Source organism: Clarias gariepinus, chromosome 14, assembly GCF_024256425.1.
Source record: "Clarias gariepinus isolate MV-2021 ecotype Netherlands chromosome 14, CGAR_prim_01v2, whole genome shotgun sequence".
Classification (NCBI taxonomy): Eukaryota; Metazoa; Chordata; class Actinopteri; order Siluriformes; family Clariidae; genus Clarias; species Clarias gariepinus.
Window position 1 is genome coordinate 28,673,422 of NC_071113.1, and position 287,983 is coordinate 28,961,404.

Genomic DNA, 287,983 nt, shown 5'->3' on the forward strand with positions numbered 1-287,983 from the left:
GTTATGCCAGGTCAAAGAGGAAATGAGCAGCATTAAAAAGGCACCAGTGAAGTCCAGTTCTGAGGAGCAGTGAGAAAGAACTTATAAATTTCAGCATTTGATAAGTATAAGCAAGCTCATGCAAATTTAAGAAGATGATAAGGCAAGTTAAACTGACACATTTCAGGGACTTTTGTGATTAAATTGCAAGAGCTATTTAAATTTTACTATGCAAATGAAGGCAGGATTTCTAAATTGTAAACTGCAAGTTTCTGTTTTTTTTTTATTTATGTATGTATTTTTCCTCACTAATGATTTTTATTTGGCTAAACCATTTCAAGTAATTCATTTAAAAAAATAAAAAACATCTCTGAAAAAAAATTGTGATGTTCACGTTTTTAATGTTGTTTAAAGATGATGAAAGTGGTGCAAAATCCGACTGACGAATTCTCGCTGACCAACTGTGTGGTAGCCTGTGAGAAGGATTATAAGTCCGGCGAGTGAGTATTATAACATTATGAAGTATTTTAACTGATATAGTGCAGGTATTCCTATATGTATAACATTCCTATGACCCAATGAATCGGTTTATATCCCTGAAGGCATGTGATGATCAGGACAACACCCACAGACAAGTACGTGTTCACAGTGAGGACACATCACAGTGTGGTGTCTGGAGCCCTGGCATTCAGTATACACCAGGTACAACACACACAACTGCTCACAAGAACACATTACAATAACATACTGTACACTTCAGGATCAAAAAAATACAAATCAAATAAATTTAACTAAGCAAATAGTTAAGAGCCTTCCTTTGGATAATTACTGCAATGATTAATGTGGTTCAGCTGTAACACATTTATTTACCCCTAACTAATGCAGTGAGGAGCTTTACATTTTTTAAAACGACCATGTCAGAAGACATATCCTCTGGGCATGGCAGAGATGTTACATTATTAAAAACCTGTAAAGATAGTGGTGAAGCATCATCTTCTGAATGAGCATAATGGGAGATCACTTAAACACTTGGTGAAATTAAAAGCAACACTAGAACTCACAGCGATGTTTAATACTGAAAGAAAGAGCATTTCCATACGCACATTGCGAGAAGAACTCAAGGGACTGGGACTTAACAGCTTTGTAACCGTAAGAAAACCACTTGAAAATCTGTGAAGCTACTCAGATAAAAAAAAAGTCTTAAGTTTGCTAGGGACCATATGTATAATGTACTGGGGAGTGTTGGGAAAAGGTCATGTGGTCTGATAAGTCAAGAGTTATTCTGTTCCGCAGTAAAGGATGTGTCAGGATAAGAAGAGGGGTGCATAAATTAATTCGCCTATCATGCCCAGTGCCTACTGTACCTACCTGTGGGGGCAGCGTTATGATCTGGGGTTGATTCTGTTGGCCAGCAACGTTACGTGGCCAAATAATGAGATCTGCTGACGACATGAATATAACCTTGTACCAGGTTTTTCCAGGAATGTTATTTTTTTCCCCTGATGACACGGAAATATTTCATGAATTCGTTGGGCGCAAATTGTGAAAGAGTGGTTCAGGAAGCGTGATGTCATTTTCAGACATCGGCAAAATGAACAGAATTTTAAAAACTGTAAAGTTTTTAAAGTTGCGTAGTAGAAGAGGCAAGTTGCTCGGTCTGTCCGCTGTGCTTCGGTAAGCTTTCTGGCACCAGAAGAGACTCAGTCAAACACACACACACATTGTCTGTCAGAAAGGTCTCTGTTTGTTAACAGAAAAAGATGGGGGTTTTTATATGTTTGACCAAAGGCCTGTGCCGTCAACATATGTTACTACAAAGAACATGAACTATTGTAAATGTCCTGATGAGATCTTGAAGAATCAAAGGAGAGGAAGACAGAGGGGTGTCCGTCCAGAGACGAATCACAAGATGTTGGCTCGAGATAAGGGGAGAGGGGGAAGGAGACAGAGGGAGATAGAGAGAGAAAGAGCGAGAGAGAGAGACATAAAGATAGAATGGGAAGGTGAGCGTGGGAGCGTTCACATCTTTAAGAACAGATGCAAGAGGAGACAGGAAGATAGCAACATGAAAGATTTAACATGTTAATATCAAATATATGAGGAAGAGAGCAAGATAGTAGAAATAACTTCTCTTTATATAAATTAATAACAAAAATACGGGTTGTGCTGGAACCCACTCGGTCTCAGCTTGAAGGCGTGCAAAGATATAACCTAACACCTCAGCAGTTCCACAGACTAATCGCCTCCATGCCACATCGTTGCAGTAATTTATGCAAAGGGAGTATTGAGTGCTAAATATGTTAACACATTTTAGTAGTCCGTAAATTACTGCAACAATGTGATTAGTCTGCAGAACTGCTGAGATGTTATTGAAGCCCAGGCTGCCCTGACATCGGATTTCAGCTCTTCTGCTCTGTTTGGTCTGTTGTCTCGCATCTTCCTCTTCACAACACCCCATAGATTCTCTGTGGGGTTTACGTCGGGTGAGTTTGCTGGCCAATCAAGCACAGGGATATCATGGTCCTTATACCAGGTATTAGTACTTTTGGCAGTGTGAGCAGGTGCCATGTCCTGCTAGAAAATGACATGGGCATTCCCATAAAGCTGGTCAGCAGAGGAAAGCATGAGGTGCTCTAAAACTTCCTGGTAGACAGCTGCACTGACCTTGGACCTGATAAAACACAGTGGACCAACACCAGCAGATTGCATGGCTCCCCAACCCACCACTCACTCTACACTGAACCTCAATGAACTCGGATTCTTTTTATTCAGCCTTGGATAGAGCGAGATTCATAATTTAACCGACACAGTTTATTTTAGACAGAGATGTCCCTTTTACCATTCAAATTAATACCAGAATCAAGAGGGCAGATTAAGTTGTCTTAATCATAGCATTCAGGGCCCTTACACTCACGAGCCTATTACATAATGATTTAATTTTCAATCATCTGGGGCTTTTTGGAGGTAATAACATGCACAAAAAGTCACATTAGCACACAGGTATAATCTGCTTTTGGGACGCCTGCGTGGCTGGGCCCTGGGCATGGCCTTCACAGGAGATTTTGCTGCATAGCTCATACACACTTTTAGGTGAAGAATTTTTTGATTATCTCTTATGTTGCTGTTAAAGCTCATGTGTAAATGAATCCTTGTTCTTTTTTTTCTTCAGATGAAATGGGCAGGTCTCTCTCTCAATCAAGATGTCGAAGGTAAAAAAAAATCCCTCATAGCTTTATTTACTGGGATAATGTGTCTGATATTTATTGGCTGTTTGTTGTTTGAGTCCTTACAGTATTTAACACTTGGTAGATTTTACTAACCAGGGTTCAATAAATAGGCTTGCATAGACAGCAGGTCTCGCTGGCTTCTCGGCAGCACTTTTGCAGTACCGGCTAGCCGACCCCGCCCAGATTTTGGTGCGGCTGCAGGTGGGAGTCAAACAAAATGAAGCCAGCGAGGCTGTGGTTTCTCTGGTGCTGTGGCCATAAACAAATGCGAAAGTGCCAGGGAAGCCAATGCAGTCCCTCCGCAGTCAGTTAAATGTTGGTGTACAGTCTGCATGCCTTTAAAGTCCAAGGGTGCATGACATGGACATTTTCACATACCACTCTCAATCTGCTGACATTCAAAACTGAGCACTAAGCCTTAACTTTAAAGAGCAGAGATAGCCTTGGGTCCTTAGGTGCTAATCTTCCACCAGCCGTGCCAGATTTTAGCAGTCCCACCCCTTCACACACCTGTTGAAGGAGAGGCCGCATGTTAAGGTAGTTCTCTGGAATTAGCGAGGAGCAAAAAAGAATTAAGTGTATGCCCATCAAGGGAGAATGTGTGACAGATATTAATACAAGTCAAGAAACATTAAATATAATATGTCCACTATGCTGCTCATTGCCTAGTGTGCTATTTTGATGGAGAGTAGTGTGTATACATATGATATCCCCAATGCACTGTACAAATGCATTAGTGCATGTGGACTGTATATTTTTTTATGTTGGTTTTATGTCTTTTACTTGAATGTCAAAAGTTGTACTGAGTTAATACAGTTGGATAAAACAAAAACTGTGTTACAAAATGTAATTATTTTAAAGGGAGGGGGTGAATCTTTCCTACTGTATTTCCACTGTATATACAGTATAAATGATTTGTCCTAATTAATATAACTAAATGTTAAAAGGTAATAATTATTGTTGCAACTTCTAGAATTAATGTTTTGTTTATTTTTCAATGTTGGACATTTAAACATCTAAAAAAATTATGTTACCTTACCCCAAAATGGAGGAAAATTCAATATTCCCTCAGTTCAAAATGTTGGAAAATGTTTACCTTACCTTAAGTGTTTTAAAAGGAAATGTTACTTCATCCTAAAATGGCAAAACGTTACACATTCCCTTACGCCAAAATGTGGCGAAAATTCCCTCAGATCAAAATGACAGAAAATGAAATGCTACCTTACTTTAAAATGTTGAAAAATCAAACATTCCCTTACTCTAAAATGGCACAAAAAAAGGTTTCCGCACCATAAAATGTTGGAACATTAGACATTCCTTTAGTCTTAAAAAGGCATAAAATTAAACATTGCATCACTCTGGAAAATAAAATGACTCCTTATTCCAAAATATTGGAAAATTTAACATCTTAAAAGTGGCAGAAAATGAAACCTTACCTCACCCTAAAATTTAGGATAATTAAATGTTCCTTTACCTCAGAATGAATTGTTTGAATTTCCCTTTTTGTTTGTGCTGTAGCTATAGTGCTAATACTTCTACTAAGTAAGAATGTCACCTAAAGTCCTGCCAATAATTAAACTCCTAAATTCCAGTTATCCAAAATGGCTGCCGACTGTATCCTAAAGCACATTACTGAATATCTGGATATCCTTCAACAAGATGTCACATTCACTTATCTGCATTACATCACAGATAAATATCAAACAGTATAATCTTTTTTCTTTCTGTTGCAGTCAGCAATTACAGCTTTGACACATCGGAGCAATACATTGGCACTATGATTCTGGAAATTGACTTCCTGCAGAAGGAAAACTCAGACAGCGACTCGTACGACTCAGACATGATGGCTATCGAGTTCATCCAGAATTTTAACTCGCAGGCGTTTTGCTCTGGCCAGCAGGTAAACAAGAGCATCTTAAATCTCAGGGTTTATTAAATACACTTAATGCCTTGAACACTTAAAATCAACAGGTGGGTGGTGTGATGAGGCGGAGTTACTGTGTACCAGCCTGAAGTGCATTATTTTTCTATGAAAGCATGTTATACTGTTTATTTCCTCTATAACAGCAGTTTGCTTACGCTTACATGTTCTTACTAAGTAAAGAGCAGATCATTTTGATCTTTGTTTTAGTTACATTTTCTTAAAGTCTCCTGATTTTGTTTTCCTTTTAGTTCGTGTTTAGCTTCTGTGACAAGCTCTTTTTGCTGGTAGTCCAAAGCATGGAGGCGATGGACCCCAGCCTACTGAGTGGTGTGGGGAGCTCCAGCAAGAAGAGCAAGGTTATCTCTACATCTAAACTCCGCATTCTGTCATTTTCTGTGAGATCCTTCACTCTTATTTTCATAGCCATGTTTCTATTGATTTCTATCATTTTAAATGGTATTATAAAGCCATTTGATATTTATATTATTTTCTATGTTTGTATACTTACAGTATTGAGAAAATAATGCTTTTAGGAGAGGCTGTAAAAGGCCTTGAATTATTGTATTTAGAAAATAAAAATGATTTAGATCATTTTAATGTTCAAAGAATTTATTAAAAGAAAAATAAGATTTGTAAATCCTGGATATGTCTTGGACTATTTCTTGATCTATCTAATTCACAAATTATCAACAAACTATTGATGTAATGATTGGGTGGTATTGGCTGTAAATGCCGTGGGCAGAAAAGGCCAGGCATAGGCGCAGAGGGGTGTTTTTAAACAAAAGAGTCTTTATTCCGGATATAACACAAAACAGGAATCACCAAAAAAATAAAAATAAACACCCAAACTATACGACCCATAACTGACCAATACCCAGGCTAGAGGACAAGACACAAAACATAAGCATTAACCTGAAATACATGCTTAACTGACAAGACACAGAATATAAGCACTATGTTGAGACACAGGCTTAAGGACGAAACACAGGCTCTAATACCCGTTACACAAAATATAAGCACTATGTTGAGACATAAGAACACAACAGACTCAAGCTAAGCATGGAGCTTAAAACGGGGACAAGACGAGAGACTCAGAGAGACTAGAGACAGGACTAGAGACACGACACAGAACTAAGGCTAAAGACATGGCAATCAGCTACACATGACAACTAGCTAAACATGGGCATTAGCCAACCGTGGCAGTTAGCTAAACATGACTTTAGCCCAACATACACATAGCTACCCCTACCATATAGCTAAACATCCAACTAGCTACCACAACACTAGAGACTCGGGACAGGGACGCACAGAGCTAACTATTAACCTCTTCTCCAACGCAACATAACACTGAATCAGCTCCACACACATTTGAACACCAAAGACTTGCGTACAAACACATTTAGCCTGGGGACATGCTTGGTAGTTATGGGATAACATGAACTACAAAATAACAATATAAAATAAACCAACATATAAACAAAGAAAAACAATACACAAAACAAAATGCCCACTTAACTGACAGTACGTACAAACGTTCAATGCTCAAAACTGTTTTTCAGGCTAATCAGCTGTTAAAGATTTAATGACCTACCTCGGTTCAGGTGTGCTCCCGCATTACCTGACCGAGGTGCCTTCTGGGAAACTGAGTCTGCAAAACAAAAACTACAAAAAACAAAACAGCGCCTTCTAGTGGGGATTCCTTACAGTTGCGTACTTCAGGTTGTTTTTTATTTATTTATTTAATTCAGGGTTTCCCTACACTGTATTTCATATCCTAAAAATTAAATCCAAAATCCACCATTTTTCCAAATTTACAATTTAACATTCCTTTATTCCAAAATGTTGGAAAATAAAATAATCTCTCACTTCCTCCCGCATGTCATGATTGTACAGTATTTGTACAAAATTTAACACTACAAGAGAAAGTTTTAGTTCAATATTGTAAGAAGCAATTAAAACTAAACAGAAAAATAGGGTTTTAAAAAGTCATGAATTTTCTACTTTTGGAAAAGCAAAAATGAACGAATGGACAATTAAACATTTGTACAATTCAACTCTTTTTAAACTATTCTTGGACTAATAAACATCCTAGAATATTTATTACACACTTAATGGCTAAGTAATGGTGCTGATTTTTTTATGTTATACGTATAATACAAAAAAACTTGCGTGCCAAGAAGTTACTTCTGAAGTTTATGCAACATAGAAGTGACCAATCTTGCGAACTTCAGTCGTTTTAGAGAGATGATAAAATATATGTAATAGTAATACCATGTTTGGTGTAATATTTTTTTTTTGGTATTTCTCAAAAAACAAAAGCCTTGAATGGTTTCTTCCCAAAACCTCATTTATTTATTTATTTATTCAATTTTTACTGTCAAATAGCTGTTTTGATTTAACAATAAAATTAACAGCTATACCAGGCTGTGAGAATCCAAACACGGTTATTTTGTTGATTTTCATTTACTTTAATGATAAAGTTGTGTACAGTACTGCAGTTATACTGTATAATGTACTAAAACATGTCTAAGTAGATGAAATGTGTTCTTTTCTTCTTTTTTTTCCCTTCATTCCCGTTTTTGTAGATCGAGGTGGGCTTGTTGCATGGTAACAGTCATGAGATTTTTGAGAAGACAGAGAGCTCTTTAATCAACCTGGTTGGTCAGTGTTTACGCCACAAACATGAAACAGACAAAAAAAATACTGTATATACTGTACATTTTGGTCATTTCCTCTCCAGTCATCATAATCCAAGCTGAAACATTGATGTGTTTGAATTGTCTGACTGAATCCCTCAGAACATTCTGTTCTGCATACAGTAAAAGTCAAAAGATTGGACACACTTTTTTGTTCAGTAGTCTTTACTAATTACTGGTTTTTCTACATGGTAAAACAATAATGAGGGCATTCAAAATACACAATAATCTCCTTTGGACAGTTGATATTGAGATGTATCTTGAATGATGATGCTTGTTGGGTTTTTTATGTAATTTTTAATGCAATTGAAAGAACTGTTGAAAGGACCAGGGGCCTCATGTACAAAGACTTGCGTTGAATTTATACTAAAACATTGCGTACGGACAAAGCTGTAAATGTGCGTACGCAGTAAAAAAAAATCTGATGTATGAAACACTGCGTACGCGGAATCCCACGCATATTCTCTTTGTACATCCGAATTAACGTGTAATTGAGCGCACGTGCACGAGCGCAAAACCCCTCCCTGCCTCCTCCTCCGTATAAATATGTTAATGACTCCACTTTGGCAAAACCAAACGAAAAAGCAAGCAAGAAGAGAAACTTCACAGAATGTGAATTGGAGGTGCTCCTATCGGAGGAAGACCGGAGAAAAACTGTGTTATTTGCAAGTTTGTCCTCCGGAATCAATTAAAAAAATTTAAAAAAAAACTTAGCTGGAATAATATCTTTAAATACATCACTCACCAAGAAGCCACCCATCGCGCACCCTTCCACCCTGGAGCCTCATCCCAACCATGCTGTTTGTGAGGATGAATGAATCATGGGTTGACCCAGGCCATCTTGCCACAATATTTGTTAGGTGCATTTGAGCATCACATTTTACTTGCACATTTATTAATTGGAAATGTTTCCGATTCACGTATGCAAATTCGTCTTCAGATGGCGCCTTTATAGCAGTGCATATGCAGTCGATCGCTCCGATTACATTAGGAAAACCGGCGATCGCTGCAAATTGCGCTTTAATGTTTGGCTGGTCAACTGCAGGGTATGGAAACCTTATATACCTGCTAGACATGCGGATGATCCCGTCCCATACAGCTGGCATTGCACGGCTCAAAGTCGACTGGCTTAACCCCGAGCGGTCTGCCAGTTCCCTTTGGATAGAACCAGTTGTCAGAAAACCAAGCGTTGTCAGCACCTGTAAGGGAACGGGTAATGCGTGGCTCCTCGCTGTCTCTCTTTCCAAATTTGGACCCAACTCAGCACAGAGCTCCAAGAGGATAGCCCTTGGATATCTGAAACGGCTAATAAGCCAGTCATCATCGTGGGCAAGAAAATCACTGTGATCCCTAAAAACGCGTTACCTTCGGATTAGGCCATTGACAATGTCCTCTAATAAGGCCAACACTGCCTGTGCCATAGACTAAGGCTTGTATACATTTGCAAATGCTTTTACATGTTCTAAATCAAATAATTGGTAGAAAAATATTGTGTCAATTAACCCATTTTATCAATTATATATTAATAGCAATGTTTTTCACATGTGTTGGTGCGATACTTTGTAGTGTGCAATTTACCATAATTCGCCAACGGAAATAAAACAAACGCACACAAGAAATACACGTACGCCCCAGACTTGAAGTTGGCGTGGAAGAACGCACATTCTCACGTTAATTTCACTGTTAGTAAATCCGACCGTGAGCGTGAAAACTGGCGTAAGCAAAGTTTTTGTGCGTACACAGTGTTGATACATGAGGCCCCAGGACAGCTAATCTTCATGTCCTAAAATAACAAGTCACATACACGTGAAATTAATTACCTAATGCCCTATGTGTTATTTCATGGTTTTGTAAAAATCCAACCTTGTTCAAGAATGCATAAAATGAATACAAACTTGTGTCTAAACTTACGACTGGTACTGTACAGTACATGTTAACCAGAATGTTCCAACCACACATGATCATGCTCCTGAAATCCAGCATTCAGATTACAATTTCATATTTACATTTCCAGCAGCTAATCCTGAGTGACTTACTGTAATACTTTATAGTCTCTGTTATAATCACATCTCCTTAGGCTAGAAAACACATACCAAAGGCTCAGACTTCTGTTGTCCGTTTGAACTAAAACTATATGTATGCTTCATATGTTTGCTTCAAGTCAAGTCAAGTAGGCTTTTATTGTCATTACAAGCATATACAGTTCAGTACACAGTGAAACAACGTTCCTCCAACGTTCCAACATAAATTAACAACACACTTTACTGGAACCAGTTAGCTAACTAAGAGATCTAATTAGCTGACTGGCTCAGATATGACAAATTTACATTTTTAAGTTAACCTAAACTATCCTAAACTATTACCATTTAAAAGTTTTAGAACACTTGCAAATTTCTTTGTTTTTGTTTAGTGATTTATTTTCTACATTCTACAACAATACTGGGCATTTAAAAACTATAAAATAACACATATGGGATTAGGTGATTACGTAACAACAAGAAAAACAACAGTTAGTTGTTATTTTAAGACACAGAGGTCGGCCTTTCTGTAATAGTTCTTGCAAGAACAGTATTGTCAAGTGCATTTGCAAAATCCGTCAAGCTCCATAATGAAACTGGCTCTCATAAAGGCGATCCCAGGAGGGCGAGACCAAAACCTACCTCTGCCACAGATGAGAAGTTCATTTGGAGTTATCAGCCTGAAAAATGACCAATTAACAGCACCTCAGATTAGAGGCGTTATGAAGTCTTTACAGAGCAGAAGTAGCAGAAACATCTCACCATTAACTGTTCAAAGGAGATTAATGCATGTTTTGGACGCCTTCAGCATTCCTTTACAATGTAGAAAGAAATAAAAATCAGGAACCATCATGGAGTTAGAGAGTGTTCTAAAACGTTTGAACGGTAGTGTATTTCTATACAAAAAAGAGACAATAGACAACAGACAACAAAGTGCACGTGCAACTGTGCAAACAAAGAGCTACAGAACAACGTAACACGTTAAAGTACTTCTTAATTTTTTTTTTGTGATGAGGTAGTGGAAAGAGAAACAGTAAACATTTGACATTTCTGAAGTAGCAGCAATGATTAAAAGAAATATCGTGTTCAAATAGCAAGTAAAATAAAAATAATAAAAAGTGCTATTACACGACTATAAAACTTTCCGTCATTATTTTCATAAGATACAGTAAATGTCTCATGTTTAATAGTTCAGAATAATCTGTTTTAATAGAAAGGAAGGAGGCTCAAGGTGCTCTTCGGTCCATCATGAGGTTCAAGTGGAACTGTGAGGAACTGGGAATAGGAGGCCTGGACAAAGAACTCTCTGAAATCTTCCACAGAGTCTTCGGCTCTCGGGTTGTGCCCCCGGACGTCGCGGAGGAGTTAAGTGAGTCCGTCTACTCACTTTTTAAACACTTTTTCACCCTACACAGATGTAATATACAGAGTGTCCCTTCCTCTATGTCAGTGGTTCTCAAACATTTTCTGTCATTCCCCACTTAAGGGGGTGGGCGAATTTTTAAGCCCCACTTGTCAACAAAATGATAAGGAAATCAGCCAAGTTTACTATTTATTGAAATATCAATTTCAAAACCAATAAGACCAAATAACACGAAGACAAAATACTTGTGCAATTGTTATAACAGGCTTACTTCGTCACTTATCTAGAGCTTTCTTTTAAAGAAGTCGAGTGGCTTATTAACGTTACTGGGGTGTGTTGTCTCTAAGTGTCTTCCTACTTTGTTGGGTCTCGTGCTGTCTGCTGCCAGCGGTTTAAGACACAAAACACACACGGGTCTCTCCTCTGCCCCCACCATCCCCACCATGAATCCAAGCGTAACATAGGCTTCATCATGTTTTCCTTTCGGCTGGCTTTTTGGTTGATTAGGCTGATGGTGCTGAATCGTCTGCTTTTTTGTGGTCCATGTAACAAATGTATCCATTGACGTTATTATGCTCACTACATACAGTCGCTACTGATCCGGTTTGTGTCCGCGGTAAAGTAAGTTTAATATTCGCATCTCCGAATTCAATAGCTGCGTATAAACCCGCAAATAAGATACCCAGATATATTTCCTCTCTACATTGTCTTTAAGCTACATCCGCCGTAAATTATACATGTTTAAAAACATAAACACCATTATTCTCTACGGCGCAACGAATGATTTAGGGATCATCGCAAAATGCCGCACACCAACAAAAAGCGTAGAACGATATTGATCTTCCCTTTTGTTCAGCGCCTGAAGGATCAAAAAGCAACTTTGTTGCCACACTGGGAACTAGAAATGCCAGACTAGTACTGCCTGATAAAATATAAATTTTTTGCAAAAATACAGAAACATCAGCATACACATTGGAATAAATGAAATGACATATATAATACCGAATGTTTCCTTATATATTGTTCCTCTGCAATTAACATGCCGACGTTAAACCGTTATTGTATAAAAACCTGTGCCAAGTTGTTGTGCGGATCAGATGGTCCACTGTGGCGACCCCTGACAAGAGCAGCAGAAAGACTTAACATCTCAGCAGAATATTAATAAAACGTGTTATAAAATATTTTTTCTTTTTTTTTTTTTTTACAAATTTGGAAAGAGTTTCATTTCATGCATGTGCGCATATAAATACATTTTCATGTGCAACTTGTTTATCTTTTACTAGCTCAAGTTTATAAACTCAACTACTTCCACTGTTCCAATATTTGAATTCCATTTTCACTTTTCTTACTGTTGTCACAGAAGACGGTGTCAAACAAAGAAGACCCCTGTTGGTAATATTGTCCTATTTCTGATAAATAAAAGTCTCCTAATTAAAAGGAAGCTTCACCATATAAACAATATTATATATAGGGCAGCTCAAAGGTCTGTATCCATCAGCAGCAGTAAATTTAAAAGTGTAAATTAGAGCAAATGCCTGATGCTGCAATAAGTAATGACTGCAGCTGTTCCACGCAGAGAAACAGCTGTAATGAAAACAGCCTCCTTTAGTGCAGCGATTGTTCTGGGATTATTATAATAAACTAATGACTTCAGATCAGCCAGAAGAGAAAAAGTCGACTAGTGTAAGGTTTGGTTTTGTTCCATCTTTTATTGTTAGGAAAAGGAAAAAAATATGAAATTTTCTATGAGGCTATGGGACACAAATGCCTATTGATCCAGACTTATTAGGCTTAGAGTGTCTGCCTACGAGCTGCCTTCTTGCATACAAGCTGTTGCTAAAGAAATTATCCGAATAGTGTTCATGTTCATCTGTGTTTCCGCTGTATTTATTATGTGGTTTAATTTTGTTTATTTTTTAATCTTTATGGCTAATTAAAACGTCAAAATCTCTGTCACGAACCGTGCTTTGTGGTGCTGCCACACAGTCAGTTATTTGTGTGTGTGAGTGAGTGAGTGATGACCTTTGAGGGTGGTGATGGTGCTGGGATTTGGCCCCCTTGCTCCAGCACGTGCCTGCTGTAATGAGATGGCGGGTCCTGATAGAGTAAAGGTGAGCATGTGAATGGGGTGTGTAGGGAGACCAGGTGCCGGGAGCTGCACGGGTGTGGCTATCAAACAGTGTCTGAGACATGCAGGAGAACCATCCGCTTTAACTCAAATTCCCATCACCCTAAAGGTCAGGGAGCGGAGTGCGGCCGAGGGTAGAGATGAACCCATGACGATCCTCCAGTGGTGTCTGTCAGCGAGCGTAAATGGCTGTGCTGGATCTCTGGATCCAGCAGCTGCTGGAGGCCAAAAACCAAACCCAATACCGCTATAATAATTAATAGCATAATTAATTATTTCACACATTCTTTTTTAACTCCCAAATTTGATTGGTCATGAGGTTTAAATTAATTGTCTCTAATTATAGTAGAGCACCTGCAAATCACAGGTTTATACTGTGTTAATGATTTCAGTCATATCCCTAATCATTGACATGAGCATTTATTTGTTGATAAAAGCTCTCTTCTTCAGGACAAAATGTGTTTACTAAAGTGCTTCAAAAGAGTCAGAGGTAAAACTTAAAACTTAGGTAAATTTAAGCTTTCAGACATATTTAAGACAGAGGAGCTGTCACACTTTGTGGGTTTTCAAAAACATGACATGATGTGTGTTTTTATCTGGTATTATTAGCTGTTCTGACTTACATTACACCACATTACTTAGGCATTTTTTGACACTCATCCAGAAGCAGGTGATGTTTTTTGAATTAGCACTGTAAAGTAATTAAAAGTTCATAAATGAAAATTCATCCTATTGTGTCTAATGTCGATCAAAAACATTTAGTAAGCAAACTTTCTTGGACATGATTTTGAATAACATCCTTATACACATTGATAGATACTCAGAAATTGACTCTGACTCTCTCCAGATCTTACGCACGTTAAAGGTGTTTTGCTCTTCGGGCCTCCTGGCTGCGGAAAGACACTGATGGCACGAGAGATCGGGAAGATGGTAGAAAAGCCCAAGGTGGTCTGTGGCCCTGAGATCTTCAGCAAGTACATGGGTGAATCGGAGGCCAACATCAGGAAGCTGTTCGCTGATGCGGAGGAGGAGCAGAAGAGGGTGAGAGCACTAAAACACTGCAGAAATAAGCATACAGTACACTCCTGTGCATCTTGTGGAATAGTAACATAGTGCAATTTGGAAGAAACTCTGGCTTTGCAACTTTTTGAAAATTTCAGTTCAGTGCAACAGATGTGGTGTCTCATCATTTCAAGCTCAGCTTTTTAAGGCTCCTTCTCTTTATTTATACAGTATAAGGGATTGAAATACATGTTTTTTATGATCGCATTATAGAAGCATCACTCTGTCTGCTTATTTAATTACTTATTTTTTTAAAGCTGGGAGCTAAGAGTGGACTCCACATCATCATTTTCGATGAAATCGGTGGCATTAGCAGGCAGCAAGGCAGCAAGAGGGGCAGCACCAGTGTCCGTAACAGTATCTTCAAACAGCTAATGTCCAAAATCGAGGAGCTCAATAACATCCTGGTTATAGGTTAGCACTTCTTGTCTAAATCTAAAAGATCTAATCTCAGTTTTTGATATCTTGCTCACATTTTCTCATTTTGTCTCTTTCAGGTACAACCAGTCGACCTGATCTGTTAGATAAAGCGCTGCTCAGACCCGGGAGACTAGAGGTGCAATTGAAGATCGGTACGATCTGAGGACTCTCTCAGGATACGATTGGGTCCTTCATAGTTGATTAAAAACGTTGTACAGTAAAGTTTAAGAGAGGCAGGTCTCTCAACCACACCGCAGTATCTAGCATTAATGTCAATCAGATTATTTTAAAGTCCTGCAACATATTGGTGTAAAATGTTACTGGCACCCTCTTAAGGCTTCATTAATGAAGATGCCAATATAAATATGCAAAACACAAAACTGGGCTGTAAACAGGGCAGATGGTCAGTTAATAAGCAAAAAAAAAGTATCACAGGTATATCCAAAAAAAAAAACAGAACAGAATAGGCTCAAATATATCAAAATATTAAAAACAAGAAAACAAAGGCTTGGTAATGTCAGGCGTGAGCAAACTGATTTAAAAAAAATTGTACATGCTGTATGCTGTATATGGTCATGTGCTGGTACGATTGCGTTTAATCTTGTTTTATTTTAGGATAAGACAGATTACTGAGTTTTGGCTATATGCAGCTATTTTTAAAATTTAAAAAAAAGAAAAACCTTCATCATTTGTCATACTAGAACGCTACAAGTCTAATTACGCTAAGTTTTTTTTAAATCTAAGATATTAAATCTTTAATATCATGATCAAAACAACTTGTGAGTAAAATGTATGCGCCAGAAACAACGTGTTCCCCTCAACTTTTTCTTCATGTCTTCTTCAGGTCTGCCAGACGAGTCGGGTCGTGCCCAGATACTGAACATCCACACAGCCAAAATGAGGCAGTCCAACAAGTTAGCAAGTGACGTTGACATTGAGGAGCTGGCCAACATGACCCAGAACTTCACTGGGGCAGACTTAGCAGGACTTGTCCGAGCGGCACAGTCCCGTGCTTCAAGCCGTGTCATCAAGGTGTGAACCTCTTCATCATCACTTTAAGCTCAACAGGAAGAGCTGTAGAACAGTGATCATTTCCTCTTCCTCTCTCAGTCTTCTGGACTCTGACTGAGTAGTCAGAAGGTGTTGATAGGTTTTCTATTACAACATCTCCAGCAGTAGTGTCACCACAAATCACAGGCTTGCACTGATGCCTTGTTGTTTCTATAGTAACAGCACATGCATGTTTATTTGTTGTATGCATTTATGGAAGGAGTCTCCAGAGTCAGATTTGAAGCTGTAACTTGCAGTTTTTTTTTGCGGAATCATCAGAAAAGAGTAGTTTGATAAGGAGGCCAATATTTATAGCTGCCATAATGCAAAAGAAAACAGCAACCAAGTTGTTTTTTCTGTAAAATTAATTGTAACTTTAAATGGATAAGAAGTCTAAAGTTGCTCTTTGTTGTGGTATAAGAGGAGTAAAAGGGAATATTTTTAACTCGGAATCATCACACAATCCCATTGTTGATTATTTTCCGGTGCGAGCATAAATTATAACTCATTATTTATGATATGCCTATTAAAACCTACAGTCATATACGACTAATGATGACGATGCTGATCTTAAGGTTTCATTTACCCTAGTAAAAAAAAATATATACTAAGTATATTAAATCCTAGCATGCCAAAGCATACTTAAATGTACTTGCAGCCAGACTAATGACTAGTATACTTGAAGTTTGCTATTTTGAAACAACTAATTTTGTACTAAGTGTATTTAAGTTGTAATTAAATTGTACAAAAGAACAATTTTAAGTGTATTAAGTATACTTTTGTGTGCTAAAGTGGAACAACTTTAAGTATACTTAGTACACTTAAAGTAAATGCCTGTGTGTGTACTAAGGTACATACCTGACAGTAATTAATACAATTTAAGTGTATATTTAATATATTATAAGTACATTACAGCAATTTTTACTGCGTTACAAATACATAATTAATATACTATGAGTATATTCTTATTACAGCAGTAGCTGTTATACTTCTGTTATACTGTGAGTTCAACAGATTTAATTTGCACAAGGTTACAAAAAACAGTCCTAAAGTTTATTTGTATTTAACAAACACACAAACTAAAATTTAAACTGTAGTCTGAACACAGACAGGCATTAGTATTAGAGTATACAGGTACAGTATTAGTTTAAACCTGGTGTGTTGATTGTGTTACACAGAGACTGAAAACAGGCCGAGAGCTACGGAGCCATTATACCACAAGCAAAGTACATGAGATTTAGCAACAACACATTAGACAATACATTCTATAGTTTAAAGTATGTACTTAATTACCTAACAAAACTAGAAGTTGAGGACTGGGGAGCCAATCAGAGAGCGGACTTTCCGAATCTGCCTGCCTACAATCTCTGATTGGCTGGTGGGGCGCCGATTCTAGTCTATGGTTGGCTGGAATAGATACAGAGATATCACACTGCTGCAGTGTCACTTTATTCTGTGAGCGCACTGAAGAGTGAGAGAGTGCAAACATAAATTATCTTGAACAGGAAAAAATGATTTTCAGCGCACAAAAACGAGTTTAACGTCGCGCGCGTGTGACAGATTTAGTGTGCAGAAACGAGTCTAAAAGAACGAGAGAGTAGTGCACTAAATATAAGTACATTTAAATTTAACTGATAATATACTGAGACTACCGAATATTAAAAATTGTATTTTAATTTATACTTTCTGTACATTTGTACAATGATTATTTTGATCATATTTTTTAAAAATATACCAAAAATACATTGAAAAACAAGTTTAAATAAGTATACCTTGGAAATTCGACCAACCTTTCACTTAAAGTATATTTTCCAATAATATATTTTTAAAAAGTGTACTATAATACAATTATTTTTAAGTATATTTAAATTTTAATTCCAAAATTTGCATAATGTTAGTATACTTTTTATATATTAACTGATGGTACAATTTTTTGTTAGTATATTTGCAATGTACTATAGAGGATTTCAATATATTTGTAATACAGTAAAGTGCATTTTTTTTCACTGGGGTACTTACTGTAGGTGTGGGGAGTGTCTCTGACACAGGATGTTGCACGCATACAGTTATAATGTGTGTGTGCATGTGTGTGTAAAAGTGAGGGAGAGAGGGGGACATGGCCCATACACACCTGAGTAAAATTTGATGGTGATGAAACATATTGACAGGAGCTGGGTATGGAGCTGAGTAAGGTGAAGAGATGTGACTCGCGTCCTCATTGACCTCGCTCCCTCATTGACCTGTCTTTTTCATTACAGGGATGAGTAATGTGTGAGTGTGTGTGTATGTGTGTGTTTAGTTCAGTAATAACCAGGTGGGGGGGACACTAAAAAGCTCCAGTCGCTGCAGGTCACCCGAAGTGACTTCTTTGAGGCGTTGAAAAAGGACATCAAACCTGTAAGTTGACACTCAACTACAGCACTTTCACTGACAGTGACTATTTTATTGTATTTTAGAGTATGCTTATATTTGATTACTTTTATTATTCATTATTTATTATTAAAATTTTCATATACAAAACATTTTATCTGGAAAAGGCATATAGTATACTACACATAGTGGCTTTCCCGTCGAGGAATTGCCACAGCAGACAATTAAATCCGCACAACAACTCGGCTCAGGTGTCGGATGCCCTCACTCATGCAACCGTCCCATTTTCTCCGGGCTTAGGACCGGCACTGCATGATGCAGTGGTTGGGGTTTAGGCATTGGGTGGAAATTAAACCCTGGCCTTTCTCATGGCAGGCAAGAAACCTGGCGAGAATACCACTGATATCGAGCCTAAGTGACCTCCTTCAGGGCCACCTTACAGACCGCACTGCCAGCTAAAATTGTAGAGGACACACAGTTCTGCTACTTTTTTTTTTGCTACTAATGTTAATACCATTATTTAAATAAGAATTATAAGAAAAACTATTATTATTATTATTTTTTATAGTATTATTAACATTATTTGGCATACTTTCACAAAGTCACAGATCAGGGTAAGAAACATTTAATTGTGTTTTTAAGGAAGACTGTACTGGAAAGTCGACTTTAATGAACAAAGAAGCTGAGGAGAGTGAGATGCAACTTACAGGATTCCAACCAAAGGTGCAGAGTGGTACTATGAGGGAACATGTAGAGAAACTAGAGTGTGTGGAAGTGCAGGATAAAAGCTGATGTAGAGTTTGAGACATAGACCAAGACAAGATGAGGGAATGAAGGATTTAATGTTTTTTGTATTTAATTTTTTTTAGATAGACTGGACTGAAAAGGAGGATCTAAAAGACTGGGAAGATGATGAAGAATGCGACCTGCTGGTGGAGGACCTTATTCAGTGCCCACCGATTTTAAACAAGGAAGAAGCAGAAGAAGTAGAAGTAGGAGAAGAACAAGTAGTAGTAGAAGAAGAATCAGTAGAAGAAGAAGAAGAAGAAGAAGGAGAAAAAGAAGGAGAAAAAGAAGGAATAGAAGAAGGAGAAGCAATAGAAGGAGAAGAATGTGTGATTTGTTTTTAAGAGCTACTGGACTAAAAAAGAATGTATGTGGGAAATTAAGACCAGAAGGTGGGGGTAATGCAACATAGTGGATGCCAAATGCTGGTGAGCACCAAGAAGAAGACAAGACAAGAGTCATTATTAACTTATGATGCAATAATGACAGTTGTATCTTTTTATTTAAATGTTTTATGCTTAATTTGTGAATAGATATGATACTTCTTAAATGCGATAATGAAGAGAATGAAAGAAACGGAGGGAAAAGTAAACAGTAAAAAGTGATATGTGGCTGTAATGCAACTTACTGGATGGCAACCGCTGTTAATCAATAGAGAAGACACGCACACACACCTTTGACACCAATCAGAAGGAATACTCCAGCAACATCCTGAACTAAATGTTCCAGAGCAACTTACATTTTTATCTCATTATACATCTGAGCAGTTGAGGGTTAAGGGCCTTGCTCAAGGGCCCAACAGTAGCAACTTAGTGGTTGTGGGGTTTGAACCTGGGATCTTTCAAACCATAGTCCAATGCCCTAACCACTGAGCTACGCATGGCCCAGCTACCCATGAATGGCATCATAAAGTGGAGTAACAGCATTTCAGAAATCCGGAGAGCTGCAGCAGACACAAAACCACGAACACCAGTAACAGTGCTGCTTGAGGGTGTGTCATATCCTGTCATGTTTGTAGCAGATTTATTAACTGAAATGAATGAAACGAAATGACCATTGTCAGGACGTGCTACTGCATCAGCAGGCCTTGAAGTCATTCAGCAGTGTTATTATAAGAATGAAATGCAGTAGTTTGTTATGATCATCATAATTCCCTTAAATAAATAATGAAAACGTTTTAACAAATCAAATTTTTACATCCCAGCACGGCGTTGCGCTGTACCACCGCCGGCAAAACCTTATGAAATACAAGTGAAACCAGTGAATTTTCAATTACAGTACTAAAATTACAATACAAGTTTGGAATTTAAATGAAATATAGCCGTTTCTCATTTCTATCGAATTAAAGTAAATAACACAGCCTTTAGATTATTATATCATGTGTATCACTAGCATAGCCAGAAAATCAGAAAAAGTGGGTGTGCCACAGTTAGTCAGATTAATGTGTAAAAACTGTATAATTTTATAAGACTCTTTAAGCGCACTCACAATGATGACAAAACGTTATGATTTTGTAAAATAATGAAAGCAAACAGGGTGCGCTATTCTGTATGGTTTTCAGGGGAACTTGAGCGTGTCAGAAAATTAACCGAAACTGTGTATACTTGCCTCACAGACATGAAAAATATATACTTATAGAAAGTGAAATGTCTGCTTTCACATAGACTAATAGAAAACTAATTTTATGTGAATTACAGGCGCATCCACTGCTGCGGGGATGACGATGACATGATTACCCTTATCACTACAACTGAAACCGAAGAAATTACTAATTTATTAATGAATTATTCAAATGGTCAGAGTCAGTCTCCTTGCTGTTTTTCCCTGACGCATTCATAATTATTAGTCTACTTCTGCCATTGTGCTCTACACTTCCAGACAGGTTAGAATGGGTGAAAAAGAGTAGCAGGAGTGATCTATGACACAAAGGTATCGGCAGGAAAAAGAGGGGAAAGTTTACAGGATGGTAGAGAGACCAGCGGTGTTGTATGGTTTAGAGACGTTTTCACTGACAAAAAGAAGCAGTAGCAGAGCTGGAGGTGTCAGAGCTGAAGATTCTGCGATTTGCTTTGGGAGTGTCATGAATGGACAGGATTAAGAATGAGTATATTAGAGGGACAGTGCAGATAGGATGGTTTGAGGAAAAGTTAGAAAGGCCAGCTTAAGATGGCAGAGGAAGGATAGATTGGGAGTAGAATGTTAGAGATAGAGCTGTCAGGCAAAAGGGGGAAAAAAGGCCCAAGAGAAGGTTTAGGAATGTTATGAGGGAGAACATGTTGGAGTGACAAGGGAAAATGTGGTAGACAGAGTTAGATGAAGACGAATTGGGGCTACCCCTAACGGGTGCAGAAGAATAAAGAAAAAGATTGTAAGAGTGTTAGAAAAACTTGTTTTATTGACATGAATCTATTAGGTCTGAGAGTAGTTTTGAGGAGCTAGGAGCAAGTCTCTGCCTTAAGCATAAACCAGTCAGTCGTACATACGACACACTTCACTGCTGTAACACTGTCCTTGTACATATCTTGAACCACCTTTACATAGTTCTCTTTCACTCCTGACTTCCTCATGCAATACCACAGTTCATCTCCGGGCACCCTGTCAAATGCTTTCTCCAGATCTTAAGAAAACAATGCAATGTTTTCTGACCTTTTCTATACTTCTATTCATCAGCTTTCACAAATCAAACATGGCATTTGTAGTGCTCCAAATACCTCATCTAGTGCAAATATTAATAAAATTTAAAATTGCAGTTCTACAGCACTGCTCTTTTGCTTAGTTTAATTTATCAGCTCACGTTTTTTAAACAAAATCTGTCTCTCAACACAGAAAGCACAGCAGGTTCAATTCACATCCGGCAGTCTCGTCCATTCAGAGTCAAATCTTTCTCACTGAAGTCAGAGCTGCTACGGTCAGACAAGAAAGGTATGTGTGTCTGTTAAAATCTTTGAGTGTGTATGACAGTGATTAAATAAATCAATAAAAAAACTGTTGTACCTTATGCATTTAAAGCACAACACAACCAAAATACAAAATCCAATGTTACCATTGCAATCTCAATCAACTATTAAACAAATAACATCTGCTCTATTCCATTGAGAGACAAAACAAGGGTTCAATAATTACAAGCTAGTTAGTAATTGGCAATATAGCAGCATGTGAGTGTGTGTATCCATGCATTTCCATATAAAGGTACACTCTACTAAATTAATGCAAATTTAGAGTAACAGAAAAGAACACCAGCGGGAGGCTTTGAAGAAACATCTGTGCAACCATATCAATTTGAACCTGAGTCGGACCAGGAACAAGATGACGCCCCCGAAGTAGTTTACGGCTTGGACAGGACGTATCTGAATGGTTAGTTTACTTAATGTCACTTTGATTTATCTTTGTATATAATGGCAGAGTAAGTAGCGTACTGAGAGATACGAACGCGATGTGTTTACTGAGGTATACAGTAGTTGATTGACAGCTTTTTCCATATGTTACAGTTAATGGTCATGAACACATTTTTTTTCTCAGTAATTGTTGGCTTGTGAGTTATGCGTGTTAACTATGTAGTGCTACTTAAACAGTAATATTGACCGTAGGTCATGGCAAGAATAATGTGTCTAGCAGGGACACCAAAGAATTTGTTGTAATGTCAGTTTGCAACCAGACAATCAGCTTAATGCATTGTTTATTCTAAACATGCAATTAGGAATTATATAGAGACGGATGTACATAGAGAAGACTACATAACCATGTTCTATGAGAGTGTAAGGTAACCTACACTCCGCATTCATCGTAATTATTAGAAAGGGCGATCTGCAAAGATTCATAGAAAAAGAAATTACACTCACCAAGCCTGGTAAAGATGAAGCAGGAACACGAAGCGTTGGTACAGATCCATTTTTCAGAAGCAGCTTCCTAGCAAAACCTTCTTTATATTGACCCTCATTTAAAAAGCAGTCTGGTGAAAAATTATTAGCGCAAACATTCGCCTTGCATCCCCGCCGCCGAAGAGGAAACGGCCGCAGAGAGGTTCGCGTTAAGGACCCAGGTCATTCCTCATAGTAGGAGGTTTGCAGTCTGCTTGTGTTGTAGCCAAGAACAACTAAACCAGCTGTCGTGAATTAAAACGTAAGAAGGTCCGGTCAATAAACTTTTCTTGAAGCTTAGGTAATTGTAAGTCTATAAAAAATAACTCACTCGCTCATCAACTATACCATTTTTTCCTGAATACAGCATCGCGGGGGGCCTGGAGCCTATCCCAGAAGATTTAGGTGGGGTACACGCTGGACAGGGTGCCAATTTATTGCAGAACACACACTCACACATGACACACACACTACAGACAATTTTGGAACACCAATTAGCCTAACTTGCATGTCTTTGGACGGTGGGAGGAAACCAAAGTACCTGAAGAAAAAAACATGAGGAGAACATGCAAACTCCCCACAGACCCGAAGCAGAAATCAAACCCAGACCCTGGAACTGCAAGGCGACAGTGCCTTGCAATTGTAATTTTTGCATATCCCAGTTAGGAATATGGGGTTAGAGCGCAGAGTCAGGACCCCTGGAGCAGATAGGGTTAAGGGCCTTGCTCAATAGCCTAACAGTGGCAACTTGGCAGTACTGGGGCTCGAACTCCTGACCTTCTGATTGGAAATCCAGAAACCTACAGCACTTCAACTTGTAAACTGCAGTCTGACTGCCGCTAAACAACACTACGAATAACTCCTATCAAAACTAATCTAATATCAGCAACAGACTTAAGCACTACGATTATGCTGAGGTTTGAACTGCCAGGGAGGAGGTCTAGAAGAAGACCAAAGAGAAGATTTATGGATGCAGTGAGAGAGGACATAAAGTTATTTGGTGTGAGAGAAGAGGATGCAGAGGATAGGGTTAGATGGAGGCAGATGATTCGCTGTGGCAACACAGTTCTCTAAGAAGACTTAAGCACTACGATTAACCGTGATTAAATAAAAATGTTTGGATAAAGAAGTACATCGAGCTGGAAGATTAAATTGTTCAATGTATTGGAATTATAGGAATTTTCATTATTCAGACAAGCAAAGAAGCATGGTGTTAGGAAAGCCATGTCTTGTTACAACACTATATTTAACTCAAGACTTTAGACTCAAGACTTACTAACATTAGAGACTCCTTCTATACACCAACTTCATCACAGAAAACATCATCACATCACTAATTACATGTATTATTTTTAAGCAGTCATGGCACATGGTGGTGTAGTGGTTAGTACTGTTGCCTTGCACTTCCAGGGTCCAGGTTCAACCCTGGAGGTGCAAGGTGACAGAGCAGTGAAAATTTATTTTCGCTTTCCTAAATTTATTTTTTAATATTTGTCACATTTAAATGAGATCATCCAACAAATAATTTAATATAACACAAAAAATAACCCAAGTAAGTAGAAAATAGAGTTTTAAATGATGATTTCATTTATTAACACTTAGGAGTCGACGGACCCGCCGGCGGGCACACTTGCATTTTTTTCTGGTAACCGTGAAAAGAACTTAAAAAAGAAAAAAATCATACTGAGTAAGTCCACATTTATGTGTATATACAGTATCTATATGATGATAATGTAGATTAGTTTATTTTATTGTGTTATCAGCATGCTTATGCTTTTTTTTAAATAGTGCAAATGATCAGCCACCTGTCCCCATAAAAGTTAAACAAGATGCAGGCAATGTCATGAAAAAACACAGACTGATGATGACACGGGTCCACAAACTCCTGGACCACAACTGCCGCCTGTTGACTTGCATTCAACTCTGTGCCATAACACCAATGCTCAGGCTGCCAAAGCAACTGCAAAAGGACGCAAATATAAATGGACAGACGTCAGCATCACTGAGATGTACCACTACATTGGGGTCGTATTTTACCTGGCCATGGTGAAGTTGTCCCTCATCACAGACTACTGGAGACAGAACAGTATTTTTACAGTACCTTTTCCAGTTACTGTTATGTCAAGGGACGGATACCGGATGATATCTTAGAACGTGCACATAAGTCACCCAGATGCAGACAAGGAGAATGACAGGAAGAGAGGCACTTCCGAAAACGATCGTATGTTCAGGGTTAGACCTCTTATGGACACTATCTGTCATGCTTGCAAATCTATCTATCATCCTAGAAGAGATTTAGCTGTGGATGAGAGAATGGTGGCATGCAAAGCACACACAGAAATGACACAGTACATAAGAGCCAAGCCGACTAAGTGGGGATTCAAGTTGTTTGTTCTTGCTGATTCCTGCAAGAGATGTTGGCACTGCTGGTCACAGGTCATGTGCTTCTTGCAAAGCACTGCATGGCAAGCAGCAAAAAACACCTTGGAAATGTCAGGCATGCAATGTTTCCCTGTGTCTTTAGTTAAACAGGAACTGCTTTCAAGACTGACACAGGGATGTGTGACTATACAAACCATACACCCATTTTATCTTGTACTGTTCCTGTTTGCACCATTGGCCGTAAACTGTCTGTTTTTTATTGTTTTTTATTTTGCACTGTTCCTGTTGCAGTTTTTTTGCACAGTTTATATCCTACACTGTTTTTGGTTTGCACCATTTTACCCTTAATGTTATTTTTTGAACTATTCCTGTCATTTTTGCAAGTGAATCCGAAGTTATTCTAAATACACCACTAGGGCTGCAACAACGAATCTATAAAATCGATAAAAATCGATTACTGTAATGAATTTCATAATCAATTTGTTGTGTGTGTGTGTGCGAAATTTTATTATAAAAAAAAAAAAAAAACTTTAGTTGAGCACGGAGCGGAGTGAACACACTCGGTTTCGCGCACTGATGCTAGCAGAGTTCGGCGCCTCATAGAGAGAGCGGAGCAAAAAAATTAATTCGAGCGGAGGTAGAGGAAAGATACATGGCGGAGGCTGAGAAATCCTCTGCCCGGTCCTAGGGCGTGTCTCTTACTGGTATAATCAACATCCATGCACGCGTTTACTGTTTACTATAACACTGTGACCACATGTGTGTGTGTAAAACATATTTTATTTAGTGTCTGTATGCGTGTGTGTACAGCGTGCGTGTAAAGCAAAAGAAAGTCTCATTAGGGAGGTTAAAAAATCCATGTTCTCTCTCGGCTTAAGGCTTAGCCTGCTCTTTGGCTGCTGTGTCTGTGCACGCGTGCGCCCCGAACAGACACACACAGACCCGTCCTACTTTCACCTTCATAGACACACACACACTTCCTCTCTGCTTTACACGGAAACACTGCTCTGTCGCGATTCTATTAATTTTTACTTTACAGGAGTGATTCTGTTAGTGTTTTAAAAAAATTTATTTGGTTTACGAGTATTTTGGAATACGAGCCGCTTCTGGAATGAATTATGCTCGTAATTCAAGGTTCCACTGTATATATTTGACAGATGTAAAGCATACATGTCTATGTTTTTTTGTGTAAGTCCATTTTTATTTTATTATTATTATTATAACAGCTCGAGGAGCAACATGTTTGTGCACTTTCTGAAGATTTTAGTTCTGATTTTAGTTTTAGGTTATAACTTTTTTTTTCTCCAATATACAAACTTGTACATAAATGCTGCTCATATATTATTGTAGCCCAGTTTTTGCTGAATGTTATCAGACTTAAATGTTTATAAGTAACTGAACATAGTAACAGCTATGGACTCAGGGACCAGGATCCGGAGAGCCTGAACAGGGGCACTCATCGATTGAAGGACCACAGAAAACGTTATTGACGGGAGGCTAGCTGCGCTACTGGGCATTCTCGAAGCCGTTTTAAACCTCGCACCTTATTGCCTCCCATAAGCCCACCCATGGTGACAGAGTGACAGGCCACCAGGCTCGATGCTCAGCATACACTGGACCCCGAACCCATTAAAAAGTGTTGTAGGGTCCGGGTTGACTCTCGGGAGTCAGGTTTAGTATAAAGTGTTAAGATAAAAAACCCAATTCTCTCACATAAATTGTCGGTAGGGGCATAGGCCCCGAGAGGATATTAAGTTTTAAGACACTATTTTAAACCATCCTTGAAATGTGCCAGTATGGCATGTTTTATTCCTGTGTGTATGTTTAATTATTCTGCATAACTTAAAAGGTGTAATCAGCACTTACAACCCCCTTTTATTAGATAAAGGAAGGAATGAGTGGGTAAGATACAGTATGTAATGTTTGGTATCAATTTAAAGATGGCTTTATTTAAAGAATGATGGCAGACATCGCTCGTTCTTTTAACATGAATCGTTCAAACATCGGCACGATTCTAAATAAATTTATTGTAATAAACTGTGTATAGCCAATTGTGTCAGTATCCTGGACAATGTTTGTTGGACTTACAAATTGGACTCACTAACAAGCTCCTGGAACCCGTGCTTATTTTGGGGACTGAGTTTGGGGACTCGAGCCCTTTTTGGGGACTGACTGTAATCACATCTTCCATCAGTTGAACTGTAACTGGTCATCAGGAGTAATGATTCGTTTAAATAAACTCTGCGATGTAAATCATGACAGAATTTCATCGTCATCGTTTGTGTTTTGTTTGCAACAAGCTAGCCCAAAACCATACAGTCAGTCTTAATTTAATGAGCGAATAATATTAGTATGTTGATAGACAAAATGTTAACAATGCTATATAAACAATTTGACACAACATGCTGAATTCGAGGGTGAGAAGACCTTCCCCTGTTTATGAGCTAGAGTGGTGTTTTCTGTGCAAAGTCCTTATCTACGGGGTGTTACTCCGTCAGAAAATCAGCAACACCGTTCACAGGTTTAAATGTCCCAAGCAGGACTATGTAGGAGCTTTAAAAACAGCCGGGTTAGTTTAAAAAGATTGCAGTAACGTGCTTGGACACTCTCTTCTCAGTGAGGACATGAGACGCTGTGTCCTGAACAAGCTAAAGCTTGCTAAAAGCATTAGCAGGGCAGCTAGCCGGTGTCACAGATGGAGGAAATGATCCTACAACAAGGGTTAAAAAGAAAAAAAAAGTAATCCCCCACACTTATTATCTCATTTTCTTATTTTTAATTTAATTTAATTTTATTCTTGTTAGAACTCTTATGAGTAAACGAAATCGTTCATGTATTTCCACTCCACACCTGCAGAGGGCAGTGTGACGCTTTAGGGGTTTACCTAGGAGACCTGCAGCTCGAGTTCCGGGTCATATTAAACTGCACTCGAGCCACACACTAACGTGTCTGTCTCCTTATCATACACAGGTAGGGATAAAAACTCTTCTAAAGTGGTTTGTGTGAAATATTCATCATCTTTACTTGGAGGAAATGTTTGGAGAAGATGTGGGAAGGTTTTAGATAACATTATTTGATATTGGTTGAAGTATATGGGGATTGCTATATCCACTCGTGGTTAGCAAAATTAGCCGAATGCTACAAATTAGCTAATATCTAACTAAAGTTGTGTGAAAGGAGCATGTATTGATGGATGCATTTAGAAATCCTTATTAGACTGTATTCTAAACATATTCATGTTTATTGTTTTAGTTGTAAGGTTTTATGTTTGTTATAAATGTCAGTCAAATTAAGTTAATATGGTGTGTATTTTTGGCAGTGATACTATTCTTAAATGCTTGTGTAAACCCTTTAACGTATTAATGCTGGGTTGATGGTTTTAGACAGTAATGATTTGTATGTTAATAAGCTTAAGATTATTAAGTGAGTCCAAAGGAAATCAATTTCATTCTTTATTGTACTGTATGTGCTGTATTCCTCAAATATATTAACAAATGTTAATATAAAGGTAACTGTGATGTAATATGGAAATAGAGTGAAAGACAGTTACATTAATTTAACCGTAGCAATTAGCATCATTCTTGCATTTATACAAGTAGTTATACATACAGTTAAAGAATTATATTACTGTAATATCTCAAAGTATGACCAGTACTACATACTACCGAAGTGTATTTAATCGTATTTGAGTTCTTTTGGTTCATGTACTAATGTCTTTTGTTCACATGGAAAATCTAGTTACATTGCATTGGATGTAGTAATATGAGTATTGATTGAAGTGACACATTTAAATTCAGTGTTATTGATATAATTTTGGTTCTATTCTAGACCACCACGTACAATGTGTCCTCATTGAAACAATAATTAGGGATGCACCGAAATCAAATTCTTGGCCGAAGCCGAACAATAATGAAATGCTTGGCCAAAGGCAGAATACCGAACGCGGTGTTAAGCATTTTTTTTCCATTTATTTTGCCTATTTATATTAACTTTTTATTAAATAGTAAAAATTAGCTTTTTACTATTTTGTGTTGCTTTTCAGAAAAATAAATCAAATAACAAAAATACAATTTCAAAATATTTATTTAACACTGAACATTTTTTTTTACATTCCAGCAGATATTATACAAACAAAGCACAATATAACTTAAAATAAATAAATTAGTAAAATAAAAAAAATATTTTTATTTAGCCATCTTCGAAGCTCCCCTTCTTAAGTAGCCTATGTTAGGGCTATAACTGACTGCTGAAAGAATGTAACTCTGTATGTCTACAACAACAAATGTGCATTAAATAGTGCAAAAAAATGTGGATTCGCTGCTGCTGTTGCCGTAGCCGCCGCCTTTCTCATACTCTACATGATGTTAAATTATAAATTAAACTTAAAGTGCTGTACGTTTTTGCAGACCCCCTCTGGACAATTCAGCAGAACAGTGTCTGCAAACAGCCGTTTTTGCCTCTTTCTCTGGCACTTTAAAGTGCTTCCACACTGCTGACATGTTTGCTGCATAAAGCGCGCGCCTCTCACTCTGCGCGGGTTACTATTTGATCACGTCATTAAAAACGTCATTGTTCGGCAAAATTTATTCGGCCTTTTTACCGAAAGTGCTTTTTTGCCTATTTTCGGCCGAATAATTTCGGTTGCCGAACATTCGGTGCATCCCTAACAATAATTATCTTTGTCATATTAACCTGCACTTGAGCAAAGCAATAACGTGTCTGTCTTCTTATCATACACAGAGTTCTGTGCGTGATTTGGCTTGAGCCGGTCCAGATTCCCCTAGGTCTGAAGCCGGTAACGCAGCAGCACACTGCAACAGCGCAATATGCAAGTTTATAAAAGCATCTAACAGGTAAATTAACAAAGCATGTAACATTTTAAAAACATGCTCTACACGAAGATCTTCCCAAGTCACGGCCCTCTCTTTCCAAAACGTTCCAGAATGTTCCAGAGAAAGCCAGGGTAGTCACAGATGATCGCAGATGGTTATTCCCAGAGGCCCAGGCAAGCCGAGGGGATTATGGGTCGCCCCCCTGTGACGACCCATGCATGTTCGAAACCCACAGGGGTTTCGAACATTCATGTAGTTGAGGTGGCACACAGTTAGTGGGCCTGTCAGATCCCCACGCTCTCACAGGACCTTTCTGTCCTGTGTCTCCCTTTCATCGACCCCTCGCTGAGCTTGCACACACAGGCTCGGCCCAGAGGAACAGAGTCGCTGCTGTTCACAAAAACACCATGCCATAAACAAAACTCTGACAATACACACGCTGGCGTAGGCATAAAGCACAGCGACACTTACTGTGCTATCCCTCAACAGAAGAACACAACAGTGAGAGCTTTCAAGGCCCGGGAAAAATATTTACAGATGTGTTTAGAAATTTTTGCAATCTAAAAATGTGAGTTTCCTCTTTGCAAATGAAAATAAAACTGCACCACTAACTGATTTTAGGATTCATGCATAAAGCAATACTTTTTGTGAACAATCCTATACTGTGAAACCTCGGATTGCGAGTAATGCGGTTTGTGAGTGTTCCAGCAAAGATTTTTAATAAATTTTGACTTGGAAAACAAACAAGTCTTGGTTTAAGAGTACCGAGTATCATGTATTACAAATGCGCTTCTTGTTTTGATCACAACTGAGCCAATGGTTCTTCTCTCATGCGCTGCAGAATCGTGGGTAATCATCTCCCATGCTGGGCCTAGAGCGCGTCTCTTACTGGTTTAATCAACATCTGTGCACGCGTGTACTGTTTACTATAACACTGACATATCTTGCTGAAATTGGTGCTCGTTGCATAATTAAACCGTAAGATTAAACCCAAGACTCTGCTCTTGTAATTTTCGTTGATCTAGTAAACAATACCAGAATAACTTAATTAATTTTCACCTTTCAAATTGTCTGTATATATATATATATATATATATATATATATATGTGTGTGTGTGTGTGTATGCGTGCGTGCGTTTAAGTGGCGTAGTTTTATGTGTCGTAGATTAGTCAAATAAATTCTCGTTTCTTTATAAAGAACTGTTGCCTTGGTCAGTTTTTTTTTTTAAGTCTAAACATTTGCCCAGATCTTAAGTTACCTGGCTCATAATTGCTAAATACTAGATTTTGTGTTATCATCGTTGACCACGTGATAAGCAGAACTGGTAAGATACGCTAAATTGTGATAAACACTGGACGGAGAGTCAATATAGTGTACATTGTAAATACATTATTATTAAAAATAATCAAATTAACTCGAATCGGTAAAGATTCGATACACCTCTGACCCAGAGCTAAACACCACACAACTTGATTTGATCATTGTTTGTAATATTTTATTACTTTTTTATTCTCAAAGCCACTAAATCCCGCAACATGACTTTTTCATCTTTACATCCCTCCATTGTTTTATGCATTTATCTCAGTCTCTCACTTCATCTCTCACTTTAAGCATTTCTCTGTTAGTCTGTATATCTCTGTGTTATCTAGACACCAAGGAAGGAGACATTTCTTTCTCTCTCTCATTCTGTTTCTGTCTGCAGTAAGTCTGACCTTAAGCGCCTCCATTAAATGTACAGATGTGATGTTGGGAATGTGGACAGTTCTAAAGAAGGCCTTTAGAATTCCAATTTCTTGCAGGACATCTTTGCAACTGGTGGTGGCCAAAATTAGGAGTTTATGATCCTACACACAGCGATCAGTATTTAAATACCACATAAATAACCTAAAAGTTTTGTTAATATCTAATAATGGGTAAAATTTTTAACCGATATCTAAGTTAACTAAGTTATCCTCTAAAAGTTTCTGTTTAGAGATAAAGGTTATCTTCTGTTCAGCCAGGGAAGATTAGCATTATGTGCTAATATTTGTGTGTTATCCTCTGTTTTGGCAGCAAAAAATAGCATAATATGCTAATATTTGTGTTATCTGTTTTGGTAGGCAAGATTAGCAGTATGTGCTAATATTTGTTATCCTTTGTTTTGGCAGGGAGGATTAGCCTTACGTGCTAATATTTATGTGCATTTTTTCTCTGTTTCAGCAGGGAAGATTAGCATTAAGTGCTTATAATTGTGTTATCCTCTTCTTTGCCAGGGAAGGTTAACGATAGTTGTGTTTACAAGCCTCTGTTGATCAGAGAAGTTTTAGTGTTTTGATTGTGTGGTAACAAACAAATTTACAATATGTTCAAGAAGAATGCTAGACTGATCCCCACAACTAAAAAGGTGGTCTTGCGACTCCTTCATGGTCTGATAGTGAATTCAAATCACTGTTAGGGTTGCAAATGAACCTAATAGTTACAGAGAAAGTGAGACAAGAACTAACTCAGAAGTATGAGATCCATCTAGACAAGACTTGGTCTGTAGATGAGTGTAAAAAAGTATTAGGAGCATGTATCCGCAAGAAAATTATGAAAGCCATTATCGGCTGCCATAGAGAATTTGGTTTAACACTAAGTACACAACAGTCTCGGCGTATCTCAGAGCTAGAGGAACAGATCCAGGAGCTCTGTGCAACAGTATCTTCTTCGACTAAGAAATTTAACCACAACAAAGCTTGAGCAAGAACTGATGTGGATGAAGTTAGTCAGTCTGATAACTATCCTGACCTACAAGCTTTTATTTAATCCAATGTAGCCATCCAATCAGTAACTGATGTGCCTGTAAATTCATTCAAGGTATGTGGTGTTAGATCTTTGTGTTGGACACACAATTATCCCAGGTCAGTGGGTCATAATAAAAGCGTTTAGAAACAAGCCATTAGAGCCTAAGTGGCATGGACCACTTCAAGTGATGTTGATTACAGCAGCTGCAGTGTTGTGTCAGGGAAGGAAAACCTGGACTCATGTGTGACACTATTGTTTCCTCACCTGCAGGGATAGGATAGGACACTCGGACCAGTGAGGAGCCCAGGGAAGAACCGAATGCAACAGGCATCGGGGGCCAAACCCTGTGGTGAAGACTCCCTCATAGGCCTTCCCCATCCACTAGTCCATCCTTACCTCACTGTTCTTTAGGTGTCAAGGGAATTAAGAAATAGGGAAAGATGGAACAACAATAGCAGACACAGATTAAACAAAGGATACAACCCTAAGGTTTAAAGTCTTTTAGAACAGATACTGCTCTGTCGTATTTTGTTTTCTTTCTTACTCTGGGCAGGTACCACTTGATGCCTGTCCCGAGACTCAAACACACTGACCCTATCACCAACTAAGGAAGCCACAACCTTTAACGGGCAACTAGACCTGTCGCAGAAAATAAAAATATATATACACAATGCAAGGAAATAGCAATTCTGCTGTCGTTTTTCTTACTGGTGTACTATCTATGCGTCTACAGTATCAAGTGTTTTATTCAATTACCATCACTACCAAGCACAACAGAACAAGTGCTATGTGCCTGTAACAATCACAAGAATTAAGTGTCTAAATTTGTGTTTTTTGAGAGTTTAAGAACTCTCGAAGAGGGAACTGTAGGATTACAAATTTATAAAATGTTTAATTTAGCAATGTCTCCTGGTCTCAGCTTCGACAAAGGGAAAAAAATTCTCAACAAAAAAACAAACCTCTTTCTTATTAAAAGTCAGAGTAGACCAGAAAGGTGGGATTGTTTATTAAACTCTTGTGTGTATGACAATGACTAAACCCAGAACAACCCTGTAATATATAATACATTTACATCAGCACAACACACCCACAATACCAGTTCTAATGTCACCATTGCAGTCTGAATCAACCATCAAACAAATAACATCTGCTCTATTCCATTGACAAACAGGGCACAGGGAGTAATATTTACGAGCTATATAGTAATTGGCAATAAAGCAGCATGTGTGTGTATCCATGCATTTCTAAAGGTAAACAGTACTAAATGAAAAAAAATTTAGATTACTAGAAAAGAACACAAGCGTGCTGATGAGAAGTCTGCTGCCCCCTTTCTGTAGTGGTACTACAGAAACAATGCATGTGTACAGTACATGAGTGCACACTCACACTAGGAGGCAACGCAGAATGGAGCTAGAGACATGAGGTCCAGTTTGAATAGGACCTAAGAGCACAGAACACACAAAAATAGTTATACTATAATATAAAAAGGCTTTGGTTCCTCGGTTATTATTGCAGTAAATTCTATCTAAGCAATACCTAAATCGAACGCTATTTTATCCTCGGTATCCTTAAGGAAATCATTATTTTTTATTTTTTATTTTTAAATAAAAGCTGCAAAATTTAGTATAAATCTTTATGGGGTGATTTGACTGATTAACATCAATATATAAAAGCATAGGCACACATGCAAATACAAATGAAGATGCTTTTATCCAATCATGTCGGTGTTGATTGTGATTTGTCTGCTTCTGGGTAATATTTTTGATGGGTGTCCACTTCTAGGCAAAGTTGCCTTCATGTTGAAAGCCCTCTATTTGTAAATTATCTGTCGTACAGTGAATGGATTAGGCTGGAATATTTTGGAGATGGTCTTATAGCCCTCCCCAGACTGATGGGCTGTCCCTACACTTCTCTTCTACCATCTTCATGTTCTCGGATATCTTCTTTGCTCTTGGCATTGTTGATTTGTATGGGACCACAGAGGTTTGGTTTGTTTTTCTCTCTTTTAATTAGTGCAAGCGGAACCCTTTCCCAAGGATGTTTCATTTTATTGGTCTGCTTAAATTATTAATTAAATTAAATAATTTAAATTATTAATTTTTTTAAATTATTTAAAAAAAAAGGTTTCGCCTGAGTCCGATAACTGCTTTTTTTTACTTTATTTTTATAAACTTTAACACAACAACAAACAAACAACACTTCTTTATGGGTGCAAACATAAATATTTTTTCCAAAGTATAACACAAAAAGTATTGCACAAGTCCCACTAAACAAGTATATGCAATTGATAAACATATATCTGACATTTCATACATAAAAACTGGTGATGATAAAAAAAAAAGAAAATCATGGTAAAACAACAGAAACATCTAAACTGCTCGAGGGGTTCACATACTTTCAAGCAGCACTGTATAGGCATCATTGAATATCTACACACACACACACACACACAGAAGAGCAGACCTGTGAGAACTCACATGAGCGGTTTTGATGAGTTCATTATGTCCATTGCTTCGTCTTTACCTTTTTGATGGCGTGGCACATGTCCAGCTCAGGAAACCCCATCATCTCGTCCGTAGAGCAGACTTTGACGAAGGGGAACTGCGACTTCTTTGCAATATTTATTGCAAGTGCAGTCTTACCACTGTCAGGTGGACCTGGAGGAGGTCACTCAGGCATCAGATGTGTATGAAAATGAGTGTGTCTGTGTGTGTATAACATAAGATGACATACCCTCAAGCAGCACCGTTATGAATGGTGTGCGGTCACTGGACTTTATTTGCTGCACCAGCAGCTCTCCAAGGCTCAGGATTTCTTTTATCACACTACTCCAGATTACAATGCCGTTTAACATGTATCTGGAGTAGTCCTCCTGAGAGGTGCCGAATGCCGTATAGAGGGTGTTAGGACATTTTGTTTTTAAGAAGTGTATTTTGATGAGAGATTGACACAGAACTGCGCCACTCGGACGAGTCCCTCCAGCTCCGCCCCGGTAAAATTAGTCGTCATGCTGGCCAGCTCGTCAATGTTGACATCACTAGCCAGCCTTTTAATTTTGCCTGTGTGAATATGCAAGATCTGCGCACGACCTGACTTGTCCGGGAGACCTGAAAAAGACACAAAGGAAAGGAAAAGATAAAGGGGTGAACATAAAACAGTTGTTTTAAGTCAGGTGCTTTAATCACTTACTTTTGCACAAACACTAAGTCCATGTTTCGTGTAGTCTTTGGGCTACTTACACAAGTCCCACTAAACAAGTACATGCAATTAATAAACATATATCTGACATTTCATACATAAAAACTGGTGATGATAAAAAAAAAAAGAAAATCATGGTAAAACAACAGAAACATCTAAACTGCCCGAGGGGTTCACATACTTTCAAGCAGCACTGTATAGGCATCATCGAAAATTTACACACACACTGAAGAACAGACCTGTTAGAACTCACATGATCGGTTTTGATGATGAGTGTTCATTATGTCCAGTGCTTCATCTTTACCTTTTTTATGGCGTGGCACATCTCCAGCTCTGAAAACCCCATCATCTCGTCTGTAGAGCATATTTTGACAAATGGGAACTGCGACTTCATAGCAATATTTACTGCAAGTGCAGTCTTACCACTGTCAGGACGACCTGGAGGAGGTCACACAGGCATCAGATGTGTATGTAAATGAGTGTGTCTGTGTGTGTATAACATAAGATGACATACCCTCAAGCAGCACTGTTATGAGTGGTGTGCGGCTACTGGACTTTATTTGCTGCACCAGCAGCTCTCCAAGGCTGAGGATTTCTTTTACGACACTACTCCAGAATACAATGCCGTTTAATATGTATCTGGAGAAGTCCTCCTGAGAAGTGCCAAATGCCTGCACACAGGATGTGACCAACAAAATCTTACACTTTGGTTTCAGGAGTGGAACTGCACCCAAACATATGACATCTATTTACTGTAGATGACTCTAATTTTTGGTTGTACAGTTGTGTGGACACACGGTGTCACAAATGTCTCCATAAATAGGGGGTGAACTGGAAAAAGTGATTGTATTGTGCAAAATATGGAATAACACAACTGTTAGACCTGTTTTCTTTTACACTTATCTCTAAACAAGCTCTGCAACACCATATGTGGAGTGTGGGTAGGGGGCTGGGGAAATATGATTAATATGATTTTTTTTCTAAAAAAAAGTAAAGATTAATCACAAGGTAATTCAGATAAGTGAATTAAAATACTATTCCATTTAAAATAAACTATTATTAGACTCTAAATACTATTATTAGCATTATATATTTTATTATATATTTTACATATTATTCACCAACAATAAATGTGAAAATGATTTGTTAACTTGAAAAACCTCAATCCAAATTAAAAGGTATTATTATTATTACTACTACTACTACTACTGACAAATAACATTAAAATGTTTATTCAATATTTAAATCTCATTTAAATCTGTGGTTGGCATCCAGGAAGTTGCATTACATATATATTATAGCTACGCATCACTTTTTACTGCTTGCTTGTCTCTGTTTCCTTCCTTTCGTCCAAGATCCTATGCCCATTATTTAATTCCACAAAGGCAGTCCATTTCACAAAAACTGAAAATTTCACATGTGCAAAAGTATGTGAACCCTTGCATTAGTAGCTTGTGGCTTCTCCTTTTGCAGCCATTACTTTAACTAAACGTCTACTGTAGCCACTAACCAGTCTCTCACATCTGCTTATGGGGATATTTGCCCACTCCTTCTTGCAGAACTCAGCCAGTTGAGAGAGGTTGGAGGGACATCTGGCATGTACCAACTTCTTCAGGTCTCGCCACAACATTTCAATTAAGTTAAGCTCCGGACTCTGTCTGGGCCAATCCAGAGTGTGAATCCTCTTTCGCTAAAGACATTTCTTTGTAGTTTTGCTGTAATGCTTTGGGTCATTGTCCTGTTGCATAATCCATTTTTGTCTCAGCTTTAACTCCCTGACTGATGGCAAGAGATTCTGTTCAAGAATGTGTTGATATGCTGAAGAATTCATGATTCTTTGGATATTATGGAGTCGTCCAGGAACGCTTTTTCATGTCCTTGGATATCTCCTTTGCTCTTGGCATTGTTGATTTGTATGGGACCACAGTGGTTTGGTAGGTTTTTCTCTCTTTTAATTAGTGCAGGCAGACCCTTTTCCAAGGATGTTTCATTTCATTGGTCTGCTTAAATTATTAATTAATCACCCAAATGTGTTTCGCCTGAGTCTGTTAACTGCTCGACTTAACCAGTGCAGCTGGGAATTCACTTACTTTTGCACAAACACTAAAGCCCAATCCCAATTCTACCCCTTACCCCTTCCCCTACCCCTCGCCCCTTCCCCTTGTCCCTTAAAACGAAGTGGAAAGGGGAAGGGTTAAAATATTTCCCCTAAGAAATGGGACACCACTACAACACTGTTATACGTCATCATACGTATCCGTTCATTTACATGTACACATACAGTATGGCCGTAAGCAAAACAAACAATGCGTTATCAAAAGCTCGGCAAACTGCCGTGCTACTGAACTTTCATATTTGTTTGTAGCATGTAGTAAAGTGTATATGACATAAAAATATATTTTTGTAATATTGCGCAATCGGCGCTATCCGCTAGCAAACTTTAGCGGTTTTTTTGCAAACGTTTTTTTACAAAACATCACCATAAACACAAACACAAGACTAAAATTAATATACATATAATAAAAACTTGTCATAAAAATCCTTATTAATGGCAAAAAATCGTTACATTTACGGGTCTGCTTGCTCGAGTGAGCGGCCATCTTGAAAATTTCGTTAGCCCTTCGTTTGAAGTGAGGTCTCGAAAAATCTTCGTTTCGAGGCCTATCTGGCCCTTCCCCTTAGCCCTACCCCTCCAACCAAAAGAGAAATGAGACACCCCTACCCCTTCACGTGAACGCGCCAAACGGAGGGGTAGGGCTAAGTGTAGGGGTAAGGGGTAGAATTGGGATTCACCTTAAGTCCATGTTTCGTGTAGTTTTTGGGCTGCTTACACAAGTCCCACTAAACAAGTACATGCAATTGATAAATATAACAATTATAATTGTCAGATATAATATATATCTGACATTTCATACATAAAAACTGGTGATGATAAAAAAAAAAGAAAATCATGGTAAAACAACAGAAACATCTAAACTGCCCGAGGGGTTCACATACTTTCAAGCAGCACTGTATAGGCATCATCGAAAATTTACACACACACTGAAGAACAGACCTGTGAGAACTCACATGATCGGTTTTGATGATGAGTGTTCATTATGTCCAGTGCTTCATCTTTACCTTTTTTATGGCGTGGCACATCTCCAGCTCTGAAAACCCCATCATCTCGTCTGTAGAGCATATTTTGACAAATGGGAACTGCGACTTCATAGCAATATTTACTGCAAGTGCAGTCTTACCACTGTCAGGACGACCTGGAGGAGGTCACACAGGCATCAGATGTGTATGTAAATGAGTGTGTCTGTGTGTGTATAACATAAGATGACATACCCTCAAGCAGCACCGTTATGAGTGGTGTACGGCTACTGGACGTTATTTGCTGCACCAGCAGCTCTCCAAGGCTGAGGATTTCCTTAACGACACTACTCCAGATTACAATGCCGTTTAACATGAACCTGGAGAAGTCCTCCTGAGAAGTGCCAAATGCCTGCACACAGGATGTGACGAACAAAATCTTACACTTTGGTTCCAGGAGTGGAACTGCACCCAAACATATGACATCTATTTACTGTAGATGACTCTAATTTTTGGTTGTACAGTTGTGTGGACACACGGTGTCACAAATGTCTCCATAAATAAGGGGTGAACTGGAAAAAGTGATTGTATTTTGCAAAGTATGGAGTAACACAACTGTTAGACCTGTTTTCTTTTACACTTATCTCTAAACAAGCTCTGCAACACCATATGTGGAGTGTGGGTAGGGGGCTGGGGAAATATGATTAATAATCTTTACTTCTAGAAAAAAAATCATAATCACAAGGTAATTCAGACAAGTGAATTAAAATACTATTCCATTTAAAATAAACTATTATTAAACTCTAAATACTATTATTAGCATTATATATTTTATTATATATTTTACATATTATTCACCAACAATAAATGTGAAAATAATTTGTTAATTTGAAAAACCTCAATCCAAATTAAGGGCATTATTATTATTATTATTACTACTACTACTACTATTGACAAATAACATTAAAATGTTTATTCAATATTTAAATCTCATTTAAATCTGTGGTTGGCATCCAGTAAGTTGCATTACATATATTACATATATATTATAGCTATGCATCACTTTTTCCTGCTTTGCTTGTCTCTCTGTTTCCTTTCTTTCGTCCAAGATCCCATGCCCTCATGTCAATGTGCCAATTAAAATTTCTTACAAGCAGCGAGAAACAGAAATAAAGCATTTAAGCTGCTCAAAAGAACTCATAACTTTCAGCATTTGATAAAGTAAGTTCAGACAAGTGTTAGAAGGACAGTAAGGCAGGCTAAGCGCACACACTGGAGGGAGTTTTGTGATAAAACTGCGTATTCTACCCAGGTAGAGGAGGTATGGGGGTGGTAAAGAAGATGGAAGGCGTAAGGTTGTAGTAACGACCAAAGCAAAGGTGGAAATGCAGGTCAAAAGATTTTATTTCAAAACACTTGCAGCTCCAAATTTTTTAGTTTTTTTTTTTTTTTTTTAAGTTTAAAAAAAAAATTAACTCCCCTCTAACAGTGCAAGAAATGACATCCCTCACTGCCGTCACAGCAACATACAATGACTACTCACTTATAGAAATACACGAGTAACGAAAGTACAGCACCAAGTAATATATTAGTGCCAGAACTGCTAAACTCATCACAAACAATATAGTAAAATAGAGCTGACCAACTGAGAGACAGGAAACTGTCAGTTTGTCTAAGCAAGAGCAATACAGTGTACAGTTCAACTAGCAGAGGCGAGTGTTTAACGTTTTACACAGAAGTGGCGAGTGTATGGAGGTCGCTTTGGCCTCACGCAGGACAACGCTCTCATTAAGAGGTGAGGAGTGAGTCCGTCAGTGCCACGCCCACTCAGGCAGCCTGCTCCAACGATATCGCTGGCCAAACCTCCCATAGCCTGGAGGGCCAACATGTTTACAACACAGGGAATAGGCATGACTACAGAGTTATAGCATGTGTGCCATTATAGAAGATTATTAATTAAAGTTACGGTTACCACATAAAGGTTGACGATTGTTCTATAACAGCACATGCTGAAGTGTGTCATACCTCTAATCACGAAACTCTTCTAGCCTGACACTGCAGACTCCTTTCATAGATTTTTTTGGTATTTGTTTATGTAGATTGTCCATTATACATATGTCTTCTTGAACAAACTAGTACTCATAGTAAGTGATTTTGCTTTACTACTCCTTCTGAAAGGCTACAGTGGTATAAAGCTTAATAACAACTGTAATAACAGCAACAAGTATAAATACCATCATTTTGAATCCAAGTGTTTTTTTATGAACGTGTTTAAATCTCATACTGATGAAGGGGCGGAGCCTCAAGAAGCTGAAGTGGAAATTTTGGGACACATTTTCTTGCTAATGTAAAAGTCATTTGCATTATTATTATTATACATTGTTCTATGTTACTGTATTACTATTTATGTGGTCTTTGATATTTTTTGTCTCTTTTATAGTTATTAGGTAGTTTTGTTAATTCATGGTGCTATGTTGTATGTAACACCTTGGTCCTGAAGGAATGTTTCACTGTGTACTAAACTGTTCATTTTACTGTACATGGTTGAAATGACAATAAAAGCCTACTTGATTTGACTTTACTATTCCACAGGTTGCACAGGAGTGTACTGTATGCTTATTTCTGTAGTGTTTCAGTGCTCTCACCGTCTTCTGCTCCTCCTCTGCATCAGCAAACAGCTTTCTGATGTTAGCCTCTGACACGCCCATAAACTTGTTGAGAATCTCAGGCCCGCTTATGATCGTGGTCTTTCGGGTATTTAACATTTCTCCGATCTGACAAGCTATGAGGTTTTTGCCGCAGCCAGGAGGCACAAAGAGCAGCAAGCCTCTAATATGCTTTAAATCTGCAGAGAGAGAGAGAGTGTGTGTAATAATTTCTCCAATTATACCTTGCCAGAAGCCAAAGACTATCTGCGGTGCCTGTGTGCAATCCAACAGTGAGAAGAGAAGCTCGCCATAATAAGGGAGTTTGCTGCGCTTTCACCTCTGGGATGCAAAATACATATATATATATATATATATGGTGTGTTTGCTCTTTCTTGGTTTTTAAGTTATTAAAAAGTGCTCATGTATGGCTAAAAGAATTACGGCAAAACATACGCCCACGTACAGAATGTGGTTATGTGCACATGCCACAGTCTGGCATGTTCCGATAGAAGAAGAGACACACATTGTACAGTATATTACAAATCTGTGTAGAATGAGTGAGTGTTTATATGAACATGTTTGTATAAGTGGACGAACTCACCTAACTGCTCCACGACGTCCGGAGGCAAAATCCAAAAGGCGAAGACTCTGTGTAAGATTTTAGAGAATTCCTTCTCCAGGCCTCCTATTCCCATTTGATCAAACTTGCCAGTCTGACTTAATAATAGACTGATGCGTACTTTGGGCCATCGAGACCTTCGATCTACCTGAAGCTAAAAAAAACAACAAAAAAACTTTAAAACTCTTCTATTCTGAATTATTAAAAATAAGCAAAATAAACAGTTTAATACAGTTCCAGCTCGACAGTCTGCCTGATGAGAGAAACCTTGAAGTGTGTAGTAAAGCAGACAACACCAGAAACTCTGATCAACACACACAGATAAATGAAAAGACACTTAGATAAATTAAAAATAATATGTAGCTTAACAAAGCTAGTTCTGATGTAGCACCTCAGAACTGGCTTTGTTCTTCCATGGGCTAGATCAGGGGTACTGCATTGAAATTTAAGAAGGTCCAGTCAATTCACCTTTCATGCTTGTGTTAGGATTCAGATCTCTGTATACACAGTCATGCCTATGAAAAAAAAAGCAGTTTAAAATTTTTTATTGCATTTCAATAAGATTTATTGTCAGTTTTCAGTAACTATGTTAAACTTGGGCCATTTGATCTTTGATACCTTTTATTTCCTTGTATTTGTATGGAACACAAGCAACAATCTGTAATCAATCACATCTCTATGAATCCTACCCTGCTGAGCTGTAGATGAATGTGAAAGGACTCTGTTTGCTCTGTCATACTGAGCTCTTAGTTCGGGTATTTTACACGCCTTCCCCTCTGACTGCTGCGGATATGTTTGCTACACTACAGTACCCGTGTTTTGTCTTATGGTGGATTTTCACATTACTGCTTTTTTATTAGGGCCATATAGTGATGCATGACGAGGGTCATTATGTCACTGTATAATGCCCATGTGCGTCTCTACTTTCCCAGCAACGCTAGCGGCAAGCAGAACAATGGTGAACTGCAACATGGCCATCTCTATATGCCATCCCAATCAAGAGGAGTGAGTCAAAGGCTTGCAAAGAAAGAAATCTGTATATTTAAACAAAAAAAAAAAACAGCATGAAGTGCCGTGGAAAAAAATTCCCCGTCTTGCATTTTTATTGTTTTGCATGGCTCATACTGTTGTTCACTGGAGTCCCAAAGTCTTTCTAAACTGATACATGTCATTTACTCTGTTTCTCATCTATACTTAACTTTTTATTAGTTTGTGTTGCTCTTTGAGAAATCCTAAAGTGTGCTTCACTTTGTCAGACAGGCTCTGTTTAAGTGATTATTAATTTAACAGGTCTGGCAGTAATAAAGCCTGCGTGTGGAGTGAAGTGAAAATTAACTCAGCTTTCCAAAAATCAATTCAGTTATGATTTAGCAAGATAGGCAATTACTTTTTCATGTAGGACCAAGTAGGTTTGAGCAGCTTTTTTCCCCTGATTAAATAAAATAATTTAAAAAAATGCATTTAGTCAAGTTATCTTTTGTTTGATGATCTCAATTATTTACGTGTGACAAATGTGCAAAAAAATAAAGCGGTGGGCATGGTCCGTCATCATCTAGTGCTCCAAGCTGCAGCACAATGATGGGCAGGTCAGAGGTTAAAACACATCTTTACCTGATAGCAGAACTTAAGCAAATAAAAGCAGATTTTCAAAAGTGTCAACTTGGGTCTGATATGAAACAGGGTTACACTTTTGGCCATCTCCTACAGCTCTCCTCACTTCTCCAGGAAAGAGGTCTGAGATGACGGCCACGGCCTGAAGAGAAATAGAACACTTTTAAACTGCAGTAATCGTGAAATTTATCTTAAAGAATGCCACAATACCAAAGCAGATATGATAACGGATATAGTTATTAGTAAATGATTACTATTGATGTTACTATGACCCAGAAGCTTTGTGCTTTAATTTCCTCAAGCATTTAATTACTATTAGATTTATTCACTGTTAGATTAGGTTGAGTGTTACGCCTCCCTTGTACTTTTGTTTTTGTAGCTTAAAGGTGTTTAGTTAGGGCGCCGTATGCACTGAAGATTTCGGTTTTTATTTTCATATTTCTTTTGTTAGTTAGGCAGGAATTAGTTATAAGGATTCTCTGTTTTGTTTATTTTTTTGTTTTGGGCAACACACATTTTTCTCATGTCATTATAACGAATAATAAACAAGCGTTAGTTAGTTCAGAATGCAGCAGCGAGAGTCCTCACTAGAACCAGAAGATACGAGCACATCACACCTATCTTATCCACACTGCATAGGCTCCCTGTGAAATTTCGAAATGCCGCAGTATCTGAGTGAACTGCTAGTGTCTTATGATCTGCCACGCCTACTTCGATCAAAGGATGCAGGCTGCTTGTCAGTACCGCATATTATGAAAACTACAGCTGGGGGCAGATCTGGGGGACTCATGAACGTAGAGTATTACGGTGAACATACAGTGGTGTGTTTAGATGCTGTCTTCCCCACTCTCATTGATCACTCAGGTTTGTTGACGGTGAGGTGATTGTTTGCTTTACATATTAGGGAGCCCTCCTGTCTGTTTCCTTCTGGCTCTCCCTTTTAGTTACGCTGTATAATAGTCCTGCTGGAGACTCTGCTTGCTACACTAAATATGCATTCACATTATACATTATGTGACTGTGATCATACCTAACTGTTATCTCTTCTCTTCTGTTTTCTCTCCCCCTCTCTCTCTTCCCTCTCTCTGTTGAGCTACACATGTCGTTCCTGAGCTGCCACTGATCCAGCTGCCACTGACTCATCCTGGACCAGTCTGACTTATCCCACTTCTGATTGGAGATCTTATCACGTGGACACCCTGTGTCTCTCTTTGGAAACCGTCTGGGGACTGTTTTACTTTACCATGAAAAGGGTTCTGGCCTCGACTGATGTTGACAGCTGTTTCTCTGAGGACTTGACTTGGCTGCAGTTGCTCAATTGTTCAGGACTGGAATTTTCCAGTCTACCTAAGCCTCCAATAACTACCTGGACTCCATATTAACATCAATCAACATCAACTGTTATACTGAACTGGCTGCCACCTAACACACAGTATGAATGCAGATCAATTCCTGCTCTGTTTCACCCAAATAAGAATGGGTTCCCTGTTGAGTCCGGTTCCTCTTAAGGTTTCTTCCTATTGCCTTTTCAGGGAGTTTTTCCTTGCCACTGTTGCCCTCGGCTTGCTCATCAGGGACTATGACCATTTTAATTCATACACATTCACATTCCATACAAACTTAAATAATTCTTTTCATTGTGTAAAGCTGCTTTGCGGCAAGGACAATTGTTAAAAGCGCTATACAAATAAAATTTAATTTAATTATACATTTCACAACGTGAGTAAAAGACCTTTTGAAACGCACTCCTGTGTAATTTGTCATCATTGATCTGTTTCACAACCCGTTACAACTGTCTTACTGAAGTGTTGCGGTTTTCATCCAATTTAATAACAAGCATGTACCAAAAGGAAAATAATATCCTCGAAGAATTTCAGTCAGGTTTCAGGCCCCAGAAACTGCACTAGTTAACTGCAGAAACTGCACTAGTTAAAATCACAAATGATTAGTTTTTATCCTCAGACCAAGGCTGCCTATACTAGTCTTACTTGATCTTAGTGCTGCAGTCGACACTATAATATTCTCAGAGATCGCTTACAAAATCACATCGGTATTCAGGGACAGGCATTGAAATGCCTTAGATCCTACCTGTCTGATCGATATTGAATGGAGAACTGTCATGCCAGTAAAATATGGGGTCCCACAAGGGTCAGTTTTAGCACCATTGCTGTTCTCCATATACATGCTTTCCTTGGGTAACATCATTAGTTTCTAGGGATTAGTTTCCCTTGAAGAGTTAAATGCAAGCCTTTGACTCGCTCCTAATTACTGTATTGAGATGGCCATATACTGACAGAATAACCGGCATTACCTGCAGCACAAATGTGGTCTGCTACATCAAACAATAAATACAATAGGTACCCAAGCGGAATGTTAGTTTTACCGCCGCGGCACACTGCGGCAGCATTTGGGTTTGTGCGTTTGCTGGCTTTTACCGCTGTGTGGCGCTTTATAACTACAGACTGAGGCCTTAGGCATTAGTTTATTCTCTCAAGTATTAATGAGCTGCAGCTCCTTTAGAGTTGCACATAGTAGCAGATTGAATCAAGTGAAACATTGTTGTTAAACAAATTCATAATAACAGTGCTAAAATTACAGTACAAATGTAGAATTCAAATTAAATCTTAAAAGCCTTTAGATTTTATCATGTGTAATTAGAAAAGCTACATGTGTAGGGTTTTGTGTCATCCTATATATTGTGTTCTTTAAATTTGTAGTAGATTTATTAACTGAGATAAATGACCATAAAATTAAAACATTGTCAGCACGTTCTACTGCGTCAGCAGATGATGATGTCATTCAGCCCTGCTTGTGTTTTTGCGTTATGAGAATGAAATGCAGTAAGCTGTTATGATCATGATAATTTTCTTTAATGATAAGATTAAAGCAAGATTAATGTTCAAAAACTGATATAATAAAACTATATAAGCTACATAGCCTTTATAAGACTCCACTTTTATTTAATTGCATTTACAATGACGCAAAAACTTTATGATTTTGTAAAATAATGTTGAGCGCTGATTAGACTACGTAGGAAATTAAAGAGGAGGATCAAATTGAATTAAGTTAACAAATATTGTAAGTAAATAACAATAGACAATTTAGAAAAGCATTTTTTTTAGATTATAAAATAATTCTTTGCACCACCAATGTCACTTTGCAATGTCACTTTGCACCACCTGGGGGGCATCCCCCCGCATCCCCACTCAAATCAAGCCCTGGATACAACCCCGTAAACATTGATCCAACAGCGACGTTGTGTCCCTGGCCAAAAACAGTCGCGGTAGGAGGCATTAATTGGTAAAAATATGTGACACAGAACATTTCCTGAAAATGCATTTAGATGCGTTTGTACACATCTAGAGTTGTCTGGGGTTACTTTGACTTTTACCTTAATGTGGTTCAATATATACACTCCAAACAAAAATTTGAATGATTGATGACCATTTATGACAGCTGTTGTAAATCAGATAACGGCAAACACATCCATTCAACTTTTAGAACTATTTTTCAACCATGACGAGTCAGATGGACGTCATTTCAACGGTCATTAAACCTCCAGGTAAAGGTGTGTGTTTTAACCTCTGACCTGCATGTCATTATGCTGCAGCTTGGAGCACTACGTGATGACTGTGACTGACCATGGCCACCGCTCTCTGGTGCAGGCTCACGCTATGGGAGAGCAGGAGATCGGAGTAATACTAGACATGTACGATAGCAGCAACCCAGTGAGTGCTACATGTCCTGTAGCTAATGCACTAGCATTTTTTTTTGTTGCATATTTGTCACATTTAAATAATTGAGATACACAAACAAAAGATAACCCAACTAAATACAAAATGCAGTTTTTAAATTATTTTATTTAATCAGGGAAAAAAAAGTTGTTTAAACCTGCCCGGCCCTATGTAAAAAAGTAATTGCGTCCCATGCTAAATCATGATTGAACTGATTTTTGGAAAGCTGAGTTAATTTTCACTTCACTCCACACCCAGGCTTTATTACTGCCAGACCTGTTGAATTAATAATCACTTAAACAGAGCCTGTCTGACAAAGTGAAACACACTTAATGATCTAAAAGAGTAACATGATCTAATGAAAGTAAAGTACAGGTGAGAAACTGTGTTTAAAACATCTGTTAGTCTGGAAAAGCTTTGAGACTCCAGTGAACTACAGGAAGAGCCATGCAAAACAATAAAAATGCAGAACGGGCAAAACATTTTTCACGGCACTCACTCCTTTGACTCACTCCTCTTGATTGGGATGGAATATAGAGATGGAATAACGCTCTCAATTAATCAGATAAAGAGGCATATTCCATTCCATTGACAACATTAATTCTTGACCAATTTACTGGAGCAAGGGAAGAGTGTGTGCATTTAAGATGATATGTTGGACATCATGAGAGTGGGTCAGAAGTGAACCCCAAAATGTTTCTAAAACCATCACTAGGGCTGACTGCAGCACAAGTTGAAACCCCTCCTACTCCAATGTTACTAAGCTTCAATTTTAAGTTAAGTTACATCTCTGTAGATATTATATATATTCAGGAATAGTGTTCTGTTACTTTTACAAGTAAGGGGATGTGATTGAGGCTGCACACATTTCTGCATCACTGCTGACAGGATAGCTTTGAAAAGCTCTGGAACACTCACTTATCGTCTATACCTTTATACGGGGGCCTGGAGCCTATCCCAGGGCGGAGTACACCCTAGACAGGGTGCCAATCTATCGCAGGGCACACACACAAACACACATTCACACACTTATTCAAACACTACAGGCAATTTGGAAACGTCTATTAGACTAACCTATATGTCTTCGGACTGTGGGAGGAAACCGGAGGAAACCAACCAAGCACGGGCAGAACATGCAAACTCCATGCACACAGAGACGAAAATCGAAAGCTCTGGAACACCCATTTCAAATTCAAAGCTAGTAGTCTGTGTGGCTTCTCCAATCTGGCAACCCTGGCAAAAGGTGAACCTTTCTAGAGACCTGCACTCCCACTGGATTACCTGGAGGACAAGACTTGATGGGTGAATGCGGGTGCGGGCGGTCGTCATGTATGTGCGGGTTGGCAGAGAATAAAATTAATCGCGGAACTCCTGCAAAATGGAATTATCTTACAATTAATTTCTTAAAAACAAATACTATAATATTAATCTACTGCACAAAAGCAACAAGAACGACTTAACTAAAATAAAAACAATTTACAGGCGAAGTCGGAACTTATTTTTATTTATTTAGAAATAAAGATAACTTATGTTCAATGTGTGGACATTGCTGAAGGCAAAAAAACCTAACGTTCTGAAGCAGTATTAGGCCAACTGCTTTTCTGTTTGACCACTTATGAAATCAACATTTATTATTATTTTGTTTTATTGCAAAATTATTAGCCTATTTCTAACAGTTCTGAGTGTATTTCTATGTTCTGAAAAGCTCCTCGTTCGTGTCCATGTTCATCATTCTATTTAATCAAACTCAAATAAAACGAAACATTTATTTTCTGTTGCGACGGGAGCGGGAGAAAATAATGTATATTTTTACGGGAGTGGGACAGAATCTTGCGGGAGCGGAACTGAAAAATTCGTCCCACGCAGGTCTCTCTACACCCTCCTTTTATCAGTCATATTACAGTTCACATTTCAGTCACACGAATATTTTCTTTTAAAGAAAATATTCTACAGCACAACTCAATTAGCATTCCTGTGACACTAATAAGTCATGGCATCCGAATCAGGTATGCTCAAATATTAGCCTGCTTCAAAGTCAAGTTATAAAACTATAAACACCAGGTATTTTGTTCCTAATGATTGATCAGTATGTTCACGAGACGCTGTTCCATTTTCTTCGCGTTTTCTTCGAGCTCTAAGCCAAAGTATTAGCATGATAACGTGTTCACATTGCTAGCTAAAGAATTTTCATTTGTAAATGTCTGATTGATTTATGTCATACTATTCAAATTCATTTAAGATTTCAGTGGTTTTGATTTTGTTTTCATGCATAAAATCAGCAAAGCATTCATTTTCACTTTTTTTTTTTTTTTAAGTAAACAGACAGTGTAAAATGTGCTTTTATTTCTTCGAATTGCTGTTTCCCAAGTCGGCGTGCTAGTGGGCGGTAAAGACTAGTTCGTAGCCGGTACCCAATTTCAAACCAGTTTTTTTTTTTTTTTTCAGACAACCAAAGCACCGGCCCACAGACGAAAAAAATTATTCCATGGCAGCACCAAAACTTTCCTGGAGGAGAATGTTACTGGATTATCCTGACCATTTAAAAGTTTGTGACCACCATCTTAAAAATAAATGAATAAATAAAAAAAATAAAAAAAAACCTTTGGCTGCGTTCCAATCGGCCTAAAATTCCCTGAGAAGTGCCCAGCACAGGGTGTTCAGCCATGTTAAGTGTGATTCCAACCCGCAGGGAGCGGAACTGATCAGTTCTAATGGAACTGTATACGGTTTAGCGGACAAGTGAACAATGGATCATTATCATTATTATAGAGGATGACATCATATTATGATACAATCAGTGTTCGGGAAGTTTCTCAAAAAAAAGGAATCTACTACAAATTACTACTTTAAAATTGTAATTTGATTACATTACTGACTATTACATGTAAAAAGTAATCAGATTACTAATTATGTTACATTCACGTTACTTTGAAAACATCTGTCATTGCGTGCGCCTCAACCTGTTGTCACTCCTTGCTTACTCCGTAGGCTCCCTGCGTAGGCATCCCACCTTCTCCAGGTGCACAAATGGGCGAAGCCACTAGGTCGGGCCGGATGGAGATAATTAATGTTAATGGATCTCGGGATTTCTCTGGGTTAAAAATCCTCCGCTTTTTTCCCTGTTCTCCCTCTAACCCTTCTCCTTCCCCATTTTTTCTAAATAAAATGAGCCCTTTTCCTGTAAGACCTCGCCTTGTGTCCGTGTGTCTGTGGTGCCGCCCATGCAAAAAGAGTTACAGCATCAAATTGTTCTGCTTGCCGCTAGTGTTGCTGGGGAAGTAGAGACGTACATGGGCATTATACAGTGACATGATGTGTCTCTCGCCACACATCACTAAATGGTTCTAAAAAAAAGCAGTAACGTGAAGTTCCACACTGAGATAAAACACGGGTAGTTAGAGCAAATATATCCGCAGCAGTCAGACTGGGAGGGCGTGTAAAATACCCGAACTAAGAGCTCGGTATGACAAAGCAACCCTACAGATTGTTGTTTGTATTCCATACAAATACATGGAAATAAACAAAAGGTATCAAAGATCAAATGGACCAAGTTAAGTTACTAAAAACTAACAATAAATCATATTGAAATGCTATGACAATTTTAAACAGATTATTTTCTTAAAGACTTGACTGTGTATATAGAAATCTGAATCTGGACCTTCTTAAATTTCAATGCAGTACCCCTGATCTAGCCCACGGAAGAACAAAGCCATTTCTGAGGACTGGTATGAACAGTTCTGGTATGAACCAGCATCTGCTTTACTTCGATGGAAAAGGGAGAGCCGTTTATAATAAACAAAATTATAAAACTGAACATTTACATTTTATTTAAGTTTAGAATAACCATAAAACATTTATATTTTAACAAGTAATCAGAGCTAGGAAAAAACAAAGCAAGCTACATATTTTTAATTTATCGAAGTGTCTTTTCATTTATCTGTGTGTGTTGATCAGAGTTGTATCTGGTGTTGTCTGCTTTACTACACACTTCAAGGTTTCTCTCTTATCAGGCAGACTGTCGAGCTGGAACCATATTAAACTATTTAAACTTTCTTACAGGTTATATTTTTTAACATTAAAAAGAACTCTTGGAAGTTAAGTTTTTGTTTTCAATTATTATTCATTTAAGATTCCCCCTTTTCCTTTCTGAAAATGCATTTCTTAAATCTGAACTGTGTAATTGCTGAACGTTTCCACAAGTTTCCAGTGCTGTTACATAACTATAAAACATTCCCTCACTGTTTCCATAAGATACAGTAAATGTCTTATTTTGAATAGTTCAGAATAATCAGAGTTTTAATGTTTTGTTTTTTTTTAGCTTCAGGTAGATCAAAGGTCTCGATGTCCCAAAGTACGCACCAGTCTATAATTAAATCAGACGAAGTTTACCGAAATGGGAAAAGGAGGCCTGAAGAAGGAATTCTCCGAAATCTTGCACCGAGTCGTCGCCTCTCAGACTTTGCCTCCGGATGTCATGGAGCAGTTAGGTGAGTCCGTCCATTCACATAAACATGTTCACATAAACACTCTCATATATATGTATTTTGCGTCCCAGTGGTGAAGCGCAGCAAACGTCCCTTATTATGGCGAGCTCATTGGATTGCACACAGTCACTGCAGATAGTTGTTGGCTTCTGGCAAGGCATATTTGGAGAAATTATGACTCACTCTCTCTCTCTCGGCAGATTTAAAGCATATTACAGTAGAAGCATGCTGCTCTTCCAGGCTCCTGGCTGCGGCAAAACCCTCATAGCTTGTCAAATTCGAAAAATGCTAAATACCCAAGAGCCCCAGATCTTCACCGGGCGCGAGATTCTCAACAAGTTTATGAGCGAGTCAGAGGCTAACATCAGGAACCTGTTCAATATTTAATGCGATATGTCTTCGGTTTTATGTGTAAATCACTACTAATGAGAACGCTTATGAACACATTTCATGCCCTCTGTGAAGTGTTATACTTACACCATAATATATTTATGACCCAACATTCTGTAGTGTGTTTCAGGTTGAGATATAAGTTAGTAGAAGAATTTGTAGAATTTTTCCTAACAGGACAGATTATAGCCTCCGTGCTTGTTCTGATGCATTATAACCTACTATTAATGACATGTATATTCGAACATACAGTCGTACACGACTAATGAAGAGCTTCTGAAGATGCTGAGACTGATCTTAAGGTTTCATGCACTCAGGAGTGGGGGTGTATCTCTGACACAGGATGTTACACGCACACAATGATTGTGTGTGTGTGAGAGGGGGCACATCGCCCATGCACTCCTGTTTGATATTTGATGGTAAAACACATTGACAGGAGCTTTTACATGTAAGGAGGTATTAATTCTCTCCCTTACTGACCTTTCTTTCTCATTACAGGGATGAGTAATGTATGTGCGTGTGTAGCTCATTAATAATCAGGTGGAGGTGTACATTAAAAAGGCCAAGATGGTGCAGATTACCCGCAGTAACTTCTTTGAAGCGTTAAAAAATTACATCAAACCTGTGAGTTTACTTAAATACAGCGTTCAGCCGTTTCACAGAAACCTTTTACTGACAGAGCAGAGTTTTTTAAACAATACAGAACATTTTATTGTATTTTGCTGTATGCTTTTAGTTCATAAACTTAAAAGAAATCAAATATGAGATAAAGTGATAATGTCAAATAAAGGGTCCAAATAAGATCATGTTAATTTGCATGTGTGTGCTGTTTACTATAGTACTGACCACGTTTGTGTGTAAAACATTTTTGTTTGTAAGCACGTGTTTTTTATATAACGTGTGCGTGCATGTAAAGCAAAAGAAAGTCTCATTAAAAGGTTAAAAATCTATTTTCTCCCTCTGATTCAGCCTGTCATGTGTGCGTGCGTCCGGTTCACACACGCGCACGCTCGCCTTTAGTGTATGTGTGAAGCACCCCCTCTCTACTTACTGCAGATTCAATTTTTTGTTTGCTTTACTTTACAGCAGTGATTTCGTTAGTGTGCGTGCGTATGTCTATTCAAACGAGAGTTTACTGTGTAAGATGAGAAGGGGGAAGACAAGAGGGGCTGAATCAAGAGTCTCCTCTTACTCTAGCCTCACACACACACACACACACTTATCTGTCAGGGTTTAATTTTACTTTTTTTTTTTTTTAAGGTAAAGTGCAGGTTACTTTTTATGTATTTATTTTTTTGGGCTGTGGTACAAATAATTTGAGTTTCCATCATTTCTTATGGGAAAATTAAATTTGGTTTATGAGTGTTTTGGAATATAAGCCTGCTTCCAGAACGAATTATGCTCGTAATCCAAGGTTCCACTTTATGAGAATGTATTTCTACTACTGTATATAATTTTTTTTTTAAATGATGGCAACGTTTATAATAATTAGAATAAAAATAGTTTGTACATAAAATAAATTGAAATAATGAATTAAGAATTATTTTTTTATTAATAATAATAACCATAATAGCCCCCCATATCTCCTCTACCAGAGTAGAATAACCAGTTTTATCTCAAAACTCCCTCCAGTGTGCGCACTTAGCCTGCCTTATTGTCCTTCTAACACTTGCCTGAACTTTATTAAATGCTGAAAGTTAAGTTCTTTTAAGCAGCCTAAAAGCTTTATTTCTATTTCCAGCTGCTTATAAGAATTTTTAATTGACACATGGCCATGAAGGTATAGAATCTTGGATAAAAGGAGTGAAACAGAGACAATTGTAGCACGCGTCTAGGGTTGGGTCGATAGACAATGCCACCGTCTATTGCCGATAGCCGATCATCTCACAAAAAACAGCTACAAAAACACACACTTAAACACCCTATATAGCCACATGAAATGCATGCTTTCAATTTCCGCATCTTTTTGCTTCAATTATTATGAGGAAATAACAAGGAAGTTGTTAGTGATCACAATACAAATTACAGTGAACTCCAAACAAATTATACAAACTAGTTCGTTTACATTAATAAATGAAACATACAAAAACAGCAAAAGAAAATTTAATTAAATGGTTTTTCATGGTTTTACCATAACGAACAGAGCTTGGAACAAAAAAGTTTAAATATGAAGGTTTCTTGACAGAAATACTAACGTTCACCTTTTCTGGCTTTAATAAGCTGCGAAGTGGAGAAACATTACCAGTTGTGCTGAACACAGGTTCAGACAGAGCACTGGTAGCACATATGCACAAATATTTACGAGCGATGTTGGCCATAAGAGGAAACCATCCTTGGTTAGATTTTCATAAAGTTGGTGGGTCTTCTTCTTCATTAATAACCATTTCCTGCAGGTACAACATTGACTACGCAAATGGTCATGTAAATTTGTCGTCTGCGCATCTTTTGCACGGACAACTTTCCCGCAAATCCTACACACCACTTCAGACGTATCTCGTGGCCGTCTTACTTCATTCGGTGTAAAGCCAAAGTATTGCCAGATACTGTAGGTGAATTTGCACCTTTTTTTACCCAACCAAGTTTGTCGACGCCATTATAAGGACACAGATCACTCTGCCCATTCATGCCAGAGTCCTGCGGAAAAAGTAATTAACAAGTGGTAATTTGTGTGTAAATTATCTTTATGTATTTATGGTTTGGTTATGGGTAAAACAAGAAAACGGTAGGCTACAATTAATTCGTTATGAATTAATTCAACAACCCACCCCCCCACAATGCCATCGCAATGTTTCACATTAGACATCGTACAATGCCAAATTGGTCGACATTGCCCAACCCTACATCTGTCCCAGGTAGCTGGTATTTGGCGCCAAAGAGTGTTGTAGTTCCATGGCCCTGGGTTCTTTATAGCGTTTTTTTAACTGCAGTAACCTGGGTACTGTCAAAAAAATGCCACAAAATTTGAAAAGAATTGACAGTGCCTCCACTTAGTATGCTTATATTTATAAAGGTTATCCCACTAAGAACATTACTTTACTTTATACCACTTGATAGCTTCACCTAGATGGTTTAACCCGAGAAACCAACTAAGTAACTGAATCTACTGTAAATATTTAACACCAACACCAGTCTTAAGATAAAAATGTACATTTATTCAAACTTCAATAAGAAAAATAAAGCACTGGCAGCATAAGTTAATAAAATAAAACGTTAAAAAAGTTAACGGTGCAGGCCTGAATCGTGGCTTGGGATCGTGGAGGCCTAAAACTGTGTGGCCGCTTCACTTTTCCAGGAAAGCAACAAAATAAAATGCACGTGCAAAAGGGTATCTGTACTCACAACCTTCAAGTGCAGTCAGTCAGTCATCCATGCAATATGATATTAGACACTGAGTAAGGTGAGAGATGAACCCAGGCAATGAGTGATGGGATACACAACTGAAGAACTGTGATGGCCAGCAACTCGAGACCAGCACTCAGAAGAGACCAGCAGTCCTGCAGGGCGACGGTTGAGCGGGAAACCCACACCCGATGTCTCAACATTTCCACTTCAGCTTCTTAAGGCTCCGCATCATCAGTATTAAGATTTTAAATATGTTATTAAAATTAACTTGGAATAAAAAAAAAATTATGGTATTTCTACTTGCTGCTGTTATTACAGTACTTAAGCTTTACACTACTGTAGTTGTTTTAGAAGGAGTGGTAAAGCAAAAATCACTGAGATTTGTATAAAATAATCCTATTAATCCAGAAGGAAATTGTTTCTCCAGTTGCTGCATATTTAAAAGATACAAATATAATAGGATAAAAAATAAATAAAATACAATGTACTACAATGTCAAAAAACAGACATAAATAAAATAAAATATATTGAAAAAAAACTACTGACTGTACAGAAAGTTGCAGAATTGTCTCTTTTGGGTATTGTACATGTATATTAGTGCACACAGGATATACATTACACAATATTTAATATTGCATATAGAGAGTAATAATGATATTGCACACTGGATATGTATATAAATATATCGCATGTGGTTTTCATAGTATAACAATCTACATTTTAAAAAATTATAATAAAAAAGTGTAATCGCTGATAAGGAGATATTTATGATCTATGGAAGGAGTCTCCAGTGTCAGGCTAGAAGAGTTTCATGATCACTTTTTATTGTTTGCTGTGTAGAGGTCTGACACTCTTCAGAATGTGCTGTTATATACCGATAGTCAACCTTTAGGTGGTAACCGTAACTCTATAAATCTTCTATAATGCAGAGTTAATAGCATAATTAATCTCCTATAAGTAGTTTAATCTTCTATAATGGCACACATGATATAACTCTGTAGTCATGCCTATTCCCTGTGTTACAAACATGTGGGCTCTCCAGGCTGTGGGAGGTTTGGCCAGCGATATCGTCGGATGTTGCTGTGACGGCAATGAGGGATGTCATTTCTTGCACTGTTAAATGGGAGTTTAAAAAAAGTTTAAAAAGTAGAAAAAAAAATAAATAAATAAAAATAAGGTTTAAAGCTGCGAGTGCTTTGAAATAAATGCGGGAATAAAAGTCCCACAATGCAGTGCACCTATATGACAGGGAGTTACGTCAAAAGCAGGGACTGGTTGTTTTAGAGTGAAAGTTGAAGCTGTTTGAGCAGTGTTTACAGGTGAGATGAAATAACTGCGCTGCATAACTCGGTCTGCTTATTTTTTATTTATTTATTTATTTTTTAAGCAGGGGGAAAGGAGTCGTCTCCATCTCACCTTTTTTGATTAGATGGATGCCATTTGTAGGGAGAGAAGAAGCTTTGGCAGATCGTCAACCAGCTGCTGTCGAAGTTCGATGGTGTGAAGCAGCTTAAAAATATCTTTGTTATAGGTGAGCACTTCCTGTCTAAATCCAAAAGATCAAATCATGATTTTTGATCTCGTTTACATTTTCTCATTGTGTCTGTTCCAAGAACAACCAATCATCTGGACCTGATGGACAAATTGCTGCTCCAACCTTCTAAGGTTTTTAGAGGTTGTATCAGAGTTTTAATGGGTTTTTTTAGCTTCAGGTCGATCGAAGGTCTTGATGTCCCAAAGTACGCACCAGTCTATAATTAAATCAGACTGTAAATTTAACCAAATGGGAATAGGGGGCCTGGAGAAGGAATTCTCTGAAATCTTACACAGAGTCTTCGTCTCTCGGATTTTGCCTCCGGATGTCGTGGAGCAGTTAGGCGAGTCCGTCCACTCACAAACATTTTTACATTAACACACTCATTCTACACAGATTTGTAATATACAATGTGTCTCTTCTTCTATCGGAACATGCCAGACTGTACCATGTGCACATAACCACATTCTGTACGTAGGCGTGTGTATGCATGTACTGCATGTCTGCGTGTGTTGCTATAATTTTTTTAAACATACATGAGCACTTTTTAATGACTTTATGTATATTATATATTTTATTATTATAAATATAATTTTTATATATAATGTGTAGAAAAGTTCAGAATTTACGCAGCAAACGTCCCTTATTATGGCGAGCTCCTCTTCTCACTGTTGGATTGCACACAGGCACCGCAGATAGTCTTTGGCTTCTGGCAAGGCATAATTAAAGAAATTATGACACTTTCTCTCTTTGCAGATTTAAAGCATATTAGAGGCATGCTGCACTTCGGACCTCATGGCTGCGGCAAAACCCTCATAGCTCATCAGATCGGGGAAATGTTGAATACCCAAAAGCCCAAGATCACAAGGGCACAAAAAGACAAACAGTGTAATTGTTGATAAGGTAAGGAGATGATCTTTTTATGATCTATGGAAGGAGTCTTCAGTGTCAGGCTAGAAGAGTTTCATGATCATTTTAATTGTTGGCTGTGTAGAGGTATGACACTTCAGGATGTGCTATTATAGAACAATCGTCAACCTTTAGGTGGTAACCGTAACTTTTTTAAATAGATAAATCTTCTATAATGCAGAGTAAATTAACAGCATCTGCATTCTGTAAGTAGATTAATCTATAATTTCCTAAAATTAATATCCTATAATAGCACACATGCTATAAATCTGTATTCATGCCTATTCCCTGTGTTGTAAACATGTGGAGAGAGGGGACCCTCCAGGCTGTGGGAGGTATGGCCAGCTATATCGCCGAAGCAGTCTGCCTGAAGCTAATTTGTTTGAGCAGCGTTTACAGATGAGATGGAAAAAAAAACATGCTTCATCACTCTGGCGGCTTATTTTTATTCATTTTCTTTTTTAAGCGGAGAGAAAGGAGTCATCTCCATGTTATTTTTGATGAGATTGATGCCCTCTGTAGGGGGAGAGGGAGCTTCTGCAGCAGCAACATCACCCGGGACGCTATCGTCGACCAACTGCTGTCAAAGTTCGATGGTTTAAAGCAGTTTAAAAATATCTTGGTTATAGGTGAGCACTTCCTGTCTAAATTGGAAAGATCAAATCATGATTTTTGATCTCTTGCTTACATTTCCTCATTGTGTGTTTCAGGAAAGACTAATCGCCTAAAATTAATAGACAAAGCGCTGCTCCGACCCGGGAGACTGGAAATACAATTGGAGGATATGACTGGGTCCTTCATAGTAGTATTTATTTTGTCTGAATATATTTTAAACTTTTTGAAAGGTGCCAATTGTTTAAAGTTGACTTAGTACATAACTAAATATGATGTGCTGTAATGACTGCGTTTAATCTTTAAGTATTTTAGGATAGAACCGATTACTGCTTTTTTGGCTACATGTAGCTATTCTGAAATGGCTTACTTGAAGAAAAAAAATGTACTTAAAAAGTAAAAGTAAATGATTGTCAAAAAAAGTCGCATCCAGATGTTTTTAAAAGTGAATATTAGCCTATTGGTAGGTGTTTCGCCTGCCACGAGAAAGGCCTGGGTGTGATTTCCAGTTAGTGCCCAAACCCCAGCCACTGGATGCAGTGCCGGTCCCAAGCCCGGACAGACCAGTTTAATAAGGGGGCCAATATTTATAGTTCCCATTTTCACTTATGGCAGCTATCATGTTTCTTAAACGTTCTGTAAAATTAAATGTAACTTTAAATGGATAAAACGATCTGATGTGTTGCTGTTTGCTGTGGTATAAGGGGAGTAGAACACTGTTGGATAGGCCATTCTAAAAAATTAGCTCATTAATAATCAGGTGGAGGTGAACATTAAAAAGGCCAAGATGCTGCACATCGCCCAGAGTGACTTCTTTGAGGCACTGAAAAAGGACATTAGATTGTGAGTTTACTCTCAACTAGAGCGTTCAGCCGTTTCAGAGTTTTTCAAACAAATACAGAACATTTGTATTGTATTTTGCTGTATGCTTATATTCGATTACTTTTATTGTTTATGAACTAAGAGATTAAAAAATATATATATATATTTTTTTTTTTAAGTACTTTGGGCATGGCCCTAGATTTTTTGTTCCTATCTTTGTTTTGTTTTTGTTGTAAATATCGTAAATAGTTTTCTGTTTGTTTGTATATACTTTTTTTTCTTGTTGGAAGCAGTAGGGGTTGGGTGCCGTTTTCTTTAAACCCATTTTCTTCTGTTTTTGTGTTAGTTAGAGAGTTAGGTTAGCTAAAGTATTTGGTTTAAAGTTTTCTTTTGGTAGGTAAGTTAGCTTGCGGGAGGAGATAGGGAGAAGTTTTTGTTTATTGTTTTGGCCTTGGCCCAACCCTGAAGCCAAGAGCTTCCTGTGTGTGTGCGCGCGTGTGTGTAAAAACAAAAATAAAAGACCACGCACACTATACTGTTTGTAACGGACTTTTTTTAAAAAAATTTTTTGTTGCGGCCCTGAACCCTAGACTAAGGGGTCGTAACACTCTATAGTGGGATTTTAACTGCTGTAACCTGGGTACTGTTAAAACTGTGTTCCAATACTTTTGAATATGCCACAAAATATGAAAATAAATCGACGGTGCCTCCACTTAGTATGATTATATATATATATATATATATATATATATATATATATATATATAAAATGTTCATCCCACTAAGAATATTACTCCACTTTATACCACTCGATAGCTTAATCTCTATGGTTTAACCCGAGAAACCAACTAAGTTACTGGATGTACTGTAAATATTTAACACCAACACCAGTCTTTAGATGAAAAATAAATGGCAGCTCAAGTTTTACACACACAACTTTTTACCTTATCAAACAGTTATATACATATGACTAACATATAAACCAGCAAAAATTTAGTCTGCAACATAAGAATATTAACTAACGTCTCTAAAATAAATTAATAACAGTGCAGGCCTGAATCGTGGCTTGCGATCGTGGAGGCCTAAAACTGTGTGGCCGCTTCACCTTCCGAGGAAAGCAACAAAATAAAATGCACGTGCAAAAGGGTTTCTATACTCACAACCTTCAAGTGCAGTCAGTCAGTCATCCATGCAATGTCATATGAGACACTGTGAGCGAGGGAGAGACGAACCCAGGCAATGAGTGATGGGATACGCAACTGAAGAACCGTGATGGCCAGCAACTCGAGACCAGCGCTCAGAAGAGACCAGCAGTCCTGCAGGGCGACGTTTGAGCGGGAAACCCACACCAAGAGAACCAAGGAAAGACTCTGTTCTTTCCTCTACCAACATGCAAGACAGCCGTCAGTCTGTGTACATTCAAAATCACTTAAACTCATTTTATCAAAACAGAGTATTTTACATAATCACCACATTAACCATTGGTAACTACATACACTGCTATCACCTTTACAGTCAATATCAGTAGCATTAGCGCGCAATTGTACTAATCACAATTAGCTTCAGGTAGCATTATTTTTTTTAGTACCAACTCTGATAAACTATGAAGATGTACATAACATCTGTAAACTTACTCGGAGCTGAAACTGAAATATGTTCGTTATCACTCGGTAAATTCTGCATCCACCTTAGTAAACTGCACATTCATCCTTCCAAACACACCACATGTGCTTCGTAATTGGTCTTCACAGGTGTTCCGTTAACAAGCCCCTGGACTCTCTCCACGGGGTTTCCTTTAACTCCCGCCTCTTTGCACTAGGATTGGTCAGAACGATATTACACAACCAATACCACTCTATGCAAACTATGATGGACAGCTTATTTCACTTGGGTTGGGTTGCCAAATAACCATGCTTTCGAGTGCTAAACGAATAACAAGGCACGTACATTTTCTTCCATGAACCACAAAATTAGGAATCTATTATCAACTATGTTTTAAGATTTTTTTAAACTCTGAACATTTTTTAAACATTTAAAACATTTAAAAATAACTGATTCAATTTATTTATTTATTTATTTATTTATAAACATTGGTTAATTAAGTTTTAAATCAATCATGTCAATTTTGTTATTTTAGACTGGTCTATAAATTAAGTTTATAGCTAGCAGAAAAAAAGTGATGCGTAGCTAAAATATATATGTAATATATGTACTGCAACTTACTGGATGCCAACCACAGATTTAAGATTAAGATTTAAAATGAGATTTAAATATTGAATAAACATTTTAATAGTATTTGTCAGTAATAATAATAATAATATTTTTTCACGTTTACAAATCACATTTTTACACATTACACATTTATTGTTGGTAAATAATATGTAAAATACAGTATATAATAAAATATATAATGCTAATAATAATATTTTGATTCTAATCATTTATTTAAAACAGAATAGTATTTTAATTCATTTGTCTGAATTACTTTAAAATTAATCTTCCTTTAGAAAAAAAATATATTAATTATATTAGCCCCTTTCCCATACACCACATATAGTATTGCAGAGTTACACTTTGTGTAGACTTTATTGTAAGAGTCTCAGAACAGTCCAACAGTTGTGTAACTTCATATTTTGTTAAATATAATTACTTTTTCCAGTTCACCCCCTATTTATGGAGACATTTAGGACACCGCGTGTCCACACAACTGTACAACCAAAAATTAGAGTCATCTACAGTAAATAGATGTAGTCATATTTTTGGGTGCAGTTCCACTCCCGGAACCAAAGTGTAAGATTTTGTGTGTCATTCCTGTGTGCAGCCGTTCGGCATCGATCAGGAGGACTATTCCATATACATGCTGAACGGTGAGTTGGGTGAGTCCCTTCTGCATCCACCACGGAGGAAAATTACTGCTGCTTTTATTAAACATTTGAGTCCTGTAAGTGCACGCGGTTGATTTAGGGTAAAATGTGATTTGGTGTTTTTTTATTTATTTATTTATTTATTGTTTAATTTAATATGTAGTTAAAATGTAAAGTTCATTGATTGAGGGACATTCAGGTCAAACTGGGAAATATGATGTAATTTTAGGTGAGTAAAGGCCTAACTGAGATTGACATTTACAAAAGACTTTAAGCACAGTACGGTGATAGGACTCTGAACCGCAGCAAACATTTGAAAACATTTTACAGAAGGCCGTACGTCCGTGAATGACAATCTTAGTCGTGGTGGGCCACTACAGTCATCCCTGTGAACTTGACGGATGACTTGTCACAACTTGAGAAAGTACAGTACAAAGTAGAATTAAAATTAAATTAAATCTTATGAGGTTCGAATTTAAGCGAAGTGCGTAAACGTTAACACAGTGAGCCTTTAGATTTTATCATGTGTAACTAGAAAAGCTACGCGTTTAGGGTTATGTCATCTTATATATTGTGTTCTTTAAATGTGTAGTAGATTTGTGTAGATTTATTAACTGAAATAAATAACCATAAAATTAAAAGATTGTCAGGACGTTCTACTGCGTCAGCAGATGTCGATGTCATTCAGCCCCGCTTGTGTTTTTGCGTTATTATAAGAATGAAATGCAGTAGGCTGTTATGATCATCATAATTTTCTTTAATAATAAGTAATGACCCCGTTGTGCTGTACCACCGCTGGCAAATCTTATGAAATACAAGTGAAACATTAAATTCACTTTAATTCAATTTTATTTATATAGCGCTTTTAACAATGGTCATTGTCTCAAAGCAGCTTCACAAAAATGAAAGAAGTTCAAAATAATAATAATAATAATAATAATAATAAATTGTGTATGTGTGAGAAAAATGTGTCTAGATAATAATGAGATGAATGAATGAAATGTCTCTGATAAGCAAGCCAAGGGTGACGGCGACAGTGGCAAGGAAAAACTCCCTGAGATGGCAATGGGAAGAAACCTTGAGAGGAACCAGACTCAATAGGGAACCCATCCTCATTTGGGTGATACCAGATAGAGATGATATAACACCATGTGTGTTATGCAGCTGAAAGTACAATATAACAGAAATTTTTTAAATTAACATGATGTCCAGTTCAGCACAGGGATGAGTCAGTAGGTGCAGAGGGCAGATGGGGTCTGGGTCACTGGGAGCACAGGAGCAGGATGTGTAGCTCCAACCATAATAAGGCAGAAATAAATTTACAATCACAGTACTACGTAAACATATAGTAATAAATATAGGTGTGTCTTATTTGCATCGAATTTAAGCAAAGTAAATGTATACCCTTATATCTAGCCTTTAGATTATATCATGTGTAGCACTAGCGTATCGCCAGAAAACAGACTTCGGGTGTACATCAGAAAAAGTTTGCCAGATTAATGTTCAAAAGCGATATAATAAGACTATATAAGCTACATAGGCTTTATAAGATGATTTTGTAAAACAATGAAAGCAAACAGGGTGCGCTATTCTGTATTGTTTTCGGTGAACTTGAGCATGTCAGAAAATGAACCGAAACTCCGTGTATACTCGCCTCACAGACGTGAAAAATCTATACTTACGAAAGCAGAATGTCTGCTTTTATATGAACTATTAGAAAACAACTTTAGACGATGTAATCCATAATTCGAATAATGAAATGTAGGCGCGTCCACTGCTGTGGAGACATCGAGATGACATGATCACCGAAACCAAAGAAATCACAAGTTTATACTTACAAAAACTTATAAAAATGGTCAGAGACTGTTGTTTTTCCTTGACGCATCCATAACCATTAGTCTACTTCTGCATGTGCGCTCTTTATCCGTATGGTTGAGCGCTAATTAGACTACGTAGGAAATTAAAGAGGCTCTTAAATGGCTATAGTAAACAATACACGCATGCACAGATGTAGATTATACCAGTAAGAGACGCGCACTAAGACCCAGCAGCCTCTGCCATGTATCTTTCCTCTACCTCCGCTCGTATTTAAAAAATTTTTTTGCTCTGCCCTGTCTATGAGGCTAGCATTAGTGTGCTCTGCATCGCGCGACACAACGAATTGATTATGAAATTTGTTGCCAACACTTTTAGTAATCGCTTTTTATCGATTCGTTGTTGCAGCCCTAGTATTTACTGTATGTGTGTGTGTTTTGCTATAATTCTTTTAGCCATACATGAGCACTTTTTAATGGCTTAAAAACAAAAAAGCAAACACACACAAATATATATATATGCATTTTGCATCCCAGAGGTGAAGCTCAGCAAACGTCCCTTATTATGGCGAGCTCCTCTTCTCACTGTTGGATTGCACACAGACGCCGCAGATAGTCTTTGGCTTCTGGCAGGAGAAATTATGACACACTCTCTCTTTCTCTCTCTGCAGATTTAAAGCATATTAGAGGCATGTTGCACTTCGGGCCTTCTGGCTGCGGCAAAACCCTCATAGCTCGTAAAATCAAGGAAAGGCTAACTACTCGAAAGCCCAAGATCATAAGCGGGCCTGAGATTCTCAACAAGTTTATGGGCGTGTCAGAGGCTAACATCAGAAAGCTGTTCGCAGATGCAGAGGAGGAGCAGAAGACGGTGAGAGCACTGAAACACAGCAGAAATAAGCATACAGTACACTCCTGTGCAACTTGTGGAATAGTAAAGTCAAATCAAGTAGGCTTTTATTGTCATTTCAACCATATACAGTAAAACGAACAGTTCAGTACACAGTGAAACATTCCTCCAGGACCAAGGTGTTACATACAACATAACACCATAAATTAACAAAACTACCTAATAACTATATAAGAGACAAAAGACAACATAAAGACCACATAAATAATAATACAGTAACATAGTACAATGTATAATAATAATAATGCAAATGACTTTTACATTGGGAAGAAAATCTGGATTTGCAAGTGTTTCTGTGTCTCAATATTTTCCACTTTAGCTTCTTGAGGCTCCGCCCCTTCATCAGTATGCAGATTTTAAATATGTTAATAAAATTACACTTGGATTCAAAATGATGGTATTTTTACTTGTTGCTGTTATTGCAGTTGTTATTAAGCTTTATACTACTGTAGCCGTTTCAGAAGGAGTAGTAAAACAAAATCACTTCTATGAGTACTAGTTTGTTCACTGAGACTTGTATAACGGATAATCTACATAAACAAATAATAAAAAAAAAACAGTGAAATTGTTGATAAGGTAAGGAGATAATTTTTATGATCTATGGAAGGAGTCTCCAGTGTCAGGCTAAAAGAGTTTCGTGATCATTTTCATTATTTGCTGTGTAGAGGTCTGACACACTTCAGGATGTGCTGTTATAGAACAATCGTCAACCTTTATGTGGTTAACGTAACTCTATAAATAGATAAATCTTCTATAATGCAGAGTTAATTAACAGCATAATTGATCTTCTATAAGTAGTTTAATCTTCTATAATGGCACTCATGCTATAAATCTGTAGTCATGCCTATTCCCTGTGTTGTAAACATGTTGGCCCTCCAGGCTGTGGGAGGTTTGGCCAGCGATATCGTCGGAGCAGGCTGCCTGAGTGGGTGTGGCACTGACGGACTCACCTCGTAAGCGACCCCCATACATTCGCCACAAGGCCACTTCTGTGTGAAGTTTCCTGTCTCTCAGTTGGTCAGCTTTATTTTACTATATTATTTGTGATGAGTTTAGCAGTTCTGGCACTAATATGTTACTTGGTGCTGTACTTTCGTTATTTGTGTATTTACAGTATAAGTGAGTACTCATTGTATGTTGCTGTGACGGCAGTGAGGGATGTCATTTCTTGCACTGTTAGAGGGGAGTTTAAAAAAGTTTAAAAACTTTTTTTTTTTAAATACTAAAAAACGAGGTTTGAATCTGCGAGTGCTTTGAAATAAATGCAGGAACAAAAGTCCCACAATGCAGTGCTCCTATATGACACGGAGTTACGTCAAAAGCAGGGACTGGTTGCTTTAGAGTGAAAGTTGAAGCTTAAGAAGCTAATTTGATTGAGCAGCGTTTACAGATAAGATAAAAAAGGAAATCGCGCTGCATCACTCTGTCTGCCTATTTTAATTGATTTTTTTTTTTCTTAAGCGTGGAGAAAGGAGTCGTCTCCATCTCATCATTTTTGATGGGATTGATGCCATCTGTAGGGAGAGAGGAAGCTTCGGCAGCAGCCTGGGGCGCCATCGTGGACCAGCTGCTGTTGAAGTTCGATGGTGTAAAGCAGCTTTGTTATAAAAAATATCTTTGGTATAGGTGAGCACTTCCTGTCTAAATCAAAAAGATCAAGTCATGATTTTTTATCTCTTGCTATATATATATATATATATATATATATATGTGTGTGTGTGTGTGTGTGTGTGTATTTTGCATCCCAGAGCTGAAGTGCAGCAAACGTCCCTTATGGCGAGCTTCTCTTCTCACTGTTGGATTGCACACAGTCGCAAGATCATAAGGACGCAAAAGAAAACAAAAACAAAAAAAACAGTGTAATTGTTGATAAGCTTGTAGTCTGTGTGGTTTCTCCAATCTGGCAACCCGAATGCCAACTCCCTTCTTTTAACGGTCATATTTAACGGTTCACTTTTCAGTTACACGAATTATTTTCTTTTAAAGAAAACACCCCTTCTACAGCACAACTTAATTAGCATTCCTGTGACACTAATAAGTCATGGCATCACAATCAGGTATGCTCAGACATTAGCCTGCTTCAGGGTCGAGTTATAAAACTATAAACACGAGGTATTTTGTTTCTAATGATTGATCAGGATGTTTACAAACGCTGTTCCATTTTCTTAGTGATAAACTCTTATGAGCTCTAAGTTAAAGTATTAGCATGATAACGTGTTAGCATTGCTAGCTAAAGGACGGTGCCTGAGAATTTTTATTTGAAAATACCTGATTTATATCGCGCCGTTCAAATTAAAGCACATTTAGTATTTCGGTGTTTTTAATTTTGTTTTCATGTATAAAATCATTCATTTTCACTTTTTTTTTAAGTAACCAGACGGTTTAAAATGTGCTTTTATTTCTCTGAATCGCTGTTTCCCAAGTCGTCGTCCTAGTGGGCGGTAACAGCTAATTCGGAGGCGGTACACAATTTCTAACCAGTTAAAACCAATAAAATTATTTTTTATTATTTTCAGACGGCCAAAGTTCCGACCCACAGCCAGAAAAAAATGGTTTAGGGGCGGCACCAAAACTTCGCCTGCGTTATGCAGTGTGGGTTTGTAAAGTGCTTTATAAATAAAGTTGGTATGGTATTGCGTGTAGGCGGGAATATCCTGACCAACTAAACGTTTGTGTCCGCCATCTTTAAAAAAAAAAAAAAACGTTCTGATCGGCCTGAAGTTCCCTGAGAAGTGCCCTGCACAAATGACTAATTACTTCTTTAAAATTGTAATTTTGATTACATTATTGATTATTGCATGTAAAAAGTAATCAGATTTCTAATTATGTTACTTTCAAGTTACTTTGAAAACATCCGTCCCTGCGTGACCCCAACCTGTTGTCACTCCGTAGGCTCCCTACCTAGGCGTCCCCACCTTCTTCAGCTGCACTAAGGGACGAGGCCGCCATAATAATTAATGTTAATGGATCTCAGGGTTATAAATCCTCCGCTTTTTCCCCTTCCTCCCTCCTTTAACCCTCCTCCTAGAATAACCATAAATTGTTTGTTAATTTTTAATGTTAGGAGGCCTGGCGAAGGAGTTCTCCGAAAACTTACACAGAGTCTTCACCTCTTGGATTTTGCCTCCAGATGTCGTGGAGCAGTTAGGTGAGTCCGTCCACTCATATAAACATGTTCACATTAACACTCTCATTCTACACAGATTTGTAATATATAATGTGTGTCTCTTCTATGAAGGTAAAACAGTAGCAAAACCCGAGAGCTTGCAAATTTGAATGTGAGAACTTGTAAAATTAATATTTGTATTTGTAAGTTGAAATTTATACTCACAGCTCTGATGTGAAAAGCTGCATCTATCGATTTGCACACATAGACAATACTCAGAACACCTGTGTTTTGAATTCCAAGTTGCAGATTAATAGTGACAAATGTGTAAAGTGTCATTCACATTAACAAAATGACAGCCACAATTGTGTACTACATATTTATCTTTGCACTTTACTTCAGTTTCGCTGTACAACCACAAGTCGGCACTCACAACCTCAAATCCCAGCGCTCTGACTTTTGCTACTCATTTTGCGAAATTCCTGTAGCAAAACTCACTTGTGCACTTGTAAACACGAACTTGAGAGAGCAGAGTCGGGGGCGGGGCTGGGGTGGGAATGAAGTCATTTTATTGGTCGATGCCGATTGGGCGTGTGTGTGTTTATGTATTTACTGTGTGTGTTGCTATAATTCTTTTAGCCATACATGAGTACTTTTTAAGGACTTTAAAAAAAGCTTTAAAGACTTTAAAAAAGCAAACACACCAAATATATATACATATATATATATATATGTGTGTGTGTATTTTGCATCCCAGAGCTGAAGTGCAGCAAACGTCCCTTATGGCGAGCTCCTCTTCTCCTGTTGGATTGCACACAGTCGCCGCAGATAGAAATGTTCCTCCAGGACCAAGGTGATGCATACAACATAACATCATGAATTAACAAAACCACCTAATAACTATACAAGAGACAAAAAACAACATAAAGACCACATAAATAGTAATACAGTAACATAGTACAATGCATAATAATAATAATGCATTGATAAGGTTAAGGTAAGGAGATATTTTTTAAATATACAATGTGTGTCTCTTCTTCTATCGGAACATGCCAGACTGTGCCATGTGCACATAACTACATTCTGCATGTCTGCGTGTGTTGCTATAATTCTTTTAGACATACATGGGTACTTTTTAAAGACTTTAAAAGAAAATAGCAAAGACACCAAATATATATGTATTTGTAGAAAAGTTCAGAATTTACGTATGTACGTATTTATAAACGTCCCTTATTATGGCGAGCTCCTCTTCTCACTGTTGGATTGCACACAGTCGCCGCAGATAGTCTTTGGCTTCTGGCAAGGCATAATTGGAGAAATTATAACACTCTTTCTCTTTCTCTCTTTTTCTGCAGATTTAAAGCATATTAAAGGCATGCTGCACTTCGGGCCTCATAGCTTGTCAGATCGGGAAAATGTTAAATACCCGAAAGCCCAAGATCATAAGGACGCAAAAAAACAAACAGTGTAATTGTTTGATAAGGTAAGGAGATATTTTTTATGATCTATGGAAGGAGTCTCCAGTGTCAGGCTAGAAGAGTTTCGTAATAATTTTCATTGTTTGCGGTGTAGAGGTCTGACACACTTTGCTGTGCACTTTGAATGTGCTGTTATAAAACAATAGCAACCTTTAGGTGGTAACCGTAACTCTATAAATAGATTAATTTTCTATAATGCATAGTTAATTAACAGCATAATTAATCTTCTACAAGTAGTTTAATCTTCTATAATTTCCTAAGATTAATCTTCTATAATGGCACATATGCTATAAATCTGTAGTCATGCCTATTCCTTGTGTTGTAAACATGTGGGCCCTCCAGGCTGTGGGGGGTTTGGCCAGCGATATCGTCGGAGCAGGCCGCCTAAGTGGGCATGGCACTGACGGACTCACTCCTCACCTCTTAATGAGAGCGCTGTCCTGCGTGAGACCACAACGACCTCCATACACTTGCCACAAGGCCACTTCTGTGTGAAACGTTAAACACTCGCCTCTGCTAGTTGAATTGTACACTGTGTTTTTGCTCTTGCTTAGACAAACTTAGTGAAGTTTCCTGTCTCTCAGTTGGTCAGCTATATTTTACTATATTGTTTGTGATGAGTTTAGCAGTTCTGGCACTAATATATTACTTGGTGCTGTACTTTCGTTACTCGTGTATTTCTGAAGTGAGTAGTCATTGTATGTTGCTGTGACGGCAGTGAGGGATGTCATTTCTTGCACTGTTAGAGTGGAGTTTAAAAAAGTTTAAAAACTTTTAAAAAAATACTAAAAAACAAAGTTTGAAGCTGCGAGTGCTTTGAAATAAATACGGGAATAAAAGTCCCACAATGCAATGCACCTATATGACACTGAGTTACGTCAAAGCTTAAGAAGTTAATTTTAATGAGCAGTGTTTACAGATGAGATGAAAAAGGAAAGCACGCTGCATCACTCTGTCTACTTATTTTTATTTATTCATTTCTTTTTTAAGCGGGTAGAAAGGAGTCGTCTCCATCTCATCATTTTTTATGAGATCGATGCCATTTGTAGGGAGTGAGGAAGCTTCGGTGGCAGCAGCTACATTGCCCAGGACCAGCTGCTGTCAAAGTTCGATGGTGTAAAGCAGCTTAAAAATGTCTTTGTTATAGGTGAGCACTTCCTGTCTAAATCCAAATCATGATTTTTGATCTCTTGCTTACATTTCCTCATTGTGTGTGTTCCAGGAACGACCAATCGTCTAAACCTGATAGACAAAGCGCTACTCCGACCCGGGAGACTGAAAATACAATTGGAGATTGGTACGATCTGAAGACTCTTTCAGGATACGACTGGGTTCTTCATAGTTCTTTATAGTAGTATTTATTTCGTCTGAATATGTTTTACACTTTTTGAAAGGTGGCAATTGTTTTAAAGATGACTTTGTGCATAACTTAATATGATGTGCTGTAATGATTGCGTTTAATCTTAAAGTATTTTAGGATATGACAGATTTCTGAGTTTTTGGCTATATGTAGCTATACTGAAATATCTTACTTGAAGAAACAAATGTACTTGGAATCTGGCGTAAAACCTGTGCCATGTTTGCCTGGAGTAGCCAAAAGAACAACAAAAACAACAGCAGCCTAGGCGTGTATAATTTTTTATGAAAAACGAGAACGCTACAGGTGTAAATTCTGAACTGTTCTATACTCCCCTATACAGACAGAGTGTAAAAATATCCTGATTAAAGCACCTGACTTAAAACAACTGTTGTATGTTCTCCTCTTTATCTTTTCCTTTCCTTCATGTCTTCTTCAGATCTCCCGGACAAGTCAGGTTGTGTGCAGATCTTGCGTATTCACACGGCCAAAATTAAACGGCTGGCTAGGGATGTCAACATTGACGAGCTGGCCAGCATTACAACTAATTTTATCGGGCCGCAGTTGGTGGGGTTCGTCCAAGCGTCGCAGTCCTGCACTTCAAGCCATATCCTCAAGGTGTGAACCTTTTCATCATCACCCATAATCCCATTCATCAGGCTCAACAGGAAGATCTGTAGAAGAGTTTCACCACAAATCACAGACTGGTCACTGACGCCTTATTGTCTCTATAGTAACAGCTTACACACGCATGTTTATTTGTTCACCTGTTGAAGGTTTCTATATAATGACTTACATAGAACAGTAAATATAGTAAAGAGCTAAGGAACACCCGTGTCTCAGTTTTAAAATGAAATATAATTTGAATCGTTTTAAAATATTTTTAATATTTAATGGAAAATACATTTTCAGTTTTATGTGTAAATCACTACTAATGAGAATGCTTGTGAACACATTACATTCCCTCTGTGAAGTGTTTATTATACTTATACTATCATATATTTATTGTGTTTCAGGTTGAGATAATATAAATTAGTAAAATAATTTGTAGAATTTGTATTAACAGGACAGATTAGAGCCTCTGTGCTTGTTCTGATGCATTATACCCCATTATTAATGACATGTATATTTGAACGTACAATCGTACACGACTAATAAAGAGCATCTGAAGATGCTGAGACTGATCTTAAGGTTTCATGCGCTCAGGTGTGGGGGGTGTATCTCTGACACAGGATATTACACGCACACAGTGTGTGTGTGTGTATATGTATGGGACTTGGCCCATGCACTCCTGTTTTTTCCTGTATTACTCAGTGCCCTTTTTAATTCTCCCATTGTAAACGGGAAATCCCTTCTCACTCAGGGCCTCCATATTTGCTGATTTTGTTCTCTCTCTCTTTTCTCCTCTTCACTCTGATTACTGGAACTACTTGCATTAACATAGCTTTTGACCTGCATTTCCACCTTTACTTTGGTCGTTACTCGTCCGAGCACAACCTTACACCTTCCATCTTCTTTACCACCCCCCATACCTCCTGTACCTGGGTAGAACCAGTTTTATCACAAAACTCCCAGTATTATTATTATTACTCTCAGAGATTTATCCTCCATCATTGTTTAGCCTTGATGTTGTTTTGAAGCATGTTTAGAGATAAGTGTAAAAGAAAACAGGTCTAACAGTTGTGTTAATCCATATTTTGCCCAATACAATCACTTTTTCCAGTTCACCCCCTATTTATGGAGACATTTGGGACACACAACTGTACAACCAAAAATTAGAGTCATCTACAGTTAATAGATGTTGGCATATTTTTGGGTGCAGTTCCACTCCCGGAACCAAAGTGTAAGATTTTGTGTGTCACTTCCTGTGTGCAGGCATTTGGCACCTCTCAGGAGGACTACTCCAGATACATGTTAAACGGCGTTGTAATCTGGAGTAGTGGGATAAAAGAAATCCTGAGCCTTGGAGAGCTGCTGGTGCAGCAAATGAAGTCCATTGACCGCACACCACTCATAACAGTGCTGCTTGAGGGTATGTCATCTTATGTTATACACACACAGACACACTCATTTACATACACATCTGATGCCTGAGTGACCTCCTCAAGGTCCACCTGACAGTGGTAAGACTGCACTTGCAATAAATATTGCAAAGAAGTCGCAGTTCCCCTTTGTCAAAGTCTGCTCTACGGACGAGATGATGGGGTTTCCTGAGCTGGACATGTGCCACGCCATCAAAAAGGTAAAGAGGAAGCACTGGACATAATGAACTCATCATCAAAATCGCTCATGTGAGTTCTCACAGGTCTGTCCTTCTGTGTGTGTGTAGATATTTGATGATGCCTATAAGTCTCAGCTGAGCTGTGTGGTAGTGGACGATATCAAGCAGCTCCTAGGTGAGTCCCTTCTGCATCCACCACGGGGGAAAATTACTGCTGCTTTTATTTAACATTTGAGTCTTGTAAATGCACGCGGTTGAATGTGATTTGGTGTCGTTTTTTTAAATTCGTTTATTGTTTAAGTTAATGTGTAGTTAAAATGTAAAGTTCATTGATGATACAAGGGACATTTAAATAATTTCTGGTGAGTGAAGGCGTAACTGCGATTAACATTTACAAAAGACTTGTTGAAGGTGGAAGGTTTTATTGTGGTTCGTTAAAACACACACACACACACACACACAGACATCTTCATTTGTATTTGCATGTGTGCCTATGCTTTTATATTTTGATGTGAATCAGTCAAATCTCTTGACAGAATTCACTATTTGGAGGCATTTACACTACCTGGTCCTTATACATTTTGCTGCTTTTATTTAAAAAGTAAAAAAAAATTCCTAAAGTATGCCAAAGATAAAATAGCGTTAGATTTAGGTATCGCTTAGATAGAATTTGCTGCTATAGTAACTACATCAATGAAGAATTCTTCTAATATAGTATAACAGGTTTGTGTGTGTTCTGTGCTCTTAGGTTATACTCAAACTGGACTTTATGTCTCTAACTCCGTTTTGCGTGCCCTCCTGGTGTCACTGAAGAAGTTGCCTCCTAGTGTGAGTGTACTGTACACACATACTGTACTCCACATGTCTTCTGTAGTACTGGCCACGACAGAAAGGGGGCAGCAGACTTCCTATCAGCATGCTTGTTTTTTTTTCTATTAATCTAAATTTTTATTTTTTTAGTATAGTGTTTAGTGTAACCATTAGAAGTAGCTCTTTTATTGACATGAAACCTATTAGTCAGTCTGCTACTAGAATGAGTTAATTAAAAAAGCTTTACAGAGCTACATACAGGCCTTTTATTTAATCTAGAAAATTATAAGAATGTTCACAAAAGTATTGCTTCATCCATGAATCCTAAAATCAGTTAGTGGTGCAGTTTTATTTTCAAGAGGAAACTCACATTTTTAGGCTGCGAAAATGTTTATTTCTAAATATTTTTCTGAGCCTTCAAAGCTCTCACTGTTGTGTTATTCTGTTGAGGGATAGCACAGTCAGTGTCGCTGTGCTCTATGACGACGCCAGGGTGTGTATTGTCAGAGTTTTGTTTATGGCGGGTGTTTCTGTTTCTCTGGGCCGAGTCTGTGTGTGTGCGAGCTCAGCAGGGGAGTCGGTGAACGGGAGACGCAGGACAGAAAGGTCCTGTGAGAACGTGGGGATCTGGCAGGCCTGCTGCCTGTGTGCCACCTCATCTACATGCACTGGATGTCGAAACCCCCTTGCGCCACAGGAGGGCGACCCATAATCCCTTTGGCATGTCTGGGCCTCTGGGAATGACCATCTGTGACTACCCTGGCTTTCTCTGGAACATTCTGGAACGTTTTGGAAAGAGAGGGCCGTGACTTGGGAAGAGCTTTGTGTAGACGCGGGTTTTTAAAATGTTACATGCTTTGTTAATTTACCTGTTTGATGCTTTTATAAACTTGCATATCGCGCTGTTGCAGTGTGCTGCTGGTTAGCTGCCCTGCTGATGCTTTTAGCAAGCTTTAGCTTGTTCAAGACACAGCGTCTCATGTCCTTACCGGGAAGAGTGTCCAAGCACGTTACTCCAATCTTGTTAAATCTACCCCAACTGTTTTTAAAGCTTCTACATAGTCCTGCTCGTGACATTTAAACCTGTAAACGGGTGATTTTCTGATGCAGTAACACCGCATAGATATCCCAAGAACTTTGCGCAGAAAACACCACTCTAGCTCATAAACAGGGGAAGGTCTTCTCACCCTTGAATTCAGCATGTTGTGTCAAATTGTGTATATAGCATCGTTAACATTTTGTCTATCAACATACTAATATTATTCACTCATTAAATTAAAACTGACTGTATGGTTTTGGGCTAGCTTGTTGCAAACAAAACACAAACGATGACGATAAAATTCTGTCATGATTTACATCGCAGAGTTCATCCAAACGCATCATTACTCTGATGACCAGTTACAGTTCAACTGATGGAAGATGTGATTACAGTCAGTCCCCAAAAAAGGCACGAGTCCCCAAAATAGGCACGAGTTCCGTTCCAGGAGCTTGTTAGTGAGTCCAATTTGTTTGTAAGTCCAACAAACATTGTCTAGGATACTGACACAATTGGCAATACACAGTTTATTACAATAAATTTATTGAGAATCGTGTCGATGGTTGAATTCATTCATGAATTCCGATTCATGTTAAAAGAACGAGCGATGTCTGCCATTTTTTCACCTCACTCCATTCTCTTAATTATTTTTGTCGCCACTGTTATTGCTTGGCAGTATCAGCGTCATCGCCATTGCTTTTACTGCCATGATTGATATGAGAGCGCTAAGAACCTCCCATCCTTTCCCTCTGACAGAGCTTAGCCAATCAGCTCTCTTTAGGCCTCCTGGGATTCAGACTTACGATCTTCAAAAGTTCGTAACTCAAATGTTTGTATGAAGGAAAGTGTATTCTAGTGTATTCTTCTTCTTCCTCCTTTCTCTGTCTAGTGTTCTATTTAAAAATAGGGACACAAGCTCAATACCAGTCTTTAGATATAGGTTAAAACATATTTTACCCATATCTACATCTCAAATCAACCAGTGGAAGAGAAATTTTTCACCATCACTTTTTTTTCACCAATTATTGGTATTGGCATGAGAACAAAAAAACCCAATTTTTTTGTTCCAACTCCCACTCGTTAAAAAAATGGCAGCCATCTTGATTTTTGGCCTCGACTCACTTGCTATATCTCCTATGGAGATAAAACTGGGTGTATTTATGTAGTGTTTCATTCTGCAATCAGAATTTGGCTATCTCTTGTGGTCACCTCATTTTGAAAATAAATAAAAACCAGGGGTGTGTTATGCCCTGTTTTATAGAAATCATCAAAAATTAAATGTCCAGGTTTTGCAAATGTTTTATGATTTGATACACATCTTATGTACAGAGAATGTACATGGAGGCCTTATCTACCAGTAAATGTGTCATTTTATGGTGGTACATGTATGTATGTGCCTGGGTATGGCAAGTGAACTCAGTTTTCCAAAAATTACAGTTCATTCATGATTTAGCAAGGCGGTATTTATTTTTTCGCCAGGTAGGTTTGGACAGCTTTTTTCCCTTAATAAATGAAATCATCATTTAAAACTGTATTTTTTAATTTACTTGGGTTATTTTTGTGTAATATTAAATTATTTTTACTGTCCTAGCCACTACACCACCGTGCCACCATGTGCCATGACTGTTTAAAAATAATACATGTAATTAGTGATGTAATGATAGTTTCTGGAAGTGGGTGTATAGAAGGAGTCTCCAGTGTTAGTAAGTCTTAAGTCTATGGTCTTGAGTTAAATTTAATCTTTTTTTTTTTTTGTCCCTTGCCTTTGCTCGCTTACGGACTCCAATAGCCATTTATCACATGAGAGATAAATATTGGTGTGCACTGTAATTCATTTTCCCGATTAATGCCTGCCTGTGCAGAGCTCTTAACACTTTGCGTGCACGAGTTTCTCAACAACATACTCGAGTTCTAAACTAGGATAAGTGCACATTTGAGAGACACTTTTCAATTTAGCCAGCTGTCTATCATGATTTAGGGGACTTGATTAAGGGATATGATGTGGCATCATTTCTAGTTAAATAGCAGCTCTAGACTTGATTTATTTCCAGTTCTGATGCTCTTGATTCATTTAACACACACACACACAACAGAAATAAACCTCACTGTCGACTCACAATAATCTACTCTGCTGCACATTTTTGTTAACTTCCCTTTCTGTTCTATTGTCCTCTCTTGTGTGTGTTTGTGTGTGTGTGTTTTAGATGCCGCCTGAACAGAGAGTCAAGGAGTTTTTGTCGTTGCTGACAGAAAAGAGCACTTAAGTAAGTCCTTCTGCATTCGTTCTTCTCTTATCTTGCATTAAAAGTGAATCCCTTCAGCCTGAGATTATTTTAAGTTTCAGTTAATTAAGTTTATTACAATTATTTCCCTTTACTTTAAAGGCTTCCATGCATTACATGATAAACGTTGTTTTCTCACAAACTTTGACACACATGACTTTCTATCATGTCATCTGACCCCTGCTTACTCTGGAATCAAGTTTTCTGTTCTCAAGAAGCAGAAACACAATTGCTAGACTCCAAGAAAATGTCAATATAACTCAGTTGGGAGAGCGTTAGACTGAAGAGCCAAAGGTCTCCGGTTTGATCCCATGGTTTTGGCATTTTTAAATTCTAATTATTTATTAGAATTGGGGCAGTCGTGCCTGAAACGGTTATGGCTGTAGGTTACTGGGTGTCTAATCGGAAGGTCAGGGGTTCAAGCCCCAGCACCGCCAAGTTGCCACTGTTGAGCCCTTGAACAAGGCCCTTAACCCTATTTGCTCCAGGGTACTGACTCTGTGCTCTAACCCCAGCTTCCTAATTGGGATATGCAAAATTTACAATTGCAAGGCACTGTCACTTTGCAGTTCCAGGGTCCGGGTTCAATTCCCGCTTCAGGTCTGTGGGAACGGAGTTTGCATGTTCTCCCCATGCTCTTTCCCCAGGTACGCCAGTTTCCTCCCATTGTCCAAAGACATGCAAGTTAGGCTAATTGGTGTTCAAAAATTGTCAGTAGACTGTGTGTCCTGTGTTCTGCAATAAATTGGCACCCCGCTCAGGGTGTACCCCACCTAAATCTCCTGGGATAGGCTCCAGGCGCCCCGTGATGCTGTATTTAGGATAAAACGGTATAGTTGATGAGCGAGTGAGTTATTATTTTTTTTATAATATTTTTTATTACAATTACCCCGGCTTCAAGAAAAGTTTGTTGACTGGACCTTTCTAAAATTTTAATTCATGACCTTTGGTTTAGTTGTTCTTGGCTATGACACAAGCAGACTGCAAACCTCCTGCAGATATCAAAAAAAGGAATGACCGAATATAAATCCTCAAATGTATTCCTCAACGTGGTCATTAAACATCAGATCATAAAAGCTGTAACATGTGTGGGTGAGCTGAAACATGTACGCTTAAATCTTTTGTGTGCTAAATAAAACATGAAATCACCACGTAAGTCACTGGTTGATTAATGCTAAACAGGTTCGTCCTTTTGTGAACTCCGCCAGTATTGTGATTGGCAAGTACCAAAAAAAATAATGCTCTGGTTCTTGGTCTAAAAAAAGTGGTAATAATGTCTGTTTTTCATTACACCAGGATTTTATGAATCTATTTTTATTTCAGGCACATCATGACGTGCTGATGGAATCAACCTGTTTAAAATAAAGTTTATGAAAAGTTTGTTTTTTAAAAATGTAAATTGTTTAGAATTCATTTTTTGTTAACGAATGTTTTACAAATGTTCCTTTTTATTTATTGTAACTGTTTGTTTATTGTTTATCTGTTCAAAGTTCAAAGAAATAAAACACTTGAGAACCTGGATTCTGGTTAACAGTAACCTCACTATATAGACCACCCCATTGTTGATTACTTTCCTATAACAACACCCAGGTGGGCCTTTACATTACTGACAAAAAAAAAAAGCATTTATGCATTGTAACTGACATCTCTTGTTAAAATAACCTTAAATACTGACAGCAAATCTAAAAAAAACTGTTTTAAAACTGAGTATTATGAGTCAGAACTGCATACACCAGTTTTGACCTTGTAGTTTGATGGATATGCAAATTTATTGAATTCTCATGAATGGAAAAAGTGCTAAAATTAAGGAAAAGTTTTTGAAAAAGTAATCATATTCCATTGTCATTTTTTGTCAACAATCTTATCTTGCCTGTTTGGGAGACTGTAAACCTTGGAATCAGCATGATGTAACACAGAAACCATGGTAGATAAAAACTAAATGAAACCATATCTGTAAAAGCATTGAAAGGTACGAAAGGCTTGAGTTATTCTTGACATTTATTTTTCATCATATTTGTAGCTAAGAATGCTTTCACTAGCTAATGGTAAGTAATTAGTTTAATAAATATAACATAAGTCACTGATTAATCAAGTTAACTGACCAGTTAATGTTGTGTTGATACAACACTTTTGATACAAAAAAAATTCTAAAAAAATCTGTATCACTGCCTAGAAGCAGTATGAAGTCTATTATTTTAAAAGTAGAAGGTATCACACAGAGCCTACTGTACCTGGGTCTGGACGTTGCCCCAAACTGGATGAAAGAGCATGGAGGAAACTGTCAGGCTACTCCAAAGTCTTCATTTTGTTTTTCTTCAGCCATTCGGAAGTGGACTTGCTGGTGAGCTTTGGATCATTGTCCTGCTGCAGAACCCAAGTTTGCTTCAGCTTGAGGTCACAAACAGATGGCCGGACATTCTCCTTCAGGATATTTTGGTACACAGCAGAATTCATGGTTCCATTTATCAAAACAAGTCTTCCGGGTCCTAAAGCAGCAAAACAGGCCTAGACCATCACACTACCACCACCATATTTTACCTTTGGTATGATGTTCTTTTTCTAAAATGCGCTGTTACTTTTATGCCACACATAATGGGCAACACACCTTCCAAAAAGTTAAACTTTTGTCTCGCCAGTCCACAGAGTATTTTTCCAAAAGTCTTGGGATCACCATGATGTTTTCTGGCAAAACTTGCTCAGTAGTGGTTTTCGTCTTGGAACTCTGCCATGCAAACCATTTTTGCCCAGTCTCTTTCTTAATTAAATCAGATTTATTTATATAGCGCTTTTAACAATTGTGATTGTCCAGACATACTCAGGTGGGGGAGGCAAACATATCTGTAGGCTTGCTTGATATTTGTGTAAACATGGTCCAAGCTGTTGTTCCCTCTCGTAGGGCATTTCACATGTTGAACAAATTTGGGCAGCACAGTTCTTAAGCATGCTTTATTGAAATCTCCTGCGATGATGTGTACTCCCTTTGGATAAGTCCGTTGTTGTTTGGAAATTGAATCGTGCAGGTAGGCAATGGCTGAGCTAACATTAGCGTCTGGAGGTATGTAGACAGCAGTTATTAGCACTGCAGATAGTTCTCTAGGCAGATAGAATGGTCTGCACATGACAGACATTGCTTCTATGTCCGGGGAGCAGACTGGTAAAAATCTTAGTGTTCGTGCAACAGAGTGTACACCATGTGTGTAAATGCACAAGGCAGCTTATTCCTCTATTTTATGTATGTGGTCCTGTAGCACTTAACTTTTTTGTTGTTGTTGAATAAATATATATAGGGCCCATGATTGTGCAGTATAGAGTGATGCTGTCAGGGTTAACCCCTTGACTCTTTTGGGACTCTCTTGTGTTTTTGTTTATTGTACCGAGGTGGCTCGTTAGTTTTGGTATAAATAGCCTGCCTAAGTTAATTTTGTCTGTCTTGCAACTGTTTGTTTTCTCCTGGGCCTGTACTGTTGAGTTAAGCTGATCTGTTTTGTTAAACTGTTCTGTTCTTGTTTGCCACAGTATCTCGGTTTGGTGTGAGTTGTGCTTGTTTATGTTTTGTTTGTATTTTATTAAAAAACACCTTAAATCTTAACCTCTGCGCTTATGCCTCGCCTCCAACCCCAATACAACCGTAACAGAATACCCTTTTTTCAGCTCATCTTAGGCAGTATGTACAGTAACTATAACTATAAACATTACTGAGCAAAAACATAGAAAATCAGTCATGTTGGTTATGGTTGTTTTCGGTTGTTCAAAATGCTAATTTTGAGAGTTTTTATGTCATTCCCATACTCTGATAATAATAAAAATGTATATGTTATAAAAGCAACGATAACTTAAGATATCAGAATACCGAAATGCATAGTTTGTTGTCTGAAGCGTCCCCATTAACACACACCAGGAAGACTTTCATATAAGCAGTTATATATACATGTTTTATTGTCATTGACCTATACTGTGTTGCTGGCACAGATCTGTGCCGATGGGTTTTTAAAGTGCCCATGAGCTGCATGCATCACTATTAGAACTTTCAGCTCTAATAGAATTTGCTAAGCAAATGCGGTGGACACCCAACTCTATGTCCTGTATATTTTTATTTCAAGCATTAATTTTTACAAAGGCTAATCAACCTACAGCAGTTACCTTTGTCCCGCACAGGACTGAAGATGGCTAGGTTGTCAGTTTTGGCAGTGCAGTTCCATCTGTAACAGTGGAACTGGTGTTGGCAATCCTGGATGCCCAGTTTGACCCCTTTAGCAATGCTGGGCATGACCTCAATGTAGTTTAAGCAGTAGCCCAGCCACTTTTACAAAGTTTGTCAAAATCACAGTGGATGTCTAAGATTAAAAATAAACAAGTCTTTACAAGTTTTACCTTTCTAAGGACCGTGGTATCTATAACCATTTTTGTAAACTAATTTTTTTTATTTGTAAATAAATCTCTTACTCTACAGAATTTGTCTTTTCATAGACATTTTATGTAGAAGAATGTATGGTTCCTGCTAAATCTTTTACAAAACTTTACACAGACAGCTTTTGCTCTTATCTGTTTCATTAGAACCCTTTAATTGTCCCAGTCTAACTAATGCAAATTAAATGTTATTTTATTTTTTAATCAAATAGCTGTGGTTTCCATGTTATAAAATGTGAAGCGGTCTGGGTGTCCTGACCCGGGCGTGTGTGAGGGGTTTCCATACATGTTCCAACAATCCTACACACATCCCATTCATTAAGTTTAACTACAGAAGCAGAAGGTAGACATTAGTGTCGTCTCCTTGAAAACGAATTGTCCGTTTAACATCCACATCGTCTCCCTCTTCCCACGAGAAGGGCTTTTATTTCTTCTACTTAATGGAAAATTGATATGGAAACCATATTATATATCTGACCTTACATTTCACCTGGTATAGTATAAGTTATTTGCTCATTAGTGATACAAAAAAAAGTAGCCCAAACTGTTTCCAGTTTTTCACAGAGCTTTAATAAAGGGTAAAAAGTTTAAAAACTTGAACTTTAAACATCCAACATCCTGGGAATTTGTGAACACAATTTAATGATACCTTACATAGTGCCATACAGTCGACTGTGTTAAACAAAACCCATTCTGGATCTCATTGTTTGGAAAGACATTTACACTGTGGATGCTGGAAAGGAGAAAACAAAAAAACAAAACAACAACAAAAAAGTGTATTTTACAGTTGTAATAAACAATTTTAACTAAGCAAGTAAAAATGCAGAATGATTCGCTGGTCTGGTAAAACAATATCGCTTACAAAAAACGTCACTGAATATTGTCGCAAAGGTACTCAAGGTCTAAAGAGACATGGGAGAATAAAAAAAAATGCTTGAAGAAAAAAAAATAGGTTTTGCAGAATCTTTAGATCATTCTTTATTTGCTAGACAAGTAATCACCCTAGTAAAATAAATTCTTAATGTTAACCGGCAAAAAATAATAATGAAAAAATAAAAAAGGATATAAATGGCAAAACTGTTTTAGACTGATAATGAGATTTTATAATAAATTAACATTTCTGACATAGCACAAGCAAGTAGGTGACTTGCTCTAGAATTGGCTTGCATTTCACATACAGTGAAGATCTAACCAATCGTAGAGATCGAATTCTTGTAACCAATCATAGCGCAGAACTCAATTTTGATAAAAAAAAAAAAAAAAAAGACAGGACGTATGATGACCAAACCTATTCTACCATAGGCTTGCTAACAGATTGTTAATTGCTCTTTTTATATATTTACCAAATCATAGATTTTTAGAAATTGCCTAGCAACGCCTCTTCTCACACTGACCTTGATTTACTGTACTTTCTTGTGTCAAGTCATGTTTTTAATTTTCACAAATATTTTGCGAAAAATAAAAAGACAAATTTTCCTTTATATATTTTCTCTTTTTATGTCCCTACAGGAGCTACAGGAGCTTCAGGAGCTACGTGACAATGCAATATCATAGGGATAACAATATTGTTTTACTTCACAGGCCGTCCACCATGAGGTTTAAATTAGGAAAATTCAAGATGGCCTTCATTCAAACAGTATAAACCTAGCTGTAATTAAAAAAAAAATTTCCAAAACTTTGTGAATGGCATTAAGACTAAGGCATCACTTTAGTTTAAACAGGAATGTTTAATGTGTAGGAAAATAATATACACATCAACATCAGTATACCATATTTACACACACACACACAAAGTCCAGTTTCTATGGGAGTGTTAGAACCCTTAACCACCGCAGCAATGATCTTCACAGAGGGTCCGTACACACCAGTGTCTGTGTGTAGTGGAGTTGCTAACCACTAAAGTGTTGGGAGAGACGGTGTCGATTCCACATCAGCATGTCATGATGTGCCTAAAAAGAAAAAGGTTAAGCTTGGATGTTTAACTTGTATAAACAGTTTCGTTAAATTCTGACAGACTTCATTACCACTTTTCAGACCACTTTTTTTGGTACTTGGCAATCTCGATACTGACACAGATCACAAATTGACTAACCTGTTTAGGATTGATCAACCAGTGTCTTTAGTGGTGGTTTCAAGTTTTATATAACACATAAAACTATGTAAGTGTGCAAGTTTCAGCGCTCAGTACTTGCTGAACTGAACTCCTCTGACTCTGAAACGTTACAGTTTTCATGATCTGATGTTTAATGACAACAAGGAATAATGATCTACATGCTGTCATTCCTCCTTTTAATATCTGAATGAGGTTTGCAAGTCAAGACCAGGATGTATCGTGACTAAGACAAGACTAAGACTCAGACGGTATCAAATTAAGGAGAGGTCCAAAGTATATACCTAGACAAGAATTTGAGAAGTTGAGACAAGTTGAGAGTAGAATCAGTGTCTTGAGACTGAGACAAGACCAAGAACTAAGGTGTTAAGATCAAATCAAGATCAAAGTGTATCAAGAACAAGACAAGACCAAGTATTTAAGTGGCCAAAACCAATTCAAGACCAGGACCAAGATGTTAAGGGGTTGAGACCTAGTCAAGGCTATCAAGGCTGTTTTTTTTTTTTTTTTTAATCACTTAGACCATTTTCTTCTGTTTCTAACACATTGAAAACTGACTGTTGACTTGCTTTCTAAAATGTCCCACCCTTTGACAGGTGCCATGGGAATGAGATGTCTTTTTTTTTTTTTTTTTTTTTAACTATTTGAAATAAAAAAAATCTACAACTTTTAATTTAATAGTCCAGAACAACAAACCCTTCAAATGTTCTGTAAAGTTCCTTGATCATGAAGTCCCCTAAGTGACCTTTAATCTAGTGCAGTCTGTACCCATGACATTTTCTAAATGAGCACATGAGACAGACCTAACTAATTTTAAAAGCTTGTTTTTCTTACTCAAATTTTTATGCCATTTAACAATTCTAATAATTTAATAGCATCGTTTATATTTAACCTATAGTTACTGCATTTAATGAACAAATTGATTCAAATCGACACAATTTAAGAAAATATTGCAGTGACATAGGGCTTTTAAATTAAACCCTATGAAAAGAAAATTCCATGTGTGACGAAGAAGAACGAATGCAGAAGAACTTACGCACCCTCTTCTGCCAGCAACGCCAAAAACTTCCTTACTCTGTGTTCAGGAGGCATCTAAAACACACACACACAGGAGAGGACAAAATAACAGAAAAAGAAGATGATAAAAAATGTGCAGCAGAGTAGATAACTGTGGGTCAAAAATGAGGTTCATTTCTGTGTTCTAATAGTGAGTAAGTATTAATTTTGAATAAATTAATAAATGAATCGAGAGCATCAAACTGGAGGTAAATCAAGCTAGACCTGCTAACTCAAAATGATCAAAATATGGCCACATAATGTCCTGAACTTTAAGTCCCCTAAAGCATGAGGGACAGGTTGCTGAATTGAAAAGCGTCCCGATATAGAGCCGAGTCGAATATGTTGTTGAGAAACCGCATGAACTAAGAACAGAACATAGCGGACTCAATGAGTGAGGGGGCAAAAGTATCTCCCTGCAGCTAAAGCCCCTTTTCCACTAGAGTCTGAGCTAGGTGGAGTGTGTGTGGTTTTTCTTTTTCTCTCCTGGTCGTGCGGAAGTCTGGTCGAGCCGACGTGGACGATGTTTTGGGAGAAGGTCATGGGGTGGTAATTTTGTGAGCCATAGGCTGAGTCCAGAAGTTGGCTTCATTCAAGTAGATGGCTCTGTCTGGGATGTCAGAGTATGAGGCACAGGTGCTGGCAAAGCCTCCTGCTTGTTCTTTAACAAATTGTGCAGATCCAGACCAATGGCGAACAAGTCATCGTCCTGGTAAGCAGGCTGTTTAAAGCTATGCTGTGGGCCAGCGCTGCTAGGGGGGGTTTCCCGTCCTCCAACCTGTTAAAACTATCAATATCTGTTTATTAGGGATAGTGTAGTGAACAGGCTGTTACTATAGAAATAAAACATGGCATCTATTTGCGATTTGATCATTTAAAAAAAAAAAAAATATATATATATATATATATATATATATATATATATATTTCTTTATCAAGTTCACCCAGGTCTCAGAGCTCCACCAAAGTGTGTGTGTGTTAATATTCCAGCAGAAATGATCATTTTTTATCCCTCGGTTTCACTTCTTATCCCAACACGTGTTCAGTGTCTATGTAAATGAGCTACTGCTGGGTCACGCCTCTCCTGAGAACAACAGAGCTGAGCACTGCAAGGAGGGGTTCTTATATGAGGTCACATCAGGGAGAACTGCCCCGGGCAGAACTATTTTTTACAAAATAAAAAATAAAAAATCCTTTTTTTTTTTTTTTTGCATATCTCACCTGCAGGGACATCTCAATGAGCATCTGAAGCTTCTTAATGCCGAGCCATACTCTTTTGCCCCTTACTTCTTTAGCAATTTGGGCACGTTCATCTTCCTGGAAGCCTCCCAGCAGCTTTAAAACACACACACACACACAAATCACAATTAAATTCAACACCAGTAGAGCCCATGTCAGTTTGTTTCTTACCATTTATCCACATCTTCATGTACTATATTCATCTTTATATTTATGCACTATTCTATCAATCTCTTTATTCACCAATTTATCCATCTCCATCTCTCTTTTATTTCATCTCTCCATTGTTTCTCTATTCATTCCTCAGGAACTCAGCAAGAAAGGAAAGGACTGTCTCTTTCTCTCACGATTCAGACTTTCAGGACCATCAGGTGCTCTCCTCTTACTTATCTTTCAGTCTCAGAGTCTCTCATTTTATCCATCTTACCCTCTTAACTTATTTGTTTCTCTGTTAGTCTTTCACCTATCAGGGACTATCAGTCTAGACATTAATGAAGGAGAGGTCTCCATTTCCCCCTCTCTCTATCCCCAACCCCCCTTACTGCAGTAACTCTGACCTCAAGTGCCTCCATCAGATGTTCTGCTTTGGAGATGTTGGGGATGTGGATGGTTGTGCTGAATGCGTCCAACATGCCCATCTCCTGCAGCACGTCCTTACGGCTGGTGGTGCCAATGATCAGCAATTTACGACCCTACACACATGCACACACAAACACAGAGATCAGTATTACCTTTATATAGCTTTGGATGGTCAGGACAATTGGTTTCCCAATAATATAAATAAATTTTTATTTAAATAAAAAATAAAGAACCCTCTAGCAAACTAATGTTAATTTTAAAGTGGATTGAAATTGATCTTGCGTTCCTAAATATGACTAAAAAGACTGTACAGCTATTGGAGGAGAAATTAAAAAAAAAACTGGTTCTCATAATGCTCCATCTGAGTAAACTCTGGGATGTAAAGTCATGACTTAATTTGATCAGCTACGAAGATGGCTGCCAAGAAGCTAGCCAAAAACCATACGCTCAATATTAATTTAACGATTCATTTTATGATTTTATGATGTGCTGAATTCAAGGTTGGGAAGACCTTTTCCTACTTTTGAGCTGTTATGGTGTTTTCTGAGCAAAGGTCTTGAGATATCTATGAGGTGTTATTGCGTTAGGAAATCAGCAACACTGTGCACACCTTTAAATGTCACAAGCCGGGCTATGTAGAGGCTTAAAAAAAACAGCCAGGGTAGGTTTAATAACATTGGAGTAATGTCTTTAAACAATCTCTTCCTAGTGAGCACATGAGCACAATAATGAGAGCTTTCAAGGCTCTGAAAAATATTCACGGATGTGTTAAGAAATACATTTTTAAACAAGATGCTTGAGTTTCCTCTTAGCAAAGGAAAATAAAAACTGCTAGCTCATGCATTTATGATTCATGCATGAAACAATATTTTTTACACATTCCTAAAATTTTCTAGATTTTGTAAATAAAAGGTTTCTTGTTATTCTTTGGATCTTATGTGCTCTTATGTAGCTCTGTAAAAACTTTTTAATCAGTTTAAATTCTAATAGACTGTATTCTAAATGAATACAAATTTAACGTAGCGGTAGAAAACACACAGTTGCTGTTGAGAAGCTCTGCTGCCCCCTTTCTGTAGTGGGCGGTACTACAGGAGTAATGCATGTGTACCAGTGTGAGTGAGTAAGTGCATGTGTGTGCAGATGTCCGTGTGTACACTCACACGAGGAGGCAACTTCTTCAGCAGCACCAGCAGGGCCTGAAGAACCGAGTTTGAGAAACGAGGTCCGATCGGAACATAGTCTGAGAGCACAGGACACACGCCAGCTTGTTACTGTACACTATGTTTATAAGGACGTATCCTATTGTTGCAGCAAATTCTTTATAACCAACACCTAAATCGAACACTAACTTTAACTTACAGTATTCTCAGTAAAGAAACTTTTCAAAATATATAAAAATAGGAGCAGCAGTAATTTTTCCCGTGGTGGATGTAGAAGGGACTCACCCAGGAGCCGCTCGATATCATCCACTACCACGCAGCTCAGCTGAGACTTATAGGCATCATCGAATATCTACACAGAAAGAAGAGCAGCCTTGTGAGAACTCAGTCACATGATCGGTTTAATAATGGGTGTTTATTACGTCAAGCAGTTCATCCTTACCTTCTTGATGGCCTGGCACTTGGCGATCTCCGAATGGCCGATCATCTTGTCTGGAGAGCAGATTTTAATGAATGGGAACTCCGACTCCTCTGCGATTTTAGCTGCCAGTGCGGTCTTACCGCTGTGAGCTGGACCTGGAGGAGGTCATTCAGGCATCAGTCATGTACGTAAACGTCTGTGTGTCTCTGTCACATAATAATGATGTGACATAACGTGACATACCCTCAAGCAGCACTGTTACTAGTGGTGTGCGTTCGCTATTCTGTGTCTGTTGCACCAGCAGCTCTCCGTCTCCCAGGATTTCTGACACGGCGTTACTCCACTTCACAATGCCGTTCAGGATGTAGCTGGAGTAGTCCTCCTGATTGGTGCCGAATGCCTGCACACAGAAAGAGACACACAAAATCTTACGTTTTGGTTCTGGAAGTAGAACTGTACCCAAAATGGAGGACTTTTAAGACACTTTCCATAAACGCTACATAAAGTGTAGACATGCATCAACTAAGTGGAGTGTGATTATAGGAAATCTTTTCTCTGGCTCTTTGTAGAACTAAACAAGCCGATGTTAGGTAAAACAGGACTTAACATCAGGGATAAAGAGGTTGGGGGAAATATGATTAATATGATATTTTCTATACATGTAATACAAAAAAAAAATGAAATATTAATCAGAAGGTAATTCAGACAAGTTAATAATAAAACATATGTATTTTACATACCATTCACCAACAAACAAGTATAATTGTTTATTTGAAAAAAGCTCAAACTACATTAGTAAGCTATATTATTAATACTATTGACAAATTATATTTAAACATTTAAACAAATTTCATCGAATGCAAACTTATGAATACATTTATTGGTTATATATTTTTTGATATGCGTTATATATTTAAAATTTCATTTACAAAATATGTATTTAACATTATAATAAAACAAATGTTATCAATGATGTAATAATCACTATATGCATGTTATATGTTAACAATATTTAAATATTAATAATAATTAATATTAATAATATGTGTTATATTATTAATAATAATATTTAAATAATGATAAGTAGTAGTAATTATATTAAATATCAATCATAATTAAATTTTATTGAACAATAAAAAATTCCATAATCATAGCCATAAACATTATTTTGTAATGATTAATTAGAAATGAGACCCTATATTCCTTTGGAGGATGATATAGAATAGAATAGAATAGACATAATTAATTTATCTGATAATTATAGGCATATAATAATAATAACATTATTTGAATAATAATAATACATTATAATATACATTATTTATTAAATAATATATCAGGAATAAATTCCTATATTCATTCAAAACACATTATAAAGTTATAAAAAATAAAAATAAAGTTTTTTCTATTATTATTTTACATGATAAATTATTTTACATGATAAATTTTTTATAAGCATACTCATTTATAAGCATACTCCAAAATACATAAAAAAAACTTTACTGTATATGTTTGAAATCTGCTGCTGCAAAACCCCACTGTATGCTGTAGTCGAGAGTAAACTCACGGGTTTGATGTCGTTATTCAGTGCTGCCCAGAAGTCACTCCGGCTGACCTGCAGCGATTGGGCCTTTTCCGTGTCCACCTCCACCTGATTACTGGCCTGGATTCACACAGACACACACAGACACAGATATTACTCAGCCCTGTAATAATAAAAAAAAGTCAGTAAGAGAGAGAGTTAATACCTCCTCACATGTAAAAGCTTCAAATATAACACAGGAGTGTATGAGTCAAGTCGCCCCTGTTTGTTTTTTCTCAAACACACTAACACAGTGTGGGTGCAACATCCTGTGCCAGAGACACTCCCCACAATATATATAAAGAGCATCCAAAGCTCTTTAGTCGTGTATTACTGTAGGTCTAAATAGGAATGTCATTACTATTACATTTTAATTGTATAGAGCTTTTAACAATGGAAATTGTCACAAAGCAGCTTTACAGAAGAAAAAAAATTAAATATGTATAAAGGACTATAAAATGTGTGAGGAAACACGTATAAATTATTATGATCTGATGGTCCCTGATGTGCAAGTCAATGGGCGACGGTGGCGAGGAAAAAGTTCCTAAGATTGCAATAGGCAGAAACTAAGAGGAACCAGACTCTACAGGAAACCGATCCTCATTTGGGCAATAACAGACAGTAGAAATTGTTTTGCAGTGTATTATATGCATCAAATATAATGCATCATAACAAGCACAGGGACTATAACCTATCCTGTAAGGAGATACAAGCATTCTCATTCGTAGTGATTTACATGTGAACACTGTAAAACCCAAAATGTATTAGGTATTGAGACGTATATCCATTAAGTTAGTTAATGATTTGAAATATTTAAATCTGACACTGAAGACTCCATCCAAAAATGTTACATAATTGTTTCCTTACAGAAACCTTTTGAGTCCAAAAGGCTGAGAGTGAAAAGGGAAAATGGTCACTGGTCTACAGCTTTCCTGTTGAGCTCAAAGTGGTAATTAAGAAGTTCACACCTTGATGTGACGGTTCATGGCAGTGGACTGCGCCGCTCGGACAAGTCCCTCTAACTCCGCACCGCTGTAGTTCTTGGTCTCGATGGCCAGCTCCTTAATTTCTACATCACTTGCCAACATTTCAGCCTGCCTCATTTTGGCTGTGTGGATGTTTAGGATCTGGACACGACCCGTCTCGTCCGGCAGACCTAAAGAAGACATGAAAGAAAGAAAAAGATGAGAACATTGAACATTGGTTTTAAGGGTATGAATTTTATTTTGCATTTTGACTGTCATTAATGTACAATAACGGGAAAAATTCAGAATTTAGACCTGTAGCAGTCTAGTAGGAAAATGATACAGGCCTGGACTAATATTCACTTATGAGCACATTTGAATGTGAATTATTTAAAAATAATCATTTACAGTTGTGCAGGGTATGAGGTGCCAGGTCGATATGGAAATAGTCCCTGGCTGAATGCCACTATGTTGGAGTTTTGATTGTCTGTGCTTATGAACTAAACAGGAGCTCAGAGTAATTGGCCTACTTGGAGACTCTAAATGGAGTCCTGCACTGGGCTCCAGTAGGGGACTCCATAATCCTGATGTCCCCTTCAACGCACATGTGGGCAATGACAGGCACTAACCATCCAGCACCACTGGTCGGTCCTAAAATACTTAAAGATTAAACGCACAGTATTGACACTTCCTAATTACTCGCAGAAACCAGTTGTCCTTGGCCAATTATGTGTTTGGCCACATGCAAGTAAGAGGTTAAAACTAAAATGAGAACTCATTAAAGACTGCAAAAGTCAATGTTGTGAGATCTGCCTTTCTTACACTTTACGCTACAATATTTTTTAATCAACTATGAAGAATCCAGTCTGATCCTGAGAGAGTATTTAGATCGTACCAATCTCCATCTTGACCTCTAGTCTTCCAGGTCTGAGAAGAGCTTCATCTATGAGGTCAGGTCGATTGGTCATGCCTGAAAAAGACATAATGAGGAAATGTAAGCAAGGGATTGAAAATCGAGATATGAACTTGCAGATTTAGGCAGGAAGTCATTACCTATAACCAGGATGTTGTTGAGCTGCTCCACACCGTCGATCTTGGACAGCAGTTGATTGACGACAGTGTCGTGGACGCCGGTGCTGCCTGCCATGCTGCCTCTCTGCTTGCAAATGGCATCAATCTCATCAAAGATGATGATGTGGAGTCCACTATTTGCTCCCAGCTTTAAAAAAATAAAAATAATAAAAATAATCAGGGTATTGAAGTTGCACTTTACTTTTTCTTCTCATCATTTGTACACTCTGCTCAAACAGCTTCTACTAAGCTTTAACTTTCACTCTAAAACTACCATTGCCAGGCTGTGCTTTTGATGTTACTCAATGTCATATAGCTGCACTGCATTTTGGGACTTTTATTTCCGTATTCATTTTAAAGCACTCACTGCTTTAAACCTCGTTCTAAATATGAAAATTGAGTTTTATATCTTTGCTGTGGAATCCAATCCAATTTGAATTCAAATGTAGTTTTAATGACATGTATTTCAATCCTTCATATTGAAAAAGAGGAGGGGCCTTAAGGAGCTGAAGTGGAAATGTTAAGACGCCACATCTTCTGCACTGACTAGCTTTTATTCCTGATGTAGAAAAGTCATTTGTATTACAAAATGTTAGTTTCACAAAATGCACAGGAGTGTACTGTACTTTTCTGCAGTGTTTCAATGCTCTCACCCTCTTCTGCTCATCCTCTGCATCAGCAAACAGCTTCCTGATGTTGGCCTCCGACTCACCCACATACTTGTTGAGGATCTCAGGGCCGTTGACCACCTTTGGCTCTCGGGCGTTTAACATCTTCCCAATCTGACGTGCCATCAGGGTCTTACCGCAGCCAGGAGGCCCGAAGAGCAGAATACCCTTAACGTGCTTACAACCTGAAAAGAGAGATCATTTTTGAGTATCTTTCAGTGTGGAGGTCATAATCATGTCCAACACTATGGTCAAGAAGCTTAGGCAGTTTGGTTGCTAAATGGTTTCTATCTGCAGTAGATACAATAAGAAGAATTTCCGTCTATCCACATTTAATTAAAAGAAATTGTTCTGTGTTCAGTTTATGTCATAAGCAGCTAAAAAGGATCACTTTATAGCACTAATTTAGTTTTGTGCACTTGAATTGAATCATACACATGATGAATAAAATTGGACCCAGTACTGTTCCTTGAGGAACACTCCAATAAATACTATGCTTCAAAGTATAAATTCATAACAGCTAAATATTGTTTAGCAGTTTTAATAAAGAATAAAACATTTCCTGGCATGTTGCTAAATAGGCAAAAAAAAATAAAAAATCAACAAGTGGCCCCATGTGAAAAGGGAATTCCCCCAAACAAACTACTACAAGAGCACAACGACGACTCATTCAAGAGCTCATAAATGAACGCAGAAACAACATCTCAACAATAATCTGGACGAACTTCTGTGTTCTATCAAAAAATCAGAAAGGGAAATGTCCGGCCAGTTTTTAGGTTTAGGGGCAATTACTGGTTCACAAGCAAGCAGGTGTGAACTGCTTTTTTCCCTTACTAAATGAAATTATAATTTAAAACTGCATTTTGTATTTACTTGGTAATGTATTTACTTGCTTTCTTTTTGATTATCTCAATCATTTAAGTGTGACAAATAGAAAGAAATATGTAAAAGAAAATTAAAGAAATACTTTTTTACAGCGTTGTACATACATATGGACAGAATGTGGTCATACGCACATGGCACAGTCTGGCATGTTGCCATAGAGGAAAACACAAACTGCATATTACACACTTATGCTTATGTGAGTGGAGAGACTCACCCATCTGCTCCACGATGTCCGGAGGGAAAACCCGAGAGGCGAAGGCTCGGCGGAAGATGTCAGAGAATTCCTTGTCCAGGCCTCCTATTCCCATTCGCTCGAAGTTCCAGTCAGGGTTAATGATGGACTGTCGTGCACCTCGAGATTTTGCCTTACCTGAAAATGAAAAAGATTAAAACTGTGATTATTCTGAACTATTAAAAAATCAACATTTACTGCATCTTATGTAAACAGTGTGGAAAAGTTGTAAAATTGTGTAACAGCGCTGGCATTTTTGTAGTAGCAACATTCAGCAATTATACAGTTCAGATTTACAAATTGATGGCCAAAAGAGAAGAAGAAGCCTTAAAGTGTGTAATAAAGCAGACATTCACAAACTTAACAAAAAAGGAAACATTTATACATTCAAAAATAAAACCAGGTTACTACAAAAAAAATTGCCTCACTGATTTTATACATGAAAACAAGCAAAAAAAGTTGTTAACATGCTGTAGTTTGAGCCGCATGGCACAAAATCAATCAGATGAGTGTATTTCAAACGAAGGTTTTTTAGAATATAAAATTAATTAAGTTTCTCATAAACTGAATCACTAAGAGAACATAGTTTTAAAGCTTATTTAATCTTCAGATTATTTAAAAGTATTTTTTGTATTGCAACATTTTTAAATAATTATCAAAAACTAGGCTTTGTCAAAGGAGAAGGAGATGAGGGCCAAGAGGATGATGCGGGTATTGGAAAATATTCACTCTTACTTTCTGATATACAGACATAACTTCATAATCCTCCTTTTGCTGTCCTAATCTTTGCAATGTTGTAATATCTGCAGACCAATAGGAATGGTTCTGTGCTTAAGAGACACACTTTCTACTCTTACACTCTAAGTATAATTCTGATTAGTTACTATAAAATAACATTCCAGCAGTTACAGAGTATTCTTGTTCAATCTGGCAACAGAAATCTGAACCTCTGGTCTCTGTTGTCTAACATGAGATGTGATTACAGCAGAGATTATAAACACTATCGTAATTCACCCAGAACTAAGTGCTAAAAAAGTAAATATGAAAGTGTAATACAGGTGCTGGATTTCAGGAACATAATAGATTCTAAGGGATTCAGGTAATTCAAACACACCAATTTGTGTTTAAAAATTTGAAGAGGAAAAGACCTCTAATCTGTAAATGTATGTGTGTGCGCGCGTTTCATGTTTGTGGAGTAAACACTCACCAATCAGGCAGATTGAGGAGCTCTCTGCCTTCTCAAAAATCACCTGACTGTTTCCGTGCAACAAGCCCACCTCAATCTGCAGAAAACATGAAAGATCATTTCATCTACTTATACATTATTACATTATCTAAGTGCAGTACATGTAACCCTAGCATTATAAATAATAAAAAATCTAACAAAACAACTTTATTTGGATTCTCACAGGCTGGTAGAGCTGTTCCACACAACTAATACTAATTACAATACTACCAATAATAAAACAAAAAAATATATAACATTTTTCCATAACGGTATAATAATTGACAAAATTAATGGAGAAACTAAAGTAGGATGAAAAAGCTTTTTTTTTCCTTTCTGTTTTTAGTTTTTTAAAGTTTAGTTAGTGTCTTTATTTTCATGTACTGTATGGCTATGAGAATTACAGCAAAACACACAGATATGGTACATACAAATGCACAGAATGTTCTCATTGAGGCAGACACACCCTGTATATTACACGTCTATGTAGAGTGAGAGTGTGTTAATGTGACAGGATACACTCACTAAAGTTTTTCAAAAAAAGGAATTACAAAACAGCCACGTAAATAATATATGTCATTTTCCAGGACCAGGACGAGCCAGATTTTTGTGAAATTGTGGTAGTAGTAAATAATGGTTTAATTGGAATAATTACAAAATTGTTAATAAAAGTGGTAACTTTTTCAGAATTTATTATTTTATTCATTTAATTCATTTTTTTTTAATTCATTCATTCTTTTCTAGGATAAAGAAAATATATAATTTCATGACTTACTGGGGTAACTATTGAAAAAATTGAAAATTGAATGAAAAATTATAAATACTTAATACAATACTTAATACAATACTTTTTTTTATTATTTATTTTATTTATTATTTATTTATTTATTATTTATTTTATTTATTAAATATCTAGAAATAGTCCATTGACTTATCCAGGATTCATGAGTCTGCCTTTATTTTTAATAGTTTTTTATGTTAAATTAAAATGATCTAGTACGGCGATAATTTGTTTGAATACAATAATTATTTGACTTTTTTACATGTCCCAAAAGCATTATTTCTGTGATATTGCAACTATACAAATGTAGAAAATAATTATAAAATTGTAATGATTTAATAATAAATAAAAATAAATAAAAATAAATAAATAATCTATTACTCTGACAACAGAAACACTTTTAAGAACAGAGGATCTCACAGCAGTGAGAAGATCCAGAGTTCAGGAGATACCTTGTTCTTCTTGCTGGAGCTCCGCTCACCCTTCAGTATGCTGGGGTCCATCGCCTCAATGCTTTGGACTACCAGCAAAAAGAGCTTGTCACAGAAGCTGAACACGCACTGAGAGGAAAATCACAATCAGAAGACTTTAAGAAAAACATTACAAAAATCTAGGATTAAAATTAAAATCTGTTCTTTATTAATAAAAACATGTAAGCATAAATGTACTGCTGTTGTAGAAGAAGAAATAAACATTATAACATTCTTTAATAGGAAAATAATCAACTTCAGGCTGGTACACAGTGACTCCGCTTCATCACACTGTTTTTTCCAATGACAGGACAGCATATGGATTGTTTTATTAACGAAACACTGAGATTTAAGATGCTCTTGTTTACCTGTTGTCCAGAGCAGAATGCCTGCGAGTTAAAATTCTGGATAAACTCGATGGCCATCTTGTCCGAGTCGTACGAGTTGCTGTCTGCATTCTTCTTCTGCAAGAAGTCGATTTCCAGAGTCATGGTCCCAATGTATTGCTTTGATGAGTCAAAGCTGTAATTGCTGACTGCAACAGAGAAAAAGATCGATTTACTTTTTTAGTTGTGATGTAATGCAGATAGATAACAAGTAAAAGTGAAATCAGTGAAGCGGCCATATTGGAGAACTGGAATTTGGTAGTTTATTTATTAGCAAGGCTTTGTGTGAGATGCACCATCATTACTTGATAGCCATTAGCATTGTAGCTACAGCGCAAACATGAAGAGGCACAATTCAAACGTCACCTACACTCTGAGGTGAAGGAACATTTAATTTTCCTAAATTTTGGTGTGAGGTAAGGTTCAGGTTTTTTTTCAGTTACATTTTGGAATGAGGGAATGTTTTTTTTAAATAAATTTGGAGTGAGGTAACATTATCTGCCTTTTTAATAGTTAAGAAATGTTCAATGTTCCAACATTTTGGGGTACGGGAAACATTTTTTTTTGCCATTTTGGGAATCGAGAACATATTTATGAAAAGGAACATTTAATTAACTGTAATTTTGAGTGGATTTTACCATCAATTTTCCCATGTTTAATGCTTTGCCATTTGTGGATGAAATAATGTTTTAGTTTCAAAAATTTTTATGTAAGATAAGGTTTAATTTTCTACCATTTTGGGCTGAAAAGACTTAAAATTTTAAAACTTTTGGAATGAGGGAATTTTAGGAGTGAAGAAATTTCCAGTTTTCCAACATTTTAATTCTAAGCATTTAAATTTTCATTATTTCCTGCGGCATGGGAATGTTTAAATTTCCAACATTGAAGAGTTAACACAATAAATTCTCTAAGAAGGTACAACAATGAATTGATATCTTGAATGAATTGATAAACTTTTTAGTCATATTAATCATGACAAATCGTGTGGAAATATATATATATATATATATATATATATTTTTTTTTAACAATAAGCAGCGTAGTGGACAAGTCAAGATTATGTTTGCCAAGTTTAATATTAAATGTGTCTTAAACAGCCAAGAGCAAATTTCAGTCTATTTAGCCCAGTAAATGAAACTGTGACAGATTTTTACCTTCCACATCTTGATTAAGAGAGAGACCTGCCCATTTCCTCTGGAAAAAAAAGGTACAAAAATTATTTACACGTGAAATCTAACAGGAATGTAACAGAGTCAATCAAAAGTTTCTTCACCACCAACTAATGCAGGAGTGTAACTTTCTCTTAAGGTTTGACCATACTGTACAACAAAAATGTTGTCAATGATTAAAATTAATAATAGGGCAGGGCTTCCGTTAGTGATGGGAAAGAGAAAGAGAGAGACAGAGAGAGAGAGAAAGAGAGAGAGAGGATTGCAAAGTTATTATAATTTTTTTTTTACAAGATTTTCTAAAACACCTAAAACTTCTAAATTTATCTGTGAGGAAAAATGCTTCAAATCATTGTATTAAGATTGACATGTAGGAATTTCTATGTTAATTATTTTATAAAACAGGATCAGCTGGATACAGACTGATTTATGGGTAAACTGTTATTTACACACAAATTCCTTCCTACTAAATCTAAAAGAATTGAATCATAAATAGCCCAGAAGTGAGTCAAAATAACATTCACTTCTTGGTTTTCTTTTATTGCTCACTTTATGCTGTCACCCCATTACGAATGCGGCCTTTCTATGGAGCTTTATGGGGGTTATTAAATGCAAATGAGAAGCGTCACAAGAACAACATATGCATAGGACTGTGAATAGAATTTTCGTCAAATCCACCTAAAAATGTATGTTCAGTTGGGCTACACGTTTAAATTATGAACAAATTTACACATTAGTAAAATATTAATAAGCGAGGCTCATTATTTGTCATTTATAATACTGATTTACAAGTATGATATCCTTACATGTTATGATGATTTATCAAGTGGGTTCTTGCACAAACCATTTTTTTTTATTTCTGTTTATTTTGCTGATGTGTAAAAAACATTGCTCTATGTATTTGGGGATGATAAGGAAGTAAAGATGTTGTTGTAAAACAGGAACAAGGGAAGGAAGTTGTACTGGAGTACCTGAGAGTTCTGGCTGCTCTCACGTTTACAGACGCAGGATAAGAAGCAGGTAAAGAAAAAACGTGACACACAGCCAGAGATCAGAAACATGACAAGGAGCAAACGAACAACACACTGCGTGCAAAGACGAGATAAGATTATAAACACGGATGAGAATTTTGTAAGTGAATAAATTAGTCTCATACTCAGGGTGTCTGCTGGGATGCTTAGTAATGTAAAAGGAATCATTTTTAAGAACAAAAAATATACAATACCAATCAAAAGTTTGGGCATACATAATTCAATATTTTTTGTCATTTATTTTTCTTCATTCTAGAACAACATTGGATTTTTTTTTTTTTCAAAACTATGTAATAACACATACAGCATTAGGTAATTAAGTAACAATAACAACAACCAGTAATTATTTTAAGACATGAAGGTCAGCTGTTCTGGAACAGTTCTTGGCTCAAGTGCATTTGTAAAACCCATCAAACTGTGTCTCATGAAAACCTTCCCAGGAAAGCAAGAACAAACCTGACCTCTGCTGCAGAGGAGAAGTTTATTTAGAGTCACCAGCCTCAGAAATCCCCAATTAGCAAACAGCACCTCAGATTAGAGCCATTATGAAGGATTTATGAAGTGGATATTTTGGACACTTTCAGCAATGTTTTATAGTGTACAAAGAAATTACAATTTGAAAAAACCACGGAATTAGAAGTCATGTCCAAACTTTTGACTGGTGGTGCAGGTAATATACTATACAGTATTATATCATTTAATTATTTCTCTACTACCACATGACCCCTGGGGGGCGCCATACATAAGAAACACACCACATTTACACATATACAGTGGTGTCTATATTTTCATTATTTTTATTAATATAAACATTTTATATATACACTTTTTTAAAGATCTAGATACATAATCTAATAAACTATTAAAATTGTACCTTATAAAAAAAATACAAAAAGCAACTAAAAACTAAAGAAACGAAAAGTAAAATCTTAAAATAAATGTTCTTTTTTTGGTACTACTACTACTATTACTAATAATAATAATTTAACACATCAAATCAAAATAAATACAATTATATACCAGATACTGATAATAAAATTAAGGAAAACCTAAAGTCAATATTTTAAATCTAAATATTATAAGCATATGTTTTTCTTCTTGTGTGTTTGCCTCTCTCTGTGTGTGTATATGTGTGTGTGCAGTTGTGTGTGTTGTACCTGGGGTAAGCTGAATGCGAGGGTTCCAGGCACCACACTGTGATGCGTCCTCACAGTGAACACATACTTGTGTGTGGGCGTGGTCCTGATCATCACATGCCTGCAGTGATATAAACCAGTGCACTGTGTCATAGGAAGGTTATAAATATAGGAGTAACTGCACTGTAACTATGGACGTTTTCTGTCGCATTTAAAATTAAAATGTAATATGAAAAAATGGCAATGTAATGATAAATCTAATTTACATTTTTAATTTTTACATGCAACATTGAGCTGAAAATTTAAATCAGTTATTGCATTTACATTTGCCATTTGGTGTACTAGTATTTTGAGATTTCATAATCGAAATAATACTATTGGTTCAATATTTAAATTTAAATGTAACATAGAACATGGAAATGTAATTGTACATTTTAATTCACATTGTGTGTGTTTTTATTTATGTATTAGATACATGGCAGCTTCAGCATGGGGTGGAGGTAGATGAGACAGATTTTACTTGTCATCAATGTGATATTATAATAGAAGGAGTAACAGAATTCTCTGTGTCTCTTGCATTGCCAATAATCTTTTGTATTATCCTTGAAATTTCACTATCAGGTGGTCATTGCTAATAAGTACAGATGCGTATAAGATGAAGGACATTTTATTTATAATTTTGACCCCATAATTGCATAACCATAATAATTCAATTTCTGAAATACATTTAAATTTAAATGAAGGTTTGCATGAAGCATCCAAAACAGCCATGTAAAATAAAATTATCTCAATGTTATTATATTAAACTGCAAATGTAAATGTAAATAATTGAATTTTTAGCCAAAAGTCGTAATGTTCCAAATGTTAAATTTAAATTTATCATCACTTTGGATAAAAAAAAAAAAATTTGTTGCATGAAACTTTTAAACACTGTGTCAAACTTTGTATGACAGAAGAACATCTGTATATAACAACTAGAGTATTTCTTAAAGTTGAATACTCACTGTCCGGACTTGTAATCTTTCTCACTGGCGACCACACAGTTGGTCAGCGAGAGTTCGTCAGTCGGACATCGCGCCGCGCTCATCATCTGTAAACACCATCCAAAAATACAATGAACTTAAAAATCTTCTCAAAGATACTGGTTTTCTTTTTAATGTTTAAAAATGAATAGCTTGAAACTAGGGTTTTGCTAATTACTTACACTACTTACTTAATAAATTATTTTTTACAGTTTGGAAATCCTGTGCTGAACTTCATTTGCATCATAAAATCTAAATTGGCTGTTATACGTATTTAATAATGCAATAACTCTTGTGAGTTATGTTTTCATTTTAAACTTAATGCTGATTTTTGCATCTACTTATAAGCTTACTGTTTCTTGATACTTAAAAAATCTTAAAATATCTATACTGGCCCATTTATTAGGAATTAGTCCAAAATATTCACAAAGTGGCAGTTCTACAAGTACAAATTAACTGATTCAAGTTGAAGCAACTCAAATCACCACAACCAGGTTCAGGAGAAAAACACGTCAAATCTTGAAGCTGCTGGGTTATGAGAGCAAAACATCACATCACTTCCTGTCAGTTACGAACAGTATTCTCAGGCTCCAATGAGCACCAATACTGGACAGATTGGAAAAAATACCACCAATTTTATTTTTCCTAATCCTCACCTGCCCCGGTCTGGTGCATGATGTAGCCTTAGACTGCGCTTCTCAGCTTTCAGAAAGTAGAGCAAATTCCTCGCGTGTTTTATTTAGCTCCAGTGGTGATTACAGGATCATGTTACATTTCTTGTTAATTTGACATCCTTACAGGCTGTACAGAACTGGATTCTTAACCTTAAACCTCTCCCAAAATTAAACAGAAAAACCTTTAAACCACTTTAGGCATGAAAAGCAGCTAATAATGAGTAATCGCCTGGACGTCAGGCAACTGGTCACTTTAGAGAGATCATGAGGAACATCGCAGGATGTAAAATGTGACAAAATTTTCCTTGTTCAAAAATATTCAAAACAGTAGAAGAACAGTAACTTTCAAATCCACCTTTTTCAGCTTAATAAGTCTTCTCAAGAGAGAGAAACAGACACAGTGGTAAATAGAGATGAATGTTTATACTGTAACTGCTATAATGTACATAATATTAATAATATAAACTTGCTGGGTTAGTGTATTAGTAGGCAGCATCAACATCAACTTTTATGTCATACTGTGACAGGTGTTTCTCACGAAATACAAGATGAAATCAGAAAAACTTTCACAATTTCTAGCAAAAGTGAGCCTTGATCTTCTGGCCAAAGCCATATATTTATTTGATTTATCCAATATTTATTTATTTATCTATCCTTTTTTATATACATAAAAATTTTATTACCTTTTAAATCCCTCACATTATATCTATAACTTAATTTTATATATATTGATTCCTATAACTTGGTTGAATGTTTAATATGTATCTGTCAGGCAAATAGCCTGTGAAGCTGATATGGCAATAAACCCTAATACAAACAAACAAACAACATAACAGTACGGCGTCATCTACGGCAACAATGTGTACGTCAGGCCAAACTCTTTACTACTAAAACCCCTGATCAGACTGTGACGCGTCTCCAGCGATGGTGAAACTGTATGACAGGCAGAAGTCAGGACTGATGAAACTATGGAGCAGTGTGAGGAGCGGAAGTGAGTCGACCTCACACTCCATTTTACAGGTAACAGTAGCAACAGGCGGTGGGATCTACGGCTAAACCTCTGGTTCTAAAGAAAAGAAACGCCATCGTAGTCAAAGTTAACGCAACTGCAGTTAGATTTGAGAAAGGAAACACTTTGGGGTGTGCTGTTATAAGAAAATAAATCAGGACCTGCACTTCATAACGCCTTCTAATTACTTATTACTTTTCTGTAACAGCACAGCACCATGTTTTATCCCCTGAATAAAGATACAGACTTCGGCTTAAAATATAAAGGCCGTGCGTCAGAAATGCAAACCAAAAAGACGTGCGTTTACATATTTAAAACGGAAACGGCAGGAAGTGTGGTCTCTTCTTTTTTTCTTCAGTTTATCAGCACGTAACTAGGCAAACAGATATGATATTATGGGATGTTCATGCAGGAAATAGGGCATTTCTAATTTTCTATACTCATCCATATAAATAACTATTTTTTTTTTAACAGAGTGGACGTTCAGAGCCGCAATTTTTTAAATCCATTTTAGCTTTTTGGTTTATGAAGTAGTTAATGACTTCTGAAGTTGACTTAATAACTAGTATCATTTTTTAAATCTTTAATTACTTTCATTAGTATTAAAAAATACCATTAATACAGCAAGCATTATCATGTGATACACTTCAAATAATTAGTTATAACTTTTTTTTATTTTATGTTTAGATCTTGCGTTTTTTTTTTTTTTTTAGGTTTAGTTTTTATGTTTAGATCTCCAAAAAAGCATCCCGCCATGATGTCCCTCAATATAAGATAACTCAGAAAGTTATTAACCACTTTTCGTTACGAGTTTAGGTCGTCATCATGGGTGACCCATTTGAGGAGTCAAAAATCCCTCTACAACTTTGCATCCTCAATGTATTGAGATCACATAGCCTGGTTTGGTGACGATCGCATAAATTCCCAAGGAAGAGTGTATCAAATTCCAATGTGCGCGTTAAAATAACTGACTTCCTGGTAATTTGAGCCCATGACATGCAATTCGAAAGTTGTTCAGCTCAATGAGCTCTAAATGTGTACCGGATTTCGTGTGCATACATGCAAGTGTGTATGAGCTATGCTGCAAAATCTCGTGCCATGCCCGAGGCCCAGACTCTCAAGCATCCTAATGCCAGCAGATTCCAACCTGTCTGAGTTTTTGAGCATGTTAAGTATTTTAAAAAATTCATAAATAATCCTTAAAAAACAACAACAATAGGGCCCTTCATAAACTATGATGACATAGGGCTGATGTCAGGGTGCTTAGGCCCTAATAAGAAAAGTAATTATGGGTCTTTTTTTAGAAGCAAGCTTTTTGATTACATTGTAACTTTAAATGAACTTTCTGTTCCATCAAGTGCAACAGTGAAAGACCTCAGTGTGATTATAGATTCCAGGAGTTTATCATTCCCACAATCTGATCATTTTGATTCTTACACATTTACACTTAAAACAAACTTCCATAATTCTTTTACTTGTGTAAAAGCTGCTTTGCAGCTTGTCGTAAAAAGCGCTATACAAATAAAATTGAATTGAATTATGGGTCAATCCCAAATTGCGCTCTTTAAGAAATAAAGTGCACTAGAAAGACGCCTTTTGTGTAACATGTAGTGCACTTAAAGAGAAAGTGTTCGCCGATGTGGAACACAGCCTTGTAACGAAGCAGCCGTCTGATCTTAACGTTCCCGTAATGTATAACCATTATAAACTTTTATAAGAATCAGAATCAAATTTAAAAAGCGGCAAAATAAGAATTCATTCTGTTATGATGGTTATTTGGAATATTTGTGGCTAGCAAATATTGTAATGTTTACAAAAATGTTAGCTCAAAACGGTGCCGCGTCATCAAACATCATGAGACAACAAGACTTCCGGGATACAAACTAGCTAGCTAGTTAGCTAGAGCTATTCAAAATATACGAACCTGCACTAAACATACAGTGTTCTCACATATTTTTTAACAATAATTTCGCCAAAGAAATATGTACTCACCCTGCCAGCCATGTTGTTGTATTGTATTTTAGCTGATAAACAGCAGTTATGCAGAAGATACCAGATTTAATGATCAGCTCTCTGTATGGTGACGACAGCTGGTAGGGACCAATCCTGAATCACTCCATACTAGTGCCTGTAGGAGTAGTGCACTAGGGTGGGTAATTGGGATCTAGCAAAACATGAAGGGCTGGCCTTTGGAGTCGATTATACGGAAGTGGCAGTGGGAGTCAAAATGTCAAAATAAAAGCTGGCATTTCACTACTGACGAGATTAGTATTACTGTACTTATAAACCCAAAGACAGATAGAGCTACATACAGTCGAGTGCAAAAGTTTGTACCCCCTTGTTTTTTTATTATTATTATTAATAATAATTATATTATTATTTTTTTGGTGTGAAATAACTAAAAAGTTGATGTGATATTCTGGAACGAGTTTGTACATGTTGATGTACACTATGTTTATGGCCAAAAGTTTGTGGACACCTGAAAATCACATGTGCTTGTTGAACATCCCATCCTTTCTGTAAAACAGTCGCGATAAATAATCTTCAATTTTCTCTTCTCTCTTCTAGAAAGGTTTTTTTTGTGGATTTTGTAGCGTCATTGTGAGGATTTATGTTCCTTATGGAAGGGTCAGGCGCTAATTTCAGGAGGAACATGAGGTTCATCGTAAAGTCCATCGTAATCTTCAGTGTCAGTTCAGTGAGGGTTCTGTGGAAGACACTCGAGTTCGAGAATTTTCATTCATATAGCGCTTTTACATTGTCGTAAAGCAGCTTTATAGACTCCAAAATAAATGTAAATAGGTTTAAAAAATGGGAGAAACCTCAGAGAACTCATGTTGCATCTGGTTCATTCCAAGGTTTCGTCCTACAGGAACCAGACTCAACAGGGAGCCCATCCTCGTTTGAGTGATTACGGATAGCTGGGATTGATCTGCAGTCATACTGTGTGTTAGGCGGCTGTGTGTTTAAATGTTTATGTGTTTAAATTAATATGGAGTCCACTTTTATTGTTGGAGACTCAGGAACAAAATGAGCTCCATGAAGTGGTGGTTCAGGACTGAAATTCCCACAATTTTGTCCCAGAGTCTTTAACAATGAAAGTGAATTTGTTAATGAATCTTGCATCACAAAAAAATAAATAAATGTTTTCAGCTGCAGTTCATCGCTGTCTCTCAGGCAGTGCATCATGGGAAGTGAAGACGTGTACGAGTCACCAAGCAGGTTCGAAAGGAATGTGAGCGTAATTACTGCCGGAGGCTCAAATTACCCGGCGTTCCATGAACTGTTCAGCTGAATTTCAACTTTTTTAACATGAAAAGAATTTGACACACACATACAAACACACATAAACCATCATGTTAAAGGAGCAAGTTTTAATAAGACAGGAACCGCAGTCGGCAGTGTGACGATCAGCGTGACGATCTCTGTACAGCAGTGTGATAATTAAAAGAAACAAAAAAAAGTATCAGAACTGATCGTGAATGCTTTTTTTTCTTTTTATCCAGTAAAAAACAAAATGTCTCTATGTATGTGTGTGTGCTTATTTACACACTACCAGCAATTTGGAATGCCAGTTAGCCTAATCAGCATGTCTTTTCACTGTCTGAGGAAACCGGAGTACCTGGAACACAGATTCCCAGTGCGGGACTCGAACCCAAACCATTTTTAACCATTGTTAAAAGCGCTATATAAATAAAATAAAATTGAATAACTTATAATGATCAGATTCTCCCTGATAAGCACGCCATTTCATTTACAACTGTAACCAACGTTTTAACTAAACTTAACTATTTAGGGCATGACCATTCTTCTCTTGTGAACAAAACGAGCTCCATTAAGACATGGTTCAGGACTGAAATTCCCACAATTTTGTCTTCAATAATCAAAGTGGACTTCATATTAATGTTCTTTACACTTTACACATAAACACACGACATAAAACAAGTGATTCATTTGTGCTTTTAAGTGTTCATCGCTGTCTCTCAGGCAGTGCATCATGGGAAGTGAAGAAGACGTGTACGAGTCACCAAGCAGGTCCGAAAGGAATGTGAGCGTAATTACTGCCGGAGGCTCAAAATATCCGCCGTTCCATGAACTGTTCAGCTGAATTTCAACTTTTTTAACATGAAAAGAATTTGACACACACATACAAACACACACAAACCATCATATAAAAGGAGCAAGTTTTAATAAGACAGAACCTGCAGTCGGCAGTGTGACGATCAGCGTGACGATCTCTGTACAGCAGTGTGACGATTAAAACAAACAAAAAAAGTATCAAAACTTGATAATGAATGCTTATTCCAACTCTTCTATTTGTCCAGTAAAAAAGAAAATGTCTGTATGTATGTGCGTGTTTGTGCGGGGTCATGAGCTGGTCCGGGGCTTGATAATGGCGCAGGCCGCCTGCATGACGCGGTAACGTTCTCGCAAGTTCCGCCGTCGCATGTGCTCGCTGGTGATCTCCAGAACGTTCTTCACGGGGAACCAGCCTTTCTGACCATCGGACAGACGAGTTCCCTCATACCATCCTGAAAAGCAAGGGAATTATTATTTTTTTAACCTTTAACATTTTAGTTGTGTACAACAAATAAGGCATATGGGTCAATGACGTGACACCCCCTTTTTCTGTCCGGGTTAATTTTATTTTGCAGAAAAAACTAAAAAAATACCTAAAAATTTCTCATCTACTTGTTATACCTTCTTTACCTACTAAACCACTCTAACTTCTCCAAATTTTTCATCATTTTTCTGCTATCCGAAGTGCCAAAACACCATATGGGGCGACCGACCGGCCTTGACTTTAGTTAGGACAACTGGTTTAAAAACACTTTAAATCAACTTAAATATATCCCTTTTCCTAGTTGGCATAATTTTAAACATGTTTTACATCCATTGACAAAACTATAAAGCATTTGCTCATATATTTCTATCATGATATACAAACGAATGTTGTCCGAATTATGTTGATTCTATCCATTTCATCCGGGGCGACCATCAACAAACCACAATTTTGGGACCTTTATTTTAAAAAACATTTCAAGGATGGGATACTGCATCCGCCAGACACAAGTGAAGACCCCCTGGAAACAACTGTATAGTAAATCAGTCTCTCATATAGTAAGAAAAAGCTGTTTTTTAACGGCTGTAATGTCGTAGTCACTTTTGGTCATCATGTGGAGCGACCACCCCAAAACTGTGAATTATAATTTTTTTCCACAAATCTATATTTTGATGATAAATTTGATAGTGCTTTGTCACTAGAAGAAGCTAGTTTGGTTTCTGGGGCTAACTGTTAGCCTGTTATACTGGAGTAAACCTGAAAACATCATATGGGGCGACCGAGTATCATGTGGGGCGACCACTGCTGAGTGTTTTAAATGATAGATATATGTCCTATATTTGTAGTTTTCATATTCTATACATCAATTCTATACATAGAGTTAATTGTTTAGGTATAATTATTTGTATATTTTATCTTTTTTTTTTTCTAAATTCAGCCATTTTCCATTCCTTTTATAGGGAGAAACATTTATTTTAACTGGATAATGAAGGAGACTCTGATATTATAGAATAAACTTGTGAAATAATGGTTCAAAATGAAAGGGCACTAAAGTTTATCTTTCTTCATCAGTTTATCTACTTACTGATATGAGTTCAACTAGTCTTAATGATACATAAAAATGTGAATTCTGAGATATATTACGGTCGCCCCAGATGACTTTTTTAAGGCTATGTTTTATTAACTTAAGTGTAAAAACAATAAAATGACAATTTTTTTTTACTTTTCTTTATAACGGCATGTGTACACTACATTCAAAATGTTTAGAAAATGGCCAAACATATTCATATTTTTGGTATTTTAAAATTGGCCTATTAAAAAGTCTTATCCGTCAATGACTCATATAAAAAAAATTCAGGAATCTAAAGGTATGAACTAAATAAAGTCCAGACATATAAAAGTCTGATGTGCAAAACATTCAAAATGGGATTTAATTTTATTCGGGTTGTGCGAATTGTTTTAACTAAATTAATATTTTTATTTAGTCATTAAATTGACACTTAAACAGAAGACCGCAGTAAGTATGAACACTTTCACAAACTCTATGCAGAGGCTCTATTTGAGTCTGAGTAGGATCATTTATATAGACAAAGTTGCGCTTATTACATCACTGTGGTGTGTATTATGATGGTGTGGTGTGCAAAACCATCAGTTATTTGAGACAGAGCGGCTCACGGTTCTCGGGTCTCATTTCTCACCTTCGTTGGTTTTGCGAATGACGTTGATGATCTCTGGGGGCTCCAGATTTAACTCGTCAGCCTGCGTTGCTATGTACTGCTCTACACACTGCACCTGAGGACAGTCTGCACACACACACACCCACACACACTCATACATCAGTATAAATAAACACATACATACAGTACATACTTACACTAATCTATATACAAATATTGTAATAACTATCACACACACACACACACACACACACACACACACACACACACTCACCCCAGTCCTCATATATGACATCGTCTTGCTCTCGGTTGGGATCCTCAGTGTTGGGGAACGCCGCCAGCCATCTGTGCATATCAGACCTGGGTGGGGACGTGAAGAGCTTAAGGTCATGTGACCCATCATTCAGAAATACCACACGCACAAGATCCCCAGCAACACGGAGTTACTGAAGCTTTTGCGTTTGACAGATGTAAATGAATCACGTGTATTTTTTTTTACTTATAATCTGTCAAACTAATGTATGTACAGTACCAGTCAAATGTTTATTATTTTTTTCAAAGCAATTAGTGTGCAATAATGTATTAAAAAAGTTCAGCGTGCAATACAGTACTTACTGTTTTTGGACTCTTTTTATCTTATTTTATTTCATTTATTATTTATTCCCTTAATTATTACTCCTTCCTTTCTACTGGATAACAATCGTGAGAAAATGTAACCAAGAACAAGCAATTTCTCCTGGGATTAATAAAGTTCTTTGAATCTTGAACCTTGAACAACATCAGTGAGTCAGTTGTTATTATAAGACACAAAAGGTCGGCCGTTCTGGAACACTTCTTGCAAGAACAGTGTTGTGTCAAGTGCATTTGCAAAACCCATCACGCACCTCATGATAAAACTGTCTCTCGTGAAGATCATTGCAGTAAAGCGAGCGCAAACGAACCAATTAGAGCTGTTCTGTTTACTGGGCCGTGTTTACAGAAAATAAGCAGCAGCAACGGTTTAAAGGTGATTATTGCATAATTTGGACGGCCTTCAGCATTGTTTTACAGTGTAGAAAGAAATAACACTTAGGAACGATTAAAATCAGTTACAATTATTTAGAAGGTGTGTCCTGGTAGTGTATATTTAGCTTGCCAAGCTATTGTCAGGAGTGTTTTAATTGGACCTGAATGGCATATTTTTAATACTACAGGCTGTTACGTAAGTCAGAGAAACTTGCCAGCATTCAGTTACTTCCTGTTTCAAACGAGAATGTGAAAATATACAGAATCAAATCTAAAGTCACTTTTTTTTTTTAGGGGTCTGCCAATATTTCGAATGTTTTTTTATCCTAATGTGTTCAGTTCTAAGCTGTTTAGCTACAGGACATGTGGCACTCACTCGCTCGGTGCTTTAAAGATCCTCTCCATCATGCGTCCCTGATGGTTCTCCAGCAGCGTCAGACAGAAGCAGTGCTCCAGATTCACTCCGATCGCCTGCTCTCCCATAGCGTGAGCCTGCACCAGGGAGCGGTGGGCGTGGTCAATCACCACGTAGCGCTCAGCGCTGCAGCACAATCACAGACAGGTCAGGGGTTAAAACACACACTGTTACCTGATGGCAGAACTGACGGAAATAAGTGTTTTTAAGTTTAGATTTAACATAAGCAGAATCAGGTGATGGGAGTCGGTTCATTAGATTGCTTTAAGGCTAAATATAAGCTTCATAATTATGAATTTGTTTTTTAATAATAACGTAATGAGAGATGCTGGAGAAAAGGTTATTTTGCTCAAACATGTTATAAAAGTTTGTAAACAGATACAGATCTGGCAACCATATTCTCTATACACATTTCATTTAATTTCTCTCACATCAATTATTCAACTTCCTGAATTGAACATTGTGTAAAAGCATATTTTTAAACTCAGATCTGCTAAAAATGCAAATCTCCTCATGTAAACTACAGTCATTTATTAAATGTAAAATAAATATGTAAAATAAAGAGCGTGTACGCCGCCTCCAGCCTCTCACCCTTTCCTGGTGGCTAAGACGAGCAGGTCATTAAAGAGGAAGAGGTAGACGGGCGTCAACTTGGGTCTGGTATAAAACAGGGTTCCACTTTTGGCCATCTCCTGCAACTCTCCTCGCTTCTCCAGGAAACGGGTCTGTGAGATTATGGGCACGGCCTGAAGAGAAACAAAACACCTTTAAAATGCAGTAGTCGGAAAATCACATCTTAATGACTGCCACGGTACGCAGATATGATAATGGATATTGTTATTAATGAAAGATTACTAAGATCTCTTCCTAAACACAAAAAGTTCTGATGAACTTCCTGACTTCCTCTCCCTAGGCTTTCCTAAAACCTTTTTATTTTGTTTAATAAATCAAAAATTTCAAAAGCCAGTTCATTCATTTTACTCAAGATAACCAACAATTATGATTTGTAATACAGTAATACAATATACCATAATATTACGTTATAATATTATGTTCCAGCTCTGCGTAGAGGTTTTTCAGGACATCAGTCTCACCTTTAGCCTGTCAAACTCCAGCATCTTGTTGATCTCTATGAGCTCCTCCATCTGTTTCATCTTTCCAACCTGAGTGTTACACTCCTCTATAATCTGTGTGTGTGTGTGTGTGTGTGTGTGTGTGCATATGCAAAAGGAAGAAAAAGAAAAGTATTTTAGAATTCATGCAAAACGCGCAGCATGAAGCAACTGCAGTCAGTCCAAACCACAAAAGATTATTTTACCCCAGCAGATGTCTTCAGCTATAATTCACTTAACGTTACTAAGCATCCATCCTGCCTTATACAATTACATCATTACTGAAAATATATGATATTTTAGTTACACTACTGTATATACTTTTTTTTTTTTAAAAAACACACTCAGTAAGTATAATTCTCATAGGGAACCCACTCAAAGGCTTAAACCTGTTAGATGTTATTCTGGGATTAATGAGAGGAACAGCATCATGGGAAAGAAAAACATCCCGGTGGCTATCAGGGGCGTCAGGACATCATCCCCGTCTGATGTTTACCTTGGACACAGCAGCTAGGGCTTTGGAGGCCATCTCTTCTTGTTTGGTTCCCACTGCGGTTCTCTTCAGGATGTTCTAATAACAAAGAAATCTGTGTTTAGATACAGAATAAACATCATAAAAGTGACCGATTATTAAAGCGATTGTGAAATTGTGATTATAGTCGATGATTAGTTTAGAGCAGGGGTTAAATTTGGAAAATGGAAACAAGAAGAGGAAATTTGAGCGTTTAATGTCCAGTTTATGTTATTACAGTCAAAGGCAAAGGTTTACGCACCCTCCCACCTTACAAATGGGAAAAAAAACTTTAATACATTTATTATTCTATTCTTTTCTGTATAGAATTTGATAAAATTAGTTACTGGCTTAAAATTTATTTAAGAAGCTTGATACATTAGGTATGAGTGGTGTCACAAATACTATTAATAAATGAAATAGAATAAAATATTAACACGGAACGAAATGTTACTAGTTTAAAAATAAACAAATTAATTAATTAAATATATGAACAAATAATATTATTATTATTATTAATAATAATAATAATAATTTCTTTATTAATATTAGGTCTTGTCTCATGGCTTTTTTATTAAAACTTTTTTGGAATATTATACACACACACACACACACACACACACACACACACACACTGTATATATATCCCAATAGATCAGAAGTTTTAGGTATACTCAGACCTTTTTTTCTAGGTTTGAACTTCTGCAAATCGTCTTGACCAAGGCGTCACTCAGTCACTTCCTGTTTCTATATACAGTATACATATCTGTTTATCTACGTTTCTACAGTATATATATACACACACCTATATATATATATATATATATATATATATATACACACACACACACACACACACACAAACAGGAAGTGCTTTCATTGACTCAAGTGACAGCCTATAGTATTCCAAATATGCCATTCCACACACCCTTGCCATAGCAAAAAACAACTTATAATAGATTAGAGAGATAGATATACACTGCCATTCAAAAGTTTGGACACACCTTCTAATTCCATGGTCTCTCCTGATTTTTATTTCTTTTTACACTTTCTATATTGCAAGACTGAAAGTGTCCAAAATATGCAATAATCTCCTTTGACAAGAGACGTGTCCGATACTCCGATTTTCTTTACTGTGCCATTATCTATTTAACAAAAATAACGCCCAAAGGAAAACAAGTTTTGGCAGTTTGCTGGCCTGGAGCATTCAGGTGAGTGTTAACGCAATGCTAAGAGGAAAAGACAGAAGCAATGGTCCACAAGTGGAAAACATTCAACACAGTTGCAAATCTTCCCAGGAGTGGACGTCCTACTGTAGCACATTCACCCCGTGGTTAGACCATGCAATGCACAATTAGAAGAAAACTGAATAAGAGTGATAAGTACTGTATGTATATATAAATATACTGTATATACACACAGTGGACACACATGCACACACACAATGTAAGGTTGATGAATGTATTATTGATTTTCATGTAAAACTCAGAAGGGTGAACTAACTTTTGCACTGAGCTCCATGAGCAAGTTTCAATACTATAAAACATCAGGAGGAAATGAGGAAACGATCAGCTGTAAACATGTAGAACCAAAAAGAAGACGGGGAACTCCTTTACGCGTGTTCCTAAAGTCAGATTTTACTTTCAGGTCAGAGATATTTCTGATGACGTGCGCGGCCTCCACCTGTCCAACAAAAGGCTAACATTTCATGGAATGTACTACACATGCCAGTTTGTCTACCTCAGTAAGAATCTTGATGCGCGTGATACGCTGGAAGGGCAGCAGCAGGAAGGACGAAAAGGGCAGACGCTGGCATTTTGGAGACTCCTGCAGATGTGCAATCGCCGTCGCAAAGCCCACGTTACTCTGCCTGTGAGAGGGAATGAGCCATAAACCCATCAGACCATACAACACACAGCGCAATGAGAGACGCTGCTCAGCTATTAACGAGATCTTTAGTTTTTCATTAAACATGCAGTTCATCATTTTCTGTTATTCATTAAAGGTGTAGTATGTAATTTTGTACCCATTCATTTAAGACACTCTGTAATTTCTAGCTCTACATTAAAGGTGGAGTTTATAATGATTGGTTATTTATTAAAGGCTCACACTGGGTCTCAATGTTTGGTTTGTGTAAAACGTTCAGCATGCAAAGTTCTGTTAATAAATTAAAGGTGCAATCTGCTTTAAAGGTACAGTATTCAATTTTGTGTTATTTATTAAAGTATGTATTATATATACTGTATGTTTATGTAAAATTCTGTCATTTCTAACATGAATGCAGACAAAAAATGCATAGCAAAAACACAAATGTACACTAAGAGAACTTATTTTTCCTAGCTGTTGTAAATCTCACCGGGAAGAGGGTTTAAAAACGAGGAACAATTCACATGCTGACCCTAGAATTGTCGCTGTTGACTTTTCCAGGCAAAAAAAAAAAAAAAAAGTCTACAGAACTGTTATATTGTCGAGACTATTCCCTGAGTCATTAGAAAATATATGATATTTATATACATTTTGTTAACAATTTGAGATGAGATAATTATTCATATTTATATTTGTATTTGACCAGCAACAATTACATGGTTTTAATATTATCTTGCATTTCATCTAAATAGTTTATTCATTCCTTTTTGCATTTTTTTTAATCGGAAGCAATACCATTTGAAAAAAAGAATTTGAAAAAAGGAATTTGATTCTGTAAAGCTCTGCAACAATGACCAAGTGTTAAAGTCATTATATAAATGATATTGTGGTCGACTTAAATTAAATTTTAACCTTAATTTCATTGAATTGGATGGATTTTTAAAATGCTTTGAAAAAAATTATTTTTTATGTAATTAGATGAATGCGTTTTATTTATTTATTTATTTAATTAATTTGTTTGTTTGCTTGTTTGTTTGTTAATTGTAGGGGTAAGATTTGTCAGGAGAGATGTGTAACTACAAATTATTAGTTACAGTTTAAGGGAAAAAAAACAAACAAACAAACAAACAAACTTAAGACCCATAAACAAATCTCACAAATTTGAATATATTTGATATAAAAATTAAGTGATATTTATAACAAACTACTAAGAAAGCAAAATATTTGATTATGAACTGTATTTGTAAGATTCAGCATGTGCAAGATTTTTAAGATGTATAAAATTATTCAATATGTTATGTGTATATAAAATATTCGATATGTATATGAAATAAGAATTACAAACCGCTGCTTTAAATAATATAAATTTACCATGCTCTGGATAAAACAACACTGTACTGTTATACACTGATATACACTGCGTTTCAAATTATTATGCAAAAAGTGTTTAGGAGTGATAAGGTAAAAATTTTTCTGTTTGTCAGTTGAACTCATGGATGGTGATGTGTGTGGGGGCTCTTTATATCACTGAAAGCATTGCAGACACCTGTGCTAATTAGTTCGGCAGGTGTGTCCAATTAAAGGCAACACTACTTAAGAAGGCTGTCCCACATTATTAGGCAGCCTACATTTTCAACCAAAATGGGAAAGAAAAAAGACCTGACACTTCATCGCGATCAATGCACAATCAAGAGGTATGTAGCTGATTCAGAGCACACATGTGTGCGTGCTGATAAGGGAAGATTGAGGACTCTTTCCAACAGGCAATTACATCGGGTTAAAAGAGCAGCTGCAAAAATGCCTTGTCTTAGCAGCAGACAAGTTTTTAAAGTTGCTGGTGCCTCCAACGTGCCCCGAACAACAAGATGCAGGGACCTCCAGAGGTTTGCAGCTGTGGGTAAGCCATCCTTTCGACCTCACCTATCCACTGCATACAAGCAGAAACGGCTCCAGTGGGCTAAACAATACATGAAGACTGACTTCTAAACTGTTTTGTTCACCAATGAGTGCCGTGCAACCCTCGATGGTCCAGATGGATGGAGTGGTGGATGGCTGGTTGATGGCCACCCCATGCAAACAAGGCTACAGCGCCAACAAGGAGGAGGTGGAGTAATGTTTTGGGCTGGAATCATGGGGAGAGAAGTTGTCGGCCCCTTTAGGATGCCTGACGGGGTAAAAATGACATCCATAAAGTATGTGGAGTTTCTTAAAGCGCACTTCCTGCCATGGTTCAAAAAGAAGAACCGTGCATTTTGCAGCAAGATCATTTTCATGCATGATAATGCACCGTCTCATGCTGCAAAGAACACATCTGCATCTCTGGCTGCTATGGGCGTAAAAGGGGACAAACTTATGGCGTGGCCCCCCCATCCTCGCCTGACCTCAACCCTATTGAGAACCTCTGGAGCATCATCAAAAGGAGTGTCTATGATGGTGGGAGGCAGTTCACATCTAAGCAACAGCTCTGGGAGGCTATTCTGTCCTCAGGCAAAACAATTGAAGCAGATACCATCCAAAACCTGACGAATTCAATGAATGGGAGAGTTCAGAAGCTCCTTTCGAACAAGGGGTCCCAAGTGCAAATGTAACATCACCTATAATAAAGTTTTGACTTGAATACTGTTTGATTTCAGTTACCTTTTAGTTTGTAATAACCTGCTAATGCTTATAATTTCACAAATGAACATTTTTTGTTCTTTATGAAAAATGAAAAGTTTGGAAACTCTGTTGTGCATAATAATTTAGAACATGCATTTGAGTGCATTGAGTGTTTTATTATTTTTTTAAAATATACTGTTATCACTGATCAGTTTGTTCAAAAACCTTTTAATTGTACTCTAATAGTTGATAACTGGAAAATTACAATGACTGCACTTCATATAGGTAATTTGGATTTTGCATTATAATTTGGAACACAGTGTAAACAGCATGTATATTTTGTACAAATGCTAATAGTATAACATATTCGTGTGTTTGTGTTTCTGTGATTATTCTTACATAAGCGTGCTGAAGGTCTTCTCCTGGTAAACCTGGTTCCGAACGTAGTCGATGTACGCGGGGAAGTTGTGCTGCGCGTGGTAATTAACGATATCACAGATGTCTGTAAGGAGTAAATTTTCATCCAGTCGGTCCTCCAGGTCCTTAAGGAACCTGAGAAAATCAGCCATGTTTCAGTTAAACACTAAATGTCCTCAGCAAGACAAAATGCCCTTAAGGGTTTAATTTCGAAAAATGTCTCTCTGACTCACTTCTCGCTGACTTCTCGGATGCGCAGGATGTTGGAGAAGAGAGTCTTTCTGTCCCGGTTAATAATGTTGTCATTGAGTTCTCGTGACTCCATGAAGTGGTCGGTCAGGACGCGCAGGGAACGCAAGTAGGACACTTCGGATGTCAAAACCTCGAACATGCTCTGGAAGCACAAAACACAAAAGCACGTCAAACCGCTGGCTTTGGAAAAGTATTTTTTTCCACTTGAACCCTATTTAAACCTAAAATCCCGCACGTGCCTTCAATAATTCCTGTGATTTTTATCGAGCTCACATTTAGTGAACTTTTGATCTCTTTGAAAATAGACAGTTATGGACATCAACTTGCAAATGAAGCACTGTAATCATTTCTTTCTCTTTGTTAGTTTTTTCCCCTGCTCACCTCCTGGTACTTGCACTCCTCTGGCGTGATGGTGTCCAGGATGCCACTCTCCTGGACCGCAGGCTGGTCCTGCCACAGCGTCCTCTGGAAGGAGATGGGACTGCTTCTCACACTTTCGGCACCTGAACTCGAGCCGGCGCTGATCCGCGGGGGTCCGAGATCCATCGCGTAATCGGCGCTCGTCTTACTGATACTACGACACACCGTCTGCCGACGGATCTCCCTCGTTATGTAGGTTTCAGTGTAAGTCTGGTACAGAACCTCTAAATTATGGACGAACATGTTGTGATTAAAATGTTTTATTTAAAGCAGTTCTCAGCACTTAAATGACTTGTTATTAAATATGAAATAAATTAAATTAAAGGTGTGCTTTGTCAGTTCTTAATAAAGGAATTTAACCTGCATTACTAATATACACAGGCTGGCCAAAAAAGGGTCATCATTTCAGAAGGATCACTAAAAAATGAAGATCACTAAAACGATCTGTTGCATGGTAACAAAAAATCAACAGTAAAAAAAAGAGTTATGTTTAATGGTGAAAGTAGGAACATTTCCATACACACACACACACACACACACAAGATTGGGACTAAACAATAAAGTAAATAGAATGTGTTTTTAGAGCTAGGGTTGATTTCTGTTGGGGAAAAAAAACCAACAACATAGAAGCATGTGTACCTTCCGGCAGTTGAGCCTCCATATCGACGGACTTCTGTCGGGTGAGGCCAAAGGGACGTCTGAGAGAGGAAGAAAATTATTGCAGAAAGTCCGGAAAAAGGAACCTGACAGTACGCTTATGATGAAGGATGTTGTTACCTTTGCTCCTTGTTTTCAGCATCTCCACCGTTGCTTTGATCATCCTCACCTTTTGTTTTAAAGAAAATATGAGGAATTATAAACAACAAAGGAACATTGCAAAAATAACCATTCGTTTATTAACGAGTGATTTTGCTGCGATTCTCATGTGTCATGCTTATGCACATGTCCTGTACTATGACACACATAAATTTACAAGTTAACTTTAATTTACATTTTCACACACGTTGTGATAGTTAGCATATTTAAAGATGCTATTTGCGCGGGCGGGCTAGTCATGCATGGAGGAAAAGTAGGATTAAATATGTCAAACGGGAAAGACATTTGCGGTAATAAAGTTATTAATCATTGCCTTAAAAGTAAACACTGAGTCTGTACAGCATCCATTATTATGGCTTGTTGAGTATTTGTCCACTGAGCAGTGTTCAAGTCAAACCGGGACTTTTGATTGTGCAGAATGACAAAACACAGTACTGAGAGTAAAAACTCACTTTATTTCCCTATATAATCCCCTGCTACACTAATGCATTTATCCCAGTGTTTTATTAGTGCCTGTACACCATTAAGTAGAAAGTTCTTTCAGTAAACCAGAGCCATGATCATGTCTGAAACCCTAGCCTACCAGGAACTCCTTAAATGGCCCAAATATGTAGGAATGACTTTTTGGCAAGGTCAGGACTGTTTGGTTGATGTGGCAATAACTCCCAGCCGAGTCACTCATGGACACGCGGCCTTCTTTAAAACGTTTGCACCATTCAAATGTTTTACTGCAGCTAAGTGGCTTACCGTACTGAGGTCGGGGATGTGACAGTGCTTCTGTAAATGTCAATCGCTTTTATGTCTTCATGCATGAGAAATTTAATCACAAGTCCCAGGTTGGCTAGTTCTTCTGATTAGTCATTAGGTGTTGATTAATCTTTTACAACAGCAGTTTAGACAATAGTGCAGGTTTATATACAGTATATGCATTACCGTTTCTATAGTAACAGCTCTTTCACAAGGAACTTGTATGACCGACGCTCCAAATCGTCAAAGATTATTAATAAACTAATTTTATAAAAAGCATGCTCCTGTTAAACAAAAATTTGTTTATAAAATTCTTTATATGGTGATTTTTTTTTTAAGCATTGATGGAAGGAGCCTCCAGTGTCAGCAGCAGCAATAATACCGGACTGTACAGTAATACACTACCAGTCAAAGGTTTGGACACCCCTTCTAACTCCATGGTCTCTCCTGATTTTTCCTAAATATACAATAATCTCCTTTGACCAGTCGGTATATCATGGTATATATGATAATGTTTTTGCAAGAACTGTTCCAGAACAGCTGACATTCATGTCTTAAAATAACTATAAAATAAATGTGTCCAAACTTTTGACTCGTACTGTGTATCATTCTTCAACAACTCAATTATCAGCAAATTGATGTGGCATAAGATTAAAAAAACAACAACAACAACATAGGACATCATGTTATCATCACTTGCATGTAGTCTGTTGATTGTTTTCCTATAACAGCATGCCCCCCCCCCTCCCCCCCATACGTGAATTCACTTTTTGAGATTTATTTGTAGATCAGCTTTACAGATAAGAGTGATTAAGAATTGATTCATTAGCAGGTGATCTGTTTTGACTCACCTGTAGACGTCTGAGAGAAGTTGCTCAGACGTCTGTCTGTGGCTCTGGCCGGAGGAGGCGGCGGCGGGGGACGAACAGGCTGCACGTGTTCACCAGAACCGCGGTCTACACAGGGTGGGATTTGGATTTGGGGAAGTCCTGGCAGTGGAGATAACACACTTCTTCTGGGAAGGCATCGGGCTCTGCTTTTATCCAGAGGCACGCGGGGAGGAAGGGCGGGAGGAGAATCGTCCACGTGGATTTCAGGCACTGCAGAAGTTTTCTGGATCATTTTTGGGGGGGGAACGATTAAATTGATCGTGGCTTCATAAATAGACTCCTCCTCCGACGCAGACTGGGTCTTGTTGAGCTGTGGAAGATCCAGAGGCAAAGACCTGATGGAGTGAAGCACAGCTTGGGGACCGGGGTCGGATTTCCTCCTCAGCTGTTGCTCTATAATATTCAGAGTCTCCTGAAACCTGCTTTTATTCATGTCCTGGGGTTCGTTCAAGCTGGAATCGGATTCCGAGGACGCGCTCTGATACAGATCTAATTCAGCTTCTTCGTCGCTCTCGCTCTCTTCCTGATTGTCCATGTTTTCTTCTGTCTGTTTGCGCTCCTCTTCATCTTCCTCAGTTATCTCCACCCACACCAGCTTCATGCCAGGACGCTGCATGTGACAAATACAAGTACAGTTCTTCTCACAGTGCGGTTCCTGATCCGGCCTCGACCTCACACTGTGCTGCTCGAACTCTTTACCATCAGGAGCTGAAGGACAGAAAGCAAGATGTTAGAAGTTTTGGCACCTGTGCTTATTCCAGGACTTCATTTTGACCCATTGTTACTATTTTACAAGAGTATTGTAATACTGAGATTACTATATGAAATGATACTATGCCATGACCAGAAATATAAGTAGTCAGATTATATATATATATATATATATACAGTGAAACCTCGGATTGCGAGTAACGCGGTTTGCGAGTGTGCCGCATGACGAGAAAAGATTTTTAATAAATTTTGACTTGAAAAACGAACAAGTCTTGGTTTACGAGTACTGAGTATCATGTATCAGGCATGCGCTTCTTGTTTTGACGCCGAGTGTCACGTGATCACAACTGAATTGGAATTGTGGGTAATCGTCTCCCCTGCTGGGTCTTAGTGCGCGTCTCCTACTGGTATAATCAACATCCGTGCACGTGTGTACTGTCTATTATAACACTGTTATAGTGTGACCACGTGTGTGTATGTGTGTACAACATATTTTATTTTGTGTCTGTATGCCTGTGTGTACAGCGTGCGTGTAAAGCAAAATCTATTTTCTGTCCCTGCTCAAGGCTCAGCCTCATTGGACACCGTGCCCCCCCCCACACACACACAGACCCCTCCTACTTTTACCTTCACAGACACACACACACACACACACACTTCTTCTCTATGCTCTACACAGAAACACTGCTCTGTCGTGATTCTTTTAAAGGGAAAGTGCAGGTTAATTCATTTTATTTTTACTTTACTGCAGTGATTCCGTTAGTGTGTCGAGTGTCATTAGAGAGATTTATTTAAATTTTTTTCCGATAAAATAGTGTTTCCGTTGTGAGCGCGTGTGTGAAAAGAGTGGAGGAAAGGTAAGTGTGTAAAACGAGAAGGGGCAGAGGGGGAGGGGCTCCTTACTTTAGCTTTACACACACACTCACACACACACACATACACAGTGCTTGCGCGCAAAACGGAAACACTTATCTGTCGGGATTTATTTTTAAGGTATTCTTTTTTTTTTAAAGTAAAGTGCAGGTTAATTTGTTTTATCTTTATATTTTAGATTAATCATTTTTATATATTAATTTTCTTGGGCTGTGGAACGAATAATTTAGGTTTCCATTATTTCTTAAGTTTATGACTGTTTTGAAATACGAGCCTGCTTCCAGAACGAATTATGCTCGTAATCCAAGGTTCCACTGTACACTGTAAATTAAACAGTATTCTCGATAAAGATTCACCAGTCTCATGAAGGAGCAAATCACAGGAAAACCACTAGTTTGGAGAAATCACTCTGTTTTAGCAAATATTCATTATTAAAAGCATGAGAGGTGTTCGAGCCGAACCGGACTTTTGATTTGTTCAAAATTAACAGAACATATTTATGAAAGTTCTTCTTTTTATTTCCCTATATAAATTTTCATCACAAAGTCATGCGCTGGTTATGTTCTTCCTATGTACCTCCAGGTTCTCAGATTTCTGGCTACCTTTATTTCTGTGGTCAAATAAATGATTTAGGACGTTCGACACATTTTATTTTACATTTGATTATTCTTATAATATTCGTAGCTATCCTGCAGTACCCTATTTAAAAGGTAACACTTGGTCAAAAGACCAAGACTGCAGTGGCAGGGGTTTTTAAAGTGAAAGCTAAACTCCTTCACAAATCCACACTAATCCATGAGCTTGGTGTAACAAAACAACAAATAAGGACTAATCCTTCAGCAGAAATACAGGACAAAGTACAATACATTACGGCATTTTGACAGACGCACTTATCCAGAGCAACCTGCATTTGTATCTCAGTATACATCTGAGCAGTTGAGGGTTAAGGGCCGTGCTCAAGGGCCCAACAGTGGTGCTGGGGTTTAAACCTGGGACCTACTGATCATGATAGGTCATGTCAAATTTTCCTGACACAAAGCTGCATAGCTTCTTAGAGTAATGACATTTCTGGTCCTGCAACTTGCATACCTAACATTCCAGCTGTTTACTTCCCTAGTATGCACATACACATACTTATTCCTGTTTACACTCCAAATACATGCTAAGAAAAGAAAAAAAAAAACTCCATTTCTTGTCCCCAGCTGCTCAGACTAAGTCAAGAAGACATGCAAATATTTTTCCTACCGTGCATTTCTTTAAGAAGGTCGGTGCAATCCTACTGACAGAAAGGAAGCACTGAGGCATAAACAGTCTACTACCAGATATACAGAGATCTGCGTGGCTGCGCAGTTACGCAACTAATAAAACATTATCCTGAGATATGTTTATAGTGAAATAAACGTTCTGCCCGAAAGATAATTACAGAACCGTACCTTAAAACGCAACTATGCAAAATATGCTATGTGCTCAACTCTGTTGAGGAGAAATGACTGACACTTCGACATCTTGTTGAACCTGAATGACTGGGCACGACGTTCCAAATAAAACACCAGTCACTAGAAAGATGTTTTAGAAATGTACATTACTATTATGATAATCAGATATTTTATTATTATCATAGTTGTGATTTAATTATTATGCAAGGCGTGTTCAAGTCAATGTGGGACTTTTAAACACACAAAATAATAACAAGACAGTACTGAGAGTAAAACCTCCCTTTATTTCTCTCTATAATCCCCTGCTACACTAATACACTTATCCCAGTGTTTCACAAGTGCTTGGATACGATCAAGGTAGAAAGTTTCCTCAGTTCGTCGGAGCCATTATCGGAACTGCCTGCTTCATGTCTGCCACGCCGGCCTCCCAGGAACTCCTTTAATGGCTTTTTCCAAACTGTGCAATGGAATGTGACAAAAACTCGCAGACGGGTTCCTGTAATGTGCAAGTGGTGTTGGTGAATGATTGTGTGCAGAAGTAAGTTGACAGATGTTGAAGTTATCCGTCGATTTTCAAGGATGAGGCAATCCACACGCTGAATGTCCACAGTAACGACTGTCACCTCGGCCGGGATCGTTAACCACGAGTCATGGATGTACGGCCTTCTTTAAAACGTTTGCACCGTTCAAATATTTTACTACGGCTGAGCGTCTCATCACCGTACTGCGTTTTAAGGTCTTCTGTAAATGTCAATAGCTCACGCCTTCATTCAATAGACATTTCATTACAACAACTAGTTTGACTGGAAGATATAATTAGATTATATCCAATACAGCTAATGTGACTGTGACTAATTACACAAACTACACAATCATCAAACTGTTTTTCATTAACTTTGACAGTTTGACAATTTGATTCCTGAAATATTTCTGTTCCATCCAGGAAGAAAAACTCCATAGATGTAATAACCTGGTCATTTACATTCAGGTCGTCAGCTGACTTCATTTTTTGCCACATAATGCTGCTGATACAAAAGAGGCTTAGGTGGATCTTTCTTTTCTAATACTAATAAAGAAAATAGTATCTGAATCTTTTCAGGAGGTCAACATCCAAACTGGGTTATGCCAAAAAAATAAAATAAATAAATAAATAAATCACTAGATGGTTTGAAGCTATGCTGTCATTAAAACCCCCCTTTTTTTTTTTTAACCACCTTATTTTTTTTAACCTTGTTTTTAACCGTGGTTAATCCCTGGTTATTTTATATTGATTTTTTTTTTCCTGGTGTGTTACACCAACAAAGGATTTCTGCCGTCCTGCAATGCATGCAACATTACATACATTACATCCACATTACAAACATTACAACATTACATACTGGGACTGGGATCCTGCAAGACATATTATGCCAAGACAAAGTTAAGGCGGGGATATCCTCGGTTTGTGCCCTACTTTCAGTTCCGCAGATCATAAATCACCCAGCTCGTTATTTCAAATAACAGGTTCCACTTCCTGGAGTGATCTTGTACATAAAAAAAAAAAAAAACGTCCGCCTCCTCGCTCTCTCCAAGGAAACCTCTCCTGCTACTGTATTATTTAAAAAATCACACACCTACAAAGAATGTGTACTAGGGCAAAGCTGTGATATAAGACACAACCCAATGCAAATACATACAGAGATAACAAACGAATGGCTCATTACTATACTGTATATCAGATTCCAGGTTTCACTTTTACTCTTTTACATTTTCATTCCAGGTTTGAAAGGTCTACAATTCTTCTTTTAAATATAAACTTCCCCTCAAGAGATCTGAAATTTGACCTTTCCATTTAGTAATCCAAAGCCGACACATACTGACCTACATTACTCCAAACCGGCACAAAAGACTAGGGCTTCATGGGTCTAGACTGAAATAAAGGTTAAACTTAGAACTGTGGGTTTACAGCTATTTTCAGAAGCTCAGCCATTTCCAATCTTGTATATACATGGATAAAGATCTGAAAAAGTCAAGCATGTCTTTCTGTCTTTCTTCATAGAGATGCAATGTTGGCTGGACCTTAGCTTGTGAACATTTTTGGCATTAAAATTGTCATACATGTCATAATATATATATATTTATATATGTGTGTGTGTGTGTGTGTGTGTGTGTGTGTGTGTTGTTTTGCAAGCAACAATGAGCGGGCCCAAGCACCCTATGCAAAAAAAACTGAGAAAATGACCACTGCTAAGTGTCTTCTTTTTTCCAGTTCTGTATATAAATATAGTTTTTAGTTTCCTTAAAAACGTAACTTCTTTTTAAAGATTTCATCAAAAATTAATAAACATATTTTTAAAAAAAACAGTGTTAACATGTAAACATGTTAAAGTGAAAGTGCGGGGGTTTCGCGAGTTTGCTTCCCGGGTGATGCTGTAACCTCTCGCAGCTGGAGGTCTAGAGAGAGCTGATTGGCCGAACTCTCTCAGAGGGGAGGTACTTAGTGCTTCCACATTAATGATGGCTCTACAGCCAATCAGGAGTGTCTGTAAGCTCACGCAAGCAGAGCGGAGCGGATAGCGCTGTCCTCCGACTGTGTTACGCCGCCCCTAAAGGTGTGTGTGTGTGTGTGTGTGTGTGTGTGTGTGAATAAGCAGTTCGAAAAGATGCAGTCGGCTGATCTTCGGCCCTCCCGACTGAGTGGTAGTAGTAGCCTTAATGTGGGAGCCCCCTAGTGACGGGGAGGAATTGGATAGGACTAAATTGAGGAGAAATTAAATTAGGGAAAAAACGAAGAAAAAAAAACAAACATTGCTTAGCTTTAAATTATTTTAATAAATATTGCATCATCAATCCTTATCCCTAAACATGTCCTAGTAAAGCTGTTGTTTCCCGTAGCCTGCGCTAGCCCTGAAATCTAGTGACATACGGCATTTAAGGATTATTTGATCCCACATACGGTATGAGATGAAGTGTTCTGTTTGTTGCTCATCTAAGTTGATAAGATCATTATCACTGAATTTTTTTGTGTCCTCGTCATGCATAAACGCTTTGTGCCAGTATCCCATAACACTCTTACAGGTGGCACCTATCAGCACCAGCTGAACTCACAACCGTCCGTCATCACCAGCACCGAGAATGTTCTGATAAATTCTTTTTTCTCTTTCATTTCTGAGCAACTTTTACGAAAAAGAAATGGACAGCTACATTGAAAGCTCAATTTTTTTTTTTTTCGTTACTCGATGTTTAAGTCTTATCAGAGCTTTGGAGGCCAAAGTCACAGTTATAAATGTATAAAAACCGCAAACAAAAAGTGCTGTTTGATTTACTCGTCCCAGATGCTCGCTGGTAAAGGTCCCAAACTGCTCTGTAACATTTCATAAAGAAATAACTCCTAGATCACTCACAACTCTGCTTTCCCTACTACCACATGTGTCTGCGTGTAGGGTTATCGTAGGACTCGTAACACCTACACAGTTTTTTATTCCTGTTACATTTGTGCGCTTCCAAAAACAGAAGTAAAGAATGTTTTGCTGTTTTATTTCTCACTTCTATAAACTAACACTAGCTAGCAACACAGCTGTACTCCCTGTCCTGCTGAAAGACAACCAGCAGCTTTGAACGTAGGTGGATTTCTTGTGTGTTACTCAACGCAGGACTTGATACTGTATCGTGAGTCAGCTGACACTTTCAATTTTACCACGGCAGCTTGGACCACTCTATTTGTATTTTATAGGTTCTCGTGCATGACATATGCTTTAGAGATGATTGGACCTTCCAAAAATGTTTTACCCCAGAGTACACAGATATTCTTTCTCCTCACTTGGAGACAAAAACAAGGGGAAAACTGGGAAAAATCAAGAGAAATCAACAAAGACATCATGAAAAGAATTGTGGACCTCCACAGGTGTGGCTCATCCTTGGGTGCAATTTCCAGATGTCTCAAGGTCCCACGTTCCTCCGTACGCAAGTATAAAAAAAAAAAACATGGGAATGTACAACCTTCATACCATTCAGGAAGAAGACGGATTCTGAGTCCCAGAGAGGAACGTTTTCGGTACGAATCAACGTTCAAATTAACCCCAGAACAGCAGCAAAAGACCTTGTGAAGATGCTGGCTGAAACTGGTAGGACAGTGTTGTTATCCACAGTAAAACCAGTCCTTTACCACCATGAGCTGAAAGGTCAGTCTGGGAGGAGAAAGCCATTACTTCAAAACCACCATAAAAAAGCCAGACTACAGTTTGGACATGGCCTTGGGCGCGGATGGGTCTTCTAAATGGACAATGACCTCAAGCATACCTCCAAATTAGTTACAAAGTGGCTTAAGGACAACAAAGTCAGGGTATTGGAGCGACATCACAAAGCCCTGAGCTCAGTCCCATACAAAATTGGTGGGCGGCACTGAAAAGGCGAAAGGCAAGAAGGCCTACAAACCTGACCCAGTTACACCAGTTCTGTCAAGAGGAGTGGGACAAAATTCCAGTAAACTATCGGAGAACGCGGAAGAAGACCTGAAACTGGTGGCCCAAGTGAAACAGTTTCAGGGCAATTCTACAAAATAGTGTACTAAGGAAGTGTGTGTAAATGTTTGACTGATAAAAGTAATAAAAAATAAAAAAATCCATAAAATTCTCCCTCGCTCGATTCTGACATTTAACAAATGCAAAAATATATTAATAAAGAAAGTGTTGTTGTTTTTTTACGGAAGTTTATGTAAATATCTGGTTTTAGCTGTAAAATACCTATTTACCGTATTACATGTATATCTACATCAAAATCTATAGCAACACACCACATTTTTTTCTATTTTAATTCTATAGGTATACTTGTTTAGTCCATTGCATTTTTTTGGCAATTCTGTCTATAGTTTAATTGTATACTTCTAGTGCCATCTGCCTTTTATTGAAATGAGTAGAATGAATATCTTTTTATACTATTCTATCTTTCCACTTTAGGTTATGGACAGTTGTACAGTATAAGCATTTTACTGCATATCATACTGTGTAAGGTTGTGTACGTGACATAAAAAATGTTATTCAGTCTATAACCAGAACCACCACAGGAAAGAAAAACAGTATGACGTATATTATATTAATATAATATTAATAAAATTGCCATATTTTTATCATAATAGTAATTTTTTATATATATATATAAATAACAATATATAATATAGGCCAGGGGTAGCTCAGTGGTTAAGGCATTAGACTACGGTTCAGAAGATCCCAGGTTCAAAAACCCCACAACCACCAAGTTGCCACTGTTGGGCCCTTGAGCGACGGCCCTTAACCCTCAACTGCTCCGATGTGTAATGAGATAAAAATGTACAGTAAGTCGCTCTGGATAAAAGCATATGCCTAAATATAAATGTAATATTTATAAAACTTTTTCTTTTTTCTGAAGTGTGTATAAATTTTTTGGTATCTATACTTAAAATAATCCAACATTGGCTGATCTGAAATCTTGACATTCTTGTACTCAAAGTAAACGTACACAGGTGGCACCAAGTCACAGGCCATGATTTTGAGTATTTAAATTTGTGCATGTTTTGTGAAATGCGTACACAATCATACACCTTTCTGAGATAATTTTTTCATGATGGTTTTAACTACTCTTGAATACTGTAAAAAGTTAAAAAAAAAAAAACATTTTATTATCTTTCCCTGGTTTTTCATTTTTTTCTAAACATTTTTCTAAACAAAAATCCTGTGTTTAAAATATAAAAAAATATATATTTTTATAGAAGTGTTCCTACATTGTGTTGTAATCAACTAAAAGAAATCTGTACATGCTTCACATTTTGAGCTCCGTGCCTTCAGGGATCGTTATTATTATCATTATCAGTAAATCATCCTATGTGTGCATTTAACACACAAATAAGATTTACGACTGATTTGAAAGCAAGAAATGGTGAGTTTATAGAGCGTATATACCGTATACTGTACATATAGATGAGTCAGATCTGTACCTGATCGTCGGCCATCTATGAGGTCATATGAGTTCTGGTCTGCTTCCTTCCTCTGTGACTGACGTCGTTTCAGGGGCAGCGGAGGCGGTTGCACAGCCTTGACCTTAAGAGGAACACTCAGGACTTCAGGTTTGGGTCGGACCGGAGGTGCACGTTTGGATTTCTTTTTACGAACAGTTACAGGAGCTGGAGCTGCAGCAAAAGGCTGAGGATCATGATGGTTAAACTTGTTGACGATCTCATGGACTTTCCCACAGTTTTTATTTAACGCGTCCTTCTCCATGGGGGACGCCTGGTGGGAGGGGCTTGTCCCAGGTTTCGAGGGGACTGGGGGTTTCTGTTTGAGCTCAGGTTTTGCGGGGGGTCGCTCAGCTTCTGGAGTCGACATGCCCGTACGAGCCGGCGTGGCGCCGGGACGGAAGGTCACGCGGGGTTTTCCATTTTCATCCTGCAGGGAAGGAAAAGGATGTTTCTGTTTTAGAGACGGAAATGATATTTAAAGACAAGAGGAAGTTTTTGTATTGTTGATTACTTGCTAATGTCAATAATAATAATAATAAAAAAAAAAAAAAGAATCACAGCAACAAGCTTTCCTGCTTTTTTTAACGATAATATTAATAGATAATATTATTATAACTCATATGTTAATTAAATTCCATAATGGATAAAATAAATACAACACTTTTGTTCCACCCCAAACATCCTGTTCGATTCATAAATCCACCCATGTGCCAGTTATAAAGTAATTAAACACTCTGTGCCTTAGTGTTATAGGAAGAATAATCAATGTCTCTTCACACCCATATCGTTGTTTTGTTATAACAGCATCATGCTGTTAGAAGTGCTTTGTATAACGCCTATAACGTTTCGCCAACAATTTCAGTTATCAAAGATGAGAATGTACTTTTTAATCTGGTTATAGTTAAGACTAGTTGAAGACTTTTTAAAATATTTAATATGAAACCATAAACGTTTCCATTAAAGAGCTGTTTCAATTAAAACAATAAACCTGATATTCAACGTATATTAATCATCATACCTTAGCATTCATTGTTTAATCCCTGGCTTATATATTCTTCCCAATCTAACTTTGCATACGCTAATTGAATCGAGACGCGTATTTGCATAATAGATTTTAACTGAGGTTGCCAGGTCTTGTGTCCTGTGATATAATGCACATATTGTCATAAATGATCATACATGATAAAGAATATCAAATTAGATGCTACATATATTTACAGTATAGGCAAATAGGCAACAGAACAATAACTAAGTAACTAAGCAAAGGCATATCTTCTATGCTTAAAAGTTAAATAAACACTATGTTTACATCACATGCAAATAATTTATTGATACTTACATACTTGTTTTGCAAATTAGGCAAATCGTAGCCACAGCAGTATTAACATTTATACTCATAACACAAAATGCATAATATGCTAAACAAAATGACAAAAAAAAAAAAAAAACTTCAGTCTGCTGACCGCATGGTGCAATAATGCACAACCTGGCAACACTTCCGTTTATACTTTATGATTTAATTTTAAGTCATCGTCAAAACCATCAAAAATAATTTTCTAGGAATCCTCCAGATGTTTGCTGCAGGTCATCTTACAGTGACTAAAACCCCTCAGAAATTAAAAACCCCCGTATAAACCCTTTATTATTAAGACTAGAACAAATGAAGATCCAGAAGATCCACTAACGTCCCAGGAGCCTGTACAGAAGGTTTTAACATCGCTCTCTTAAGGAGAAAAGTGTGTGTTCACCTTTGGCCTCGTATACCAGCAGCGCGGAGGCCTGTAGAGCTGAACTTTGCCTCTCTGTCCTGTTTGACTCATTTCTCAAACACACTCAGCAAGTCTGACGAGTTCTTAGTTCTTCTTTGCTCGTAGTGTACGTAATGCTCCAGAAGCACGCTTTTGTCCCGAATGTCACATATTCTCAAAACAATGTAAAAAAAAAAAAAACTCTCACAAAAAGAGCCTTAAAAAAGCTTTAAACAAGCCTTCGTCCATAATCCATCTTGGTCTTCTCATGTTTCTTTTGACAGCTTGATGATACACCTGATAAACCACTTTTATTATCACTTCCCGAACTGGTGCTTTCTGAGAAGTCATACGCAACCACTCCCTCAGCGAAACCTCACTAAGCAAAAAATCTTCCTGCTAGGAATCCCACGATTAGACGTCCATTATGGAAATCAGGTGCTACCTAATGTTATATCACTTAATGTGTACCACGCTGTTATCGTATACACCCTAAGGCTCTTCCTTCTTTAACTTTCATAGGGATATAATTTGATTTATGGCTCAGTCTGCACTGAGGTTTGACTCTGTAATTTAAAGATCTATATCCCTCGTCCATATATATATATATATATATATATATATATATATATATACATAAACACACACTATAAACAAAATGTGCATTTTTGGATTGTCTTAGTCGCTGTAAACGAATAATTACTATAGCAACAATAACAGAAAGAATATATTAAAATAACCATGTTAATAATCTAATAATAGTAATAATAATTAATAATTATTTTAATAGTGATGTAATCATGTGTCATGCTGTTTTAAATAAATGAATAAATGAATGAAAAGTGAATACTTAGTCATGGCAAATTAATGAATTAGTTTGTTTGTTTATGCCTATTAATTCAAATGCAAAAACAAAGAGTGTCATATTTTTTAGATGCAAAAAAAAAAAAAGGATAAAATTATGTTTCCTAAACAGAGTTGGGTCACATGATTGACACTTTAGGTAAACTACACCCTTAATACAGTACCACCCTTTTTTCCTTTTTTTTTCTTCTTTTTTTTATCTAACTATCACAAAAGCCACTTAAACATTGGCAAAATCTTCAAGACACTTTGGACTTCTGGTATAAAATCTTAAATTAAGAATTAACTTCTTTATACAAGGACAGTAACATATTTTTTTAGCTCATTTCACTTCATTAGAGATTTTTGCTATATCATACAGTACATTGTACACTGGGATGTTGGTGGGATTTTAAGCAATGCAGCATGATACGTCCCTGTATCATAAACAGTGGTATCCTGTAATTTATTAATGAGTTAGTTAAAGGATAAAATGAACAATTTGGACACGTTCCATTTGAACGTTGCGAAGATCGATTTTGATTTATATGGTCTGTCATAGCTGTTATTAATTATTAATATTTGTTAAAATAATTTATGATGTGCAATTGTATTCATGAGGTCTTAAAGGAAAAAATAAGACGAAACTTTTTTTTTAAGACAAAATTATTTTATCCACCATCGGTTACTCACAGTCACAATCACACACCACGGGCAAGCTGGAAACACCAATCATTCTACAGGGCACACTGTATGCTTTTGGACTGTGGGAGGAAACCCAGAGGAAAGCTACAAAAAGCGTGTGGAGAAAAAGCAATTTTCACACACACACACACACATACACATACACACACACAGACTGGAGGCGGATCTGATCCTGGAGGGGCGAGGTGACAGCGCATGCCAATGTTAATAACGACAATAAAAAAATAAACAAGAAAGAAATCTATTTGTGTGTGAGAGGATTCTCCCCTCCAGTCTAGATCTGTGTGTGTGTGTGTGTGTGTGTGTGGGCAGCAACTATAATGAATGAGCAGTGTACTTACCTATAGTCTGTGTGCATGTGTGAAAATAAGTGTAATTAATGGACAAAACAGTCACTTACAGTGTGCAATGTGTGTGTGTGTGTGTGTGTGTGTGTGTGTGTGTGTGTGTGTGTGTTACTAAGTGTATTCTATTATTTAATAGACAGGATACTCACCTATAGGCTGGGGGTGTGTGTTCACTTCTTGCTGTAGGACTAAAGTCGCTCCATGCAGAGACAGAGAATCAGACTGCCCAAGGATAAAGACAGTGATGATGGGTTCCACACACACACACACACACACACACACGGTTATGTATCTCCTGTATTATTATCCACACTCTGTTTCCTTTGTGTGTGTTGATCCTGGAGATGCAGGTTTCTTCCTGGACTGATGCTGCCACTGGATCTTTTGTTGCTTCAGTGCAGAGATGAAGATGAGGATGAGGATGAAGATGTGGTCTTGTGGTCTTTGTTTTCCTGCCGGTGTGGTGTCCCCCCTCTGTCCCACAGTCACACACACACGCGCGCGCTCAGCTGCTCACGCTCCCTGCTGGATTACAATGCCCCGCCCCTCTCCTGGCTAAACCACGCCCGTGTATTTATAAACCACGCCCCCGTCACCCCCTCTCTTTCTCTCTCGGTTTAGTTCAGAAGGGCGTGTGTGTGTGTGTGTGTGTGTGTGTGCGCGCGCGCGCGTGCCTGCGTCACCGCTGGTGTCGTGGCGGAAGTGGATCTCACACTGTTTCCTGGTTCGTTTAAGGAAGATCATTAAATTAATAGGTGTATAATAAAGAAAAATATTTTTTAATTAGTTAATGAGAATCACGTGACGCGTGTAGACATTCGTACAGTAAACAAGATTTAATTACTATCAGGGACAAAGCTGTAATAATAAACACAAATAATCCGAATAACTCATTACTCTCACGAGGAATTTTCATTCTTATCAACTAAATAAAAGCTTATATGCTATTTTTATTATTTAAAAAAATGTATAAATCTAATTTAAAAAAAATTATTTAATGATATTAGTGACTGTAAACCAACTGTCAGTGTGTTTAAACCTCATGCATTTACCTCATTTAATCTGACTTTAATTTAGTCAAATTTAAAGTTAATTTTAACTCAGATTTAAAGTTTTAAAATTAATATTATATATATATATATATATATATATATATATATATATAAATTTATTCTAAAACTTAAAAAAACCCTTATTATTCCATATATAATATATATACATTTTAATTATAATTTATAATGGAATAATACAAATTTGGTATGATAAAATCCGATTTATAATGATATTCTGATAAGAAAGATAAGAAAAATTCTGTTATTCAGCAATGGTTCAGTTGCTCGGTCCTAAATGATGATATAAACTAAAAATAAAAATCACTTCTAGAAGAAATCTGCGAGCACATGGGTTTTTTTGTTTGTTTGTTTTTAGTACCTAGGCGCCCCCTATTGAAAAGATTAATTATTGCACATATTTGTCTACATTAATCAGCCGTAACAATATAACCACTGCTTTGATCACTGACTATACACAAGCAAACTGGTGACAGGATCATGGACACACAAGGCTCATCCATGTCTGTGAGGACCAAAGCCTGTCCAGTCCGATCCTACAGAAACACAAATGCAGCACAAATCACAGAAAAAAAGTAAATGCTGGCTACGATAGAAAGTCACCAGAACACCAGACAAACTCCCACAGCACCTAAATGATCTGCTGCCCACAGCACCTAAATGTCCCGGTGCCAGACACCACAGCACACCCCCAGGTGGCACAAGAGGAACACAAAACTCAAGGGGAATAATAGTAATGGTTTTAATGCTATAGCTGATTGGCGTATATTCAACAGTTTTGCTGGTTTGCATTTTTATTCCATTTTATTTTCTGAAACAGTATAAATATGTTTTGCACATTACAATTACAAAACTCATTATCAATGTTTTAAGATGTAACTTCCTCCAAAAACTATTTAAAGATACTGAGGTATTAGAACTAAAGCCAGTGTGACAGAATACAGAGAACACTGCAGGTAATATGAATGTAAGTGTATAACTCTATCCCTATGCATGCTATAAAATAAATCATCAAAGTCTGGCATGAAAATGTTTCACATACAGACTTGAAAAATGTATTACTTAAAATAAAAAAATATATATATACAAATAAGCACAAGGAAATGGGTTTATTATACTTTAATGAAAAAAATTAAAGAAGTTTATTTCATGTAATTAAACAGTGCGTTCACAATAAAGCTTAATTGCATAGACAGTTTATTTTTATTTTATTACATGAAATGTACAAAAATGTTGTGTTGAAACATATTTACAAAACAATGCATGCAGGTTATACTGTATAAAACAGTTATAGAATTCCATAAAACAATCAAAAAACAAACAAAATATACAGTGTTCTATAATCATCACTCAGGAATTAAATCTCTTTAATACCAGTCACAAAGTTTTAAGATAAATAAAACGATAAAATATTATATTTTGGTGGCTCAGTTGTAGGTTTCTCGCCTACCATGCGGAAGGCCTGGGTTCGATCCCCAGCCACTGAATGCAATAAAATGGGAGGGCTGGAAAGACATTCGGCTTAAGACCTGTGCCAAGTTGTGTGCAGATCAGATTGAAGCAGGCAAATTGGACCCTTGATTGAAGCAGGCAAAAGACCATCACCACCAAAAACATACAATACATGCATTTTAGGTGACACAGTGGCATAGTGGTAAGTACTGTGGCCTCCAGAGTCCTGGTTCAATTCTAACCTCATTGTCTGGGTGTGTGCCCCTCTGGGACCCTGTACACAGGATGAGTGGTAGAGAAGGTGAATGAATGTACAATTTAAAAAAATCTATTTAAAAATCTATTTATAAATAATAAATTGCTCAACCACGAGTATAATTAAATAATAAAAAAACATATAATTTTAAACAATAAAGCACAAAAGAAGGAAGTCGAACTTCTATATGATTCTATAAGGAGGAAAAAGAATCGAATCTGTAGATTGATTCACTGCTCAGTTCTTTAAATGAATCGCAATTTGAAGAACCGACTCTCGGCGAAGTGAATCATTCGTGGTGTTTACACGGTCAGCTGTCAGAAACACAACAAGCCGCTCTTCTTCTCTTCCTCATCAGGTTAGCTAAGACTTCCTGCTTTATCAAGACGCGTACAGTTATTGCGGTTATTCGCGGTATTTTTCCACTGCAGGCGGTTACATTCATATCGTTCTCTGAGCACTAAAAAACCTTTATAATGGCAGCGCGTGAGCTCTACTGTTTACGTACTAGCGCGCTATGCTATGCTAAGACAGTCGGCGTGCGCGCCATTTTCGCGTGCGTGCGCGCTCCTTCGCACGATTACACCTGCAACATGATGTTTTTGTTATTATTTGTGGTGCTCGAGAGAAGCGAAGCGTTTTTCTTAACATCATCAACATCAACTGTAACATCATAGCCATGACTATGAATCCACGGCAAGCACCACTCACATTTTCTTCAGGAAATGCGCCACTCTAGTTATTATTATTGTCTTCTATTAAACCTTATTTAAAAAACACAGTTTTTTCCCTTTTATTTGTTCTAAAATTATTTCACGGCTTCTTAGCTAGCAGGCTAGTGCTGCTGTAGCCTCGCTAACATACTGTAACTGTAGGGCTGGGAATCAACCGTCACCTTCCGATACGATATTATCGCGATCCCTCGGTGTCGATTCGTCTAATATTGCGATTCATTGCGTTGAAGTGTTATATAAGTACCCCAGATTTTGTTATTTAACTGAGTAGCTCTGTCATCTGACATAATTATTATTTCTAAACAAGGAGCAAATTTATTTTCTCCTACCACACAGGATGCGAATAGTTAGAGAGCGCCATCTGCAGGACGATAAAGAAACTGTGAGGCTTTACCTCCTCATATGCCTCCAAAGTCTCAAAACTCTATTTTCATCTAATTGACGCTCTGGGTGTTTTGAGACTTGTGTAAGTGTGTGTATTGAGTGAGTTTGAGACTACAATGGTAGTCATCAATGGTACATCTCACCTCATGAAGTTTTCACATTAAGACCTGAAATTTAGAACTTGTTTGCGTCAGTGGAAAGCCAAGAGAAGCAAGTTTACATTTTTTTTAAACTAAGGCTAAGTGAGGTTTAATATTGAGATAAAAAAAATAAAATAAATGTAAGTCGCTCTGGATAAGAGCGTCTGCCAAATGCCTAAATGTAAATGTAAATATTATATTTTACTTTATTTATGTGGTTTTTTTTTATAAAGGTTTTGATTGTTTTGTTTATGGGTGGCAGGAACTAGGCTTATCTGCATTTACATTGTTTCCAAAGTGAAAATGCGTTTAGAGAAAAAGACAGGTCAGAGACTTTTAACACGTGTGATTATTGATAATGTAACGCCATGAAAAATGTGTTTCTGTTGCTCCACTCGGAAGTTTCTGCTCTCTGTACAGATTTGTTTATATCTAAGGCTGATCACCCGGTCACGGCCAATCAAACTGAAAACCAGCCAATTCTGGTTGACAGATTCATCTCTATAATAAATGTAAAATAGTTTTTTTTTTTTATTCTTTGTCGGTGTGGTGATATGTGAATCACCACGCAAAAGAATCACATTCGATTTTACCCCATCTCTAGATCCTGGTATTAAAATGAATTCAATTGGAACTTATTAAGGTAGATACTGGAGATGATTTAAAAAAATATTTATTTCACATTTTAAATATTTTCAAGAGCATATTTAAAAAAATATATATATATATTTTAAATTATCCGTTATTATTTATTTATTCAGGCGATAATCTTTGTATAATATTTATTATTAACAATTTAAAAAAACATTTCTGAATAAAAGCTTAAGTTTGGTGGCTACATCGGCTAAATTACTCAAGAAAATTACAAAATTAGTTTTTTTTTTTTTTTTTACATATCATGGTATAATAGTTTACATAATAAATATTTCAAAATAATTTTTATTGCATAAAACACAAGTAAAACATAACATATCACAAGAGTGCATGATTATATAGTTAGCACTGATTTACTAAAAATCATATTTGCAAACTAACCAAAATGTTTTTATGATGTCAGAATATAAAGTATTTACATCACTTTGAAATGTGAAGTGCAATAAAAAATCAGGATGTATTTTGGGTTAAATTCTAATATTAGTCTAAAACCTGAAATCCTCCTGAAATATATTTTCGATCATGGGCAGGAATGTGTGTATTCATATGTACTGTAGGTTATAAACTGAGTTTATTTTTGTTCTAAAACTAGTTAGCATGATTTATAAATGTGTCGTGTAAAAATCATGCAAAAAAAAATTTATGTTTTATATTTTTAAAAGTCACATGATGGGAAATGATGCTTCTGGTTTGACCTCGCGTTTATAACCTTTACTGCTGAGTGTACTGACTGAAATATCTGATTTCATCACCGGCAGCTTTTTCTTTTTTGCTCACTATTCACACACACACACACACACACACACACACACACACACACACACACACACAGGCACAGGTTATATCCCTAGTGTGTAAAGCCAGAGCTATCCATAGCACCATTGTAAGCAGTGCGTCCCACAGGACAGCGCGCTGTGTCTCCACCCTGTTTCTGCTCACTCTCGGGGCTGCTTTACACGCCGTGAGACGGGAGCAGGTAAAGCTCTGGGTTCTTGCTATACAACTTAGCAACTGTGTTGATCTATACTGTCGATCGCAGGACTGAAAACGCCAACCAGCACTGAAGAGGTTACCGTAGCGCCCTTCAGGACGGACTCTCTGGTTTTCGACCCTTTGCAGGTACGTGGATGAGTTTACGCTCCTAAAGCTTTTGGTTTTTAAATGAAGAGAAGTGTTATTTTACGATGCAACACACATTTTTGTGAGTATAGAGGAAATTGTCAGAAACCGATAGAGTGTTGTATTGTTATATGTTTCATATTAAAAACTTTGTCACAATGGTAAAATCATTAAGGGCGAAAAAATTTTGGATTCCTCACAGCTTACATGTTATGCAGTTGATTTTAAATAACAGGATATTTCCAACACACACAAGCCAGGTTTGCATAAAATAATGAGATAAAATATTTCTATGTTTAAAAACATGAATATTAAGATTTCGTGAACAGTAAATAAAAGTAAACCTCCAAGGAAGTTTGAAGGAATTTTGAAGGAATTTTGTTCAGACATTGAATACAAGGCTTTTAAATATATATTTTTTAATAATCTTTAATAAAAGATGTGTGGACAGATCTGAATACGTATAAACATAATCTTCTCTACATTAGAAAAATAATCAGCGATGAAATCACGTGGTGCGACGGAACATAAAATGGAGTTACTGTTGCTACAATATACAGTTAAACCTTGGATTTTAAGGATAATTCGTACCGGAAGCGTGCTTGAATATCAAAGCACTCGCATATCAAAGTGAATTTCATCATAAGAACTAATGGAAACTCAGATGATTTGTTCCACAACTCAAAAATATTCATGTAAAAATTATTAATACAGAATGTAAAGTAAAAATAAAACAAATTATTATTATTATTTTTTTTTTGCTCATCTTGCAAAACACCAAGTTACTCACAATCCAAGGTTTTCCTGTAGTTTTTATTAAGTTAGTTATTCTTTTCCTAACACAGCACATCCGGAAGCATTTTATACCTCTTATTCCACAGTGATTATCCAATAAATAAGTTTTTTTGATTTATTATAGACTTATTATTTACTCTCTTACTTTGCACCAGCTGTGAACACACTTTTTCTCTAAGAAGGTTTAAGACATTTTGTCATCTTTTCTTAGCTGGAAATTCCTCTTTCCTGATGATGTATGTCATAACACTTAGGACTCTTAAGTCGTTTTATATTATGAGTCATTTTGATCAGTGTGAACACAATCATACCGCGCTCGTGAACCGTTTCTCATGTCTGATTGAAGAGGTGATCTGGGCCACGGTACAGCGTACTCTGGCATGGATGGAATGAGATATGGAAGCTAATCGCACCTGAGAGTAAAAGAGAAAGTAAAACACTGTTTGGACCGCCATGTCACGTGTGTGAGTACCACGTCCGGATTTCATACACAGCCATAGCTAATAGAAAGGCATGCGAGAGCCGATGCTCTTGACCTTTTTTTAAAAAATATTTTCATAGCATGAAAGTGAACATCCTTGTTCTCTTGTGTTTCATGGAGACTCCTTCCCATCTGTCTGTGTGGAGCATCGGTTTTGATAGCATTCTGTTGCTATGGAAACCATAACACGCTCTCCTATAATGAGCGCATTACCATCAAACTAATGTAAAACCACTCAATTATAGAAAATAAATCTAAGACAGAATCCACCGTAATGAGATGTCTAGTCTAGTTACAAAACCCCAGACCTGTTTTAAATTCACTTTTTAAATTGTTCTTTTGAGATTGTCTGAACGATAATAATATAGTTTGTGAAGGTCCGCCCCCAGGATCTTTGGTAACTTGTGGAGTCTCCTTAAAATGATTGACAGCAGCCGTCTGAACACGAACAAGCATTTTGGATTGGGCTTATTTTTTGAGCTGCTTTTCTTACTTTTGCTAAGATCCTAAAAAAATAAACATCTTAAAAACAAATAAACAAAACAAACAAAAATAAATATCATATATTAAATTAAATTGCACAAGAGTTAGCCTCAAGATTCAGGCAGTTAAAACACTTAAAGTCCTGAGAGGATGTGTGTAATGGATGCGTGTAATAGGAGTGTTATGGGAGTGTTCGGTGTTTCAGCGAGACGTTTAGGAGCTCCAGACAGTGGCACGACGGTCTGCCATAGACCACAGAGAATACAAACGGAACAGTGCAGAGCGAAGCAACGTGACGATGCAAATATGAATTTTCTGGTTAGCTTTCGGCCTCAGAAATCACGCACTGAGGTGTGTTAGACTCATTGAGGTAGGATCTAGAGGTAGTGTCGAAGACCAAAAAAAAAAATTACAATGCATAAACATCCATGGCAAAATAATTTGATTCTAACACAAGGTCTTGTTGTTCTCTCTCTGTTTCTCTCTCCCTCCCTCCACACCTCTGTCTCTCTCTCTCTCAGCGGGAAAGCGGATCGACTCTTGTAACATGAGCTCGGTGGCTGTGTTGACTCAGGAGAGTTTTGCCGAGCACCGGAGCGGGCTGGAGGACACGCAGATCTCAGGTACTCCAGTAATGCTGGCTTTCATGCCCTTGGGTAAGGTGAGCAGCTCGACGGTGCTGTCTCACACACACACACACACTGGGAAAGAGGAGAATATTGAAGTTTTTTTTTTCCTTTCTTTTATACCAGGTGCATAATAAACAAAGGCAGGTTTGCTTCTTTACTCTACTTTACTTTTACTCTGATGACCAACAAAGTGACACGTAAATAAGAAATGCAGGAAGTGATTTTTTTTTTTTTGGTTTCCAAATCTAGGCAAATTAGTTGCGACGTGGCGAAGCAAAAAAATTGTCAAATGAATGTAGGTGAAATTTTAGTGTCCCCCTGTTCAAAACCTTAGGTTCTATCTGCAGTAGGGTCTCAGAAATACTTCGTCTCTCTGTAGTTTCATTTAATCACATCATATAGGATCTTTTTTTTAAAAATTGTATAAGATAAACAAGCCTTGGAATGACGAAACAAAACTCAACGTTCAACTCTGAGTACATTTTAAACCAACATGGTGTGTAAAACCATTGTGTTATACGCTGTGGGCAGGACATTTTAGCTATAATTGTGTCTCATTGGGGGGGAAAAAACTGATAGGCCACACCCACAGTGGGTTATTTTTACATCAAAGCTACATTAGAGACGTCTGATATTTAAGGATTAAATTATAATTTAGTTTCACTTATTATAAATATCATTAGTAAACAAAATCCTTATCTTTTGAGGTAAACGTGCAATCATGCAAAACTTGTAGGAATAGCTTTTATTATTTGCTAGCCAAGAAGACTGAAGAACATCGGCGATTACAAATATTTCTTTTTTGTTTAAGAAATTGCAGTAGGAATCAGAGTGCTATGAGGTAATATTGATATCTGGGGAAATTGTTTTTATATTGTGTTGTTTTATGAGATTATGCGTAATGGAAGAACTTTTGTAAATACGTACACTATTTTCACAATTATGTGTAACTAAAAGCGTTTGGTTTAATGTTAAAATTGCCCTTGAAAATTGTATAAGCGTATAAAAAATTTTCACATAATATACAATATTTATGTAAACTTATGCAATATCACCCTTGAGGTTATTTTATTGTGCTGGTATCGTGCTGATATACAGAACAGACATATTATTTAGTGTCATGTGGAACTAACGAACCGCGACTGGCGGAGCTGGCAACCGACAGTTAGTGTAATTAACAGTGGTAAAAATAGTTTTAAGAAACTTATTCTGCCTTCAAATATCAGCTTCATTTACTTCTTTGTTCTGGAGTTGAATCCCAAATAGTGCTAAATGTAAAGTGTAGGTTGTAGAATCCCTTGTTCCACACACCATGTAGTGCCCTTGATCAGGGGTTAGAGAGGGATTTGGGATTCAGACTTGTGTTAGAAACTAGTTAGCTTTGTAACTCACCTTAGGTGTACATAAATCAATTCAAACCGTTCAGAGACAGTTCAGAGTGACTTACAAGTGATTAGTGCAGAGACGGCGTGTTGTTTAAGATGACATAACGTTATCAGATGTGTGTTCTTACTGAAAGTGCTTTAGTAACTGGTTGTGAATGTGGGTTTTGTCAGGCACCTGCTCTCTTCTCAGTACTGTGGACCGTACAGACCTACTTTCACCCACGCTGAGACCGACAGCTAGTGTCATTAACCACTGTACAACACCTGGGACACGCCCAGTGATACATATAGTTACACGTCACAGTGCTGTTCCTGTCTATTATCAGCACTCATGCAATAATGCCTCTCGCCTAATCAGATTACTCTGTCTTGATTAATAGCTTGATTGAAATATACTTAAATATTTGTAATAACATGTTCCACCGTTCTCACGCTGTTGTCCTTTGTTTTGCTTCCTCACTACAAGGTGGTGTTTCTGAGGATGAAGGCTACATTCCCACCTACCTGGAAGCCTTCCCTCCGTTGCCGGAGAAAGGCACTCCGGGGGAGAGATCAGGAGAGCCAGTGGGGGCATGGAGCAAAATTCGACCCATTAAAGCTTCAGTCATTACGCAGGTTTTAAACAGACGTTCAATAAACAAAAAAAAAGATATTTTCTCTTTATCTTTTCTTTATCTAATAATCAAAAACTCTGTCCTTATTTTTTTTAAGGTGTTCAACGTGCCATTGGAGGAGCGCCGATACAAGGACAACAGCCAGTTCGGAGAAGGAGAAGAGGCGAAAGTCTGTTTAGATATCATGCACAAGACCGGCGCTCACATCGAGCTCTCTCTGGCTAAAGACCAAGGTCTGTCCATCATGGTGACGGGAAAGCTCGAATCGGTCATGAAGGCTCGGAAAGAAATCGTGGCTCGACTCCAGACTCAGGTGATGATATACTGATGTACTTCTGATTTTAGACAGCTTTGACGCTTTCATTTCGTTTTGTTTTCTTTTATTTATTTTGTCTATATTCCTGGTTTATGCTCACGCAGGCTTCAGCCGTGGTCATCATTCCGAAGGAGCACCATCGCTTCGTGATCGGGAAAAACGGTGAGAAACTACAAGAGCTGGAACTGAAAACAGCCTCCAAGATCGCTATTCCACGTCCTGACGACCCGAGCGCTAACATTCGCATCACCGGCACCAAGGAGGGCATCGAGAAAGCTCGACATGAGATCCTGCTTATCTCCGTAGAACAGGTCTGAGAGCTCACCAAGAGCTGGAGGAGCTGCTCGTCCATACTTTTATTTTTATTTTTAAAGACATCCGTTTTTTTTTTTTTATTGAACAAAATATAAATTCTATGTAAAAAAAAAGTAGAACATGTTGAATCTTTAAATATTTCTTTAAATTTCTTGTAAATTCAACAATAAAATGTGAACTTTGTAAATAAATCTATAGTACAGTACCAAATAACCAAAAAGTCATGTCTTTTTATGATGTCATTTATGGTTTGTGATATCATTGTGCTGCTCATATAAGTAAACATAACATGATGATGGTATTATTATTATTATTAGTGTGAAAATATTAACTCACCTGGACCTGCATTTTGTTTCTCTCTTTCAGGACAAGCGTGCAGTGGAGCGTCTTTCCCTAGAGAAGGTTTTTCATCCGTTCATCGCCGGGCCGTACAACCGACTGGTCCAGGAGCTGAGCCAAGAAACAGGCGCTCGCATCAGCATCCCGCCACCCAGCCTGCCGAAGGACGAGATCGTCATCATTGGGGAGAAGGAAGCGGTTGCCATGGCAATCACACGCATTCGTGCCGTTTATGAGGAGAAGGTGATATTTTATTTTTTTATTTTTTGAGGATAACCTGTTCAAACTAGGGAGCACAGACGAGAGTAACCTTGGTTTGTCATTTAGAAGCGGAAAACAACAACCATCTCAGTGGAAGTGAAGAAATCTCAGCATAAATACATCATCGGCCCAAAGGGCAACAGTCTGCAGGAGATCATGGAGAGCACCGGCGTGTCGGTGGAGATGCCCCCGTTAGACTCCAGCTCTGAGACCATCATCCTTAGAGGAGAACCGGACAAGCTAGGACCTGCCCTGACCCAGGTGTATGCCAAGGTGAGAGTGTGGAGATGTGAAGAATGAGAAGGCTTGCTTTGACCAAGAACGTGCAGTGTGTTATGTGTACGGGTATGTGTTTCTCCAGGCTAAGAGCGCAATGGCAGTGGAAGTCACCGCACCAGCCTGGCTACATCGATTTATTATAGGAAAGAAAGGACAAAACATCGGACGCATCACGCAGCAGCTCCCCAAAGTATGACAGAAAAACTAGACAAAAAAAAAAATGAGATAAATAAAAAAATTACTGTAATAAAAGTATCCAAATAACAAGATTTAAATGCTCACCTGTGGACAGGTGCACATCGAGTTTACAGACGGTGAAGAGAGGATCGTTCTGGAAGGCCCGACAGAGGAAGTGGAGCAAGCTCGGGCTCAAATCCAGGAAATTATTAATGATCTGGTCAGAGGATTTGTATTTTTTTTTTTCTCCCTGTAAAATTATTGTATTATCTCCTTAAATACATGAAGTCAAGGGTTAAGTATGCAGTTTGGTTAAATAAGAGGTTGAACAGTTGGTATATCCTGTGCTGTATGGCGTATACTGTACCGTTTTAATGCGTGATTAATATGCTGTTTTAAACGTGATTAATATAAGATCTGTGATTTGCACTATAAAATCACAGATATAGAAAATTTAGTAAGTTTTTGATTAGCAGAAATAATTTTTATTTATTTATTTATTTTTTTTAGTTACCAAATCTTTTTATTTTATTGTTCTCAGATGTCGAGGAAGGATTACACGGAAATTAACATTGACCAGCGTTTTCATAGACACCTCATTGGCAAGAACGGGGGAAACAGTAAGTATGTTTTCAAGAAGATTTTACAGTATTATAATGATAATTTAAAGATTAGTTCAATTTTGCATGTTTTTTTTAAACCAATGCGTCATGATAAATGTACAGTATAATCATTTTAATGGCTGAATATTGAAAGGATTATACAGAGATATGTACAGTGCTGTGCAAAATTCTTAGGCACATGCAAATTAATGCAAAGATGTCTTCAAAAAAAAGAAAATTTAGTCACAAGTACAATTTGTACAGGTTTGTAGGGAAGTTTTACGTTTTACTGAAGTTGAAAGCTTAAGTTTTACTGAGCATCCTGCAGAATCAATCACAGTACTGAGGACTTTGACTGCTGCATCTGCTTCTGTTTTGCATTTAAAACCCAGCAGCTTCCATTTTGTTTTTGTGTCTAAAAGGTCGCGTCCCTTATATAATATGCTGCTTTCTTTTCAGGCATACAAATATTTTTCTTTAACTTTGAATTTTGTAGTGGAATATGGATGTTTGAGAATCAAAAATGTTTTTGTACTGACTCAATAATACAGTTATAAAATCCCCAAAAATCCGAAAGAAAGTTTGTAAAACTAAATATTGTATGTAGTTAAAACAATGAGCAGAAATAAAAAATCTTCAGCAATACTTCCAAAATGTGTCATTCATTTTAAAACAAAAACATTCAATACATGTGGTAATAAACCGAATACATCTTTAAAATAAAAAGAGGTAGGTATAATGAAGTACCATTTGATACTTTATGTAAATTAATGACTGAATATTCTTTCAGTAAACCGGATCAAGGAGCTGTACAAAGTGTCGGTGTGGATTCCTCAGGATTCAGGTCGCTGTGGGTTGGTGCGTATTGAAGGAGACCCTGAGGGAGTGCAGCGGGCTCGCAGGGAGCTGGTGGACATGGCCCAGCGCATGGTGAGGCACAGAACAAGCCTTTAACTCTGAGCACCCCTTTCATAACTTGCATGTTTATTAAGCAGCTGACAATGCTTGAACGTGATGCCATGACAGGCCTTACTAATAGAAACTCTACTTAGCGTGCTGTTACTGTATTTAGCATACATTCTGTAGGTTGAAATGGGGTGGGTTCAATGTGCAAAAAAGGAAAAAGGAAAAAAAATAATTCAACTCTACCCATTTAACCATTAGGGACACTTTTTTTTCCCCAATGTACGTTTAAAACACTGTGATCATTTCAGGTTTAGAAACCATTTTTAAGCATTTTAAATTACACCTTTATAGTAGGAAAAGAGCAACCCTGATCATCTAGGACTTCTTTTTCTTCTGCGATTGTGAGTAATTGTGATTGTGTGCCTCCTCAGGAAAACGAGCGCACCAAAGACCTGATCATAGAGCAGAAGTTTCACCGCACCATCATCGGGCAAAAGGGAGAGAAGATCAAAGAAGTGCGAGACAAGTTTCCTGAGGTATTACCAAATATCATTAGGTCTAATCCATCATAAGCTCTATTCTGATTGGAGGTGGTTGAGAGAGGTGGCATACTGTACTCATTATTTAAATTTATTATTATTATTATTATTATTTTCTTATTATTGTAGCAATGCTCCAGAGAATATTCTTCCACCCCAAATATATACAGTAAAAACACAGGATAGCAGATAGGATGTTTATCTGCCTCTGCTTTTACACTATTTGAGCCTTTTTTATTTTATTCTACAGTATTTCATTCTCAGAGTTAAAACTGTATTGCTCCGCTACCAAACCTCTAGCAACCCCTCAGACCATAATAGCACACACTAGCAGTAGCACCCAGCCGAGCTTCCTTAGCAACCACCTAACTGCAAAATACAGTAGCAACCGCCTAGGGTCATGTAACTTCCATAGGGACCAAGGGAAGTTTCTCAGAATCACTTAGGCAAGCTGCCTAGCAACACCCTAGCTTAACCTACTGGGTCAACACCCTAGCACACATTTAAAATATTATAGCAACCCACTGGATTAGCACAAAAACCACCCAAAATATCAGCATGACCGTGTGGCCACGGGATAGGAACCAACTGGGTTAGTATATTAATCACTTAGCAATCCCTAGCAACCACCTGGAGTACCATAGCAACCATGTAACACCATCCTAGCAACAACCTGGGAAATCATAGCAACCACATGGCAACCACCTGGAATATCATACCAACTATCTAGAATATCATAGCAATGACGTACCTCAAACTTAACAACTACCTGGAACGTCATAGCAACCAAATACCAGCATCCTAGCAACCAACTCACCTTGGAACACCCTAGCAACCACTGGGTATATCATAGAAACCACCTGAAATATCATTGAACCACTTAGCAACCATGTTACCAAACCTTGTGGAATTCCAAAGCAACCATGTAACAACATCTTGCCAACCACAACCACCTACCTTAGGAGTGTTTTAACATTTTAATGATTTAAACTCTTAAGCATGGTTTAATCTCGCAACAGTATAATCTTTATATTTAAGCTTTACATACAAGCCTAACATTATAAAATGTTAGTTGTTGGCATTTTGTACATGTTTACCTGTTGAACCTTTTCATAGAGGTCTATTTTCGTTCATCGTCGAGTTAAAACATAAAACATAAGTCAGACTTATGTGACACTTTATTAGTTGTTGAGTTCCTAACACAGGTAAAGACTCTGTACATGTTATAATCATGACTTTGGAAGCTACTGTATCTGAGAAAGGTTACATTATAGTCTTCTTTCAAAATGAAAATGACAATGTGGTGTGTTTCTGTTTTTTGTTGCTGTTTTTTTCCCTCTCTGTGTAGGTCATCATCACATTTCCTGACCAGTCTCAGAAAAGTGACATCGTGCAGCTCCGTGGGCCCAAGAACGAGGTGGAGAAATGCGGCAAGTTTCTCCAGAAACTCCTGGCTGAGCTGGTATGAATCCCTGCACTTTCTCTTTGCTTCAATCACACAGTGAGTGCTTTCACAAAATACAATATAGCCTGATAGTTAGAGAAAAAAAAAAATCAGTAGTCTGATATATTTTAGTTGCCACGCCTTCTTGAGTTAATAAGTTGAGTGAAAAACGTTCCTTTAGTATGATAACTTTATATGAATTATGATAGTTTTTATTTAATTTAAGATACATACACTTTACATGATTATCTCACAAGATTTATTTCCTTTATAACAAAACTGCTGACTGATTTTAAATCAAGAGATTTCATTATTGTTTTGTTGTGTTCTATCAGGTTGAAAACAGCTACTCGATATCTGTTCCCATATTTAAGCAGTTTCATAAGAATATTATTGGCAAAGGAGGTGCCAACATCAAAAAGGTGAGGAAAGTATAAAAAAAAAAATAGGTTTTAAACGCAGAGAAAATGTGCTACCGGGTCAAAAAAAATTAATAAATTCAAATCCGGATTCAATGTTACATGTTCTCCTGATTTTGTTGCAATTTTAAATCGTTAAAAAAGTTTGATGATTAATTAAATGAACCCCGATATAGTAATGGGCTGCATTTATTATTAAATTAATTATATTTATTCACACAGCACAGTTAAACAATATAAACTACAGTAGCTTGTAATACATTTAACTAAGCAGCATGTATCTCTGTTCTATGCCATCATTATTATTTTCCAAACAAACTTAGCAAATAATTCACTCTTACCGGACGTAATGAAAATGTATAAAATTTTGAATAAAGTTTCAAATAAGTTTCAAAAAAGTTTCAAATAAATTTTGAGTAAAGTGGAAGAACGCTGATTAACACTATGAGGCTATTAACGCGCAGTTTTTGATATTGTAACGCCATAAAATGTGTTGTTGTTTAATGTTATTAAATAAAGTTTTTTTTAATAACCTTTAAATGAATTTTTTTTTAAATAAGGCTGCTGCAAATTTCCGACATAGTGCATCCCCTGAACTGCAAGTGCGCCCTCTTGTGGTGTACAAGTTGCTATACATGCTAGCTGAAATGTAATGCAAAAGTAACATTATTGGTTAATACATTTTTAATCAGTTGCATTCTTAAACCCAGTTAATTGACTTATAATTATAATTACTTACTAACGTGGCTAGCAGGTATATTTCGTGTGATTATTGGAACTAACACTTGGTTGATCTGCAGTGATGATTTGTAATTCCTTACAGATCCGTGAAGAGACCAACACAAAGATCGATCTCCCCACTGAGAACAGCGACTCCGAGACGATCGTGATCACGGGTAGGAGGAGTAACTGTGAGGCAGCACGGGAACGAATCCTCGCCATCCAGAGAGACTTGGTAAAAAAAACAGACAGCGATAGAGATGAGAAGAAGAAAAGGATGAATGGCCTTTTGATGTACAGTCTGTAACATTATCTGAGAACGTTGTGTCACTTCCTGCAGGCGAACCTGAAGGAAACGGAGGTGACCATCCCGGCCAAGCTGCACAACTCTCTGATCGGGTCGAAGGGGTGTCTGGTGCGCTCCGTCATGGAGGAGTGTGGAGGTGTTCACATTCACTTCCCCGCTGAGGGCTCGGGGGTGGACAGGGTGATGATCCGGGGCCCTGCGGGAGAGGTGGAGAGGGCCAGGAAACAGCTACTGCAGCTCGCCGAAGAGAAGGTCAGAGGACATTCTTCTTTCTTTCTCTATTTATTATTCTTGATCTTTCATTCTCACTTTCTTTTCCTTGTCTGTTGTGTTTTTCTTTTTTCCCCCATTCTGTTTTTTATCTTTTTTTATCTGTTTTAAACTTTCTTATGTCTAACTCTAATTTGTTTCTTTCTCATCTTTTTTCTCATGTTATTTTTATCTTTTATGACTTTATTTTTTTTCTTTTACTTATTTTATCTATTTTTCGTCTATTTTCTTGTGTCTAACTGTTGCTTTTGTTTCTTTATCAATTGTCGTTTCTTTCTTAATTTTGTTGTCTTTTATCATTTGTCCGTTGTTCTTTCTTTCTTTTTATCTGTTTGTAATCTGTTTCTACCCTTCTTTTGTTTTTTTTTCGTTTATTGGTTTTTTGTTTATTTTTTCTTTTTCTATTTTTCTTTAATCAGGCTTTCTTTTGTTTATTTTTAGTCTACTTTATTTTATTTCGTTGTTTCTCCTTCTTCCTCACTTTATTTCTTTTACAACTTTGTCTTTCTGCTCTTTTCCCTCTAGCAAGTCAACAATTTCTTAGTACAGCTCCAGGCCAAGCCTGAGTACCACAAGTTCCTGATTGGCCGGGGAGGGGCGAACATTCGGCGTGTGCGCGATCGGACTGGAGCTCGCATCATCTTCCCTTCGCCCGACGAACCGGAGCAGGAGCGCATCACCATCATGGGCCGAGAGGAGGCAGTGCTGCTCGCTCAGAAAGAGCTGGAGAGCCTCATTAAAAACCTGGTAATGCTCCGATTTCTGAATGAACCTGAACCACACAAACACAGCCTGTCTTTATCACTGTCTCTGTCTCTGTGCAGGAGGACGTGATAGAGGACAGTATGGTCGTGGACCCACGCCATCATCGGCACTTTGTCTGTCGGAGAGGGCAGGTGCTGAGGGAGTTAACGGAAGAGTACGGCGGAGTCGCCGTCAGTTTCCCTCGTACAGGAACGCACAGCGACTGCATCACTCTGAAAGGAGCTCGAGAGTGTGTGGATGCTGCAAAGAAGCGCATCCAGGAGATCATTCAGGATCTGGTGAGCATCAGGAAGAGACAGGCGGATTCATTTCATAAACATGTGCACAGAAAATGACGTAATGTGGACATAAAGTAATAAAATGGTTATTATGAATAAATCGTATAGCATCTATAGATAAGAATCAAATTTGAATAAAAAAAATGTGGAGCAACGTTTGAAATGCAGTTTTCTCAAAACTATGCGAATTGGGCAAGTGACTAATTCAAACAGTTCTCAAAAACAAGACGCATGAGTCATATGGACTACATGCTGTGATATTGTTTCCGTTTCCCACTTACAATTTAAGTTTCCAAATTAGTAAAAAAAATCTTTTTAAGCCCACTTCAGTATCACTTTGTGATTTTTGCTATGATGGTGTAGTGGTTAGCATTGTGGCCTCGCACATTCAGGGTCTGGGTTCGATTTCCACTTTTGTTCTGTGTGTGTGGAGATTGCATGGTCTCCCTGTGCTTGGTGGGTTTCCTCCCACAGTCCAAAGACATGCAGATTAGGTTTATTGGTGTTCCAAAATTGCCCATGTTGTACGTGTGTATATATATATATATATATATATATATATATATATATATTGCTCACAGCTGATTACAGTTGGTGAATTTGTAAACATTTTTGGGCAAAAATTTCAGAAAAATATAAACTGGGAAGTGACAAATAGTTATGAAATGTGTATACAGGCATTAGAGAGAAAACTAAAATTAGGAGTAATAAAGATAACAAAGATTGTTGATCGCTGAACCGGCCACACCCACAAGCAACAAGAGTAACTGTCATTACATGTTCGCGAGAGATAAAAACAACTCCCTGGTGTTGACATGGTGATAATAATAAGGACTGCCTGCATCATTTGTGCATTTCAAGCGGTCGAAAGTGACATTGTCTCTCTATTATGATTGCTGAATTAGCACAGAAAAGTAAAGCAGCATGGTATCATTCAGCTCTTCTCCATATCGACTTGTATGTATGTGTGTTCTGAGCAGGAGTCTCAGGTGAGTGTGGAGGTGGTGATTCCTCAGCGCTATCACAGATCCATAATGGGGCCCAAAGGCTGCAGGATCCAGCAGATCACCCGAGAGCATGAGGTCCAGATCAAATTCCCAGACAGAGAGGAAACAGCGGGTGGGTCTCTCTCTCTCTCTCTCTCTGTGCTGCTGAATTCTGCATTCTGGTTGGTTAGAGGATGGTGAAATATTTTTAAACAGCAAATCTGACAGTTAGTGTAGATCAAATGCAAATCATGGCTTTTGATTACGCAATTGTTTCTATAGTAACAACATAGGGGTTATGTTAAAAAAATCTTCATGTTTGGTGCTCAGCTCAGGAAACTTCTCCTGTGGAGAACAGCAGCACCAGCCCAGAGTCGGACTCCGTGCCTCGGAGATGTGACATCATCACCGTGACGGGCCATACAGAAAAATGCGAGCTGGCACGGTCGGCCCTGCTAGTGAGCAACACTTTATTTTTGTCAGCTATTAAAAATCTTTCAGCGGTGACTTTTTAAGATTAATTCTCCATTATCATATTTCAGGCGCTGGTTCCTGTGACGGTTGACGTCGAGGTGCCCTACGACCTGCACCGCTACATCATCGGCCAGAAAGGAGCCGGAATCAGAAAGATGATGGAGGACTATGAGGTGTGTACTGTAGGTTCGACACAGATGTGGTATCAGTACAGGATTTGATACAGTCTGACTTGCTCTGTGCAGGTGAACATCTGGGTTCCTCAGGCTGAGCAGCAGTCTGACGTGATAAAGATCATGGGGCAAGAGGTCAGCGTGGAGAGAGCCAAGCTGGCACTGATGTGCAGAGTCAAGGAGCTCCAGGCCGAGCAGGAGGAGCGGGTAAAGGGAGCACTATACAAAAAAACAAAAAAACACACAAAGTAAAACCTCATACACACACAAAAACGCTTAGAATCAGTTCCTGATGTCTTATGAATTCATGAAAAGATAAATGGAACGGGGTTGAAACCCAGGATTAGTATCTGTGCAAATACTAGTAAAAATTATTATTAATTAATCAAATATTTCGGGGAATAATTTTATCTTCCTCTTTAGCTTTAAATATAAACTTGTAAAGCTTACATCATTAACTTCCATCTATGTGATTTATTAAAAAAAAAAAAAATTTATGAAATCCAAACATTTCAGTTTACCTGATAAAAAAACAATAACTATGGCCTAAGTCATGGCTATATTTTTTTTTTACTATTTTCTCCCATGTTTTTTTTTAATAAACTACAGTTAATATTTAAAAAATATATCAAATGGGTATAATTTTTTTTTTTTGTGAAGAATTTTGCAGTGTTCAGTCGGTGACAGTTCTATCCGGACCCTATTAAATGAGAATGAATTATATACCAGTAATCTATCGCTCTTTTCCTATACATGTCATGGCTATACATGTCGCTCAGCAGAGCCAATCATCGCATTCGGTTACCGTTTATAGACAGAGTGTGCAAAAGAAACAGAAATGATAGTGTGACACAGCATGGCTTATTTCAAAAAGTGGAAAGTCGACTGTGAAAACTGAACCAGATCAATGATCAATGTCTGTTTTATTCTTTCTGCTGAAAGTTTAAAACTAGTTTGTCTCACATGGCCCGAAAAGCAGTAATGTAAGGCACCATTATGAGACATAACCCTGGTCGTTAGGGCAAACATATCTGCAGTGGTGCGAGGTGTGGGCGTGAACAATACCTGAACTGAGAACCTGAGTCCTTTCATGTCCATTGAAAGTGCAGCAATGTGGAAATAAAGATCCACTAAAAACTGATGTAAAGATTGATGTTTTATTCAGTTCAAACTGTCTACACGTTCAACAAATTTATTGGCTTAATTTAGAATCCCGATATAGCTAATAATACATGCCCACCACAAGAGGGCGCACTCCTAATTCTGGTAATGTACATTATTGGTTTTGGATTTTTTGTTTTTTTTTAATTTTTGAAGAAGAGTGATAAGAGCAGTATTTATTTTTTTATTATTTTGTGTATTTAAACTATTTGGGCATTATCAATTTCTCAAGTAAATAATTTGTGGGGATTGTGCCACAAAAACTAAATGTGCATCTTATCGTTAATTGTTAATGATAAATTGATTGTTTGCTGTCAACTAGTTGTAAAATGTGAAAAAAAAAAAACTTAAATCTATTAAATAGGTTTTATGCTATAATATTAGTGATGTCTTGAGTGGTCCATGTGCTACTTTATCAGCTACTGTGTCCAATTCAGTATGTTTAACATTTTTAAGTGTGTGATCACAGGCCTTACGGAGCTACAAGGTGGCCCTCTCGGTCGACCCTAAATACCACCCCAAAATCATCGGGCGTAAAGGAGCCGTGATCTCCCAGATCCGCAAAGATCACGACGTCAACGTGCAGTTCCCTGACAAGAGTGATGAGCGGCAGGTGTGTACAAGCCTGAGAGCACCACCACATCGCCGGAGTGTCGTGCCAGCTCAGAAAACTCACCTTTTGTTCTTTTGTCAGGACACAATTGTGATCTGGGGTTATGAGCGGAATGTGGAGGAGGCCAAGGCAGCTATAGAGCAGATGGTGGCAGAGCTGCAGGAGATGGTGAGCGAGGACATCCGGCTGGATCACCGGGTCCATGCTCGCATCATTGGAGCTCGTGGCAAGGCCATTCGCAAACTCATGGAGGAGTTTAAAGTACGTGTTACTGCACTGGACAATCATATCATTACCACATGCACATCCTTGAATGTACAAGTACAGGAAATCCTATTAATTCTAATGAACCAAGCCACAGAATATAAACGCTGTAGAGTAAATAATAAAGAAGGACCATAAGTGACACTTAATACAGGAGTTACGAAGCAAACTTCAGAATCTCAGATTCTGTCTTTACAGTGTCGGGCTTTCTCCATCAGAAAGAGTCAGTAATATAATTTCATATTATTTAAATAATATAATCGTGCTTAAATCACCATCACTCCAACACGACTTCCTGTTCGAAACAGAATCCAAATCACAGCTCTCGATCCATTTCCTGTCTATTCCAGGTAGACATCAGGTTTCCTCAGCCAGGATCAGATGACCCGGACAAAGTGACGGTCACAGGCCTGCCAGAGAACGTTGATAAATCCATCGATCATCTCCTCAACCTCGAAGAGGAATACGTGAGTGTGAGACACTAATATAGAGCAAATACCCTTAGAGTTTACAGAGCTGTTTAAAACATTTCTGCTGTTCCTGTGTATGTATATACATCACCCAGATGTTGAATGTGACCGAGACCGAAACCTTGGCTGCTTATATGAAACCTCCGTCCCGGTTCGTGGGCGGAGGAGGAGACGAGGAGGGCCGAGTCCTGCCTAAAGGCTTTGTTGTCAGAGACGCTCCATGGACCGTTCCAGGCAGCAAGGTGAACTTTATGTAGTCTACCAATCTACTTGACTAAATCTATATCCTTTCCCAACACTGCAATCATGTGGCCAAAAAACATAATTGCGCCTAAGGAAATGAATCTTACATGTCAAATCTAACAGTGTTGTCTCTGCACTTTTAAATCATGAGGGGAATCCCGGACGCCACTTTGTCTCAGAGCTGTTTTCCACTGTATTGGACTGTGAACAGACATTTTCTATCATGGTGCTCCCGGACTGATTTACTGAAAACGATGAGGCCCACTCATTTCCACCACTCCCACGTGCACACACATACGATATACACACTGAACATATTGTAAATAATTGTAAATATTGGTATTTGGCGCACTGCAGTGTGTTTTTGTACAACACACGTGAGCCATTTGAACGCGATTGAACCGGTATCTTCGGGAAACTCATAACTCGAATGTTCGGCAATAAATGAAAGCTTTCCAGAGCATTTTGTTTTTTATGCAAATAAATCAATTAAGAACCGGTTAATTAATAGTTAATTAATAGTTAATTCCAATTATAAATGACAGAAGGACATGGGGACGTGCTTTCTAATCAGAAATGAAGTGTTAAATAAAGATCTTGTGGCATTTATAATTGTTTTACATGTGTACACGCTAACAACTATGTTTGTGTTTACATTCTAATGAAACGTGTGTGTGTGTCCAGGCCCCAGACATGAGCAGTGCGGAGGACTTCCCTACATTCGGCTCTGGTGTGGCGCCGAAACAGACGTCTGCCTGGGGACCTAAAAAGTTCTGAATGTGAAAATAAGATGTACTTTATCCATCTGTTCCTATAAACGTCAAAGAAAAATCGCAGTTCGGACAGATCTGAACTCGCATCACCTGCACTCGTCTCCGCTTTCACATTTAAACGTAGTTTCACGTTACGTTTTTAAACTCTCAAACAGCTACGATTTCTACTGGCACTGATGTTTAACTTTTATAATATATAGAGAACCTGTAGTTCACTGTGTGGCTGATTTTATTTTATTTTTTAAATAGCTTTTAACGAACGTCTGTGAATCAGGGCCTCGTTTATAAAACGCTGTGCGTACGCAAAGCAGTCAGTTCAAGGCAGCAGTCTCAGAGTGTCCCTTTATATGTTAGTAAGAAGTGGAGTTGTTGGAACAGAAGATGTTTCAGTTTGGACGTCCTGACTAGAAAAGATCTTTTCTATTTTTAACTTTTTAAATCCTGAGTGATGAAGCAAAATATTGTTGTTTTTAGGTTTTCACCAGAGTCTCGGAATTTTTTTGAACATGTGTTTTGTGCACATTTATAAACGAGGCCGCACAAGGGCTTGGTGCTTTATCTGTCCTGTTTACTGTAAAAAGAAACTTTTATTATTATTATTGTTATTATTAGTCCTGGAACCAGGAAGTAGCGATTTGTATATCCTCCTTCGGAGATGAATCTGTGAAGAATATTTATTATATTGTTAATCTCTCTCTCCCTCTTTTTAATTTTTTTTTTCAAACACTTATTATTTATTTCATCTGTAAAGTACATCTTTGCAAATGCATGTATATATATATATATTTTTTTTTAAGTCTGTGTTTTCACTTAAGATTTAGTGACAGGATGCTTGAAAGAGAACCTTTTAAACGCAGGGTAAAAAGAAAAAAGATAGTTGTTTATTTCTTTCTTTTTTGTTTTGTTGTTTTTGTTTTTTTGGTTTTAAAGGGGCAGTTTGTTTGTCAGATGCTGAAACTCGAATTAGATTTCTCTCTCATCAAACCAACTTGTTCTAAAGTATAAATATATATTGTTATTATTATTATTATTATTATTATTATATTAATTAAATTTATTAGATGAACAAATGCGATCATTTCAGAACCAAGAAAAACAAATAAATCTTTTGGATAAAAATGTTGCGGATTACAGTTGTTTTTTTTTTTTTTAAGTGTATTCGAGGAGCAATGTGACAAACGCAGGATTGTAACCTTTTTTAAAATTACAAACTGCACCTTTTAATGTTTTCAGCTCTTATGATATTTTGTGTACAGAAACGATTTATAAATCTTTTTTACCTCCATGCCTCGTGGATTCCTTTCAAATCATTAATTTAATTTTTAAAGCTTTCACCTTGCCAAAAAAAGAAAGAAACCTGCTGCTGCTGATTTCCTCATATACGCTGATGTACACGGTGTGATTTGTGAGTAAACATTTTATGAGATTAAACAAGAAACTTTGCTTCACTTTAATCCTGAAATCCTGGTGCCTCATGAATTTGAAAAATAAAAAGAGTTGGACTTTTCATTTCCTCACTAATCTACAGACACGACTAACGAGATTTTCAGAAAAGTGCCGGGGTTTTACAATTATTATCCTGTAATAATGAGCTTAAATAAAGTGAAGAACTGTGTGTGCACTGATGAGGAAACGTTCCCTTTTTCCGTGTTCGAGATCTCTCAGTTTGTAGAATCATGATGGAATTTTAATGTGTGTGTGTCTATGTGTGTGTTCTGTGTGTTTATTCTGATTACGGCAAACAGAGTCGGCTACACTCTCAGCCTTAAGCAGTAGTTACAGGATATTTTGGTCACAGTTTGATTAATATGCAACTCTGCAATAAAACAGATTAAAATGTTAAAAAAAACCTGTTTGATTCTTTGTATGATGTAAAACCAACATTTCTGCAACAAAAACAAATAGTATATTTAGGGAAGTTTGTTCAATGCTAAAAGAGAGTGTAAAAAAAAATATCATCCAAAAAAAAAAGATCCAGGTTAAAAGATTATCCAAAATATTGGCACCCTTTAAAAGAACAACAAAAAAAACCACAATTTTAATTTAAGAGGGTTTAAATCCAAAACAGATGATTAGGAACATTAGGAATTACAGCACTTCTTTTATTTGGCCCCACTCTCTCCCTAAGAACCAAAAGGAATTGGATGGAAATTAGTTGATTGGCTGATTTGTGCTACTGTAAAAAAAAAAAATAAAATAAATCCCCATATAATTTGATTTACTATACAATAGTTTGAGTTAATAATCGAATACAACATTGTATTTTTAAAAAGTCCTGATAAACCCGTGATTGAAAATGGAATTTAGATTAACTTGACAAAGTTAAACGTACTCCTAACCTACCTTAAACACGCACAGAACTCTTAGAGGTGCTGCTTGAGCTCCTGAGGGCTGACAAACATTTATTATTTATGATGAGTGCTGATTGGAGCTGCACACCACCCTTTAAAACTGACTTACCAACTTACCTGTCAGGTCTGATCACACCTCGCACTGCACCGCACCTCCCCCTTAGATCCTCCAGCACCGCTCGTCTGGTCCGACGGTCTCTCAGCGATCGAGGAAGACATGCGTCTAGACCGTTTTCTGTTCTGGCTCCTGGGTGGTGGAATGAACTAGATGTCCTCTAGATGTCCGTACAGCCGAGTTACTGGCAATCTTTAAGCGACAACTAAAGACGTGCGTTTCTCAGGTATCTTGGTTAACCCTCCTAATTAATCAATCAATCAATCAAATAAATATATAAGAACCAGTGTAAGGATACATTTACTTATGGAGACATAAAAGGCCTAGTGTAAGTCACTGTAAATAAGTGTGTCTGCCAAGGGATGTAAGTTTTCCTTCGAAACACTGTCTTTACAGTTCTTCCACCTGGACGATGTCGAAATTTTTAAGTATTTATAGAGTATTGATTTGCTTTTAGTAGTCCTTCCCGACAAGCTGTTAAAAAACCAGGACTCGTCTCCACTGTCTGCTAGATTTCTTCACCTCATACCCTACACTTACTTGTATGCTCACATGTGACTTTATTCGCTTTTATAAGGGCGACACCACAGTGCTTGGATGTATGAAATAGTGGTGATGACCATGTACAAGACCAAGGAAATGATTGTGGAGACTAGAAAGGAAAAGAAAACTTGAAAAGCATTTAAAAGCTTAAAAAAAAAACGCTACGTCAGCGGTGACCTCACCTGGACCCATTCAGTCATGAAAGCAGCTGTATTTCTTGGGCAGCCTGAGAAGATTCATCACGTTGCCATCGATCCTCTTCTACAAAACTCTTACAGCTGCAATGGGAAAACCATTGCAATGGACACAAAGCATCCGCAAACGGTGGTAAAGACTGCCGGGAGGATAATCAGGACATCACTACCCTCCCAGCAGGTCATCCACCACCGCAGAGCCCACAGACGAGCCATCGTTAGCGACTCCACCCATAACAACACTGGCTGTTTACATTCTCGAGGAATGTGGAATGTAAGACGTCTAGACGTCTGGTGAAAACATTTCACAGTACAGAGAAATAATGTTTCTCCTTGTTGTGCACATGACAATAAAGGAATAAAAACTCTGGTTTGTATTTTAAATTAAAGACTCATTGTTAGAAATGTCAGCATGTCATGTCTCATATTTAATATTTTCTTATGAGTGCCAATAATTTTGAGCTGACTCTTCAAGGATGAGACTTCATGGCAAAGGTTTGGATGATGTGTAACTTTTTTTTTTATATATATACATTTTTATTTTCTTACAAATCAGGAAGATAATAATAGTGTTATGTAACAGGCTGTACAACGTAATGTAATACAAATAAAACAAACAAATAATACAAAGTAACGATTGAAACGACAACAAAAAACAACAACAACAAAAAAAAAGCAGCAAACGGGCCGTCTCGAACCCACGAAAGAGTGTGTGTGTGTGTGTATTTTTTTCACATTTCAGTTTTAGAGCAAGCATACGTTCAGATACGGCCCTTGGCGACGAGTTGGGCGTAAAAATTTCCACTCGAGTAGTTTTTACTTGGCAACAGAAATCTTTTTTTTTATTCTTTAATTTAAGTTTATATTATATATATATATATTTTTTGGGGGGAGAGAGAAAATCTCTCTAATTTAAAGAGTTGACACTATCAACAAAAAATAAATAAGGGCTTAAACCTGTGCAAAAAAAAAAAAAAAAAAAAGATAAACCCAGTGTAAACTCAAATCATCCTAAACTTCATTTCCCACAATACATTGCGAAATAAATTTTCGCTTTTCTTGATTGATTTCACATTCAACAGTTTCAGAACACTGGAGCGTAAAAAAAGGGGCGGGGGAGGTTGAAGGGTTGGTGTGGGGGCAAATATTTACGAGCACAAATGATCTCTAATTCTCAGTCATGTAAAACAGTAAAAGCGCCGTCTTGACACTTTTCTTTTTTTTTTTCTTCTTCTGTTAAACATAAAATAACAATTAGCTTTCGGTCTGAGAGGTTATCAGTTATCCTGTAATTCCAGTTCTGGCCATCGGAGTGCGCTACGAGTTCTGGCTTCACTTCACAAACATGGGGGGGCGGTTGGGTTCCCTCCATAATAAAGGTTTTAAGGGGGAGGGGGAAAAAAATAATAAAAAAAGACAGACAGGACAGCAGTTCCACTTTACACAAGCTGAGGATCTGAGGTGATATGTGTGTGTGTGTGTGTGTGTGTGTGTGTGTGTGTGTTGTTCTGTATTAGAGCTGTAACACTGTGTGTAACCCAGAGCGTGATTGTTCTCCTGTGTGAAGTGGAACACAAACACACGACCCCAGACTCGCACCGAGGCTCCTCCTGAACTCAAGTCTCTGTGTAGCTTCAGGACCATCTGTTGATTTGTCTCTTTAACAACATGTTTTTTTTTTCCTATTTCCAAAAGATGCTCACGGGATCCGGGGCTGTGCTGTGAGGACGAGAGCGGAGGAGTCCAATCTTCTTAGAGAGAGAGAGAGAGAGAGAGAGAGAACCGAGACGGAGATATATAGAGAGACAGAAAGAGAAATCAATGATAAACATACTGAAAAGGAAAGAAAGAAAGGCACTGAGAGAGAAAGTAGGAAGAAAAGAAAGAGGCAGTGTGTGTGTTAGAGAGAGAGAGAGAGAGGATAAAAGTAAGAAATAGATATTGAAAAGGGAAGAGAGAGCAAAAGAAAGAAAAGTTAATGGATAGAGAGATACTGAAAGAGAGACAGAGCAAAAGTGAGAGTGTGAGAAAGTAAGGGAGAAAATAGACAAATAGACAGAAAACGAAACTGAGAGAAAAGACAGAATCTTCAAAGCGAGAAAAGGGCAAAGAAAGAGGGAGACCAGAGACAGAAAAAGAAATCAATGATAGATAGATATATTGAAAGAAAAAAGAAAAATAATGAAGGAAATGCCCTGAGAGAGAAAAAAGAGGAAAAGAAAAAAAGGCAGTGAGTGTGCGTGTGTGTGAGAGAGAGAGAGAAAAAGTAAAATGATTGGGTGGAGAGATCCTAAAAAAGTAAAAGAACAAGAATAACAGACAAGAGATAAAGTTAGAAAAACAGAGAGAGAGAGAGAGAGAGAGAAGGAAAACCCCACTGGGGGTCGAAACATAAAGTGCAGGAAGTGTCTCCAAAAAAAGAAAAAAAAAAAAAAAAAACACCAGCGCAAAGCTTAATTTTGTTCTCTGAAGCAGGACCAGCATCCCGAGCCTCTCTCTCTCTTTCTCTCTCTCTCTGGTCTCTCCTCTTTCTCCCTCACTCCACGCGGATGAGCAGGCCGTACAGCAGTAGTCCTCCTTGCTCCTTGGTGATCCACTCGATCTCCGTGTTGTTGAACCGGGGGTCGAGTGTCTCGCTCAGGCCAAGAGACTGAGGCCCGACCTTGTAGGAGCCTGGACGCACACACACCTGGAAGCCCACCTGGGCGTGATGACATCGCAGTGAGCGAGGGTCTCGGAATCTGCAGGAAAGAGAGAGAGAGAGAAAGAGAAAGAGAAGATAAACAAGTAACTCTAACCCTGGTCTCACACCGCTTCACACACAGCCTGAACTTAACTCCACATCTACAGAAAAAAAAACAGGAGGTTACAGCAAATCAATGACACATGACTGAAAGAGAGACAGAAGGGCAAAGACAGAAAAACAAAACAAGTAAGACAAAATGACAGAGTAAGAATAAGAGAAGGAAAGAAAAAAAGACTGAAAGAAAGTGCAAGGTACAGAAACGGAGAAACGAAGAGAAATAGAAAGAGGAATAAAGAGAAAGTGAGAAAATATACTGAGAAAGACAGACAGAGAGAAAAAGACAAAAAGAGAGAGGGTAAGACAAACATCTTGAGAGACTGACAAAGAGACCGAAAGAAAAAGAAAGAGAGAAAGATATAAGAAGAAACTATATAAAAACTGCGCTGTGTATGTTATCTGGTTCAGTTAACGAGCGCCTGAGAGCGTCAATCGTCATCCAGCTGCAACTAAACATCAGTCTGACTGTCTCTAGTGTGAACGCAGTAGAGCCGATACGATATACGATCCGATATCACAATACCCAGGTCTAATACGATTCGTATTGCGATTCTGTAGATGCCATGATTTTATAAATATCCTGATTTTGTATTATATTTTGTTATAATTCTAAACAAACCTGCAAACAATTCCCGCCTACCACACAATGCTGTTTTTCCTTTCAATGTGTAAATACAGGTCGTCCTCGACTTACAAACGAGTTTAGTTTTTGGAGCACGTTCGTAAGTCAGATTTGTTCTTAGGTCAGACGAAGTGAGTCTTATATGCCTTTGACATGTATATACAGTGCAAAGCATACCAAACCACCTAAATAAATCTCTCTCCCATTTCCCCACACTGCCATCATGTGGCCAAAAACAGAAAAATCTAAGGAAATGAAAGTAGGGGTGTTGTCTTTGCGCCTTTAAATCACGCCTTTAAATGTCCCTAAGCTGTTTTCCACAGTATTGGACTGTAAACTTTGTTTTGTTGATTTTCTGAAATTAGGATTATTCACCATCAAGACCACTTTACAGGGCAGACATTTTCTATCATCGTGCTCCCGGACTGATTCATTGAGCCCGAGAGCCGATTTCGTCTCATTTCTCTTGCCCTCTTCAACACACACACACACACACACACATATTTACAATATACCGGACTTTAGACATATCAAACATTCCCATTTTTTGTACAACACACATGAGCTACGTCGACAATTTTTTTGCATCTACAAATGTTCGTAGATCCGTTTAAATCTATGAAAATTTGTAACTCAAATGTTTCTAAGTCGGAAACTACCTGTAGTTTATAAAGAATCCACCTGCAGGATCATAGTGGAACTGCAGCTTTTTAGCAACTTAAATGCAAAAATATACAGTATAAATATATATAAAAATAATAATAATTAAAAAAAAGATTTTAGAGTCAGAGTGTGTTTCATGGATGCAAAAGAATCGGTTTCTGAATTGATTTATTAAAGGATAAACGCTCTGTTTATTAGATTCTGAAAAGAACTTACTGCACTTTAGGGGCGAAGACCTCAAGGCCGGAGTAGCGCATGGTGGGGGAGAGACGCACGCGGGGGATCTCCCTCTCGGGGGCGCTGTTCTCCTCCGGCTCACCGTAGCTGCCGTGACCTTCGACCTTAACCGGGGACGGCGAGAACACAGATGACGTGTCTGCTGAAGAAGAACAGAAACAGCGCTCATTCCTCTCCTGTTCACCATAAACCTGGTATGTGTGTGTATACCAACCTGGCAGAAGTTGGCTGTGGTCCAGTGTGCGGCGTAGAGAACCCACACTCGTCCCGTGGTATGCGATGTGCCACTTCTTATAGGTGTTGGCCACGTCGCAGTGCGGCTTTATCCTGTAAGTCACGTGTTTAATCAGTGCGCTGAGACTCGGAGAGACTCACGACAACATACACGCCATCAGACGAGCTACATGTGAAGCTTACGTCCTCCCACTTCATGAACACATACTTTTGTGTCTGGGTGCATGAGTGTGTGAGAATGTCTGCAAGAGATTTAATGAGTGTGTGTGTGTGAGAAATTGCGCGCGTGTGTGTGAAATTGCGTGTGAGCATAAATGTATAAGTGTGTGTGTGCACGTGAGTTTAAGCATAAATGTATAAAAGTGTGTGTGTGAAATTGCGTGTGTGTGTGTGTCTGTGAAACTGCGTGTGTGTGGAATTGCGCGTGTGTCTGTGTGTGAAATTGCGTGTGTATGTGTGTGTGTGTGTGTGTAAAATTGCGTGTGTGAAATTGCGTGTGAAATTGCGTGTATGTGTGTGTGTGTGTGTAGACTGACCGCAAGGCGAAGCGACACCAGCCGAAGGGCAGAGCGTAGTCCCGGGGCGGTTCTCCGCGCTTGTAGTACGCCTCGTCACCTCGCAGCTTGTGGCAGGACTCGCAGTAACACAGGTTATACTTCACATCCTCGTTAAAATACGCATCTGAGAGAGAGAGAGAGAAAAGAGAAAGAGAGAGTGCGAGAGAAAGAAATGAGATTAGAGGATGAACTCCTGTACAGGAGACAGAGGAGATGAGGGATGAAGCAGCAGGACAGACCAGGCAGTGTGAGCAGCTCCTTAAACCTGGAGCAGAGCGCCTGGTACTCGCACGTCTTATTGGGGTTCACCTCAGGAGGAGGCGTCCAGCACACACTCTCCTTTATTCCTGAAACACACAGTACACACACCTTAAAAAATGGGTGAAATGGATGGATCGAAAAACAAGCAGTAAATGTAAGCTAAATAAAATGTAAAAAAGGATGAATAAACAGATAGAAAAAAGCAAAAGAATGAATAAAAGAAAACTATTAAAAATTAAGAAACAGATAGAGATGCAAAAAATAAAAGATGAACACATACAGAGAGAGAGAGAGAGAGAAAGAGCAAAAAAACGAATAAGAGAAAGAAGGGATGGGAATCACCATGACCATAAAAGCATAGTGAATATGTAACTAAAACAATTTCTCCCATCTCTAACAGATAAACCAAAAATAAAGTAAACTAAATAAGAAGCATCAAGAAACCAAAAAGTAAGAGAAAAAAAAGAATAAACAAAAATGTAAAGCTAAAATGTGAATAAGAAGTGAGTTATTGTTCTGTATACTGGTCTGTGTCAGATTCTGATACGTGATAAAAGAAAGAGGACTGTCTTTCTTTGGTCTGATAAGTGATCTGATAAACGCTGTAATCAGATTAATGATCAGATTGTTGTTCCTCATCTGAAGCTGTGAAACATTCGAACGCCGCTCTCGCACACGGAGCTCAGAGAAGAGTCCCGGGCACAGGAACACGGGGGCAGGTCCACTCACCGTCCACCATGTCGGCCTTCTCCATGTCGCCCTGGCAGCGCACTTCTCCGCTTTCCGCGCCCACCGTCTCCACGTGGCTGGTCACTATGGTAACCTGAGGAGACGAGAGCAGGACGTCTATAAGTGATGGGAAGGTTGCACAGGGTACGAGAGAATGACCACTCGCCTTAGGGGACTGTGTGTAGATTTTGTAGTGTAGATTCTGTTAGGAACGTTTAATGGTTTTATTTCCTTATTACTAATTATTGTGTGTGTGTGTGTGTACAGACCTGTTCACACTGTCCATACAGGTCGATTAGCGGGTAGCACGGGTTCGGGATGTCCTGTACCGCTACACCCTGGTCCATCCCGTTCACATACAGGTGGAGACAGCTGTTCGCGTCCACCAGCAGACCCAGCACCGTCCCCTCAGGACACGTGTCCAAATTTGGCCCATAGTTCTCACAGATCTGAGAAGGACAAGGGACAGAGAGAGAGAAAAAAATATTTAAAATGGAAGATGTGTATCTAAACAGACAGATCACAACACACACAGAGAACGAAAACGGAAGACGGAGACACATGGAGACAGAAAGAGATGGACATTGGCGAGGAAAAGGCAAGATCAAGCGACACAGAGCGAAAGAAAGAAAGAGAAAGAGAGAGAGAGAGAGAGATGGATGAATCACAAATCATACCTGAAAGGACTACTAAAAGTTAGGAAGAGAGACAGACATAGACAAATAAATGTCTGTCACAAAAAGAAGACGGAGACAGACTGACAGAGAGAGAGAGAGAGGACAGGCAGAAAACATGGTAGAGAAATAAACAGACATGGAAGGAGAAAGTAAGACAGATCACATGTAAAAAAAAATAATAATAATAAAAAAGAGAGAAAAAGATGGAGACAAAACAGAGACAGAACACATGAAAGGGTGTACAGAGAGACAGATGACCTTGAGTGAGTTGTGGAAGACGGAGTCTCGCTGCAGCAGCCAGACGGAGCGTTTAAGGCAGCAGGCCGTGGAGGGGAAGTTGAGGCGGTCAGGAGAGTGTCCGATCACACCCAGGGACAGGGACGACGTCCATGACGTGTTTAACCTGTCTATCTGAAACTGAACACGAGGACAGAAGATGGTTAGTGTCTCACATTTACACACGATGAGGTTTCGCTTAACTTAACACAGACCCCTAATTATTAGGTTTTAAGGTAAAGTTTTGGCCCCCCCACTGACCTGGAAGAGCTGCTGGCGGGGCAGCGTGTGCGCGGTGACCAGCAGGCCCTGGTTATAACTCGACACCCGGGTGGCCGTCAGGTTCTGATTGGACAGCTGGATGTTTTTCCCATGATTCTCCAGGAAGGTCATCGCCACGGGAACCGAGGCAGGCTCGCTCTCGCACTGGAGCAGAAAGAAGACATGGACATGAGAATGTAGGCGCATGACACAGCTACACATACAGCCCACACTAAATTCTGCCCCGAGCCCCGGACTGACCGGTGTGGTCGACTCTTCTTCTCCCTCGCTGCAGCTGTCGGACGAGAGCGACGGAGCCTTCACGCTGTCCGTGTCCTCCACCAGACTGGAGCTGACGATGGACACGGCTGTCACCTTCCCATACAGGTCCAGCACCGCATATACGTTCTGACACACACACACAAAATAGTATTAAAATCAAATGACGCAATGTTTATGCATGTATGTGTACCTCAGTGTGAGCCTCACAATGTGTGTGTCTCTCTATTTCTCACTGTGGGTCTCTTAGTGTGTGTGTGTGTGTGTGTATATCTACCTTAGCCACACCAGTGGCTGCAGGTCCCATGTCCTCTCCATCGATGTAGATGTGCATTGTGTCGTCGCTGCACCTCTTTACACCCACACGGTTCCCCACCTGCAGTGAGACACCTGTCTGTTTATTCCCGCAGTGAGACACCTGTCTGTTTAGTCCCACAGTAAAACACCTGTCTGCTTAGCACCACAGTAACAGACCTGTCTACTTGGTCCCGGAAAAGAACACCTGTCTGCTTGGTCCTAGAGAGAGACACCTGTCTGCTTGGTCCCAAAGAGGAACACCTGTCTCTTTACTCCCACAGTGAGACACCTGTCTGCTTGGTCCCGGAGAGGGACAACTGCCTGCTTGGTCCCGGAGAGGGACACCTGTCTGCTTGGTTCCAAAGAGGGACACCTGTCTCTTTACTCCCACAGTAAGACACCTGTCTGCTTGGTCCCGGAGAGGGACACCTGCCTGCTTGGTCCCGGAGAGGGACACCTGCCTGCTTGGTCCCGGAGAGGGACACCTGCCTGCTTGGTCCCGGAGAGGGACACCTGCCTGCTTGGTCCCGGAGAGGGACACCTGCCTGCTTGGTCCCGGAGAGGGACACCTGTCTGCTTGGTTCCAAAGAGGAACACCTGTCTCTTTACTCCCTCAGTGAGACACCTGTCTGCTTGGTCCCGGAGAGGGACACCTGCCTGCTTGGTCCCGGAGAGGAACACCTGTCTGCTTGGTTCCAAAGAGGGACACCTGTCTCTTTACTCCCACAGTGAGACACCTGTCTGCTTAGTCCCGGAAAGGGACACCTGTATCTTTACTCATACAGTGAGACACCTGTCTGCTTGGTCCCTGAGAGGGACACCTGTCTGCTTGGTCCCTGAGAGGGACACCTGTCTGCTTGGTCCCTGGGAGGGACACCTGTCTGCTTGGTCCCTGAGAGGGACACCTGTCTGCTTGGTCCCTGAGAGGGACACCTGTCTGCTTGGTCCCTGAGAGGGACACCTGTCTGCTTGGTCCCTGAGAGGGACACCTGTCTCTTTACTCCCACAGTGAGACACCTGTCTGCTTAGTCCCGGAAAGGGACACCTGTCTTTTTACTCATACAGTGAGACACCTGTCTGCTTGGTCCCTGAGAGGGACACCTGTCTGCTTGGTCCCTGAGAGGGACACCTGTCTGCTTGGTCCCTGAGAGGGACACCTGTCTGCTTGGTCCCTGAGAGGGACACCTGTCTGCTTGGTCCCTGAGAGGGACACCTGTCTGCTTGGTCCCTGAGAGGGACACCTGCCTGCTTGGTCCCTGAGAGGGACACCTGTCTGCTTGGTCCCTGAGAGGGACACCTGTCTGCTTGGTCCCTGAGAGGGACACCTGTCTGCTTGGTCCCTGAGAGGGACACCTGTCTGCTTGGTCCCTGAGAGGGACACCTGTCTCTTTACTCCCACAGTGAGACACCTGTCTGCTTGGTCCCGGAGAGAGACACCTGTCTGCTTAGACCGATAGTGAGACACCTCACTAACACCTGTCTGCTTAGTCCCGCAGTGAGACATCTGTCTGCGTAGTCCTGCAGAGAGACACCCGTCTGCTCACTCTGACACTAACACACCTGTCTGCTTAGTCCCGCAGTGAGACATCTGTCTGCGTAGTCCTGCAGAGAGACACCCGTCTGCTCACTCTGACACTAACACACCTGTCTGTTTACTCCTGCAGTGAGACACTTGTCCCTTGACTCCCACACTAACACACATATTTCCTGAATCTCACCGTCAGTCGGTCGAGCGAGCAGCCAAAGTTCTGCCTCTGCAGCACGCCGTTGCGTCTGACCTCTGACCCGGCGAGCAGCCAGGTAACCTTTGACCTGAGCTGCGTGAGGGAGGGCGACAGGCCACTGAGCGGGCAGGAGGGTAGGTCTTGGGGCTGTAAGGTGGTCAAGCCGATGTGGAGCGACCCAGACCACTGCTCATCGACCTCGTTGATCTTCACTTCAAACAGTTCGTCCGCCTTGAGCTCCTTCCCGCTGAAGACGATGCCGTGGGAATACCCCCCCACCCTGACCGCCTGGCAGCCGTCTCCTAGCAACACCACGTTCTTCCCGTGTTTGCTGTGCAGACGATGAGCCACTCCTGCCACTAGAGAGAGATGTGCAAAAATATGTGGAGGGGAAATGCTGATTATTTACACACACACACACACACACGTGCACATACGCACACAAACGCACACACAGTACCTGGTGAGTGCATTGGGAAACTCTTCTCTGTGATGTTACTTGTGCACAAGCTGTTGTCCAGAGGACCAGAGGAGCTGGTGATGGACACCTGAACACACTGACCGTACAGATCTACCACAGCATACACATCTGAGAGAGACACACACACGCACATGTACGTACATGATTCATTCTATCTCCTTATGTTGATATTTCTGTCTGTATGCCTGCGCCATCAGTGAACTCTAAATATGTTGAGTAAAAACGATGTTATGAACAGTTACAGTGAAGCACAAAAGTATATAATCAGCCTCCAATTGTGTAATTTTCTGGATTTTTTTTCTTATTTTGTCTCTCATAGTTGAGGTATACCTATGATGAAAATGTCAGGCCTCTCTCATCTTTTTAAATGGGAGAACTTGCACAATTGGTGGCTGAATAAATATTTTTTTTTGCCTCACTGTATGTGTCGGATTTAATAATCTATTTTTATAAGCTACTAATGCGCTACATGATCAATGTAAAAAAATATATAAATTAATTAATTTTAAAAAAATTCACCTGCACCAATAGATATTAATTAGAGAAGCTAAACTGAAGATTTTTACTGGGATTAGTTCATATTTTCATATATATACTGAGAGACGTACAGTTATAAGAGAAATACAACCACAACATAAAAGCTGTTCCTTTCCCCTTTACCTGGGGGTAATCCGGTACACGCCACGCCCTGGTCCACGCCGTTGATGTAGTAGTGGAGATCTCCGGAGGCAGAGCGCATCATTCCGATCTTGGAGGCAGTTCCCAGGGAGTCCAGGTCACAGCCGTAGTTATTCCTCATGGTGTTCCCGTCCTGCATGATCGCCGTGCCGCTGTAACCGGGGAGAGAAGACGTGAGGAGGCTTTTAACGAGACATATATCTGGATCGTTCCTTTAAAGTTCTGGTGACATCAGAACCTACAGTACACACTTTATATGACCACCCATTACTGGAGAACTCTTTGTTTTCACTGCAGGCATCATGTAATATTTATAAAAACCTATTTTAGCAGCTCTTTATTCCTTCATTAAAGTTATGTTTAAAAGTAATAATCCTCCTTCACACTCACACACGAGTGTCGCTGACTGAATGAACCTGAACATTACTAAAGTCATACAGCTTTAAGTTATGATCTCCGAGCTTTGCGTTTGGCGACGCACCTGAGCATCCAGGTATCGTAATCGATGTCAGTCATAGTGTTGGGGAACTCCAGCTCCTCTGGTCTGATCGCAGTCACTCCTAAAATCACATAAAAACAACATAATCACCTTAAGCAGGACATGAAACACGTCAGATCAGTCTGCTCGGATTCACAAATCGTTCATGAACGTTTCTGAAACGCGACTTAGAAAGAGAAAGAGAGACGCGTTTAAGGCAGGAACAAATTCTGAACATTTAAGACATAAAGTGGCATCAAAGACAGCAGTTATTTATTTTTTTTTACACCCCGTGCATAAATTTATCTTCGGACACACTTTCGGGATCAGGAGGTGCCACAAGTCATGCATGCTTAAAAACAAAAATGTTGCGTTTGTGTCCATGTTGTATATATTTCGTAGTTTTACAGCCACCCCCCCCCAAAAAAAAGCATTTTATTAAAAACTATATATATATTTTATAGATAAAGGACAATCTTTGAGAATCAAAAGTGTCAGTAAAAGGACCTTTTTTTTGTTTGTTTGTTTTTGTTTGTTTAAACCATTTCTGCTTTATGATTTCATCTTACTGATTAATGGGAAGCTGAAAGAAAAACATCATGTTTGTCTTGTTACCATTAGTTATTTACTTGTTTGATAGTGGTAAACTAATAGTAAAGAAAAATATTTGAAAAATGCAACCTTGTATTTAACACAATGACATCATCAGCGTTCCTTATTATTATCACGTCAGATTGACTCACCTGCTTCTATCGATCCTGACCAGCGATCCACCATCTTCTGAATCACAATCTCAAACAGCTCACCATCTCGAAGGCACCTGGTAACACACACACACATACACACACACTTTTCAGTAGCTGACTCAATTTATGTATGCACATATTTAAAAGGGGTTTACTTTTAACCATCTGAGCCATCAGTAAAAATGACATCATCTTCAATAAACCTTTCATTTATTTTTCCAAAAAGCACAATTGTCTGGTTTGGTAAGGGCTGTGCAGATACAGCACTGAAACGTGACATTTTGTTTAAAAATATTGAAAGATTTCAGATGAAAGAGTTGACTCATATTGGTGAGACGACTCAAATGAACGGATTCGCTGGAACAAAGTCAAATGCAACATCACAGCCTGCACTCTCGTGTTTACGAAATCGAGGTTTGTGAAGTCACGTGTCAAATTTCAGAGATAAATTGAAAACCATTTGTACAAGAAGTAAATGCGCCTTCGTTTACATCCCTGGCATCACCATGGCAAAATTTTGGTGAAGGAGAAAAAAATCCCACACCTGTTTGAGATGACGATGGCGTCGTTAAACTCGCTGCGGCAGTTCTGACGGAGAGCCGTGCGGCCGCCGTTGGTGATGACGGCGTTGGTGCCGTGCAGCTGATGGAAGCGCAGGTCGGTGGTCGCACTCACCCCATTGACAGAACACGGGCTGCCGGGTGACATCGCGATCGGTCCCTCCGAGCTGTCGTCTGGGAGAGGGGGGAGGTCGGCTAGACGGAGAAAGAGAGAAACGTTTCAGCTGGAGTGTTTGATTTAAGGATCGATGTTTCTCTCTATTTTCTCTTTAATATTAACGGTTATCTTCCCTCCCGCTCCTCTCTCACCCATGTCGTCCATGATGGTCGCCTGAGCCGCTTGACCGTACAGGTCCACTACGGCGTACACGCTGGGCGGCACGTTCCAGGCAGCCGGCCCCTGAGGAACCCCGTTTACGAAAAAGTGCAGGCTGCCGTCGTCCTTCCGCACCACACCGACGGTGTCTCCAGCCTGAGACACAAGAATTACATTCATGATTATTTAACAATGATGATAAAAGGTACGAGGGTGAGTCAAAAATGATCCGCACTCCGGTTATATTTAAACGTCTGTTGGCTGCAACGTCTTATCAGCGCTTTCCGTTCTACTGTCTCCCCTACTCTACTGTAGAGTGTATTGTACTCTACAATTTTTTTTTCCGTGGTCTGAGGGTGGACCTGGTGCTGAAGAGCATAAACAGCAGCATTTGGAGATCTGCAAACAACATTTGTACTAATACTCCAAGGAAGGTGAAAGTTTATCTTAAGGAGAATCATGACAGGTTAGTTAAACCGTCGACCATCAGCTGGAAAAATCATTGATGCTTACAGTTTTCCGGGATTCTCAAGGGGCCAGAAGTATTGGAACATCACCAGGAAAAAGTTCAACAATCAACAACGCTCGTTACAGTGAGACGCTAATGGAAGCAGCCCTTCGAGGACAGAGATTCATTTCTGATGAAGATGTGAACCCAGCGTTGCATTAGTGGCTCGAAAAGCAAAGGGATTATGTCCAAAAATTAGGTATTTATCTTTTCTGAAAGGTACAAAAATAAAATCTACAGCCAGAGTGAGGAAAATTTTTGACTCACTCACATACTATACATGAGAATGAATGAATAAATTAATATTTTTTGCAAGTGAATGCATACTTTCAGTCGGTCCAGGTTGTGCCCGTACTCGTCTAGTATCGTGGTTCCGTTGTGCATCACTCCATTCCCGGTCATCATCCACGTCCCTGTGGTGAAGAGAAACAGGTACGTGATACAGGTGGGCCGATATATCATGTGTCAGGACATTTCTACATAAAACATAGCGTCTATATAGATCTCTTTGTGTCAGCTAGGACACACCTGAGCCTAAGGACTCATTTATCTATGTTCTGTGTACCTGAGCGCAGGTTGGTCATAGTAGACGGCAGCTGCAGGTAGGCAGGGTTATGTGTGGTCACGCCGATCTCTATAGACCCCGCCCACTTGTCTACCATCTTGTCGATGCGCACCTGGAACACTTCGTTAGAGTGCAGCGGCCGATTGCTGAGCACCACTCCGTGATTGAAGTCGTCTGTCGCGCTGCACCGGAGCGGAACAAAATGCTTAATTAAACCGTACAAGTGTTTTACAAGGAAAAAAAAACAAAAACAAACACGCTTCCTCACTGAGGTCGAAGTGCCGTCCTGCCGTCGCTGATAATGGCGGCTTTCTGCCCGCAGTTAGGATGGAAGAGTAGCCGGTCCGGGGCTTCGGGGTCGGGGGTGAGCGAGAGGGCGGGTCGGGGTCGGCCCACGTCGGGCGAGAGCGCCCTCATGATGGCGTTGTTGCGCCGTAAGCGGTCGCTGTGGTTGTGATTGTGGACAATGGTGACTTTTACGGCCATGCCGTAGAGGTCCACTACGCCGTACACCACGCCCGGCGTCTGGTTAGCAGCCACGCCTAAAAATATTACACACACAACCACAAAACAGAACTTAATCAAGATAAAGCTGGACATCATATTAATTTAGAAAGGAAGCGGTGTCTGATATTTGTTTGTTTGTTATTTATTTACAATTGTATGTAAAATATACATACACGATACTAAATATATACAATACATGGCCAAAAATAAAAATTGTTGAGACTAAGAGTTCATTCAATCCCCTATAGCTTTGACCCAGAACCGCACTTTCACAATCCGAAGGGTTCTGGAATACGGCCGGACCTTCAGGAAAGAAGAAAACCCCCATAGATGTGATAACCAGGTGATTCAGTACATCCAGGTGGTCAGCTGACTTCATTTTATTGCCCCATAACGTTGCTGAGTCTAGACCTGAGCAACTGATCAACCCCAGATCATAAGACTGTCTCCAGAGGCTTGTACAGTGGACACTATGCATGATGGGAGCATCGCTTCATGTGCTTTCCTTCTTAGCCTGATGCGCCCATCGCTCTGGAATAGGATCAGTCTGGACTCATCATCTATCATCACATGACCTTTTCCCATCGCTCCAGGTCCAAGTCGAGTCTTTATGCTCCCTATGCTCTGATGAGTCGCACTAACGTGGTTTTCTTATAGATGTCCTGCGAGATCTCATCACATTGGGAAATGCTCTTACTTTCACTATTAAACACAGCTCTCTCTGGTTTTTACTGTTGATTGTTTTTACCGTGCGACTTCACCAAATGTGGTGAAGTCGCACGGTAAAAACAGTGATCTCCATTCATGATTGATTTCGACCACATGTGTTTTATACAAAGCTCACGATTCAGCGCTCTCCTTCTAGGTCTAAGTCTTCTTAATCCAGTTGCGGTCGTATCAAATCTCCTTAGTTGTTTTCTTTGCTTGATGCAGGCAAGCAACCTTCTGAACGGTGACTTTCTTTTTTTTTTTTTTTTTTTGGTGTACGTGATAAAGTGGCTCTCTTAAAGTTCTCTTAAATCTCTAGGCATAATTATAAGGAAAGTTTGCGTGCCTTGGTCTATGCCATTGATGTAGAAGTGTAAAGCGCCGCTTGCTTTCCTCATCAGCCCGATATGATCTCCTTCCTGCAGATAAACAACAATAATAATATTAATCAGACAATAATAAGCAGAATGTGTGTGTGTGTATGTACAGAGCAGAAACGTTACCTGGAGCTCGTCCAGGCTGAATTCACAGTACTCCCGCCGTGTGCCCTTGCCGTTGGTCAGAATCCCACAGCCGCTCATCATGATGGTACCTGACAACACGGATAAACACGGATGTTACAAGAACATCAAACGATCGTAACAGATACAGATACCAGGGCTACGAGTACCGTTTTTTCTGCTGTCTTATAAACAGACCTGAGCGTAAGTTGGTCATGGTTGCAGGATAGTCCAGATTGTTGGGGTTGTGGGTCGTAACGCCGATCTCAATTGATCCGGACCATTTATCCACCAGTTTATCGATACGAATCTGACACACAGTATGAAGGGAAAAAATAGAGTTAAAAAACAGTGTAAATGTAGCAATAATTTATATGCATATGTTTATTCTAAGATATATTGGCACCCTTATGGAAACAGGTTTAAATTTTTAAAATGTGCAGAGTAATTATTTACGCCAAAAAGAAAAAAGAAAAAAAAAGCTCTTGTTTTGTAGTTAAAGGTTATAGTATAGCAGTTATAGTTTGTAGAAAATTATAAAAACAATATAATCTAGTGAAGCCTCTTTTTATAGCCCAGATTGTTGTAAAATGTTCAGGTTACATTCATTTCTGGTAGTCGATCAGGAGCGCCAATAGTTTTGTAAGACAATAGTTCTACTCAGCTTGTCGGATGCATTTACTTTTTACACACACACACCTCAAACATCTCGTTGTGCCTGAGCGGGCGGTTGGTCATCACCACGCCGTTGTTGAACTCGTCCAGCGGTCTCCTCCTCTCGGCCGTCTTGTTGTTGTTGCTCAGTTTGATCAGCGTGCCACACTTCTCGTGAAACAGCAGCGCGTCGTTCGTGGTCATCCCGCTGTTGCTTACCGTCGTCACCGCCCCATTCGCTCCTCCTCCTCCTCCATCCCCGTTTCCAGACGAGTTGTTATTGTTCCCGCCTTCTCCTCGACCTCCGATCCCGTTCTCGTTCCCTCCTCCTCCTCCTGTTCCTCTAGATCCGTTACTGTTTCCTGTTCCCCCTCTGGACGAGTCTGAACTTCCTCCTGAACCATTCGCTCCTCCTAACCCCGAGTCTTCTCCGCCCTCGTCTTCTGAACGGTACAGCGACACGATGGCGTTGTTAAACACGTCGAATAACTGATGCTCTGTAAGGACTAAAGTGGGACAGAGGGGAGAAATAAAAAAAACAGGAGCAAGATTAAATCATGTTATTCCTAAACATTCCTAAATCTTTCACTTTGTAAATGAAGCAGTTTTATTTTCCTGAAAGTCTGACGTGACAGTTAAGTGTTATTACGTCATAAATTTCACAAGCCAATTAATTCCTAAAGTGCTAAATTATATAAAGTCTTATTGTTACACAAGCTTACCACAAAGGAGTATTTAAAAAAAAGGTTTTTAGTGTCATGATTAATAGCAATTTTAATTGAATATGAGCAATAAAACATTTACCAGATTTTTTTATTATTATTTCTATATCAGTGGGGCACAATTAAATATCTTAACCTAATGTCCTACTGTGTTGTAGATCTTAAAACGTCAATCTTTTTCATATAAGCTTTCTTTATTTCTCAAGCTTTTTGATGTACTGTATAATAAAGAACAAGTCTAATTAACTAATAAATTACCTATCAATCAATCATAACTGTAACTATCAATTACAATTACATGCGTTGCATATGCTTGCTCGGGACTTTAATAATGTCCATGAGCTACTTTGATAGAATTAATTATTACGGTCACATGACCAGGTTGAAGTCACACGAAGCTGATTTTTCGCAACATTAAGACTTTTTTCTTTTCACGACATGTTGTATTTGCTTCTAGACGGCTCACTCGGGAACGGATGGTACGGAGTTTTATCACATTTATTACCATCATCATATTTTAGTGTCTACAGTGGAACTGGAAGAAACTAAACCAAAACCACGTACTAGTAAAGTTCAAAACCAATTACAGTAACAAAATGTGAACCCTCACGATAGATGGATAACGTCACAAAAAATAATCAAAGTCATGCAAAGAAACTTTTAAACAGGATCATACACTGCCTGTATGAGAAAAAAACTCCACTGGATTCACCTGCTTTCCATTGTATAAATACTGAGCAAACAAACAAACAAACAAACAAACAAAAAAAACCCTGCATTATTAAAACCTAGAAGGACAGCGGTGAACTAAGATTTTTGTGGAAGAAATGCGGTCGGAAAAACATCCCGAATGAGCGTGATGGGAGATCACTTAAACACTTAATGCTTAAATATTTAAAAGGGAAACACTTTAAAATATTAAAATATCATAACTAACATTCATATTTGAATATCATAACTACCTTGAAGTGTCATAACCATCAGTAAACTTTCATCACTTTATCACCTTTTCTTTGGCGTATAACTCAAACAACTGAATTAAATCAATAAAGTCTGCCTCAAGTTTGTGGTGAAGTTAAAGCCTGATTTAAGAACAAGTACCAGTGTCTGGATCGAAGTTATTTGGGAACACGTCAGGTCGCCCGCGTCCGTGTCCTCGTGTAACTTCTGACGCTAAAAACAAAAATACAATCAGAGAGACAAAGATTGTGTAAAATGGTTTTACAATTAAAGCAGCATTTCTTTTATTTTTACGTCTGTTATTTGTAAGTACCGTCATCGGGTAAGCCGTTCATCAAGGCACCCATACCAGGAACCCAGGGTACCGCCACACCGACGCCTCTGTCCTCATGATCCGGCATGAGGGCAGCCGGAGACGTGGCTGCGGACACGGGCGCCGCCCTTTCCGGTTCTCTCTCCTCTAACACCTCCCAGTCTTCGTTCTCGGCGTCTGGCGGAGGTTCACAGCTAACAACGGTGACCTGAGTGCACTTGCCGTATAGGTCCACTACGGCCCACAGACGAGAGGGCAGACCGCTGGCTGCCGGGCCGCAGTCCTGCCCGTTCACCCACAGGTGCAGCTCTCCTCGACCGTTCCTCTGGATCCCGACGCGGTCACCCTCACCCAGCTGGTCCAGGTCACGCCCGTACTCCTCCAGGACCGAGCGGCCGTCCTTCAGCACCGAGCAGCCGGACACGATCCAGGAGCCACCCTTCAGTCCCGTGGCGCTGCTGGGGAAGTCGAGGGCGGCCGGGTCCAGCGCCGTCACGCCGATCTCTATAGAGCCGCTCCACGAGTTCACCTGCGAACACACGGATACAGGAGGCGTGTCAGATAATCACTCATATCCTACATTACTCATAAAATGTAAAACTTATGTAAATCTCAGCTTGATCATACTGCCAGGTTTAAAGGCACTCACTTTTACAGCATTTAGTAAACGCTCTTGTCCAGAAGGATAAAGTATATAAATATGGATTTTATTGTTACTGTAATTAACAACATGATATAATCGTGGAGTAATCTGATTGGACGAGAGGTGGTAACGGCACAAGAAACGTTAAGTATATGTATCACTCTGCGTCCTAGGTGTTGCCCAGTGGTTAATTACACTAACTGTCGGTGAGAGTAGGTCTGTACGGTCCGCAGTACTGAGGAGAGAGCGGCTGCCTGACAAAACTCACATTCACACCCAGTCACAGAAGCACTTTCAGTAAGAACACACATCTGATAACGTCATGTCGTCTTAAACAACACGCCGTCTCTGCACTAACCAATTCTGTATCGTCTCTAAACTGTGCTTGTCCTAACTAGCACATAACTCAAGACTGAATCCCAAATCCAGCTCTAACCCCTGATCAAGAGCACTACAAGCAGAACAAGGGATTGTACACCCTACACAGCGCACTAGCTTTTCATTTCACCCTATTTTAAATTCAGCCCCGTAACCCGGAAAATACTAGGGCTGATATTCTAAAGTGGAAAAAGTGGAAATATAAAGTAAATCTCTCATATGTTTCTCAGGACTGTCCACCACCTCCATGGTTTATTTTTCTCACCTTTTGGCTACAGAGTACCGCTAAGAATTTAAACCCCTTTCACACCTGTTAATTACACTAACTGTCGGTGGCCAGCTCCGCCAGTCGGGGTTAGTCACGGTAAGGATGTGTGTTAACCCTAACCCTAGCGAAATAACTGGTTAAATAAAGAAACAAATCATAGTCTATTGATAATAAATGGTGTTTGTGGAACTGTTGTATAAAAGCAACATTCTTAAACCTTTTATATATACACAACACACAATAACAAGTTTAATTTGGCTTCATTGTGACTTATGCAGAATACAGACACATCAAACCAAGATGTGAAGTTTTAACAGACAAATGCACAAAATCAAATAGCTTACAGTAACAGACTGTAAGATGTTCATCTGACGTCTCTGTTCTTAAATTACTTAATAATTAAACATAGAGTTATAGAGACATTTTTATCCGGATGTAAAAAAAAAAAAAGTTCAGGTGTTTTTGACCTTTTTCAAAACTCATAAGCTCGTCCTGGTATTTAAATCCTAGTCAAATATGTTAACAAAACCTGAAACGTCTGAGGTTTGGGACCGTCTACGGAAGACAATTAGACCAAGGTGCCAAACACTGCTACAATCCTGACAGACAGAGGAAAAGATCTTTTTTTTGTCGTATAGCCAATCTCTCAATGATGAAGATAATACGATAATAAGTATACAATAACGTTCGTAAACGATTCGGATCTGTAATGTGAGTCGACTCACACATAAACAGTACGAGTCCTAAAAATTCCTGTCCTAACAGAGCACTCTGTCCTCTTCGAATCATGACAGAGTTTAGATATACTGTAGGACTGAAATGTGACGAGTCAAAACAACGTGACCTGGGTCTAATTCATATTTATAGTAATTAGGTCTAGTTTATTTATGGAACTGAATCGTTCGGGAGGCAACAAACTGAAAGATCCAGAATTATTCACAACAGAGATATCACAAACGTGCCGAAAAGAGTCAACCTTTTTATTGACCGATCAGATCCACAAAGCCGCACCAAAGCAACAAGTGAACAATCATAAAAAAGAAAAGCTGAATTTAAACCGTACAAGTTTTTTTCTCCGCATTACTATTACTGAACGACATCCGAACTACAACCAAACCATTTTCTATAGCAAATCATTTATAATTAGGTGTTAAAAACATACTTATTTACAAACAGTGTATATACTCAGCAATCTGTTTGTTTATTGTAAAATTCCTTCAGTGTCTCGTTGACACTTTTTTTGTCTGCTCTGATAAATAAACACACCGCGATATGTTTAAATATCGACGATAATTTATTTATTAAATATCGTTCACACTTACAAACAGCAAACATTCATTTTAAACGGTTTTACCTTAAATTAGGCTAAAACAAATCACACTGGCGTTTGAATTGACTCAATTGTTTATTAAAATGTGATGAATTTTTGACTTTTTTTTAGTTATCAAACAAACCCGGGAGTCTGTCAGTGAGCTAGCCTGAGGTAATGCTAATACATTAGCACAGAGTTAAGAGACCTTTATAAACGTTAAATTAGTTGATAGCTGCGTTAATGCTGTTTGATTTGAGCTTTAATATTCGTTTTCTTTATTAAAGTTTTTTTTTATGACGTTATAAACCTAATAAATGTTATTTTCCTGTTTTATACTAACGCCTTATCATCAGCGGTGCCTAATAACCCGGGCTAAGCTACAGCTTGTTTTTTTTACCCTACCCGTTTTCGATTAACCCCGCCTCTTTTATCAGGATTGGACGATTTTTTTGGTAAAGCGTAACGTCTAACCAATACAACCACAAGAACTGAGATACACCCGCCCCAATCCTAGAGCAAAAGGGCGGGGTTTCAGATTAAAAACGGTGGATTGAGAAAGACGGTGCTTAAGCTATGCTAGTAGATGTACATAGACTACAAAACGGAGTTTCTCATTTAAATGTTTATAAATACGAATTATTAACACACAGACGCATCACACAGGCAAGGTTTAACTGTGTGACATTAAAATAGAAAACACATTTCCCCTGTCTCTGATCTGTTATTAGGATGTCAGTGTCAGATTCTGGTGAAATCATGGGTTGCGTCCCAAATATACAGAAAGTACACTAGGTAGGGGGGAGTGTTATTTTGTACACTATATCGAGGGCGCCTTTGCGGCTCGGTGAGCTCTCATTGAACCCAGTAGTGAGTTGAGTGACGGATTAGAGAAAGGGAATCCCCAAAACGTCATCCGGAACCTGGCACCCTTGTCTGAGTAGTGCACTCTTGTAGTAAACACGGAGGGGTTTGGGAGTGAACCCGGCACTGCAGACAAACCGACGGCAGCTGATAGTAAGGAGTCTGATGTAGCGGACTTGTTTACCTTCTTGTCGATCCGAACCGTGAAGACATCGCGGTCCCGCAGCGGCTCCCGGCTGAGCACCAGACCGTGATTAAACTCCTGAACCGGTTGGTTCCGTTGCGCCGTGCGGTTCGAGTTAGATAGGCCGATGAGTTTACCGCTGCGCGGGTGCAGCTCGGCCGCCATCTTCGCTGGGGCGGCGCGCTTCACGACACCGCGTCTGACGCTTTGCGACAGTAGGAAACGTCAGACGGCAGTTCGGGTCTCTGCAAGGTGGTGGTGATGATGTCATTCCGGAAGAGCATTTTCTATTATTATCATCATATACTGTATATCATAGCAATATAGCAATACATTTAGTAATAAAATATTTATTAGAATATTATTAAGTGTTTCTTTTCCTGATGTGTGCATACATTTTTAGACTGACTCTGTGTGTGTGTGTGTGTATACACACATACATGCACACACAAGTGCATTTCAATAAATTAGATTATTATTAAAATGTTGATTGATTTGATTTCAGTTATTTTAATTCAAAAAGTGAAACTCATATAGATTAATTATACACAGACTAATGTATTTCAAGTCTTTATTTCTTTTAATTTTTGATCACTATGGCTTACAGCTAATGAAAACCCCAAAATCCCCAAAATTTCTGATAAAACTCAGTGGATCAACAACAGCAGATGGCACGGCTCCGCAAACCAACACTGTCTGGGCAAACTTTACCCTGGACCTCAAGCAACGTGGATTCTGTGCCTCTCTTATCTTCTTCCAGATTCTGGGACCTTGATTTCCAAATGAAATAAAAAATTTACTTTCATCTGAAAATATGTCTTTGTCCCACTGAGCAACAGTCCAGTCTTTTTTGTCCTTAGCCCAGCTAAGACGCCTCTGATGTTGTCTCTGGTTCAAGAGTGGCTTGACACAAGAAATGAGATAGTTGTTGCCCATGTCCTAGATATGTCTGTGCATGGTGGCTCTTGAAGCACTGACTCCAGCTGCAGTCCACTCCTTGTGAATCTCCCCCAAATTCTTAAATGGGCTTTGTTTTACAATCCTTTCGAAGCTGCGGTTATCCCAGTTGCTTGTGCATGTTTTTCTACCACATTTTTTCTTTCCATTTAACTTTCCATAAATGTGGTGGATATAGCACTCTGTGAACAGATAGACTGAGAGTTAAATTTAAAGGCTCAGGAAACCTTTGCAGGTGTTTTGAGTTAATTATCAGATTTGAGTCATCAATATTGAACTTTTTAACATTTTTCTAAGTTTCAGAGATACTGAATTTTGGGTTTTTATTAGCTGTAAGCCGTAATCATTAAAATTGAAAGGAAATAAAAAAGCACTGGAAATTTATCTGTGTAATGAATCTATATAATATATAAGTTTCAGTTTTAAATGTCAATTACTGAAATTGATCAACCTTATATCAATGAATTTTCTAATTTATTGTGATGCACTTGTGTGTGGGTGTACTGTATATACTAAAATTCATACTTATGGAACAGCTTTTGTTGTCTTAATGGTCCTAATGATCAGCACAGAAAACTCCCTAAATCAATAGATATCAACTCTGGAGTTCCCCCTGCCCTGCTCATTGTAGTGTTTTCTTAGCTTTCAGCAAACCTGGTTTAATTACTTAAGTATTTAACAGCCTTTAATAGTCAAGTGCATGCTCGTCGTCTTTTTCGACTTTCGAGGCATTGTGCATCAAGAATTCCTCCCCAGGGTCCAGACCGTCAATAGCAAATTTTACTGCCAGGTTTTAAGGTTTCTTAGAGAGGACTTATGGCGATAAAAAACAGAGCTTGTAAACAGAGCTTATTTTAAAACGTTTTGATACTTCTTTCACCTCATATAATTTTTGGCCTTTAAAAGTGGTGACCCAGGGTGACCCCAGATATTCACAAAATCTGTGATAAATAACCGATTTTAAAATAGATTCATTGTTTAAATAAAATCATATATGTTCTATTTTAGGGGTTCAGTATCTGTTTCAGTTTAAAATTCTGAAACAGAAATCTGAAATGAAGTTACAGTATATAAAACAGCGACTTTAAAAAATCTCCTATAATTGCCAAAGTAATAGAAAGTGAAGAACATGATTCTTCGCCTAAGACTCCTTTAAATGCCAACGTACCACCAACAGCTATATGTCTATGAAGCCAAGGTTGCACTGACCTGACATTAAGCGAAGAGCAGACTGATGAGAATTTAACAAGATTATAAAAAATTTAAGGACACTTACTGTACAGACTATATGAGGAGAAAGCTAGTTTGGAATTTTAATGTACTGTATCTGTAACTGAAAAATTTGCACACACATACATACCTCATAGATTTTATAGTAATAATGGCTTCATTTGTTTGCAATACATTAACACAGTTTTGCACATCTTTAAAAAATGGGACGTTTTTATCCCATATTTTTTTAAATAAAAACCTATTTTTAAACTATGGCAGAGAAAGAAAATACAAAAAAAAATTTAAACCATTAAGTAGTTTTAATTGCTCTATAACAGTGTTCCTCTATTGTTTTCTGATCTTTTAGACAGATGTGTGGAGACATTTCTTTATTTTTTATTCATATCAGCTATGAAGGTCCTTTACCAATCAATCCCATAACTGTTGTCACACAATCATTTTCAATTAAAAAATTTAACTACTTGTGAAACTAACTTTATATAAGTTTTGCTCTAGAATGCTGTGTCAGCTCTATGCTGTTTAATATTGCAGTGTTTATGTACAGTATGTGTATGTACCGTATATACGAGGGGTTTTCAACACAAACCCACACTTAATGAAATTTCTGGTGAATGAATGCATGCAACGCCACTGATATTTAAGCGCATTGATGACTCATTTGAATGAAATGAGTGGATTTCTGTGGAAACTGTACACACGTTGGCCACAACGAACACATTACCCTGAAACCCACTATCCAGATTCAACTGCTACAAAACCTTTACACCATACCTTTAATTCAGTGGAGGTCTGAAACAGCTTGAGCAGCGATAACATGCAGTAATCGTTTCCTGCATGAAGTCATCAGTCTTTGTTCCAAGACTCAGTTGTGCTTTCGTGTTCTTTTTAGACAAAAGAGGTTTTCTCCTGGCAACCATTCCAACCTTTGTATTTCTGCATGTCTTGTATGTCTTTTTCTAACTAAGCTGTCATGGACTTTTACATTTAATATGCTCAGAGAAGCCTGTAGGGTCTCTGCTCTACTACCGTATGGAACAGAACCTCGGCTTAAATAAGTTAAGACTGCTTATGTAAAGGCATGGCTACAAATTTTATACATCAAATCCATGACTTTACCAACACCACTTGTACACATTACTGGAACTCGGCTGAGCGTTATTGCCACATCCCCTGTACAGTCCTGTCCTCGGTCCAAGCCATTTCCACATGTTTGGGTCATTAAAGAAGTTCCTGGGTGGCCAGCATTTCAGACTTAAAGCAGGATTCACCGATTTTTCTTACTTTTGTTCTTTTCTTAGGTAAGGGAAAGTTTTACAAGTGGTCAATGGCATTCTTACAAAGATAAGGGGAAAAAACCCTCAGTTCTCACAGCCCCAAAACTGGATTTAATCAAATTTAGATTAATGTGTTTTTAAATGAATTATAACTAAAGAATGAAGCCTGACGCAGTCTAAAACTTGTGGGCTCTTTGATGCTTGCAGTCTGATGCCGATAGCGAATTTTCATACTTGTGATGTTCACTCTGTTTTTTGCACAAAACACATTGTAAACCCTAACCTAGGTGACGGAGGATATACTTTCACTCCATGTTCCATCAAACCCCCTTTTTAAATATCTTTAACTGTGTCTCATGGCTGACGTGGCGTTCACAGCATCACAGATCTTTTGCCATTGATGTGTTTTTGATTTACCTGTGATCTTAAAGAGCACAAGCCCTGACATTACATGTTTACTTTATTTAGGTTTATTAAAAAGTTATATTTTGCTTAGTTTCTTTATCCTACCTTTCCTTGATGGAATTTCTACAATTCATGCACCCAATTTACACACGGCACAACATGTCCCTGCCATTATATGGTGTTTAGTGGGGGTTACCAGCGCTATTTACATGCTAATCCTATGCGCCTATAATGTAAGATCAATTCGATTCCCTCTGCTAGCATCTCTTGATACTGATGCTCTTTTCTCACAATGCTGTTCACTGGGACATGTGTAGATTTTTAGTTAAAAAATCATTATCAACATTCAACAGATGGCGTTGTACATTTTTTAATATGTGCTTATGAGTGTGCAGTTGTACTGTAATCTGCTTAATAAACGCGAAGGAATAAATACAACGTTAAAACAAACACTTTACTTAATTAAAGTACGTACTTGCCTAAAATTTGCTGCGGATCATATAAAAAATTAAAACACGTGAATGGTCATACACAGAAAGTCTATCAAAATGCTACGCTAATATCAAAGGGTGAAAATCACACACACACACATAGTCACAATAGCTAGAAAGGGGTCATACGCCATATCTCTTAACAACACTCGAACGATAAACAGTGAAGCCAAGGTAGTGAAGATGGGAGGGGTTTAAGTAGGCTTCTTGGTCTCCTATTCAAGCTGGAGGCATATCAATGAGGTGAGAGCGAATGATCTTCCAATTAATCGCAGGAAGGAACCGGCACACTGAAGTGGGCAGGACCTAAAAATACAGATAAAAAAAACGAAGCCCGGAAATACAATAGCCTGCGAGAAATATAAAACAGTTACTGCATCATTTATTGTCTTTAAATTCCAGGTTAAATTGAAATTTCGGTCATGTTGTCTGGATTTACAGCATCTTCTTCCAATCTAAACGAGCAGTCCGATGATTCCTACCAAAATGCTTGATCCTAGTAGCACACGTAGTACTGACACTTTATTGCTGCTGGTGGCGGTTGAACGTTGTAGCCCTGGTTAAGAAATAATAAGCTTTAGTATAAAAAACTGTCAACACTAAGAGGCATTTATAAGTCAGTTTGCTTTTCACACTCTTGTCAACTGACTATACAATACATCAGTTCAAACAATACAAAGTCAGACTGCATGTTCATAAAAAAACTCACTCACTCCACTCACAGTCACAATTACATTTCTTATTCTTATTCTAAGAACATTAGGATAATGAATAACATTAGAATAAGGGCTAACTCACCTTCTACCTTCAGTGAAACCGCTCTCGGTTCTCCTTCCCGAGATTCATCATGGATGAGACACTGATAAAGTCCTGCATCAGACAGCTGGACTGAACTGATGTGAAGAGACAGATCACCATGTGGAAAGTCTTCTGCTGATAACATAAATCTGGCTTCTGATGTAGTTACTGATCTGTTTGCAGGAGTGTACAGCAGAACCTTTTGTCCAGCTTTCTTCCAGTTTACATCTTTAACCTCATGCCGAGTGTCTCCGTAGCACGGCAGGGTGACGCTCTCCCCTTCGAAAGCCTTTACAGCTGTGGGAACTGTCGGCCAAAAACAGACACGTTTTATTCACTTCGGCTTCACTACACACTCCAGTGTGGCTGGTCAGGTGTTAGGAATGATCATTTCCTGCTGATGTCACTTACCAAAAACGTTCAATTTGATCTCAGTAACTGATGTTCCATTACAGGTGCACCTGTAGGAGCCAGCGTCATTGTAGACCACTGAACTGATCGTCAGGGAGAAGTCCTCTCTGCTGGTGTCTCCTGCTACTGCAAATCTTTTCTCACAATGCTGCTCACTCGGACACGTGTAGATTTTAGCAAGGACAGTTTTACTGGGAATAAAGCGCGTCCAGGAAACCACTGGGCAGATTCCAGAGCAGGTACATGGGAAGGTCACGGGTTCGGTCACTGGGATTTCTCTAATGATAAAAGCTGTGCTCTGTACGATCAGCAGGAAAACTAATAAATCAGACATTTTTGCAATTCCCATCAACAGTCCAATCCTCGGCAGTCTATAAATATAAATATATAAATAAATAAATAAATAAATAGATTATTTGGGCAGTAATCCCATTCAATAGCTTGTGGATCCACCCTTAGCAGCAATAGCAGGTAGTAATTGTTTTTTTGTGTGACTTTATTAGTCCATGTGTTTTTTTTTTTTAGATAGAAGTGGTTTCTTCTGGCAATTCTTTCAAACTTTTTACTTATTCAGTTTACTTCTAATTGTGCTGTCATGGACTTTACCATTTAACACTCTAAGTAAGGCCTGAGGGTCTGAGATGTTGCTCCTGGGTTTTTTGTATTTTTCTGAGCATTGCGTGATCTTGGGGTGAACGTGATGAGACATCTGCTCCTGGGAAGATCAGCAACTGGCTTGAACGCTTTCCACTTGTCAATAATTTTTCTCACTGCAAAACGTTGAACTTTAAATTGTTTGGAAATTATTTTACCATATTTTCCAGATTGATGTGCAGCAACAATTGCTTCTGTCTTTTCCTCTTGACATTGTGTTCAATTTCAATTCAATTCAATTTTATTTGTATAGCGCTTTTAACAATTGTCATTGTCACAAAGCAGCTTTACACAATCAAAAGAATTATTAACGTTTGTATGGAATGTAAATGTGCATGATTTTAAATGGTCAGATAGTCCCTGATGAGCAAGCCGAGGATGACAGTGGCAAGAAAAAACTCCCTGAGATGGTAATCGGAAGAAACCTTGAGAGGAGAATAATTCATTCTGGAAGCGGGCTCATATTTCAAAACACTCTAAACCAAAGCAAATTTAAATACATAAAAAAAATTAACACAAAATATAAATTAAAAATAAAACCAACTAACCTGTATTTTACCTTAAAAAAAGGTAAAAATAGATCCCGTCAGATAAATGTTTCCGTTTATGCGCACAGGCGCTCTGTGTGTATGTGTGCGTGTATGTGTTAGACGCCCCCTCTCTCTTCTCGTCTTACACAGTAACCCTTCTTCCTCTCTTTGATTTTTTCACACACCCACACACACATTAACGGAAAAATTAACAAACAACATCGTTAATGACACTGGATTAAACAACACATTAACAAAACTGCTGTAAAGTAAACATAAAACAAATTAACCTGCAGTTTACCCTTGAAAAGAATCTTGACAGAGCAGTGTTTCTGTGTAGAGCAGAGAGAAAAAATGTGTGTGTGTGTGTGTGTGTGTGTGTGTGTGTGTGTGTGTGTGTGTGTGTGTGTGTGTGTGTGAAAGCGAGGGGAGGAGGTGTGTGTGTGTGTGTGTGGGTGTGTGTGTGTGTGTGTGTGTGAAGATGCACGGTGTCCAATTACAAAGAGCAGGCTGATACAAATGCTTGCACGGACGTTGATTATACCAGTAAGAGACGAGCACTAAGACCCAGCAGGGGAGATGATTACCCACAATTCCGCAGCACAAGAGAGAGAAAAAAAAACGTTGGCTCAGTTGTGATCATGTAACGCTCGGCATCGAAACAAGAAGCTCATGCGTAAAACATGATACCCGGTACTCGTAATCCAAGACTTGTTCGTTTTCCAAGTCGAAATTTATTATAAATCTTTGCTCATCTTGCGGAACACTCGCAAACCGTGTTACTCGCAATCCGAGGTTTCACTGTATTGGCCACATGTTTTTTTATTTTTTTATTTGGCTTCATTTTTCTTAAATAAATACCGCCTTGAGAAAAAAAGTCATTTGTTGTTTATCTGAGGTTGTGGTTAATTCCGTAGTAACAGAAACTCTAAGAAATGTGAAACAGTCACCGTTGCGTAGCCTTGTTTTTCTGAACGCATGTGCTTGTTCTCGCCTCTGTCAGGGAAAAGCGCAATAAGCATGAAACATTTCCCCATTCAGGAAGTTTGAATCATTTTTAGTAGCCTATATGTGGTTCATACAGATGTACAGTAAAAACATCTTACCAATTACAGGGATTAAAGGTGACTTCGTTGTATTGTCAGAAAACAACAGACCTAAATTACATCCCCATCATGCGGTGAGGAACAGAAACAGTCTTCTGTTATTATTCATAATATTATTATTATTATTATTATTATTAATAATCTTCTTAAAATGTGGTTAAATAGCATATATACAGTATCTATATTACACAGAGAGATAAATGGGCTAATAATGCATTACGTTCTCAGCAGCAGTGTTACTTTGTGGTTTATTTTATTTTATTTGCTTTATTACTAGCTTATTTAATTATTTATTTAATTTTGTTGTTATTAGTCAATTTAACATCATAACGATTTAGCAGAAACACTTACCGATGCACAGTATATAAGCTCTCAAGGTCTAGGTGGGTCTGTCTACCGACGTCCAATATAGATTTTGAACAAGGCTGCGAAGGCTCTAACAGTAAACCGTACATTCCACATGAGCTGAATCAACGAGGATGCCTGTTATGCCACACTTCAAACGGTGTGGTTGGTTAAGCCGACAAGTTTCTCTACGTGGTTTCCACTTCCGTGCTTGACTGTAGGGATGCAGTTCTTATTGTCATTGTCATAGTCAGCATTTTTATGAGCATATTACTCAATACTTTTGAGTGAAAAATGTACAGAACTGTTTTTAGAGTGCAGGTGAATCTAAATGACTGAGCTACTACAGAATTTATTCATGTATGTGTGGGTATATCTATTCTGGGGAAGTTTGTTTAGATGCAGTTCGAATTAACAGTGATGATACTAATTAGTTTCAGTACACAACTCAGAGTCATAACTACACTATTAACTGTTCTTTACTCATTTTATTAGGTGATAGTTTGCAACAATATGTAGATGTCGAGTCTTGGTGAGGTGAGGATCATGTCATGAAATCTGGCATATACTGTAGTCTGTAACCTAAAAGAAAATTAGGAAAATTAGTTATACAGTTGCTCTTTCGGCCTTATAGCACAGTTACAGAAGTTATTTATTTACGATTATACAACAGTTTCGATGAGCAATTTCATTGGATGAGGGATATTCAGTGAGTATTTTGTATAGATTGTTATTTAGTTTTTTTTTAGTTTTTCTTCCATTTGTGAAAGTCATCTCCTTCTCACCAAGCTTCTAGCTGTTGGAATTTCCAGCCTTGTGCAGGTCTACCATCTCGTCCCTGACATCCTTTGACAGCTCTTTGGTCTTGCCCATGGTGGTGAGGTTTGAATGGAAGATACATTGCTGTGTACATATAATCCCACTAACATGCAAAGGTTATTGTATGTTAACTTTCTTCTTGTTCTTTTAACCCTAATTACTCACAAGGCCATAGACTACATGTTGTGACTGTCGTTTCATCAGCAATTTTGGGGGAACGTTACTTTTTAAAGTAACTAATTTCATTACAAAATTACTGTCATTAAAAAGTAATCAGTTACATTACAGCGTTACTTTCTGATAAAAGTAACTAGTTCAAGCACTTTTCCATTGCAGAAAATGAAAACTCCTTTGTGATTCCTCATGCATGTTGTTTTAGTCGAGACCTTTATAGTTATTCTACCCTCATCACTCAGTAAACTTTGGCCCATAATCTGTTCACTACTAATGCCCCTATTTCGCCTTTGCGGTTTCACACGGTGGCTGCAAGCAGGGGCGTTTCTAGGATTTTTAGTTGATGGTGGCTCAGCCCCCATAGATGCTTTACATATATTTTGCTTGTTCAGAATCAGCCCTCAAATGCTTCTTCTTGATCACACACGCTGTTTACCATATAAACATTTTTCTATGTAGAGGTACTGTACAATCAGAAAAACTATAGTTTCCAACAAAAAGCAGCAGTATTGTCAAAGAATTAACAGATAAATGTTTAACATTATTGGCCCCCACACAGTTTATTTCATTGTCCAGCCTCATAGGTGTGTTGTTTATGTTGCTAATCAATGTAAGTTTAAAGTTATATGCTGTTTTCTGGTTACTTTTTTTTGATTGTACCTCTACATAGAAAAATGTTTATATGGTAAACAGCGTGTGTGATCAAGAAGACTCATTTGAGGGCTGATTCTAAACAAGCAAAATATGTGTAAAGCATCTATGGGGGCTGAGCCACCATCAACTGAAAATCCTAGAAACGCCCCTGCTTGCAGCCACCGTGTGAAACCGCGTAGGCGAAATAGGGGCATAGCAGGCCAAAAAAATGTGAGAAATAGTTTCTGATGCAAAGACTTCAATCAGTGTTGGGTATCACAGTGGTAATGTTCCTGAGAGGCTGCGCTTTCAGAGAACTGAACTGTAGAACTAAACAGAGAACTGGAGATGGAAGGTTTTTCACGTCACATGGGAGTACTGTAGGTCTCCAAATGATCAGCAGGTAAGAATAGAACATCTTTTTTTTTTCATGTGACTTGAAAAACCTTCCATCTACAGTTAAATATAAATATTAAAACTTTGATAATCATGGTATCTACAGTAGTTTAATTTAGAGTTTTAGCTACATAAATAAGACAGAAGGTTCTCTATTCAACCCCTTAAGATTTCATAGGCTATTTATTCAAATTCATTAATATAGACAAACATTGTTTGAATGTAATTACACAAAGCATCTTTTTAATATTATTTCTTTTTAGGTTTTTGATGTTTTCTTTATTTTTCAATGGTTTGTTTGTTTTCTTTATTTTTCTTTATCATCTTAGGCCTGCCAGCATGAACTCACAGTTCAAAGCAGAAGTTAATTTGTGTGGATAACTTTGGCAGATAGTGGAAAACAACTGGAACGTCTTCAAGCCTCTTTTCACCAACACACAGAAGCCTCTGTCAAGAAGTGAGTTTAGAGACCTTCTTGTTGTGAACTGGAGTCAAGATGGTAGTAACAGAAAAGATTCTAAAGAAGAGACCATCTTTTCATGGGAATGTTTACTCAACAGCTTCCAGGGCAAGTGCTGATATTTTCTTTACATGTACAGCTATTTCTAATTAGCTTTAAGCTTTATGTTTAATGAGCATTATATTTAAAGCATTTTTTCTTGTTGTTCTATGTACATACAGTAACAACAGAAAGAGCATCTCCTTTGACTTTTGAGGATCTTTTGACATTCCTGTCTGGTGCTGATTGTCTCCCTCCCCTGGGTTTTTACAAGAAAGCAGAGATTGACTTTTATACACAAGACAATACTTGTCGAAGACTTCCTTCTGCATCAACATGTTCAATGGTTCTTTTCTTACCAAGAGGTGTACAAGATGAAACAGTACTGTTGCAGTTTGAGCCACATCTCAAATAAATAACCGTTCTGCTGAATCCATCAATGCAGCCATGAAGAACAAATCTCCATGCACTCTGTTTCTGGTTGGAGTCTATATTCCTAGAGGGGTGAGAAATAGGAGTTTATTAATCATTACAAAGGGAAACAATCCAATTTGTGCAACTTTTACATGATTTTACAATAAAATTTAAAGATCAGTTTATTTTGTAATAAGATATTGTTTCTGTAGAGATTAAACTTAGATTGGTTTGATCCCCTAACACTGTACACTCTTCTTCTGATGACACGTCGTATCAGAGTTCCTGCTGGATGAATAATGCGCATCCTCTCTCTGACTCTTTGTCTTTGAACTCTGAATCCCCTTCCTCTAATACTACCTTGAAAAGAAACAATGAAAATGAAATAATTAGAAAACATTTCTGCAATGTAATTGTAATGTATTCAATAAATGGCTACACATTTTGAAAACTGAAATGAACCCTTATACGTTTTAAATTATGATACCTTTCAGATTGATGCGAATTTTTAGCATCAATCTGAATGGAATCATGTAGCCATCTATTTAGCCTATGCAGTAATATGCAACTTACCTTGAACCAGTCTTTCACCAGCATTTGCAGTTTGTGCAGTAATATCTCTGATGATTTCATCCAGCTGACTGTTTGGGATGGCATCATAATTTTCAACTAATCCAAACAAATCTCTTCTCCGGGAAAGAGTTGACAAACTGATACCAAAGATGTCTGCGATGGAAATCCATGACATCCCAGTTGCTCTCAACCGGGAAAGCTGTCCAACAGTTCTATTATACCTAGAAATCAGTAATTGTATCGGTTCCGATACAATACAAGAGTTAAATACAAGAAGCAAGAACAGTCAAATTTTAGGTATTCCTGTAAGTAAAGCAAACACGATTGGCCAAATACAAAGGCCTTGAAATAAAATGGCAAAGTCACAGTTAAAATTACAATACCTTGGCTGTCCCCTTGTTTGTACCAAAGACAAAAAAAAACTGGTTGCATACAGGAGGGTTAATTATGTTATTAACCAGCAGGCATAGATCCCTTAAAGCCTCATGAAGTTCACTAATTTCGATAAAGTGGTCACCATGGTTCTAAAGAATATGAAAGATGTAAAAGATATAAAATAATTACATTTTCCAATGGTTTAAATGGTTCCTGTTTAAGACTGTTATTATGTAGTCTATATATATATATATTCAGACATCAATAAATTCGAAGATGCATATTATGGACAAATCTGTGATTACCTGTAAACTGTCCAATATAATTAACAAAACTTGCATGTGTTCCACAAGATGAAGACGACTGTATTGTAGGTCATTAAAATTTCTGCTTTGAACAGCCCCTTCTGTTGTAAGTAGAAATTCGTGTAATTCCACAAAGTACCGTCGAACACTGCAGTTTCCATTAAGAAAAAAAGAAAAAACACAATAAATTTAAGAAGTTCAACTTCATAATGTCTGCCAATATTGTTATAACTTAAAGCTTCCACTTTGTGCACTCTAAACTACAGCGGATTGTGGATAAAATGTAATATGTTGGTGGGCGGGGTCTATTTCTATCAGAGTCGCGCAGCGCTGCTCAAGTTGGTCCGCGCTGCGCGACTGAAACTGGTCCGTGCTGCGCAATCCACCGGGCCGCGCAAATAAACCAGATTATCTCTGCGCTATCCACTGGGCCGCGCAGATATTTGGTCCGCCCAGAGCGGCTCAATTGGGTGCCACGGTTTCGTCCCACTTTTGATGTGTTTGGCTTCCCATATGTTTGGCTTCCCATACCTGCGCGTGAGTAAAATGGCACGCGCTGTTTAGAAGGTTCTGGACAGTGGGAGGAGTTTAGGAGTTCCTCAGAGGAAGATTGTGACTCTGACAGAGAACAGGTGTGTTTTGAAGAGCGAACAGATCCAGCACAAGATATTAAGCTGTTATGATGAGTAAGTTATGAAGTCTTATATAACTATTATTCTGATAATATAAAACTAATTATTCTATTTTTCCCCATTTCGGCTAGCTTTTGCCAGCTTTCAATGTCACTTACATAGTTTAGGTTAGCATGTAGATAACACTGCTAGTCATGCTGCCTTATGTAGTTTAGCACAAATGTGTTAGCTCCCAGTGGCTAAGCTAATGCCTTATGGAGTTCACAGGTGTTTGTGAATATCAGCTATGGTGTGAATGTTTTAATGTGTCCCACCTTGTTCTAAATTACAGTAGTTAATATATATTTGGCTCATTTTTGTTATCTTAGACCATTACTGTCTGTAATGTTATTTAGCACAAACATGTTAGCTCATGGTGGATAAGCTAATGCCTTATGTAGCTGTGGAATGTTAATGAATATTAGCGGGGTGTAAATATTCATAATGTATTTAATATAGTGTTTACACTTCTCTGCTCAGGTGTAAATGTTTGGTTGAAGGCATTTGCTAATGTCTCATCATGTATTTATTTATTTTAGGAATGTGTCTGCATCACTCTTTACCTTCACCAGCGCCTCGAGTCAGGACACACAGGTGTCCTTTAGTTTTGAGTGCTGATCCAGAATCGTACTGAGTAAGTGCACAAACATAAACACACAAGTAATAATATACAGTTGTTTCTTTTATTTGTTGACCAGCATGCTCATGGTGTTTATTTACTTATTTATTTTTGCAGTAAAAATAATCAGTCACCTACGTAAAAAAACAAAGGTAAAGAAGCAGGCAAGATACAGACTGCCATGGAAAACGCAGACTGAGATTTCTACACAAGTCTACAGAACTCCTAAAAGTCTTGCTTACACTAAACGTTGGTGCATGTGGGACATGTGAGACAACAGGAAGGACGACATCTTACTGATAAGACCTGAGTAATGTGAAAATTCTCGAAGTAAGGGTGACCATTAGATTTACACTGCTTCTTGTTTTTTTGTTATAAAGTATCATGTACTTGGACTAACAAACAATAAGTGTTTAAGATATATAGAAGTAGATCTAAGTTTAGCTGTTATTCTTTACACATGAAGTAATAACTTTAAATACAGCATGGTAGCTACATTTATTAAGATTAAATAAGAAAGAAAAAAAATCCTCTCCATGTAGCTAGGATTGTTACCAGTCATCTTTACAGTGTCTGGTTTAAAATAATGAATTGTGAGGTTACGAAATGTCAAACTCCCCACAATAGAAAGATTTTAATCCTCTTTAATCTCAATCTCAGTGTAATAGTGGAAGCTGATGGCAGACAAGGAGAGTGCAACAGGGGCAATATGAAATCAGATAAATGGCTTGTATATCTCACATGGAGTTGTAATATAATGTTCGTACTATATATTACGAACACATGAGCAGTTTCAGTTTATTTCAGTTCAACACTGAAAAAGGTGTAGGCTAAAGCACTGCTTATTATGCCTACCCTTTATACATCAACAAATGATGAGCGACACTTTACAGTAAATTACACAAAATATTGTCTCAACAAATATTGTCACTTATACACATAAACAAAACATGTCAAAATTGATTATTCTTTCACTTAAGAAAAGAAGAGAAATTAGGAAGAGAAAATAATCATATCTATTTCATGTCATATATTCACTAAACACCTTATCTTTAAACATTTTTTTTAAAATCTATGAAGTGAATAACATAATTTTAATTCCTTATCACATTTTGAGTTTGTGATATATTTTTGACAGTAGAGTCACGGTTATTAATTGGTATTCATAAGGGAGAAACCCCAGGTGTAAAATTGCACTTCATATTATTATTATTTTGTTTTTTTTGGAATTGTATTCTCAAATAAGAACACACACTATATATTTTATGTATGATTAGACTAATATGAGAGTTTACAAAACCACGTTTGTGCATGACCTTAGGCCAATATGTATAAATGTTTATTAGTACACGCACGTCTTTTTAGACAGTTACCATACACATACCGGTATGCACATCTGCCCCATAGGGGGCGCCTAATCGCAATAAAAGGTTTTATGGAAAATGGGTACGAAAACATATGGCAAAACATTTTTTCTTTGATGATACAAATGTCCAGTTTTAGAAGAATAAATCAATCCCAGATTGAAAATGAAGTGGGAGGGATGTCTGCTCCAGTCGAGGGTGAGATCATGACCCATGTGCCACATGCAGCTTGCTATTTCCATTTCATCTCTTTGCCCAACTGGTTAGGGCTAATGTAGAATTTTGGAAACACTTCCTTATACATGTTGTTTTGGTAGAAGATGTCTTTACTGTGGAATAAAGGGAAAATCATTTAGTTGGCGTTAAAGTAAAGCAACTACTAAAAGAAAATTTAGGCTGATTGACGTACCGATGCACCAATCTGTTACGCAGAAAACGCAGCAGGCCGAGTAAATCATCTGGAATGTTTTTTTCAAACTTGGGGTCAAAATCTCGAATCTGTAAACACATGATACAATTGTATGTTCCTTCATTCCCTAAAAGATGAAAAGTACGAGAAAGCTTTTTTTTTTTTTACTAAAGTTAAAAAAGGTCGGTACACAATTATCACTCACATTTGCACTAATAATATACAAACAGTTTGTCCTTTCTCGACGAATAGACTTGTGTGTTATAACAGTTTTATCAACACTAAGCACCTTCCACAAAGAACAGTTGTAGTGCAGCCACAAAGTTTATATTTATACAAAAAGACGATAAACTGCTATGCCGTGTAAAACATTGTACCCGATATGGTTATATGTCCCAAAGAAGCTCCAAAATCATGCTCCCGGATTATTACCATCACTTCCGGTGAGGCCGATCCAGCCCTCCCACCACACTCCATTTATAAATAATCATTTCACATACTTACACATCATTCGGTTGTATATATTTTGTAAATATTATTAGAACTAGTTTTTGTTGTTTTTTTGTGCACCTATTTTGTTTCGTTATTGTTTAATACACATTGGGTAGCTGTTTACCATTGGTGTTGGTGCTTTTTATTATTTTGAGATCCTGTTTAGTGTAACCAGGGCCCAGTTTTTTAAAAATAATCCAGTGGGATTTTGGATCACGGATTGGATGAAATCTTGGAAATGGGTTTTTCAAAAGTAATAGAGGAATTCTGAATTAAGATCAGCCCACGTAATCCAATCTTACATTTGATTTGGATCAAACCTGCTCTTTGGGTTATTCAAAACTTTGAACTCAGATTGGGATCTATTTAATCCACAAAAACAGGATCATCCTAATCGCATCAGAAGGGTGGCTTCAGTTGTGATTTTTTTACTCAAATAAACCAAAAAAAAAAAAAAAAAAAAAAAATATATATATATATATATACACAACAAAAATATAAACGCAACACCTTTGTTTCTGCTCCGTTTTTCATGAGATGGACTTAAAGATCTAAAATTCATTCCAGATTCAAAATATTACCATTTCTCTCAAACATTGTCATCCAACCGGCCTCACAACCGCAGACCACGTGTAACCACACCAGCCCAGGACCTCCACATCCAGCAGGTTCACCTCCAAGACCAAACAATTTCTGCACAGAAACCGTCTCAGGGAGGCTCAACTGCATGCTCGTCGTCCTCATCGGGGTCTTGACCTGACTCCAGCAGGTCGCCGTAACAGACTTGAGTGGGCAAATGCTCACATTCGATGGCGTCTGGCACGTTGGAGAGATGTTCTCTTCACGGATGAATCTCGGTTTACATTGTTCAGGGCAGATGGCAGACAGCGTGTGTGGCGTCATGTGGGTGAGCGCTTTGCTGATGTCAATGTTGTGGATCGAGTGGCCCATGGTGGTGGTGGGGTTATGGTATGGGCAGGCATCTGTTATGGACGAAGAACACAGGTACATTTTATTGATGGCATTTTGAATGCACAGAGATACCGTGATGAGATCCTGAGGCCCATTGTTGTGCCATACATCCATGAACATCATCTCATGTTTCAGCAAGATAATGCACGGCCCCATGTTGCAAGGATCTGTACACAGTTCTTGGAAGCTGAAAATGTCCCAGTTCTTGCATGGCCAGCATACTCACCGGACATGTCACCCGTTGAGCATGTTTGGGATGTGCTTGACTGGCGTATACGACAGCGTGTACCAGTTCCCACTAATATCCAACAACTTCGCACAGCCATTGAAGAGGAGTTGACCAACATTCCACAGGACACAATTGACAATCTGATAAACTCTATGCGAAGAAGATGTGTTGCACTGCATGAGGCAAATGGTGGTCACACCAGATACTGACCGGTTTTGAGTCCCCAGACCCCCAATAAAGCAATAAACTGCACATTCCAGGGTGGCCTTTTATTGTGGGCAGTATAAGGTACACCTGTGCACTACTCATGATGTCAGATCAGCATCTTGATGTGGCACACCTGTGAGGTGGGATGGATTATCTCAGCAAAGCAGAAGTGCTCACTATCACACATTTAGACTGATTTGTGAACAATGTTTGAGAGAAATGGTAATATTGTGTATCTGGAATGAATTTTAGAATAATAGTGTAAGAATGTATATATATATATATATATATATATATATATATATATATATATTTTTTTTTTTTTTTTGTTTTGTTTTTTTGTTTTTATAAGTGAATGATCACAAACCTAATGGTTACTGATATATAAATTCCTTCATATTTGAAGCCTATATGAAGCATGTCACATATAATGATATTGATAATGACAATGACCACAACAGATATACTCATTTAACAGCAAAAGTAATTTCTCACAATTGCATCTCTAATTGCATGTCCAGTGTGTCCTTCATTATGTATATGTATAAACATTGGTGGCTGTTCTGGTCCTACATCAGGCACAGGTTCATCAAAATTGTCATCAAGAGGGACAATGATGCCCGGTTGCAATGTTATGCAAAACAATGCATGCAAGGATTATGTTTAACCATGTTATATATTATATATTTTGTAAATATTATTAGAACTAGTTTTTGTTGGTTTAACTCGCAAGTAGTTAAGACATGCAAACCTTTTCTTTAGGACTCCATTTAAGCGTTCAATGGCACATCTTGTTTTGCAATGTGAAGAGTTGAAGTTAGACTCCTTAGGTGTGTTTGCAACTGGAAAAGGGGGTCATTAGCCATGGTAGGAGGGGATACGCACTGTCTCCCAATATTATTCCATTTGGTCCGTGGGATTGTAGTGCTCTGTATAGTGCACTTTCTCTTAGAATACGTGCATCATGAACAGACCCTGGCCCTTTCACAACACAGTTTGTTATTATGAGGTCTGCGTTGCCCACAAGTTGGATGTTAATGCTGTGCCTCCCCTTTCGATTGACATGCTCCCATTCCCTTTCATAAGGTGCTTGGATATGCACATGAGTACAATCAATAGCACCAATAGTGCTAGGCATGTTCCCTATTTGAAAAAACTTGTGCTTAGTCTGAGCTGATCCCTTGGGAAAGTAAACAAATTGATTGATCAGACTGGCCAGTGCTACTGACATAGCCTTCACCACATTACTCATGGTTGTTTTTCTTACTCCCATTTTGTCACCAATTACTTGGTAGAAAGTCCCACATGCGTAAAAGCGTAGAGCGATTTAGCACTGTTCGTCCACGGATAAAGCATGACTGCTTTGGGTTTGGTGTTGGAGTGTTGGCCTGACAAGATCTGCAATGTACTTGATGTCATCTCACCCAAAATGAAAACGTGCATACAGTTTTTCTGATGTGTATTGCTCGAGTGGTTTTGCACACTCAGCATCCACCCTTTGACGGTACCTTCTCCAACGGTAACGATAAACAATACCCGCCATGTGGATGCATCTGTAGGCAAGAAAAATGAGTCTTTAACATGATGTCTTTAAGTGGTGTCTCCCATTAACAAGCAATGAGCTGATTAGTGTAAGCCTAATTGAGCACAAGCCAAAGCAATCATGCTCAAGGCTTTTAAGATCAGTGTTGCTACACCAAAGAGTTGGAACCATGGACTCAAAAGGGCCTAATTTCACTGTGGCAGAAACCCGTGCACTGCTGGAGGGTGTTCGAGCCAATTTTGCCTCAATAGTAGAAGGTTTCAGTTCTGCAAAGGGGAGAGAAGTGACTAAAAAAGTAAAACACAATATTTGGGAGGACATAACCATTCATGTCAATTCCATGGGGTCTGGCCAAAGGAGGACCATAAAACAAGTTATGTTGCGATGGAAGAACCTTAGGGCCAAGGCGACAAAAGACCTTACTGAAGCCAAGAACCCCCAAACAGGTAACAAGCCATATAAAAGGGGTGATTTCACTGATATGGTACTTCATATCATCGGAGGACAAAAATCAGAGGCTCTGCATGGCATTGAAGGCATACAAGCAAATGGAGATGCCACAATTAAAGAGACTAGGACTTCAGCAGAATGCAAGCAAAATTCTTCTGCAGAGGAAATGTTTGTCCTAGACTTAACTATAGTGACTGAAGAGGAAGATGGATCCCCAGTGGATGTAGTGAAGACAGTCCAAGATGTTCCTAGAAAACGCAAACGTACCTCAGCTACAAACAAGGATGGTGACAGCTATGAGTTCCTTCTTAAGCGTGAAACCTGGCTTTTGGTTCAGAGAGAGCAGAAGTAGAAATTGAACTGGGTAAAGAACAAATCTTGCTTGCCCAACTGCAGCGGAAAAAAAGTGCAGATGGAGATACATCTCCTAAAGGCAAAGATGGAAAGTGCTGGTGTCTGTCCTGTAAATGAGTTTTGACTTTTTGACAGTATTGTTTTTGTTTTGTTATTTAACATTAAAAGAAACAAAAAAAAATGTAAAATGTTTTTTTTTTTTTTTTTGGTAGTGTTTCTGTTTCTTACAATTTAAACAAACAATGGCTATTTGTGGCCACTGGTATTTTGCCTACCTGTTGTTTTTTTACTGAGCCAGTAGGCTACACTGTTGGTTCCATTTAAGGCTATGGTAAACAGGATTTGGTAATCCTGAAATTTGATATTTGGATCACAGTGATCCAACCCAATGTTCCTTTAAAAAACTGTCATAAAAGTAAGATAGATCAGTTAAACATGGGATTTCCAAATCCGGACCAATTTGATCTGGATGAAATTTTTTGAAAAACTGGACCCAAGTTATTAAATTATTCGATCGTTACACAGTAAATACTTTTATACACACTTCATGTGCAGCCCTGACCATCACACCTATATGTGCTTGTCGTTCTTCCCATTCTAGATTTATTCCCCATGTGCTGTTATAATGTACAGTACTCCACTCTTTTAGAAAGGCTTTCCACTAGTTTTTGTGGATTTGTCATCATTCCACTACAATTTCATCCCAAAGGTGTTCAGTGGGGTTAAGTTCAGCCAGGGCTCTGTGCAGAACACATGAGTTTTTCCACTCCAACTTTAACACAGGCTTGTGTGCTACAGTATACAGAGACATTCTATACTTAACTGTTTGTTTCTAAATGTGTGTTAACAGTCAGGCAGGATGGTCTGGGGTGCAGATACTTTTGGAGTAGATTAAAATAACCTTAGATCTCCAGCCTAAAGAATTTTCATATTTTCCCACAGCTTCTTTAAGCTCAGCGTCCACAGCTTTGTAGTTCTGGACTTGTTCCATGTCTCCAATCTCCCTCAGAAAGCCATCTCTCCTAGACGGAAACAAACGTTAAATATTACTGAGGATTAGATTTTTAAAAAATTCCTACAAAATCATTTGTCATTTCTGTTTTTCTTTTTTGATTCTTTGGTGTTTTTTGATCGCTTATATTTTATATGGAAAATAAGATACATGTTCACATTTCCATTCCTCTTTAATTCTAATAATAATAAAATAAGTATAATGCAATATAAATATTTACAATGTAACGAGTTAAAGTACAATTAAAGTGCTATATATCGAGGGATCCAGCTCACCTAAGCCTTCTGTTGCTGTTATTCTTGCAGAGCGGCAGACAGAGAAAGCAAAAGCAGAAATATAGCATCAATGAGCAAAATTTAGCATATGTACAGTAAGGATAAAGCGCATGCGCACAAAAACGTGTGGAAACGTTAAATCTCGAGATCCAAAGTTCATGCATGCAACAAGAATAAAAGGCGAGTGGAATATTTTGTTACCAAAGATCCAGACTTTCCTGTATTTTTAAATGTAGTCTTGAGGAATATTTTTTTCTCACCCTTTATCGTCCCAGAAATAAGGATGTTCTACTGCCACCTTGACGCTCAGCCTGGCTTTTGGTTCATGTGCAATCATTTTCTCAATCAGATCTTTTGCTTCCACATCAGTTGTTTCATCCAGTTGGTAATTTCCTTTCCGAATGTTTTCTTCTGTTTCATTCCCTGTGCCGAAAGGATGTTTCCCACCAGAGAGGATGTAATACATCAACATTCCAGCCATCTGTAACCACAAGTGACTGTGTTTATTTAATATATATATATATATATATATATATATATATATATATATATATATATATGTACATATAAATATAATGTTCATTGAGAAACACATTAGAAACTATGAGACAGACCTGAATGTCAGTGCTTGTTTTGTATCCACACGTTCCGTCTGTATTTAGGATCTCTGCTGCCTCCCAGCCTCATGTTCCGGCTCTTGAGGTATGAACCGCACTTGCGTTTTGGTTTATCATGCGGCTTATACCAAAGACAGCCAATCTTGCGTTTCCTTCCACATCTGTTAAAAGGAATAATAAAATTATTTCGACACTATCCAGTGTGTGTGTGTGTGTGCTGTAATCATGAGATTAGCACTTGATAGTGAGTAGATGATTTCAGAGTGCTCAGTTTTTTAATAAAAGAAGCTTATTAGATGGAAAAAATAAAGAATAAATACCAATTAAAATATTCCAGGGTTTTAAATCTCTGTGAATTATTCGAGCATTGTGGAGGGCTTGCAATCCAAGAAGAACTTCCTTCATCGCTTTTTTCAAAGCATCCTGGTCCGGTTTACTGGTTTTCTTGTATTCTTCAAAGTCATATTCACAGAGTTGCAGGCAGAGGTAAACAAAATCCTGGTCTTCTGAGAAATCTAGATATCTGACGATGCTCTTGTGCTCCAGCTTTGGATTACGCAGTACTTTCATCTCATCCTTTAGTTGTTTATTGTCATCTTGGACATTCGTTTAACTGCAACCTCAGTACCATTATCCCTCATCCCAATGTACACCTGGGTTCCTGGGGCTCCTCTTCCTATTTTATATTTATTCTTTATGCACAGGAAAAGTTTTCCATTTCCCACGCTCTTCAAATCAGGATCTTAAATGAGTTCCTGAAATGTCTTTCGATATTTCTTGCTCTTTTCCACCCATTGTTCTTTAAGTTTGGTGTGAGTTTCATTGTCCACTCTCTGTGGGCCTGTGAGTGATGTGGAGTAAAGAAAGAGAATACAGCTGAGAATACAGAACCTGTAAACTTCAGGCTTTCATGCAATATGACATGATGTTAGTGATGCCTTTAATTTCATGAATGATGTAGAAAATCAACAAGTTTCCCCATAAAGTAACTTACACATCAGCTTAATCCTAGAAATCCAACAGTGTTTGTGGTGAAACAAACTTAGCTTCACAATTAATACAATCTTTAAATCAAATCGGTGAATCGGAGAGAAAGTGAATGAAGAGAAACTACATGCCGCAGTACAGACTTTTTGTATCCTCCAGTTCTCTAAAATGTTGCATCAAATGTAAAAAACTAAAGCACATGCTCGTTAACTGATGCTGCTGTGCAAAACGTGATTTCCTGTAATCAAATTACATGCATTTAAAATGTAATACGTTACATTACTGCGTTATCAGGAAAAGTAATTGGATACAGTAACGCGTTACACTAAACTCTGTTCATGAATAGCAGTTATGTTCATTTTGTATAATTCACTCATCCTCTTTTGGTCTGTACTTTCTGTGTAGACATTTTCATACATCTTACCATCAAACTGCTGGTCCAATGACTGATTTTCATTCGGCTTCTTCCTTATGTCTTCAAGAACGTCACCATCTATGGTGATGTTATGACGAATAATAATACATGAACATAAGATATAACATTAGATACAGTATATACATGTTATTATTCATGAACACTGGAATGCAAATACTTTAACTGAGCCAGTTTATATTTACAATTAATACAATGTTTAAAGTGAATCAGTATATCTGACAGTAAGTGTCCTCAGGTGAATGAAGGGAAACTACAGAACCCAATACAGACCTTGCCTCCTGTATTCCTTCTCCAGTTCTTTAACAAAGAAACTTTCGTATTTTGTCAGAGCTTTATAAAATGCAGCTTTGCTTTGTTCGTTGTTTAACGACTTGTAGAGTTCTCTCATCCGTTTTTAGGTTGTACTTCCGGCTTGGATATTTGCATACGACTCGTGGTTGATATGGTTCCCTTGCAGCAGCTCATCAGCCAGGGAGCACCAAGGAGACCCTCTGGATAAGCTCCTCCCTCTTGGCTTCAACAAAGTCAGCATCTGTAGTGATGTTATGACAGATATTAATACATGAACACAAGATGTAAATGCTTTCATTAACCTTTATCAAGTTATTAAGGTGGAATTTAATAAGACCTAATATATAAATGTGATGTTTAAATATACATTTATACAAGGTATTTAAACTGTTGTTTATAATGCATACAAATAGCAAAAGAAGAACAGGGTCGGTTTACTGCCCGTGTGAAGCAGACCCCTTAGTGTAACATCAAGTAAAACCAGAATGTAAACTAAACACCTCTTATAAATAACTGGAACAAATAAAATGATCTCAGTTTGTAGGTTGTAAACTAAATATCAATAATGGTGTCATCAACTGTTAACCATATCTGAGTGATACGATGAGATGATATATGATATGATATAATATATGTTATGGCCTGAGCTGTGTTTTTCTTTATTCTCTGGAGTTTGGTGCACTGTGTAATTTTTTCTTTAAATAAGTCTGCGTGTTTAATTGTTAGCGTTGATTTGGAATCAGTCTGTTTGCTTTACGAGCGATCTAAATTAAAGATAAACTGATTGATTCATCTGATACATATTGTGTATTGATTGCAGGTTTACATACGTGTGCCAGCCATCCTTTGGTCTCACGTCTACAAAAGAAAAAAGAAAAAAAACAATGAATCGGGAAATAAATATTATTTTATTGCTGAAAATTAAATCTCATTGTTGGATGTTTTTCAATGCAAACTGCCTTCTGTTACACTCAGTTTCCCCAGCAGCCATGGACTTCTACAATACATTGCCGTCATAAACTACAGAGTAAAGCTAAAACTGGTGGAGGAGGAGGTTAATGATGTATACTGAACTTTTAGTATTGTAATAAATGTTTGATTTTTAATGATCTTTGTTATTAATAAGGTTTTGTGTGCAAGCAATCTCAACACAAGAGTTTGCCTTTTCATTATTATTATAATTAAAACAACATTCATATTACTGCTGCTGCATTATGTCTTCCCCATCAGTAAGAGTCTTAACCATCTAGACCACTTCAATCTGACAATATTTTGACATCTGTGCTTTTTAACAACTTACTCAAAGACAGCATGCACATATTAGTTTGAGTTTTGCATTAATAATAATAATAATAATAATAATAATAATCATGATGATAATAATAATAATAATGCAATCAGTCATTATGATTATGATTGATGTTATGGGCTGCTGCAGTAACACTGAGAGTTTGCTGTACTGCAGCTCACTCAGCTCCTCTACCCCACAGCTATAACACATCTACATCATTCAGAAAGTGAAACTACATTAACCTCTTACTGTCTCAATTCTTAGGAAAATAATTCATAATGTGCTTCTGATTTTAACAAAGTAAAGTCTTTAACCATTGCTGTATTTATTATAATGAATATATATATTTATAAACTTTACTTATAAAATATAGTTATTATATATATGAATATAATAATTTTAGTCATGAAAAGTGCCTAAAATAATTGTCACATCATAACCGAATGCTGATTTCAGAGACAGCCCTTTAAGACTTTCCTGCTCTTAGGCTGAACACAACTCATCTAGCCCCAGCTAAAGTCCCCTAAAGTCCCGCGATTTTTCCACATTAAAAATATATTTATAAAACTAGTTATGGAACCATAGCTAATTCCTAATTCTATTTACTATTCTTAGCGTACGTTATGTATAGTCTCTCTCTCTCTCTCTCCCTCTCATATACAGTGGTGTGAAAAACTATTTGCCCCTTCCTGATTTCTTATTCTTTTGCATGTTTGTCACACTTAAATGTTTCTGCTCATCAAAAACCGTTAACTAATAAGGTTTACGTTATTAAGGGAGAAAAAAAAACTCCAAATCTACATGGCCCTGTGTGAAAAAGTGATTGCCCCCCTTGTTAAAAAATAACTTAACTGTGGTTTATCACGCCTGAGTTCAATTTCTGTAGTCACCCCCAGGCCTGATTACTGCCACACCTGTTTCAATCAAGAAATCACTTAAATAGGAGCTACCTGACACAGAGAAGTAGACCAAAAGCACCTCAAAAGCTAGACATCATGCCAAGATCCAAAGAAATTCAGGAACAAATGAGAACAAAAGTAATTGAGATCTATCAGTCTGGTAAAGGTTATAAAGCCATTTCTAAAGCTTTGGGACTCCAGCGAACCACAGTGAGAGCCATTATCCACAAATGGCAAAAACATGGAACAGTGGTGAACCTTCCCAGGAGTGGCCGGCCGACCAAAATTACCCCAAGAGTGCAGAGACAACTCATCCGAGAGACCACAAAAGACCCCAGGACAACATCTAAAGAACTGCAGGCCTCACTTGCCTCAATTAAGGTCAGTGTTTACGACTCCACCATAAGAAAGAGACTGGGCAAAAACGGCCTGCATGGCAGATTTCCAAGGCGCAAACCACTTTTAAGCAAAAAAGAACATTAAGGCTCGTCTCAATTTTGCTAAAAAACATCTCAATGATTGCCAAGACTTTTGGGGAAATACCTTGTAGACCGACGAGACAAAAGTTGAACTTTTTTGGAAGGTGCGTGTCCCGTTACATCTGGCGTAAAAGTAACACAGGATTTCAGAAAAAGAACATCATACCAACAGTAAAATATGGTGGTGGTAGTGTGATGGTCTGGGGTTGTTTTGCTGCTTCAGGACCTGGAAGGCTTGCTGTGATAGATGGAACCATGAATTCTACTGTCTACCAAAAAATCCTGAAGGAGAATTTCCGACCATCTGTTTGTCAACTCAAGCTGAAGCGATCTTGGGTGCTGCAGCAGGACAATGACCCAAAACACACCAGCAAATCCACCTCTGAATGGCTGAAGAAAAACAAAATGAAGACTTTGGAGTGGCCTAGTCAAAGTCCTGACCTGAATCCTATTGAGATGTTGTGGCATGACCTTAAAAAGGCGGTTCATGCTAGAAAACCCTCAAATAAAGCTGAATTACAACAATTCTGCAAAGATGAGTGGGCCAAAAATCCTCCAGAGCGCTGTAAAAGACTCATTGCAAGTTATCGCAAACGCTTGATTGCAGTTATTGCTGCTAAGGGTGGCCCAACCAGTTATTAGGTTCAGGGGGCAATTACTTTTTCACACGGGGCCATGTAGGTTTGGATTTTTTTTCTCCCTAAATAATAAAAACCATCATTTAAAATCTGCATTTTGTGTTTACTTGTGTTATCTTTGACTAATAGTTAAATGTGTTTGATGATCCGAAACATTTTGTGTGACAAACATGCAAAAGAATAAGAAATCAGGAAGGGGGCAAATAGTTTTTCACACCACTTTATATATAGTGCATATAACATGCGTCAAAAAAGTCTGAAGTGGCCAGGTAGAGTATGTTATGGGGAAATATTTGTTTCCGGAGTAAAATAGTTCCTTGTAAATAGCATGTAACTGCCACATTTTGATTTGAAGTTTTTATGTATTTTTGTTTTTTGTGCTTTGTTTGGCTTGTAAAGTTTATTTTATTACATGTAATTTTGTACAACACCATCGGAGGGCGCTGTTATAAGGTAGATGTTATAATGATTAGAAGAAGGAGAAGAAAACAGAACGCATGCTGTAAGCTAATAATGAAGAGTCAAAGGAAGCTAAAACTCTAATTCCTTTTTGTTTTGAACACAGCCAACAAGTTTTCACGGTGTCTATTCATTAAAGTCATCTGTTAAAAGAAAACCACTTGTGCCTGGACGTGCATTAAGGGAATTATATAGCATGTGGATTTTTTGTGCTCCACATCTTAGAAATTTGTGCGTTTTACCCCGATAAAGGAAAAAAAAAGAGCACATCAATGTCCTACTACTGCCGTGGTTTCAAAGTGTGGGGAATGAAACGGGAGGGAATTAGTGAAAAATAATAGGAAAGTACCTATTATAATTCATGCTTTTCTGAATTTATTTAATCTTTATTTTCTTTATCGGACACTCGAAAACTAAATAATGACACACAAAGAAATGGATCATTAATACAAGTAAATTAAAATAACATCAGAGAAAAAGTGGAACCATAGTGCAACAATAACGGTTTAACGTCGGCATGTTAATTGCAGAGGAACAATATATAAGGAAACATTCGGTATTATATATGTCATTTCATTTATTCCTATGTGTATTCTGGTGTTTCTGTATTTTTGTTAAACATTTATATTTTATCAGGCAGTACTAGTCTGGCATTTCTAGTTTCCAGTGTGGCAACAAAGTTGCTTTTTGATCCTTCAGGCGCTGAACAGAAGGGAAGATCAATATCGTTCTACGCTTTTTGTTGCTATGCGCCATTTTGCGATGATCCCTAAATCATTCGGTGCGCCGTAGAGAATAATGGTGTTTATGCTTTTAAACATGTATAATTTAAGGCGGATGTAGCTTAAAGACAACGGAGAGAGGAAATATATCTGGGTATCTTATTTCCGTGTTTATTTACGCAGCTATTGAATTCGGAGATGCAAATATCAAACTAACTTTACCGCGGACACAAACAGGTGTTATTCGCTAAAATCCCCCCCTGCCACGGATTGCCCCCCTACATAATCTCTATCAAATATTATATTAGGACATACATTCAAAGGTTTATTATTATCGAATATATTATTACTGTTATAATTAACCCTAGGCACGTGACACTCGTCGAGACGATTAATACAAATCCCCCAAAATGATTATTTTATGGCACATTAATTTTGCAGGAGTTTGTCAATGTACAAACAACAAATAATTTATCACAAATTACACTAAATAAATATTGTTTGTGGTGAAAAATCACAGGAAACGATTTTTATTATAAAATAAGCAATATAAAAATATACATGTGGTATATGAAAAAATATATATAATTTATATATTTTTCCCCCTATACAAAATTTTTTTATATTGCTTATTTTATAATTCAATTAGTTTGTTGTAATTTGTAAACCACAAACCTATGAATTAATGTTCTAATATATTATTTGAAAAAGTTTATGTGGAGGAGGGGGGATGGGGGGGGGCAATCTGTGGCAGGGGGGGCATTTTAGAGCATAACACCGGGTCAGTAGTGTACAGTGTGTAGTGAGCGTAATAACGTCAATGGATACATTTGTTACATGGACCTCAAAAAAGCAGCTGATTCAGCACTATCAGCCTAATCAACCAAAAATCCAGCCGAAAGGAAAACATAATGAAGCCTATATGTTGCGCTTGGATTCATGGTGGGGATGGTGGAGCAGAGGAGAGACCTTTGTGTGTTTTGTGTCTTAAACCACTGGCAGCAGACAGCACGAGACCCAACAAATTAGGAAGACACTTAGAGACAACACACCCCAGTCACATTAATAAGCCACTCGACTTCTTTGAAAGAAAGCTCTAGATAAGTGACGAAGTAAGCCTGTTATAACATCTACACATGTATTTTATCTGTTTTGAACTTGGTGTTATTTGATCTTATTGGTTTAGAAGTTGATAGTTCAATAAATAGTACACTTGGCCGTTTTCGTTATCATTTTTTTGACAAGTGGGGCTTAAAAATTCAAAAAGTTGTGAATGACAGAAAATGTTTGAGAACCACTGCTCTATAGGAAAGAAGAAATACAACGTTAAAACAAACACTTCACTTAATTAAAGAATTAACTTTTCTAAAATGTAATTTCTTTGTAATGTTACTGTTTGTAAAGTTTTTTTGCTCGTATTTAAGGCTTGAAATACAGATTTTTAGGGAATTGGCTTTGTGACTTGGATTTTTGTTGTACCATAACTACTTATTATTAGACTTGGCTTGCAAATACGATTTTAAGAACCTACTTCAGTTTGCGATTTGGCTTTTTTTTAGGGGGGTATTCCACACGAACGAAGTCGTGGGCACAGCTAGTATTACAATATAGTTATAAAAGGTTATGTTAGGGTTAGTTTGTGAATTAGGTACTATTAGTCTAACAATTTAGCCAAACACACTTCCAATGTAGTGCATTATCTCTCAAAGGTAGTCACAAAGCATTAAAAACATTAAAAAGCATAACTAAAATGACTTATTCTATTCAAGAAACGCTCGATTACTAATAAAAGAAAAAGACAGAGAGGATTGCTGCTGCTGCTGCTGCTGTGTACCACAAGCAGTAATCTGTGCATTTATGAACAACAGGTTAGTAAACTTAAAAAGAACCCGAATGACTGTGGGATCAGTAGTGGAATTAGATGGCACTTTTATTTTCTGTCTTTTTCTGAAAAAGCAATGCATGAATCAGTTTGATGACAATTGCTTAAGTTCACAAGCATCATTATGGAATGAGTCAATAACAATATGAAAAAGAAAGAAAATAAAAGTTAATTGTGAGTAGAATACTTGTGACTTGGCTAGAGTTTTGTATTACTTTTCCTTATAAAATATTGCGTAGTAAAATCGTTTTCTACTAAATCAACGTTGTGCCAACGTTGGGCCTATCTTTGGGGGGCCTAACCTATCCAAAGTTAGGCAGACAGACAGACAGAAATTTTTCAGAGACTGGCTTCAGGTCCTGCTATGAATTAAACATAAAGATATCATTATAAGAGCGATTTCTGACCAATGAACAGGCAAAATCTTTTTTTATTCATATACTGTAGATATATACAAAATATATTTTAAGAAGGCAGCAAAACAATCCAAACCAACAGGATCAAAGCAAAAATTAAAACATGGTCATACACAGAAGTCTATCAAAATGCTACGCTAATATCAAAGGGTAAAAATCACACACACATAGTCACAATAGCTAGAAAGGGGTCATACGCCATATTTACATTTAGCAGACGCTCTTATTCAGAGCAACTTACATTTTTATCTCATTATACATCTGAGCAGTTGAGGGTTAAGGGCCTTGCTCAAGGGCCCAACAGTGGCAACTTGGCGGTTGTGGGGTTTGAACCTGGGATCTTCCGAACTGTAGTCCAATGCCTTAACCACTGAGCTACCCCTGGCTGCCGTATCTCTTAACAACACTCGAATGATAAACAGTGAAGCCAAGGCAGTGAAGATGGGAGGGGTTTACGTAGGCTTCTTGGTCTCCTATTCAAGCTGGAGGCATATCAATGAGGTGAGAGCGAATGATCTTCCGATTAATCGCAGGAAGGAACCGGCACACTGAAGTGGGCAGGACCTAAAAATACAGATTAAAAAAACGAAGCCCGAAAATATACTAGCCTGCGAGATACTTAATATTAACAGTAATAATAAAAAAAAGAGAAATATAAAACATCATTTATTGTCTTTAAATTCCAGGTTAAATTTAAATTTCGGTCATGTTGTCTGGATTTACAGCATCTTCTTCCAATCTAAACGAGCAGTCCGATGATTCCTACCAAAATGCTCGATCCTAGTAGCACACGTAGTACTGACACTTCATTGCTGCTGGTGGCGGTTGAACGTTGTAGCCCTGGTTAAGAAATAATAAGCTTTAGAATAAAAAACTGTCAACACTAAGAGGCATTTATAAGTCAGTTTGCTTTTCACACTATTGTCAACTGACTATACAATACATCAGTTCAAACAATACAAAGTCAGACTGCATGTTCATAAAAAAACTCACTCACTTAACTCACAGTCACAATTACATTTCTTATTCTTATTCTAAGAACATTAGGATAATGAATAACATTAGAATAAGGGCTAACTCACCTTCTACCTTCAGTGAAACCGCTCTCGGTTCTCCTTCCCGAGATTCATCATGGATGAGACACTGATAAAGTCCTGCATCAGACAGCTGGACTGAACTGATGTGAAGAGACAGATCACCATGTGGAAAGTCTTCTGCTGATAACATAAATCTGGCTTCTGATGTAGTTACTGATCTGTTTGCAGGAGTGTACAGCAGAACCTTTTGTCCAGCTTTCTTCCAGTTTACATCTTTAACCTCATGCCGAGTGTCTCCGTAGCACGGCAGGGTGACGCTCTCCCCTTCGAAAGCCTTTACAGCTGTGGGAACTGTCGGCCAAAAACAGACACGTTTTATTCACTTCAGCTTCACTACACACTCCAGTGTGGCTGGTCAGGTGTTAGGAATGATGTCATTTCCTGCTGATGTCACTTACCAAAAACGTTCAATTTGATCTCAGTAACTGATGTTCCATTACAGGTGCACCTGTAGGAGCCAGCGTCATTGTAGACCACTGAACTGATCGTCAGGGAGAAGTCCTCTCTGCTGGTATCTCCTGCTACTGCAAATCTTTTCTCACAATGCTGCTCACTCGGACACGTGTAGATTTTAGCAAGGACAGTTTTACTGGGAATAAAGCGCGTCCAGGAAACCACTGGGCAGATTCCAGAGCAGGTACATGGGAAGGTCACGGGTTCGGTCACTATGATTTCTCTAATGATAAAGGCTGTGCTCTTTATGATCAGCAGGAAAACTAATAAATCAGAGAGATCATCAAAAAAATTTTTATTCTTGATAATTTTCAATACAGTGGAACCTTGGATTACGAGCATAATTCGTTCCGGAAGCGGGCTCGTATTACAAAATACTCGTAAACCAAATGTAATTTTCCCATAAGAAATAATGGAAACTTAAATTATTCATTCAACAGCCAAAAAAAAATAAATACATAAAAATACTTAATACAAGATAAAAAGTAAAAATAAAACAAATAAACCTGCACTTTCCCGAAATCCCAACAGATAAGTGTTTCCATTTGTGCACGCAGGCGCTGTGTGTGTGCACACACACAGTCTTTCCGTTACCCACACATTAACGAAGCGCTAGTCAGACTTGCGTAAGCGCATACTGATGGAATCACTGCTGTAAAGTAAAAAAAAAAAAAAAAACACGTTACCTTTGAAAAGAATCGTGACAGAGCAGAGTTTCTGTATAAGGCAGAGAGTGTTTGTCTGACGCTGTGTGTGGGAAGCCAAGAGAAGAAGGGGGCTGTAAAGGCGAAAGAGAGAGAGAGTGTGTGTATGTGTGTGTGTGTGTTGTTGTTGTAAGTGAAGGAGTTTTGTGTCAAATTACACGCGCACACGCACACACACACACACACACTCGCGCCTTTACAGCCCCCCTACCACCCCCTCAACAACAACAACAAAAAAACAACAGGCTGATACAGAGATAAAATGGATCTTTACCCTCTAATGAGACTTGAGTTTGCTTTATACGTGCGCACACACATGTGCGCTGTACAAACACGGTTACAAACACAAAATAAAATATTTGGTTTACACACACACGTGGTCACAGTGTTATAGTAAACAGTACATGCGTGCACTGATGTTGATTATACCAGTAAGAGACGAGCACTAAGACTCAGCAGGGGAGACGATTACTTACAATTCCGCAGCACAAGAGAGAGAAAAACTGTTGGTTCAAGCGCATACGTGATACCTGATACTTGGTGCTTGTAAACCAAGAAAATGCTCGTTTTTCAAGTAAAAATTATTAAAAATCTTTGCTCGTCTTGCGTAACACTCGTAAACCGCATTACTCATAATCCGAGGTTCCACTGTATTTGATACAAAACTGTTTCCCTAATGTTAATTAAATGTTAATGAATTAAAACATTAACACTTACCAATCACAGGGATCTCATGGATTAAAGGCGATGTCATTGTATTTTCTCAGACCAACAGACCTAAAATATATCACCTCAAGAGTTATTTAGCATGAGGGGAGGAACAGTAACAGTAACAAATTTATTATAATTAATAATAATATTATTAACCTAATGAAAACAGAGTTCCCCAGGAAACACACAACATTCCCCTAACGTTAACGTATGTTTTATTTATTTTTTTTGGAATCCAATAATAACGTTGAAAGAACATTCCCTGTAGGTTCTTTTTGTAACCAAAAACTAACCTTCCCAGAATGTTGCAGAAGTTTTTTTAATTATTTTATTTTTTATTTTTTAGAAAACGTATGCAGAACGTTAACTAATGGTAATTTATCCAAACACCGGGTGTTAATTAGACTCAAATTTATAATAGAAAATACATTTATAATAGAAAGACATTCTGCAAACTTTTTTATTCTGCATAAAAAAGTTATATTACCATAAAAAAACAAACCTAAAAAATGTGAGCTCTGGAAAGCAAAATTGTGAGCTGGGTAAACATTACATTACACAGAAATATAAATTGGTTAATAACACACTAAGTTCTCAGAAGCAAGGTTAATTTGTACTTTTTTATTATTTTTATTTAGCGATTGAGTTAGTCATTTAAGTGTTAGTATCACACTTAGTTACAAAACCGTTACAAAAAGACTTACCGATGCACGTGAAAGCTCTCAAAGTGTATTTGGGTCTGTATGTGGCCAAATCCCTGCTCATGAGTGTGACAAAGCAGTGTGTATGGGTTTATACAAGTACATACGCCCACAGGGGAAACCTGTCAGGAAGTCCCTGACGGCATTCGTGTCTTTTAGGATGTGAGTTGGTCATGTACTTAGAGTTGCAGTACAGTGAAAGTCTACCTGCAGGTTTACATACATCTTTACTGGGTTAGACACTTTGTAACAATATATAGAGAATGTCAAGTGTCATAGTTCATTTTTTTCTTCTGGGTGAAATCATCAGATGGGAATTGGGTTAGTCTTGACTCTTAATTCAATCTTGATTCAACATGCTTGTTTAATTAATTAAAGCAGATAGGTGCCCAGTTTAGGAAAAAAATAAGAAAGAAAGGAAAAAAAATATGCAGCTGTTATCTCTATATGAGGATCACACACACACACACACACACACACACACACACACACAGAGTGGCCCAAAAAATGTATACACACTTTAAAAGTGTGTTGTGATATTGATTAGACATTGATTTATTGGTGTAAATTTCCGTGTGGAATGTGACCATGGCTTAATTAGTATTTCATAAAACATTTGTGATTATTACCAAATTTAAATAATTTTTAAATTTACATTGATTCATTAAGAATTCCAATAATGATGCTGTTAACTGTATTAGTACTTTGTATTATTTGGACCTTTATATATTTTTATGGCTGTGTGATATGTTTTAAACATTAAAGATGTGTGCATGTGTGTGTGTGTGTGTTTTGTGTGTGGAAGAAGAGCATGTGCTTTATGGTGAATGAAGATGTCCAAAAGTAACATCCTATTTATGAAGCATTAAATATATATCGAGGCTAATCTCAACCAGCACTGACTCACTAAAATATGCTCTCATTAGTGCATTCTGTGATCTTTGACTCAAGTACACGTGGGGAAAAAAAACAAAAACATGTATCCTGAAGACTTATGTGTATCAATATACTCTAGTGTAATCTGTCATAGGAAAGTTGTCTATTTAGCACATGAAAGTGTAAAGTTAAAATAAAAAAATGAAATATAATTTGCATAATCCAGTATGGAAGTGATATTTGTGATTCGCATTATTGATTCGGCAAATGTTTCACAACCCTCTGCATTTAATCAGACTTGGGACTGGCACAAGAAGACACTGGTTGCCTTTTAAATGTATCATTTTATGCAAGAATAATAAAAAAATTTATGAACATGTCAAATAAATAGTAAGGCAAGGGAACATTCTGCAAACCTAAAAAAAAAGAAAATGATATTACCATAAACTAAACTTTCCTGGCTGACCAAAAAACAAACCTGAAAAATGTGACCTCTGGAAAGCAAAATTGTTAGCTGTGTAAACATTACATTACACAGAAATATAAATTGGTTAATAAGTTAACCAATTAATTAGGTTCTCAGAAGCAAGGTTAATTTAAACCTTTTTTAATTTTTTTATTTTTATTTACTGATTTAGTTAGTCAGTTAAGTGTTAGTATTAGCAGTTACAAAACAAAAACACTTAAGAATGAACGTGAAAGTTCTTAAAGTAGGTCTGTATGAAAAACCTGTACGATTATAAGGATGTGGTCACATCCCTGCCCAAGAGTGTTAAAAAGCTCTGTTGATGAGTAATGCTGCTGGGGGTTTTTTCATACTTGCACAGACAAAACCCCAAAACCCTGTTTCGGAAGTGCCAAAACGACATAAGGATTTTGTTGAACGGACCGCAATTGTGAAACCAGTTCAGCTCATGTCAAAAGTTATTTGCATTTGCTTATTCACTACATGACTTGGAGTACGTGAGTTTTTACTGTATGACGAAGGACCGCGATACCACCGTCCTCCGTACTTCGTTGAGGTTAGCGGTATCTCCGTCCTTCGTCATACTGACTTGCTGTACAAATAAAACCGAGAGTTTTGCACAATAACAACATTTCATCTCCACAATGTCCTTTTACTTTATCTGTGCTCTGTCTTCATCTTAATTCCATTACCTACAGTACAGTATATTATTAGTAACACAAATGTACATACAGTACTATCGCCCATTCCCATCGAACGGAAATAACTTTTTAGGTAGATATGGGTTGTAATTGGGGTCTTACCAAACCCCTTGTGTTAAAACACATCCCGCAGTGTGTTGTGTTTTCTCTTCTGGAGTGGCTGTGCTCTGAGGCTCTTCGAGGTTAGCTGTGGGGGTGAGAGCATCAGACAAACACGTTATGATTATAAGAAAAAGGAAATCTGGTCACGGCCTTCGCTGCTGCATCTGTTTTTCTGAAATAGAATCTAATTTGTTAGTGTGAGCATTGCATTTACACTTTCAAAATTGCATGTGCTATAGCTACGGGAAACACCTATTTCTGTATCACAAAAAATGAAATCATGCAACCATTCTTTTTTATCAACAGTTCTGTAAAAGGCCTTTTAGAATTTGGAATGCCGAATATTAAAGTAGTTTATAATAACTAATTTAATTCCGTAAAAGATTATTCTTGCTTCCGGAGTTCAACTAAGTGCACTGTGGGCCAGTAGGCCCTTCCCATGGGGGGCCTCGAGGATTGCATAGATCAAAATAACTTTTCTGCAGTAAAAACATTTTTACCCTGGCATCAATTTATCTTATTTGTTTTAAAATATTTACTAAAAGAATATTAATACTTGGATCTAAAGGTTTATCTTTAATAAATCAGTTTGACCTAATGACTTGCTTTATGACCTTGTTCTGCTGGACAATAAAGAGGTGATGGTGTGTACTATGACAACAGCTTTCAATAAACAATTAAACACTGGAATTATTTCAGCCAAAGACTTAGGTAGATGGCAAGATAAGGTTAGATGTGTAGTTAATATAGATATAGGCAGTGTGCACATGAGAAAATGTCACACAAGTGTCACACTAATGTCCCTTAATTACAGTAGGGACACTTCTAATGTGTTCTTGGTTAAAAGTAATAAGGATGAGTAAAAATAAATAAAAGAAAAGAAAATGCTCCGCGTGCTGATAACCTAATTTTCTGTGTCCCTACTGTAAAAAAGTACACCTTTGGGATGAATTAGGGGCAGAGACTGTGAGCCAGGCCTTCTCGTCCAACATCAGTGTCTGACCTCACAAATACCTGTCTGGAAGAACGGTCAAAAATCCCCAAAAGACTCCTTACCCTTGTGGAAATCCTCCCAGGAAGAGTTGAAACTGTTATAGCTGCAAAGGGGGCGGGGCCAACATCATATTACACCATCATACTAAAGAAACAAATCTTTAATTAAATAAAGATTATTAAATCTTTAATAATTAGTTGTCAATAGTTGATGTGTCATGAACTGGTATGTATTTTGCTTATTCATGAATCTGGTTTCTCTCAAGGTTTTTTCCTCATGACTTCTCAGGGATTCTTCTCCGCCACTTCCAGCTCGAATTAAACAAAAGAAACTGAATTGAACTGAATTCATGACATGAAATGGCTGAAAAAGTGACAAGAGGGGGACACCTCCAGAACCCCAAGATAACATTGCTTTTGTTGTACTTTTCACTATAATAAATGTTTGATTTTAATTTATCATTCTTTAATAAAAATGTGTAGTCATTGACAAACAGCTTATAAGATTTTGCTGTTAAGTAAAATATTTTAGGAAATAATTAATACAGACGGTAATGCTACATTAATTCTACTTATAACCACATAACCACATTATATAACACATTTAAATGTTTTATGTTAATACAACACAAACATGTAATATGAATTACTACTGTTAGAACTGCTGATTACTTTGCCTGTTTAATTAGGAACGCTACCCTCATACCAGATTGTGAATGTGAATATATATATATATATATATATATATATATATATATAGTCAGCCATTTTTTTTACAAGATAAACTTAATACACAGATGTTACTCATGCGGTATTCTGGTTTTACCGCCACGCCTCACGGCGGCAGCATTTGTGTTTGTACGTTTGCTGGCTTTTACCGCTGAGTGGCGCTATATAACTATAGACTGTTTTTTTACTATTAATTTCATGTTCTTTTGCTGTTTGTGTTCAGTGTTGAATGATTATTTGAAACTGAAGCGCTTTGTAATTCATGCCACAAGTAATTTTATTATACAAAGATTATTACGTTGTGCTCGGACCACTGAGCTTCTGATTCCAAAATTGAAATTTTTACTGTTAAAAATAAAAATGTTTTTACAAGCCCTTAAGCTGTTGTTTGTGCTGTGTTCTTTAATAATAACAATAGACAGATAGAAACATAGAGTCTGTCTAAACAAAATTAATTGCAGCTGTTCTGCAAAATGTCTCTTTGTGCCACCTGGCGGTCATTTTACAAATTACTTTGAATTGCGACTTATTTATTTTGGCTTTTGCCGTTTGGCCGCGACAGAGTGCGCAGCAGTCATAGACATTCCCCCTGAGTAACCACTGTATATAAAAATATTATGATAATAATGTGATATTATAAATATTATATTAATATACTATACATCATACTATACGCCATATGTCCATCAATGATGATCTTGGTCGAGGTGGACTGGCAGGAAATTTTTTTTAGCAGAAACCCTGATACACACACATAATAATATAAAGCGTACTGTGTTTATATGTTACATTGGGCCTCATTCTATGGAACTCCAAAGTGTTCAAAATTAAATAAATAAATAGGAAATGATGAAATAAATAACTCTATAAATAAATAAGACACATATATGTAATATGAGAATGATATTGTGAAATAATGGAACATATTTTGAAAAAAAGCGTATTATTGTGAAATATATTGCACTCTGCTATATAAATTTACTTATGTGTGTGTATATATATATATATATTTATCATTCTTGTTACCTACCTGGTGCTGTTCCCCTCCTCGCTGGTGCTTGGTTGTGACATTTCGCTCGAATCTTGAGTCTCTATCATGGACATCTTCGTCTACTTATCACAACCTTATCAACCGAAAATGCTATTTTATTCTCCTTGCTGGAGTGTGTGACGTGACGTCATGTGCAGGTGCGATGGATCGCGTACCAACCAATAGGATGTCGGAATAGTATGTTTATACTTCTCATCCAACCACAATCAAATTCGGTCCATCCGGATGGCGCGATTTATCCCGATGTTTTTTTTGTTTGTTTGTTTTTGACTAAGAAGCTGAAATAAAATAGGAGTAATAAGGCTATTTTTAAAAGGTAAGGAGAAGAAAGTACAGATAATTGGGCCAGGGGTAGCTCAGTGGTTAAGGCATTGGACTACGGTTCGGAAGATCCCAGGTTCAAACCCCACAACCACCAAGTTGCCACTGTTGGGCCCTTAAGCAAGGCCTTAACCCTCAACTGCTCAGATGTGTTATGAGATAAAATGTAAGTCGCTCTGGATAAGAGCGTCTGCCAAATGCCTAAATGTAAATTGTGTGAAAGTGTAAGAAGTAGAAGTTAAAAGTCTGCTGAAAAATAATTTCTACCCAAAATTTCTGCTTAAGTAAGGTAACGCAGTATTTGTGCTTCATTACTTAACGCCTCTGGGTACAAACAATACAAAGTGAGACTGTATGTTCATATAAAACTCACACTCACATAGGTACACGGGTTCGGTCACTATAATTTCTCTGATGATAAAAGTTGGCTCTGTGCAATCAGCAGGAAAACTAATGAATCAGACATTTTTGCAATTCCCTCTGCAGTCCATAAATGTAAATAAATTAAAAAAAAAGATTATTTGGGCAGTACTGAGTAGACTTTAACATTTAACACGCTCAGTGAGGCCTGAGGGTCTGAGATGTTGCTCCTGGGTTTTTTGTATTTTTCTGAGCATTGCATGGACTGACCTTGGGGTGAACGTGATGAGACGTCAGCACCTGGAGAGATCGGCAACTGTCTTGAACGCTTTCCACTTGTGAATAATCTTTTTCACTGTACTCACTGAACTCCAAATTTTTTGGAAATTAATTTACAGTATTTTCTAGATTGATGTGCAGCAACAATTGCTTCTCTAAGATCATTGGTTCTGTCTTTTCCTCTTGACATTGTGTTCAATTTAAATTAAATTTTATTTGTATAGCGCTTTTAACAATTGTTATTGTCACAAAGCAGCTTTACACAATCAAAAGAATTATTAACGTTTGTATGAGACGTGAACGTATAGAAATCAAAATAATCAGATCAGATTGTCCCTGATGAGCGAGCCGAGGACGACGACGACAGTGGCAAGGAAAAACTCCCTGAGATGGCAGTAGGAAGAAACCTTGAGAGGAACCAGACTCAACAGGAAACCCATCCTCATCTGGGTGAGAACAGATAGCAGGGATTGATCTGCATTCATACTGTGTGTTAGGAGGCTGGAAGTTCAGTATAACAGGAGATGTGGAGAAGTTCATATGGGGTCCAGTTTATTATTGGAGGCTCAGGTAGACTGTAGGAAACTCCAGTCCTAAACTATCGAGCAACTGCAGTCACGTGTCCTCTTCGTGGAAAACACACACCTGAATGCTCATGATGGGCTCAGGAATACTTCCAGAAACCATTGTCAGTGAACACAATCCACCGTGCCATCCGCCGCTGCCAGCTGAAACTCTACAGTGCAAAGAAGAAGCCATTTCTAAGCAAGATCCACAAGCTCAGGCATTTTCACTGGGCCAGGGATCATTTAAAATGGAGTGTGGCAAAATGGAAGACTGTTCTGTGGTCAGACGAGTCACGATTCGAAGTTCTTTTTGGAAATCTGGGACACCATGTGCTCCGGACCAAAGAGGACAAGGACAACCCAAGTTGTTATCAATGCTCAGTTCAGAAGCCTGCATCTCTAATGGTATGGGGTTGCATGAGTGCGTGTGGCATGGGCAGCTTGCATGTCTGGAAAGGCACCATCAATGCAGACAACATATGCTCCCATCCAGACGTCTTTTCTTTCAGGGAAGACCCTGCATTTTTCAACAAGATAATGCCAGACCACATTCTGCATCAATCACAACATCATGGCTGCATAGGAGAAGGATCCGGGTACTGAAATGGCCAGTCCAGATCTTTCACCTATAGAGAACATTTGGCGCATCATAAAGAGGAAGGTGCAACAAAGAAGGCCCAAGACGATTGAACAGTTAGAGGCCTGTATTAGACAAGAATGGGAGAGCATTCCTATTTCTAAACTTGAGAAACTGGTCTCCTCGGTCCCCAGACGTCTGTTGAGTGTTGTAAGAAGAAGGGGAGATGCCACACAGTGGTGAAAATGGCCTTGTCCCAACTTTTTGGGGATTTGTTGACACCATGAAATTTTGACACATACCACATCATTGCATTCAGTTTTTATTCACGATTTGTATAGTGTCCCAACTTTTTTGGAATCCGGTTTGTATTATTAATCTTCTTAAAATGTGGTTAAATAGCATATATACAGTATCTATATTACACAGAAAGATAAATGGGCTAATAATGCATTACGTTCTCAACAGCAAAGTTACTTTGTGGCTTATTTATTTGAAATTTATTTTATTTGCTTTATTACTTACTTATTTAATTATTTATTTTATTTTGTTATTATTAGTCAATTCAACATCATAACAATATAAGCTCTCAAGGTCTAGGTGGGTCTGTCTACCGACGTCTAATATAGATTTTGAACAAGGCTGCGAAGGCTCTAACAGTGAACCGTAGATTCCACATGAGCTGAATCATTCAGGATGCCTGTTATGCCACACTTCAAACGGTGTGGTTGGTTTAGCACTAACCACTTAATAAAAGTGCTACAAATGAAGCCGACAGGGGATCCTCAACTTAGTCACCACAATGAAGTTGGTTAGATATTCTTACATTAGACAGCTTTTCAGAAGGGGTTTTTTAGGGCCATCAACAACTTTCAGTACGAATAAAGCGTGGTTTCCACCTCCGTGCTTGACTGTAGGGATGGTATTCTCATTGTCATTTCTCTTTCTCCAAGCATGGTGAGTTGAGTTGATGACAAAGTGCTTAATTTTGGTGTCATCTGACAACAGCATTTCTCACAATCCTTCTCGATTTATTGACAAACTTCAGACGGGTCTGTACATGTGCCTTCATCAGGAAGGGGATGTTGCATCGCTGAAGGATTTTAATCCATGGCAGTGTACTGTGTTACCAATACGCTGTGGTCCCAACTGCCTTGAGATCATTCACAAGCTGAAGTTCTGGACTGATTCCTCACTTTTCTAATGACAATCCATGATTATCCACTTTCATAAGATGAAATCTTGCCGAGCGTCACATCAACACAACTGAGCCAACAGTTTTTCTCTCTCTTGCGCTGCAGAATTGTGGGTAATCGTCTCCCCTGCTGGGTCTTAGTGCTCGTCTCTTACTGGTAAAATCAACATCCGTGCACGTGTGTACTGTTTACTATAACATCTTTTATTTCATGTTTAAAAGCGCGTGTGTACAGCGCGCGTGTACTGTTTCTTATAACACATGTGTACGCGCGTGTAAAGCAAAAGAAAGTCTCATTAAAGGTTAAAAATCCATTCTCTGTCGTTATGTGTGTGCGTTGTATGTGCGTGTGCGTAATTCATACACTCTCCCTTTCTCAAATAAACAAACACACACTGCTTTACACAGAAACTTTCAGAAAATTTCAACTGCTCGGTCCCATTTTTTTTTTCAAAGGTAAAGTGCAGGTTCATCCATTTGTTTGTTTTACTTTACAGCAGTGATTCCGTTAGTATGCGCTCGCGTATCATTGGTGATGTTCCTTGCTAATTTTTTTTTCAACAAAACAGTCTTTCCGTTAATGTGTGTGTGTGTGTGTGTGTGTGTGTGTGTGTTTGTGTGAAATTCAAATAAGAGAGGAGAAAGGTTTACTATGTAAGATGAGAAGGGGGAGACAGGAGGTAAATGTCAACTTTTTAAATGTTACAAAAGTATTAAATGTGTAACCATTGAATCCAAAATAGAAATTAAAACAAGGCTTGAAATATTTCACTTTACCCATAATTAATCCAGAATATACAATTTTCCACTAGAATATACTAGATTTCCCATTAACTAAAGTAAAAAATGTATACAGTTGATAGTAATGCATAAATAAAGTTGAGTATAGTTTTTATACAAGGGACAAAGACATGTACAAGGGACATTGAAGTCAAAGCTGGACCTTTGATTGTGCAGAATAACAGAACACACTTATTAAAGTAAAAGCTCCCTTTTTCTCTCTATATATTTTTTTTCTCTATATAGTATGAGGTTGTGCATTGTTCTGCAAGAGCAAAATGCTTTTGGTGATCAGTCCGTTTTTTGTAAAAGCAATCCACTGGAATATTCACAGGAATTTAACCAGCTATGAGCTCTATAAAATCAAATCAGTTTTACGGCCTCATTTCAGAGAATTTCATGCAAACTGAAAACATGCAAACTCATGCACACAGAGACGGGAATCAACCCCGGACCCTGGAGGTGCAAGGCGACAGTGTTATCCATTACACCACCATGCCACCTGTATTGTTTTGTTGTTTAGAATTCGGTGTCATTAGATACATTGATCTGAATTAAAATATCCCTTGCGTAAAGGCTAAATATAGTTTAGTTTTTATAAATTAAATGTAACATATTCATTATGTGATACAGCAGTATGAATTCAATTAAAATATTTAGTAAATGTCGCACATTTGTTTGTTAAATAAGAGACAATTTTCAGTTTCTTCTACCTTCCATTTCAATAATATTTACTCAATTATTTGACTCATTTTCACTTGGGGTAACCATTGCATTCACTTCCGATTTTCATTACATTTACTCAATTGTGTACATCATTGTACGAAATATAGTTATTCAGGTCTACCTAAATTTTTTTACTGACTTGTACTCAATTCATGAAGTATATTTTACATGATTTCACAACTTTTATATTTACTTAATATTTTTTATATAAGTGTAAAAACGTTCACCAAAATAAATGAGTACAGAACAGTTTTTTTGAATTTCTTTTTAGAGTTCAGTTGAACCTAAATGACTGAGCTACTACAGAATTTATTTATGCATGTGTCTATTTATGCATCTAATCTGGGGAAGTTTAGATGCAGTTCATCTGATGAACGGTAGTGATATTCTAATTAGTTTACACAACTTGGAAATTTTGTAAAGCGTTTTGCCGATGTTGACACTCTGTTCTGTTATGAACTATAAACTGTTCTGTACTCATTTTAATTGGTGAAACATTTTTACACTTAAAAATTTGATGGTTCGTGACACTATGTACCGTAGATGTCGAGTCTTGGCGAGGTCTCTCACTGATCAAGTAATCATCAGCAAACTGGTGACAGATCATGGCCACGCAAAGGTCACCCATGCCCTTGGGGACCAACACCTTGTGGGGGTGTGAAGTCAAAGCTGCACACCCCCACAGGCCCTACAGAGTCATGTTCTGAGTCCCCCGAGTGATGCAGTGGAAATACACAACCTAAGTGGTTTTAATCTTAATGGTTTTATAGCTATTCGGTGTATATCTGTGTAAATCTGATTTGCGACAATATCATCTGATTAAAGTGTTGTACAACTGCAACTAAATTTATGACTTGGCTGAAAATTTACTAAGAAGGGGACACCGCCTGAAACCCCCAAAATAACAGTGCATTAGTTGGACTTTTCACTATGATAAACAAATATTAGATTGTAAAGATGTCATAATCAACTTGTGTATGTACTGTACACACATACACACCCCACACAAATCCCCCTCAGAGTGCCAAATGAAACAGCATTAAACTTAATTCATAAAATGGCTCAAAATTTACAGACATCTACTGACACCCCAAAAATAACACTGCATTACAGTGGAAGATTGATTGCTTTTTTTTTGTATTTCATATTTTGTATTTTGTATCGACTGTTTTTTGTATTTTGTATAGATTGTTATTTTGTATTTCTTCCATTTGTGAAAGTCATCTCCTTCTCACCAAGCTTCTAGCTGATGTTCTTTCCAGCCTTGTGCAGGTCTACCATCTCGTCCCTGACGTCCTCGTCCCGACAGCTCTTTGGTCTTGCCCATGGTGGTGAGGTTTGAATGGAAGATACATTGCTGTGTACATATAATCCCACTAACATGCAAAGGTTATTGTATGTTAACTTTCTTCTTGTTCTTTTAACCCTCTTACAATTACTCACAAGGCCATAGACTACATGTTGTGACTGTCGTTTCATCAGCAATGTTGGGGCAACGTTACTTTTTAAAGTAACTAATTAAATTACAAAATTACTGTCATTAAAAAGTAATCAGTTACATTACAGCGTTACTTTCTGATAAAAGTAACTAGTTCGAGTACTTTACCATTGCAGAAAATGAAAACTCCTTTGTGATTCTTTATGCATGTTGTTTTAGTCGAGACCTTTATAGTTATTCTACCATCATCACTCAGTGAAGTTTAGCCGATAATCTGTTAACTACTAATACCCCCTATCTCACCTACGTGGTTTCGCGCAGTGGCTGCAAGTACACGTTTAATTTTTTTGGCGGTCCTCACAGAAGCTTGTGGACCTTGCAGAACTTCGCGGAACGTCAGCGGAACATAAGCGGGCAATCTCAGCGACTCACGGTGCCATCATCGCATCTCACCGCGAGTCAACCCGGATAGGTGAGATAGGGGTATAACAGCAGGAATAACAGGGAGGATAAATAACTGAGCACTTAAATGGTGGACCTAACGCGTTAGATTACTCGTTACATCAAAAAAGTAATCCAAGTAACTTTGTAACGCATTAAACCCAACACTGTTCCTCAGTTATCACAGTCCTCTTCAAAAGGATTTGCCGACCCCTCTAGCGCATCTTAGAGCTATTTGTAAGTAATTATTGTTATCTTTAGCTTACAGAATCAAATCATCTGCTTTTGCGTTTCTATATGTAGCACTACTGTATTCTGCCTTACGTGTACAGTAGCTACAAAGCATTAAGGCAGACGTAAGGCAAAATACAGTGGCATCAAGGCAAAGATTTGTTACAAATAGCTCTAAGATGCGCTAAAGGGGTTGACAAAACGTGTCACAGCAAACTGTAGAGATGCCTAGCAAAAAGTCACAAATGTGGGAACCGGGCTTAAATCAGGTACAGTATCAATAAATTATGTGATTCTATAAGTTCTGACTCTCAAGTTGTCTTCTGTCCTGATGTGGACTCGTCCGGAGGTGGAAGGTGATATACAATACTAGTGTGTGAATGTTGCCCGGAGGTACTACCACGGTCGTAAAAATGGGAATAAATACAATGGTCATCACTATTGGCCTCCACCGTCCCTAGTTGGACCACAAAGGTACATAGATGGATGGATTATTTATTTATTTAGTTTTAAAGTTATGTGTATATCTCTGTAAATCAAATTGGTGACAATGTCATTTGATAAAAGTGTCTGAATTTATGAAATGGCTGAAAATTTACAGATACCACTGACACTCCAAAAACAACACTGCATTTGTTAGACTTTTCACTGTAATAAATAAATATTATATTTTATTGTATTATTATTTAATAATAAAAAAGTGTACTTTTGACAAGCAGCTGTGATATAATAAGAATAAAAATGCTGTTAATGTGAATTTTTTTTTGGAAAAATATATTAAGTAGGCAAGACCACATCTGCTCTTGATATAATAACATTTCTTTGAATAACACTGTATTTAAAATTTATATACTGTATAATAAAAGATACCAAATGAATGACAATGGAAAAAATTGTAAACTAAAAGTGTGTAGAACAGAAATTGTGACCTGCCGAAAATTGATGAACAGATTGTAAACATGTCAAAATCGTGTTTTCTGAAAATGTTTGTTTTATATGATCATTTTATTAAAAAATCAATAATTTTGCAGTTAACTGTAAGAAAATCTGTATTACTTTGCATCATTTGTGGATGTCTTTGTTATTGAAGCTGTTTAAATAGTTTTTAAAACACTTTGTAATAGACATAATCCCACTAACATGCCTTGTTTATCATTAATTAAAATGCTTATGTGCAGATAATTTCCACTAGATGGCGATAACATCACACAAATGGCTGCTTTCCTTTATCAGTCCTTTAAAAAAAGAAAAAAAGAAAGAAAGAAATCCCCTTAGAAATAGGGAAATCCTTTTGAACCCTACTTTAACTTTCTTCTTATAACGCGTGGGTCTACTGCATGTTTCCATAGGCGTATTAGTGAACATTTGTGCCTTTACATAGTTGTATGCAGTCGTGGACATGGAAGGGACTCCAGACAGACAAAGATCACAGAAATCATGAAGATCAAAAGCCTGATTTATACTTATGTGCCATTGGACTACTGCATATCCATGAACCCTACGGCGTACCCTACAGTGCATTTCCATCTGCTTCGTCTTCTTCCATTGTTTCCCACACTACACTACATTGCCACACTACAAAGACTGCAAGATTTCAACTCATTCTTGATTAGGACAGTTGCTACAAACATTGGTTTGTACACACACACACACACACACACACACAAAACCTCATCAGAGAGTGATGAAGAGACTCATCACAGTGGAGGTTTGGCTGTGTACTAGCGATGGGAAGTTTAAATCATTTTAGTGACTCGGTTCTTAGAATCTCGTTCATCAAAATTAATGAATCTTTTTTTTTGAATTATTTGGTTCATTTCGTTCTTTTGATCAGAAATAAAATAAAATGTTACATTTTCAATAAATAGACCCCCAACCTGTCTACGTACATACACAAATTTTGGCTGTAGTTCCAGTAATAAAAAATATTACCATGCTGCTAAGGACGTATGATAAACAGAATGAGCAGCTCTCTTATGTTATCTTCGACTCACAGAAACAAATCATCTGCTTTTACGTTTCTATAAGTAGCACCTTTGTATTCTGCTTTACATGTATAGTAGCTACAAAGCATTAAGGCAGAAGTAAGGCAGAATACATACCTGTAGCAAAAAGTCATGAATGTGGAAACTGGGCTTAAATTATGTACAGTATCATTAAATTATGTGATAATATACTACGTTCTGACTCTCAAGTCTTCTTTTTTGTGTTGTCTGAAGGTGGAAGGTAAATAAGTAAATAATGTAATGTAATGTAATGTAATGTAATGTAATATGATATAATATAATATACTGTAGCAAATATAAAATATGAAAATATGAAACACAAATGTGTACTTTACTTGGGTAGATCAATTAGAGGATACTTTTTACTTTTACTCCACTTCATCCTACAGCAACTGTTTATACTTTTTACTTTAATACATTACTACATACCTACAAAAGTGTGTCCTATTGCATGTGTTTACCCTTCCTTCTCTTAAAAGCAAGTGTTTAAAATCAGAAGTGGAAATGGTTGCAGATAGCGACGAAAACATCACTTTTATAGTCAGGAAGCAGTGAGAGAGAGAGAGAGAGAGAGACGTTCTTACTATGACTTTAATGCTACCTTGAGATATTAAAAGCTCAGTACTTTAGTAGATTTGGTGAGGTGAGGTCTATCGCAGTTTTACTCAAGTTGAATTGTAAATGGAGGACTTCTCCACATTGGCGTAGTGGTTAGCACTAGGTTAGGAGGAGATTTATGGATGCAGTGAGAGAGGACATGAAGTTAGTTGGTGTGAGAGAAGAGGATGCAGAGGATAGGGTTAGATGGAGGCAGATGATTCGCTGTGGCGACCCCTGAAAGGGAACAGCCGAAAGACAAAGAAGAAGAAGAAGAGGCGTAGTGGTTAGCACTGTGGCCTTGCACCTCCAGGGTTGAGGGTTCGATTCCCACCATGGGGTCTGTGTGTGTGGAGTTTACATGTTCACCCCATGCTTGGTTGGTTTTCTCCGGGTACTCTGGTTTCCTCCCACAGTCCAAAGACATGCAGTTTAGGCTAATTGGTGTTCCAGAATTGTCGTAAAAATGGAAATACATACATCTGGCCTCCACAGAGCCTAGTTGGACTACCTAGGTTCCTTGATGGATCTTTACTTAAGTACAGGATTTGCGCATTTTGCTTATCACAGACTTGGCTTGGATTCACTGCCATTTGTTAGTACACTTGTGTCTTGTTTTGAGCATTGTTTTAAACTCAGGCTTTTTTCTTACTAAGTTGGTGATTCAAAGTTAAGATGTATTTAGTGCAATTTTTACTCTTTTCTTTTCCTGGAGCTAGCCGTGTCGCTAACAAGACCTATGACTAATGGAACCAGGGTTGTGGAATTTGGCCTGATTACCGGATGACAAATTTCACGGTCAGCATGCGGAGCAGGAACATTTATAAAGATCCAACACATATGGAAACATACTTCTATGCCCCTATGCCTTCAAGACTCATTTGTGATTTAATCTCACATAGTCCTGGTCCCTGACTCAGGGGTGGTGTTCTTGACAAAAGCCATAGTGATGATAATGCCAAAGATGATGAATGCAATGATACAAATCTTGTGATAATATTGGTCAAATTTCATAAACATACTGTAATGTAGATCTTAAATTAGTAACACAAACACACTTAGACAAGCTGAGTAAAGTTTCATGTTTAATTATACCGTTAGAAAACACGCATTAACTTTCTTTTAACGTTCCATGAACTGAATACAGAATGAACGCAAAGGAACGAAAGCACAGAATGACAAGATGAACTTCCCGGGATTTGACCAGAGTTTCTCAGCATGTTGCCCTTTTATCAGGAGGCATATATGATGTAATATCGATAGTTACTGCTAGTTATAAGGTTCATTGACAGATGAAATGTATCTGTATCTGAACTGATTTGTGAGCTGTAAAGCAGGGGGCCAGGTTTTTTGGACATGGGGTGGCAAAGGTGGGCAACATGACACTTAGGGGTGGCCCCGTCTACTGGGATTATACTGTATAAAACTAAAAGGATTTGATCAAACCGTTATGATGATTTAACTTGCTGTATTTGATTGATGTTAACTGGTTGGTGGAAGTGTGGCCACGCCCCTTTCTGTGATAAAAACTACGCACTAACTCTCTGTCAGTTCATTCACTGCTTTTGCAGGACAGCTGTGTGATGAGATGGACGTGTGCTTGAAGAAAGCCAGATCGAAATCCAGTTCTTGTCCTTGAATAATAACTTTTTCCAAACAGCCCTGAAGGTGGAGCTCATTTGGCAGGTCCTCGGTCTCACCTGCGGAATACAGTATACAGTACGTTGCATATGTTATTTATCTTGTACTATAAATCACGTTGTTACTGAAAAAATAAAACCTTTATAAAAAATTTGCAAAAAAAAAAAAGAAGAAAAGGTTTAACACCTGATAGATGACATGTATGATATAAAACACTAGGGTGTGCTACATTTAATTGATTTTATTATTTTTGTACCGTTATCATCCCAACATTCACAGGAAAAAACTTTTTTGTTTTGTTTTGTTTTTTGGTAAACTTTGGTGGCTAAAGTTTTTCAAATGATTTTTTTTCTTGAAAAATAGTTTTGCCCTTTTTAATACAAGTTTTATAAAAGTTTTAATAATTGTGTAATTACAGTTTTATACACTAATATAAAAAATATATATTTTATGTTTTAGTTTGATACTATGTATTTTTTTTAATTTCTAGTTTTACTTTTTTGATACAATGTATGAATTGATACACTAAAATTACTGGACAAATGATTTAATTAGAAATAAAGTAAAAAAATTTTTTTACTCCAATGTATAAATAATGATAATAATTCTAGATTTAACCTTTGAACTTTAGAATTAAACAACATTAGTATGTTCTATAAATGTTAATTCCTGTAAAATCAGAGCTTTTTACCAGCAGCTTCGCTCGGCACTCCACCGAACGCTAACTTCATCCCCTCCGTCCACCCCGAGAGGAAGTCAATGCTCTCGTTCTTCAGCTCTGTCTCGCCGTTTAACACCAGGGAATGTTTCAGTAAGGTCAAAGTCAGCTTGGTGGAGTCGGCATTGTTGCCCGAAGCGGACTCTTCCTTCAGCTCAACAGTGAGAACCTGAAGTACAGAAGCAAACCAGCTTTATTCTTTACCATCCAGTCCTTACTGAGGCTTATTGAATCGGCTGTGATGTAATGCGTAAGACTTTATAGCAATGAGTAACACATTATAAATGCCATGGTACAGTATTTAATTATAGAATACAACTCAATCAAATACACCAATCAGCCATAACATTAAGTCCTGTGTGTTCTGATAACTTTCTATTAGAATCAACATTAACCTTTTTCAGCAGTTTGAGTGACAGTAGCGCTTCTTTTGGATCAGACTACACATCCAGCCTTCACTCCCTAACACACTTAAGTTAGCCTTGTTCACCCATGACACAGTTGCCAGCTCACCAGTTTTCCTTCCCTGGATGACCTTTGGTAGGTCCTGATCACTGCGGGCCAGGAAAATCCCACAAGAGCTGCAGTTCTGGATCTGACCCAGTCCTTGAGCCATCACAATTTGGGCCTTCTCACAGTGGATACAGTTACAATATCCCATTACAATGGCACCTGAATGCGGGTGGGATATATTAAGCAGCAAATGAACACTTTGTCCCTGAAGTCGATGTGTTGGAAGCTGAAAAGATTTCCATGTGTAAAGAGTTGATAGACTTTGACAAGGGCAACATCAAAACTGTCAGAGCAACTCCAAAACTGGGATGTTCCCAAGCTGCAGCGGTCAGGACATACCAAAAGTGATCCAAGGAAGGAAAACCAGACTCACTGATGCACGTGTGGCGTGAAGACTGGCTCGTGTAGTCCGATCAAATAGAAGAACTACTGTAGAGCAATTTGAGAAACGGAAAATGCTGCTTCCAATAGAAAAGCGTCAGAACACACAGTGCATCATTGTTATGGGTGCAGAAGGAGAACCTACAGTACCTACTTAAAGTTAGGCGGTCATAATGTTATAGCTGATAGGTGGATGTGCAAGGGTTGTACAGTCCATGAACAAAGATTTGTAGACATTCACATGTGTTTAACGAACATCCTATTGTAAATAAGGTATAGGTTGGTGTGGCAGGAATGACCTTAAATATTGGGCACATACCAAGCGACCCTGGCCTATATATATATATAAAGAGAGAGAGAGAGAGAGAGAGAGGAAGTGAATTAGGCCATAACACACAATAAAACACACTAAACACACACCTGGGGATGTAAAGTAATAGAATAAGTAGCAGGTTCTTGAGAGTGAAGGTTCTTGCCTAGGTTCCTTCCTAATCAGTCCCTGGGCTGATTTTCATTGGCACTTCTGTAAATGATACAGTACATGACTGTCGCTCAGTGCCTCCATACCTTGCTCTCTTTTTCCTTAGCCTCAGGTAAAATGAACTGGAAATCCAGACTTTGAAGACTCAGCAGTGTCCCATGCCAAGATCCAAACACCTCGATTGTGACTCCTCGCTCTTCCGTCTCCACTCCAGGAAGATCTGTGACAAGACAAAAAGCACTTGTTATTAATAACACAACTCCATAACAGGAGTCAAAGGGTTTTTAAACCCTTATAGATAGTACATTTTGAATAAATGTTTCTTTTTTTATGTGATGTTCTGTTTAATTATTATAATATTAATAATGTAAATATTTTAAATATTAATAATATTTATATTACATACATTTTGACTTTATATTTATCTGCAATAATAATAATAATAATAATAATATCTCATCTATTTTCATCTAGGAACATCTAGTCTAAATAGCGACCCTGGAGTCCACTGTTTAATACAGTAGTATTTGTTCCTATCTAACCGTGGTAGGACCGTCCGGTCAACATTCACACCCTGATTCACACTCTCTTACTCACCCACTCACTCACATATCCCAGGAGACTTAGGGCGTGAGGCAGGGTACACCCTGGACAAGGTGCCAATCCATCACAGGGCACACACAATTACACACACACACACTCACACACACACACAATCATACACCCATTTACACATTATGGGCAATTTGGAAACAACAATAAGCCTAATCTGCATTTGGCTGTTGGAGGAAACCGGAGTACCAGCGGAGGAAACCCATCAAGCACAAGGAGAACATGCAAACTCCGCACACACACACACACCCCGAGGCAGGAATCAAACCTGGAACATGGAGGTGCAAGGTGACAGTGCTAACCACTAAGCCACCATGTCGCCAATAATAATATAACTTTGCAGTCAATGAGGACTTAAGTAGCCTAAAAAATTTATACATTATTATTATTATTATTATTATTATTATTATTAGTCACACACCTGGACAATAAAGACATGTTTGAATACTATTCAAAGACTGCCAGCTGAATTATTTAAAATACTGAGCCTACTGGCCCTACTGTATCCCTGACTCTGTGACCTGAAGACCTGAAGACCTGAAGACTTCAGTCGGACCAGACTGGCAACAGCATTTCCAGCACCACCACATTGAGCAGTGTGAGCTCAGTCCACTGCTGTTCACTCTGCTGACTCAGGAATGTGCAGCAACACACAGCTCAAACCACATCATCAAATTTGCCGATGACACACCCATGGTGGGTCTCTTGAAGAAGAATGATGAGACAGCATACAGAGAAGAAGTGCACAACCAACAACCTGTCTCTGAACGTGGACAAAACTAAAGAGATGGTTGTTGATTTCAGGCGAGCACAGAAGGAACACTCACCATTAAACATCAACGGCTCTTAAGTAGAGATTGTCAAGAACAATAAATTCCTTGGTGTTTATCTGGAGGAGAAACTCAACTGCTCACTAAAGAGCTGAGAAAGCCCATCTACTGTACCTCCTACTATTCTTGCCACATTCTGCAGAAACACTATAAAGAGCATCCTGAGCATCTGTACCCGGTTTGGGAACCCCATCGTCTCGGATTGCAAAACCTTGTACTGGATAATGAGAACAGCTGAGAAGCTCATCAGAGTCTCTCTTCCCTCAACCAGAGACAACTACACCACACTCTGCATCCGCAAAACCACCAGCATTGTAGATAGCCAGACATCTTCTGGCCGGATAAGCTTCTGCTATCTGGAAGATTGCGGGCCACACAACTACATTAACATTTACGTTTGGGCATTACGTTAAGGCGCATGCTCTTATCCAGAGCAATGTACAAAAGTGCTGAAATTTTCGCCATTATAAAGATCCTTATACTGGGTTACTAGGTTCCTAACTAAGTACCGGTCAAAGACAGTTTTTTTAGAGATTTACCCAAGTGCTAAAGAAACAGATAAATCTTAAGTCCTCGTTTAAAAAACTGTTAGAGACTGAGCTGTAGAAGAAGTTCATTCCACCACCTGGGTGCCAGAACAGAAAACAGTCTGGATGAATGTCTTCCTCGATCTCTGAGAGAGCAGTGCTGGAGGATCAGAGAGAACGTGGTGTGGTGCGTGGTGTGATTAGGACTGAGAGGTAAGTGGGTGCTGGGCCGTTTTTAGCTCTGTAGGCGAGCATCAGGGTTTTGAATTTGATGTGGGCAGCTACAGGAGGCCAGTGCAGAAAGCGGAGAAGTGGGGTGATGGTGTGGGAGAACTTGGGAAGGTTGAAAACGAGACGTGCAGCTGCATTCTGGGTCAGCTGCAGAGGACGAATGGTGGACAGAGGCAGGCCTGCCAGTCTTGCGTTTTGATTTGCACTGTTTGTACTCATGCACTTCTTTGTAGTAAGGGTCCTTAGTGTAATTATTTTTAGTCGTATGTAGTTCTGTGTTGTTTTTTGTAGCACCACGGTCCTGGAGGAACGTTGTTTTGATGTTGGAATGACTATTGAAGCCACTTTGACTTTGACTCCCTTTAGTGTGCTTTGTTTCTTGATTTCTCTGTTTTTCTCACACTGTTTAATCACTTTGCTTCCTAAACGCCTAAAATCTGCTGTATAAATAACATCAGCAACATTAAACACCCACCAGATGTATTAAACACAGCTAATCCACTTCCAGGAAAGTAACTGCCTTTCTTGATTTCCTGAAAGCACGGCGACGGTTTCCAGGTCGGCTCTGTGTCCCAGACGGTGCTTATGTTCAGCCAGTTTGCAGCCCGTATGCACCCGTCCATCTGAGGGTAAAACTGAGAGAGAGAGGAGGAGGAGGAGGAGGAGAGAGAGATGAGCTCACAGAAGTGTAAACCTTAATTACATCATAACAACGAAAAGAAGAGATCGCATGTAAGATCATCTGACTGACTGAATGCAGGAGCTTCTTCTGATCCACCAGCATGCCTCCAAGAGCCAGACGCAGTTTCCCTGTCAGCACATCGTCGGTCTGATCCGACTCCATTCCCACCATCAGCTCCACCTTATGGTTGATCTCCACCACCACGTACTTGCCCTCACTGCGCAGCTCCAGCTGACATCAAAAAGGGTTAAAAAAAAAAAACATCAGTAAGAATAAACATTAAAATAGACATAATACAAAAAATAAACAGATATTGTACAGATTGTTGTCTATTGTACAGAATGCAATCTACTTAGAAGATACCAAAAGATTTTGGCACCTAAAATCAGTATTTCCTCACTTAGAACTTTTATTCTTTAAAAAAAAAAAACATAAATACTCAAGAATGTTTATTTAAAAAAATAGTTTTAGCACATTTTTTTCTTTTGTTTCATAATTATTTGCACCCCTGGCCCTTTTTCCGTCTTCCTGGCTTTGTCTTGTCGCTCTATTTCTGTTCGGTTTTAGGCGTCATGCCGATCTTTTTCTTATCCTTTTTTTCCTTTTTTCACTTTTCAGCTTAAACCAGTGGAGAAAGAAACACACACTACAACTTCTTTGGGAGATTTTTATCTAGGAAAGTTTATCTAATTTTGAGAAACAAGCTAGTTTAGCTAGTGTAGTTAGTTTAGCACACATCACAGAAAACAGCACCACTGCATTTCTTCAGTCCAATACCTTATTAGCAATAAGCAATAACAATTATTAATAAATAATTGATGTATTTTGTATGATGAAGCTCTGTGGAGCAGTTACGCACTAAATTATCCTTAATTAAAATATTATCCAAGGTCTAGCTTCATCACATGCTAAAATTATTCATATCCATTGGTAATATTATTGATGATGTAATACTGATGATGTAATACTGAGATAATGATTAATAATAAAACAAAATTTATTTATTTTTATTTTTTTTATTTTTAATCATTGTCTCAGTATCACATCATTTATAAGAATTAGAGATTTAGCTTGTTGGCAGAAGTAGAGATATTATAGTGCAGGTTCAAATTGAAAAATGTTTCCTTATTCCATAATTTTTTGGGTCTTTTCTTAAAAGTTCTAGATTTTGATTGATTTCGTGATCACATGCCTAATGATTCGAGTTTTAGGACGCATCTCGTGTTTCGTTCCTTCTCCACTTGGCATCAGTTTTATTCGCTTGATCATCTACGGCTGTTTCTTGTTTCCCCTGCATTCGTTTTTTTGTACATCGTGTCGTGCATACATCTGTGTCTGCCATTGCTTCTATTTCTCAGCGTTTCTTCCCAGTTCGTACTGTTTCCTGGATTTGACCCTTGCCTTGTTGTTTAAATGATTATTAATCCCAGTGTATCGTTCCCTGCTACATACTGTTTGTCTCTGACTTTTGGATTTTGGTCACTGAAACTCAAGCCAAGCGTACACACTGAGCGCTCATCGTCTGCCTCGTCTCACAGGTTCAACACGATTGGGAACTGCACTGGAAAATTTTCTCAGTTCTGTGGTGTAGGAAATATTATTTTCCAAAGGAAAATGTTGCATCATTTTTGGATTAGACCAATCGAGTCGGTTTTAAATTCTCATTAGACATTTGCTCTTTCAGTTTCTTGAAGCTTGACATTTCATTTTGTTCATTTAATCTTGAAGCAGAACAAGTGACTAACATCAGGTTATGTTACTTGACCAACATATAGACAATATAACAACAAAATAATGTTTATTTTACATTTGCATTTACATTTAGGCATTTGGCAGATGCTCTTATCCAGAGCGACTTACAAAAAGTGCTTTGAAGTTTACATCACTGGATATTTTGTTCAATGTTGGATCATTGGATATTTTCCCCGAATGTAAACTTGTCCCTTGGATAACTGATGTACAGTGAAGACCAAAAGTAAAATACAATCTTTTATGGACAATCGAGATAATAATTTGTTAATTTCGCAATGAAATTCCTATACAACAATCAATATTTAGTATAAAATCCTTTATTTTTCAAAACCTGCTAAATCTGGCTGGACATAGAGTCAAAACGACGACTGCAGTACTCTGGTGTCTCTCGCTCAATCCATGGCTACTTGATCACCTCCTGAAGATCATGTTCAAAGACCTGTTTCTTGCTCCAGAAGCTGAATGTCAGTGTCACAGCCTGTTCTGCAGTTAATTAGCACAACTCTTCAGTCAGATCACCTAGAACTAATGAGTGACTTCATCTTTTTTTTTTTTTTTGCACGGAGAGAACCTGTGTGTTGTCTTTGGGCCACTGATGTAAATACTTTATTAAATATAGATTAGATGTTTAACAGATAACTTTAGACCTTCATAACAAAATACAAAATTTTTTAGAGATTGTCATATGTAGAGCTAATGTTTAACCTTTCTAATAAAGTGTTGACTCACTGAATAATATTTGCATGTAAACATTTCTTTTTGTAAAAGTGAATTAGAATGGATCTATTGACGAATATAGTGTTAATTTGTTGAAGCTTAAATGAAATGAGAAGCAAATCCTCACTGAGAACAATACTCTCATAATCTCACACTTAATATTCCAAAGCACAATACGCTCCCGTATCCTTATATTCACTATATTAAACCTTATACACCCTTCTCCAAGTAACTAGTGATCACGAGGGCATGATCTCTCATGGAGCTCAGTGCCAGTAACTGGACACAAATTTCTGTTTTTATCTTTAAAACAACAACAATAAATCTTAGAAAAATATCACATATTTTCCCCTATCTCCATTTCCATTAATCCAGTGTTGTTTTGTTGCTAAAATTAACCAACGAGCTCAGATGTCCCAGATGTTTATCAGCAATTACCGTGCAGATCAATGTTACAGCCTGTTCACTTCATTTGCTCGTTAAACATAGAAACTGAGTAATGATGAAGAACGACTATGTAACAACTGAAAAATCAGACGGATTTTCCAAATGTGGCAAATTACAGTATGAATATTTAAAGGTCACGTATTTCACCATTTTGTTAACAAGTTAATACAGGTCTGAGAGCTCCGATGTTTCAGCTGAAATACCCCTCAGACGTGTTCTTTCATATCTCCCTTCTGCTTGCGTGAACTCACAGACGCCCCTGATTGGCTGTAGAGTCGTGATTAATGTGGGAGCACTAAGTACCTCTCATCCCTCCCCTCTGAGAGAGCTCGGCCAATCAGCTCGCTCTAGACCTCCGGCTGTGAGAGGTTACAGCATCACCCGGGAATCAAACTCGTGATCTCCGGATGGTAGAACGAGCACTTTAACACTTCGCCACTTGAAGGCCCTTTATATTGTTTTTTTAAACAAAAAGATCCAGAGGACGTATTTTGAACAGAAAATAGATTAATCTACAGTACAGTACTTTTTTACGTCAAGGTTTACACTGTTCACGCTGAAATGCACTGCGTTTTTTTTTTTTTTATATTAAGATTTATGTATGGTTGCTTTTTTTTAGATTTTACGTTGTGAAATTTAATTTATCTTTTTTTTAATAAATAAAAACTTCAAAGTTAGTGTGTGCTAAAAAAAAACTAAAATAGAGAAAATTGGGTTGTTATTGCAGTTTTATTTGAAAACAAACAAACAAACAAACAAACAAACAAACAAGTCAAATTTTTTATTAAGCATTTCGATACATAGCCTTTGTTTCAATCATCAACTATTTTCCACCACTTTTCATCTGTCCTACAAATAAACCTTCTCTTTTTTCCCATGTTTTCAAAAGTTCAAGTTCTCATGTTTGACTTGATTCATATCTGCAACTCTATCCATAGGTGCGGTTCAGGAGAGCTCTTGTTTCTAGGTGAAAGGATGACTTTTTTCTACTGCCAAAAACAGGCTTCTTTTAAATGATGTAGCTCAGAGTGTGTGACCTGAATGTACACACGCTAACCACTAAGTCACCGATGTGCACATTTATTTGAAATTAAGCTGCTAATGAACGAATTAAACTATTATTTTAATTAATAATATCAATTCATGTAATTATTTCTTTTTAGGGTTTGCAGATTTTTTTTTTAGAGGCAGATGATTAATATCAGCATGTCATTTAATTAATTTATTCGAATTTTTTCGGGTTTCCTCGTCTTTTCCAGACTGATATTAGGAATAAGAGATTAATGCATAACCTTTTCACTCCCATGTTGTCCTTCTTTGCATCATACTTTCCATGGCTACCAGGGCCATATGCTCAAGTGTGTGTGGGACTTTCCACCCACAAGACCCCCCCGCCCCCCCTCCTCCCAAATGGTTTGCTTATTCCCTGATGATGTACATATGTTTTGTTTTAGTTCTTAATTAGTTCGCCTGTTTATAACCTCTTGTATTTTGGTATATTCTGGTATATTTGGTTTATTCTTCGTGTAACGTCGTCAGTGCCATTCTGTTTTTTTTCTAGGCATTGTTTTGTTTCTTAGCGCGTGCATAGCTTTGCCTTGTTTCAACCCACGCTTGTGAGTTTACCATTTCATGAGCATAAACTGCGTTTGATTAATGCTGTCTGAGTTTTTTGACCTCTGACATGCTCCCAGACTTTAATACTTGGATTAATTACTGTACATGCTGATTCTATACACTTGCATCCTGCAAAGTTCATTTGAGACTATTCCCCCTGCGGGTGCCAATAATAAAAGTGCACACTCTTTAAGAAATCATCAGTTGAAGATTTACATACTTATCGTTTCATCCACGATGATCCAAGTATTGATTATACAGCCATTTCCTGCTCATTTCTAAAAGTAATTACTTCCATAAAAGTAGAATGTAAGATGATTTATTAGACAACAGGAAAACTCTTACCTTGTGCCAAGCTCCATCATTCAGTCTGGGTCCTCCTTTTACACTGACCAGCATGTTTGCTTTCCCGATCTGCACTTCAGGGATTCCGTCACGCAGAGAAAGCACAAACCAGTCCTGGCCCTCTTTGGTGTCTCCGTAGAAGATGATGCCTTCCGGGTCGAAGGTGCGAAACTCAAAGTGGGAGATGATGCTGCAGGTGAGAGCAGACAAGAAACATCATCTACTGCTGGACTCGACCAAACAAGAGTGCTGTTGATGAACCCCCTTTACATTTCTACAACAGCAGCTCTGACAGTAGTGCAGCTACAAATCACGGGTTTATATTAAAGCGCACTTTCTGATATGTTATCTTTTCCGTAGTAACAACTCACACAGGGGCTTGTACAACGGATGCTCAACATTAACATGTTTAAAATATTTGTAGACATTTATGGAAGGAGTCTCCAGTTTTAGCACTTTGTAATGTTCAGGACTATGTCATCAATATGTTGCAATTTTACAGTTTTTTTATTTTTAGTGCTTTCTCTAAAAAATAAAAAAAAACACTAAAATATGCAGGGCAGGGGTCCGCCAGAAATAAAGTTGAGAGCCACTTATATAGGCGACACTGCCTGGCACAGAAGGATCAAAGCGATGCACCCATCATGCATAGTGTCCACTGTAGAGACAAAGTTATGATCTGACTCAGCAACGTTATGAGGCAATAAAATGAAGTCAGCTGATGACCTGAATGTACTGAATCACCGGGTTATTTTTTTTTCCCAGGCAGTGGTCATGCAAGACGTCTCCACGCTCAGTCTCATCTGAGACGGACAGTGGCGGACTGTCTAGGTTTTGGAAGCAACAGCCGTCATGTTCTCTGGGTCAAAGAAGTCAAGGATCATCCAGGCCGTTACAGTATCAGCGCCAGGTTCAAAAGCCATCGTCAGTCACTGTATCGGGGTGCCACTGTCCGTCTAAATTAATGAGTTACTGCAATTATTTCACATTAATGACTTACATACGATTCACAACAGATCCATAAACAAGACTCGTCTCCAAAAAAACCTACTGTGAGTTAACCATTAAAGGTTTCTCTAGACTGACCTGGCAATGGAGGAGAGATTTACACTGAGGTGCATTGCAGGCGCCCAGGCAGTGGATTTATGACCGAGGTTGATGACCTCACTTCCTGGCACCTGAGATAAAAGAAATCCCAGTTAACCACACACGCAGGCACTAATGCAGGCTTCAAGCTTAGTGTTTACGCAAAGATCTTTTTCTAACTTTTTGGTACTTTGATCTTTACCACGCACACCTACCTTCATATCTACACTACATGTTTACGTTTACATCCTGGACCAGTGCACAAAGACACTTAAATAACCTTTGCACAAAGACACTTTGTTCTATGCATATTTGCACACCATCTTTCTTACAAAATATCAAAATTTCTCAATTTCTTAAATGTTCTTGTACAGTACAGTATATTTCAATTTGTACAGTATATTTCTATTTTTATGTACAGTATATTTCTATTTTTATGTACAGTATATTTCTATTTTTAGTTCTATTTTTCCTAGTTCAATTAAATTTTTCTATTTCATTTTTTTATCATATTTCTTTTATTCATATTTATTTCTTATTATAAGCTTTAAATCTCTTTTAAGGTCACTGGCAGTCGTATAAGCATTTCACTACATTTCGTACTGTGTATGACTGTGTATGTGACAAATCAAATTTGAATTTGAATTTGAAATTGCTTTGAAATCCTCTTTTGTATATAACATATATTAGTATGTAAATGATTAATATGAGTGAATCTCTGTCCAGACATACAGACTAAAAGAATAATTGGATAACAGCATTCATAAAAAGTCCTCTATCTGATTTATACAGTATAAAGTAAATGATTAGTATGGTTTGGTAAAGAATAAAGGAAACATTGAAAAATGTGAGACAAAACTAGAATTGAGTTTCTTCTTCTTCTACTTCTTCTTCTTATTATTATTATTATTATTTTAGAGGAATCTGTTATCAAACACTGAAACAGTTGCTCATAACAGTTGCTCGTACAGTATACTGAGCATTTGAGATTTGAGGGTTTTTCTTGAGGATCTGACAATGACGACTCAGCAGTACTGGGATACGAACTCACTTTTTAGAAAAAACAAACTAACAACGTTTACAGTATTAATATGTCAAAACAAATTAGACAATATCTAACAAACTGGAATATTTACATGCTCAATAATAGTAAGTAGATAATCTGGATAAAGGTAACTTTTAACATGTACTGCCTATTAATCTCTTTATAAATGAGAACACATACACAAGACCTGACACAGACAATACCTTAAGGTCAGGATCAAACCATGAACCCCGGAGAACCCATTTGCTTTTGCATGATATTCAAATTTAGGGATTTTTTTCTTTTCGAAACCCAACTTAGACCCTGATAAACACATCTCCATAATCCTGGCCTTCGTTTGATCAAAATTCATCTTGTACTTGTTCACGATGTTGGATTAATTTTATATTGTTTCACATATCTGCTCTTATTGTAACTATCAGTATCATTTATACAGTATGTATATTCATTACTCAAACTGTATATACTCATTCATCTTCACTGTGTATGAATATACAGTAAAAACTGTTATTTTCATCACTCTATAGTACTGTGCAAAAGTCTTAGGCACCCTGTGTTTTTTTGTACAAACTTTGCTATACATGTTTTTATGACTTCATTATTAAGTCAGTACAAATGAAAATTCTAATAAAAAAAAATCTTACATGAAAATACCTAAAGGGCAAAAAGGAAACAGCATATTATGTAAAAGAGCACTTTTCAGGCAAAAAAAAAAAAAAAAAGCAAAAAGAGAGCTTCTTAAAAAGACTTCGAGTGGTCCTGCAGAATATTCAGTAAAACTAAGCAGCTCATTTCCTTATAAAACTGCATAAACTGTTCCTGAAACTATATTTAAAAAAAAGAGTCGACACACCAATTATTGACTCTGTTTCTTTAATTATTGTTTACTTCTGTTTATAGTATTTTTTTAATGTAGAAACATTTTATTGTTGTATACCTAATTATCATAATTTTTGTACATATGAATAGATGTACAAGAAATGCATTTAACATTTATTCTTTGTAACATCTGATAAAAATTGGTTTCACAAGAAATTTGTTATTATTGATTATGTATTAGTAACCTCCCAGTTAAGTTTATCTCAGTTCCAGGTTGTGACTACAAAATGAGAAAATGTAAAAGGTGTGAAAACGTATGCAAGGCAGTAAAAGACTTCACTCAATGTCCCCGAGTTCATAATTCCTTAAACAAGAACAAAAATAAAAGAATTTGTAGCTAAATTAATAAACTAAATTTTGTCCAAATCGTCCAAAGGTGGCAATGTGTAGGCTCAGTCCTGACTTTTTAGGGTGCAAAAACTTTTGTTCATTCTCATGCATAATCACTAGAAAATTGTTTATGTTAATCAAATATAAAGAAAAATTGTTAATGTTAGTGACCGTTATTTTAAAATTAAAATGTGCTGTTTGTGGCTGATCCTAAACCATAACATCTGCACTTAATTTTAAATCAAACACGGACACATTTAAAAAAAAACATTTTGGGGAAAATGCAGTCTAACCTTTATTGCTGAAGCCAAGCAAAGCCCGTTAAGGTTCAGGTAAAACCCGAGCAGCACGCTGGCTTTCCTCAGGTAGTCCATTCTTCAGCTGACCCGGAGCTGGACAGAAGGGCTGTGGAAGGAGCTCAGGACTGCCGTGAGTGATCAGTAATCTCTCAGATTTTGAAGCGTCAGATGGTTTGGGTTGGTCTTACATCCGGCTGACTTTGGCACCGCCGAGCGGCTCTGTGAGATCAGATGGCAGACGTGTTTGCCTCAGGTATCGATCCTGGGCTATTTGTTTTTTAGTGGGATTGGCCAGGTTTACGCACGAGGTCGCTGAGAAAAAAAAATGTGTCCTTAGAAAACCTAAAAATATCTGAATCTAATAAAACTGCAGTGTGCCCATATCCATAATTAGGGTTTATATTTTGTATTTTGTATAAAGTAATTAGAAAAATTCGGTTGATTTTCAAGCCAAAAAAATCACATGACAAATTTATGTTTATGTTTCTTTTATTCTTACTTACTTTTAACTAATTTATTTTTATTATCATCTTTTACATTAATAATTTATTTTATTTTATTATGTTTCAATTTGTTAGCAATCAATTCTTTTTAAGTTTTTTTCTAGGTCTTTTTAATAGCATTAATTTGCTCATTTTTACATGCATTTTTTTCGGCATTATTTATTTAATTTCATGTTTATACTTAAGGTTCTTTTTTCTTTTTAATGGCATTATTTCCTAATGATTTGTTTTTGTTCATGTGACATTTTACGTGATTCATTGCTTTTCGCATTAATTTCTTTTATGACTAATTAATTGTCAGGATTATGTTTTACACGATTCCTTTTATTTTTGTGATTCAGACACTATTTATTCATTTTAATATTTATTTCACCATAATTAATTTACTTTTCACATGTTCATTTTGTACATGATACACTGTGTCATTTAGCTTGCACGTTATTTCGATGAGACTTTTTTCACAAACTATTTACAGTCATGCTCTAATCGCACATGGTTAATGTAGTTTTTATTTATTTCCTTACTAATAATAATAATAAGTAATACAAATGTTTCCCTCCATGTGGTCACAGTGTATTATTTACCTTTACATTTACATATGTTAAAGAGCACGGTCACGTTTCCTTCACACATGATCACGTCACTCACCTGACCACATATATGTGAAATGTGAGTGATTATTGACACAAGTTTTAAAAGCTGCTGGATATCGAGTTGTCTGTCGTCCTGTTAGTCCTGTTGGTTCTGTTTGTCCGTGTCTGATCGGTGGATGACCTTTGTGAGGTGATTGATGCTTGTTTGTCTGTTCCAGTGAACTCACAGACTGTGTGTGTTGTACGTGGGTGGGCTTTATAAACTCGAAGGTGATCTGTGTTTAGCTTAGCTGTCAGTTTTCAAATCAAATGTTGGAAAGGGTCACCGTGACTCGTTGTATCATCTCTGTGAAACGTCCTTCCTTCAACCGCTTTTCTCCATTTTTTACATTTCTTTTAATCCTCCACGGTGCACCTTACAATGCTACTAGGTAAAAAAATGTTTGTGCTATTTTTTATACTTAAAAATATAATAATAATAATAATAATAATTATTATTATTATTATGCGCTTGTTGCATTAAACCATTACTACGAGGGTGAGTTAACAATGATTGTCTTATCAGAGTTTTCCATCACTGCTGTGCAGGTGTGAACGTGTTATATCAGTTCATGTGTAACTTGCGGTGTAAGCAGAAATGGATGCCTCACTTGTGATTTGCACGAAAAAAGAGCAGCGTGCAGTGATTCAGTTTTTGTGGTCTGTAGTGTACCTGGTGCCAAAACAACTCATAGAAGAACATGAAAAGAAGCGTTTGGATATCTGCAAACAAAAGGTGGACTTCAATACTCTAAGGGAGACGCACACTTTTGCCCAAACTGTCCCCCCTAGTCTCCCCCGATCTCACTCCATCAAACTTTTACCTGTTCGGTTCCCCGAAAGCAACCCTGCGAGAAGGAAAATTCACTTCTGATGAAGAAGTCTTTTCTAAAAGTAAACTAAAATAAATTCTACCTCCAGCGTGTGGATAATTTTTGACTAACCCTTGTATTCCTACTACTATTTATCATAATAATAATAATAATAACATCACTATAACAAATCAGGACATGTATTATAGAGGTGCAGAACTGCATTATGGTTCGAAAAAACGAATAGGGTTTTAATCAAGGGGTCATTTTTGAGGGGTCAGTGGTGTTCAAATCCAGACCTGTAGGGTTTAAGTGTCCAACACAGTAATTCAACACTTAAACATACTCAATAATCTGACAATTAAAGGATACGTTGAATCAAGTTTATTACACAACTTGGTGTTTATTAAAAGGAAAAAAAAAAAAAATTCACCATAAACTCTATTGATGTGTTTTTAGAGTTGAGCTTGGCGTACACACTGTAATGTTTTCTTGTCGTGATTTTTCTTATATAACTTTCCAGGAATCAATGAAATTTTTCATCCTTAACTCATCTTTAAACAGTATTATGTCATTGTTTCTATGGCAACAACTCATTCACAGGGCCTTGAACAGAACAGAAGATCCACTTAGGCCTGGTCCACATGTACATATGGGTACGTTCTGTATGCTCTGTTCTCTTATGTCCACATGAAAATAACTAAAAACACTTATAATGAAGCCAACCCAACACCCAGAGCTACTGTATAAAGTGAAAAGCCATGTTGGTGCCAATATAAAGCCCGAAAAAAAGTTCTTATCCAGTATGTCACCACACAGGCTATGTCTTTTTTTTTATTTTTTTGGCTGCAAATAGAGTTTTGCAATTTTTTTTTTTAAGGTCTGTTTTTAGTGACCTAAAATGGATTTTGAGTTTGGATGACAAGGCACTGAAAAACCTGTATTTTTAGACAAAAAATGAACAAGACAAAAAAAAAAACCAATATACATATTTATGTAATAAATATACTGCCTGGTCCAAAAAAAGAAGAAAAAAAAAAGAAAAGAAAAAAGTTGCACACTTTTAAGATTTCATTTAGTCACCTTTAACTTTGATTAAATAAGTTATCTCCATAGGTGTGATAACCTGGTGGTCAGCTGACTTTGTTTTATTGCCCCATAAAATTGCTGAGTCTAGACCTGAGTAACTGATCAACCCCAGATCATAACACTGTCTCCAGAGGCTTGTACAGTGGACACTAGGCATGATGGGTGCACACGCTTCCCTTCTAACCCTGACACGCCCAGCACTCTGGAATAGGATCAATCTGGACTCATCATCTCTCATCACATGACCTTTTTCCATCGCTCCAAAGTCCAATCTTTATGCTCTCTAGCAAACTGGTGCTTTTTTTTACATAAGTGTTTTTCTTATGGCAGCTGTTTAGTACCAATACTATGAGTTCTCATCACACTGTTTGTGTGTGTGTGTGTGTGTGTATAGAAATGCTCCTACTTTCACTATTAAACATAGCTCTGTTTTTTACTGTTGATTTTTTACCATGCAACTTCACTAAGTGTTTAAGCGATCTCCATTTATTCATTTAGTCTGACCACATTTGGGGCTGTATTTAATCATTTTTTTTTATTTCCAAGAAGTTGAAGTTTATATTAAGTGCATTATTTTTAAGTCACATCATTCCTTGTTACCATACCGCTGACCCCTCATGGGTAAAGGGATCTACAGCCCTTACCTAGTCATGGCACTCAACACGGTTGTGTCTCAGTCTTTCTCTGGATACCACTTCCAGGATGGTTCATGATTAAAATCCGCTCACCTTCTCGCCACACTCCGGCACTGAATATAAACTGTGGTGATTAGTTGGTTTCCTGATCTTTTCATCACCCGCATGGGAAGGTGAGCATGGGATTGGCTGCTCTTTTATGGGCTGATGATGTGGTCATGAATCATGGCTTGTATTTTAAGTATGCTCTCATCATGGAATTAGTGCGCTGGTATGTGTCAGCTGCAAAGGTAGCAGGTTTCTCTTAAAAGACCTCGTTATGAATATCAGCAGTGTGTACATGGACCATGATGGAGGTCATTTCTGAACACTGTGTAGATGCATGGTTATCTGGTTGTATCTTTCGATCTGTATGTTTTTTTATAGTCTTGTTCTGATATGTTCTGTATTTATAGCAGTTTATCTTATCTCCTTATCAGTATCTGCATATCTGATGCTGTGAGGTGTTGCAACTTTATATGTATTGCACATTACAAAAAAGTGAATCTGTATGTGTTGATTGTATCGGCTCTCATAGGGCATGTTTCCTTTATTATGCCATATAAATTAAAAAAAACCTTGTATTCTCAAAGCAGTGTTTTTAGACTGTATTATTTACATTCCTCAGTATATACACAGCTGACATAATATACTGTATATATATATATATATATATATATATATATATATATATACACACAAGAATAATGTGTAGTCATTGATGTGGCGAAATTCTTAATCCGGAAATTATTTATTTAATATAATTTAAAGGAAGGACTCTCCAGTGTCAGCGCTCTGTAACCGTTTGTAACACCTAACCTCAGGACAAAGAAGTTTATTCTTCTTTGCAGTTTCTGTGTATCATGACAATTCACAGGCATTAACTTGCTTCATAAACGTTCTTTATTTTATACAGTACCTGTTAAAATTTTCTAAACCATGTGTTTTTTTTTCTTTATTGTTTTATTTTATACATTGTAAAACAATGCTAAAGATATCAACACTATGAGAGAGAAATTCACGTTTACATTCTGGACCATTACACAAAGTCACTTTAATAACCATTGCACAAAGTCACTTTTTCTATGCATACTTGCACAAATATTTTCAGGTTCTATTTTTTCTAGTTAAATTTTTATTTACATTTTTTATCATATTTCTTCTATTGATATTTATTACTTATAAGTTTTAATTCTCTTTTTAAGGTCACTGGCGGTCGTGTAAGCATTTCACTACATTTCGTACTGTGTATGACTGTGTATGTGACAAATAAAATTTGAATTTGAATTTGAAATGTGCAGAATTATGGAATTAAGTAAAGAGAAACAAGCTCAGTCCATCTGGAAACATTTTCAAATAGAGGCACAAAAACAATTAAACGTGAATCTACTATGAAACCAGATCTAATGAGGATCAGCCCAGGAAAGGAAGACCAGGACTGACCTCCACAGTACCCCAGAGGAGAAGTGCATTTACTGTAGAGTTAGCAGGTTTAAACATCATCAACTAAGCACTCGGGATCTCAGGCTAAAGCCTACATGAAGGGTTCACAGAGCTCAAGCTCGAGTAGCGGACACATCTTATCATTCAAAGAGATCATAAGATGATTTGATGTTATAGATGCTTTCAGTATTGTTCTACAACTTAGAAAATAATCTAAATAAAGAAAATAATACCAGTAAAGAAAGAGGATTAGATCAGAACGTGAATCTAAATTTTTTTAACTGGTAGAGTGTAAAATATAATAATAATAATTAATTAAATCTTGTCATTGTAGGACTATTGCTGTGGTATAAAAGAGTGTATTCAGTATGAGTCAAGTTTGGACACAGTTTCTAATTTAATGTTTTTTGTTTAGTGATTTCAAAACTATCTAACTAACACATATGGCATTAAGGCCGAAACAAACATGGTATTGGTGCTAAAAAGTGTCTCCCTAGGTGTAGTGTCTGTAACGTTATTGAATTCAAATGTTTCAATAATCTTAATTGTCATTCAGATGAAACTTCAAATTTCGATTTCACATAAAAAGAACATAAACTTGAAAAAAAAAATTCTAAAATGCAAAATTGTTAAAATATTGCAACATAAATTTGACATACAGACACTACAGATTTTTTTCATGGGGGAAAATCCTTAATTTTGCATGGGCTGCAAACACTTTTAGTATCAATACTAATAAAGAAATATGAATATTTAGCATTTTAATTTTGCTCATAAATTTTTGGTGGTTTAAAGCAAGACAGTATAACGCTGAAAAATGGCCGGTTTTGGGGCAAAAATAAAAACCATCTCTCCCAAATAGCTGAAGATTGGTCACTTCTAAATTGCATAATCTTCAGAAGTATCATCTTTGTTTTATAACTTAAAAAAAAAAAAATAAAACTGTGTTTTGGCCTTTAGGTAATTACTTAACAATTTTGTCAGTTGTCATTTTATAACATGAAGGTCAGCTGTTTTGGAATAATTCTTGTAAGAACACTATTGTTCTATTACAGTATAGTGCATTTACAAAACACATCAAGCCCCATGATGAAACTGACTCTCATGAAGACCTTTCCAGGAAAGCGAGACCAAAACTTACCTGTTCTGCAGAGGAGAAGTTCATTAAGCAGAAGAGGCCAATACATCTCAATATCAACTGGTTAAAGGACATTTTTTGTGTATTTTGGATAAACATCTTCAGTATTGTTTGACGTTTTTAAATTCATTATCATTCATTCATTATCGTTTTTAAATTCCAAGGTTGTTCTTGGAATAGTTTGTATTATATGTGGTCATAATTGTGCAGTTTAGGGAATATGATGAACTAATTAAAGAAGTTTATTTTAAGCAACAATACAAACATGACTGAGCAAACAAAAAAAAAGGGTCACATAGGGATAAGAAATACCACAGATGCATGTGGTCACATGGTTTTCTGGTTGTTTTTCGGTTGTTTCTATGACTAAAATAATAATAATAATGCGAGCATTTGGTGGGTTTGACATTCTGGTAGTGCTAAGGAATTCCGAATTTTAAAAGTAATGATAAATTTGCTTCTACCTGAAATATCTAAAAAAAAAACAGCACTTATTATTATATATTATATAAGGTTTAAATATCAGATATAATTAATTTACATTAACCTGTTGTTGATTAGTTCCCTATAACAGCTCTCCGAGCAAGTGTTTTATTCTATACTTATTCATATAGATTTTACTATATCACGTGACGAAGGTCATTCACGATCCTAAACATCTGGATATGAATTTAATGCTAGAGGACTTTTCTTAAAATCATGAATGTCTTTAAAAAAACAAAAAGTAGTCTAAAAGCACATTAACCCTTTTCTCTCTACTTTACTTTTTTAACGTTGCTGTTGACCCAAACATGGTATTGTCTTTAATATTTCCCTTAAAAAACAAACAAACAAAAAAAAATAAAACAAAACAAAACAGGAGAGTTTCGTTGCCTCGACCATGGAACTGATTCAAAACTCTTCAGTAGGTCATCAGGTTAATACTTTATTTGTATGGTTGTAGCATGGACAGAGGGAGACTGAAGAACTAGAGCGAAGGTATAGAGTGAACAAAAAAATATAGATTATTACAGGCTTGATTTGGCAATGTGTTAACAGAACCTTTGTGTGTCAAAAAAAAAACAAACAAAAACAAAAAAAAACAAGAAACAACCAAACATTTCAGGAAACATTTCAGGCCAAATATGTGAACCTCTAAAACAATGGCACGATTGTAGCTTGTACATTTTCACAATACCGGGACAAAATCCATCACATGCCTAAGACTAGACCTGCTGAACACACATACAGTACATAGCTAAACCTTTAGCGATTTGAACTGAAGTCGTCATGTCCTATTGGGGTCTTCTGCTGGTTGCTTCCTAATATTTGCATTCTAGTAAGAGCTTAAACACAAAAAGTGTGTGGGGTGTGTGACCCTTGATACAGTAACTAGGTGCATTCACCTACACTCATTCTGTCATTTCGCTTGTAAAGACCGTATTTTGATGGCAAATATAACTGCCTTGAAATGTTTGTCCTGCTCGCAGGATTCTAGAATAGGTCCTTGGTTATTCAACATTCACATTGTGAGATGATTTTACATAATAATAATAATAATAATAATAATAATAATACACATGGTACATGAAATTACAAATTTGGTTTGGTAATCAAAATTTTGGTAAAGTGCATGATCATAAATTAACGTAATGTCTGTTCTTGGCAGCTTATTTGAAAAAGATTTTAAGGGATTTAAAATCAGGAAACTTGATGTGAGAAATGTATATATCTACTTTTTAGATTTTTGTCCTTTTTTATGGACAATATTATGGACGTATAACAGGATGTTTTCCCTTATGAGCAGTGTTGAGTAAATTAAAAATATTCAAAATTAAAATGTAAAGTTTAAGATTGGATAAAAACAAAATACTTGGGGCTTCTTATGGGCTTTGTCATAATAAAAAAGAACTAATAAAAAATCTAACTTACTACTTTATTTATTCCACCAAAAAAAAAAAAACTTTATTTTAGAGAATTTTTGTGATCTAGCATAACAGTAATTTATTAAAATAATTTATTAAATTTACACAAATTATGTTTATATAACAGTCCTATCATCATCTATTATTAAAGATAAAGTTTGTAATCAGTGTGTAATCAATACACGTCAAAGATAGCTTGAGGAAAAAAATGTGATTCACAGTAACGTTTGTATCAGGTTTATTTCTTTTTTTTTTCTGGTATATCCTGGAAATGAGCTCCGTCTATTGATAGATCGAAGCTGGAATGATTTGAACACAACTGGAATGCTTAGACTAAAATTAGAAAGTTTTTTAAAAAAAAGAGGAATATATATATATATATATATATATATATATATATATATATATATATATATATTAGTTAAAATCTAAAAAAAGTAACTGCGATCTGATGACAGATATTTCTGAAACGTGCTCTTTGATTAATCAGATTGCATGCAATCTGTTCCAACCCAACACTGCTCATGAGGAAAGTGTGTGAGGAGGATTTAACAACAGGTTGGTAAAGATCCAAAACCAAACTTTGATTTGGTGGCAAGCCTCAAGGGATATAGTGCTTGTTTTGGTTTTCCTTTTCCTTAAATGTGCTCTAACACACACACACACATAGACGTACTGACACTCACACACTCACACACGCTACATGAAAGTACCTACACCCAAGAAAAGCAACAAATCTTCTCATTGTGTTCGGAAATGAACAGTGCTGCGGCTTCGACGAGTTCGCTTTAAAAAGACAGGATAAAACGTTCAGTAGCGGTAAGGAGGGGGGAAAATCACAGTGTGGATGATTCGTGTTTGTGGGGAATTTTATAAGTGGACAGCTCGTGCTGTAACTCTGTAAAAGTCACGGAGCACATCGTCATGATGGTGAATGGTCTTAGTTTTGGTTTGGTTTCAGTTTTAAGTTAAAAAACAAACAAAAAAATTGATAGAACGAAAAGAAAGATTCATTGGAAATAGAGAGTTTTACAGCAGATAGTATTTCGAGCCAACCATCAGCAAAAAAAAAAAAAAAAAAAGAAAGGAAAAAAAAGAACCACACATGAGAAAGAAAGCGATGTAATGATTGTTATGGCGATACCAGAGAATAATGAAGAAGCGAGTGCTGCTCATGCGTTATGATTATATTGAATCCAAGTTCCTAGACATGTTTCTAAGTCTACTGTATATATGTGAATACCTCATAGCGGTTCGTTATTACATGTTATTTTTCAAGTCAGAAAACATCTACCATACTGTTCATGTGTTTTTTTTAAACCTCATGACTAAAATTACATTCATATTTGTATGCACTTGAAAGACCACCTTCAAGCACAATCCTCACAAATCCTCACAAATCTCTCTATCAAAAAGGGAAAAATAGGTAAAATAAACAAATTATATTGTTTTAAAAAGATATATATATATATATTTATGTATGTATATATATATATAAAACATGAAAGTTCTAAAGGAGTGTTCAGGCCACTCCAGGTCAGTGAAGAATTTCTTCTTTTTTTGTTTCTTTCTTTCCTTCTTTCTTTTCTTTTTTTTTTTTTAAGTCCTAAGCATTGCAACTCAGACCACGCGCAGACGTCAGGAGGAGCTGACGTCAACTCTTGCTGTTTCTGTGCACTGCAGAGGAGACGTGGAGAGAGACGGTTGGCTAGCCAACATAACCCCTAGCTCACACGGAACAGGCTTCCTTAGATCACGTCTGCCTGAAAAACGCTATTCACCAGCTGCTTAGAGCTTTATTTTTCTGCGACTTTGTAATGGAAGTTCTACTGCCGATAACAGACTCGCTGCACTTTGCTCCACTTCCCTCCCACTCTCTCTGTCGCTCTCATCTGCTTTTTACCTCGGTCTCTCTCAGATTTCAGTCAAGTAAATGGAGTGTCTTTGTGGACACCAGGGGGCACTGGGGAGGAGAAGGCCACTAAACTTATTTTCTTTTCTAGAAACGACGATAAGGTAATTGACGAGTACTCGGATGTTTAAAAAACAAAGAAAGGGAAAAAAAAAAAGATCTTGTGTCCAGTTCTTCACTCGAGCCACCTAACAATCATTCCAACCTGGTCTACAAACATATTGTGTACATGACATTGCAAAATGCAGTCCATCCTTAATTGCCATTAAATTACCAAGCAACCATGATGCTGGTTAGTTTAAAGAAAAAAGAAGAAGAAGAAGAAGAAGAAAAGATCACATATGAACAAACTCCATCCAATATGACATGTAGGTAAGCTATTAAAGTCGTGACTGACAAAGGAAGAACCTCATCTAATTTGTCTACTTGCTGATCTACAAAAAGTTGTAACAGCCTGTCCAGGAATGATGCTCATATATCCGCATCGATATCAATATCCGTTTAACTGAGCGAGGCGGATATAGCACAAACGTTGCTGGCTACAACTGTGCAGTGCATGCACACATCACCCTCAAGACACCCACACACACACACACACGCACGCACACGGTGCAGACACTCACATCGAAGCCAGTACTGAAAATACACACAACAAAACCTACATAATGTTGTTAAAAAGACAGCTACCCCAAACTACATGCATGATGAAAGGTTGTAACACACACACACACACACACACACACACACGATAAACTGCTTATATGCTATTGTCTTCCTTCACTGAACTGAGTGTGTATTTTTCCATTTTAGCCTGAAGAGCTTGGCCCCTATATTACTATACTATTTGCAGTAATAAAAGCCTATATCAGACCTACAAATATGATCATTATTGGTATACTGTCACTAACGGAAAGCACTTTTTTTGTCTTTTTTTTTCCAGAATACACACCCTGTTAGCTGTCCAGATGTATTATTTATACCAGTTATTACAACAAATCTGAGAGGACGGATAACCAAGTTCTAACTCTTCTAAAGAGGGAGAGGAGTGGTGTGTCAGAGGTGCGTTTTTGCCATTGGCAAAGAGAAGAGCTTCACACTGAACCAGTAGCTCACCAGATCAACAGATCTCAACCTCCTCTTTAACCACAGGTCCTGCCTCCAAGCCACCTCTCTATTACTTCACTATATTTAATTTTGTACATACACCTATGTTTTGTTTTGTTTTTTGCTACTTTTCCAAAAAGACTTAAACGTCTGTGCAAGTAGTTCAGTTTACAAACAGCAACAATTCATCTTCCATCTAAAGCCTGGTCCTCTTTTTAGCTGTACAGTATTCCTTCAGTGCTGTGGACTCCACGTACGTTCATGGGTTGTCACTGTTGCGCTTTGTGCTACTGCTGCTATTATATAGGCTGGGGTTCACTACTATAGGGTGTGGCAAAGGGGCACCTACTGCAGCATAGTTGAAAAGAGTGGGTAAAAAGGGCAAGGGCTCGACTTTGTCCCCTGGTGCCATCATATTAAGAGCCATAGGCAGGGTGGCAAGGTTGTACGGGTATGGAAGTAGTTGTGGGCCATAGAGGAGTTGATAAGGATCGGGGTAAAATGGCAGTTTTGTTGAATCAGGATGGGGTACCATCTTCCCCAGTGCACCAAAAGACAAGGGTGCAGAAGGGTACGACATGAGCATCTGGTCCTCCTGTTTCTTACTAGAGCAGTAACCCCCTGGTATGATTAAGGGAAGCGCGTACTCCTGAACAGGATAGCCAGATTCTCTACAGGGATCTCTTGAAGAGGTGCTGTCCTTTGTCTCTGGCTCTGAATGGGGCAGTTGGGGGTGCAGTGCAGAACGAGAAGAGGGGGGTTCACTGCTGTGACCTGAACACGTTGTAAGCACAGATCTTTGTTTCTCAGCACCGTGCATTCCATGATGTGCTTGGTTTGTCTCTAAATGTGACCGCAACTGTAGGTTTAAAGGTCTTGGAGAGTGACAAGGGGACTGTGGGTGCAGTTGTGGGGGTCCTTTGTGAGTGGTTTGAATGACAGAGCATGTGGGAGAGGGCACAGGGCTCAGTGGCTCCTCTTTGGGCACTAGAAGCATCACATCCTCCGTAGAACGGATTTTGTTACTCGAGTACTGGTATACAGTTTGCTGGGAAAACTCCCTTTCCCTTGCCAGTATCGTTGGCATGGACAAATCCTCTGCTTGGATCCTGCAAGCTGTTCTGGATACTCGAAGATCTTGAGCCTCTTGTGCAGTCTCTTTTGAAGGATCACTAATGTGAACATCACTGTGTTGCTGTGTTTCTACCTCTTGATCGCTCAACACCTTCTCTTTGACTGATTGTAATGCAGTAGATAGAGATGGATCTGCTTCTGTTCTAACATTTTCTGCCATTTGGACTTGACATACATGGTTTGGTCTTTCTGTGGGTGTAAGGCTTCTCCTCCTCTGATCCTGTACGTCTAGACTCCGTTTCTCGGGAGTCCGGAAGTCCAGGCATTCTGCTCCATTCATTGCCAACACACTGGGGAGACTAGGAGAAATTACCTTTGGCCTTTCTGGTGTTGGGCTGAGTCTAACTGGGGAAGATACAGTGCTCAAATGTGAACTCTGGATTTTGTCAAAAGCTGCTAACTTTGGACTTTCACCAGTAGCTAATCTTTGGTGCTCTTCATTCCATTCCTTTGCCAGTCTCTGTGTGTGTTGAGAACCTGATTTGAGATTTGAGATGATAACTGGTATGGGTTGCGCATGCCTAGGTGTATTGTCCAAATCTGTCCTTTGAACTTTATCTACTTCTGGTACAACAGTATTATGACATTGAATGTCCAGCACTGGCTGTATGGTCTCCGTAGTGTTGCCTAGCTCATGCCTCTTCAGGTGACAGTTTAGTGCAGCAGCAGTCTTACAAACTTTATCGCACTGTGAGCATGTATATCTAGTCAATGGTCTTCTTCCCAAGCGAGCGACACTTCCCTTTTCTAAGAACCGCCTGTTTAATACACTGCTTGTCTCCTCTAATTCCATCGAATTTTCCTTGCTTGATGACTCTGAATTACATGAAGCAGAGGTAGACAGGGGTTTATTTTTTGGGTGACTGGTTCTTTGATGTTCCTCTAATTTGGTCTGAGAAGGAAAAGTAGCTCTGCAAAGCAGACACACAAACTCGAATAGATGTGTTAGCTCATGTTTGTCTCGCTTCCTTGAGCTAGAAAACCAGCGACCACAAGATCCACATTCAGATGCCTGGTCTCCAGACCAACGTTGCTTGATGGTAGGGGAAACTGTGTATTGGGGATTCAGATTGGATTGGGATGAAGCTGTGGAGAAAGAAAGATCATGCTTTCCAGTACCCTCCTTCTCTTCCTCCTTCTCTTCTGTTGTGGGAATACAAGGAGGTTGAGTATCATCTTTGATCTCCTTCTGATGAAAAACTTCATTTTCCTCCTCTTTAACTTCATCTTTTTCTTCTTCCTCTTCCCCATCGCCCTCTTTGTTTACATCATCCATTAGTCTTTCTGCTCGCTTCATCAGCCGCAGTGATCGTTTGTAGTGCATTTTGCGCTGCCAGCTCTTGATCTTCTGCATATGCAAAGCCTTTCTCTTGGGCTTATATGAATAATAGGGTCTCCACAGGTTGTCTTCACCATCGTGATCATTTCTATCCTCCCTGACTTCTTGTCGTAAGAAATACTTCCTCACCTTGCCTGGCAGTTTAAAATCTCTTTCTTCCTGGCTAGAACTGCGATGACTGTGATGCTTGCGATGATGATGGTGGTGGTGGGTATGTCGTGGTTCTCTCTGGTCTCCATGCAGGAAGTTGCCCTTTTTGTCTTTACTTGTTGGACCTTTGTCTCTCATGAGGTCTGTCTCAGATATACTCCTTTTGACAATAGCCTCTTCCCCTATGCGTACAGTGATTTGACAAAGAGGCCCACTTCCTTTGACCTCTGAACCCACAGATATGGGAACCACCTTGCTAGACTCACTCTTGTTATGAGCTTTTCGTCCCTTGTGAACCTTTTCAGTTGGCTGTTGGATTTTTGAGACTTCTGCACATGTGCCAGTTGTGTTCCACATACTATGGCCATGTGTATGATCTTTCTGTGAATGCTTTTTAAGTGTTTTTTGCAAACTCTTATCCATTGCATGACTGCTCTCAGAAGTACATTTTCCATTATCAGAAAGGGTCTTATCTCTTTGCACAATGACAGAGGATGGGAGTGCTGTGCTATGCATGATGACTGAGGGTTTGCTATGTCCAAATGTGATGACAGAGGAAACTGCCGTCTCCGGGTTTTTGACATTTTTAGTTTTGATGCTGCTGTTGCCAGAGTGATGTAAATCTGACCTTTCCTTCTCACTGACCTCTGCTGATACCTCTGGCTCCACTGTTGCCAGCTTCCTGCACTGCTCTGTGTCCATCTTGATGAGGAAACGCTCAGGATCTGGCTTAATGTCTTGCGGATGAATATCTTTAAGAAAAGAGTCCAGTTTACTGGCACCAAGACTTGAAGGGAGGCTGCAGCCTAGAGGCAAAGGTAAAGTAGATGACGGGTCAGCTTTGAGCAGGCCATCGGCCAAAGCCTGGTTGTATGTCCTATAGGGCCGTTTTTGAGAGCGCATAGGTAGTAGGCGGTACAGTTTAAGTGCATTAACCTTCTGTTTATAGCCTCCATTGGCTGTCTTCTCACTTGAGATAAGGCCAGGACTAATGCCATGGAATGCTTTCTGGTGCGTCTTGAGGTTGTAGTAGGTGGGAAAGGCCTCCCAGCAGAATATGCACTGGTATCGCCTCTCACCAGTGTGCCACACCTCATGTTTGGTGCGGTATTCTGCAAGAGCAAAAACCTTGTCACAATAGTGGCACGGGTACTTCCGACGCCACGAGTGCACATTAGAGTGGCGCTTGAGACTTGACAAAGTCATGTAGGAGCGCTCGCACACTGAGCAGAAGTAAATGATATGTCCATCAACAATCTTCACAAAGTGATCCTCATCCCTAAGGGCATCACTGTGAGACAGTGCCCTGGCATGATGTCCTTGGAGACCTCGTGCTTTCTTTATGGGTCGTCCAGGTCCTGTCTCCTGCCCAAGCTGCTCTGGCTCTGTTGCCTCATTTGATTTCTCCACATTCCCCTCCTCCAAAGGTTCCTGTTTAGGCTGGATAGAGAGAGCTGGCAGTGCTTGCCGACAGGTTGCCTCATGGGACTGCAGTCTTTTATTATGGATAAAAGATTTACCACAATGGCGGCAGCTGAGAAGTCGTCCACCCCGATGAAGACGCATGTGCACAGTGAGGGACGAGGCGGTGCTGAACAGACGGTGGCATACCCCACACAGCAGCTCTGGTTTTGGCACTGCTTGATAGGAGTCATGGAAAGATGGAGGAGGAAGGGTCAACGGAGAGACAGAAGGGGGTGAAAGAGGAGGAGGGCTTGATGAAGATGATGGTGGGTTTATACTGGGAAGCGGGAGGCTCAGTTCAACATGTAGGCTGTTTCCTTTACGTTTTTTGCCTTTTGCGCTTTCCAGGTCCTTTGTCACTTGACCCTGGTAGGCTCTTGCGCTCAGGTTGAACAAGATATGTGCAGTCTCTGTTGTTGAGTGTTCTGGATAGTCATTAGGCAGACTAGCTCCAGATGTCTCTCTTGAGTAGTCCATTTTAGCAGATGTGTGCAATGCAGATGTTGGAAAGTGGGGGCCACTACCAGCCACAGAAAAAGACATAGTGGATTTGCAGTTCTTACTGACAGGTGCAGTCAAATCAATGGGGAGGGTGGAGGAGGAAGAGCAGGATAGGTATTCAGATTTCGATCCTTTTGATAAAGGTTTGTCTCTGAGATTTTCATCCTTCCATGCAGTGCTATTTGAAGCATCCCTATCAAATGGTATAGAAGACGAAGGGGGATGAATTATCGGACAGTGCTTTTGTGCAGAGAAACCTGGCAGTCCAGCGCTGATTGGAAAACTGAGGGATATCCTTGTTGTTTTTGTACCATCCACTTCATCCGTCCCTTCTCCCATCCTGTCTCCTCTCATCTGCTTATTTTTGTGTTTCATTTGAGTCTTTTCCTTTAGTCCCTTGAGACACTTTTTAAGGCCAAACACTTTAAACAGACCCTTAAGGAAGCAAGATGCGTAAATACAGTTCTGTAAGCTCAGAAATATTGAACAGAGCGAGGTAAACGTTAGAAAAGTGTCCACCACTGGAACGGAAGATTGCCAGCCATTCAGGAAAGGAGTAGACTCAGTTGGTGAAAAGCTCAGTCCTTGGATGTGAATGCTGTACACAGCGATGATTCTTACTTGGACGTTGAATTGAGTTTTCACAAAGATTAAAGCAGGGCCAGACAGGTGCAGTTCATTTAGCTCCAAGGGTACGATTCTGGTATGGAGGGGGTGCCAGCCGTCCATTCTGGACACCACGACCCCGCCCCCAAACCTGAAAAACAAACAGAAAAGTGTTTAAATAACCAGGTATTTAAGTACCTAGTGAAGATGACAAAAGCATGGCCTCTCAAAAACCAAGCTTGACTAACGCACTTAAACAGCATACATTTCAAATAAATAAAAACACACACTGCATTAATTTTTTGTTTCAGTCATCTTAATTTTTATGTTTCAATTTGACAAAGTTGGAAACACAGTATCGCTGCTCCACAGCAAAGCTTTCACTTCTTGTTCTTGAGTTGATTTTTATTATTTGTCAGCTTAAAAACTAAGAATGTTGATGGCATATTTCTACAAACATGTGCAAGGTAGCATATGTTAAAGATCTGACAGAAAACTGTGTATGTGTGTGTGTGTGTGTGTGTGTGCGTGCATGCAGGAGACAACGCTTCCTCTAATCCACGTTTTATATATCATTCATAGAAGAAAGACAAAGTTCACAACAATTGTTGTCTTTTCAATCAATATGGTATTTTTTGTCACAATATGTGTTAGCTCAGTAAATTCTGGCTTCTTATGAAATCAAATAAGCATGTCCATTTTGTTTAAGTTATCTGCAATTATGCCGCACATGAAAAATCCCCAGTCATGCTTTTCTGCCTGTGTTTTAGCCAGGCAGGCAGGCCTCTGTAAAATTCCACAAGCAGCCCTGAACACACTGAAACTAGGTCAGCACTGTTATTGCAGAGCGAGAGCGAGAGAGACGGAGAGAGGCAGTGAAAAAAAAGGCAGGCCAGAGACAGGAACAGCCAAACACATAGACACACGAGCGCGCACGCACGCACACACACACGAACGAACACACACACACACACACATTAACAGGGACAAGCACACACAAGCACATACTCTCCACCACAGCCCTGCACACACCTAGCACATTTGCAAGACGCATACCAACCGGTTTGCCTGTAAACAAGCCGCCTGACAGGTAGCGTCACCAGAACACCACAAACATAGCCACTGACAGTATAAAGGAAGTACTAAAAAAATAGCGCTGTAATTATAAATGTTACATAATCTACAGTGACAGGAAGTGCACAAGAGGAAAAGCTAAAGATGTCAAGGCAAGCTGTTTGTCAAGCGGATCGGTTATCTCTTTTATTAAACGTATGGGTGAAATATTAAGGAATCAGTGACCAAACACTGCACCTGCTTCAGTCCATGTGAACATGACAGCCTCAGAAGAGGGAAAGAAATGCTTACAAGGGGTTCCACATGTCAAAATTTGTTTCGTGCTATGGATGAGGAAATGCATCTGTCCCTGTTTCCGTCACCCTTTGTGCGTGACGCACACACTGCCTCTCAACAAGCCGTCCTTAGCTCAAGAGGCTGGCCAAGCGTGACAGGGGCTTTACCGCCTCCCTCCCTTTCATCCCCAGCACTCCGGCTCCCCCTCTACTCGAATATGCAACCGCCTGAAACAGTTAGGGAGACAAACATTCGAGGCACTGTCTGTACCACCCTTAAAAATGTCCTGTCAAAGTAATGGTGCGAAACAAGTCTTGATGTGAGTCTCTCTATGTTTTTTTTGCATCTCATACACCGCTCGTTAGCAACTGACAGAACAGGTTAGGAAGGAAAGGAGGGAAATCTGTGAAATGATGTCATTTTAGTAAAAAAGAAGGTTATGTTAGATTGTGTATCGATATATGTGATATCCTATATTTTTCATGTTGTCATTAGTACTGGGGAAAAAAGTAAACTACGAAGGCCTTTGGTTTCCATCAGGCCTGCGACTCCAGGCTAGGCAGAACCGGACTGTGAAAAGGGGGCTGTGACTAGATCCTGAACTCTAAACAACCCCCCTGGCCAAAAAAACATGGCTGAGCCGGCCAGAAGGAAAGGGGAGGAGAGGAGAGATGGAGATGGTGGAAAGGAGTTAGACCAGCCGAGCAAAAACAGGGTGGGAGTTGGAGGTATGGACGGGGAAACCCTGTCCTATATCTTTAGGATGCTCAGGTGCTGACTGTGTGTCTTGATAAGCCATGCTCCAGTGGCTGTACCCATGGAAAATGCCACGCTTGGCATGGTCTGCAAGTGACTCCAATAATAGTTTAACTGCAAAAGTCTACTAAAACGTTTAGGGGGAAGGAAGAGGTTGCAATCTAGGTACGAATAAGCAATCTAGCAAATCTAGCAAAACTATTTTCCTAGGAGCGTATAAACTTGTCAGGGAGTCCCAATTGACACTTGGTCGTCATGTTATTATTTAAATCTGTAAGCTTTGAAATGTGAAAATGCAAAAACGTTTGGGCCATGACAAGCTCAAATACAACCAAAACACCCCCCGCACCATCACCACCACCACCACCCCCCACACACCCAGATAAATGTTTAGTAAATGAGCAAACTGCTCGCTCCTACATCATGATCCCTCCGAGTCCTACGGCCCGTTTCAAACAGGCGGTACACATAAAAAAAAAAAAAGGAACGTGATGTATCTTTAAAACATTTAAACATCCTAAAAAAAGAGAAAAGAAGCAAAAAAAAAAAAAGAATAACATGCGTGGCCATTTTATATGCATCATATTCGTCTCATCTGTACGTTCACAGTTTCACACACCGAAACTTGTACCATTTTAGTCATTCCCAACTAAACGTAGACTTGCTACAAAACGCTATGTGGCGCAAATTACAAGTACTTCTAAAATCTATGAAATATATTCCTTTAGAAAGAAAAAAAATAATACACGTCTTAGTTTCGGCTAAATCGGAGTGACTCATCGGCCGTGAAAAAGAACTGCGTGGTTGAGCCACGAGAGGAGAGGATAAGGGAGGCAGGCCTTGTTTAGCACCACACACACACACTCACTCGCGCACACAAACAGTCGCACTTCCACATACGCACAGACGCACGCACACAGGCATGCTCGCGCACACACAAACAGGACAACACTCCTCTCGTCTCGCTTCTCCTGTCCTACGCAGGACCCAAACAACAACAACAACAACAACAACAACAACAACACCAACAACAGCCGATATGATAGTGGTGAAGAAGAAGAGCGCGGGCGCAGGAAGAAGAGAAGGACGAGAAAAGAGAAAAGAGTCTGACGGTCTCTTCATTTCTCCACCAGGCAAGCACACAACAAGACTACGTACCTCGAAAAACCTCCTGCTGCATCTCTGCTGCGATCTGTTCTCTCTCTCTCTCTCTCTCTCTCTCTCTCTCTCGCCCTCCCTCGTTCTGTGTGTGTATGCTTGTCTGTGCCTGTGTGTGAGAGAGAGTGTGTGTTTGCGTGTGTGTGTGTGTGTGTGTGTGTGTGTGCGCGTGAAGGAAAGAGCGCAGGCAGCACTATGTAGAAACGGAGGGCAGGGACGACGCGCGCACTCCAGAATCTCCCCCTCCTTCTCTCCTTCTCTTCTTTTCTCTCTCGCCTGCTCTCTCGCCACACACTCTTTCTCCCTCTTTTTGCACTTCACTTTGACTCGGACACACGATTCCAGGGTGTTCCTTCTTTCCCCTGGTTTCACCAACTATCCCACCGGTTTTTTTTTTTTTTCCTCCCTTTTTATCACCCACCCCTCTCTCATCATTTTAATTCAAGTTCCCCCCCCCCTCCACCCCAACCCCCTAATATTTATTTATTTATTTATTTATTTATTTATTTTTAGGTGGGGGGGGGGACGAGGACGAGGACGAGGACGGGCTATTGTTTTTTTATACGTGCACGCTTGTGTGCTCGATGTAGCCCGTATTACACAAAGCCGGGTGATAGCGTTGCAAGCGAACGAGCAAGGGAGCAAGCGAGCGAGGGAGGGAGAAAGAGAGAGGGAGAGCAAGAGGACGCCATTTAAGCAGTTTGTTACGAGCACTGCCAGTCCCCAAAATGGCTGAAAACAAACAGGAGCCATGCCAACAGGAAAAAAAAAAAAAAAAAACTGGGCACAGAATAGACAAAGGGAAAAGAGTAAAAGATTAAAAGAGAGGAGTGGAGAGAGAGAGAGAGAGAGAGAGAGAGAGAGAAGACAATACTTTGCTGAAAGCAGAACTCTTTAAATGAACTGAAGGAGTTGAAAGGAAAGAGGGATCAAAGTGGGGGAAGACGTACGCGTGGACATGCCCTTTTCCATTCCGTTTCCTTCTCGGTTTACTGCCCTTCATAAAGACCTGCAGGTTTATGGTGAGTGGCAGGCGAAGGAGCCAAGTAAACATTTTGAAGTTCCTGCAGGAGCGGCCGCAGGTCAGAGTCTGGGTTTGGTGACCTGAGTAAAGCACGCACACACACACTTAGAGCCTTGTGACACCTTCTATATATATATATACAGTACATACAGCATGTATGAAACCCATATGGGAAACAACGGACGCTGCATTTAAAGCCATCTCCACATACGCATCTGCATGGAAATGTCCATCAGTGTGTCACTCAGACATGTGCGTTCATGTTAGCCATGGAAGTCTCGTCGTACACGACATGGGCAGAACTTTTCACTCATCTGCATGCTGCTTGTCTACTGTTACTATTATAATCCCACTATCTGGCGTCACACAGAAGAAGTTCCACTTTGAGTCTGGCTTCTCGCTCGTGTCTTCGCTGCGAAACTTTCACAGCTTGCTCATTACGGAGAGCGAAAGTTTATATCTGGATTTCCACGAAACTATCTGGCTGTAATGATGACTAGTGTAAAAAATGGCAACGATAAATTCAGCGCTATAAGGGAGGAGATGCTGGACCTATATATGTGTCTGTGTGTGTAAAAACAGACAGATAATGTAAACTGAGCAACATAGGCAACTAACACTGACTTAAAACAGGGAAATAATCATACGCCATGAAAAATAAACAACGTGAGCGCAGCTTAAAGGCACAGCGCTGATTGCAGCTGAATGTGAAGAAGCTGAACTAGTGTTCAGGTGAGTGTCGGAGTCATAGACTCTCTCCTGGGAATGCTGTGTTGTGTTCAGACATGTGCGAGTTCTAGGAAAATATCAGCGCCTCCTGATAATTGGCTGCACGAGGCTTTCTTGCTTCGTTGCATCTTGCATCAATCGCAGGTTCCTTTTGCTTTCGCATAAAGTTACATTCTCTTTCGTTTTTTATTTCATTTCCAGTTTAAATCACGCTTGAGCGCCAGGATTTGATTCTGTAGGTTGATGGATTTGCTTTTGAAACAGGAAATGATGGGTGTGTAGAAATGCTCGAGTGATTCATCCAACAGCTAGTAATAATCATTTTAGAAGACGACACGCAGCACGCACGGTGTGGTGCATCGTGTTTAGCCCTGTGGCCTCACACCGCCAGGGTCAAGGGTTCGATTTTCACCTTGGGGTCTCTGTGTGTGTGTGTGTGTGTGTGTGGAGTTTGCATGTTCTCCCCATACTTGGTGGGTTTTCTCTAGGGACTCTGGTTTCCTCCTATAGTCCTAAGACATGCAAGGTAGGCTAACTGGTTTTACCTAAATTGCCCGTAGTGAGTGAGTGTGTGCCGTGCTATGGAGTGGCACCCTGTTCAAGGTGAACCCCGCCTTGTGCCCCAGGATAGCCTTCAGGCTTAACGCAACCCTGACGCTACACAGAATAAGCACTGCAGAATGATGGAGTGAGTGAATAAAGTGAATGGAAATGGAGTGATTTTTTTTTTCTTTCTTGTTGCTTACTTGTTGTATAATCTGTGAACTGGCTGCTGTAACGATACAACTTCCTGTTGGGGTTAATAAAGTACTCTATCTATCTATCTATCTATCTATCTATCTATCTATCTATCTATCTATCTATCTATCTATCTATCTATCTGTCTGTCTGTCTGTCTGTCTGTCTGTTTAAAGACAATAATTACCAAACTAAATAATTAAGTCAAGCGATTTTTTTCATTTGCAACACCACACCTCCAACTGATCTAAACAACTCAGCAAACTAATTAAATTAATTACATAACTGTACGAAAAGTTTTAACGAGACATTTTTTTCACCAACATCAAGTAGATCCAGTGTGTTTCTACAGTTATGGGATATATTTTTTGGGAAAGGCACTGATTTGAAAAAATTAAACATACCAAGTTTGTAAAACAATGTGTGGGAGTGAAAAGCTCTCCCAAGCACTAAATTCAATTCAATTCAATTTTATTTTATTTATATATATATATATATATATATATATATATATTTAAGTGCTTTTAACAATGGCCACTGTCTCAAAGCAGCTTCACGAAACGAAAAGAAAGTTATGAAAACGTGTATGAGCAAGTGAAAATGTGTATAGATCAGCACGATCAGAACACCAACGTTCACTGCTAACGAGCTCCTACTGTAGAGCAAGACACCTTACACCCCCCCCACCCCCACCCCCAGGGGGCGGGGCACTTACACTCTAGTGAGCTTTTAATTGGATAAACGCATGAAAAAAAAAAAAACTGTGATAATTTTGCTGGAAATGAAATTAAAACTTGAATCTGCTCTGTTTTTGCACTGAATTTTTTTTTAAACGGCGTAAATGCATAAGGAGATCGAGTAACTAGAATTAGGTCTGGGAATGCAGATTTGAGCGTAGCACTAAACATTTTAATAAAGAGGAAACACACAAAATTGCTTTCCTTTTGGCTTTTCCTTTCTCTCTCTCTCTCTCCACATCTCTGGACATCTATCACCTACTTTTATTTCCGTTTAATTCTTGAGTGTGCCTCATTACATGCACACATCCCCGTGCGTATCCCCTCTCTGCCCCTCTCTTTATTTCCCCTCCTTTGGCTCTCCCTCGTTTTCTCACCTCACATTGTGTACCAGGCCCCTTGTCTCCATGGGAACTCGCCTGGAACGGGTGGCGCTCTTATGATCCCGCCGGTTTTTCATGGAACTTTGTCATTTCTTTTTTTTTCTTCTTCCCCCTCATTCCTTTTCTCCACCAATTTATCTGTTTATTCCACCGTGCCTCCTGCTGGGTACAAGTGTCCGGCAATTGGTGTATGGATTTTGTGGTTTTAGTACGTGCCAGGCCACATATGTTCCAGTGTTCTCTCCCTGCAGGCTGCCGTTGACTCTGTGAACGAAGTGCAGCGCAGATCAGTTTGTGTTTCATTCGCCACAAAGTCACGTGATATGAGAAGTAACTGGACAAACTGTTGACATTTGTAGCTCTTCACGGTGGACGTGAGGAGGGTGTAGCCTCGCAGCCACAGAAATGAAAAGTAACTGGACAAACTGTTGAAATTGTGGCTCTGGAAATCCTTAAAGAACGCTTCTGGTGGTGCATCGAGTTCAGGATCGTATCGTGCCAAAGCGATATTTCACTGTCGCTGTAGGAGTTTGGAAGTTACATAACGTCTGCGACTGTCTTGGAATCGAGTTGTTTCTCCTGTCTGTTGCACAAAAACATAAAAAGTAATATTAAAAAATTGGCTCAATATTAATATTCAGTTATTTGGTTTTAAGCATCCATAAAAAGTTGTTTTTTTTTTTTTTTATATATACATTGCACAGATTTTTTCTCTCTAATATGTTGCATGATTTTAAATATTGGTATCATGAGTTAATGTTAATTTTAAACTGTTAAATAATGATAAAGCATTACTCCCTAACTACTATGAATAATTCAGTAATTACTGCTCCCGTTGTTCCTCAGACTCTAAATCATTTATGTACGTTAATTAATGTTTAATATCTTCGTAATGCCCAGTAAACTGATAAATCGGCCCGGGAACATCGCTACACCTTTATGTTTATTGAACATGCCACAATCTATGAATATTTATTAATATGCAATTTAAAAATGTCCTCGTGTCCTCCTCCTCCTCCTCCTCCTGCCAAACTGAACACCAAGCTCTTTGAAAGTGCTCCTGTGTCACGGGCGGGGTTCCAGTATCCGAGTCAGTCCCATAACAGGCTAATTTAACTAGCTAGTTTAGCATGTGTCTTCTTTGGAAGTTTTCTGAATATTTTAGTTCAGTGTTGTGTGAGTGTGTTCACTTTCTCTAAAGGAAACACAGCAATCACGCTCAGGTTGGAGAACCCCGGAGCTTCCAAGTGAACTCTAATGACCCTGAGTCGACTCACCTCCAGGAAGTGAATCAGACATGACATGTATTTGAGTTGCAGCGTTTTTATTTATTAATCTTTTTCTATTTTTTTCTATTTTTGTTCATGTGAACTAAACTGATAAACTGAGCCACAGTACAGAGCCGTAGTGCTGCAAAAAGAGATTCGGAACAAAGACCAAAAAATAAATAAATAAGCGCGTGGTTTAATTGATGGGTGAATTTTCTTACTTTCTTTTTTTTTAATTCTTTATTTAGTGCAGGATTTGTATTCGCTAAGCTCGGGTGATTTTTTGTCATTTATAAAAACACTTAAGTTTTTTTTTAACCAATAAATTGATTTTCTGAGGATATTTTCAGCTCCGCACGCTCAACAGCCAATGTTCGTTTATTTATTATAAAATGTGAATTTAAAACAAACCAAACATCAAACAAACCAAAATTGTAAATTTAGACTCTACAAACAAGTGTGAAAACTTTATAAAAATATGTAATATCTTTTTTATCTAAGAAGTTTTTAAAATGTTTTTTAATGATCTATTTATTGTATATAAACAAAAGAAACAAAAGTGAACTTCTTTTTTTATTCAATGGAACTTTAAATAAACCACTGGGCTCCATGGTGTAGTTTAGCAGAAAAGCCTTTTTGTACTGTTTAGATGCCTTTTTCTCTGGCTGTAAATAAAAGAAAACTTGCTTGGCTTTAGTCTGTAAAGTGCTAATGGAGTCCAAAACAAACGAACGCTCTCTCTCTCTCTCTCTCTCTCTCTCTCTCTCTCTCTTTCTGAACGTGTCTGACAATGTTTATTATTCCTCAGCTGGTCACGGAGAAGATCGTGTCGTAGTTTTGTGAACACGACTCGGGTGAACGTTCCCGCGTTCGGGGCTGATCAAAGGCTATCTTCAGTATGACATATGGATCAGTGGACACTAATGAGCGAGCCGTGGCCAGCTGAATCTCCAAGGCAACAAAGAGCCTGGGACATCTGGAGAGAGAGAGAGACACACACACACATGGACACATGCAAACACACACACTCACACACACACACACGTGCACACACACACTCCTGGGAAGGTTTGGGGGCTGAACGGAGTGACGAGTGCGTCACTGTCAGCGTGTATGTGTGTGTGTGTGTGTGTGTGTGTGTAGGCGGGCATGTGAGGCCTGAAAATAAATTCAGACAATTCAAAACAAACTATTTTAATGATATTACAACACTCACATGAGCCGTACCATACTGTACTCAAGTTCCCGAACTGAACCTCGCTTTACTTGGCTCCTCATTTTTCTTGACTTTACTCATCGGACATAAATGCCATAGAGTCATCCTGCCTGAGTTTCTTTTCCGCTTTCTTAAATTCCAGTTTTCTCTCTCTCTCAAGCGAGCAGGTTTCATTATATGATTAAATCTGTTATAAACATATTTGTGTTATGTAATAAATACAGACATGACAGACTGTAGTAAACGTGTCCCGATAGCCACAATGACTATCTAACAAATGCACCATGATTGTTAAAGATGGAATGGGATGGAGGATATCAGCCAAGCATCAAATCTCTGTTTTCTTCCAGGCATGATATATACACTGTCTCTCGTCATTTTCTACAAAGTGGGCGAGGTTTTGTAAGTCAAAGTCAAAGCCACGTGTGAGATGTTGCAAACATGTTCGTTAAAACGGACTGTGCTGAAAATAAAATGCAAAGACAGGGTTTCGTTTCCTGTATGAAACATGCTGCGACATCTACGCACAATAAAGTTTATATTAATTACACATCAAATTAGAACGAATCAAAATAAGATCATATTAAATTAAAAAAACACGTCTGTGTGGTTCTCAGAAACAATCACAGATTGGTCTGAACAGCGTTCAACACAACACATTAAAAAAAACAACAACTGAACAGAACAACAGTAACAAGATGCATGCTTGCTTTGACAAAGTAGTTAATTTGTGTGTTATGTATACATAATATAAAAAAGTTGCATAAAAGACCATGTGTGATTATCATTTATTTATTTATTTGTTTGTTTGTTTGTTTGTTATTGTCTCACATCTTTCTGTATAGCCATACACTCATTAAGTTTTATCTCAGCTTGGGGATGCAGTGTGGAGACATGCAGCTAACCTTTGCTAGTTGACTTATTAGTCAGAGCACTTTCACACAGATAATGAGGAGGTCTCGGCATCTCGTATATACAAACTCACCAAAATGTAGAAATATGCATTATATACAGTATATTTAAATATACATATACATATATATATATATATATATATATTTTCTCTCCTCTCTATGAGTGCAAATCATAGTTTTGTCCTTTTTGTTTTTACTAACAAATGTTATCGGTTTGGGCTGGGATATTTTAACAAGTGCACACAAGTTGTAAACACCAGGTTTGGGTGCAGAGAGAAACCAGGACTGTGCAGAGCGTGAGAGAGGATGGCTTGGCTTCACAGGAGCAACAGATCATATGTAAAGCAACGTCAGTTATAAATGGTATTGTCTCATATGGCATTTCAAATGTAGTTTCTATATACAGCACTGTGCAAAAGTCTTATGCATCAGATGTTTTTTTTTTGTTTGTTTTTTGTTCAAACTTTCTTATACATGTTTATTTTATGACTTCATTATTAAGTCTGTACAAACATTTCCAAACATTAGCATTACTGGAAAACATTGTAATCTTACAGGAAAATATCTGTAGGCCAGAAATGAAAGCAGCATATTATGTAAAAAAAAAAAAAAACTTAATTATTTATTTTTTTTAAACCAAACGTCCCTGGTTTTGTGACAAAGTTCAGCGGCTGGTTCAGGGAAAGTTCAGCGGCTGGTTCTGCAGGATGTTCAGTAAAACTAAGCAGCTCTTTTCCTTATGAAACTGCATACATTATAGGACTAATTTTTAAACAAATTGTCATCACACCAAGTATTGACTTTGTTTTCTTTAATAAGTCTTTACTGCTTTTTATAGTATTTTTTTATATATAAACCTTTCATGCATATATCCTTGCTCCAAGGAAGTTATTTGCATTGTATCTTAAATATGGAATTTTTTCCTTAATCTGTCTTAATATGGAATAATCCTACAATCTGTTATTGTTACATAACAACTGTACGACCAGTGAGATTAAAATGAATAAACAATGAATCTGTTAGTTAGATATATAATCATTATTCCTGAATAATAAAATAAGCATTATTGCATAAACTGAATAAAACCGTGCTCTGTGCGCTGTATAAACCTGATCTTAGAAAACTGCTGCACCTCAAAAGAAATCCCAGAACATCCCGGTATGGTCTGACCTCAAAACGACAAGACAGCAGCGAAAATATTTATCAGACTGTGTGTTTTGTCTGATTGTTGGTGAGTATCACTGCCTGGATGCAGTAGATGCGCTCTTATCTGTTGTGTTCCAGACAAGAACTGAACAGAAGGCTCTCTAGAGCAGATGCTAACGGCTAGTCTGGCAATGCTACGTTCCTATGCATTTGTAAGTTGTGAGCAGTTTGTTTATGTACGTGTCCACTTATAAATGAAGAACCATTTCTGAAAAAAATTACAGTTGATATAAATAATAAATTTATTGCTAAAATATTTATTTTATAGGCCTACTATTAAACGTTTTTGTCTTTTTGTGATTATATATATATATATATATATAATGTATTTTTATACATATTTTTTTTTTACAAAAAAATTTTAAAACATTAACAGTAAAAGTTACGGTTATTATTTAATAGCAAGTTAACTAAAGTTTTAATCCCCCCCACCTACCCCCACCCCAAAAAGAATAAATAAAATAAAATAAAATAAAATAAATAAATAAATATATAGTTAAAAAAAATACAATAATAAAATAAAATTTAATATAAAATTAAATGAAAATAAAATAAAATAAAAAACCTCAACAGGTTTTTTAGGAAAATATATGGCTGGTTTAACTGATAGATTTATCACAAAAATCTTTTGCTGCAGCCAAGGTTAAATAAGTAAAAAAAAAAATGTCATGACTAACTATCTGAGTAATAACTAAGTATTATATTATATTACTTAGTAATGTTATATTATAACTTATAACTAATATTTAACAATAAAATAAAATAAAATAATTTTATTTAATTAAATATCTAACAATATCTACATAGGTAATTAATGTGCAAGCATAAAGCTCATATATGAGTAATAAATATATTAGTGTCAGCATTAAATACATAACAAACTAATTAGTGTGAGAGCTACAAATGTAATAAATTATTAGTACCAGAATTATATGTGTAATAAAACAATTATTATGAGTTTTTTTATAGAATAAATGTGATGTTTATTGGCTGTACTTTTATTTATATCAATGTACTAGTAATAAATCAGTGTATTATTATTATTATTACCCATGAGAAACATAATAAACCTCTTATTATCAGGGTTAGCTGTGTATTAAATATTAGAGTTGGAGTTAGATGTGTAATAAACATGTTGGTGTCTGGGGTTTGCTCCCTGCACTGGCTTCCTGTAGATGCCCGCATCAAATTCAAAACACTGATGCTTGCCTACAAAGATAAAAATGGCCCAGCACCCACTTACCTCTCTGTGCTAATTACACCACGCACTACACCACGTTCTCTCCGATCCTCCAGCACTGCTCGTCTCATCCCACCATCTCTCCAGGCTCTTCTCTGTTCTGGCACCTAGGTGGTGAAATGAACTTCCTCTAGATGTCCTTACAGGCATGAGTCGTCTACAGATGACTCAAGACACATGAATCTGTTTTTACAGTTTTTGAACCCCACCCCCCAAAAAAATACCTCTTCCAGGAAAGTTACAGTTCACTTGTGCTCACCAAAACTGGACAAGCATAGATTGGAAAACGCTGCCTGGGAGGATTCTGAGTCTGGATATCTGCTGTGACATTCAGATGACAGAGTCAGATTTTGGCGGAGACAACATGAAGGCATGGATCCATCCCGTCTTGTATTAACGGTTGGTGGCAGTGTAATGGTGTGGGGAAGACTTTTTTAGCACACTTTGGGCCCTGAATTTCCAATTGAACATAGTTTAAATGCCACATGGCACATAAATGCCACATTTAAGTGCTCCCTGATTATTGTTGATGACCGTGTCTATCCCTTTATCGCTCATGTGTCAAAGCTAAAAGCATCTCAAACTGGTTTCTTGAACATGAGACTGAGGTCACTGTACTCACACAGTCACCAGATCTCAGTCCAGTAGAGCAGCTTTGGGATGTGGTGGAACAAGAGATTCACAGCTGACAAATCTGCAGCGACTGCGTGATGCTGTCATGTCAATATATACAGTAGCATCATCTCTAAGGGACGTTTCCAGCACCTTGTTGAATCTACGGCATGAAGAACTAAGGCAGTTCAGACAGTGTCAGGGTCAAAGGTGTAATAAATATGTTATGGATGGGGTTAGACGTGTAATAATCATATTACTATCAGGGTTGTGTGTGTAAGGAACTACGCAGTTACTACGCAGAATGATGTTGGCGTCTGCTATCTATCATAGGTTTCTTTACTATAAACACCAGAGTGTAGAACAGTAAGACAAGCGTGAACTCAAATTAATTAATTATATCGATAAGAGAGCGACTATATCAATAACTGACACAGCTAAAAAAAAAAAATCTCAAAAAAGAAGGGTGCAACGGGAAAGAGGTGTGAGACACACAGAGAGAAAGAGAGAGAGAGTGAGAGAGAGAGAGAGGATGGAAAATCCACCGGGAGGGGCGCCTAATCGGCAGGAGGGGGTGTTTTTTTCCACTGCCAGGGAAAGAACGGCTAAATCAAATTAATTAGCTTCTTCATCTGACGGCCTCGAATCAGGCGTGCTGTACCAGGCATGCTGAGAGAGAGAGAGAGAGAGAGAGAGAGAGAGAGAGGACAGCTTGTTCGTGTGTGAGACTGGATTGGGGTGAGGCGTGAACGCCTTGTTTTCAGTGCAGACTGTTCAGACGAGCGAGTGAGTCACGACGGGCGGGAGGTGAACAGCAGATAAGACTGAAGGTTATGAGGAAGATGAGAGAAAGAAGCGCAAACGCGTACAAGGCCAGAACGGCTCGCTTTATTCGACAGCGAAGCTTTCTACGCGTGTATTTGCTTTTAATCCGCTGTACGGTTTTCAGTGCATCATCAGCAGGCTCAGGCTTTCCTTCCTGTCATGCCTCTTTAAATAGATCCCTCTCCCAGAATTGCAGAGCGAAAAACAGCATGAACTGCCATGCAGGGAGGGGAAGGGACGGGAAAGGGGGGTTAGAGAGAAAGAGAGAGAGAGAGAGAGAGAGAGAGAGAGAGAAAGAGAGAGAGAGAAAGAGAGAGAAAGAAAGAGAGAGAGTAAAGGAAATAGGAAGACAGCAAGAGACAGACAGACAGACAGAGAGAGAGAGAGAAAGAGACAGAAAGAAGGAGGCAGATGGTCAGGCCCGTATGGCAGCAAGCCAGGGAAGAGCAGCACAAACGGACAAGAGCTTAAGAACCGAGGGGGCAGTGGAAGGTGGGCAAGAGACAGACATGGACACGCTGCATGTTTACGGTGGGGGCGTGATGACAGTACTGAGATGAAAAAAAAAAAACAGACGGAGAGATGCCAGGATGGACGACGCCTTCTGGAACAGTGTGAAAACTTTTCATAGATAAACCTCAACTCGGTACAATTAAAAATTGTATGCGGAATTTCACAACCCCTTACATGCAGGAAAACAAAAATGTAATATAAAGCCCTGTGCAAAGGTCATGGGCACATTTTTTTTTATTGGCAAACTTTGTTATAGCTTTTTTTATGACTTCATTATTGAGTTAGTACAAAAACGTCTCTGAAAGCATCAGGGTTCTACCACAAAATTAAAAGTTAAAAAACTATTTGTATACCAGAAAAGTAAGCAGTGTATTGTTATGTAAGTGACCAGTTACAAAAAAGAAAAAAAGAAAAAAGAAAGTTGCTGGTTTTTGCATGCCGAAAAGAAGCAGGTGTGACAATTGAAGTCCTCAGAAGAACTGCGAGTGGTTCTGGAGGATGCTAATAGTAGCTAATTCTCTTATAAAACTCCACAAAACGTACCCAAGACTAAAGGCTCCTCATAGTGTCTTCACACCAAATATTCACTTTGTTTCATTAATTACCGTTTACTGCGCTTTATAGATCTTCCCGATGTCTTCCCGAGTTCCCTTTAAATAAGATCAGCTGACCCCGCTGCGTCCCCAGGATTCCCCTTACTATTTTAAAGCAGAGTCTCGCGAGAGTACAATGCAGAACCAAAACACAAAACCTATGTGTGTTTTTTTTAATGCTTTACATTGTATATTTGTGCTTAAGGTTTATAAGACTCACTTTGTTGGACTTACGGACGAATCCGACTAACAAACATGCTCCTGGAACGGCATTCGTTTGTAATTCAAGGACTTATTCTATAACTTTTTTGACAAACTTCTTCTTGTTGGAAGACACTGATCAGGTTTAATAGTGAGCAGGTGCTAATTAACAGAAGCAGAGAGGAGAAATTACAAGGTACTCAATACTTATAGTGACAGCAAAATATCTTTGAACTGAATGGCTTTCAAATTCCCCTTTTTTCCACACAACAAAACAGTTAGAAGAATGAAGAATATGAAGTACTCGTGTTATAACCCATGTACAAATCCAGATGTGGTCTCTTCAGCATCTGTTTAGTCAAATCTAATAATAACTATGACATTAATGCATGATTTGCCAATTTGAGCCATGAGGCGCATAAATGTTAAACTTACTATCTGCAAATTAGTAAATCCTACTTCTAACTTTAAGGAATATTTGATTTTTGGTAACGTGAAGAGAGAATAACTTATTATAGCTGCTATAACATAAGGGAGAACAGGAACTAACTTGTTTCATGAAAGTTTCACGACATAAACAGATACAATAACAGAGAGAAATTACAAAATATGCTACTTAGAACATATGCTGTAAACAATAAAAAGTGTCAAGTCAGCGGTTTTACCCATGATTGAGGTTGCTTGTACTGAAGTAGACAGAGATATATATAGTATTTATACTGTATGAAGAGTAATGTTCTCAAACTCAAACTAAATATTTTAATAGTTTATTTTAATTTCCATGAAAACCAAAAATATATATATATATATATATATATATATTATAGTAATAGTAATATTTTGTTTCATGTGCAATAAATAGCCTATAGAATATATGAGAGTTTCACATTTTTATTTAAATAAACTTTTTTGCAGTAATTAATTTTTTTGGATATTGCACTTGTATATTACTGTTTTGATATAAAATGTAAAAGTTTAATACAAAAATATTAATGTTTAAATGTATAAAATGCAGTTCGTAAATTAACAAACAGAACTAAAAACATTTATTAAATTTTTATTTAAATTCTTTTCTCTATGCCGTCTAAGAGATGAAACCAAACAGAACAATGCATTTTAGATGTTTTTTGTTTGTTTGTTTGTTTGTTTTATAAAGTACTATGCAAAAATGCTACGTTCACATTACAATCCAAATGACCTGATTTTTATTTATTTATTTATTTTTGTCAGATTGGATTTGCATGTCATGACGGTTCACATTCATAATTATAAGTGACGGTAATGTGGACGCGAACATCGATGCGTCTCATTTGTTTCAAACAATAGATGCAATTTTAGCAAAAATACACCTGGGGTTTTGCTCTGAAGGACGATAAACAGTTCGTCGACTGGATTTGTTGAGGTCTAGAAGAAGGTAGAACGCCAGATGCCTCACTTTTATCCGTTTTAGCAGCTGCTATGAAATCCTTTTTTTTTTTTTTATTAAATCACAAAAAAATCTGAACAACATAAAAGATATATGAGTACAAGAATCAGGTATAAAATATTGAATATAAGCAAACTTAACAAAAATATACAAATAAGTAATAACCGTAAACAGAGTAAACCAACTAATAAACAGACACATGATGAAAAATTTTTTTATTAAATAAATTAAATGATTAAAAAGAACAAAATACTTATAAAGAAAGAGAGGAAAGGAAAGAAGGAAAAAATTCACAGTGTTTCATCAACTAAATTGGAATGTCGAGACAACAGCGGAACAGACTTATGATTTTCTATTAGATTTAAGGAGTTTAAGAGGTTTTGTATTTCACAGAGGAAAGAATAGTGAGGAGATGATTTTAAAAATGTAAAATTTAAAATAGATCACAAAAAATAAAACTGCTATGAAATCCCCGCACTGCCGATGCTGACTGATGACATTAGCGAGCGCCTCACACATGCGCAGAGGGGGAAAAGTCACATGACCACATATCGGAAATTCAGTAAATTCACTTTAGACAACAAACAAAAGTGACTGAAAAATGTCAAATTTGTGCGATCAGACAGCCATAAAAAAAAAATTCAATCAGATTGAGTCACTTTGGGCTGGTAATGTGAACGACCGCGTTGGAGAAACTGCTGCAGTTCTGTGACTTCCCCAGAGTCGTTGACTCCGGCTTCTGTTTTTGCAGTGAATTCCTGACAGCCTGCATGTTTTTTGGCCTGAACTGTGGGCTGTTATGTAATATGTTACTTTCTTTACTGGAAACAACATTTTAGTGTCATACTTGTGGTTTAAAAAAAAATATATATATATATATAATAATAATAAAAAAGTCTAAACAAGCAAGACTAAATTAGTACTTGAAAGCATATTGTGGTGCGGACGATGTTTCCTGCATTACGAGAATTAAAAATAACAATTTAATACAAATAAAAAGTAGAGAAAATGTAATTAACGATCCGAATCTGTGATGCCATCCAGTTCAACATGTTGGAAACCTGTTGTGTAAGTTTTGCATGTGTAGCTTATTAAAATGGGAGCCGTTATAGCTGGAGAGAATAATTGCTTTTTCTTTGACTTATGAAATGAATTAACATCTAAAAGCTGTAGTTATAGAAGAAATCTTCAGCGCACGCAGGATGAACTGAACTCCGATGATTAAAAGTAAACATGCCGGATAGTCAGCGGTGAAAAGCTCAGCGGATTGCAGGTTAAACTACACGCTTTTCCCCCCTAGTGGGCATCTTCTGGGCTTACACACACACACACACCAACACGCGCACACACACCAACACGCGCACACACACACCATGCTGCTAGTGACATCACTAGGGGACATGCAGTTCCTGCAGGAAGAGCTTGTACTTTTCTTGTAACTGCAGCATACTGTTCTCAGAAACTCACCAAAACAATCCAGACCGCATATTTCACCTTTTTTTCTGTCTCTCTCTTTTTTTATTCAGTTCCTCGTCAGCTGTGTTACATGTGTACATGTTGGGATCCTCACCCTAAACCATAATGTTGTCTCACATATGGAAACCAGTTCAAAGGTCATTCAAATTGCCAGTGAACTTGTCAGGCTTTTGTTAAAGAACAAAACTTAAATGATTTTATTTATGTTCAGAATCTTAACCACAACCTTTGGTACAAAATAAATACGATATACTTATACGAGACGTGCAGTTTAGTAGACGTTTTTAGACATGCTAGTTAATCTGTGAATCACTAACCAGAGTTCTAACGCACGGCACCTCCCCTGGTCCTGTTCAAGACTTCAGATTATGAAATCAGACAAAATGATAAATTACACTTCAAACAAACATGCACTGACTCCTTCCTGTTTTCAGTATAGATATTATTAAAGCAGGTTCTGATAAATCAGCTTATTCCTTGACCTTATTCATTCACTTTAAGTGACTAAATACAGTGTGAGCATCCAGTCCTTCCTTAATTATGTACAATAAAACCTTTAAAACTGATATGTAGAAAAAACATTTAATCTGATTCTCTCGTCTCATTTGTTTATTTTCATGTGTGATTCTTTTCCTGATTCATTTTTCTCATCTGATATAAATTCATTAATTTTCAAACACGATTCTTTCACACTATTTACTTACTTTCACTTTTGATTTCTGCAGTAGCTCAGTGTTCAAAGACAGTGGACTTATGCTTTCGAAGTTGTGTGTCCAGAGCAAGGCTCTCAATCCTCAAACGTTCAGCGCATAAGGGCCTCTGCCAAATATCTTCAACACGTTCACTTGTTTCACACATCTTTTAAATTTCAAATATAAGGTGATTCTTTTAAATGACTAATTTTTATGTTTGATGCTTTAATGTTTCCAAGGCATAAATGTAAGAAAATAAAAATAATAATAAATCCTTCCTTCATACAAACCATGATCAGTTATTGCACATCAGGAATGATAATGACCAGTTATTAAATACAGGGAATAATGGTGACCAGTGACTGAACACTGGGAATAATAATGATGAGTGATTGGATATGGGGAATAATAGTGACCAGTTAAAGAGGTTTTTTTTAAACTCACACAGATTGCAGTTTTCAAGTCAGATCCTTACAAGCTGAACTTTATTGTCAAAAGTCATCACTATAGTTAGGAACTCATCACAGGGTACATGCGAAAGTGTCACAGGGTAAACTTCCCTTTCCTGTGTGCGTGTGTGTGTGAGAGAGAGGTGTGTGTTTACACCACCAGCTCTCCTAATACCACCAAGGAACATCTTCACTTGCAAGATTGTGTGAAAGATATCGACAGTGTTTGTGCACATGTACATTGATCCACCCTATAAACTACTTTGTCATTTATTAAAAAAAAAAAAAAAAATTACAGTATGTTTTGATATATCTGTAAGTTAGGATCAACTTGCAACACCACCATTGTCTTCATATTTGTTATGCTTTATTATACTATAATTTAAAAAATATGATTAATGAAACCAAAAAAGTGGTGAACTCATGTCTGTGTTTAACAAATTCTATAAACTTAAATCACTTTAAACAATCTCCACCAATTTTTAGTCTGCTTATTTACTGCTTTCACACCATTTATTTTATATACTATATAAAACAAAAATTTTGTTTGTGGCCTTGTGTATTTGCACAGGTAGTTCAGTCTCAGGTCTTAGAGTAGGCAGCAACATTTGTATTCTGCTTTAGATTACTTTATATTCCTAAATCCAAAATAATACATAAACAAAATAAAATCTCAGGGATGTTCTTGCATAATTTTATTAAAGTTTAATTCTTATGCATGCAACATAATCATTTACACATTACATGGGTTATACTTAGATTTTATGCTTATAACGCATCACAAGCAAATCAAACATTTATTTCTTTAGCAGGTGTTTAAAACGAGAATGGACACAAGTAAATAAACTAATTGCATTGCACGTTATAACGATAATTTTTTTTCCCAAGTGTATCACGGTACGAGAATTTCAAAAACATTAGCACACACACATTTTTAAATACTCAATGCTTTTACTATGTGCATGCCTACAGTGTGACTAAGGTCAGCATTGTGCTTAAAAAGACAGATTTTTGTTAATGTGTGTGACGTTACGGGGGGGGGGGTGAAACCTGACCGAGTTTAAAATATGACCCGCAAGGAAGCGTCAAGTGAGTGAGAAAAAGCAGAGTACTTTTGCTTTCCATTCAGAGACTAGACCTTAAAAAATAGCAAGAGAAATAAATGCAGCCTGACGTGAAATACTGAGATATTCTGGTTTTAAAGTGGGCTTAAACATAATTCAATAAACAAAAAAAAAAAAAAAGAAGCCAAACACAGCCATACACGTGAGGTTCTTTCTTCTCCTTAAGATGGGAACCTCAAAAAGAACAAAATGTTCCAATACAGCTGTTTTTTTTCTTCTTCTTTTTCATGTCCTCAAACCACGCATCAGGTTTTGTTTACAGATTAAATCATGGCTGAGTTTAGAACAATCATTTCGTTTTTAAAAAAGTTTAAAACTGTGCCATGTCTCTACACAATCGGGAACTACAAAGTGTTCATTTTAATAGGTCATCAGTCGGTTCGTAATAATTTCCTGTGTCTCACAGCTTTCCAAGCACAGACATGTTAAAAATTAAGCCACTAAAACAAACACACTTCTAATCCACATTAATCCTATAAATGGTACAGAACTTCCTGATCACCGAGTCTTTATTTCAACCCCTGAGTAAACAGCACCATCATGTTTACTCATGTTCTTGTACAACGAGGATGTATTTCAAGTTTACGCTCATCTCCAAACCACATTAAAAGTCGTACCATGACAGGCCCGGACTGAATTACCCCAGCAGTAGCAGCTGAGCTCCAGCAGAGGAGGCTCTGAGGTTGTGTAACAGAATTCTGCTGTCTGCCACGCAGTGGCGCTCTATGTAAGAGAAGGATTAACATCACACTGGTAATATAACCAGGAGAAAAAAAGCACACACAGGACAGATGTGCTGTAAAAGTTATCATTTATTTTGAAGTTAAATGAACATGGTTTGAAAATACACAAAGAAAAGAAATCTGTTGCTGTGGCACAAGAGAAAGCAGTTTAAATATTGTTAATTGTATATTTCCCAAGTTAACAAACCATCTCTGGACAGAGCAAATAAAATAAAACCTAGCAGGTTGTAATACTTTAAACAGTTTAAAATACTTTAAAAAGTTTTTGCTTTAAAAAGATCAACACTATACTGAGAGACGTATTAAGCTTGGAGGTAAGTGTACAAAACTCAAGTCATTACACGCCCATGTAAAGTACCTAAACTCCAACATAACCTGATTAAGAAAACTGTCTAGCTTTATTTTTACTGTCATTTACTTTACATGATTAAATTTAAAATGTGAAAAGATCCAAATGAAACAAGCTTTTATAACATATTTGAGTTTGAGGCCTTTGAACATTTGACAAAGATAAAAGTTTAAACATTATATTATTATTTTAGGATTGAATAGGAAGCTGACCAATACTGTTTCGCTGTATATGATCAGACTTCAATCTATATGAAAAAATAAATATATTATTTCAGTCAACCTATTTGTTTTTAACCTGTAATCAAGTTTGACACTCCAGTTCTTATTGTGAAATTTTTGTATCTTTCTGCGATGCTACATGAACCTCTCAACCTGTTCCTCTGAACTCATCCCGAATCCCACTACACCAACATCGAGTCCAAATAAAAACATTTAGCTATGTTAAATTCACTTCAAATCTGAGCACCTAACTTGGACGCCTCGCAGAATCACAACTAAACTACATGACGCCGAATTCACGATATGACGAGAAGAGTAAAATATTTTACAGCAAAGTCACTCTATAAAATATTCCTCTAAACTAAATGAACCATTCAGAGATTTGTCTTTTTTTTAGGTTATTTAAACAAGAACGTGCAAATGACAGTCCCGCACAAATTTAACAACGCGTTTTTAATGTTGATTAATTTTAAGACTAAATCACACTGTCAAGATTATAAACGTAGCGCCACTAATTCGTCTGCGTCTAACCTTATTCATGGATAACTGTATTCTCTGGAGTTTTTTTTGTGTGTGTTTTTTTCCCCATCTGACTAATCTGAGAAAAGACTGTAAATCAGTCGACTCCCTCAATCAGGTGTTTTAAGAGTAGGAAAACTGCAAAAAAACTTCCATGTTCAGCATGTTCTCAACAACCAGCTGTGCAGTGACAAGACGGGACTCTGAGAACATTTATTTTGACTTGTCAAGCTTTTCAAAATAAAGTGAACTCACCTGTCTGGGGGAAAAAAAGGAAGAAAAGAAAAAGGGGAAAACAGGAATCAGAACTTTAATTAATCCTGAGAATCTAGTAATTAAATAATTTATAAGACAAAGCAAATAAAGCTAAGTAGCCCAGCATCATATTGGCATGGAAACGTCTACCTGATATTAATAATCTCATTAGCTTTCTTGATAGAACTCAATTTCAAGATTTTACAGCGATTTAAAGTCAGCACTTTGATACTTAACATTAGTGCTCTGTGGTGACTTGTGTTATATCATGATGGCGTATCTAATTAGAAAAAAAGAAAATGTGATCCATTAACATCTACTAAAGCTAACACTTCACAGTTAACTTGTAGCCATCTTGTTGTAATTAAAAAGTAATAAACACCAAAAGCAACCCTGAGCTTTTCTTGCCAGGGGTCTTTACAATGAGGGTGAGAACCTTGGTGTCATCATCCAGTAGCCTGGAGTTTACTAACCCTCGTTCTGGAGAACCGGCTGTGCGGCACATATTACAGATTTTCTAAAATAGGACACGAAGACACAAACATCAGAAACCTGTAATGGGGATGGACTGGATATAAGTGCTGATATTTCTTGACTATAAAAGTTGGATGTGTGGTGTATTACTGTTTGTTATTTCCAAAACCAAAGATACTAGGACTGGATTAGTAACGCATTCGTCAATTTCTGAGATTTTCCTGCTGTGAGAACCCTATGATGGCTGGGATCCAACCACTGATCATCATCATTCATCCAAACAACTGATGACGTAACAAATACGTGCTGCTCTGTAAAAACGTAAAATTTAACTTTTATCTGAAGTTAGTCTATATTGTTTAAATGCTGTTATAATATACATCTAAAACCAATACCATAAGCAACAGGCTATTTAATTGCCCACGTTTTATTCAAAAGCATCACAACTGAATTAAGGTAAAAAACTTAAGTTACAACGGGATATTTAAACATTGGTGAAACTTACAGAATCACAGTGACACCTAGGTATCGTGATACAGCATCCCTAGTAACGGTTTACTTTGCAACAATTCAAATAATTACCCGTGTTCTATACGTAACATAAATACATAAATTTGTGCTTCCTTTAAAAAAAATTTATTTCAATCAATTCTCTATTTTCATAAAATCGTCCTTCTTCCACCTACCCTCATTTATACCTCAGTTGACTGGGTTGAAATGTTTTCCCCCCTCACATATACTAATGTACCACAAACAAGAAGTTAATATCACCAACCATTTCCATTTTATTAAGGTGTATCCATATAATATATATATACAATGGTATATCAAATCACCACAGAGGTATCGTGATACTGCATCCGTAATAACCGTTTACTTTACAACACCACCACCACTAATGCTAATTGTTTCTACATTCTATAGCCTCTCAAATTTTTGCTTTAAAAACTAATATTTGCTTCATCACACGAAGCATTTTCAGCATACAAGTGACCGAACCAAGACGAACGCAAGCCAAGTTGCACATACGTCCGGGATTCATTCAAAAGGAGCCAAGAGGCATAATTAAAAACTAAGGTAAAAATGAGGTTTAAAGTCTATTTTGTATTTTATTTATTTACTTGTCTTTCCTAAATGTTTTGATCAAGCAAAAATATAATTTGCATTTACATTATTTTCTATGGGGAAGATCTGTTTTGTGATACCAAATTTTACCTTAAGAACTCGCCTCAGAACGGATTAAATTCATATGTCGTGGTACTATTGTATGATAAAACCATAAAAAGGTGAATTCCTGCTTTAGGAGATAAACAACACAAAAATTCCAATCTATTCTCCAACATTTTTTTTCTCACAAAACTGTTCTGTCCTAAAAACAACCTTCTTTTATGTACTGTCTGTCTTCTGTAAATTGATACACCGATGATCACAAAGAATTGATCAACGTGCAAATTATCACGTCCGTGATGATATCATGTCCACTTTCTCTGACTACTTTACCCCCTTTTACCTAAAAAGACTTGGCAGCACCGAGAAGACCTCTCTAAGCCGACTTTACTGGTGAGGCAGATAATCTGATCCTGCCTCCGTGGCACGACTGGAATGCATTCTGTTTTTTCCTCCCTATTAAATCTTGGACTAAAATGACTTCTTTAGTCGCTGGGAGAGAAAAAGATATATAAATAAGGAAGGAGACCTGTTTAGCTGTTGGAAACGACTCGGCCTGACTTCTGTCTTCCTTACACAAAACAACAACTGTGTAACAGAGCAGACTCCATTTTCATTACAGAGCCGCCATACTGACACCCTGACCACACACACACACCAGCTCATCTATTTTATCAATTTTTAACCAATAATACACGTCTAAGAACCTCATGTCCATTAAATACACACGCAAATGTAAATAATCAGATATTAAAACACCCGGCAACGAAACTGCAACACACCCGTGTTACGTATGAGGGCTAATACAAAACAAAGCTTTTACTGTAAGCTGGTGAAGATGACTAGCTACCTAGCTTGCTAGCTAACAAACTTAACTTAATACATAAATAACAAACCAATCAGCCAGCCTGGGGTTTAATAGATAAATCAGACATTAACTTAAAACTCGAAACTTTTGAAATATAAGTGAATTAGTCGTTTTAATGTCGTGTACAGCGCCCGGAGACAAACCGAAGGCTAGCATTTTAGCATTGTGGAATGTTAGCTAGCTTAGCATCGCGCGCGTGCAAGAGAAAGATATCGACAACTTCCACATCACGTTTAATATTTTAAGAATATTCATGAAACAAATGAACTAATGCTATCTTATATATTTTTTTCTATTCTTATAATGTGAATATCTGTTACACATCGGTGCGTATTTCATTACCGAAATAATCTCCATGGCAACAAATATTAGCTAGATTTAACGTTAATACTACGCTAAATTAGCCCGAATTTGGTTTATTATTTTCTTAATATTTTAATAATAAATAATTAATGAATGTACAATGCCTGGTTGATATGAGGTAATATTGTTAAAGAGGGAACAAACAGTAAAAAGGGAAATAAAATTGATAATCTACTTCACTGCTTTAAAAATATATTTATTATATCGTCTACTAAATGTTAGGAGTTAAACGTATATTTTAAATCTTCAAAAAGAAAAAACTTATGTATATATAAAGGCATTTATTTCTGTTTCTTCTCCTCTTCGACGTTGCTGTGGGCTATGCTAAGCTACGAAGCTAACAACCACGGCGGCCATATTGTACATTAACCTTCTCACTCGAAGCAAGGCGACTTGTGGCTCAATACTTATGTATTTTATTTTTTAAAGCAAAATCGACGTGGTTGATCAATTCAGCTTAAAAAACGTCGTGTAATGTAATTACCACCGAGATATACACTAACCTTCACACTATTAAGGTCATTAGAACACTAGTATGTGTTATTTAACGCACCTTTTCGTTTCAAATAACATTAATGTAGCACTTCTCTATCACACTAAGGTTTAAACCCATTATTATTACCGAAACATACAGTTTGGAAGTGTTATCAAATATTTTTTTCTAAAAAACTTATCTAATAATATTAGTATTATCCGCTATATAGTATTGAGATTAAAACGCGGCCTACAAGGAAAACTGTCGAAAAAAATATGTATAAAATCCTAAAATACGTACCACCGTTTTAAGCAATCGTCTCACAATGACTGAGCGACAAAATATCATATTTTGTATGGAGAATATATTTTAAAATGTTGTTGGAACAAAGCTCCAGGCTTTCCGGGGGCTTTCCAACTCCGCATACCGAATTTCAGTGTCAGTTGTCCGGCCATTGCTTTAACTTGACTCCGAGGCTTCTTGCAATTTCCCATAAAATAATAGTAAATGTTAAAAAATTCTAACAAAACAGCGGTTATATATAAAAGTGTGCTAAATAACAGTGTTAAAACATTTGTAGGTCGTTTTTCATAAAGCCTAAATAAACTACATATTATTAAATCTTCGCTGGTTGAGGTAGGCCTTTCGCGCGAGCTTCTTTTCCAACACTCGTAGCTGGTCCAGGGCGAGACGAACGGAACAGTACGGTTTTTTTTACTTTTGCTTAGACGAGGAAAATAGCATTCGGCAAACATCGGCAATGTTCGTTAAAGAGGCGGGACCGTACGAGTGTCATCATAGATCGCT

The 287,983-nt window shown here is 37.9% G+C and overlaps 11 protein-coding genes and 4 long non-coding RNA genes across 20 annotated transcripts; 7 read left to right on the top strand and 8 right to left on the bottom strand.

Moving 5' to 3' along the window:
- Positions 1 to 3,145: 3,145 nt before the first annotated feature.
- On the top strand, positions 3,146 to 5,473 carry LOC128541476 (uncharacterized). Its single transcript, XR_008365634.1, has 3 exons — positions 3,146 to 3,188; positions 4,940 to 5,106; positions 5,379 to 5,473. It is a non-coding gene; the product is annotated as an uncharacterized LOC128541476 (long non-coding RNA).
- Positions 5,474 to 6,804: 1,331 nt separating this feature from the next.
- LOC128540855 (vesicle-fusing ATPase-like) lies at positions 6,805 to 14,462 on the top strand (the record flags this gene model as incomplete). The annotated part of the gene is made up of 4 exons (XM_053510845.1): positions 6,805 to 6,849; positions 7,716 to 7,791; positions 11,058 to 11,213; positions 14,183 to 14,462. Coding segments are annotated over 4 exons (543 nt in total), but the record flags the coding sequence as incomplete, so codon positions are not given.
- Positions 14,463 to 15,669: 1,207 nt separating this feature from the next.
- LOC128541474 (uncharacterized) lies at positions 15,670 to 19,273 on the top strand. Its single transcript, XR_008365632.1, has 3 exons — positions 15,670 to 15,849; positions 18,167 to 18,264; positions 19,107 to 19,273. It is a non-coding gene; the product is annotated as an uncharacterized LOC128541474 (long non-coding RNA).
- A 17,063-nt stretch (positions 19,274 to 36,336) lies between these two features.
- Positions 36,337 to 37,686, bottom strand: LOC128540857 (vesicle-fusing ATPase-like). Its single transcript, XM_053510846.1, has 3 exons — positions 37,567 to 37,686; positions 36,571 to 36,727; positions 36,337 to 36,494 (listed from the first exon to the last, which is right to left on the bottom strand). The coding sequence occupies exons 1-3, from the start codon at positions 37,684 to 37,686 to the stop codon at positions 36,337 to 36,339; spliced, it is 435 nt and encodes a 144-aa protein (XP_053366821.1).
- Positions 37,687 to 57,627: 19,941 nt separating this feature from the next.
- LOC128540858 (vesicle-fusing ATPase-like) lies at positions 57,628 to 73,898 on the top strand. Its single transcript, XM_053510847.1, has 10 exons — positions 57,628 to 57,836; positions 65,186 to 65,385; positions 66,886 to 66,993; positions 71,098 to 71,155; positions 71,231 to 71,305; positions 71,805 to 71,983; positions 73,241 to 73,397; positions 73,474 to 73,607; positions 73,695 to 73,761; positions 73,888 to 73,898. The coding sequence occupies exons 1-10, from the start codon at positions 57,689 to 57,691 to the stop codon at positions 73,896 to 73,898; spliced, it is 1,137 nt and encodes a 378-aa protein (XP_053366822.1). The 5' UTR covers positions 57,628 to 57,688.
- A 428-nt stretch (positions 73,899 to 74,326) lies between these two features.
- On the top strand, positions 74,327 to 79,153 carry LOC128541475 (uncharacterized). Its single transcript, XR_008365633.1, has 3 exons — positions 74,327 to 74,414; positions 77,637 to 77,696; positions 79,038 to 79,153. It is a non-coding gene; the product is annotated as an uncharacterized LOC128541475 (long non-coding RNA).
- Positions 79,154 to 82,668: 3,515 nt separating this feature from the next.
- Positions 82,669 to 105,144, bottom strand: LOC128541121 (vesicle-fusing ATPase-like). 2 transcript variants are annotated; one of them, XM_053511345.1, is made up of 21 exons: positions 104,985 to 105,144; positions 101,292 to 101,377; positions 100,309 to 100,408; positions 98,106 to 98,145; positions 96,934 to 97,100; positions 96,548 to 96,655; positions 95,297 to 95,372; positions 94,072 to 94,227; positions 92,958 to 93,157; positions 92,287 to 92,452; positions 92,129 to 92,203; positions 91,237 to 91,424; positions 90,254 to 90,349; positions 88,930 to 89,086; positions 88,708 to 88,841; positions 88,551 to 88,617; positions 88,266 to 88,345; positions 87,084 to 87,218; positions 86,509 to 86,622; positions 85,272 to 85,323; positions 82,669 to 84,070 (listed from the first exon to the last, which is right to left on the bottom strand). In XM_053511345.1, exons 1-21 carry the CDS (start codon positions 104,994 to 104,996, stop codon positions 84,060 to 84,062), a joined length of 2,220 nt encoding a protein of 739 aa, XP_053367320.1. In that variant the 5' UTR covers positions 104,997 to 105,144; the 3' UTR covers positions 82,669 to 84,059. The 2 variants fall into 2 exon arrangements, with proteins under 2 accessions (XP_053367320.1, XP_053367319.1); XM_053511344.1 differs by having other exon boundaries at positions 85,268 to 85,323.
- Positions 105,145 to 107,164: 2,020 nt separating this feature from the next.
- On the bottom strand, positions 107,165 to 133,411 carry arhgef15b (Rho guanine nucleotide exchange factor 15b). 3 transcript variants are annotated; one of them, XM_053512291.1, is made up of 16 exons: positions 133,062 to 133,411; positions 129,249 to 129,696; positions 120,243 to 120,989; positions 118,606 to 118,654; positions 118,468 to 118,526; positions 117,790 to 118,052; positions 117,390 to 117,550; positions 117,139 to 117,291; positions 114,016 to 114,145; positions 112,261 to 112,335; positions 111,747 to 111,839; positions 111,244 to 111,398; positions 110,614 to 110,778; positions 109,507 to 109,592; positions 109,254 to 109,358; positions 107,165 to 107,524 (listed from the first exon to the last, which is right to left on the bottom strand). In XM_053512291.1, the coding sequence occupies exons 2-16, from the start codon at positions 129,634 to 129,636 to the stop codon at positions 107,361 to 107,363; spliced, it is 2,793 nt and encodes a 930-aa protein (XP_053368266.1). In that variant the 5' UTR covers positions 129,637 to 129,696; positions 133,062 to 133,411; the 3' UTR covers positions 107,165 to 107,360. The 3 variants fall into 3 exon arrangements, with proteins under 3 accessions (XP_053368266.1, XP_053368264.1, XP_053368267.1); XM_053512289.1 differs by lacking the exon at positions 133,062 to 133,411 and adding an exon at positions 131,018 to 131,289; XM_053512292.1 differs by lacking the exon at positions 133,062 to 133,411 and adding an exon at positions 130,609 to 130,629.
- A 2,493-nt stretch (positions 133,412 to 135,904) lies between these two features.
- hdlbpb (high density lipoprotein binding protein b) lies at positions 135,905 to 157,487 on the top strand. The gene is made up of 28 exons (XM_053511611.1): positions 135,905 to 136,048; positions 138,642 to 138,721; positions 141,002 to 141,103; positions 142,961 to 143,109; positions 143,206 to 143,421; positions 143,529 to 143,735; positions 144,106 to 144,321; positions 144,406 to 144,612; positions 144,701 to 144,808; positions 144,911 to 145,015; positions 145,337 to 145,415; positions 146,188 to 146,327; positions 146,735 to 146,839; positions 148,191 to 148,304; positions 148,622 to 148,708; positions 149,529 to 149,660; positions 149,766 to 149,984; positions 150,528 to 150,749; positions 150,827 to 151,045; positions 152,026 to 152,164; positions 152,362 to 152,489; positions 152,574 to 152,678; positions 152,751 to 152,885; positions 154,309 to 154,452; positions 154,534 to 154,713; positions 155,067 to 155,183; positions 155,282 to 155,428; positions 156,114 to 157,487. The coding sequence occupies exons 3-28, from the start codon at positions 141,028 to 141,030 to the stop codon at positions 156,204 to 156,206; spliced, it is 3,789 nt and encodes a 1,262-aa protein (XP_053367586.1). The 5' UTR covers positions 135,905 to 136,048; positions 138,642 to 138,721; positions 141,002 to 141,027; the 3' UTR covers positions 156,207 to 157,487.
- A 2,420-nt stretch (positions 157,488 to 159,907) lies between these two features.
- On the bottom strand, positions 159,908 to 181,624 carry neurl4 (neuralized E3 ubiquitin protein ligase 4). Of its 2 annotated transcripts, none has more exons than XM_053511995.1 (28): positions 181,368 to 181,624; positions 177,722 to 178,250; positions 177,550 to 177,621; positions 175,772 to 176,232; positions 175,271 to 175,382; positions 175,076 to 175,164; positions 174,919 to 174,991; positions 173,626 to 173,899; positions 173,358 to 173,539; positions 173,120 to 173,205; positions 172,278 to 172,440; positions 171,953 to 172,163; positions 171,406 to 171,482; positions 170,666 to 170,744; positions 170,167 to 170,336; positions 169,486 to 169,614; positions 169,020 to 169,384; positions 167,282 to 167,380; positions 166,987 to 167,133; positions 166,726 to 166,890; positions 166,447 to 166,605; positions 165,781 to 165,960; positions 165,512 to 165,605; positions 164,761 to 164,868; positions 164,501 to 164,645; positions 163,945 to 164,057; positions 163,710 to 163,869; positions 159,908 to 162,146 (listed from the first exon to the last, which is right to left on the bottom strand). In XM_053511995.1, exons 1-28 carry the CDS (start codon positions 181,530 to 181,532, stop codon positions 161,942 to 161,944), a joined length of 4,812 nt encoding a protein of 1,603 aa, XP_053367970.1. In that variant the 5' UTR covers positions 181,533 to 181,624; the 3' UTR covers positions 159,908 to 161,941. The 2 variants fall into 2 exon arrangements, with proteins under 2 accessions (XP_053367970.1, XP_053367969.1); XM_053511994.1 differs by having other exon boundaries at positions 163,710 to 163,872; positions 181,368 to 181,623.
- Positions 181,625 to 185,823: 4,199 nt separating this feature from the next.
- On the bottom strand, positions 185,824 to 187,270 carry LOC128540859 (uncharacterized). The gene is made up of 3 exons (XM_053510848.1): positions 186,937 to 187,270; positions 186,526 to 186,831; positions 185,824 to 186,283 (listed from the first exon to the last, which is right to left on the bottom strand). Exons 1-3 carry the CDS (start codon positions 187,268 to 187,270, stop codon positions 186,183 to 186,185), a joined length of 741 nt encoding a protein of 246 aa, XP_053366823.1. The 3' UTR covers positions 185,824 to 186,182.
- A 7,101-nt stretch (positions 187,271 to 194,371) lies between these two features.
- On the top strand, positions 194,372 to 202,858 carry LOC128540944 (uncharacterized). The gene is made up of 4 exons (XR_008365607.1): positions 194,372 to 194,445; positions 194,970 to 195,064; positions 195,167 to 195,379; positions 202,792 to 202,858. It is a non-coding gene; the product is annotated as an uncharacterized LOC128540944 (long non-coding RNA).
- Positions 202,859 to 212,174: 9,316 nt separating this feature from the next.
- On the bottom strand, positions 212,175 to 215,181 carry LOC128541683 (uncharacterized). The gene is made up of 5 exons (XM_053512218.1): positions 215,143 to 215,181; positions 214,445 to 214,504; positions 212,969 to 213,286; positions 212,556 to 212,861; positions 212,175 to 212,313 (listed from the first exon to the last, which is right to left on the bottom strand). Exons 2-5 carry the CDS (start codon positions 214,479 to 214,481, stop codon positions 212,213 to 212,215), a joined length of 762 nt encoding a protein of 253 aa, XP_053368193.1. The 5' UTR covers positions 214,482 to 214,504; positions 215,143 to 215,181; the 3' UTR covers positions 212,175 to 212,212.
- A 15,461-nt stretch (positions 215,182 to 230,642) lies between these two features.
- On the bottom strand, positions 230,643 to 244,892 carry shbg (sex hormone-binding globulin). The gene is made up of 8 exons (XM_053511759.1): positions 244,702 to 244,892; positions 242,155 to 242,246; positions 241,069 to 241,258; positions 236,260 to 236,421; positions 235,984 to 236,143; positions 233,395 to 233,528; positions 231,907 to 232,102; positions 230,643 to 231,274 (listed from the first exon to the last, which is right to left on the bottom strand). Exons 1-8 carry the CDS (start codon positions 244,780 to 244,782, stop codon positions 231,111 to 231,113), a joined length of 1,179 nt encoding a protein of 392 aa, XP_053367734.1. The 5' UTR covers positions 244,783 to 244,892; the 3' UTR covers positions 230,643 to 231,110.
- Positions 244,893 to 251,903: 7,011 nt separating this feature from the next.
- zbtb4 (zinc finger and BTB domain containing 4) lies at positions 251,904 to 265,379 on the bottom strand. Of its 2 annotated transcripts, none has more exons than XM_053512147.1 (2): positions 265,327 to 265,379; positions 251,904 to 261,263 (listed from the first exon to the last, which is right to left on the bottom strand). In XM_053512147.1, exons 1-2 carry the CDS (start codon positions 265,377 to 265,379, stop codon positions 256,178 to 256,180), a joined length of 5,139 nt encoding a protein of 1,712 aa, XP_053368122.1. In that variant the 3' UTR covers positions 251,904 to 256,177. The 2 variants fall into 2 exon arrangements, with proteins under 2 accessions (XP_053368122.1, XP_053368121.1); XM_053512146.1 differs by lacking the exon at positions 265,327 to 265,379 and adding an exon at positions 264,377 to 264,668.
- Between the last annotated feature and the right edge of the window lie 22,604 nt (positions 265,380 to 287,983).

Excerpts from the sequence above, each read along its gene's own strand:
- LOC128540857 (XM_053510846.1), bottom strand. The coding sequence starts at position 37,686 with ATGTTGTGGCGAGACCTGAAGAAGTTGGTACATGCCAGATGTCCCTCC. Across the intron at positions 36,728-37,566 it reads TAAGCAGATGTGAGAGACTG|GCATTTGGCACTTCTCAGGA; the intron begins GTTAGTGGCTAC and ends TCCTGTGTGCAG. Across the intron at positions 36,495-36,570 it reads CATAACAGTGCTGCTTGAGG|GTCGTCCTGACAGTGGTAAG; the intron begins GTATGTCATCTT and ends GACCTCCTCCAG.
- LOC128540858 (XM_053510847.1), top strand. The coding sequence starts at position 57,689 with ATGTCCCAAAGTACGCACCAGTCTATAATTAAATCAGACTGTAAATTT. Across the intron at positions 71,156-71,230 it reads TAAAAATGTCTTTGTTATAG|GAACGACCAATCGTCTAAAC; the intron begins GTGAGCACTTCC and ends TGTGTGTTCCAG. Across the intron at positions 71,306-71,804 it reads GAAAATACAATTGGAGATTG|ATCTCCCGGACAAGTCAGGT; the intron begins GTACGATCTGAA and ends TGTCTTCTTCAG.
- LOC128541121 (XM_053511344.1), bottom strand. Across the intron at positions 96,656-96,933 it reads CATTCTGCTCTGGACAACAG|TGCGTGTTCAGCTTCTGTGA; the intron begins GTAAACAAGAGC and ends TTTTCCTCTCAG. Across the intron at positions 88,842-88,929 it reads AGTAACAGTGCTGCTTGAGG|GTCCAGCTCACAGCGGTAAG; the intron begins GTATGTCACGTT and ends GACCTCCTCCAG.
- arhgef15b (XM_053512289.1), bottom strand. The coding sequence starts at position 131,089 with ATGAGTCAAACAGGACAGAGAGGCAAAGTTCAGCTCTACAGGCCTCCG. Across the intron at positions 117,551-117,789 it reads AGGAGTGCAAGTACCAGGAG|AGCATGTTCGAGGTTTTGAC; the intron begins GTGAGCAGGGGA and ends TTGTGCTTCCAG. Across the intron at positions 107,525-109,253 it reads CATTCGCAAAACCAACGAAG|GATGGTATGAGGGAACTCGT; the intron begins GTGAGAAATGAG and ends CTTGCTTTTCAG.
- hdlbpb (XM_053511611.1), top strand. The coding sequence starts at position 141,028 with ATGAGCTCGGTGGCTGTGTTGACTCAGGAGAGTTTTGCCGAGCACCGG. Across the intron at positions 145,416-146,187 it reads TGGCAAGAACGGGGGAAACA|TAAACCGGATCAAGGAGCTG; the intron begins GTAAGTATGTTT and ends ATATTCTTTCAG. Across the intron at positions 146,328-146,734 it reads TGGACATGGCCCAGCGCATG|GAAAACGAGCGCACCAAAGA; the intron begins GTGAGGCACAGA and ends GTGCCTCCTCAG.
- neurl4 (XM_053511994.1), bottom strand. The coding sequence starts at position 181,532 with ATGGCGGCCGAGCTGCACCCGCGCAGCGGTAAACTCATCGGCCTATCT. Across the intron at positions 173,540-173,625 it reads AGGACGGCACTTCGACCTCA|CGCGACAGACGACTTCAATC; the intron begins GTGAGGAAGCGT and ends GCTCCGGTGCAG. Across the intron at positions 165,961-166,446 it reads TCTTCCACAACTCACTCAAG|ATCTGTGAGAACTATGGGCC; the intron begins GTCATCTGTCTC and ends TGTCCTTCTCAG.
- LOC128540859 (XM_053510848.1), bottom strand. The coding sequence starts at position 187,270 with ATGTCTGATTTATTAGTTTTCCTGCTGATCGTACAGAGCACAGCTTTT. Across the intron at positions 186,832-186,936 it reads GATCAAATTGAACGTTTTTG|TTCCCACAGCTGTAAAGGCT; the intron begins GTAAGTGACATC and ends TTTGGCCGACAG. Across the intron at positions 186,284-186,525 it reads GGTTTCACTGAAGGTAGAAG|GGCTACAACGTTCAACCGCC; the intron begins GTGAGTTAGCCC and ends TTTCTTAACCAG.
- LOC128541683 (XM_053512218.1), bottom strand. The coding sequence starts at position 214,481 with ATGACATCGCCTTTAATCCATGAGATCCCTGTGATTG. Across the intron at positions 213,287-214,444 it reads CCATGAGATCCCTGTGATTG|TTTTCCTGCTGATCATAAAG; the intron begins GTAAGTGTTAAT and ends CTGATTTATTAG. Across the intron at positions 212,862-212,968 it reads GATCAAATTGAACGTTTTTG|TTCCCACAGCTGTAAAGGCT; the intron begins GTAAGTGACATC and ends TTTGGCCGACAG.
- shbg (XM_053511759.1), bottom strand. The coding sequence starts at position 244,782 with ATGGACTACCTGAGGAAAGCCAGCGTGCTGCTCGGGTTTTACCTGAAC. Across the intron at positions 242,247-244,701 it reads GCTTGGCTTCAGCAATAAAG|GTGCCAGGAAGTGAGGTCAT; the intron begins GTTAGACTGCAT and ends CTTTTATCTCAG. Across the intron at positions 241,259-242,154 it reads AATCTCTCCTCCATTGCCAG|CATCATCTCCCACTTTGAGT; the intron begins GTCAGTCTAGAG and ends TCTCACCTGCAG.
- zbtb4 (XM_053512147.1), bottom strand. The coding sequence starts at position 265,379 with ATGAAGGGCAGTAAACCGAGAAGGAAACGGAATGGAAAAGGGCATGTC. Across the intron at positions 261,264-265,326 it reads GGAAAAGGGCATGTCCACGC|GTTTGGGGGCGGGGTCGTGG; the intron begins GTACGTCTTCCC and ends TTTGTTTTTCAG.